Source organism: Lichenostomus cassidix, chromosome 9, assembly GCF_008360975.1.
Source record: "Lichenostomus cassidix isolate B80296 chromosome 9, HeHo_3.0, whole genome shotgun sequence".
NCBI classification, from domain to species: Eukaryota; Metazoa; Chordata; class Aves; order Passeriformes; family Meliphagidae; genus Lichenostomus; species Lichenostomus cassidix.
Genome location: NC_139490.1, coordinates 6,573,919 through 6,858,009, shown reverse-complemented (window position 1 = coordinate 6,858,009; position 284,091 = coordinate 6,573,919). Strand labels below are relative to the sequence as shown.

The following is a 284,091-nucleotide window of genomic DNA, read 5'->3' as shown; positions in this document are numbered from 1 at the left end:
AAGGGAGGATATATGGCAGGGAAAGGATAGGGGGAAAGTAGATTAGGATACACAATATTTTCAGTAAGATCAGATGAAGGTATCAAAACATAACAAGGGCTATTGTGGAACTCTAAGATCTAATGGCAGGCTCTGAGCAATAGTTCCTGCTAGTACCTAAAATGGACCATAACCCTCTGCATTCAACTTCAGAAATTGCACCTCACACAGCTGGGAGATGAAATAGTCATTTTGGTCTCTAATAGCTGTGTTAGAAGCCAGAAAGAGCAGGAGAAAGCAGCAGCCTGGCTAGTCTGATATACAAATCTTTTTTTTCCCCCAAAGAAAACATATTATTGCCTTTGTACTTTAAAATAATGGTCACAGAGGAGAAAAATATATTGTAAAGTAAGATAAAAGAGCTGTTTAGCTTCACTGATACCAGAATGGAAATGCAGACACTTTTTTGTAATTGGAAATAATGCAGGCTTTTTTTGTAATTGGAAATAATACAGACACTATTTTGTAACAGGAAAAAAGGAAAGCCATTATAAGCAAAAGTCTGTAGATTCTTTAGGTGGAAAAATATACAGCATAAATTGTTTACATTTTCAGTGGGGAGCATCCCTCGGTGCATCAAGCTGTCACACAGCTTAGCAGCATGACACATCTTAGTGATTAAATGCTGGCTCCCTGGCAAAACCCAGAAAACAAAGCAAATGAATTTTTCAGTGGAGAAAGCCACTGTTCTCTTGTACAGTGGCTCTCACAGCTGAAAAGAGGCAGCAGCAGGGTGGTAGAAATCAAAGTCTCTCAGCAGGTGAACTGCAGTTTGAATGTACCACTTCACAGGGTATCTTTATGTGCCTTTGGTCTCACTCCTCTGTTGGGGTAAAATACACCATTACTTAAAAGTTTGATTTCAGTTGTTGACTATGCAACATGCTGGACCTTGGAAAGCAATTATTACAGTTGTTCACTTATTTTATTTGGAAGCCTCAAACCAAGCAGAGTTAACTCACTTACTCAGATGCATGAAATCAGAACAGTGACAAAACAAGAGCAGCAAAGGCCAGCTGCGTGTGGAAGAGAAGGTGGGCATGACAGGAGCATCAGGATCAAGGCTGGGGACAATGATCAGAGCAATCACATAGCCCAGTGATTGCCCAGTGAGCCCTCAGTGATGAGACAGCTCCAGCTCGACAGCCAGCCAGTGGGTTTGGGTCTAGGTTCAAGTTTGGAGGCCAGAGCTCCGTGCAGACACAACTGCAACAGGGCTGCAGAATAACGTGGGGAAAATGATATTAAACCCTCAACAGCAGCTCTCTGGGGAAAGCAGGGGCAGGCCCTCACTTCTAGTTTTCTTCATAGTAGCTCTTGTCAGTGAAGAAGCTGATCTCCATAAGGACATGTACCGAAGGCCCTGACATAAACCTGGGCTTAACCCTTTGGCCAATGCAAAAGCACTTGTAGCAGGTGGCACAGGTCCATTTCATCAGGCAGGTGCTGGTGTGTGACTCATCAGCCAGTCTGAAAAGCAGAATTATCTGTATTTCTTGCAAAGTTCACACTTTGTTATGCCCCAGCTGTTCACTGTTACCAGTCCCACCCATACGTTTCCACATGAGAAGTCAGCTCAGGTTTACTTCAACTGGTATAGAAATGTAGGGTTGGTTTTTTTTATTTTGGGTGACTTAGTAATATTTATCCACTTCTGTTTTCTTTATGCTGTTTGCAGTTCCAAAGGGGTTACATTCAGCAGCTGATCATGAAAAATATTCTCCTTAAATCAAAGAAAGCAATGAGCAGTCCAGAACTGTCACATGGGGTTGATGAAATGCACGAGCTGACACTTGACAGGACAGCGATTATCCCAGAGTTTAATAACATGTTAATCATCTTAAGAGTCATTATTTGCTCCCAGGCACACACTGTACTCCCACAGTGACATTAAAAAAATACCCAACAAAACACACCAGGGGATATTTCTACAGAGCAAAACATAATGGAAAACTAAAAAGATGCTGTCTATGAAAATGGTTTCTTCAACTGTCCTAGAACACAAAACCACCAGAAAGGTGGTGCTCTTTTGTGCTGCTCTGTGTTATTCATCCCAAATGATTTTGGATATAATTGCATAGACTTTTATTTACTAAATTTAATAACAACGTGAATGTGAACGTGCAATGTAGTCTTGGCATATGAACACAAACAGCAAAAACATCCCCCCACACACTCCTTATGTTCCTTATTAGGTTGCAAAGGTTCCTGTGGGAAATCTGTGTTTGATTCATCTTTAGGTGACACACCTAACTGTGACTTCCAACAGAGTTGTCAGTGCCAGGTGCAGCAGTAGGTTTTGGTACTTTTTATCTGTATTATCTGCGATTTGAGGTCACAACTGCTTTCACATATGATACCAGACAGTCTGGAGGTTTTTTATTTTATCTGAACGTGCCTGAGCTAGAGGTGGGATATGAGTATTACAGGAGGTTGCAACAGACAGTAAATGATTGAAGTGGGCATTTTCAGCCTGAGAATATTCCTTAAAAGAGTGTCCAAGTTAGACAGACCCATCTGGCCCACAGGGATACTGCTCCTTCCCAAGGAAGCAGCTAGCCTGTTTGGTGAAGATGGTCCCACTGGCACAGTATGGCAAAAGAGGAATGAGAAAATGACAGACAGGAGCTTTGCTGGCAGCCCAGGCAAAGACAGAGAGACACTTAGTTCTCCCATGGGGAAAATCCCTCAGGACCAGAACAGAAAGTCATTGAGTTATCAAAAAGTCAATCCAGAAGGAAAGCCACAATCTGCAAACTCACAAACAAGAAAGACAGACATTATTTTTAAAATCCCATTTCACTTTGGAGTTATTATAGATAAAGAAGTTAATTACTGTAGATCCTATTCTAATAAAAATGACTTACGAGTTTCAAAGTCTTTCGGGGGTTCTCACTCAGTGTAGATGTATACAGACTCATCTGGGAGGTGGAGCTGGTCCCAGGCACTGTCATGGGTCTGAACTGCACTTGTTTGGAGTTTATTGTCCCCCAGCCAAGCATTAACAACCAGCCCAGTCCCTGCTGCTGCCTCATAAGGCACTTAAACAGTGCAGATTAATGGGAGTTGGTGAGAAGGTCATGTCCTGATGCTAATGGAAATGAATTATTCCCAGAAATATATTTAGTCAAGACTTTGCCCAAGTCTCCAAGCAGTGAGGTTCAAATAGTTCCCTGGGAGATTTTTACAAGTTCGTTTCTGTATCAGAGTTTTTATCTTAGTATTCAGTTTAAATTTTAATTTCTTTTTCCTTTCTGCCTTAGAACATTCTAAAAAATTCCTGTTCTTTCTTGCTTCTTATCCCATTTGTAGACTGTTGGCAAGTTCTTTGTTCTCAACCACTTAACTTTCTTTTCACCAGCCTATAAGTATTGGTCCATTCCAACACTCCCATTTTTCCTATACTAAATTCCCTCTGTAGTTATTTCTGCCCTACACTGAATGACCTTCGTTTGTTTTAATGAGCTACCTAGAAACACATGTATCCTTCTGCCAGAGTTATGTGGAGATGAACAATGCCTCTTTATTCATGCCACATGAGCACAGGCATTCCAACAATTTCTCAGTCCTTCATGTTACTCTTTTCCAGATTTGTCCATCAGAGTAAGTATGTACAGTGTGAACTCTTTTTCTTGAGATTAATTTGCATTTTTCCAGGTTGAATTCAATTTTTTTGCATTTCTTCAAGATTCTAAGACCATTTCAAGGAACAGACTATTCGCTTCCCAGTTTCCTTCTATATTTTTTCCATAACTCATCCAGAGTGCATCCAAAGAACCTGCAGGAGGTTTCATTAACATGGGACTTACTTCTTTGTCTTGGTTCTTAGTGACTGTATTTTCCCAGTAGCTACAAGTGATCTCTACTGTACAATTAGTCACCTTATTCTAATCCAGCATTCATCCATTTACCAAACTGCATCTTGATATTGCTCTTGATTCACCAGTAGCTTTAGGAAACAAACAACTGTTTGGCAACATTAAAAGCTATAATAGCAGTTGAATCTTTTTTCAGGAGTGGAAACATCTGTGATTTTGGTGTATATATATGCACAGATATAGTTATGAAAATTAGTATGATTCACTGCACAGATGACAATTTTATATTTCATAGTTGATATTTCAATCAGTTTTTAGTAATAGAGTAGATACTGCAGCAACTTCTGCTTGCAGCAATGGTTCTGACAAGCTTGCAGCTGTAGTCATTGCTATAATACACTATGAAGCCATAGTATAAACTGCCCTGGATGGTGAACTGAAATCAAGAAGTTCAAATTCAAAATGGAAACCAAAATTAGAGGAAAATAACTTAGAGGGAATTTTTCCCCAGTTTAATTCAACTTAAAATGAAAATTTCTAATAACAAAATCTGTCTCAGTCATCATAAACTACTTCTGCTTAATATCTCCATGCAAAAAGAAGCCTGAAAATCTGTTTGAGGGAGTTATTAGATGAGTTGTCTGTTGAGAAGAAATTTTCCTTCTGTATTCTCACCAGAGCAAATGAGATGCCACTGAGTTTTGGAAGCAGTGCCCATTGCCTGCTTCTGTCTGACCTTAGTTTAAGTCCTTCTTTGGATTTAGAGAAATAAAGCTCCATGCAGCAAAATCCCATTGTTTAGAGTTTATAGCACCTGCTAGAAACATCTTGTTACTGCTGTTTAGCTAGAGCTCAGAATCTTCTTTCTTCATTCTTGTGTTTTTCCTCAAGCTTGTCCTCACAAAAGGTCACAGAATGGAGCAAAGTCCTCCCTTTTTGTGAACCTGGTACAATCCTATCGATTTACCTTGTGTTCAACCCAGTTAATTTCAATTTACCCTTTTGTCATTTGTTTCCTTCAGAGGTAATAAACCTATGCTAACCATTTTACTTCCAGCTATTATTTGTTTTTGCCAAACACCAGGGGAGAAAAATGAATGGTGATCTCCCGTGCTGTGCCTCTAGGTGATGCAGCACAGAAATCCCAGCTCACAGCTTACACAGAGCTGGGGTGATGCTACTGGACTGTGCAATTGCTCCTGGAGTGTGACCACCCTGGGTGACACCTGTGGTTGGTTCCTGTCCCCCAGTGCCTTGGGAACAGCTGCCTCATGGCTCGATGTGGGCAGTGACATAATTCAGGATTCTCCCATCAATACACAGTCTGATCTATGGTATATCTTTCCTGTTTGATATGTCTTTGACACAGAAATGCTTCAGGCAGCTCTCTGTGGCAGCTGGGGCTCTGTGAGGGGAACCCATCACTGTGACCAGCATTGAACATTCAGCATTGAGGGGTTGAGAGCAACCAAACTGCTTTGGTGAGGTGCCAGATCTGAGGCAGAGAACAACACCAGCTTCCCAGGCAGTCTCATTAGTTCAGGAACATTGTGTTAGAGAAGTTCCACTGCTCCCCATTCCTGTGTGTGCTGTAGATGTGACCCTTGTGATACCTAAGCATCGGAAGTCCTTTCCTGGCTGGAACTTTCTTTTGTATCAGATGTAACCACAGAACCGACAGACTTCATCACACACAGGACAAAAGAAATCAGGAGAGATCAGGATATGTGAGAATGTAATCTGCAAGCTTCTGAATCAAGGATATGTTGAAGTGACATTGAACAGGGATGTATTGTTAAGGAATGGCCTCGGCATTCTCTTGTGATCTTTCTCTGAATGTTTTGCAGTGTTCTGGTCCCTCCTCAAAACATGCTGAAATCCCCATGGATTTCAAAAGCCATGTCACTCTCCACAACTTCTCTGATAATACTGATATAGGAAGGTCAGAATTTGATGACAGCAAGCACTACTCAGTTTAGAGCACTTGGGACAGCAGAGAATTTAGCCCAAATGCATTAGCTCACAATTACATTTTTTTCAAAACATTTGCATGAAACTATACCCATGACTAATGAGGTATAATTTAGTGTTCCTTTCTGTATAAACTGAATGTTCTCTCTAAAATCCAGTTGCAGTGGATATCTCTATCAGTTATAACTTTTTCAGCCAGCGGCTATTTCACATTGCTGAATTTGAGGCCTGTGGCTTAGAGCAAAAGAATCATTTGAGAAATCTAATCTCAGGAGTCTGGAATTAGGTGGCAAAGTAGGGCTGAAATGCATCACACTGTGGCCTCCACTTTACCTCTGCTTCAACTCAGGCAAACACTTTTCCAAGGAAAAACATAACTAGATCCTGCACCAGTATTATTTTAATTAGATCTGTAGCAAATAGAAAACACAATATATAATTGCTGACAGACTCAAAAATGGCTTCAACTACAAGTAATAAGAAACAGGTTAGAGCAGGGCATAGAGCTTGGAGATCTTAACCAGGCAGCAGATCAAACAGCTGAACTCTTGACTGACTCTGCTGCTTCCCTTTGCCTGCTGTTTCCTGGAACAGCGAATTCAGGAGCCATTTGTGAGTCACTGGCCAGTTCAACCTCACAAACCAATAATGTCACATCTGAACTTTCAAATGTTCCAATGGAAACTAGGAAAAAAATCAAATTCAGAAGTTTCTGTTCTGGAGGTGTTTTTGTAATGTGTGTTTCAGCTGGTTGACAGGCCTCTGTTTGACATAAGCTTGGGTGGAAGAAAAAGATATACAAAAGTTCTGAAAATGTTCTTTTACAGTTAGTCAACTGAATAAATATTTTTACTGTGATCAAGCATCAAATGCAAAGTGCCATTTCCTGAGTTCTTGCTGAGGGCTTTCAAATTTTCTTTTCTTGAGAAAATTAGTGTGATTCCCACACTTCCCCAGGGAACTAATGCATTTTACTCCAGCAAGAACACAAGGACATAAAGCTCTATAGGCTCACATTTTTTAAACCATTTTGCTCATTGATTTTGTGCCTCAAGGAATCCAGAGTTCAGAATAGCCTTTTGTATGCCACAACAATGAAGAGACCAGCCGGTGACATTTATAAATCTACTATTAATTGCTTGTATGCCTGGGCTCTAACGCTTAAATGCTTTGAGTCATGTGTCTAATGAGAGCAAAACGAAAACCTGCCAAAGATGAGGCAGAGGGGAAATCATCACAGAGGGCTGAGGAGCCAAGCTCTCCTGGCTGCCTGCTCTGCAGCTCCTTGCTGATTGATCAGCACAGCCTGAGGCTGCTGAGGTTACCTGGGACACCTCTGTGCTGCTCCTGCTCCCTCTCGTGTCACCGGGGCACTGCTTGTCTGCAGAACATCTTGTTAATGCTGGACCCCAGCTGGGAAGAGCAAAGATGCCAACAACAAGAACTCACCTCTTGCTCATGAGCAAACTCTTAACAGGAGTCCAGCCTAATTACAAGCAAAAACTCCCTCTCTGCTGACTGTGAAGAGCAACAGAGAAAATCTTTCCTGAACCAGAGCTGGAATTTGACTAGAGACTACTGTGTGCTGGAGACACACAATATGTTTTTTCTTTAGGTATTTTAGTATCTGGCTTTTTGATAGCCTACATCTTTAAAAATATTAAAATGTCATCCATGTTCTGAAATTATCAAAGCAGGCTAGTAAGAATAGCATTAGATGCCCCTTCTAAGAATATGATTAGATGCCCACAGTCCAATCTGTTGCACAGAGAAATAAAAAAATAATCATAGTCTAAGGGAGGTTAGAGCTCTCAAGCTTTCAGGAAGACTTTCTGTACAGGAAATCTCCAAAGAGATGTATAAATTCGTACAAAAGATAATTGTGTAACAAAAATGTGAATCTTGTATATCCACAAACTGCTCTGTTTCATTTAAGTCTTTCATTACTTTGAATTAAAATCAAACTCTTTTAATTAACAAGGAGAAAGTATTGTAGAAAAATAAAAATATTAGTTATAAAAGTAGTACTTTGTACAGCAGTTGCAATCATTAAGTCTCAAAGCAATATACAGAAGTATGGTGACCCTCAATATCTAGATGAGGAAATTGAGGTACGCAGAGGTGAAATCTCTTGACTAAAAACCTCCAGTGGGTCAGAAATCTCAGTGAAAAGAGAAGATTTTGAAACCTTTGCAACAGTTTGATGTGTTGAAGAATTTCAAAGAGAAATTACTGATGTTGAGGTCAATTCAACTGAAAATGAAGTTCAGGTTCCTAAAGAAAACCCAGATGCTCAAACAAGTGTCTGGCATTGCCACTGAAATTCATCCTCCTGAGCTAGGTAGAAGAACCTAATGTGCCAGGTATGTTATATAAAATTAGTAAATATTAGTGTTTATCTTGAAGACATAAAGTTATAGTCCTTCTTGTTATCAAAATGCTTTCTTACATCTTCAGGGTTTCCCAATTTTGGCTCCCTTGCCCTTAACTGCACATCTACTTCTTAAAGTTTTCAAGTAACAGCTGCTTCAGAGATCAAAGCCAGTCAAGCTAACAGGGGGTGCTGGGAAAGATTTGTATTCTTTTCAGTGGCTTCCTGTGGTTTTGATCAAAGTACACATAGAATCCCACTAAGCAAAAACTGAATTTAGCGGGATGCAGCTCTATTCAGCTGAGAAACAGAGAAATAATCTCCTCTAGTTTGTTGGATGCCTAAGTCTGTGTTTATCCTCTTTCTGTCTCTCATCTCCACTTTTTCCTACAAAGTGTTCATTCTGTGTGAGCAAATTGAATGGGTTCAGGGCTGTCCATAAAGCAATTAGGGTCACGACTGCTTCCACTTTACCTTCTCCAATATGTTCTCAATTCCCAAACTCTGTGGCTGCAAGAGCAGAAGGAAAAGCAGCCTGCAAGGTCCTCAGCAGACACTGGAGAGTGATTGTTACTGCAGATGGCACCAGGCTTTGCTTGTGCGAGCAGGAGTGTTACCTGCATGTACAAACCCACATTTCAAGGGCAAAATGCTATGCTTAGATTCATCTTGTATTGCTTAGGAAAAGGTCCAGGAGGGCACTGTAATATATGTTTGAAATGGAAAAAAAACATCCTTTATATGACTGCTCAGATTCACCTAAACAGAAAATTGACAGCCAAGCAGATAAAATAGATTTTTCTACACCTGTTTTATTTTCTAGTGCCAAGTGTTCTCAAACAGATCCTTCATTGGAAGCAAGAGAATCTATAGATTTCTTTACAATTTTGGAGTACAAAGGATGATTGTATGAAAAAGCATTAATATAAAATAAACCAGATTCCCTACCAGTGTACTTACAGCAAAGCAAAAGATTTATTATCCTATTATTTACTGAGAAGAGTAGCTTGTTGTCACTTAGATTAAAATACTTCCACCAATTTCACATAAAATGAAACAAAATAAAGCACTCAAATTGAACTAAAAGAAACCTGAGCTTTTCTGCAATGGTTTAGCCATCTTAGATGAAACTCATATATTAAATTATACCAGTGCAATTCTGTGATAAAAATAGGGCCATAAATGATATGTTCATTAAAACCATGGGAAAATGAATGGAATACTAATGAAATGAAACACAAGGGCAAGGGCCAAGTATATGCATTAATCAAGCTTCATAAAACCCATAATCTCTTCCTGAAGTTTAATAAAACATACACGTGGTCAAAGTTTCTGAATTTCTGGAAAGACTAAAAGCCTGAAGACTTGACTGTTAGAAAAACAGAAGCTCAATTTTGTGGTGTTAGACCAAAGAAATAATTCTTGCAGAAAATAGTATTTTATTCTTTTTAAACAAAACACAAAAAATTCTTAACGGAAATATAAATTTCAACATCTCCTGTGAAGATAAAAATTACTATTATTATTATTATTATTATTTATTATTATAGTTGCTGTTGTCGTCATCGTTATTACTAAATGGGAGTAAATTCCCTTCAACTTTTCAATAACAGAAGCAGCTTTTTGGTCCACCTGTATGAAACTCTCCAGGCCAGCAGCTCTTCAGTGTCAGGCCAATCCCATTTGTTCCCAAGAACACAGAACTCCTTGGAGCACATGGGACAGAGTGAGGAATGATGTGGATGTGCCCACATGACACAGAACAATGTGGTGATGATGTAAGATGCCAATACCTAAACTGGTTTTTTAGTGGTGGCCTGAAAAAGGGAGGCATGAATAATTCTATATTCTGGAATGCAGAGTTAATCTTTGTTCCGTGCCTGAAATTCAGGGAGAAAACACAGCTGGGCCAAGGGTGAGCTCTGGCCTGGGCAATGCAGGATGTGGTAGAATTCCCTACCTTGTCTGAGTTCTGGGGTGGGCAGTGCCTAGAACACAGTCCAGCTGAAGGTTTTGATGTTGGCATTATCAGCATTTTCCAAAGGAAACAAAATCCTCCTGTAAATCTCTGATGAGCTCTTATTACATGCTGATACTCTAATGACAGCACAGCCAAACTGCATTTATCTAATTTCATTCTATGTATACCCCTGAATTCTTCCTTTTCCATTTGGGATCTCCTCCTCTTGTCCTGAACTCAGCTCTGACAGTATTATACAACACTGCAATGCTCTTTTGCCCTCTGAAAGGCTTTTTCTAAGTGGTAGATTATTACTCATTTATAGTTAGATTGCTACTCACTTATAAAGGGCCTAATTCTGCTTTTGCAGTCCCCTTAATGGTGAGACATTGCACAGAAAATATGTAAATGGTGAGCAAATAGGGAGAAAGAGAAGGTCAAGCCCAAACTGATGAGGTTCTCCAGAATAAGAAAGGAGTTATATAAATAGACAATTATATTTTCTCATTAACAAGAAAGTTTTCTCATTTTCTCTCTAGGGCCTTGAATCTGCTCTTCAAGTCAGTGGGAACTTTTGTTTTCACTTCTTAACTCTGGTCACTCCCAAAACCTTCTAATAAAGAGTTTTGCTTGCAATTCTCTTGTGCTATCAGATGGAGAGCTCTATGATTATTTTAGTGGGCAAGAGATGAAAACATTCCTTAGGCTGAGAGCTGTCTGAAGATGAGCATTTCAGCCTTAATGCTGAGTGGCCAGATTTTGCTTGCAGGTTCCTCAGCGTAAATCAAAAGCAACATTACCACAACCATGGGAATTAGAAAGGTAGAATCCTAATAAACGAGAGGAAAACAAAACCTCAAGGGGTTTTAAGAAAGTGGATTAGTTTAGGTAATTTTGAGCAACTATTCTCAAGAAAGCACTTGGGGACAGTTAAGTTTAATTAGGCTGCAGCTCATCCTCCCCGCAGGTGGTTTTGTTTCTGCCACAAAGCTCTTTCCTCTCTCAGGTGTAGAGTGAGAACCAAGAAACCCCTGGAGCTGCTGCTGTTGGATGAGGCAGGAAGGGAGAATGACTTGGCCCATCTGTTAAAAGAGGTGTGAGTGGAACCACCCATGTTGATTTTGAATTACCAGGAGCTAAATCTCACTGCAAGAGGCTGGGCTGGGTGGGAAGAGGTGCTGGAGTTTGTGAGCTGGAAAGCACAAATTCCAACCTCATGCTGCAAGAGGCTGGACTGACACTGCTCCTTTCATCCTGTAGTTTTTCCTGCCTGGCCATCCCCAAGGGTTTTGTGCTCTACCAGGATAGACATATATTATTCACATTTTCCTACTCAGACCTTTACAAAAATGCCATATTTACCTGCTGGGACATTTATGGCTCTGATCTATTCAAAGTCAACACAACTACAGGAAGAAAACTTCAGCAAGCGCACAAAGCTTAGGAAGAGGTTTTGGGCTGCTGGGGCAAATTTTTTTCCTGTTATTTTTAATTCATTTCAGTTAAACTTTAATCAGGCAGAAAAAAATTGAGTCTACAACCAGTCTGAATCAATTATATTTTGTGTTTTCTATATTCACCCACAATTTTTTTTAATGTGGTGTCCTTGACATGTTGCGTTTGTGACAACAACATGGAGGAATGGCTCAATTTTATACATAATTTATTGAAAATTCTTAAACTCTACATTCCTTGAGTAATTTTCATGTATAATTGAGCTTAAATTACATTTGGGTTATTTTGAATTAGGAAATCTTATACTGGATCAAGTCACATTAATATGCACCTATCATCTGATAAGAAGCCATTTCTAGGTCCTTACTGAGTTTTAAAATATCCTTGAATCTCACCAAAATGAAATCGAATTGCTGTGATTTTAAAATCTAAACTTAGAGTTTGAATACATGAAAATAGGGATTTTAAAATTTCCTGAGTGTTTCCTTACTTTCTATTGAATTATTACGTTCTCCCAAAAATATTTCTGACTATATTGTCTGATTTTAAAGAAACATCAGAAAACCAGTGAGCTTCTAGCAAAACTAACAAAATAGTTGCAGGCCAAATTATAACCCTAATACTCTCAGACACCCAGAAGTTCTTGTGAGGAGCCATTTAGATCCTACAACACATCACAGTGGGTGCATTCAGATATCACCTTCCTTGGTACCCTTGTAGGGGCAGCTGGTCTCGTACAAAATGGGACAAAGAGCAGGAAAATGGGTGCATGGAGGCTGCTAATTTGGGAAGATGTGAATTTTCCCTTCCTCATCACACAAACTCTCACAGCAGTCGCTCAAGTGTCCAAAAATAGGAGCTTGCAGCCCTAACTATAGCCTTGTGAAACAACGAGGAACTCGTACCATCTCTCCATCTCTCCTACTAGGAAGGCTTGTGGTTTGGGAAGCAGATGGATGAAATGGTGCAGCACATTTCAGCCACTCTCAGTGAGCTGGCAGAACATTTCAAAGCGCAGCAGAGTTCAGCAGTATCGCTTTAATTATGACACAGCTCAGGTTTTATCACCAAAATAATTTTGGCCTAATTTTGATTCATGTTGGCATGCTAACAGGAAGGAGGGATGATGGGGAAAGAGAAGGAACTCTAAAAGATATTAATATTCATGGCAGCAAAAAAATTCATCACACATGACCTCATACCACAAAAGTGTAAAAAAGAACATTATTAACAAAGGCAGCACTTGGAAACATCTCTGGGTTTGTACTGCTGTCAGCATTTCTGTGAGACGTAATTTGCTTTCTTTTTTCATTGTAATTGGATCTTAAAACACTTCCTCAGTTCTGCAACTTGGAATTTCGGTGCCAGCTCAGCAGAAAGATCCCTTAGAAAAAATATTTGGAAATTCAAATCTCTTCTGAATATTGAATAAAACACAGTTTTGAAAGCCCTTTAAAGTAGGTTTGTTCTGATGAGCTCTCATGGCACCTTCTTGTTCAACAAGGCTGCTGTCTGACATGGCTGCTCACTTGGATGCTACAAGCAAACTTCTGCTCTCCCATTCCTCCTGGAATTGATGCATCTAAGAGGATGAAAATTTGCTTATATTACTACTTTGTACAGCAAAGCACCACTTTTGTACCACTGCATTTTCATTGCCTTCCTTTGAGGGTCTCCCTAAAGGCACAGGGTTTGCATAGGTCTAGAAGTCTGAAGAGTTCAGCCTTCAGAAGTTTTGTTCTTTACAAAAACATATGAAAATGTGTTTGATTTTCTCCTGACTTCTCTCCTCATAAAAGGTATTGTAAAATGTAAAGTCACTGCATTTGATATAGAAAATTGGTATGCTAAACAAACAAAGAACCAACAAGATTTATTTAGAGCAGAATTTCACTTTAGAGGTTTTTTTCTGCATCACTGTAATTGTAAAAAATTCCCTCATTTAATCATAAATACTAGTATTAGAATGTTTGTATTCTGGGTTTTCAGGTTTCTATGCAATGTGGCTTAACTTCTTTCAAATTAGGAGTTCAAAATTCCTGAAAAATTATATATCAAATAATGACAGCAAATGTGCAGAATTTGCAAGAGTTCAGGCTGCTGAGAAAAAAACATTTTAGATTTCTGGCCATTGATGTCACTTGAGATCTGAGATTTTGAAAATCAGGTCCTAAATTTTTTTTTTTCAGCTTTCCAAAGCATTTATATGCCTGGGGATCAAGCAAAACAGCCAGGGAGATTTATAGAAGCACCTAAACACTGGTTGTTAGTCAATGTGAATTAAGCACATAAGCCTGTCAGATGTTTCTGTAGATCATACTGGATGTCCAGCTGTGCACTTAAAAATAGAAAACAATTATAAATCAATTCCTTTGAAGCTATAACCTTTCGTAAACCTTATCAGCTATTGGCATCTCAATGTCCAGGGATAGATTGCTCCCAGCCTGGATCCTTATTTTAAAGATGCTCCTTGCATCTTTAAAGATGCAGCAACAAAACACAGATGGACAAATCCAAGCTGAAGCATCAGAATGTTTCTGCTAAGGGACAGAACCTGAGCTGCAGTAACCCTGCATACCTCATGGAACCATGGTGAAGTATTTTGAGGTGTTTTCTCCACTGAGATTTTATATTCATGTAAAGCCAGGTCAAAATGACAGTGATTTGCAATTAATTTCCCCATAATATCAAAAGGAATTTTTCCTGTTTCAGGTTACTCTTGTGTTGTCTAATGTAGACTTGCTGGGAATATGCAGGGAGATGGCACATGTTTTGCTTGGAACAGATGCAAACTTGGATCTAAAAGGAGAGGTGTGTTTTGTAGGTTGTTACTGATGGCATATGGGCAGGATAAATTCAGAGCAGATTGTCATTTAACACCACCAAGCCTTACCCTTCAAACGAGGCTGGATATGATCCTAACAGGTTACATCCTGCCTGCACTCCTGTCTTTGTGTCCAGGAGGAATTGTTTCAGCACCTTTGGCATTGTGACAAATTCACAAGAGTCATTTAAAAGGATGATTTTGATGGCCTGTAGTGCTACTCTGCTCTCGTGGTGCTGTGTGTCCCTTTGTGATCCTTTGCATCCAAGCTCCTCAGGCCTCTGTGGTACAGAGGCTTACACCAGGAATTCCAGCATGGAACACCCTCATGGGACACCTTAATCCCCAGAATTTCACCTCCAGGTTTATGTGGGATAAAGCAAGTGAGAGCTACTCTGCCTTCACTGGCAAGGGATGGAACAAAACCTCACAAAGGCAATGATCACACTCGTTGGCAGCCTGGAAATGCTGATTAGTGGAAAGGTATTAGGCTTTAGCTGTAAATCTGAAACTTCTGGCTTGCTAGACAGTCACCTGTGGGTGACTATGGATTAATGATGGGAGAGATGGCTGCTTTCCATGGAGCTGCCTTCTGGCTTGTAATCAGCTCCTTATTACCTCACCAGCCTAAGCAAATTTCCAGAGAACTGTTCTGGCCCTTTCTCCAGAGTGACATGAGGAAGAGAGGTCAAAAGAAAGAGGAGAAGGAAAAAAAGAGATCAGAAATAAGTCCCCATTCTGTCAGAAGCTCAGAGTGGAGTGAGCAAGGAGCTGTGTGAGTTTTCCAGCTGCCAGAGGAGGCCAAGGAATCCTCTAAAAGCCCAAATGTGCACAGAATACCTGACTCCAGGAGACTGCACGTTGTGCCTGCATGTGAGACTAGTCCTAAGTTATGCTCTCAATTTCCATATTAATTCAAGGACTGCAGCCAAAGGTAGAAACCCAAAGTCTCCAGGGAAGAAAAACAAATTGCTTTGACTTCTGAAGGAAATCAATATTAGACGGTGCATTGGTTAAAGTGTTGAAACCCATGGATCAGTTCCAGATCCTGTGTAAAGAGATCCCTCAGGAATTCTTAGAATAGATCTTCATTATATTCAGCTTAGAAACACTTCAAGCAGGAGACAAAGCTGGACAATCTGCAAGTAGCTTGTCTTTTGTCTTGGAACCCAAAATATATTTCAGTGTAGTTTAAAACAGAGTGCAAAGCCTGTGAGCTCTGACAGCAGAAATGCCACTCTGCCTCCAGAGTCTCCTGCCTAGGAGTATAATGAGCAAAAGAACACCAAAAGTTAAAAAGTCTCCTTTTCTAATGAATGATTACAAGAAACTAGGATATTAGATGATGGGAGAATTTAAATGAAATGAGAGATAAGACAAGCACCTTCAATTACATTCCAACTTACAAAGCTGGATCCTTGAAGACCAGTCTGTGGCATGAAGAAATAATGTGAAAATAGGAGTAAATGTACAGGTGAGTTACAGGAATATGAACTGTATGAAGAAGACAGAAGACACTGTATTGGTTTAACCACTCCTAGGCAGTAAAAGGACTTGCTCTTCTGTTCCAGCTGTGCCAGTGCAATATCCTGCCACTCTCAGTCTAATCCTCACGACAAATCCTCACATTCCGTGTGGCAGAAATTACACTGCCTCAGATCTGCTGATGCTCAGGCTGCTTAGGTGACTTTCCCTTAACCTTTATCAGTCTAAATGAGGCACATTAGTTGAAATGGTTCAACAGTACGTTTTTTCACTAACCTATCTAATTTTTGAGCAAAATGGGTTAGAGAGCACATGCACAAGCAGTGCTGCTGGCAGGTTTGAGGGGGCTGATACCTCCAGCACAGGAATGGTAAGTAGGTGCTGGGGACTGTGGAACCTTTGACAGCTTGAGAGAACTGTTTGCAGAGTGAACCTCCCACCCCACCCTTCTTTAGTTATCTCTTTCAGTTTCATTGCAATCTTAATGCTCTGGGCAGTGAGGAAAGTTGAGCCAAATGGGGAGAAAAAAACCAGAAAAAACGAAAAAAAATTAAAACTCGTATAAAATTTTGCTTTGTCAAGTCCCACAGTCAAGGATTGTAGTTCCTCTCACTTAATTAAAAATCAGAACCAAAATACTTCTTTGGCAAAGACAGCGATGGTTTCATAAATCAGTAAGCAAACCACATTTTCAAGAACTTCCTAAGTCTTTAAAAAGCCAGTAAAATCTATACCATCATCATGATCCATGGTTTCATAAATAAACACTTATTAAAGCCCAAAAGCACACATACACACTCTCAAAGTCAAAAAGCATACAGATCCATGCCATACTCCATTTACACAAAAGCCTGGTTAAAAAAGGAGCAAGTCACCATCTGCTGAACCATCTGCTCCATCCAAGTCCTGTTCTTCATTTATGGTCACTGGGATAGGAGCTTCCACAGGGGAAAAGCTCAGCATCATCAGAATCCCCAAATAAATATTTAGTACCTTCTAATGCCACCCTCAGCTTAGTCCCAATAGCAGTTTCAGGACAAAATTTTGGCTCTGGACAGATTTGACTTAGCTTGTTATATACTTGAGGATTGAGGACATGTTTTTAAACAGCAATTCAAGTGCTGAGTGAGTTGTCTGAGGGGTTCTGCTATTTCTGCTTCACTGCTTGCCATGGCAGTAGCCCATCACCTTGGCAGAGAGCCACTGTGGGAAAAGGCTGCAGTGTTTGAGCTTGAGGGATTGTGGCCATGTGCAAAACCAGTGATTTTTGTCTGTTCACCCTGGTGTGCTTTCAGTTCAAAAGGAAAAACAGTGAGACTCACAAGCAGTGCATTTCTTCCCATACAACCTGGCAATTACCTATTTTTTTCTACATGATAACTGTTTTAATCTAAGTCTACTTTGATGTTTAGCCTACCAAAGTATTTGGGCACTTGGAGAGAAGTTACTTTCCTCGTCTTCTCCAAAAACAAGTGTTCTGTGGAAGAGCTGTGTCTCTGAATGTGTTGTGAGCAAAGAAGAGAGGAAGTGTCCTTAGGCAGAAAATATTTCCTCCATCAGTTCTCCTATCTGTGCCTTAGAAGCCAGAAAGCCAGGCTCTATACTCTCCTGCACTGAAAGCACCTGTGCATGTAGGGGACAGCTGTATGCCTGGGTTATTTACTGTGCAAACAGCAGGAGGTGGAGAACACAGCTATTCCAGTCCCTTTGTCTCCAAACACTCTGGTAAATGTTTAACCCAAAGCAGACCTGCTTGGTGCTGACCTGAATGGTGCATTCCCTACTTCCCAGATGCTGCTGTTACTGCAGAGGGCAGAATTTAGGAGATGGACACAGGCACTGTGAAGGGCAGGTGACATGGTGGGACAGGCATGTATTTTGAACAGTGTCTGTGAAGTTGTGGTCACTCCTAGCTCTGAGCTTCACCCTCCACAGAGAATCAACCACTGTGCTTCTCTACTACTTTAGGCTGTAGTAAAGTCACCTTTGGACGGCCTTCACTGCAGTGAAATAACCAAATGGGTCAGATGAGCATTGCTTATCTGCTCCAGTGCAAGACAGATGAGTTCCTTTAAAAATCCCTGCCCAAACCTTGCTAATCTGATAGCTTCTGTTCCCTGAGCTGTCATAGGGCACCTCTGCACAGCTTCCCACTGCTCGTGGTCTGGATATTCTGCACAGCTTTTCTTTTCCTGTCCAAACCACTTCTTCACTTTACAATTCTTCAATTATTTTGCCTTCAATCACTGAAGAGAAAACATGAATTAAGAAAAAAAACCTTAAAAAGAAAAAGGCATCCCCTTCCCCTTCAGACTCTTATTCTTCCTTTTGACTCTTCCTTTTCTGAATCCGTTTCAGTGGATTCTCCCAGCAGGGATTAATTGCAACAGCCCAACAGTACAGTTACCATTTCCCACATAAATGAGGGTGTGTTATGGGACTGAGAATGGCATTTGAACACAAGGGGACTTGGGGTGCTGTCACCAGGTTTCTGTAGCAACTCTGTGCTCCAAACCACCCTCAGCAGGCACAGCTTTGGATAAAGTGAAGTGACCTTAAATCTTCCACACTCTCTTTCGTCTTCAGCTGGAGATTGGCTTGGTTTCATGGCAGGCAGCCATCTAATCGAGGCTGCTCTGGTTCATCATGGGCTGGCACAGCCCCAAAGGGATATTCTTGCAGCACAGGATCCGCCGTGGCTGACAGGCATTTCCTGGAGCAGAGTCCAAGGACACGAGGCACAAGGCAGCAAATAACATGCTGCCACTTGGTCACCCTCCCACCTTGAAGGGCCTCTTACCAATGAGAAATTCCCAGGCACACCAGGATGTGTGTTACAGCTAGGGTTAGGGCTGAGAGAGCTAAAGGGCCTCCAACTGCAGGCACACTGCCACTGGAAAGAGCCTCCCAAGGCCATTGCGAGAAGGCCCTGACATGGCTGCTGCACCATCTTTCTCAGCTGGCCAGCACAGGCGCTCGGCCCGGGTCATTAACTAGGGCTAGGGTTAGGTTTAGTTCCTAGAATTGCCGAATGGAGCTGGTAAGGGTCATTTTGTATCCCAATGGGTTTTATTTTCCAATGTTTCATAAGCTGATCCCTAGAGCCGCACAAAGCAAAGGGATTATCATTGGAAGACTTTTGCAGTGATATCTCATAAACATAGATGTGGCTACCACAGGTCTTTCTCGTGAGAACATTTTGCTGTGTTTTATAAACAAAGATAAAGTTTGGATGTTTTTACAAACAAGGTCTCGAGATTTGGGCAATTCAGGCCTAGCCAATTAGGCCTAGGGGGAGGTTTTTGACTGACCAATTTGGGTGACCTGTGAAAAGTCTATATATATGGAAATCAAAATAATAAAGCTCTCTTTTCTTGCCTGAGAACCTGGGTTTCTATTTCTCTGCTAGTGGCTCAACAGCGACACATAGATGCTAATTCATTGTGTAAAGCATTACCTAAAAGATTTTAAGTTCATGCTAATAATCCATTTTTTAGTACAAAAGAAAATAATTTGCACAACCGTGTTAGCCATTGTTTATATAAATATTGTACCAATTCATCATAAACTCCCAGTCTTGAGGAATGATGAGCTGTGATAGTTGAGCAGTTCTCAAGGTACCTATTTAATAGAAAGAGAAATGAGACCTAGAATGAGCAAAATGTTGTGTTTAAAGTGGGATCTCAGAGCAGAGTGCTCATTTGAAACACGAAGGGTGAATGCTAATCACAGCTAATAGAAAAAGCAGACTCTACCCACAGCAAAATGATTTAGTGCTTCCATTAGAATTCCCACAAAGCTTGAAAGCAAGGCTGAGAAAACTGGCATGGAGCAGTGCAGTGGGGTTGGGAAAAACACAGCTCTGTCTTGAGGGTAGGAACCTGCAAAGGTAATGATAAGTGGATAATGGACAGGATTAGCACAAAACCTCCCTGCCCCATTGGGACAGTGCAGAGGCAGTGTTTATTCCTCTCCTGGTGAAGAGGGAAAGCATCCAGGACCATATCCCTGAGCTGGAGAAGGTACATCCAAAAAGAGATCACAGGTTTTGCCCTGACTGTTCTTTGTTAAGGATGAAATTCTGCAGCAGCAGAGCTGTGGTAACCTACTGTTCAGTCCTGTGGGGAGTGGCCCATTTGGGATCTTTCTGTGCTGAAGCATGAGTTTAACTTGAAATGGGATATTTATCTTTCTCAAATAACATTTGTATATTTTTTGCTTCACAATTCATGTGCTTGCCTGACTCAGCACCAGTTTAATGAGAAAGGGGTAAGACTTCCTCACAATGAGGAATACTGAGGCCAAAAAAATGAGCTATACTCCTCTCTTGGCTCTTTCAATCCCTGTCAGAAGAAGCAAACAGGATCCATATTACCTGATCTTTTGATAACTATCTCAGCCCTGGCTTCCTGTGACAGCAGATTACAGTGCTCTGTCACCAGGGCTGCACATACCCTGCTTTCTGCACTTCATTTATGTGGAGGATAAGGATATAAGGATATTTGGAGACAGTAATTTCAGGGAACAACTCTCCTAAAAGCCATGGATTTGATAATATTTTCAGAAGAGTATGGCTCTGCCTGTTCAATCCTCCCTTGTGTGTATTTCCAGACACAGCAGTACAGCCCCCAGCCTTTTCACAAGCTCATCACTGCTTGCTCGATATATCACTAAGTACCCTCGTATTCAAAAGTCACCAAAATAAAATAATGCCTGTTTACTTTACTGTTAGGTATTTAAGAATATTAACTTTGCATACCAAAGATTTCTTACTGTTTGTTTTCCAGACCACAGCTTATTTCTGGTACTCAAAGATACAAAGTTTTAATGAAGGGCCACAGCCGAAAAATGGGGAGTTGAATGCTGTTCCAATTTTTGCTTTTCTACCAGATTTGCTTCCCGGATTTAAGCCATTTGTTTTTCTTTGGCAATAAATAAGTCCTGAAGGTATCACAAGTGGCACTGGCTGGCCTGTAGCATTGTTGTTACCTACAAAATGATGAAGAAATCTGAGCCAGGTTCACTGGCAACACCTGAACACTGCAGTGTACCCATATTTGGCTGGGGAAAAACACATTTAGATTAAGTTCAAATTGTATTTCTTCTGCGAAATAAGAGAAAGTTGAACCTGTACCTCTAAGGTTTCATCCCTCTGTTAGAAATGTAACAAATACTTTCTTATCTTTTAACCAATCCCATTCCAGAGCTGGTTTCTCCATGAAGAATCTTAATTTTGAAAAGCAAGGTCCCTGGTGAAGGTTAAAATAAACATTTTAACTAAGTCATTAGGAAATAATTTCTGCATCCTTTTCACCCTTGGTCTGCTGCTACATTCATTAATTTTCTAGAATTCTGGTTGTAGAGATTGCAAGTCTGGGTGGAATTAAAGGCTAAAGAACTTCATAGTGTGCTGCACTCCACCATAAATCATGCCAGGCTGCATGGCCTACCTCATTTTCTACCATTAGCAGAAGTGATACTGCTCCCTATGGGGTGAAACTATTTAAAGGGAATTCGAAATCCTATGCCACCAAGTCATGCAAACTTGTCTGCATTTGAATCAGGAGGATCCTGATTCTTTTACTTTTCAATTATAACCCATCAGAGGGTTTGAACAGGATGGCTCAGTAGGACATTACCATCTCTAACAGCTGTGATTCCATTTAGCAATTGCCTCACAACTGAAGAGTAAATGCAGCCTTGTAGAAAGATTTCAAACTTGAAGTGCAGAAGGGAGCAACCCCCTGATTTTTAAAATCTGAAAATTAAACTTTATGGGGTTGATCTTGCCAGATTTTTCTCAAGAGCAAATGACTGAATAACATAGAATGTAAATAATGGATTTTAGTGATTTTTCTCAACATGAAAACAGCCCTAACCAACATCTGTCTTCTGCAGTGGAAAATCAGGACGAGCACAGCATTAGAGATGACTATATTGCTTTAATTATTTTTTTTTAATTGAAAAATACCAGTTTATCAAAAGAAACATCATATCAATAGAGACCTACTGGAAGATGCTGGGCTTCCCCAAAATTCTTCTGGGTGGTTTCTTGCAAAGTCCCAACACCCCAGAAGGTGCTGTGATGCCAGGTTACCTTTGCAGTGTTCAACCTGGGAGCGAGGCACATTTCAGTGTCTTCTCAAAGTCCTTTGGTTCTAGAGTCCTAGAAATTTAGGCTTTGTGATGCTGCTTTGAGAGATTTCCAGTTTCTGTGGGGATTATCCCATTTCCAGGATGACAGATCTCTCCAGGATGCAGCTGTGCAGGGTCTGCAGCCCAGGCAGGACACTCAGACACCCCTGAAAGGAGGTACTGCAGTCACTTCACCCATCAGGGAAACAGACAGAGCTGTGGCTGAGGTAAAGGTACAGAGCATCCAAGTGAAACTGCCAAGGGAATTTAGGAAACAATCCTATGGCATAAGTGATCAGCTTTGCCTATCCTTGCAGCAAATTTTATGGGATCCTTGTTGACTTTAAATGAAATTGTACTTTGGTGTATGGTAGGCACACTAAGCTTCCTGGGATATCAGAATCCTTTACATGTAACCTTACAGAAAGTTTCTGGCTGTCTGCTGATGATAAACTGTGCAGGTCTAGTCTGAGAATGAAAAATTCTTCCTGCATTGGCTCAGGATGTATCTTTCTTAGTAACTCCAAAGCTGCAATTCACTCTGACCCCAGGATTGCTGGTCTGTAAAAGCTGTAATGTAGTGAGGAATTGAGCATTTTTGCATCCTGCTGTCTTGCCCTTTTCACATTGCAATCAGCTTTATGACAGTGGTGCTTAAAGACATTCTTGCAGAGGCCACTGATAAAATATTTTAGTCATGTCAAATGTCACCCTTGTAAATCACTCAGACTCTGTCCTTACCACTGACTGAACAATTTCTACCAAGAGCTGATATCAGGCCTATGAAGGTCATAAGTCTCATGCAGACTCTAGTGAAACTTATTCAATTTTATTTGAAGTTCTCAATCTGAATACTAGCCATGGATGCCACTCTCAATTTGGGTTGGCACAGAGATTTCAGGAATGACAGCAGCATGATTCAGACTACTTTCTTAAAATCTTTCAGCATATTGACATTACATTAAATGCCAAATACCAGAGGAACTGCCTTTTCCAATCCTGACATTACTACTGTTATCTGTCACTATTACTGAGCTACAGCAGTGCCTGGATCCCAAATTTAGATCAGGGTTTTAAAGCACAAGAAATAACCCCAACCCACAGAAAGCCACAGAAAAATTCTTTACCCTGATAAATAGTTTAAGTAGATGAACACCAAATGGGATACAAATCGAATATGGATACCCAGGAACTTGGAGAATTTACATGAGCTTTAAAGTGAGAGTGACAACACAAGAAACAGAGCCAGTGCTTCTGAGCAGCTACATTAGACTTCAAAAATGAATTTATTATTTTCTTATTACATGATTGATATATTCCCTATTACCAGACATCCAACAGAGGCTGTTTATTAGAGATTCACAACAGAGTCAAGGAGCATTTCATAATACCTGTCTTTAACTGGCAAAGAGTTTTTTAATGTCCTAATCATTAAATACACAGAAAAGTCATTTATATAGAAGGTAAAATAGAAAGAAAAAGGGAAGGCACAAATATGTTTTGCCAAGTTACAGGACATTAAAAGGACTGTATATGAACTACCCACGCAGAAAAATAATAAATCACACATCATCTTTCTTCACGTCCTGCATGCTGCTGAACTGCAGTGATGGAAAGAGTTTATCTTTTATATCTTCCATTTCCAGTGAAGCTGATCTTTTCCTCCCTGGTGATTCTTTCAATTAATAGCTTTTAAATGCTCCTTTCCAGCAGAGAATTTATCTTTCCTTGAATTTTCCCATAGTTTACATCGTGTGTGACTCTAGCAGAGATCACAAGTGAAGCCTGTAGCTCAAAGCACTGAACCCTCCTGGTACTAATGACTCTTAACAGTGCTTGGGCCATGAAGAGGGAGATTAATTTGATGAATACCCAGCACAGGGACTCCTGCTCTGCATGTAGAGCCCTGAGCAGCCTGCAGTGACCTGGCTATGGCCAAACTCCACTCTGCTGTGAGTTTGCTCCATCCCCTGAGAGCTACAAGGATCCTGGGGCAAAGAACTAAATTGCTGCACCTCTGAACCAGATTGATCCATAGCAGAGTCCCAGCAGGTTCTCTGCTCAGGAAAGGAAACCTGGAGCCCAGGCTTTCCTTCTGCCCTTCACTTGTGAAAGGTCTCAGGGGTGATGAATTTTGCAACTGTGTAATTCCACTGACTTCGGTGGACTCATTTCTGCTTTCAAATGAAATTTGGGTCTAAGGAATCAAACTGGATAGAGGAGTGTCCTAAAATATTCTAGTAGGCCATCCCTGCAGTCCCTGGCACTGCTTTTAATGGAAATTTGCATGTTCATCCACACAAAAGTGGATTTAGAAGTTATTAGATAGATTTGAGCCTCAATGCAAAACATCTGATTTAACATTACATGTTCCCAGGAGTTTTGTTTGTTTATGTGCATAAACAAAATTCAATGATTGCTTGTTAACATATTATTCAAAACATAAAAATCAATTAAAATAATTTTCTACGATTCACTCATAGCCAAATGCTGACACAATTTAAACTCACTACTGCCCTCAAAAGTAACGGAAAAACCAGGATAAAGATGAATATGGATTTATCCACTTCAAGAGAAACACTTCAAGTGTGTTTCCACCCACATTACAAAGTAACTGAAGAACAATGAATAATTAAAAAGATTGGTCAGCTTTTAAATAAGCTTTTCTCATATGTGCTCTAGATTAAATAAAGCTATTGTGATAACTTAAATAAAATTAATTCTATTTTTAGAGGATTTAGTCTAACTGAATGTAGCTGGTAATTAAGGAAATAGCAGCTCTAGCACTTGCTCTTTCTTGTATTTTCTTGCAGACAAAGAACACACAACTTCCTACAGCTCAGGCACTGCAGACCTTCCCAATATGAAAAAATACCTGTGGCTGGCAAAACACTGTCACTACAGCCAGAAAGGAGTGACAAACCACAGGGAATATCAGAGTCCTCACAGGCCTAACTTTTTCATGGAGATAACTCTTCATTCCCTTAGCATTCTCATAATTTTTGTAGGATGTGACTCCCCCAGGAGTTTGTAGGTTGTGATTCTCCTTCATGGGTTATGAGCATTCTCTGTGTTTTACCTCTTCCCTGATGGGCAAGAGATCCATCTACCCCAATCACAGCAGAATTTGGCCTGTGAGGTAGATTTGATGTAAAGACTGAGCCATGATTTGTATTTCAAGATAAAGACTTATTTGTTGTTGTTCTGACATATAATCATTGTTCCTCTTTTTGTTCAGGAGGTTTATCTTAAAAAGTGCTGAGCTCTCCACAGATCCGACATTCAAAAGCCAGTGAGAGCCTATAATTAAAGAGGAATCAAAATTCAGTAAGGAAATAATTTTCCTATTCATGACCTGACTAGTTATTTTAAGTAGGGAGTAACTTATTTCAAGTTATAATCAGAGAAATTAAATGGTTAGAACACAATAGCCCATTTTCAAAGGCATTTTATTAACAACAGGATTTAAGCACTTCTGTGTCTTTATAAATCTGCTCTACAGCATTCTTCCTATTAATAAAGGAACTAAAATAACATTAATCTGTGTTGGAAATGGGGAACAGTGCTGTTTCTATGATCAGCAGGTCCCAGGTGGGTAGTCAGGAAGCAACTGAGAAAAATTGTTTCTACAGAGGGGAGTTGCTTGTGTCCATCTTCTGCTCTGTACACCCATCCTCATCCCAGAGCCATTTCATTGGCTTCCCCTCTACTTCAAACAGTCATTAATTTCAATGATTTTTCTCTCTCAGGCTAATTTTTGAGAGAAGGTTTTTATTCAGACAATCCTTGTTTCTTGCCCTATACATCCTACAATAAGTCTGTTCTGAACTTGCCTGCTTAGTGGTTTTTATTGTTGTTGTTTTAGGGTTTTTTTTACTTGTAGGTTTTTTTTGTTTTTTTTTTTTTTTTTAGTTAATGCAATATCAGAGATTTCTAGAGATCCTTGGCAGGTTTTTGATTCTGCCTAAATACATCCTTCTTTTCCCCATGGTAACTATTTATCCAGATCCCCACTTGCTATAAATCCTCGCTCCTCACTGCAGATCAATGAAGCAATAACAGCATGCAACAAGTTAATAAATTCCCCCCTTAATGCCAAAGGCAAGGAGAGCTTCGAGCAACAGTTTATCTTTAGCTTCAAGCTTATTCACCAAAGGCAGCAGCACTGAGGAAGGTGTGTAGGAGTTTTGCTGCAGCAATTGTGGCTCAATGGAGAGTCACAGCTGAGCTTCCTCTGCCAGAGTTATCTCAAGGAAGTGATACAGATTAAAATGCAGTACAAGAGTTTAGGCAGGACCTGTGTAAGAAGCAAGCAGCTAAATACAATGTTATGGTTTTCATCTTTTTTTGCAGAGGGGAATTAGCTGAACCAATTTCCGCGCTTTTGGTAGAATAGTCGCTGAACAATCCCATTAGAGAAGCAGAAATTGAATGGGCAGCCAGTCGTAAAAATAATTGCTCAACCTTTATCCTTTCCAGCTGATTTTTGAGAAACTGAACTCAACAGAACTCCACAGGCTAAGCATGAATTGATTTGCCTAAAATTGAATTAATTTAATTTGGGAACAGTCATGTTTGAAGGCAAAATGTTACTTCATCAAAATTTATTATTTTGATCTCTGATTTCTGTGCAATCAGAAAAATGGAATCCCTGTATTTGGAGGATGGTTATGTCTAGACATGAAGCTGCTACTTTTTTATATCACCAGCACCAGGAGCAGACTCTTTGTACAAAGACCTTTAGACAGCAGCTCTAATATGAAAGCAAGGCGTGGAAGTCCCAGAGCTCCATTTTCTCCTTAGATACTGGGTGAGATACATAACCTTTCTATATTTGATTTTGACATAACAGCAAGAAATATACTTACCAGCTCAGCTGACAGCCACACTTTCAAATACATTATACGTTTAGAAATTTGTAAAGACAAACACCACTAAGATCAAAAGCTGCAATTTGAAAGGTTCCAAAATATAAAACACCTGCAGATACATTATTAGTATAGAGACTATCTAACCCTGTACATCAGAAAACATCACAAGATTATCTGGGTCTTTTTCAAGGTGTCCCATTATAGAAAACAGCAGTCCAAGAGTTAAACAGAAGTGCTTTCCAGATGCTGATATGAATTTATCTACAGGACCACAGTTGTGCCAGTTAATGTTTTTATATCAGGTAAGGTTGCTGAACTCTGCAAGATAACAGTGAAATGGTGTGATTTTAAAGCCACCATTCAGGCTACATTTATAGCCAATCTCATAGACCCCAGTTTGCAGAAGGGCTAAAAACTTGTTGTTTCCACTGCTTGCTCTAGAAAACTAGGGATGCTTAAAAACTTGGAATTCATGTCTGTCTGGCCAGAGAACTGCAGAATTACACTATGTATTGCCATGGAGCTGCAGCATGTCTTTCCTTTTTCAATCACAGGCAAACAGTAATACACAAAGAACTGGATTTCTTCTATTTCATCACCCCTCAGTTAAGCACAATGATTTCCACCGATTTGTGCTGCAGTAGCACTCAGGATCTCAACATTGAAGTCTGCTGTACACACACACACTGACTCCTGTTCATGTGCACAATAAGTGTGTGCAATTTTACGTGTCTTATTTGTTAGCATTGTGAACCCACCTTGCATGTGCAAATTCAGCAGAGAAAAGCAGAGATCACAAACTCTTTGGAGTCCAGAAGAACATCTAGGTATTGGCACTATTAAAAACCAACTCTCTCCAGTCACTGGCAGCCTGGTCTGGCTCACTGGTGGTGCAGTTACTTGCTGCTGAAGGCAACTAAAGCTACTCAGTGGGCAGTACAAGAAAGACACTTGTCAGACACATGGAAGGGAGAGTTATATAAAGATTCAGGAGCTAAACACTCTTGCAAACCCTTGAGCCCTCCTTGTGTAAGCTTTCTCAGCAGCTAGACAGCATGAAATTTCCAAAGGGAGAGCTTCTCATGAGGGGATTCACAAAATACTTCTTGTGTACACCCTGTGTTGATAAATATCTCCTCTGTAATAGACATCTAAACTCCCCAGGACCTTTCTGTCTTTTTATTCATGGTTTGGACAGAATTTTGAAAAAGAAGGTTGTTCTGTTAGAAACAATAATTGGCATCTCCATTTACTTTTTCTTAAGACGTGGTGTGCTTGTAACCCTAAACAACATTTTTTAGGTATTCTTCATTATCATGCAAAAGCAGTAGCTCTTCCTCAAGAAAAGAAGTGTCCCTAAGCAGAAATAGAAAATGGATAAAGAATAGCAGACAGGTTCATAATTCTTGCAACTGTCAATAGATCAGGAAAAGTTTTTTCACCCAGAGGGTGGTTGGGCACAGGAACAGCTCCCCAGGGAAGTGGTCACAGCACCAAGTCTGTCTGAATTTGGACAAGGCTCAGGGACATGTGGGATTGCTGGGGTGTCTTGTGCAGGGCCAGGAGCTGGACTCTGTGACCCTTGTGGGTCCTTTCCAACTCAGGAAATTTTATGATTCTAATACTTATCCCAGTAGTTCAGAATTAAACACAGAAGATTTTAGAATCAGCAAACACCTTAAGATACAAGGACATTTCTCTTTTCAAGGCCAGTTAAAATATATGTGTGGTTCAAGCTCTTTCTATCTCCTGCTAGCTTTTAGTCTTTTTTTAATGAACTCTTTACTAATTGGGAAAGGTCCTTTCCAATTTGTGACATGATTTTGGATTGCTTAACAGATGTAATTAGCATTAGGCCACTTTATCTCTGAATCAAGCATTTTTCTGTTCCTGCTATCTTCCACCATTTAATATATTAGTTCTTCTTAATGCCTCCAGGCCATTATTGAAATTTGTCCCTTAATCTGGAAGTTGGAACTGATGGTCCCCTGACTAAAAAAACCCATTGTCTGTGAACTCAGGGGAGTGGATGGGAGAGAAGGAAGGGTGGTGGCCCTGGAAAGACTGAGGATGCACAGACAGGAATGAGGGCACAGAGCAGCAATCCCAGCACTGAGCTGAACAGAAGACTGAGGGAAAAGTGACTTTCACGTGTCCCATTCAAGACTGCGGCAGTTCTTTCAGATTTGAGCAGAAGTCCTGAACTTCCCAGCACCACTGGGACCACAGACCCTGCAGCTCTTTGTGATCCTGCAAGGAGACTCTGAATCAACTTTTAAGAATATACATAAGTAGCCACTGTAAAGAAATCTGCAGTGCAGAACAAGTTACAAAAACCTTCAGAAACTACCACCTACATGCTGATAACTTATTTATTAGCTTACTGGCTCACTTAGAATTTACTGTTCACAGACAAAACAGCCTGTGGCGCAGACAGAAGGCAGTCTGGCACTCAGGGAAGATAAACAGGTACCTGGATACACTTCCTATATCTGCAGGCATGTTCAGTGAATGCCCCTTGGCTGGCCATGTATGAATGAACAACAAAGAATTCAACCCAAAGACTCTCACCAAAAGGTTTTTATTTGCAAAACCTGAAAGCCATCCGACTCTATTCTCGGCTTGCTCATTTTCCTTATTCCCTTAGGGGGCACAGAAAACATTGTGCCTTTGTTTGAAAATAGATTATAAAGAGAAACTGGAAATGGAAAGCAATAGGGAATGAGGTGTTTTTCAGAGACCCTTTCTTCCACCACTTTTCAGCTTTTGCTTTGTGTATAATGATGCTAAAAGCTGGATGGCACCCACACACAGCATCCCAAGTCTGAAACACCAAGGATAATCCAAGGAGCAGAGAGTCCCTTCTGAGCTCTGAATGGCACACCTGCCTGTACTTTGGGCTTTCTCCTGCTCACTCAGCATTGATTTCCTCTCTTTGTATCCCTGTTTGTGTGAGCACAGACCCCTTCTCTTGCACACAACTGCTCAGACATCTGCCTGGCCAGAGATGAAAGCAGCCTGCATTGCAGGGCCTGGAGCAAAGTCAGAGCTTGCAGAGAGGCAAAGATGTGCTGCTCAAGTGTAGCCATGGCCACTGGCCCAGGCCAGCCTTGGCCAAGGCACTGTGGCTGTTTGAATCTCAAGTGTGTGTGTGTGCCAAAATTAAGCTGGCATTAGACTGTTGAAATTGGGAATTTTACCATGCACTTCAGTTCACAGACAGTGCCTACACTGCCTCAAGGGGCAACCAGAGCATGTGCCAAGCTGTCCTACTTGTTCAATGCAGGTGTGTTTAAAGGTAAAATCTTACTGCCTGAAAAATTACGTGCCACGTCTTTAATTTTATATCAGGTACTTCCTAGTTTCTGTTTTTATTCAAATTTGGCTGAAGTTCCATCCACACAGAAAGTTTGAAAATGTATGTGGAAAAACCCCTCCCTCCTCTCCCAGCACCATGCCCACTGCTGCCAGTTTTTATGACATGACTGAACAACAGCCCAGAGCTCCAAAAAGAGAAGTCCAAACCCTCAAAGCTGCTATTTTTACATCTTGTAATCCTTACACCGTTTTGGGGGTTTCCAACTGGCTGGCAGTCATTTTCAACATCTGACATTGGCAGCACTGCACATTGCAGCAGCTGAGCTCACACGAGTGGATCCTTCTCCCCTTAAAGGAAGCTGATTTAAAGCCATTTCATACCCATAAGGCATCATCTAGCGATGGTCTGCCATGACTTCCCTCATGGTAAACAGCACTTGCAATCCAGCCAAAGCTAAGATTTTATTTTAATTGGCTTTGAAAGTGTCAGCAACTCACCGGTACTTACTCTTCAGAGGAAAACATAATGCAATGGGAGAAAAGATGGGGAGAAGTGTGACAATGGAAGAATGATCATTGTTTGACTGTTTCTTCTTGTGGCTAAGAGAAATGTTAAGCAAGACAATTGATCATTTAGACACATTATAAAGTATTTTAATTGGCAGTTAAAATTAATAATCTCTTCAATATTATTGATCCTAAATTTTCTGACTAAATATGAAAACCTGAGTTTCCAGGAGAAGGAATTTGTTCAATCCCTACAAGCTGGTGTCTTTCCCTATACTGAAAGCTACTTGAATTTAAAATGCTGTACTACTTAGCACTTAAAATCTTGGCTGTATATTCATCCTAATTACTTTCAAACCCAGCTTTGGACTGTGCAGGAAATGAGATAGCTGGCATGTCAGAGTAACACTGCAATCTTCCATTACTGCTTTTTTGTGCTAAAAGAGGAGTCAGCCACAGCGTGCTGCAATATTCCCACTATTTTTAAAATGAGTAAAAATACATTTCTGCAATTTTTATAATAGACTGAGAAACTCTTTTCTGCTCTGCTCAATATGATTTTTCATAATTCCACTGGCTCTGACCTGAAGCTTTTATGAAGAAACAACAGATAATTCACAGCAAAGTTAATTTCTCTGAATTACTGTTGCTTGGTTTGCTTGATGCATGGGGCAAAATGCAAGTTTTAGACATATTGAAATGTCTCAGTGTCAGACAATCAAATATTGGGTTAGTCAGTGTCAGGGAGCTGTAGACTTGAAACTGGGACAAAAGAAATGAAACCAGGCATCCTCTTTCTCACAGACACTATTTGTCTGCCTGGCTTTGGGTGCTCTGCACTGCATGTGCAGCCAACAAAAATGTATGCAGCTGGTCAAAAGACCTAGGGAAAAAAATGGGCATGGGGGAAATCACCATTGCTTTCATGTCTCTGTGTTTTATGTCTCTTCAGTTGCATCCCACAGTCTCTTTCATTGTCAGAAATGACTGCAGCCATGGCACTACTGTAACTCAGTTCAGCCCCCTGTGGATCAACACACAAGAGACTATTTTCAACTAACTTTTGCAACTGTAAATCCACAATTTCTATGCACTATAATGACTTCTCCGGAAATCTTCTCATGCATGGAGGCTACAACTAAAATAGAACTATAATCCTTTATTTGCAACTTTACTCTCATCTGAGATGTTTAATATACAAAGTCTGATGTGGATTGATTGGAAATTCCTGTCATACAAAATAGATGTTTGTATTCTAATTAATAGAATTCTAAACCAGTGTTTTGATGCCATATTTTATCAATTTAAAACTTACATTCTCCAGAGTCCCTCTAAATATTTGTTTTATACTTGCTGCTTCTATTAGGGAAATAATTTCTTAGAATATCTATGAAAATGGAGTATAAGAAAAACAAGCACTACTGAAAAAAAGAGGATTAACTATCCAATTCGTATTTATGGTTGCAGTTTCACAATGTTCATTTAATTTAGGATAAATTTTACCAACATGGCACAAATACAAGACTACTCCTAAGTTATTTCTTTATGTAGAACGCTGAATATTATCAGTTTAGTTATTGATTGTGCAGCAATGTTCAAAGGTTCTCAGAAAGCACAGGCTTTAAGGAGAGAAGATACAAGAGGGCATCCACACAATATAAAAGTCAGTGTTTGTGGTGCTGGGAGCATAGATTGATGGTTCTGCCCTTGGAGGAACTCATCTTTTTGTAGAGACACTGCCAGACCTGACTTTTATCATCACTCAGAAATCATTCTAAAGCACAGACTGGGTTGCCTGAAAGGGCATCACATGACATTTGCAGAATTTCCCTAGGGCAGAGCACAGCAAGGGTTTATCTTGCAGGGCTGTTTGAAGAGCCAGCAGTTCATTGATTGCTTGGTGCTGTGAAGACAGAAGTGTTCTGTCAGCGCTTAACATTTCTCACAATTTCTATTATGATTATTTGTGCCTTAGGTCTAGCAGAGGAATCTACCCTTTGGAGATGCTCTCTAAATGGAGATTCGTTTGGAGCTGGGCACTGGATTCAGCTTTCAGGGTCTGTGATGTCACTGCTGCTTGTGGCTACATTTGAACACTTGCCTCTCTCATTATTTATTTATTTATTCTTGGTGCAACTTGACAGAGTGTAGACCTCTTTTTTAAAATAATAATTTATTTTTAGTATAAATATATATTTATAAAATATAATTTTATGTTTACTATTATGTTAAATTATAATTTATTTGTGCCAAACACAATAGTATAAAAATACTATGCAGCTGCCTATGAAGTCCTTTCGCAGCAAAACCCTTTTAGAATTAAAAAAAGGTTATGCTTGCCATGCCTCCACTGAGATCTATTGCCATGACTCGAATAAGCAGTATCCCAGGAGCATGTCTGCCCTGAATGCAGGAAAGAAAAAAATGCATTCTCTTTCCAGGGTACCCCATCAAAACATGGTGTCTCCTACCCTGCTTCTGCTCCCAGAGCTCTTCATTCAACTTCTGACCCACCTTAAACACTCAAATTTTCAAACAGAAACACACAAACTGCATTAAAATTAAATCCTGGGCTCTTCCATGCTGCCCAGGTGTTCTGCTCCTCATAACCCTCCAGGCAGACAGGCTCTGGATGGATCTCAGAAAAGCGTTCAGGATTTTTTTTTCCACACTCTGAACAGTGCAAGAGAGACCCTTGTGTGGCAAATCACCCCTGCACCTGCAGACCTGGATACAGAAAGGCATCCAAGAAAAAAAAACAACCCTTGACTAAGATTTTTAGCCATTAGCTTTCAAGTAGCAACTGAATAATCATTATTATGAACTTTTTTAATCATTGTGAAAAGGCAAGCATTTTGAAACCACTAATAAATGCAATCACTGGATTTCCAAACAGCTTCCATTATTCACTGTCAGTGCATCCTGAGTTGGCAAAGTCTTGTGTATTTGGGAGCTTTTTTGCATTTAGTGCATTTATCAGTCATTTTATGTTTCAATGTGATTAGCTGGTATCTGAACAAATTCCTTAGGCAATCTTCCAACTAGATTAGATGATGATTAAAAAAATGACAAGAAAACTGAAAAGGGGAATCTTCAAGACAGAGCAATAATCTCCATCAGAAGTATATATGGAGGAGTCATGGTGAGAGTGAAGATGAAGTCCATTATCCTGAACAACTTCAACAAAAGCATCACAGCAGAGAGAAAATGAGATCATAGGGTGGAGATGAGATGAATCATTCTAATTTAGGAAGCATCAGAGAGGTAGTGCTGCTGGAGGGATTGTGCACACCCCTGCCAGTCCCATCATAATTCAAAGCAGATTTCACTGGCTGGGGAACTGGGAAGGCTGCAGCACTCTGAGACTTTCAGGTATTTCTGACTTTATTTGTGAGTACCAAAACATATTTTTGAGCATCCAAACCTATTGATTACAGAATTTCCAGTTCCTGCATAGATGTAGATATGCACCCATGGACAGTTCATCACTGTGTGAGTGTGTTCTAGTTCCACCAGGAGCTTTCTTGCAGAAGAAACCTTTCCATAGCACAAACTCACAGGCAGCCTCCCTGGTTTTTCATTCTTAGGGTGTCAGAAATATCATAGAAACCATTTAACTCCAAACCCATTCGGCTATCATAGAGGGTGAAGGAATGCTGACACAGGACACAGCAATCCTGGTGCCACTCCAAAGGCCAGCTGGGAGGTCAGAGGAGAGGACTGAGGCCAAAGCAGTGGTCAGTCAGTGAGGGAGGAACAGGAGATGGCAGCCACAGCGTGGGCAGCAGAGGGACAAGGGACAATTCCTCTGCGGCGAGTGAGAGAAGGCTGATTACTTATTCACAAAAGTTCCAAAGCATAACACCACACTGCTCTAGACCCTTGATACAAGAAAAGCACACTGTCCAATGGCAGGGTTACACAGTTTGCACTTAGAAATGGTTTATGGAAATGATTAGCAATGATTCTGAGAGCAATTTCTGCCTCAGCCCCTCTGGCGTTCATTGACAAAGCCTCTGGTGCTCTCAGGCAGTTTTGCAAATGCAGCATTCAAGCTTTTGTCTCTGCTGTCACCAGTTCTCACAGCTCTGTGGGATTGTGTTTTTGCAAATGGAAAGCAAGCAGCCTGACTCTGTTTACCTGTCCAGTGCTGTAATAAAACAAATTCAAACTGGCCTCAGCCTTGAGCACAGCAGCACATTGGAGAGCTCAGTTTTACTGCTTTTCCATGAGAAAAAATTAACCACAACATGATGTAAAGAATAGAGAGCACTGACAAGTTTTTTTTGCAAGGGACAAGGACTGCAGATAGTGATGGAGCAAGAAGATTCAGTTTAAACTAGGGAAGCTGAGATGGTGACAGAGACAAAGGAAAGAGAAAGGAAAGAGGGCAGCAGAGTTTGGGGAAGGCAGCTCCTGCATTCCCCTCATTGTGGGCAGCACAGAATGAGTTTCATTTATCTTACTGAGTGAATGAAGGCGACAGAGACAGTAGGGAACAAGGAGATCAGAGGCAGCTTGGCAGGAAGGTGTCTGTGCACAGAGGTGTGGAACTGGCTGGGACAAGCTGAGCCTGGGTTGCTCCAGGCTTGGAGGCATCACTGTCTGCTCTCCTGTCATTGTGCTGTGGCAGGGCTGAGTGCACAAAGGGTTAAAACAGGGTGCATCCTGTTGGAGTCTTTGCACATTAAATGTCTCCTGTGCTCTGTAAGCAGCCTTTGCTGGAAGAGAAAAGCAAGCTAAGCTTCAAATAAAAAGGTTTGAAAGAAGCTGAAGTCTTCTATTTTGAAAATGCTAGAATAAAACATGTCAATTACTCCCCAGAAAATAATCCCCATTTTCTGTTTTCAGGAATTATGTTAAATCTTAACTTTAATTAAACTAAAAATACATGTTTTGGCCAGGAAGTGATTTGGTTAATGGCATCCAGCTTCATCAGTCACCTGTTACTGTGGCTCTCATGGAATGAGATGGTACAAACCAGCAAACACTCAGCAGAGGAGATTCATTAGATGGGGCTAAAAGATTCAGCACCGTTTCTCCTGTTTGTAGGAGTAAAAAGCTCCATAAAGTTAAATGGTTGGTGTGCAAAGAAGAGCAAGGCAGAAGAGGCTCCCTGTTACTTTCTGCATTGGCCTCCAAGAAGGGCCTGAGAAATGCACAGAGCCACCAAGGTGAGGTTAAAAGTCCCCCTGATTGCAGAGGTTTATTGATGAACCCAGACAGGAGGAGAGCACAAGAGATAAGGGAGATCATCTAACAGTGCATGGAGAGCCCTATTAGCAGAGCCCAGAAGAGTTTTCCAAAGCTGTGAGGAGGAGCAGCAAAGCAGGAGCTGTGTGCACAGCAAGTGTGCAGAGCCTTTATGGAAGAGGAACACCTTTGTGGAAAAGCTAATTTCCAGCAAGGGGGTCAACCCAGTGCAGGGATCAGCAGCCACCCCAAATGTTTCCTCAGGCTGATGCTATTCATGACAGTCACTGCATATCTGCAGGAGAGACCACTGTGTGTTTTGAACAGATTTAACAGCCAGGGAACCCCAGCAAAGGGAGCACAAATCAAAATAGTCACCCCTGGTATATGTAGTTGTCTTAGCATAAGTGAAAAATCATTCTATGCAATGGTGAGTCATTAAGAAAATGCATGTACACAATACACCCTAACCACTTGCTATTACTGTTTGTTTACAGCACTGTGTCAATATAGGCTTGCATTTTACATTCTTCTGGCTAAAACCCTGAAGGAGCACCATGTTCATGAAGACGTTGACAGAGCTGTAGTTTCAAAATAACTTTTAAACCCTCTTTCCATGGTAAAAGTTAAGAAGGTTGCTGTTTCAAAAAATCAAAATAGTTTAGTAAAATATAGCAGATAAATAATAGATGCTCAGCATAAAAGATGTCTGTTTTTTCTCTCTCAAACATGTTAGCCAAATGCAGAAAAGTAAACCCCAAGGAGACTGGGTCATAGTTAATTTGGCTGTCAAGGGAGAATATTAAATGATGAAATCACTTTTTCACCTGCATAAAAAATGCAGCAAGGATATTTACTTTGCATGTATAAATTACACAATTTATTGTTCTATTTTAATATTTCTTTTCTTCAGACCACCTCCAAGAAGGTTTCCATAGAAACCTAAGAAGAAAAGCAAAGAGGAACATAATTTTCCTCAGTTTATATTGATTTTAAATACCACTGCACTTACACCAGCAATGTGTCTTCTGCACACATTTTTTATCAGCTGACAATCTAAGTGTTACAGTTGATTAAAATAGCAATTTAGATTTAGCAGTTATCAAAAACACTGTTTGCAGTTCAGTCTATCACCTACCCAAATTATGGCATTGTAGAACATCAAAGATGACTAATTTTTTAAGCAACTATGATGAGCTTTATCAAGATGAAAACTGCTTAGGAACAGTCCTCCATTCTGTCTGCTCTTCCCTAGGGCTGATTTAAGGTACTATAGGCAATATATTAAATCTTTAAATTAATCTCTTCGATTTCTTAAACTGCCTTGTATTGGTGACTAACATAATGATTTCTCCAGAAAACCTGAGCTCTGCTCTTTCCAAGAGATGTGACTTGGCCACTTGCTGAGGATGAATCTCTGACAGCACTGGGGCACAGGATTTTTGCAACTTTAATGTCTTGATTTCTTTCCTTGGGTTTTTATTTATTGCACAGGTTCTCGTTGCTGTTGCTTTGTTGGGCTTTTTTCTTTCTCATTTTAAAATCTTCTCACCAAAGTCAGAAAACACGGCAAAGTGAAGAAATCTCATTGTTTTAAACAATTCCCAAAGGCTTCAAGGCTGCCTCTTTCTGCATGCAATTATTTATTCCTGTTGTTCACTCCTGACTCATTTGGACACGCCTGAAACCATTTTAGGATAACCTGTCCAACAACTGAATATTGTATTCTGAGAAGAAGCCTCATGCTGAGATGCCTGGAAGACTTTATGTCTGAGTTTACAGAAACACACAGATAGTTTCACTCAGAGACCTCGCTGTCTTCTCAAGGAAGCTGCAAATTAGTAAACCCTTTCAGGGTTCCAAATTCAATACAATTTCTTCCTGATAACATTGAGCTGAAACTTGGTGACCTCTCACACTGTTTATCCAAAATGCCAATTGCTGGCAGTCAGAGCTGTCTCAGCAGCTTTTACTTGAGTGCAGACCTAGCTTTGGTATTCACAAAAAACCCAAAACCAACCAAACAAAAAAAAACCACAAACAAACAAACAAAAAAGCAACCAAACAAAAAACCCCAAATACAGCTATACACCCTTTTACAGATAGATCATGTGAAGATGAAATTCCATGTTCCCTTTTGATTGCAAGGTGATCAGTAGAGATGACCTGTGATTTGGGGCTTTTGCTTTTAATTTATTTTTCATCATAGTTGCCTTAGAAATGGCAGGGTTTTTTCTTTTCTGCTTTAATGAAAAGCCTTTTTTTTCTTCCAGGACATAAAGGAGATGACATAACCTTCCTTGAAAAGCAAACACAGGGGATTAAACCATCTTCCCTTTCTCTACTCTCAAAAACCAAGACACAGGCAGCAACAGAAAAAACAGCAACATGACAAGCCACATGACCATTTGTTGGGAATTTTCAAGCTTGATTTCCAAATTATAACCCCATTCTAAGGTCATATACCACATCATTTTCATGGTGGGGCAGTTTCAGATTTCCTGTGTATGGGATTTTTTTTAGGTCAGGTCTGCTAATGAGCTCAAAGTAAGTGACAAAAATCCCCCTGATGAAATGATGTAACAAATATGAACTCTGAGTGTGTCCCCCACAATGGGTAAGGATGTTGGCACTTGAATGACGTCCAGAACAGGCCAAATTTCTGTTCCTGCCATTTTAAAAAAAGAAACACATTGGCCTATCTTTCCTCATTCTCCGATAGTGAAATGTAAAAATAGAACTGTGCACTCCAGAGGGCTCCAAGGGCTCTTTTCATTAATGTGAAAAATCCATAATTTATAGCTCTGCAGCGTGAATAGGTTTGGAAAGTATTTAATCACTAGTGAAAATGCCATAACCCCAACCCCACTCCCACGAAAATATAGCTAGCTCCCAGCTATTCATCTGGGCTGGTTGGGAGCTGCTCGAGTGTTGCAGAGATTCTCCCTGGTGAATGGGAGCAAAGGAACACGTCGTGAGAACGGCGAGTCCAAACCGCAGCTCCCGCTGAAAATACACAAAGCATCATTTCAAATGGTGGGTAAGTGATGTCAGTTGCCTTCTAAATATAATGCATTTTGCCTAAGTACTATCCAGTGGGGATCAAGTCATGCTTTTGATCCTGTCACACTTCTAGGTGTGATATGTGGCAAATGGGAATGAGGCTCTAAGAAAATCTGTCTCTTCATTAAGGATGGGAAGGTTTGTATGCCAAGGATTAATCTGTATTAAACTTCAGGCCTCTCCACCATCAGATTTGAAGGTTCTGCGTAGCTTTTTGCTTTCCACTTTACATGCTAAGGAAGATAGAAAATGTTTTGCTGTGAAAATTGTCTGGTTTGAAATGTCTCATATGTTACCAGAGGGATCATAGTTAAATTAATCTACCTAGTTGTCTGAATACACACATAAATGGGTCAACTTTTGGTATAAAGCAGTTTAGATTGCTACAATTTCTCTAGGTCTACCATCTCCTTACAGTGTAATTTAAAGGTGGATTTCATACTAGTGAGATATATGTGACTCTCATCATGTTCAAAGCTACAACAGATGCTCACAAACTGCTTCCTTTAACAAAAAATTTTATTAAAATCAAAGTCCTCTTTTAAAGACCTGTATCACCAAAATGTTAGGTACTGATTTTGAAAATTATACTTGTGATACAAAATGTGTGCTTCTTAAAATTGAAGAAGGCAGTAGTTACTGCAAATATTTAAAATAATGGACAGCATCTTCTTCTCCATAACTCAACATATCTTCAGCTGATTGCTCAAAGTGAAAGAATGCAGCTTAGAAAATATTAAAAAAATAAAAACCCAACCCGAACCAGAACTAAAATGTGTGGCAGGAATTAAGACGACATCCTGGATCATTAAATACAAATCTCACATGACCATGTGCTATTTTAAAGACAGAGACTCATTTTCCAGGCTTTCCATTGCAACAAACCCAAATATGGATAACTGTGGTGTCCCATTCTGGCAATGTATTAATCCCCCTTTGGATTCCCCAGCACCTAATCACACCTGTCTTGCAGGAGGGAGCAGGAAAGCAGAAAGCTTTCATTAGCTCAGTGCTGTGTGCCAGTATTAGTTGGGTACAAAAATTACTATCTGTGATTTCTGCATCATTTGTTGTACTGCTGCTTGCATTAATAATCACCACCTTGGTTTCAAATGCAGAAAATGGGCTGAGGCTCTGACTGGTGTAATTCCTGTCCACCTTCCCACACTTCTGCAATGTCAGCAGCTGGAAGATGCCCTTGGCTGGCAGCTCCAGGCTCCCTGGGTGGAACTCCACCTCAGCTGGGGCTTGGAGCACATCTGCCTCAAGGAGCACATCTGCCTCAAGGAGCACAAACCCATCATCTCATCTCCACAGATCTCATTCAGACCTTTCACAGCTGAGCTCTCACTGCCTTCAGCAGGGCAGGAAGACAACATGTTCCACAGAGTAAATTAAGAGTCTGCAAAATTTAGAGGTAAGCATAATGAAGGAAGAATCTTCCTGAATCTGACAGTATTCATCCCTTTGTTAGCTCCCAGATATGTCAAGGACACTCAGGAAAAGAAGCTGAATTAACCAAAAAGGTGTCAATTTAAGGAGAATTGCACAGATCAGCTCTGCTAAGAGGATGGATTTTCCCTCAGAAATAGAGGTGGAATAACTTGGTTTCGCTCATTTCAAAGTGAATTACTCTAAAGCAAATTGAGGCCATTTAAATTCAGACTGCATGTACATAAAACGATTTATTATGGTTTCACTAATACATTTCAAATCCAAATTCATTTGGTTTAATTTTATTGAACATCCCTGAGTAGACAAGATATAATCCAGCTTTAAACATCTGCCCTGGGATTTTTTGATTTGTGCATTCTCTTCTTTTTCATCTTCTTTCTTTTGCATATCTACCATTCCTATTTGAATTTCAAGATAAGCATCCCAGTGGGTACTGTTAGTTTTTTTCCTTTCAAAAAGAACCATCTGGAGAAAAACAGCGTTATTGCCAACACTAGCATTAAAAATGTGAGTCAGGCCTTAAAAAATGGTGAGATTTATTTAAAAGTCTGAATCTTTCCCCCACAAACAATGTATTTACTTTTTTTTTTAGTGTGCATCTGATATTTGCAATGTTCACAAGCCACATTTTAAAAACTGTGATACAGCAAAAGCTGGCTTCGCCAGGGAACCACTGGACTGCCAAAGCCCAGGTTAGAATAAAACTACCAAATATCAGGAGAGATACAGAGCTTTGAGAATTTAAATTCTAACAGTCAGGAGCCAGGCCAGCACTGGAACTGTTGGTGCTCTGATCATCTAAAATGAACCCGTTCTGAGGGAGGCAGACAAGACAGAGACTGACCAGTTCAACCCTGGCACCTGGGGAGCTCAAATCCCAGTACAGAAATGGCCCATTTTGTCCTTCCTGTGTGCATAAAGCTGAAGTTCTGCTTGCTGGGAGGGATGAAAGTGAAATGCAATTTTTGAGCCAATTAACTGAATTATGATCAACTAACCTTAACCTGCTACTCACACATATAAAAATTTCTATCTGTCTGATATCCAGATTTTCTCCAAAATATCCATGATGAAGAAGTGTCTTGATTAAATTTTGACTTAGAAGCTTTTATTTCTTAAAATCAGCTCCTCTTTTAAGTTACAGACACTTTTAGTGGTAGTGAGCTTAACTTCCTTTAGCAACAGAAACTTCACAATATCAAGTGTTCCGCAGCTGGGTCAACCAAGTCAGACATTCCTTAACTCAATTTGTGAAAAAAGTGACAACTGCTGGTTGAAACTTGGGGTTTTAATCAAAATAAAACTTCTAAACAAGTCAATGAACAGAAAAAAATATTTCTAACTTGTAACTTGCTTCTTTCAACAGATGTGAGTTCACTGTATATTTACAGATTATGTATTTAAAGCATGAATAGCATCACAGAAATGTCTTTCCACAGGAGCTAAGCAACAGTTGTAGGGTTTGAATAAAGAAGGGATCAGGAATCAAACTGTGATGCTTGGTCAAAGAAGCCTGGAAATGAAGCAGTTCCTACAGGTTTACCCATAAAAATGATGAGAATTGAACCAAGCCTTAAGAAACCTCTCAGCACAGGACCTGAGCTTTTCCTCAGGCAGTGCAGGGGCGGAAGGATGGAGAGAAGAGTTTCTTCCTGTTACATCTACACTTTCTGCAAGCATGACAGCATCAAACCTCAAGCCTCAAGCCCACTCATCGGTACAGATGGGCTGGAGAGTCAAAGGGATTTTTTTTTTCATAGCCCCACTCAACAGAATTATTTTTTCCTAAGTTGTGCTGTGAATGCATTAGCAGCCCTTCAGTGTTCAGCCCTGCATGGGAGCTTTATACTACACACAATACAAGTTATATAAGAATAATTGCTGGCCTGCACGCTGTGAGACTTGATGAAGGACATGTCTACTTCCATTTTTTATTTTTTTCTTGAAGACATAAGTGTACCATAAACAAAGAACATTAAATATAAAGCAGCTCCCTGGAGAAATGGAAATTGCTGGAGGAGTAGGAGCGATTGCTCTGTCCAGGCCACGTCCCACTGAGATGCAATTTGTTTCCATTTACATCACACATCTTTTTCCTACAGCATCCTGTATTTTCCTGGGTTTTCATTACTACCCACAGTACATGAGGCTCAGTGAATTCCACATCTGTTCTTCACAAAACGTGTACAAAATACAGTAAAAATTTTTATGTGGTGTATTTAGAGCTGCAAGTTATAAATATGCAGTTTTTACTGTAAGTCAGGTCAGAATTTTAAGGCAGACATGTAATCCTCCCTTTCCCCTGAATGGTTGGGTGTCCTGTAGACACAGCAGCATATCTTGTGTTTCCATCTGATTCTTCTTGCAGGAAGGCTTTCTTTTCAACATGAACATTTCTAATAAATTACATGAGGGCAAATGAAGGGAAACTGTGTCAAATATGATTATAACAACTGAACAACAGATTCCTGTATCTGCAAGATTGCTTCATGCCTGTTACAGGTTGGAGGGAAAGAACAACTATTTGTCTTCCAGTCCAGCAATCCAACATGCATTTTATTTCTGTAATACAGATTGATCTGCCTCCAGGTAAGCAGTGGGGATTATTACAAAAATCCTGAGGTTTCTTCAAACTCGTGGTGCTCGTGACCCCCGTGACAAAAATGCAGTGTAAACCTTATAGAAAATCAGTATTTACTGAGGGTGCTGCAGAGACAGACTAGAGCACAAGAGCTGGGCTCTAGCAGATATTCAAGCTTCTCTTTCATTATTCCTGGGACACATCCCCTGGGCCCAGGGATTCCACTGAGAATTTCTATCCATATGAAAACACAGCCATCTGGGAAAACATCAAAAAACCCCAATGGAACAAAAAACAAAAAATCAAGGCAGCAGTTATAATGGTCACTTACACATGGGACTGTAGTCCTAAATATCAAAAGACAAAGTAACAATATCCTGATTACAGCACCATAAACCACCTCCACAGCCTTTCCCTCTAGTTTTGACAACTCAGTTGACTTTTTTTCTGTCCTAAGCTGCTGTTTGGTAGCACAGAACACATTTCAGGGATTGCTGTGCTCTGCTGCAGCAGAGAAGGGAGTCATCCCAGTTGGGATGCAAGGATTTCCTTGTTCAAAACATGACTCATATTTTTGGAACCCCATAAATACAATTTATATGCCAGCTATTGGTATGGCACATCAAACAATCGTGGAGCAAGTTCTGCACTCTCTCTCACAAGGGTTGGAGGAGCAGCACTGAATTAAGGGTTCTCCACTACATATATTGTACCTCCAAATCTTGAATTTATGGGAAGGAGCAACCTGAGCAGCCAGATGCTCTCAGAAGCTTTGCTCCGTGATACTGAAAGCAGGACATAAGGAGTCCTTCCCAAAAACATTGTGCCAAAGCACAGAACAAATTATTTGATTCAGACTTTGGTTTATAGCCAACTGAGAACTCAGTCCCAAACTAGTCTGGTCTTTTATGGTCCTTGAAGAAGAAAAGTGAATTATAAGCAGTAAAATTAAAGTGGGTCTAGTCCAGTATTTAAGATCAAATATTCAGGAATAGGTATTAACCTGTGTGAGGGAGCTGAAGGTGAATTGTTCTCTGGAGCTAATTGAAGAGCTTCCTCTAAGGGAAGGGAAACCTGTTTTGATACTTATTTTGCTAATGAGATGCAACATAAAATGACTTCCTAGTTATTATGCTGAAATATGTCATGCATATTCAAAAACCATCTCTGAGGAACTGAAACAATTTAGGCAAGATGAGCTACTGAATACATGAAAGGAATTGACTTCACGATCGAGCTAATGATTAGATAGGCTTCACTGTTAAAAATAATGATTGAACCAAAAAAAAATGTACATTCACATTAACTGCAACCCCTACAAGTTACTGTGGCAGGCAGGCTGAATGGCAGTTTAATTTTATTTCAACTGTTTGCTTTTCATTTGTCTTAAAAAAACCCAAGAGTCAATTTATGTTATTTGCATATGTGGAAACTCAGCATCAGTTTTCTTGGAGCTGTCTTATGACTAAAGCATTACCAGTCATTTATTAAGGTAGTGCCAAAGTGCTTTAACTGTCAAAACTGAGGGGTTTGACACTCTAATGGTGCATATTCATCCAATAAATTTAGGGCAGACTTCAGAAAAAATATTATCCAAGTGGCAACTACTTAACACAACCATGCAATACCTTCCTGCATTAGTAAAGAAGTGGTGGGCAGGAGGTAGGATGTGCTCTGAAATGCTCAAAGATTGCCCAACACAAACTTTTAACTGCTGGTACTGAGAGGTTTTGACCTTCAGGGCAAGACTGCAAGGACAGGGGTCAGGGAGTCTGACTCATTTTCAAGCTCATTATTAAATCTGTCTCACCCAGGATATTTAATCTCTCTCTGTTTACAGAATTAATATCTGGTTTATTATCTTCTAATATAATATTTAGGTAATTGGGAGCCTGTATATTTTTTATATGATCTCCAGGCTGTGATTAACTCAGAGCCCTGTCACCCAGCCTTCCCCTGGCATCCCATCCCATCCCATCCCATCCCATCCCATCCCATCCCATCCCATCCCATCCTTTAGAATTACAGAGGCTTCAAACGGGCACTGGTTTACTTCTACACAGAATCAGTTGCTGTAAAGGAGCCCTAAATTCTATACATAATAATGAAAAAAGCACCCCAAGCCAGCCCAACAAACAGAGAGGCATGGAAAGCCTTCATGAAAGAATTTTTGAAAAAACGTGTTGGCATTCTCAGTACACTTCATGTGCACTTCTTGCAAGGAGGCAGAAGGGAGAGGGTGGCAGAGTTTGATTGGAGCACAGGGGAGTTGAAGTAAAAGATGCTTTAAGCAGAATTTAGAAAGGACATTTAGAAGCACCTAGCCCCCAGGTAAAGAGAGGCTGAATGCCTTCACTCCAGCTTTGCTAATCAAGTCAGACAGATTTGCTGGGTGAAGAGTATTTCTTGCTTGGGGAAACTGATAATTGACCAGTTTTCAATTGAAGGAACCTGTCACTGTGCTGACTAGGACAGTTTAAATGTAGAAGTCACCCACTGTAGCCTCAAGCCCCCAAAAAAGCAAAAAAAATAATTTAACATCCCAATTTTCTTTTGTAAGGAAAACTCAAAAAAATATCTCTATCTTTTAAAATTAAGTTACCAAGACAACACTTAATCTCTAAACTGACACTTCACCTTGCTTGGGCATCCTGCACATTGCAAGAGCTGGAGCTGATGCAGCTAAAAAGACACACAAAATTACAGAAACAGCCATTTGAGAACCTGGAGAAACATATGGGACATCCACACTTCTCTGGGCAACCTGGCCCCACTGGGTGATTTCATGTTTCATAATCTAATAGAGGCTTGTTATCCTTGTTGCTCTGATGAAAATTCAGACCACAAAATGGAGCTGTGTGAGAATCCTGCTCATTTGTGAAAGATGCTGCACTGAAAGGTGCAAAAATCAATCCCCAATGGCAAGCCTGTGACAGGAACTCCTGTGTTGGATAGTGCAAGCCAGAACAAGTCTGGTGGCAATACAGCTGCTTTAGCAGACAAAATTGGTCTTGATGACTTGGACACCTTGGTGTGGCAGTGCTCCAAGCCTGGGATGTGTCACACCAGACTGCAGCATTCAGCTTTACTACCTCAAATTCATATCAAATTAATGCTGAGCACAGATCTTTCCACACTCCTTTGCCATCCTCAAAGTGTGGCATATTTATGGTATCTCAGAGGATAAATGAATTTACTATTAAAATGTAAGCTGAAATCTAACCCCCTGCATTGCCAGCTCAAATGAAGGGTTAATAATCCAGGTGGATTTTTTCGTGCTCCACACTACAGATTTGGACTAGAGCCCAACTGATTCACCTGCAGCTGCAGCATCATTACCATCATACACACACACAAACAAAGTGGGAATGTATCATTTGATCAATAAAGTAAATACATCTGATTAACAGCCACAAATAGCTGGTGTATTGTGTGCCAGTATCTCCCTGCACTCATCTTGTTTTCTTTTTCTTTTCTTTTATTTCAATACTGTCCTTTACAATGAAAATATTTTTTGCTGACAGAAAGAAAGCTCCATCTTTTTTTCATAAAGAAGATATTGTGTAACCACAAAAGACATGTAAGTGCTCAAGAAAAGATATTGGAATTTTAAAATATTAAATCCATGTTTCTCATATTCTCATCTTCAGAAAGATAGCTGTTTGTGCACCCTGAAGATGACAAGTTTTAATTGAAAATTTCCTGAGGTTTACAAACAGCTTATTTGTTCAATCCACACCAGTATTCATTAATATATGATATAACAAGTTTGGAAGTGATGGCCTTGTTAAAGCTGAATTTGGCAGAACACTGATATTCTCTCAGCTGGTAAGAAATGTGCACTAAAATTGTAAAACCAGTGGGAATTCATTTTGACAGTGGAAGGAAAGTAGCTTTATTAAACTATGGTGTTATCAGGATCTACTTTTTTCTTGAGAGGTGCTCATAACTCAGACTTGTTCATCTCACACCATTAGAGCATCAAAGCTTGTTTGCTCTTGGTAACAAAAACTGGAAATATTTTTCAAGAACAACTGCTGCAAGGCAATCTCTGCACTTCCAACACAGCTGGTTGTGCAAGCACTAAACTGAAAGTACTGTCCATAAAGTTACTCTGATTAACACATCAGCCCTTTTTCTAACAGGTAAACAAAAATGAATATTAACAGATGAATACAATACAGCTTGAGAAAAAAGAGAATAAAAATATGATCTCATTACCTTTCTCAGTCATTCCCTACTTTTAGTGGAAAACAGTTTTGGCTGTTGACCTGGCAGCTTGCTTTCCTTTCCTTATTGCTGTGGCTCTGACAAACAAATATAGAAACATTGGCAAATAAATCTACGGAGAAGGATGGAAAATAACATCAATAACTCAGTATTTTTCAGATGCTTGCTTGCCCACCTCTTGCAGAGGAAGAGCAATCTGGCTTGGGCCCCTTTCCCATTTATGAGCAGAGATGGACTTGAACACAAACTTCAGGCAAAACTCTTATTTTTTCCTATTCGGGAATGTGGCCACAAGTCCCCAGGTGCTTTCCAGAAAGGAGAAAAACAAACCCCTGAGGATTTCAGATACTTCAGATACTACTTCAGATACTGAGAGTTTAGATACTGCCTTTACAAAGCCATGAGAGCACAGGTGAACTACTTCACTCTCATCCTTCTGGCAAAGAGGTTTATTGGCACTGGTGACAAGGTTTCAGCCTCGATAGACACAAAGGTGGTAGGAACTAGAGAGTATACAGAGGGTTTCCACTTTAAATGCTGAAAACAAAGGGGTAGATATTCAGCTCGCAGTTCTGTGTCAACTGAAAATCAATCTGTGCCACACAGGATAATTTACACATCACCAGCAGACACAACATCTGAGAAGACCAACTATCATCTTCTAATCATTCACAAGGAAATTCTAAATCTATGAAAAGCCTGTTAGAGAATTGGATTTAGGATTACTACTTAAATGCAGCACTTCTATGAACAGATAGGAACTTATCAACCTACCTGCTGGGATGCCAGGAAGTGGTGCTCTCCAATTTCAGAAAATCTGTGGAACTTATTAAGCAATTAGCAAGCATCATGGTCAACGACAGTTATGAACACCTGAAATCCCAAAAGCTAATTTAGTTTGTCCTAATTCAATTCAGAAAGACTCAAGGAAGAGAAAATTGACCATAAATAGCAGGTATGATCCTGTTATCTCCTTGGACTGCAGAAGATAGTGACATTTAAAAAAAACCAGACTTCTGGAAATACATTTTGTGGAAATTATAGTGGGGACTGTTTCAAAGCAATTCATCAGGATGACATAAATGTGTGATACAATTTTGGTTTACACGTTCTGGATGTCTTCTCCACTTCCATCTGAATTGAACCTTCTAAAAATGAAAGACTTAACTGAACAATCTAGAGAAAATATAACTTGGCAGGTATTTTAAGTCAAAGATTTTGCAAAATTATCAATGCAAACTTGTTTATTCTTCATAAAAAAATCTTTTTTGGAAAAGTGCAGAAGGAACTGGCTATTAAAGACAATTTAATGATGCTTCAGAAAAACGTGCGGAAAAAAGCTTTGACTATGTATCTTTGAAAACAACTTTGAAAATAGAACGGGGTGGAAGCAGCTGAGTTACTGAACAGTGAATTGCCTGAGTTTTTCACTACTCAAAAATGAGATGCACAAGTTAAGAGAATGAAAGACTTTCCTTCCTCCAGATGGTAAGCTGCCTCCTCAGTAATTGATTTTAATCACAGACTCCTGACAACATTCTTTGCCTAGGGAGGACTCAGTAGCTATTGATGTCTGAAGCTGAAAGGATATGGTACCTATTTTCAGTCATTTTATGGTCTAGTTCCCAAAAATCACAATGAATTTTCAGTAGCAGAGTTAAAAACATTATTTTCCCTCCTTGTTCTGTATTTTACTGCTCAGTTTCCATTCCAGGTGCACTTTAAACTGAATTTGCAAAAATGCCATATATCTTTTCCAAGCCACTGCTTAAGCTACCAGATATAGATATATATTACCTAATCCACTGGGTTTAGTAGGTCACAGGTTCATACTTTCTATTCACTCTTGCATAAGATGGAACCAAAGCTCCTTGACCTCTATTTTTATAAACTTGCTTCAGTACTTTTGCCAGAAACTGTCACCAAAGTTCAACCCAGTCCATTTAATTTTACTACACTTTAATGTGAGCATAATTAAAAGCATTTCTCTACATTCCTATCTTTCCCATTTGCCTCCAGTAATTTTTAATGACATCAGCTATATTTCATCTTCATTTAAGTACTCCTGGTCATCCCACAAGGTTATGTGAGACAGCCACCCAGCCACCTTGTGATGGATACAGGAATCTTCATGTTTTAACCTTCTCTTCCTTCCATGTTTCTTCTAACTGGCTATTGCATCCCAGGAAACTGGAAGCCTTTGTGTATTCCTTTAATTCAATAATAGGCTGTCCCTAAACTGCCTCTGAAAGCAGTCACAGAAGTCCAAGGACTTCAAACAGTGCAAGTGCCTCAGTCTCCTGGGTTTCAGATTACTTCTCTGACCATGAAATATTGAAGAGCATTCTCTGATGATACCCTTCAGAAATTACTCTGTGAAAGTCCTAACACTGACAGAGTGCTGCAAAGGATTAAATAATCACCATCAATCCATGGTCCTCTCGCCTGTTTTATGTCTTACCAGACAAAAGAGAGAGAGAGGAAATTTCTTGCACCTCAAGTAAGACTTCAGAAGGAAGTGATATAAAACAGTTCTACTACTGGGCCTTTGTGGAGGACTTGAACCATCTCCAAATCATATAATTTTATTTTTAAAATAGATTCAGATATTCCAAAGGAAGAAATTCTCAGATGTACAGAGGCAACACAAATACTAGAAGCTCTCTAACCTTCACAGGATAATTTCTCTTGTTTGGGCTTTACAGATGCTACAGCAAAAGAGTTAAGTACATGATGTACTCAAAACTATCACATACTTTTTCTTTATCATAACTGCACTACAGGCATCTCTCAAATTAAATACCATGTAGGGTCCTCTCATTTGGCTGATACATTAATAGCATATTTTGTGTAGCCACAGATGTTCTTCACTGGGTTGTGCCGAAACCAATCTAATTTTGTGAGATAAATGAGGTGTTCTGATTCCAGGACTTGATTTCCCAGCATAACAAAAACATCAAAAGAAGTGAAGCCTCTTACCACTCAGAGTTCAGATAGAAAAGCTGATTTCTCTTTCCTGAATTTCAGGAAAGTAAAGGTGAAGGGAACATCCCTCAGCTCTTTGGAAGATGTCTGGAAAAGAGAAAAGGTTATCATAGACTTATAAGTTACAATTATTTAAACAGCAATTAAGTATGCAAAATATTGCTTTACTATCAGTGGCAAGACAGAAGATCAGCATCAAAGAATGAACAAAGACAGTTACCCAGAGAATTCCTGTAACTGAGCCTAAGTATCTCAAGAATTAAGTATTGTGATATGGCACAGAGTGCAAGATCAGCTCTGCCATCACTTGAGAAGTTGCCAAATCTCAAAGCCATCAAAATGTGTATTTGATGTCAGCTGGTGGCTTCCATACAGTTCTCAGTCAAATGATGTCCTTGTCTTCCCCACTGACACTATCCAGAAACCTCATCTGAGGAATTAATTTTATAGGTGAATACAGCATCCTGTCCTTACATAGAAGCAGCAGAAAAATATCCTGCCTATCAAAACACACCCCCTAAAAATGTTTGACACTTTTGGAGACCACATTTTACACCTCTAAACAGCAAGAACACTATTTTGTTGAATGCCATGGAAAGATTCTGTGCTGGTTTCCCACAGGTGTGCCCGCTCTGTGATGGAGGCAGCTCTGAGCAGGTTTGTTGCATATTAATTAAAGCACAAATTTTAACATAATTTTAACATGGAAACAAGAATCTTGTAAAAGTATCACCCCAGATTACACTGAAGTCATTTTCCTGATGAACAGCACGAGCTGGCAATCTTTCCTACTATTATTATACTAAGTAAGTAAGGAAGTTTAGCAGTAATGTTAACCAATATTTTTATAAAAACAAATTAGTAAGTCTGATTAACAATCTCATGACTACAACAGCAATACAGACCACAGTGTGTACTCCCAAGTATGTTCTCCTTCATAATGAGTAATAAAGCACTGATATGCTCTCACTCTGAAGAGCAGAAAAAGCAGTTCAGATCTTAATGTTCAGGAAGGCATGTGAGTGAATTAGTCCTTGCAGGTAATTGCATCTGATTGCAAAGAACTTTCTCAGACAAAATAATGTTTTCTTATTTTTAGGAAACTTCATGGTGCAAATCATGAAAATGTGCATTTAGTTACTATTGTTCCATTTTTTCCATTGTACTGGGTGTGTGCACCCCCCAACCTGGGACCCTGTTTTGCCAGTTCATTTACCTTCACCAAATGCAAACGAGGGGGAGAAAGCCATGCTATTCTTCCCACTTAAGAGTAAACTGAAGTACAGGGGATGTTTAAGTCACACACAGTTTGTGGCACAAACAGGAGCCAAGCCCAGCTCACCCTTGAGCCAACTCTAGTACTAGGACAAAAAAAGCATCTTTTCCCTCGAAGGCTCATCATACATCTTTACGAGGAAAAGAAACAATCAAGCAATTATTTGCAGAACTGGAGTTTAATGACTTGTCACTGTAGTCAAATAATTCAGTGTCAAATGCTTATGATTTTTTAATGACTCACTGACATGGGCAGGTTCCATACACACAGAGGTGTCTGCTTACTGCACTGCCTGGATGGAAGCTGTACAAAGCAGAATTCAAACATCCTTCACCACTTCATTAATGAAACAAATTTATCTTCTAATAGAAAAGAAGTCCTTCAGCATCCTAGAACTCCATTTTACATTCCCAAATAGTCTGTACCTTGTCTGTTTGCGTTAAAAGCAAATCCTTTTGATCAATGCTCTGGCAATGAAATTGCACTCCTCTGAATTCAGTTCTCAGTCAGCCTGCAGTGTAAATGATACTTAATAGATAAAGAGACATGCTGTCAAGATCAGCTATGCATGTGTTAAAGCTCAATTGTCCCTGAGGTAGTGAGGAATAAAAGCCTTTCAGACACCACATTGCTGTCTGGCCTCATCTGCAATACATTTCAGAATAAGCAACAGGGCTTCTCTCCTCCTCTTCACTCATTTCCCTCTGCACAAGGGATCCATTAGGGAAAATGAGAAACCTTTATCACTTACAAACTGGAGATTGAGATGAAGGAAACCAAGGTGCCTGACAAAGGTTATGTGGATTTTGGTGCCACAGGTGGCACTAGAAATTAGGAATCTATAGATCCCAACCCATTACCAGCTCATCCAACTACATCCCAGCCACTGCCATCCAAATGGCATATCAGAGGTTTATTCTACAAGGAGATTTACTCAAAGCCTTAATAGCATTTTACTCTTCCTCATTAGGATTACTCAGTGAGGAATAAGCTCCTTAGTGTGTGGTGCAGAAATGACCAGAGTCACACTCATCCTCCTCCATTTACTTGGGCATCATCCACTCCTGATCCATTCCCTAACATGAAACCAAAAAGACCTAAAAAAATCAGTAACTGAGTCCTGAGAGTCCTTATGCAAACACAGCACTGTGGGGTATGGGATTCTTCCAACCCATGTTTGCACAGAGGACTGCTTATGTTGCTAGCATACAAACTTATTTGGAATTAAAAAGTTTTTAATATAAAATATAGCTTTCAAAATAAATATACAACTCTACCTCTGCTTTTGCCATATTTCCCAGTCAGATACAAAGTTTGCTGAAATTCTTGACAGACGGTAATTGCAATTTAAATAAAAAGCTATCAAAATTTGAACTTTTTTTTTCATCAAGACAAAAGCATGGTACATAAGGAAAAAATACTTTGGCTGACCAAAAGAAAATTTCAGCCCATGTAAGATTATGAGACTCTCTCCCTTGTTCTGTAAAGGGAATAGCTATGTGTTACTTGTTTATAGACATCATAAGATGAGGACTATGAAGAGCCATGCAGAAAAAAAACCAAACCTCAATCCAAAGTGAAGAAAGGAATTTGATACAAAAAGAAACTCTGAGGACAAGTGGAGACTCTTTATCAGACTACTATGAGAACAATACACTTTTTTTTTTTTTTTTTACAAAACCCAAAGGCAACAGTAGTATTAACAATTGCATCAGTCTCCAGGCATACTGCAAATGTTCCCAAAAGTTACTGCACAAAGCATTTCAGCCTGAGAGAAAATTGAATTTATTTGAGAAGTTCTTATGCAGCTACTGACCATAAAAATTATTTCAAAGCACTGTCTTCATCTCCAGCATTGTTTCCAGCTGTGTTTAAACAAATCTGATTTCCTCTGTCATCATCTGCAGCTGTATTTCCCTTCTATTTGCCTTCATTTGAAAGCAGTCCACTGTGAAAAATTCAAAGAAAATGCAACTTTATTCCATCATTTTTCCATTTCCTCTCCACTCTGGTCACTGATCCCAGACACATATTATTAAAATGAAGCTGATTCTGAAATTATACTAAAGGAGAATTAGAACATACACAAGGACTCAGGGGTTTGCCCTTAAAAGCAGAGTTTATCAATGTCAGATTGACCCTCTGCTCCCCTCTGCTCAGAGAAATCATGGATCACTCTAGTGCTGCCTTCTGGAGCAGTAATCCACAGAACACAAGGAAATCTGTGCATCAAAACAAGAAAATTAAACACACCCCAAAGGCTTCACTGAACAGGCAGGATGGGAGAATTAATGTACATTGTCACACATTAATGCTTTTTTAGAAAATGTTTGGAGGAGAGAGGGCAAAGGGGAGGGAAGGACAGACAGCAATTACTTCATTATTTGCCATCTCTGTCTTGCCCTCTCATTTACACACATCCATGCACATCCAGACACACCAACAGCACGGAGGGAAGAAGGAGGGGAGAGGCAGGGAGAAGGAAAAAAGGAGGGGCTGCAGGGAAAGCTAAACTAAGAATAAAAATTCTCTATGGATCCAGATAACAATGCCTGTTTTTCCAAGATATGTCAAAATAGTGAAGAGAAAAAGGGAGGTGAGAAATTTGTCCTCTGTACAAGACAGCAGATAGCAGGGGGCTGTGGTGACACAGACCCAGCTTCATTCATAAATACCTCTGAAAACCTGAATTAAGCTGCTTATTATCCTAGGACATAATGTGACCAGCTTTACAGAAATCAATGTCTTCTCTACAGATGCCTGCCTGCTCACCAGTTGAAAAATCAATCAGCTAAGCCTCAGCGACTGCCAGAGGAGCAGCCAAGGGCATACAGCCATAATACTAAATTTAAACAGAGATTACAGTACCTATTTCCCCAGCAAAATGTTTCTGCATCAAACCAGAGGAACTCTCATTCAGAGCTGCTGCCACAAAGGGAAGAGGAGGAACAGGATTGCACCTGGTGTGTGTCACAGCTAAACAGAATAAAATTTTTGTAGAACATCCCCAGAGCACCTGACCTAGGCACAGAAGAGCTCTCAGTGCACTAAATGCCTTCACCTGTCTGGTGAAAACATTTAGTACTTGTCTTCCTTATACTGGAAAGTGAAAAAAACCCACCAGTGTTCAGTGGCCACAGTTACTGAATGAAGGGTTTTGATACCTACCCATGACTAAAGAAAAATTTTTATTTTTAGTCGCTTTTAGTGAAAATCTGAAAGAAAAGGGAAATACCCAGCTATGTCATTCAGAGGTCTGCTTTCCCTCTTTGGAGCTCATTTTGCAGGGAGCTGAGGGAAGAGGAAGGGAGAGAGTAAGATTAATCCACAAGAATTCAGCTGGGTGAAAACCATTATTTCAGAAATGAAGAAAACCTTAGTTATTGCATAAAGCAAGTGTTTTCCAAATGCTGTGAGCTCCAGAGCACAGCACCGAGGAGAGCTCTCCCTCAGTTTTTAGCTCCCTCTTTCAGGGCTTGGGAAGAGCTGCTGTAACCACGGGCAGCTGCTGTGCCCTGATCACAGTGACTGCAAAGCCTCTGAGTTCATTTTGGACTCTCTGAGAGCTGAAGAACTTAGGTTTAGAGATGACCATCTGCATGCTGCACTGCAGGAGAGATACATGCAGGGAGGACACCCTTTTTTGTTCTAATACTCTTCAATCTGTCGTGAGAGTTACTTCTGATTAATTGAGTTAAACAATCTGGTGTGATTTTCTGTTCTTACAAGTTAATGAACTTTTCGGCTCTGTTAGTCATCAGCATGCAAATCAAACTCCAACAACATGATTTAGAACAGAGAGAAAAACAGAGAGTCAAGAGGGTGCTGGGGTTCCTATGCTCAGTGGGTTCAAGTTCTCAGCTCTCTTTGTGTCCTGTCTTTGCAAGGTCTGTGTCCAGGGGCAGTGAGAGATGCTGAGTGTCCAGCTGAGCTCTCTGCCCAGCCAGGGAGCAGGAGAATCCAGTGCCAGTGAGTCTCTCCAAGTGAGGGCTGTGTGAGAGCTGAGCCACACTCCCCAAGTTTGTGTTAAAAAGGTCCCTGAATGGTTTTTATACTCTACTTGCCTGGGTAGAATTCAAATAAGTAATGAAAGATGCCTATTGTTTTCAATCCATCTAAAAATTTATATTCACAATGTTCAATTTCCCATCAGGAACCTACAACACATTTCAAAGTCATACAATTAAGTGCATTGTTAAGGAAGCACACACAGGCAATAAACCAACAATACATTATTGTGATAAATTGATATTTATGGGTCCCTTCCAGCTCCAGCTATTCTATGATTCTTTGATATATGTAAGTGACTCTTGAAAAATATCAGAGCTCAAGCTCTCTGAATATTTCTCCATAAGCAAATCCAGTGATCAGAGCTTTTGCACAAGTAGCAGAAAATCACAGCACAGAAAAACCAAAAGTAGAAACAAACAGGTGCCTGGTTAAACATTTTCTCCCCAGACTAAAGAGGTGGGTTTGTATTCCACGAGAAATGACAGCAACCCCCATGTCAACAGGGGTGTGGAAAACATCTAGAGAATGGGATGCTCTCATGTCCCAAAGAAAAATCATCAGAGCAGCCTGGGAAGGGAAAAGCAGCTGCTCAAAATGATCCACTGCTTTGTAATGTAGTAATTTCAGCCCCTCCTGCACAACATCTGAGATTGCAGCAGTCAGTGTCTGAGGAGACTCCATTGGCACACAGTACTGCTAAACAGTTCTCCCTGCCTTAATCAGGGATTTTAATAAACAAACAACATGAGGATAAAAACATACCAGAGACCAAAAAAACCAAAAAAAAAACCAACCCCCCCCAGACAGCAGCATAGCAGAGGGTGAAGAGAGCTAGAGAAAGAAGAAGGGAAAGGTATGACTGGACTACAAATTCAAATTAAAAATCTGGGGGTTTGCTTGCCTGTCTCTTACTAATTATAAGAAAAAATGTCAGAGGATCAAGAATAATATAAAAGGCTGTTTCACAGCTCAGATATAGGATTTGCCCCCCTAAATTTTAAACTCTACAGGAAATTAATCTATCAAAGCTGATACAAGATAATAAAATAATTCTTCAAATTTCATTCACTTCTTCAGCTTTTCATCAGCTACATGTCCAAGACTTTGAGATAACTAACGATGTTCTGGCTGATTGCAGATTCAAAGTCAGCCATAAAAAGGCCACTGTATTTTATATGCTGTATAATCTTTCACTGAGTTTAATATTTTTATGATGTACATTGTGCAGATATGTCTACAAGATAGACCTCGTTTAGAAAATGGATTAAATAACTGCACAGTCCTTGTAGTCAAGGCGTGCTATCAGTAAAAAATTTAAAGGCAAGATAATATTTACTGTGAACTGTTTCTCCTCTTTGAAGTGGAAAGTGAAGTATTCTGTAGCTTAATGGAAAATTACTCACTTTCAGAACATAAATCAGTTTTTTAACTAAATTGAATTAATTGACATCTGGTATCTTAAGGAGTAGATTGTAATTTTTCAGGAATATCTAAGTCTAAACACCTTTTTCATAAAATGAAGGTTCATAAAAGGGGGCAAAATAACAAACCTCCTTTTTAGTGGTTAATCTTTCTTGCAAATGTTTCTTCCAGGAAATTTACAGCTTCTCTGCTAATGGATGCAGTCATTCACAGGGATGTCTATGGGCATAGAGCAACACCATGTGAACCCAAATTGCAAATAAACCCATGGCAATCATGGAATGAAACAAAGCTTTCTGTGTTAAAATAGAACCATCCATAGAATGGGAAACCATATTTCAGTGAGAATTTTTTCAGTGAGAACACATTTCCTTAGTCCTGAAATGGATGAAGTGTTTGGCTTTGAGTTCCGCAATGAAAAGACACTTGGATCATCCAGATATTCTGTGCAGTTCTACAGAAGTAACAGGGGACAGGATACTGAATCAATTAAAAGTACTGCCAAAACTCTCTGTAGTTTTAATTGGGCAAGGATTTTACTCAGCATTTCAACTGCATGACTACAGGTTTAAAATATACTGTTGCAAATACAGTTCTAATTTACTCCTGTGAATCCAGCAGGAGAAGTCTGAAACCACAGAGGCAGAACTAAGGTAAGAACATGTTCTATTAAATATAATAATAACAATTTCCAGAGCAGGAGAAAAATATCTGTTGACTGGAGACAAAGCTGAAAAGTCATACAGGAAAATGTTCTCTTGCAGTCTCTCTCATGATCAGCTCAAAACAAAAGCTTGGTTTTACTCTTCCACAAAACATCCCCAGCTCTTCCCTCCCCTGAAAGATTTCTGGAATACAAATACAAGGTTCAGGATTACATGTTATAATGGCAGCAATTATTGCCCTTTGGAGCACTGCTCTTCTGAAAACCTTTCCCCTGCTATCAGCACAGTTCACATGACTAAACAGCTCTTGCTCTACCAGCTGAAATCTAAATATTTTGGTTGTATTTCTGCACTGTATTTCTACAAGACCTGAATCAGGAAGACACCTAGTGACAGACCTGATTTTATATGCTGGGGTAATTCCCTTCCAGTCAAGTTCCTCAAGTTCTTGAAAAACAGCATTTTCTCAAGAATAATTTGATTTTCTTGGTTGATTTTTCAACCTAAATGGATTTGCATTGTCATGTGGTCATTTTCCCATTCTGACCTTTTTGAATTTGTCTAACTGTCCATAATTAACTTCCTGTTCATTTTCACAACATCATTACCAGAGTAATTAGTTCATAGATTGCTTCAGTCTGAATGTGATACATTAAAAAAGCAGCAATGGCCCAAACCATGACATTATCTCTTGTAAATCTTCTACATTCGTAACTAAGTTGTTTTGTTTTTATTAAATGCCTTTGAGAAGCAATATGTTAGAACTCTACAGCCAGTGATTAAAATATCCCCTACTGAAAAAAGCCCTTGGTTTGGTCCTTCCTGAATCTTTCCCCAGGTTTCAGAAATTAAAACCCTGCAGCCTCCAAGGGAGGAAATAAGGGTAGTTTTAAAGCTATTCCTGGGCTTGGATAAGCTCTGGCTGTTATTATTCGGATATGTGAGCTTCTGCCTAAAGCTACAGTAAAGATTGTAGAGCACAGCTTGAATCACTGCAGCACTGCACTCTGCATTACCCAGCAGGGATATCTTATCTTAAATCATCCAACAATCTTGTTATTGACAAGAGAGTTGTTTCTCCTTTCTGTAACTCAAGAGAAATCAGGCCTCTTTCATGTATACCTCAGGATTTCTTTCAAATCCTACTGGAACTTTTGTGTAGAGTCATGGCTTCCTCAAGTTCAACATATTTATTACCCTTCACTTACATTTGCTAGGTGTCTTTCTTTCTGCCTCCAACTAGTCAATCATTAAATATAATTTGCAAACACACTTGGGGAAGGAAGGATGGAAGGATGGAAGGATGGAAGGAAGGAAGGAAGGAAGGAAGGAAGGAAGGAAGGAAGGAAGGAAGGAAGGAAGGAAGGAAGGAAGGAAGGAAGGAAGGAAGGAAGGAAGGAAGGAAGGAAGGAAGGAAGGAAGGAAAAAAGAGAAAAAAGGAAGGACTTATTTTCTTCTGGGTTTTATTTTTATTTTCACTACTTGAGCAATAAGTCTGATTATAACTCACTAGAAATGGAGCCATTAATTTATCCATTGGCAAGTCTCAAGAGAAATGTTAGGGTTTATGTAGCCAGACCTATTAATCTGGAAGTGCCTTCTTTATTTTTAATGACTTGTTTTTGCTTTTAGCACACTATCAGGAACTGAAGAAGTTATTTGGACATGTTTGAAAACACGACTTTCTACAGAAAGCTTCATCTGCTCATTATTTGCCTTGAAGCTCTCATCAAAGGTAGATGACTGAATGTTTTTCCAGCTACCTGCCCTAAATCCTTTGAAGAGGCTTATTTATGTCATTATTACAGTATAAATGATTTTATTGAAATTAATAAGGTTTTATCATTTGCAAACTTTCCACCCCTTACAACAGGAATTTAAATGCTGGCAGCTGTCAGTTTTTCTCAAGAACTAAAAGAAGGTTAGTTTCAAGAACTTCCACAATGGAAATTCCACTGCACTGGGAAGGCCTTTAGAAGTCTCTTTGGTGAGTCTGCATGTCAGGGCTGCACTGAAGCACCTGAGTGAACAGTAAAAGGGGTTTCTCAGCTCCACCTGTGGGAATATTTCTCCCTGAAGCTCCAGAAGCAGCTGCTGAAGGAAACAGAGAGTGACTCTCACACAATTCCACAATGAACAGCCTTCACTGGATCCCTCAGTGATCCTCTCCATTTGTCTGGCACTGTGCAACCTTGGATCTTCTCCACTTCTGCCACCTTCCTCACTCTTTGCACCTGGGAAGAGAAAAGGTTGCTGGCCAAGGTACCTCTGCTGTGCCCATGCACAATTTCATTGGGCTGCCTTAGTGAGGATGTTTTTAACTCTTTTCATTTCATTTTCTACCACTAAAACTCACTGCACGTGAAATCCAGGAAAGACACAGCTTTGTCCATTTCTAGCAGCAGGGAGAGAGTTCATGAGCAACCCTAAAGACATCTCACTGCTGGCACACGGATTGTCACACCTGTAATCACCAAGGCCAGCTTTCAGGAGGAATCAATTACAGCTGATATCAGTTTTTCAATTGTTCATCAATTTTCCAGTGCAATATTTTTTGCAGAACTTCATAGGAGGTGTTTCAGACAGCTTTCTTTAACCAGAAATCTCTTTTCTGATATTTATTATCTTTTGTTTGTGCTTTGGTCTATTAAACCTACCAGGAGCTGAAGATAAAACTCAGGGGGTTTTCACAGTTATTAGCACCAGATCTGTGCACTGGTGATCCATTTCCCATGACATAAAGTGCTTGAGGTAAATTAGTGGGGAAAAGGAACACTTCATTTCTTTGCGTGACAGGGAGAAATGGATGATTTAAAATTTGGACAGGTTTGTGAGCTGCCCAGTTTGAGTAGATTTGCTCTGTACCATGGTAAAGCCTCAAAGTATTATACAGCCAGGGGGAAAATATCCACTGTGTAGTAATTGCAGTTCTGTGCTTACTTTATGTTTACACATTATTATCCAACTGCCCATTTAGGAGAAATAATTAGAACTCAGCTAATTATAAATGAGACAGATTTGTTCTTTCTGGCAAATTCCTAAATGCAACTTATTACCCTTGGCAGAAAAGCTACCATGGCATGAACCTCTTAAATAAAACCTTCACAGTGACTTTTCCATCTGTCAAGTTACCATAAATTAAGTGATCAGCAGCAAAGAGGATGAGAGCTTTAGGTCTGGTTCTCAGGTGTGGATAGCATGTGTCATTAATTTGACAGGCAGGCTCACTTGCCTTCATTTCACCATTTTGATCTTTCCTGCTGTACAAGGAGACCTGTGGGGAACCAACCAGTCTGATGGACACACTCTGCTTTCACCTGCAGAACACTGAACAACTCTGCTCAGTTGTGCCAACGTTCAACAAAAGGGAAATGTTACTCACTGGGTGCAGACAAACTTAGAGGTTTTTAGTGAGATTTATTACTGTGGCAGACATAAGGGAAATAAACATTCTTTCTATATGACAGAAGTAATATTCTTGAGTTCTGCCCAGTTTTGGATTAAATTGGACCAATGCAAAGAAACTTGTTGGTTTCTTTGGAACCAACAGGAACTTGAAGGAACTGAAGTTTCTGGGGCTGTCACCCCAAGTGCAGTAATTTGTCACATACTGAAATGAAAATTAACTGTGATAACTTGCTTCAGTTGCAGATCTACCCACTCATATATTTCATTCAACACTTTTTGGTCTTGCCATGCCCTTGTTCAAGTTTCAAGTCTACTTTCATTCACTTTTAATGTTTTCTCCTTGCCCTGGCCTCTCTCTCTTACATGTGTCTTGCAGCAGATAAAGCAAAAAGATAGAGAAAGCATTCTGCTGTGGTGATCCATCATGTCAGAAATATATTTGATGTCCTGACTCAAGGGAAGCAAAAGAGATCCTTCTTCATAACAGAATCTAGTGGGTCCTGGCTGAGGTTCAGATCACACAGAGCACCTAGTCTCTATTGAAAGCATAAATACAATTGTTCCATAAAAATTCAGTATCTCTAAGTTATTGGAATCCAAAACCGAAATCCTGCAGTTGCATAATTAATTTAGAAATTCTGTCACTTTTATTCAGACACTTTCAATATTACAAAGACTTAAGTAAACAACTTTGTCTTAAAGTGTGATTTCTTTGTTAGCTACAGAGACTAGAATATGAGATTGGTTATTAGATAACAAGACATCAAAGAAGCACATACCCTTCTGGAGAGAGAGGCTGTCAGGGGGTAGAAGTTCTGGTTTTGAGCATCATCTAAGTAGGCTGGTAAGGAAGGGTCCTATGGGAAGGCACTGCCTCCTGTGGTTAGGATCTGACTCAGAAAGCCTTTCCCTGTTGGGATGAGCTGACTTGGAGCTGCTGCTGCTCACCAGCCTTGCCCACCCTCCTGCAGATGCTCCCAGCCCTGCTGGCTGTTCCTGCTGCCAACAGGGAACCTCCCACAGCCCGAACCACACAGGCACAGGCACTGCAAATGTCATGGGCTGCAAAAGATGGCACTTCTGATCCTGCTCAAAAACACCCAGCTGAGAACTGGCAAACTGATCTGCAGCCTACGGAAAATCTCACGCAGGGAAACCTTTCCTGGTTGGATGTGGCCTCTTGTTTACACAGAATTTTTAACCTAAATTACCCTATTCGAAGCGTGAAATGGAAGAAAAGTGAACATTTAGGCATGTAGTACTTTTCATCTCATCTCTCAGGTAATACCTGCCTCAGAACCACATTATAGGTAGCACAGAAATGTATTTTAGTGTAACAATACAGAGAAAACTTACCTGCGTAGGTGTTGTCAAGTCTCATAGTGTTTTGATCTCAATTTTCTTTCTTTGTCAGATATATGTTATTCCAGCGACTGAAATACAGCCAATCCCAACTGGAGAGCCAATCATCACTTTGGAAGCAATAATTATCAAATCCATGAAGTACAGAACTCTCATTTAAATTATATTTCCTTTATATTTTCCTAGGGTTTCACATTGGCTAACACACAAGTCAGACTGCGACAGTTTCCTTATGTCAGAGATTAAAGACTGATTTCCTCCTCTTCATCAAACTGTTTGTTACTCGTCCTTGTGCAGACCACTGAGCCCCTCATGCAGCAGCAGCAGCTTCATAAATACAAATTACACTGCAGCATTTTTGTCCTTATTTAGCACTTCAAAACAGAAAAGCTGCAAACCTGAGGAGAAACAGTGAGAAGAGGGAGTATATAGTAGAAAAAGGTCCTAAGCAGAGAGCAGAAAGATAAAAATGGAACATGCACGTAGCAGAAAACACTAAGCCAATCTTCAGATTCCAGGGTAAATCCAAAGGAAGCTGCTGTGATCCTCCAGACATTTCAAATTGGATATGTGTCAGAGCTGTCCCACACAAGCCTTGTTCTCCTTTCTCAGTTCTGGCAAAATTGCTCCAAAGCCTCCAAGATGATGTATCTCCCTTCTCCAGCAGCTTCCTTGGTTCTTTAGCCAAGCTGAGATGTGTGGCTGAAGGGCTGCTCTGCCTTTCCTGCATTCCCCACAGGAGCAAACTGCTCAGGGGGAGACAGGACAAGGGCAGGGAAGCAGAACTGGCTGATGGCTCCAGGAATGCTCCTTGCTGCCCTGTGCTCACAGGGAGAAGTCCAGCAGCATCCACAGGAATCCTCCCTGGGGGCTCCAGCAGCCCCTGCTCCCTGCCAGTTTGGGTACCATGCCCAGGGGACACCCTGGCAGTAAAGCCTCCTGTGCCCTCCCTGTGGGCACTTTTCACAAACCCTGACCTGGGGCTGGAGGCACTCCCTGGGTGAAGTGGATAAACTGGGTTTTCCCACATGGAATCCAGGTGGGTTGGCCTGGCCATGGCTGCTCTGCCTCCTCCCTCCATGGACTGGCCAGGCAGGGTCTGTGCCTGTGTCAGTCCCACCTGTGCACTCTGCACAGCCACTTCTCCTCAACAGCATCCCAGCAATGCCAGGATTAAAAATTACAGTTATAATGTTAATTAACATGTGGGTTCTGAGCCTTCAGGTCAGACTGTATTCATATTCTCAGTGCTTTGAATAATACCATAAAGGTTTAATCCTTGTTCAACCTATTTATTTTTTAAATGAAAATAGGCTGTCTTTAAATCACCTGAAATCAGCATTTGTGTCTTCAACTAAATAAATATTTACTAGTCTATTAAGATGATTTTGTTCTTTCCTAATATCCCAGAAGTCCCTATCAGGTTTCTGCATTAATTGAAAATAAACCACTGTCCTGGTAAATACAGTATTGCAACTGGAAATACAGGTGGGCTAACCAAGAAAAAAAAATAGTCCACAGATTCTCAGGTAATTTATGCACACTGGAAATTATTGTAACAAAGCTTATGTTACATTTATTAAAGGAAGAAAACTCCTGGGTCATTCTTCTAGTTCTCTCCTAAAAACTATTTTTCCTTGCAAACAAGTCTATTGAAAGGAGTCTTTTGAAAGTCTTTTGAAAGGAAACTTCATTAACTCCAACATTAAATACAGAATAAATTATGGTACAACTCATATAATTCTCTAGGAGCAACAGGAAAGGCCAGGACTATTCTCAGTAGGACCTTACTAAAATCTTAGTCTTGCAGTTGCCTATTACAATTAAAGCTCAATTGTAAAGCAGGGCATCAATCTATTTTCACACATGCAAGTATACAAATACCTCCCACTTAAATACTGTCTTGAAATAGGAATTTATATGTGTGAAACAGAAACGTGCTTCCAGAAATAAAGAATGTAATAAAACAGTCCACTTCATGTCTGATGGGAGAGAATCAAATGTAGAAATTTCATCTAGAAAGCAAAAATATTTCCCCTGTTGCTTAATGTGCTTTAGAGCCCAGTTTCAGTGTGTTGGATAAATAATAACTAGAAATAATAGCTACTCTCTGCTGCAGAGCCCAAGCCTAGGAAGGACTCTCTGGTTTTGCAGATAACCATTTATGTGAGGCATGAAATTTCCTTTTAACAACCACAATTATAACACCACCAAGTGCATGTATCTGTTGGTGTCCTGGGCCTCCTCAGCAAAGCTGGCAATTTAGAACAAAGAATATTTAGGATAGAGTTTCAATAGCAGGAAATGGAGATGTCTGTGTTGATGCATACATTTCCAGAGCTGAAAGGACAAGACTTCAGTCTACAGCTATAAATTATTCACAGCACATTCTGACACATTGGGGGAGAGCCCTGAATATTCATATGCCACACAACTGGTAAAGTCCCTGTAAATTTGGGAAATTATGAGATTGTGGAAACTTTTCTTATTTTCATTACACAAACCTTATGGGACAAGCTGTGCCACAGTGGATTTCACCAATACAAGACATGCAATCAGATGAATCTCTGGAAGACCTGAGCCTTGACTATTTTTTAAGCAATTTTTTTTTTTTAAAGTTCCTATTTTTTAAGCCATTTTCCCCAGAATAACTGGGGATGCCAGGAATTTGAGAACTGTATTCTGAACTCACAGACACTCATAAAATATTACTCATCATATTACACTCATTTGTTAATCACTTTAGAAATTGTTTTCATAATCTGTCCACATTCAATAATGTAAACATCTGATCCATGATTCTCTGTTCCCATAAATCTTATTTAGCTGGACAAAATGAGTGCAAAATGTAACTATTCCAGTTTGGTGGCAGGTTACATCTATTGTGCATTAATAAAATTGAATATTTAATGCCCTTGATGATAAAGAACGTAAGTGTCCAATGATTGCCTCTCAATAAAACAAAATCACAATTTCTGCAATGTTAGTCATTTTTATTACAGAAATACGCTGCAGTACAGGCCAAGCACTGGAAAATGAAGAATGCAGTGTTCTTTTTCCTTTGAAAAATGCTTTGATTTAACCAATCAGACCTTCAGTGTATCTGGCACCGATCATACATGTTGTGTGAATACCATACACTTTGTATGAGCTGAGATGTGACTCTCTCACACAGCTTTAAGCACCTTTAGACTGATCCTAAAGCACCCTTTTATTTCTGTGAGAAGTAAGTAGGACTCAGATACCTGCTTTGGGGTGAAATGAATTCTGCCCTAAGCTCAGAGCCTGTGCTGGTTCAGTCTGTACTGGGAGTGAGGATCACTGTTCCAGGTGAATGCACCCACTTGAATCTCTTGCTGGATGTCTTCTCTAAAGTCACACAGCAGCAAATCAGTGACAGAGCCAGGATGGAACTGCAATTTCCTGGCCCTTCATAGATTGCCTTTGCTGCTGGATATTACATCCTCGCTTTCGAAACTCATGCAGAACAAATTTTAACTTTGCCCATGGATACAAAATAAGGTTTAAAAATGCCAAAACCCAGAAGTCCACTGAAAAGCCGTGTTTGTAACACTGACTTCTCTTTGCTGCACACATAATTCCCACTGACACGAGCAGCAATGTGGCATTTCAGCCTGGTGCACTGGGAAATCAGCTGCTGAAGGAGTGGAAGCACACAGTCCTCAGGTGAACCAGCCTCAGGTAGATTTCAACTACTCTCTGCTCTTTCAAAATGACAGTTTCTGATCTCTGCTTTCCACTGGCTATTGAGCTTCCAGAAACAAGCATATTGTACATGGCAAGCAGTTATTGTATGCACTGGGGCACCAGCCAGATTGTAATGCAACCTGCCTGAAGTGACAGCACACTGCTCCTCACACACACACACATCGGTCTGCAGCAGCTCAGCCCCTTCTAGATATCCTGATATTCAGCTTCAGAAATGCATAGTAGGGTGTAGATGTTGTTCTGACCATAGAAAAGAATCCTAAAACTCTGTAGGATTTCCCCATGTAGAAGAAAGTTCCTGGAAAGCTTGGAGCTGCTCAGCATTTCTCCAGATTCCCACCCTTTCTTGGGCATCTCTCTTTGCTTCAGGGTATGTGGTTCAGAAATGCATGTGCAGCACTCCTCAGGAGGAAGTTACAAATGATAAAAAGCCTCTCTGAGGACAAAGAATGGTGCATAAACCAGAGCAGTTTCTGACTTGCATTTTCATGCATGCAAACTAACCAATTACATCCATTTCATGGTCCTTAAGCCAGGAGCAGTCTTTGACCCCGAGCCCTGAACTGCAGCAAACACCCATCCACAGAGACCCTGTTGCAGCTATAAAACAGTGAAAGCATGAAAAATCAGCTCATATTCCAATCAGTTCTGTACAGATGCAGCAGAGAGGAGATACACAGACTGACAAACAGAGCGAAAGCAGTTATGTAACATCCTCCCTAAAACTCTGTAGAGCAATATAACCTTTTAATTTCTGCAAAGTGTAATGGTACTCACAATTTGTTTACAAAACAGTGATCCCTCTTTAATCATTCTGTATTTCTCATATGTTGTACTGCATATTAAAAAAATTTAGCCTTTCTAAAATAGATCTTGCTTATATAACATTAGGAACATGAAATAGAGTTTTTACTCTACAGCAGTTCACACCAAGAAGATTCTCTAAAATTCCTCCATGGCTTCAAGCAAAGCTGTCTTCACTGAAAAGTTTTTTCCAATTAATACTCAAAGCTCTCAAAGAGCCTTCTGAAAATAAAACAAGTAGCTTTTTGTCCCACATGCATACAACTATATAAAGTTAGTTCTTTGAATTTGATAGCGTTTCAGATTATATTATCCACTCATAAACAGAAGCAACAAGAACAGAATCCAGACACACATCCTCCCCCCATAAAATCAGATCTACCACACCAAAAGCACAGCTTCTAAAAATGATAACTTTGTGTAAAAGAAGCAATAAACTTCTCTGTGGTGCATTTGTCTGTCAAAACTGACAAAAAGCTATCAGATGTCAAAGGAGAGCTTAACTGATTGCTGAGCCAGTTCCCCTTGCTGTTGGAAATGTCAGCTTTTCGCACTGAAAACATGTTATATTTTAAAGAACTGAATGTTCCTTTCTACATGCATGCACAGACACAAAGAGACAAACGCAAGCACAGATTTTTATTCCATAGTGTGATGCAACTAATTTGAACTTGTTCACGGTAATGCTCAGGAAAGCTAATACGCTTTCAAATTAGGCTCTTGAGGTTTGATCGTGCTCTCATTAGAGGCATTAACAAAACTCTCAGTGATTTTACCAAGAGCCGGGATTTGGTCCTTGGGAAGATAAGAAAACTTAATATTAAGTGTTGCAATCTTCTTAAAAGATATTGTCGCTATTCATTGATTTTCAGAACTAGCATCTCATAAGTAGTTGGATCATTTGTTGTGATAAGAAGTTCTGCTCATGCCTCCGGCTTTTCTGAGTTTCTTTTTGCTTTATGTTCTTGTCTAGCAGAAAGATAAATGCTCAATGAACAAGGCTGTTTGAAAGTAATTTTCTTTCATTTTAATTTACAGGGGTTTGTAAGATTGCAGTGGCTGTGTGTAATTTCTAAAAACACAATAATTTGCATATATTAAGAAGGTATGTGAAGTATGTCATTACCTCTGTCTCCTGCAAAGCTTTTCTATATGAAAAGAGATTCTGATTCAGAATCTTGAAAAATGTCTATAAATACTGTAGAGAAATTAAATTAATAATACTTGGCAATTATTTCTTTTCTTGAAGCATTAATCATTGGGTCTTGTTCAGAACCTGTCTAATTCTGAGTATAAGTGAGGACCCACTGGAGCCAGAAAATTTGTCATAAATTGTAACTCCATTTAAGTGACAAGGAAACTAAGAATTGGAAAGTTTAAGAGACTTGCAGCAGTTTTTCAAATTTTGTCTGTGCTCAGAAAAATTTAGGCTTTTTAGAAGTCTTCAAAGCTCATACCATGCTCTTTTTTTCACCAAAATGATCTACTGAGTATTGAATAGTTTTATAGTCCTGCCAATGCCAAGTCTCCTAATGCAGAGCTATTGCTTATTCTGGACTGTGTGTGAACCCATTTTGTCCATATTCAGTTGCATGAAAAAATAATGAAGTAAATTGCATTTATTTAACAACTGATTACATCAAATAAATAGTTGAAGGTAAATCAGAGATTTAGAAGGGAACAGTAATTATAGCCAGTAATGTAGATATCCATTATAACTCAAAAAAATACTAGCTAAGTGTATCTGTATGTAGCTCACATCTCTGTATATGGTGTTTTCTGGCTTGGCTGGCAATGCTGCTGAGTTTAGTAGAGGACAGTTCTTTCATGGGTCTTTAGTGCTGCAACCCCAAGATGAACAACAGTCCAGAGCAGTTTCAGTTATAACCATGGCAACACTTCATCTTCATTTTGGCAGCTCAGTTCTTCTGCCCTCCTTTTAAAAACAAAAATATTGCCTGCAAATAATTTTTTGTTTACCTGAGAGAAAAGGTTCACAATTTTCCAAATCAAATCTCTCTAATGCCTTATACAATGACATTTCTGTCACAGTTCTAGTGGAGATTTTTTGCCAGCAGATCTAACTCCACTTGAGATAGATCTCAAGTTGTTCTTTACTTTGTTCCATGGATGCACCAGACTGATAGCTCCTGTGAGTCAAGGATTGCAGTTGGTTTCTTCCTCCTCAGGTTATTTTTGAGTAGCTTCTTTCTGGCTTTAATCATATATGTTTATACTTGTATAGTTGTAGGCAGCACACAGGAATTATTAAATGAGGTTTTCTAGCATGTGTTAAACAGGTTTTCTGATTTCTCATGCCTCTTGGCTTGAAAAGATGATTCCATAAACCCTTACAATGCAAGGCCTTAGACTATCTCTAACAGAGCTGATTAGGAGAGGGCTTGCCTTGCTCAAATTACTCCATAATTAGCCCCAGAAATGTTCCTTGGCTCCTTTGCCAAAGCTTCTTAGCATCACATTTTGAGAGCCACCGTGCTGGGTTAACATTGATAACAACAACATTTGCACTTGCTTGAGTCTCCTGCTCATGGCACAGGCTGGGTGGAATTTGTTCTTCCTTCTGCAGAAACAAGTAAACACTGAGGCAGACTAGAAAACAGACTTGCCCTTAAAATCTTAATCATTTCAAGTAACATCTTTGTTACTGGATTAGTCACATCCTTCAAAGAGAAAAGGACTATGAAACCTACTGCAATTTCCAGCCTGTCTCCTTCCAGATTTTGTTTCGTTTGGAACCATTATACGATTGACTATATTTGCTTATTATCGCTTTTCATCTGTGTTCTATTGTGCTTTCTTCCAGTTTTTCACTCTGGTTCCTCTCTAATTCTGTTTCCTGACTTTCATGGTTGAACTATTCTTTCATCTCTCATTGTTCTATTTGCATGAAATAACAGGTCCAGCACTAAGATTTGGTTTTGTACTTTTTTTCATATCACAGAGCAGGATCTTACCATTAATTACATTCACTCTTCTGCAATTTTAGTCTTTGTTCCAGTTTGAACAATTGTCTAACTTCTAGTCACTTAACAAAACTTTGTACTTTTCATTCACATCTTTTGGTATTTGCTATTAGAAAGAGCCTTTATGCCACTGTACATCTTAGAGGAATGTATATGAAGCCTTCAAGGTTTGACATTTCAGAAACCTCAGGGACACATCTCATTCCACTTCCTTTGCTCACCTTCAAAAGAAACCCCCAAAAGAGAGGTTTTCTGTATTATGCAATGGAAAATTAGATCACCTAAAACTGTTGGCTTTAACCTTCATTAATTTAACATCTAGTTCATATCTGATTTCTGTGTCCCTGCACTGTAAGAAAGAGAGTAATATGAGTAGTAAGCTCCCTCATAAGCTCCCTCATATTTAATTTTTTGGTCTTTTGGCCACAACTGCCCCAAAGATACTATTTTTATTTAATTTGCTTTTTTCAGCATACTTTTTATTACTCATTTCCTTAGCATGGGAATTATCACCAAGTATCACCAAGCTGGGGACTGGGACAATGTGCTAGAGCCATGTGCCTCCCAGGACTCACCCCTCTGCAGCAAAAAATCAGAGAAACAGACAAAAAACACAGCCCTTCACCTCATCACCAAACTCAAATATACTTCCTGCCTGGAACATGCAAACAGCTATTTTGGGCACAGCTCTGGGGCTGTGAGGTGGAAAGGGCAAGCCTGTCTATGACTGAAATAGCTATCATGGTGATTCTTGCTCATTAAGCTCTCTAAAATCCACCAGCACATCCAGGCAGCTCCCTGAAACTTTCCCACCGTCCAGGGCAACCTTCTGTTCAAGATTTTAGGGTCTCTCCTGCCAGTTTTCCCAACAGTGAGAAGAGCCATACCCTGGCTCCGTGGTAAATAAAATGGAAAAACCAGCTGTGGGCAAGGACTGGACTGGAAATCAACCCCATCAGGGTTCATTTCATTCCATTTCACTGTCTGACACTGCTCCTCTCCAGCACTGACCATCACACACTCCAGTCAAGCACCCTCCTGTCACATGGCAGCAGCTGCCAAGGGTTTTGCACATCCCCAGTGCTCCCAGCTTTAGATGGGAGACAGAGAAATATCTAAATATCTCCCATAGTCTGACATTTCAAACTCGGAAGAAACGCTCATGCTCTGGAATATTAAATATAGTCTGGTGGAAAAATACCTGACTCCTCTCTAAAATGCTGCTCTGCTAAAAGAATGTGGAACACCATTTTCTAGTTCTCTATAGGTAGATGACCTCTATATCACTTCTCACACACTGCTCCATTAGTCAGCTCTGCTTTTTCTGGTTTTAACCCTCAGTGAAGAATTCTGCAGACTCCAGCTAATTGTTGCAAAAAAAATGTTACAGTCCTGAGAATTATTTCTGGATCATCACAATTGCCTGTCACTGTGAGTAAAGCCATTACCTGGAAGTGCTTTTCATGGAACAAAGCAGTTCTCCACCATTAGCATGGTCTTGTGTGAGCATACAAATATAGTGAATTTGCTGAAATATTCTTAAAGCTGTTGTTCCAAATCTTGCACAGGCAAATTCTACAGGAAAAAGAGCATCACTGCACTGTTCCCTGCCTTCAAAATCCCCTGGTGCTAGGAGCTAGTGTGGATCACTTTGTGAGTACCAAACCATTATGGAATATTCTGCTGACACATCCCTCTGTCAAGGTTTAATGGCATAGATTTGCCTATAAATAATGTGCTAAAGTTTGTCACAAAGGAATATAATTATTTCCAGTGCCAATCACTCTCTTCTTTCTGTTACCTTTTGTCTCCTCTTTTAATGGATAGATAGATGATAGATAGATAGATAGATAGATAGATGATAGATAGATAGATAGATAGATAGATAGATAGATTTACAGCCAGAGGTGACATCTTGCTGCACATGGAGCACACGTGTCACCAGACTTTGAAGATAAATATATGAAGTGGCAATAGGATGTAGTAGAATAATAAAAACTAAATTTTCTTTCTGGTGCAGAAGATAGTAATGAAATGATGCATGTGGAGATCACTTGAGATAAGACATATAGATGAGGTGTCACCGACAGAGCAGGAAGCCATACTTATACTGTTGAGTTGCTGTGCTATTTTTCTAAAATACTGATCAACAAACAGTAGAGTGACATATGAAAGTTTATCACAGCAGTGTCTCTGGCGTTCTGTACCTCCTGGGATCACTCAGAGGCTGAAACTCAGAGCTGGACTTGGAAAAGCAAGCTGGATTTATTATAGTAAAGAGATTTTATAAGAAACCAATAATTTTTTATCATGACATTATTAGAATATGATCTTGAAAATAGATATTACCTACTAGCATGGGAAGGAAAAAATGGTTAATGTGACTGCTGAAAGAAGTAAATTGTGTATATGGTATTCATGGGCAGGATCAGTTCTCTCCTTAGGTTATATGAAATATTTACAGGACAGGAGTTTCTGAATCTCATTTTGAAGTTGCAATAAAAGATGCCAGTTCCACAGAGAACTCTGGTCTTTGTAAAGAAACAAAAAAACCTAAAATTCTCAAACACAAAAATGGTTTTACGCTTGAGAAAAGATTTTGAATACTAAAATTCCTGAATTGTATGACTTTGCCTGGAATACATCTTTAACATGTACAAATTTCTCATGATTCTGCTGTCAGGTAAGCCTGACCTGCCAGAGAATAGTCTATAAAGTTAATTTCTTAGTTTACAAAAGAAAAGAAAACAAAATTAAAGATTTATAAAATACATGTTAACTAAATATATTCTACTATTATCCCTATTAACAACAGCTCAACTCTGTGGAAAAACATTTACTAAATGCATGTCCTATGACACAGACATTCAGCATTATTCAGAAAATCATCACAGAGCACTTCACATCCACAAAAATCCATTAATTTTACTGATAGTCTGTAAGTAGACAGAAGTCGAACTTTGTTCTTTTGTTAAAAACTGTGTCTTACCAGGTTTTGTATTTTTCTCATTACCTTCTTTCCAATTGTTCCTAGTTTTCGACAAATCCTACCTGAAGTTCCATATTTTAATTTTTTTAAAAACCAATTTTGTGGAAGTCTTCCCTTTAGCAATTAAGTAGTTAAGTTTAGGAGTTAAAACTCTGAATTTAAATGACAAACAATAAATTATAGCTCATTAGGTAATCCTGGTCCCGCACTTGATATTTCTCAATGCATTTGCTGCTCTCTTTTTACAGCATGGTTACTCATGCTTTATTTTTATCATTTATTATTTACAAAGGACCACGTGTTCCTCATCCTTCACAAAACAGCAAATGTTCCAGGTCCCTGCCCAGAAAAGTTCAGGATTTATGATCAAAAGGATGTGGATTCTTCAGCTTTGAAATGTTATTGAAGGTTACATTACAGAACAACAAGCAGAGAAGTTAACAGACCATCCCAGCCCACTGCTGGTCAATAAACCCAAAACAACACAGTCCTGATTTTTTACCAAAACTCCCTAATCCATTCCTTTCCGTGATTTCCATGGTTTCAGCACAGTAGAGCTGATGTTTCCATCCCAATGTGGTACCCATCTCCAACATGTTTAGATGCTGATCTGTCCTTGCAGCTGTTCACTGAAATCTGAAGAGATAAAGGACCTGGAAAAATGTCTGAGACCTAAAGCTGCACTGCAGAGCATCGTGTTGAATTTTCTGTTCTTTTCAGTGAAACTCACCAGCACACACTGGATATCTGGTTTATTTGAACTATAGATCTATAAATATAACTTATAGCTCCATAAAATTGTTCATTCCGTCCATGTCTGTGTGCCAGATAGATCTCATTAAAGTCCCTGATATGCCAATGAACATGATGAAGAATTGCAAGAACATGCAGAATTGATTTTTTTTTTTACCCTTCTTCATTGGTTCATGAACAGTTCATTTTGTGACAACAGAAGTTAAAACCTTTCCCAGCATTCTGAACTATCTTGTTCTTTGTTTAAGCATTTCATGTTTCCAATAAGGTTGAATTTTGTCATTTCAAGGATGTGGAAACCCCATGTACTTGAAGTTCTCAACATTAAAACCACTGGTAAAAGCTGTTACATCCATTATCATTTAGGATGAGAAGCAGAATTGGCTCTTTTTCTCAGAACAAGGAGAGTAGTTGTCAAAACAAGAGGGGCTTTCAGGTGTGCCAACTTTTCTTGAGGCCTGAAATAGGAGTTAACTTTTAAGGCACATCAAATCCCTCTGAGAAAGGGAGTTTCAAGTTTATAAAACATGCAAGTGTTACTAGTAAGAGGGAAAGGAAATTTCCCAACCTCCTACATTTATTCTCAGCTATCATGTAATTGTGCTCTTCTTTCTAGAGAAAGAATTGACCTTCTTTCTGAAGCATCTGGTTGGGATTGTTAAGATATCTTCATATCAGTTAAATTGCACAGCATTACATGAACCTTATCACTGACTTAGACAATTTTTTTTTTTTTTTGCTTATTATTCTCCAACAAAGACCCTATGTATCTCTGTGTCAGCTTTGCTTTGTGAAGTGCTGTGAAAATTATCTTGCAGATCATATGTAGGAATCATTGCAAGAGCTTCCCAGCCTGACAGCTCACAGTAACTGCTCAACAGGTTGGAGCAGAAACAAAGGATAATCAGGGGAGCCCAAGGAGTGCAGAGTGCTAAGGAAGGATTCATAATTAAGGTGGGCAGAACATAAATTTTTAAACTGGAATTTAGGCAAGACAGCAGAGCTAACATGCCAGTAATGTAAGAAAACTGAGATGCAGGTACAGTAGATATTTTGATCACTATTAACTCACTTCACAATTCTCATAGGGTGATACCACAATTTGTTACCATGAGAAGATCTGTGAAGATTTAATTGAACACATTAAAGACTCTTTATCCATCATTGGAGCAAAGAATTCAATATTCTACACTCTAAGTGCATTTTCTGAATCCTTAAAGAAAACACCAGTCAGTTTCTGAACCAAAGTTGCATAAACAGTGCTTAAACAGCAATTTCCTTGCTCTGATGCATGAAGAGGCACTGAGACTGGAACATCAGTATTCCAGAATCAGCTGCTGGAAGGATTTCCAGCACATCAGAAACAGACACCCTGTCACAAGGAGCAGATACACACTAGGCAAGGTATCTTCAGCAAAAGGAAACAGCAGACAAAGAATAATGCAGAAGAAAGAGCAAAAATTCAGATGGAAATCACTCCATACTTCAGAGAAGGACAAGAGATTTGAGAGCTTCCAAAGCAGAGAAAGATGGGACCCAAACTTTTCTCCAAAGTGCTTCCATCTATTCATTTGGTTACAGAGCACAGCAGGATGATATGCAGTAATCCAAATGAAGTGAGTAAAGGGGAATGCATTAAAAAAATTAAGCTGTTTTCTCCTCCTTGGACCTGTCAAGTAGTTTTTTTGCCAAAGTACAAATTCTCTACGTTCCCTCCAGCTTCCCCACATCAGCAACGTTTTTGCTCTTAATCAGCCAGACAATTCCCAAGTTAATTCTTTTCCATGAGCTTGTCTAAACAAATCTCCCAGCACACACTGCACCTTCCCCCTTTTCTCACGAAACAGGGATCTCACATAATCCCTATTTTCTCCCTTGTAGCTAAGCAAATGCCTATGTCTACTACACAAGATATCTTAATCACCAGTACCTCCTGAAGAAAAGTTTCAACATCTGCTGTATCTTAATTATATCATCTCAAGGGACACCAGCTGACTTTCACATTAGTTAGCAAAGCTTTTCCTATTAGGAATTCTTTGGAGGCCAAATCGTTCATCTGAACAATGCAACAACACAGCAGGTGAAATGCTCTGATGCAGCAAAGCAGCACAAGACCTGTTTGCCTTCCAGCCCCTCGTGCAGGATTTATGTGCTAAGCCTTCACCAGAGGAAGGAAACACCTCTCTGCAAAAAGATGAATTCCACTCCGAAAGAGGTGGAGTTGTTCTGTAAAGAGCAGGCCTTTGTCAGGTATAAATTATCACAATGCTGTTGTCATGGAGCTAGGAGAATTTATCCCTGCTGAGGATCTGCTCCAGGATTTTCCAGCTTTTATTGCAGTGTGTGTATTGTTGTAGTGAGAGGTTGTCTGTCATGATGAAAGCAGGCTGAACACAATGATTTGTTTGTATTTATAGTTATAGCTCTGTGGTTTTGTACCTGTTAGTCACTGCTTTTCTTTTCCTGATCACATCTGTTCTTGTTGCTTTCTGAATGCGAAATCCCCTATTAAGAGGAGTTTTTAGTACCAGCTTTTTATGAGAGTTTATAAGTCTCTGCTGGCCCTGGGACATGTGCAGCTAATGACATTCACACACCTCTGCCCCAGATTACAGCTGAGCAAACAGCAGCAGGGAGGCTGTGCTAGTGACAAGGTTAGAGAGAAACACTGCTAGGAAAGATCAGATAAATTCCTGGTCTAAGTCCTTAGTTAAAATGACCAGGTAACATCCCTGACAAAGTGATGAAGTGTTTCTTTTGGAAAATTATGAAAATTTATCATTACTCAGAATTAAATATTGAGTTTGAGAGTAAACAAAAAGAGACCAGTGAAAACTTGTAACAGCTTTATTTTTACACTTTATCCAGTTGCACAACTGTGCAGAATCTCTTTTTACAGAGTTGTTTGTAATGAGAAGGCTTAATTTTGGGGATGAGATTTACAAAAGCACCAAGAGATTTGTAAGTGCAAATCCCATGTCTTTCCCTGAGTCTTGTGTTACTGGATCAGTCGTGCTTGCTTTGAAAATAACCTCTTCTTAGTCCAGAGGGATTTTTATTCTGTTCTTGACAATTGGGACAGGTAGTCAAATTGGCCCAAAGCCAAAGTAAAAATATTTCCCCTGCACTGGAGTTTTGTATTTCCATATAGACATGAAAGAATTCCTAAAATAAAACTGGTTTCCCTGACACTGACAAACTAGAAGGCAGCTTTCAAAGAATGTTTTTCAAAAGACAGACTTCAGAGCCCAGTGGTGCACTTTAATCACTTGGTCTACAGACATGTTTCTCACATAAGCATAAGATGTAAATGATTATTCTCGCCCTATGTCAGCCTGTTAGACCTGATTGCTGCAGATGTACATTCTTTAAAGAACTTTAAAATCCAGAGTGAGCTTTTAATTCTCTCTTTGTCAAAGAACCCCAGTCAAATTTTGTCTGTTACCATCCACACATCCCAATACGTTAAGATAACTATTTTGTTAGCAACTGAAAAAAATATGCCTTTTTTCCCCTCTCTGTAGTCAAAATGAGTATCTCTGTTATAAATATGCCTAGAACCACTAAATAATGAGCCTGAAACACAGGTTATTTTAGAATGACAGAAAATTAAAAAAGAAAAATGCAGCAGAATTTGTTTGTGGCAGACGTGAGACACGCCGAGCCTGACATTTACAAACTCTCACTGTTTAAAAGTTACTTCCTTGCGATTAATCCTGTCTTGCCATTTTTGTAACAGCAGAAAAGATGAACTGAAGCCAGTGCATTACCATAACTGGTGACCCTGCAGCTTTTCCCTTGGCAGGTGTCCATCACAGCTCCCTCCACCAGCCTGGGCTGGAATCAAATGGGAATCTGTTCTCTTATCAGCGAGCTGATGTACAAACTTCTCTGCATGGCTGCCTTTCTCACTGTGAGATGCTGTAAAATACAGAGATCCTTGTGCTGCCTCTCCACAGGACACCACATCAAACATAAAGAATACCAAACGACTCAAGGAGTGACACTGAATCACTCCGGAACTGACCCAGCTGGACTGAAAAATTTCAGAGCACCTCTCCTATTCAAGCATCTGGGCAAGGACATAAGGATTTAGCCTTCTGAGCTGGTGGGACAGACAGACAGACATTCAGGATTCCACAAAGAGAGATCTCAGAAGAGTCTTTCCTTATATCCTCCCTTTTCAGTGGTACACATTTTCTGAGTGTCAGCAAAGAATTCCTGATCTGTGTGATAGGAACTATTTAACCAAAACTGGTATTTCAGTAGGGAAAAGAAAAAAAGAAAAAAAATAAAGACTCATCATCAATAAAAAATATTGTTAGGGGTTGAAATTGAACATGCTTTATGAAAAATCAGCATCTGAAACACGAACTTCCCTCTCAGCAGAAGAAAGTAATGACTTGGGAGCTAGTGCAGCATAGGAAAGCCAAAAATTGTAATGAAAAAAGCTTTGATGGCTCCAAGGGAACTGAGGAAAGCACATTCTTCATCTGAGATGGGGTAAATGTGGGAGATCAGCCCTGGCTTCCAAGAAGAGCCTTCCCAGAGTGACATCAGCTGTCTAGAGGCAACAGCCTGAGGTTCAGCTTGGCCCTGGGCAGGATTTCTACACTGCTGCACTCACCCAGCACAAAGTACAGATGAGAACTGCTCCTGGACAAGGTGCACAGATGGGGAAAGAGCACATTTAACCTCCCACACCAAGCAGGAAAGCAGGACTCTCACATGCACATGCAAGTGTAAAGAAACTTATAAGTAAGGAATTCCAGCCTTTCTCCTCTTTAGTGGCAAGTTGTGTGTTATGGAGGATAACACCTGTGCTGAGAATCAGTAGGAACAGGAACTATCCTGTTGGTGTCTCACTGGGGAGCCTTGAGTAAATCAGTTTAGAAATGATAAAAACAGTACTATGATCAATAACACGATGATCAATAACAAAACACAAGGTCTCCATAATGCAAATATAGCTTCAGTCTACAGCAATGCCTACTAGAAATAGAAGATATTTTTCAGAGAAAATAAAACCCAAGGAATCTTGATTTTAAAAACTCCAGGCAGAGAACCCACAATGATCCTTTAAAAACAATTTCAATGGTTTATTGCCATTATTACAGAAATGTGCACCTAGAGTCTACCTTTGCCTAACTTCCAACTTTACACCATTATATTTCCTTATAACTGCTATGTCAAAGATTTCCAGCCTTGTATTCTGTGCCTGATATAGACACAGGCTGGGACAAATTACCTCTGCTTAAACTAAATAGGTTCAAGTCCTTGAGTATCTTGCTGCACAGAGTGTCCAGTCCATTCATTATTCTCTAAGCCTTCACCAATTCTTCATTCCCTTTTGACACATGAATCTGCATCTTCACACAGACTCAGCTGCTGGTGAAGTTATCCCATCATTCCTGACACAGGAGAGCTCCATCATTACTGCTGGATGTTTCTCTTTAGGCCACCTTTAGGTCCTGGGTGTGACAGTAAAACCCAATTATCTATCACAATCTCTCACATACTTTTCATTTATTTTTTCTCAGGTCAGTCATTCAGTCTGAAAATATAATTTAGAATCATAGATCCATATAGTAGCCTGAGTTGGAAAGGATCCATAAAGATTATCAAAGTCCAATTCCTTGACCTGCAAAGGACAGGGGTTTTCCTTCAGTTTTACTGAAGTGTATATGATTTATTAATCCCTTCATACACTAATTTTTTTCCAAAGTCCCAAAATTTATTCCATCTGCATACATTTACCATTAATTATTTTTAAAATAATTTTCTAGTCTTTAAAAGAAATGGGAAACAGAGCATGACCCAACAATCCCTAAGGGAGCCTATTAGATAATAATTCCCACTTTGCATATTAAGACTCCCAGATAAGCAGTTTTAGGTCTTTTTAATATGTTGCCCAGTTGAATTTGCATTATTCTCATTTCTTAATCAAAGGTTGTGTGGTACCATGACAAATGACCCAAGAAAGTCCATTACATCAGCACTACAACATTCATCAACCAAACCTCATATATCAGAAGAAAGTTACTGACTTAGTCCAACAAGATATATTTTCCATAAACCAATAAGAACTGCCATATATTACATTATTCCTGATTATTTTGCTAATAATATCCCATATCAGTCTTCCATTATTTTGCCAGAGATTGGCACCAGGCTGAAAGGCCTGTAATTATGAAGCCATCCCATTTAAAATTCTGGCACAGTATTTGCTTTCCCAGTGCTGTACCAATTAATAAAAACCAACATTAACAGTCCAGAGACATTCTTAAGCAGTTCCTTGAATACTCCCTGATGAATGTTTTTGGAACTGCTGATTATAAAATGCCTCAACTTGGACAGTAGCTGTTTAACAATCTCCACAGCCAGTGATGGAATTTCCCAATCCCTATCTCTACCTGCACAAAATGCTGATAACAGCACTTACTCCCAAAATGCCTCCAGATCAGTAGTTTAAAGACAATTCCCAAGATCCAGGTATTTGAGTTTTCTAACTCCTCTGTGTTGCAGTACCTCTCCAGTGAGTAAGAATATTCCTACTTCAATAAAAATCCTGCTTTCTTTTATACTGAACAGGATCTGAGGTACAAAGTACTCATATCCTTTTCATGCTGCCTACCCTGAATTTATATGGCAACATTAAACCTTTTGCTGCCAGGAAGTCCCTTGTGTCAGTAACCATGTGGAGTTGCTCTAAATGGATGCTCTGCTGAATCCAGTGACTTCTGAAGGTGTGTAAAGTATAACAAACAGTGAAGCAGTTATTATGGTAAGAGGACTATATCTCATTTATGTCACCAGCAATCACTAGTGGATAAAATCTAATTAAAGGGCCAAATTTTCACTTTGAGATTTGGAGAGAATTTTTGTACTCAAGAAAAAAATGATCAGAAGAAATCTGCCTTTCATTTGAGGGCCAGCATGTCTTAGGTACTAGCACAGCAGAATAATTTTTAGCAATACTAAGCCATTTGTGCTAGACTTTCATGAACACTATAAGCAAGTTTTACATCTAAGCTATTTTTCCTAATTTAGGGTAAATTAATGTGTTTACATTGCACTCACTGATGTAATGGCAATGCAGTGCAGATGTACCAAAGCTAGCTGTAAATCCCAGCCAGGCTGGATACTGTCACCCATCCAGCCACAGACACCAGGAGCTTGGAGCAGATAAATGCCTGCAGACTGATGCAGCTTCTGAAACACATTTTCAAACTTCCAGTGAGCTACATGAAGTTAAAATACTACTGGTATCTGAAAAAAAAAAAATATTTCAATTACCTAAGATGGCCAGCTGTGATTGGAAGCTCCTCTGCAAAGAAAGAAATCCTCCTGTGATAGGAATTGATGGTAGGGTCGGACAAACAACAGTAACTGTGGTGCTAAGAAACAATCCCACGGGTGAAGGCAGGACAGCCCTGCTGGGAGGCAAACTCCTGTTCTCATGATTTGCAGATTTGCTGTGGATGATGTGTCACTCCATGGCCATGGCTTGGATCCTCTCTCAGTGGCTGCACTTTGCAGCAGCAGCTCTTGCTGAGCTGAGCTGTTACAGGGGGGAAGGTGTGCTCATTGCAGACCCACTCAGGGTTCACCTTTGCCAAGGAAGTTACAATTTCTCCACAGATATAGGCAGGAGTGGCACAGACCAAGCATAAAATAAACCACAAGAACTTCCACCTCCACATGAGGAGGACTTCTTTAATTTTAGGATGCAGAGCACTGGAACAGGCTGCACAGGGAGGGTGTGGATTACCCCTCTCTGGAGACATCCCAAACCCACCTGGACATGTCCCTGTGTCACCTGCTCCAGGTGAGCCTGCCTTGGCAGGAGGTTGGCCTGGATCATCTCCAGAGGTTCCTTCCAACCTGAAATATCCTGATTCTGTGAAGCAGCAACCTTGCTCCAACATGTGCCACCCCCTGTACAAGGGGAGGTGACCAGGACAGAGCTGGGCTGCTCCCCCTGCCCACTCACAGCACTTACCCTGCCACCAACCTGGGACATGCCACACGTAAAATAGGGACACAGCAATGGAATTTCAGCTCAAACAGGACTGGGAGTTTGTAATTATGCTGGTTACAATCTGTAATAATGTGGTATTATTCTTCACTCTGCTGACAAGTTCTAGGCTGGTATTTACTAACAGACACAGAATAACAGGTGAATAAAACTGGTTCCAACATAATAAAGAATTATATTTTTAGTATTCTACTCACACTATTTACAGTCTAATTGCCATTTGTTACTGTGACTGGTGGTTACTACATAGAGTCTTTTTAATTAAATATTGTATATGCATCATTAGCGAAATTTTAGCTTTTTGAAATTAATTTTGGATTGTGTCTTGTTCAAAATTATTATTCATTAAAGCACGTAAAGAATCTCAAAAACCTTCTTTATATGTATTCCCTAAACACATATAAACACATCAGCACAGGAATGTGTAAATACACATAATATAATTAGCACTTTCACTAATGTGTGGTTGAACCGTTCTTACCTTACAACTGCCACTAGAAAACAATGTATAAAGTGTAATTAGAATCTGTCAGAACTAACAATATTACAAATCCTAATTGTAAGTTATTGATAAAGTTTAACACTATTAATATATTAATTTTGACAGTTTTTGCACCTCATTTGAGTCTAAGAAAAAGCTAGGTTATTTTGAGAAGTTAATTTTTAATCAGCTCCATGTTTTCACAAATTAGGCCAATTATTCTCAGTTAGCAGAAAATAGAATTAACGAAAATATTTATTAGCAATAATGTTTGTAAAGATCTATTTCTTAATAAAATATAGGCACTAGGCATAAATGAACCCAAAGATTTTCCATGTATGCAAATTACTTATCTCCATGGTTACATGAGCTAATAGATGATGTTTTATACAACAAATATGCACCAGAACATTAATCTATTATTGAACAAAGCAGTAAATCTGTGTCTTTATGACCAAACGTGCTACTGGTGGATGCTGGCAACACAATCTGTTGTCACACATGAGAAACACCCAGAGATTCAGAGATCTGAGGAGCACCATGGAGTGATGGAGACAACAACTGCTGGGCATTCTGAGGCACAAGTTCCCCAAAGTGGTCCCTTCAAGTCTCCCTTCTGAAGCTGCAGCAGTAAATCACATCACAGGCTATGCTGCCTCCAAGGCTATATCCCATCCCCTTCAATTTGCATTAAAACTTTTCCACTGAACACTTTGCTGCACACAACACATTGAGGATATATTCACTTTTCTACATGGAGTGTGCAGGCTGGTTTATCAGTGCAAGATTTTCCTAATAAAAATCATGACTTACTCTTGCCATGTGGTTTCTTATGGAAACCACAGACCCTGCCATTCCAATCACTGTGTTAATGAAGAATGTTAGAATAACTGTTGTTGACTTGGAATCTATATAAATTGTCTCACGCAGTTTCACAGTCAGTGATTTAATAACCACTTTTTAAAGTTTGCAGGATGACATCCATATCAGTAAGGCTTAAAGGAATGAAATATCTACCACCTCCCAGGGGTAGTTAAGTGTCAGAGGTTTGACATTAACTAGATAGCTGCCAGCTTCTCCAAAATCTGCTTGTGCACTTTGTATTTCTGAGAATGCCCCTGCATTCCCTTTGCTGTCTTCAGGCTTCCTAATAGTCCCAATGGCCCAAGCAATGTATTAAAAAACAAAATCCGAGCGTTTATTTGTAAAATAAAGGATTTTTATTTGACTTCCTTCAAAATTTCCCCTGGCAATTTAATATTAATTAAAATCTGTTGAGCCATATGGTGACTCTTCTTTTTCTTAACAAACATTATGACTTTCATATTTTCTACCATGATTTTTTCCACTTTTGCCACAACAAACAACAAGGCTTAGAGAGCCCACAGCACACAGACATCACTGGTTCAAATATTAATGCAGCCACACAGACAGACCAAAAGGGACCACAACTGAAAAATATTTTCAAAGCATTTTAAGCAAATGAACTTTGTGTGATTAAGTATGCCCTGCAACAAAACAGATTTTCACACTCATAAACAGAGCAGAGTCATAAAGATCATGGATTCTGGCACTCAGCTCTTCTAAGCTGTAAAGACCTTGCTTTTATATCTGTGGTACAGAATTACACATTAACATTTATATGTTGCCTTTATATGTATGGTACAGAATTACACATTAATATTTTCTGTGCCAGCCATCACTGCATTTTTTGAATTGCACTTTAATCGAGCAATAAATATCATGCAGTGATTCCAGATTAGACCTAGATGGAGAGAGAAACAATCTTGCTGAAGCTTCTTCTTGTGAAAAGCAAGAGCAAAGGCAGAGTTTACACCTGTGGAAGCACAGCACTGGGAGTGTGGCTTGGGCTGAACAATATTTGAAGAACAGAATATTTTGCTCCTTAAGCAGGAGCCCCTGCCAGCCCTCTGTCCCTGCCCACATTTCCCTCCATCTCTCCTCTGCACCAACTGCTGCTTTGCCAGCTTTCTCACTGACCAGTGCCAAGCGATTTAGCCCTCGCTAGGGAAAAAGGCAAAAGCTGGATCTATCTGGCTTTACTGGATCACTCAAATCCTGCCAAAATGTGACATCAATGTGCCACTGCATCAACAAATTGAGCAACGAATGCACCTGCTTCAGATGCATTAGGAAAAATGTCTGTAACACACTAGGCGATAAATCTCTAGATTTGGATCTTGACAAATTCTACCAGTGTTTGTCTCTCACTCACAACTATCACGAATAACCGTTCCTAAATTAACAGCTCTTCTACTATAAACGTATTTTTTCATACCCTGTAGGAAAAATTTAAATTATCATGCATATACATAGGTTTAGAAAAAGGAGATATTGCTACACATAGGCATTGACAAATTTCTCCCAGGTTTCCCCATGAGAAAAACACGAGAGCCTCAGACTTGAACAGTAACAATAAAAAAAATATTTTAAAAAGATGTTTTCAAGTGCTTTAGAAACATTCAGCTACTACAGAAAACCTGCACACTGACACAGGAGTGGATACTCTGGATCTACTGCAGCCAGTACTTCAAAATTACTAAAAGCCAAAAAGTCTAATAAATCTCAACAAACAGCAAAGACACCAGGGCTCCAAGTTTAATAGGACTTGTTTTTTTTCATCTAGACCTAAACTTCTAAATTGAGCACAAAGGCAGTCAAACACTTATATCTGACAAAATCTACACTCCATATTTTGTATTTTAAGTGAAACCATGAAAATTTAAATCTGATATTTTCACCTATCTAAGTGCAGTCACCTTCTGTGAAGTTTTATAGTAATATATGTCTGACATGTATGGACAATCCCAAAGAAGTATTTTAAGCTCATCAGCTCTTAATTGAGGTTTTCAAAGAGGCTTAAGGGATTTAGACAAAAAATATTCATTTCTTATTTCCTTTTATCACCAATGCATGGCTAAACTCCTCGGCTGCTCTGAAAATCTCAGTGAGCTGGATACATATTCACTGGATGTAAGAGAACTGTCACTTTTGCTATCCATCTAAAAGATAAAACTCTTAAGCTGAAGTGAAGAAAATAATTGGATAGATTTTGCTTGTGCCATCACTGAAGACTTTACGAACTCATGTTCTGCAAAACCCCATTTTTTTATCTGAATGAGAACACTTCAAAAAGGCTTATTTAGTCAGCTGAAATGAGAGCTGTGATGATACAAATGTGCTGGTTTCAGGAATATGAAATCTGTTTTGCGTTGCTCTAGTATAGGAACATGCTTAAGGTTGGATTGCTCTGGTCTATCAAAAGCATCATAAAGTTTTGTGTAGTGTAATAGTAAAACTTGGGAGCTCAGAGCCAAGAAATTACACAATCTAGCAAATTCCAGGCGCTGGAGGTTTTCTGTGTTACCGAATATAGATAGCCGGGGTAGCACTGAAATTTAGGATGAAATTGAAACAGCTGCTCCTTTTAGCAGATTCAGAGTTTAAGGTTTGAGGTGGGGGAGAGGAGAAAATAAAGCTGGATCCAAGATGATGCAGGTGTCTCCCGCAGGATTCAGCCAGGCCTGTTGTGCCAGTTTACAAGGTCAGAATTTTGCACGTACGGGCCAGTGCCAGATTTTTGTCTATATAACTGTGTCTTTGGCAAGCGCTGAGAAGCGCTACTAAGCGATGCTGCCGAGCCAGAACAAGAGTCTCCTGCTATTTTCTGGGAATCACAACAGATCACGTTCGCTCTTCATACGCAGAGCACAAGGTAGGGCCCGGGCCGATGCTTTCCCTGAAACCCGGTTAACTGCGGCGGCGGGAGCGGCGGGGAAGAGCCGGGAGCTCCGGGAGAGCGACATTCCCGGGATGCGCCCGTGCGCCGAGCATCTCCCTGCGCGCCGCTCCGTGCGCCACATCCAGGGCTTGCCGTGCCCTGTCTCCGGGACGCTCCGGGTTTTTGCTGTTATGCTCAGTAGGGCTTTTTCCGTGTTGTTTCGTTGTGGTGTTATTTTTAATGCGTGCGGTGGAGCCGGCAGCCCGGGCGGGCGGTGGGCAGCGGCAGCGCGGTGCTGCGGGACCCCGGCGGGCTCCGCCCGGCGGCCGCGGGGCTCCGCGCGTTCCCTGGATGCTGCGCGCTCCCCCTGCGGAGGGAGGGAAGAAGGGAGGAGAGAAGGAAGGAGGAGGAGGGAAGGGGGGAGGGAAGGAGGCCGGGGCTGCCGGCGGGAGGCGGGGGAGGGCGGCCGGGGCCGGGGCCGGCAGGCCGGGGAGCCGCTGCGGGACGAGGCGCGGCGCGGGCGGGCGGGAGAGGCCCGGCAGCAGCGGCAGCCCCGCTCCGCCCCGCGGCTCTCCCCGCCCGGCCGCCCCGCAGCCCTGCCCGGGTCCGCCCGCCTGCCCAGCACCCCGAGCAGCGCTCCTGGGCAGTGCCGGCTCCGCCTCGCACGGGGAAACAGGCAGCGAGGCAAGAGGAGGGCGGCAAACAGCGCTGGGTTATTGTAACCGGTACAGGCGCTGCCAGGACAAAAGGAGCTTTAGCCAAAAATAGCTCGTTCAGGGTTAGGCTTTTTTTTTTTTCTTTCCTTTTTTTTTTTTTTTTTTTTCCCCTTTCTTGTAGTCGAGCGGGCGGGAGCAGTGCCCCCAGCGCAGCGCACAGCCGACCTGCCGGCCTGAGGGGCAGCGAGCAGCCGGGGCAGGATGTACCAGGGACACATGCAGGTAAGGATGCGCGCCGCGCTCCGCCAGCCTCCCAGCGGGCTCCGCTGCTGCGCGGCTCGGGCAACTTTCGGTGGGCTGAGCGGAGGGGAGATGCCACCCTGGCACCGTGCAACAAGTGACCTGGTGCGGTGTGACCGTGGCGCTCCGGCTCGGGGCCGAAGGGAGCGGCGTGCTTGGGGCTGGCGCTGCTCGAGGGGGAGGATGGCAAAGGGGTTCTGTTAACTTTGTAACTAGGTGAAGTTCGCTGTGTATTTTTCCACGTATGATGCCTGCTTGTTCAAACAGATTCAAGGGAGTATTCCAGGGTAAACATTGTTATGGCATGCTTTGAGTGACACATGTCTCCTGCCATCCTCTTGATGCATCTCTTCCTGTATGTCAAGTGAAGGGCAAGCAATAAGGGAAAAGACAGAGCACTTGCTTTGCAAAATCTGCAAAGGTTTCACACCACACTAAAACTGTCGATTTGCTCAGTGTGTTGTGTTTAACGCTGATGGATTTCTATTCTTCCCTCCCGACACGGGATGAGGATTGATTTTGCTAAGCCACGGAATGACTTTGTAGAATGAATTCAAACACATGGCGAAGAGACTTCAAGATTTTAGGCAGAAATCTTGTCTCGTGATCCTTCTGATCTACATCGCCTTGGCAGGATACACCCCTCCCTGATAAAAACATTTTACTGCCTCGGACGTGATGGCTTTAACCTTGACTCCCGCTCTCCTTCACATGGCTCTTCCTTGGAAAGCCAAGTCTGTTTTGAAGGAGGAGGAAGGATCAAAGTGGAGTAAAGGTTTACACTGATCTCCCAAATCCTTCCTTTGCTTTGGACCCAGTCTGGCTTTGTGCTCTTTGCCAGGAACGATCAAATGCTTTTATCACGTACAGTGGCACCAGCCTGGCGTGTGGTGTTGTTAGCACTGAGGCTGTTCAGAGAGGAACTCCAGCCTTAGGAGGTGAGAGTGACCATTGTGTTAGGTGACTCTGCACAGCATTTAAACACCCACTGAGTGGTCATCGGGGACATTGGGCAGTGTCAGAGCCGCGGCTGGGCTCGATGTACACCACTTAAAGGAGGACTCTGATTCAGCACTGCTTTCCAGAGCTGAATGATACCAGTTACTCTTTCATGTTTGCGTTATCTGATCGCAGCAGTGATAAATAATGTGTCATAATGCTGCTTGTGATAGGAGAGCAAACAGGTTCGAGCAAGAGATGTAATCAATGGAGGGAGAGTGCGTATTATGGTTTATTTCTGATTATGAGGTTAAAACACAAAACCAGTTCTATAACTAATGCTACTGAATTGGAGATTGCCAGATAGGTATTTACACTTTTAAGAAAGCAGAAGTTTTTGCTGTGAGTTGTATATTGCAAGGTTTCAACAGATGGACAACATTTTCATAAAAGGAAATCTAATGGAATCTTGAGGTGTCTCACAGCATTGGAAATTTTCTGAGTCATTAAAATATTGAAATCAAACTTGCAGAAGGAAATAAGGTCAAAACATGCAAGTATGTTGTGACTGATGTCCTTTAATTTTTTTTCTTTCAAAACATTTTTATTTTTCTAGCCCAAATATAATCAAGTTCTAACCAAATTCTCTCAAAGGGCTTGCTGAAGTAAAAATACTATTCCTGTTGAGTACACTTGTCATTGTTAAAAACAAAGTCCACCTGAGTTCATCGCCTAAACTTTTTTATATATTTTTGTCCTAACAGAAAACATTACTGATCTTCAGATAACACCTACAAAGCCTAAAGCCTTAGGAGAGTTTTTCATGTTTAGTGGATCCTTAATTAGAGCCTTTAAGTGAGTCAGACAAAGACAATAAAAAGCTAATTTCCTGCAATGAAATGATCTACTGTAATGTTTATTAAACCAGGTTGGAACATATACTAAGTTACCATACAAACACAGTATCAAACCTCATCCTAAGAAAAATGTTGGCACATTTTAAACATTACAGGTCCTTTCTTACTATCTCCAAGGCTTCTTGTAAGGCTTGTACTAATTTAGGGAGAACTGTTTGCAATTACCTATTAATCTAAAATAAGGTGAACCATAAACCCATCCCGATTTGAGCAGATTAAATCAGACACATAAGTCAGCATCCTGGACCCCTAAGCAAAAATAATCTCATTTTTAAAGCACTAAGCCCTTAATAGAATTGTTGCTTCTTGAAGAGCTGGTGGAATGTTTAGCTGGGTAAATTCACTACCTGGGTGCATCCAGATGCAAAATGCTGTGCCAGTATATAATACCTGATCCTACAGACTTTAACTCTTTAGCTTCAGCTCTTCTGAAGTTACAGGGATCGTATGTAGATTTTAGAATCTGATTTAGAATTCCTGTAATCATTTCCCATTTTCCTACTGTTCTATTCTCAGATGTAAAAGTAAAATCTGCAGAATGAATACCATAGTCCCGTTGTTTTAAAAGATGTTTCCAGAGCCCCTGTTTCACTAATAACCTGCTGTAAATCAGCTAATTCATGGAATACTTCTAAAAGGGGAGAACCTTAACAACTGTAACAAGGTAATAAGCGTAATTACAGAGATTGGGAATTTACCTGTGTTGGAGAGGCTTCAATCATTATCAGCTTCAGTGGGGAATTTCTGACTAAGCTTAATAAATTGTGCAAGTGTAGATGAAATATGCTTTGCATTTAAACTCTGCTGAAGCCCAGCGCTGAAAGTACTTTACTTCATCAGCCCATAATGTGTGTATCTCTTCATAATTTTTTTGTTTACAGTACAGATCAGGTTTGTTGGGGTTTTTTTCCCGGAAAGTCAGAAAATCACTTAGTTCATTCCAAAGACCTAGGTTTAGATTTCCTTCATACTGTTTTCTAAATGAAGCATCACAGCACAGAAATACCAGAGAAGTCCTAAGCTAAAATCCCAAAGGCAGCTAAGAAAAATCTAAAAGGAAGGTGTGTCCTCTCTTCACATTTCCAGGTGCCTTTCTGTAGGATTTTGTGATATTTTGTGCACCACATGCTTTCAGGTAAAACTCCAGGAGGGAGGTGAAGTGCCTTCCACAGAGCCAGCACCAGGAACAGCACTAGATGCACAGAAGTACAGTGCCATGGAAGCTCTTTCAAAGCTGTTTCACCATCCTAATAAGATAAAGCATTTGATTTTGCTGTGTTTATCGAGAGGTTTGGGTTGTGTGGTGACCACAAAAAACAGAGCAGGGACTGCCATGGTCCTGAGGCACCTCCAGAGCCCCAGGGTGAGGCTTTTGCATGAGAAAGAGAACTTCAGATGAGACACAAGGGTTGTTTGTCTCCAATACAACCTCAGTTATGTAAGAAGTCCTGTTTAATTCAGTAAATGTGGGCTCTGACAGCATGGAACCTGATGGATGCAGGAGCACACCCTGGGATTCACAGATAAGGCAGAAGAGCCAAGTCTAAATGCTAAACTGCACAGGTGAAAGAGACAGTATTTGTCTCTTAGGACAGCGTGTGCAATCCTGTGTGTGCTGTTTTCCATCTTCCACAAAACAGTAGCAGACCAGATGGAAGAAGAACATAAGCTGACTTCAACCCCCAATCACTGCTCCAAAATGTCTGTCATTTTAACAGCCAACTCTAAGATGTTTTAAAGTTTTTACAGTATATTACAGACCTGGTAGCAGTCCTCCTGTTGACTTTTATGAGAGTTCTATAAATGAACGGGGGCAAATTTCAATCATAGAATGGGAATTGTGGAGCATTTGGCTTCCTATGAAATTCAAAATAAATGCTTTCAAAACTGTTTGCCCTGATGCTGTATTTAGTCAGCTTTCCCCAGCACAAATGCTTGAACAGAAGTGCTTTGCCAAACGTTGGCATGGGATTTTATATATGGCAGTGTTATGTTTTGAGATGGTTTAATTCAGACAGAGCAGAAATCTTGACCACATGTGGCTATCAGAGTTTCTCTGGCACTTTTTTTTTGCAGGAACAAATTCATTAGTCACAACACCTTGGCCAAGTTCCAGATCAGATCATTTGTCTCCTAAACTTTTAATTGCATAGGCAATCAACTTCATGCCCTTAATTCTTGTGTTGTGGTATTTCACATCCTACCATTGGCATTTCATATTTACATGGAATGATCCATATTAATCACTCGCATTTCAGTGAGATTTCAGTGGTTAAACACTAAATGGTTTTAGTGGGTCTACAAAAAATAACTATGTATACATGAAAATTCTTGCGAGGTGGAACCTCAAGGGCTTCACATGTTTTAGTGGACCTGAAAAGTGTTGCTAAATATTTTATACAAAACATTTTTGCACTGATTTCTCAATATTTAAGACACAGCTAATTCACTGGGAAAAGGGAAGCAGAACAGTCTCAAGATTAACTGCAGATGCAAATCCCATTTTGGTTTACTTTGTAACCTATTAAAAATACTGTGATGGTGTTGGTTACACTGCTACCTAAAATAAATAAACCCCAAGCTATTAAGCAGTTACGAATAAAAGAAAAGGTAATGTGCATTTTTACATTCATAAAATGGCCCACAAAGAATATGCACAACATGAAATGGAATTCAATGCTAAATTGAATCTCTGCTCAGCTGTTCATATCAAGATAAACTTAATAACTTTAAGCTACAAAATTTTAGAAATCTTGGCACATCCTAGGCTAGAATCCTAACTGATCTCTAGTGGTGTCTGTGAATCATAACTCCTAGCCTAGCTAAAATTCCATTATGATAAACTGATAATATTTCATTTTTACAACTGTTTTCTAAAAATACTCACAATACTAGGGCAGTGTTTCTGGTGGTATGTTTTCCATTTTGCCTTGATATTTTCCAGTATTTTAGTAGCAGCTCTACAAGTTTTGAACAGCAGGTTATGAACTGCTTATAAATTGAAAAGGGGTAAAAATAATGAGCTCACTTTCCTAGAATGAAGTTAATTCAAAGAAAGTAGATGATAAACTGTGTTTGGCAAAGGCACAGACCGAATTGGTAAAAATGGTGAGCATTTGCAATCTGGTAGAGAGAAGTGTTCCTTGAAGCTGTTAGGAAGATTTACAAGAGCCTAGTAGAAAATCTTGCAAAGACTCAGAAATTCTTGGCTCGTGGTATATTTCTACTGGATGTAAATTAGGAAGAACTCTTACTAACTAAATAAGGATCCACCTCTCTGTTCTGGAATTAAATTCATTCAAAACATAGAAAAACAACAGTCCCTAGCGTAGTCCCTGTCATATATTAATATGAATGTTAGTCTAAACCCAGTGTATAACTTTCAGCAAAGAGGCTTTGCTTACTCAAGAATCATGCTGTACTTTCTTTTTTAAATCTACCATGGTTGTCACAATTTACTATGCAAGGGAGGAGGATAAAAAGTTGGGCTAAAGTCACCCAGCTGGATCAGGATGAGTTGTCCAAATAGAACAAGGGGCATGAAAGGATGGAAAAAATAATTCATACAGAAATTTAGCCTTTAAGAAATGCAGTCTCATAACTTGGCTGTGGAATATTTCATATTTTTTATAATCTTGTTTCTAAGCAAGCTTTAAAAAAGGACATTGATGTACCAACCAGATCCGTTTAAAACCATCTATCTGGCTTGATTTGCTACTTCTTTTGCAAAAGTTAAAAATGAAAAAGGTAAAAGCATTGAAATATTATTTAGAATGAATCTACCAAGCACACAAAGTATGTACTAATTGTTTGTGTCGCAGAATCTAATTTTGCACTGTCTATTTCAGAAATAGGTGATACTGCAAAACTGCGAGAAACACTTGTCTTCCAAATCAGTGTCATGGCATGTAAACTAGGAGGTGACTTTCTGTAACTATGGATTTTCATCATTGTCCAGTAATGTTACTAATAAAATGCCTAAGGTTCATAAAGACCATATTCAGCAAATTCTTGTACCAGGTTAGAATTTTTATGAACAGTCTAATATATCACTACTCTGCTCTCAGACTTTTGAAGTTCTGAGTCATTGGTACATGAGTTTTACTTCCAGTGGTTTATTTGCATATAAATAAAGTAAATTCTAAAATATCAAGAAAGTGAAACTCATTATACTGAGTAGAAAGAAAATCCGTGTCTCATCAGGTTACCCATGACCAGAAATACAAATCACAGCCAATACAATACAAAATTTAGTGTTAGCCCCTGAATGTGATTTTCCCAAAGTTTGCACAATTAGTCATGTATCAAAAAACATTTTATACCAAAATTCTGTAAGTTGGCACAGTAGATGTAAGCATTCAGTTTCCTTCCTCTGTCTCTTCACTACCCGTCACGACACTCAGATTTGCCGCTGTTGCTCCTCTCACTGTCTTGTTTGTTAATTTTCTCCTTCTTGCTTGAGTTCAAAGGCTTTCATGAAACATTTTTCCTCCTGCCACGTTTTTGCTGTGTTTTCCTTCGTGCAGCCCAGAGCAGGGCAGCAAACTCCCCCAGGTCATCCCTGCTGCAGGCAGCAGGGGCTGAGCTCCTCTCAGCAGCTCTCAGTCACACAGCAGAGATGTTCCACGGTGAAGTTCACTGCCACGAGTGGAAGAAATTGAACTGATGGTGGAAAATTTGGTTACCAGCAGAGCTCCCTGCTTATAAACTGTATTGGGATTAGGAAAAACGGGACCACCATGAGAAGGCTTTTTGAAGCCAGTTTTTATAAAAGCACCTGACTTTTGCCTGCAGTCACTACAATGTTTGCAGGGTAGACCTGTGTCCATGAACTCCCTGTTCTCACATGCTTATCAATTTTGGCAATCCCTACAGGAAAAGAGCCCTACTATGTGAGTTTTTCTATAAAATGTGGAACACTCTGCTGCTTCATGTTCCCTTGTCTTAGAGCAGTCTACTGTCTTCTGGTAACTTGGACTGTTCATTTCATATCATTTCCTTAAAACACCCCTTGTCCTAATATGGGTGTTGAACACAAGTTACCAGCACCTTTGGACAGCATTTTTCAATGAACTATGCATTTAGAACAAAATAACACTTATGCATTAAAACAACAGCAAAAGCATGTGTGATAAGGAAAGTACTGTGCAATCAATTCAGACAGATGATCTTTCTTGATTACGTTAAGATTTTGTTTGCTGTTATGAGATACATGAAAGAAATTCAGATGCTCTTGTCCACGGAGATTTGGAAATGAAACCATCACAATTATTTTGACATGCATGTATTATCAATCATTTGGCTTTATAGACTTTAATAGCTTTCAAAAGCTGAAGAAACAAACTTTAAAATTTGCCTTACCAACATTAGAGCCAGCTGTATCTTACCTTTACATCAGTGAATGGAAGTGGAAATGACACTGATGTAAAAAACAGAATAATTTACTTCCAAGCCTTTTTCACATTAATTTTTATCTTCCCCATGTTAGCAGTCAGGTTCCAAAGCTACAGCGTCAAGTAGTGAATACAGCATCTCCTGGATAGGGGCAGGAAAGCTGTCATAAAATGCATTTTCAAATTCAGCATTTTCTGACTACTAGGTGCAGCAATAAAAGGTCCAGGAGCTCTTATTCACTGTTAAATAAAAATCACTTGAGAGGAAATACTTGCCTGTTTAAGCCTGCCCTGAAATACAGAAGTATATTTCTGAATAAGTAATGCTGAATATTAGAATTTGACTTCACAGAACTTCCCATGGTCACTTCTGCTAATATTAATGTAGGAATAAACTAAGACTATAATATACAGAAGTTTTTTGAGTATTCCGGAGTATTATGTAACACTGAAAGTAAACATCATATTTTGATATGATAGTAATCTGTCAGAACCTCTTAAAATCTTAATAGGAAGACATGAAAAAAAATTCATATTTTACATAGATTCATATTATTTATGCTAAGAAGGAGATGGCCTTAGTCTTCAATATGGCCTTGGACACCATTGTCAGAGGAGTAATGACAGAAATGTGACAGAAGAGATTAATGAAATAAAAAATACAGCTTGACATGTGTCTCATCAAAGTGACAGGTTATTTCTGCTGTCATTCATGGAAGTTTAACAAGGAATATAATTTTCCAGTTCCAGGCTTGAGATGTAGATGAGATCTTTCATCTTTTGCTATTTGTTGTCTAACACTCCTTTCAAGAACCAGGACAATTTTAAGGAGGCTTTGAAAAAAAGGAACACAAGAAAGAATGTTAGGTAAAAGAAAGAGGGAAAATAATGATGTACAATGAAGGAAACAGTGCAGAAGAATGGAAACTAGGAAGTGAGTGCTGGTTTTGTTCTGAACAGTGGAAAACATTGTTAATATTACCACTCTGCTTAATCCAGGTAATGTACAGAACGTGACAGGTTATATACAGCTGGAAGGGATTGCCTGAACCTGGGCAAACAAATGAAATCTGAATTATTAGAAGACACCTGGATAGTACATGGAAATAATGAAAGAACAATAATCCCCAGAGCACTCACAATGAAAGATTACATGCTGTTCAGGAAAGACAGAAAACCAAAGGTGTTGGTCATATTAAGAAGCTGGACCCAAAGAAAATGGAGAACGAATTTTCAAGAAGCTTAAGAACTACTATTTTCAATTGTTAAATTGTTAAGGTTATGCCTTAACACAGGGTGTGGAGAACACACAGGGAATGGAGATAGTTCCTCATAGGCAGAAGGAAACAGTGCAAGTTGCCTAAAGTGAAGCTTATTTAGATCTTAGAAATATACTAAAATATATTGAAACAATCATTGGGAGTTTTTCAGTTTACATGATGAAAAAGTGGGAAGGGAAGCCAAACATACTCAAAGTGGCATCTGTATTATGGATAACCTAATTTATGGTGCAAAAGCAGACTGTTTAGGAAGGTATGCATTCTTCAGCTATTACAAATGTGTTATATTAAATTGAAGACTTAGTATAAATATGGTATAGTCTAGTTATGAATCTGAACAGAACAACAAAAAATATACCAGATTTAAGATAAGGTGAGAAAATGGTAAGACAACTAACAGCCCAGATACCCATATGGCTATCCATAATCTTCAAGGTTTTAGGGAACAGACTTTTCTAAGGAAAACTAAACAAACCTAGGGGAAAAAAAAAAAAAAAAAAAGAAAAAATGCTATTTGAATTTGTCAAGAGAACATAATGTCAGACTAACCTGACAGCATTTTCTTTTATCATAACTGGAGTTTTTCACAAGGGAGGTATGACTGACTTGATCTATATGATCTTTGGTTAGCATCTGTTACGGTGTTATGAAAGAAATAATTATTGAAGCTGGATAAAGCAAAGAATAGCAGTAAATCTGTAAAGAGGGCAGGAAACTCATTCATGAGGAAATAAAAAATAGAGCATTAAAGGAAGGACTGTCAGACTGAGGAAGGTTTAATGGGAAAGGTTTTTGTGGATGACTGCTGGAACTGGTTGTTTCTGATGTTTTCATCCATAAACATACCGGATACAGGAAGATGGTGACTGCATTTGTTGATTACTCAGTGCTGGAAAACATTGTCAATATTGGGAGATATTCAGTGCTGCTGAGTTTTGATCACTACACAGAAGTGACTCAACAATAAAAATACAATTTCATTTACCAGTGCAATATAGTGCTTCCCTAAACCATGAACTATCATTTAGAAATTACTAAGAAAAAAAGATTTGCACATACACAGTGACTACAAGTTTTCATTATAATATATTCATAAAAAAGACAGATGCAGTTCTAGTTTTAGAAGAGTTTTTTCCAGAATAGTCAGGAAAATATCAGTGCCAGTTGACAATGCCAGTAGCAGATTTTCAGTTGAGAATCTTGTACAGAAGAGAGGCATGGAAACAGGTCCAAAGAGCGATGATCAAGGAGAAGGGGAAGTATCTTATGAGAAGAGACCAAAAGATTTTGGCTTATTTTATTGAGCAGAATGACAGCTCAGCAGGACCATAATCACAGCATGTAAATGCATCAGGGAGATAAACACCAGATATGGAAAAACCTAAATTAGCTAAGAACAAAACTGGCACAGAAACAAATGGATATTAACCAGCTGTGAATAAATTTAGGCTGGAAATTAGAAGAAAGTTTCTGATCATTAGAGCAATCAAGACTTCCAGTAGCCTTCCAACTGGAATAATGGAGGCAAAAAAACTAATTACTTTAAAGATGAAATGCAGTCAGTTTCTGAGGGATTTGGTATGACATGCTGCCTATGAGACCAGAAGATTGAACCTCAGTAACCCAGGAACAACACTGTCCTTGTCTGAACAGAGTCACAGAATGGTTCAGGTTGGAAGGGACCACAAGGCATCATCTGGTCCTACCTTCCTGCTCCAGGAGGGTTGTCCCAGAGCACATGGCACAGGATTGTGTCCAGACAGTTCTAGGATATCTCCAGTGAAGGAGACTCCTCATCTTCTCTGGGCAATCTGTTCCAGTCCTCAGTCACTGCACAGGAAAGTTCTTTCTCATGTACATGTACTTCCTGTGTATCAGTTTCTGCCCATTGCCTCTTGTTCTATTGCTTTGCACCACCGAGCAGGGCCTGATCCATCCTCTTGGCCCCCTCCCAAAATACTCACCTTCAAGCAGTCAAAAGTCTTCCTGTTACAGCTGTGGAGGGCTGGACTGTCTTCACAGCTTGGGTAACCTCCTGCTAAGAGACCCTCCCAGGCAGCGACAAATTAGTGCCACTTTGCCTAGCCCAAAACCTCCTTTTGAGCAGAGCTGAGCTCTAAAGTTTGAATACTCTCTCTGCCAGCTTTCTTATCAAGTCTCCCACTCAGCTGAACTCATGTTTTTGCTTCATATAAAACCTTCATAATCAGAGGAAATGTATTTCCCCTGTATAGCTAAACTCCATGGTTTGTGTTAGAGACACTGAAACCTTTCACAATTTCATATTCATGTTCCTGCAAGTGGGCACTGAGAGTTGGAAATCACCAGCTGTGTCAACACTGTGTAACAGGAAGCTTAGATTTATTTCAATAATAACTAAATTTTGTGTGCATGAGCATATAAACTAGAATCCATCAGAACCAGTAGGGATATTTTCCCTGATGTTGGCTGAGCCAGGACTAAGCTCTTTTCCCATACTGCCACCAGCTCACTTTTCTCTCCTAAGCTCCAAAAACAAATGCACTGCTTATTTAGAATATGTGGTCTTAAATAAGAGAACTCAGTTTTATGGTTTGCAGTCCTAGTCAGGAAAAATTGCTGAATTCACTTTGGACTGATCTTTTGGAAGGGATCACAGAAACACACCTTAAAGTCAGTGCTCCATCCCTGTACTGACTCAGAAAATTATTTCTGGCTTGATTCAGGCTCATAAAAGTACTTCAGGATCTGATTTCTGGAGTTCCTGTCCCATCTCATATCTGTGATTTGCATCCCACAGTGTATCAGGGAGACAGATGTTGCTGAGCTCCATCACAATCTGATAACATCATTACAGCCTTGCAGCTCCTGGCCATTATCAGCTCTGTGCTGTAGTGTCCTGAGCATCACTCTGCTACTCAAATCTTGGAATTTCAGCAGTCACACCACAAGAGTTTCCAAATAGGTGAGATCACTGCATATTTGCTAGACAAAGATATGCAAAAGCATAACACCAAACTTACTGAGCAAGGGAATAAGTGCTTTTTACTACCATTACATTAAAAAAAAATCTTTATTTCCAAAGTGTTTTATAGTTGTCAAAGAGAACTGAAATTTCACTGCCTTTTTCTCAATTAGTCACTGTCAATTACCAGAAATAAAATTTCAAATAAAATTCCAAATAATTAACTTGGCCTCATTAATCATCACAGAAAAACTTTATATTCAGGTTGTTGCATATAGATTCTGTGTATTTGCTGAGTACCAAGCAAAGCAATTTTATGTGAATTTACAAATGAGTATTTACCATTCCTTTTTGCACACAGACATGGTTGAGTTCCATGCTGTATAGGTGTCATTAGCAGAATTAGAGAGCAGATGTTACTGATGTGGCCAACCAGACATGATAGACACACACTAGAGAGACCACAAATATCAAACCTGAGTTTGGCAAATGGCTAAAACCCAAGTGTTCCCATATTTGCAAATACAAAACACACGACTAGCAAGGTTTTTAGTGAGTTTTATAAAGCTCTGTTCACAAGGAAATAGAATTCTTGACTTAGACTAATACACAATAATCAACGTTATTTTTCAGCTATGTTGAGTTTGATGTCTGCATGGTGCTTTCTGTATATCACTGCCAACAGGCTGTCTTTGATTTCTGCTATTTCTTGCTAAATCAATTCTAAAAATTAAAATGCCATCTAACATTTAAGGCAAAAAAAGTAGTTGCATCAACTGCACATTCTTTTGGACAGCAGGAGTGCAGTGGAAACATTTACACTTATACACAGGTAAAAACTTACATAACACATTCTAGTTTATGTTTTATTTTGAAACCATAGAGGTGATGTCTAGGCTATCATTCCCACTTCAGCTGACAATTAAATACACATACCAAGGAATTGCAAATACCTGACAAAATACTCTTAAATTTACTGGTTAAAGGCAATTTTGTTTCTAATTTTTTTCATAGTTTTTTTTTGATTCTTTATAGTTGGCTTTTCTTGAAAAGGAACAGAATCACTGCTTAAGAGTTCGACTGCACTTGTGCTTTGTTTTTCCTCAAATCATTTTCATCAAGTAAAAATAAATATACTACAGACATTACATTTAATTCTGCTTTGAGTTATGTTTACAGGTTCTCACTAATCAAGAGGAGAAGCAGTTATTTAGCATATCTGGTTGCCATTTGTTTCTCTGCAGCTTTAGTTTCGTGCTGCAGACCCTCAGAATTTGTGTTTATTGACAGCAAAGTAATTTCTGAAATATGAGAAGCTTAGCTTCCAGAGGAAATCCATTGCAGATTTCTGTCCTGTATCACCTTCTTATTAATTCTTAGTACTGGCAGAGAACCATGGCAGCAAATACTCATACACTGCAAGATTCATTTACAAAGGTGCTGCTTAATGTTAATCTACTCCCCATCCAGTGAAATTCTAGTTCCAGTGAAATCAGTGATAGACACCATTCATTTCAGTGCAATCAGAATTTTATTAAGACTCTTTCATGGTAGGAAGCATTATTCTTTGCCTCAAAGTAGTCTAGAAAGGGATATCTTCACTCTGTAAATACAGAGAGAAAAGTGGTACACAAGTAGGCTAAATTCTGCTAATTGCTAATACCAATAATGTAATCCCAAATTCAAGAGGGTTTTCTTCAAAACATGGAAACCTGGCCAAGTGAATTTAACTCTTCCTTCTGGGTTATTGCTGATAAGACATGGACGGAACAACGATTCGTGGAAGGGAGGAGAAGCACATGAGTGCCACAATAACAGAGAACCCTGAATGGGTAAGGAAAACCAAAACTAACTCTGGAGTGAAGTCCTGTGTCAGGAGCAACCTGCCCAGTAACAAACAGCACTGGAAAGGAAAGCAGGATGGCACAACTGAACCCCCAAGCCCAGCAGTGAGGAGGAGGAAAATCCCATTCAGAGCCAGGCTCAGCACTTGGGAGAGGGGCAGAGCTTCAGGAGTGGAGCTGGGTGAACACATTCAGCTCATAGCACAGGAACCCCCTGTGATTTTATCCATTGGTTCTGTGAAAAGTACAACAAATCTTTTTGCACCACAGTGTCCCAGTCTAATCCCATCCATGTCTGGCTAATAACTGTAATGGAATTCATTCAATGCATTACCTCATAACTTGTACACTCCAAATCCATAACCAAAAAAATAGATTCAATGGAAAAGCACTGTGAGGCCACTCTTGATTTCCACAAATCAGTTTGCTGCATTGGGCCATGCTAGCAGAGTCTTCAGGAACAAGCTGACCTTGCTGGATTTGCTGTTGCTTACAGTGAAAGATTATTCTGGTTTCTCCATTTTTCACACCTAATGCAGGAAAATTACCATGTTTTGCCCCTGGCATTTTTTCTAAAATAAAGTGATTTGGTTTCAGGGTGGCTTTCTAAGTCTAATAACACATGATATGATATTTATAAGAGGACAAGGAACAGACTGGTGTTGAGCAATTGCAAAAAACCGACTACTGTATTGATAGATATTCAGAGTGGCTTTTCAAGATACAGAGTTCTGAAAAGGTAGGAAAGCAGAAGAGTTCATTCAAAGCAGTAGAACCAGTTTGAGTAAGAAAAAACCATAAAGTGGGGTTCTGTTAGAAACAACAGAGCACTTGGAGCAATTACTGTGAAACTTTGAAGGACACAGTGAGATAACCTTCTCAAAGAATGATACCTTATGAAAGATACAAAGGCCTCAGAAAGAGTCATTTCAAGACAGTTAAAATATTTTAATCTCCATAACTACATTCAGAGGAAACACTTGGGTGGACACCAGAATTTAAGATTAATTCCTTATATTATTTGGAACACATCCTTGTCCATGTGATTTTCAGTTTATTACAGTGTCAAAAAGCAGCTGTGAGAGGGGCAAGGCAGCTGAGACAGCTATGAGACATTGCCCCAGCTGCTGGAGCACTTCCACAGGAGAAGGAATATGCCAAAGGCATCCTAAATATCACTGTGGTGACCAGCTGCACTAACAGCTGGTATAAATCTCAGCCTGCCCCATGGGCAGGGGATGTGTTCGTTCACTTCACCCTCTTTTCTCAATCTGCGTTAGGAAAGACAAGTTCAACCAAACCTGCTGTTAAAAGACCATCATTTTTCTTTAAGTTGTTCTCAGAACTGCTGAACACAGTTCTTTGTCATTAGCCTCTGTGAGCTGTAGGCTGCTGCTTGTAGAATCCCAGACCAGCTCTCCAGGGAGGATCACCAGTATCTCTAAAAGGAAATAATAAGGAAAGATGTCATACTTGGACCTCAATTCCCTAGGGATTCCCTAGGGATTCATGTTGAAAGGAATCCCGAGCCTTTTTTCCTCATTAGGCTGCACTGCCTTTAGAGCTATTACTACTAATGATACCAAAAATTATCTGTAGTGGATCTTAGAGATGGAAAATAGAATCAAATCAAATAGATCTTAAGTTGAGTGGAATAGATCACTGCAAGCTGCTGAGCTATACCCCACCCTGGCATCTGCACAGTCCCTTTTAGTTCAAGGGATGATACAGATGTAATTAGAAGAGAACCTGATGGAAGATATTAGTAATAAAAGCTAAATAAAACAATGCCATGGATTAATATTGAGAAGCTCTTTAGGAATAAAGGAATTTTTTTTCACTAAATGCTGAAATAAAGAAACCATTAAATCAAATCATTTTAAGAGAAAACCACATAGCTTTCTTAGGAAAAAAAAGAATGAACAGAGGGCACCGCTGCCGGCTAGGTGTTTGTTAATTTTTCATGTGAATTTATTGCATATGTAAGTGATTGAATTAGTAGCACTGACAGGAACCCAGGCACAGTAAAAGCTTCCTGCTACTGACACAGCAGTGCTCAAGCTGTGCACTCCTGACCATTAGCAGTCCTGCTGTGGAGCCCAAGCCTGGCGCTCAGCAGAGGCTGCAGAGCTCACGGGAACAGGACTGAGCACGGCGCCCTCCGGAACCAGGGCTAGCATGAGACCACTCCACTTCTTTAGATTAATGACCTCATTTGGACTCTGATGCCAGGCTCCGGGGGAGAAAGCCCAGTGCAAGCTAATATGCTACCAAAATACTGCAAGGTAAGTTTGAGGGGGAGAAAAAATTGTTAAGAGGATTTTGTGTTTGGTGGTGAGGAGGCTAAACGCGAAAGGCAGTCAGAAACGGGCATCTTGCAGGAGAGGCTGTAAGGTACAGGAATGAGAATGTTTTCTCACCTTTAAAAAAAGGGGGTCATTTCCATACACTCAGAGGCTGAGCAGTGAGATCTGGACCTTCTGTCACTGAGCAGAACATTGCTTCAGAACAGCGAGGCTTTCAGAGCAAACTAGGGGAATATAAATTGCGTCTCTAATAATACAAGCATGCGAGTGTGTTGCCAAATATTACCATCTAAAAGGAATATAGGTATCATGGCTGCTGTGAAGTCCTTAGGGAGGCTCATAACCTTTTGGGAACCCTTTCCTCCTCCCCTGCAACGTATTAACCTTTTGACCACATCGGTGCTTAGATGTACATAACGGAATGGTACATGCAGACAGAGTTGGGGAGCGCTTGGAACAAAACATCAGGGATGCAGGATGTTGTGTGAATTCTGTATCAAAACCTCATAGCCAAGAATAGATACAGAGCTATAAAAAAAAGGTATTTCTGATGTATTATGAATGTGCAGATGAGCAGCGATGGAAAAACATTTCATCGCTGTCTTACAAACTGTATTCCTGTAGCGCCAGATTGTGACAACTTAAAAGGACGAATATGAGCTTTTTGTATGAGTAGCACTGCTGGATTTAATGGTGCTGCTAATGGAATAAGATTTTTCTTGGAGTTAGGATGCCATAAACCAGCCCTCAGCCACCACTTCCTGTTTATTTGTGGTTTATTCTCTAGAGAAAACCCGCGTTTCTCTCACTGCAAACTTCGGCTTGTTACAAAAGAAAAAAAATAGAAATTCTTGCTTAGTGTTTTCCTTTTCATACCATTCATCCTCGTGGAGGGTTTTCTTTTCCAGTCAATCATTTGACATGTAGAGGAATGAATGAATTAACTGTTCTTTGATTAGAGTGGTACTCTGCTCTACTCTGCTGAGAGTTAGAGCTTCACTTAATATGTTCTTTTTCAGTAGGTCTAGACAGCCTCTTCTAAAATTTCATTTAGGTGTCATTTGTAATTCATTTGAACAATTTTAGTCACTTAGTAAAGTTGCTTCAATTTTTCCTTCTTATTGAAAATTATTTCATTGTTGAAGCAAGGTATTTTATTTTATGGTTTTCCATAAGGTTGATCACAAAGGAGAAAACACAAAAGAGTTCCAAATTAAATTCTATTCCAGTTTAACAACAGCTGTATGGGAAATGAGGAAATAATAGCTACTCTAGAACCCTAGCCTCGTGGAAGAATGAAAAATGAAGCTGATAATACGGAAGTTTTTACTAGATTGAGATTTTACCCATCTACAAATGTTTTGTGGGCAGCTGGAGACAAAAGCAGGCAGAAGGTCCCACTGAACTATGATATTGTACCAATGAAAAGACCATAAATATACACTGAGGTGCACTAAGGATAGTAAATCTAGCAGATGGTTTTGACAATTGGACCACACTTGAAGTTACAAAAAAATTATGTTCTAACACCTTGACAGATTTTGAGGCTGGAAGGATCCAGTTATTGACATGTCAAATGAACTGTAACATAATACAGGCTGATGGTCTTCACACCCTTGACACAATTGATCTCCAAGATCATCGTTTGAATAGGAACAGCGCATATTCTGGAAAAGCATCTATTTTAAGCTTAAAGTGATGGGATATCTACTGTCACTTGCTCAAGGTATTCCAGCAGTGATTCTCAAAGCTGTTCGAAGTATTCTTAGCATCAGCAACAAACTTCTTTCATACATACACAAAACATTAAAAACTACCTTAGAATAAGTAGTATAGTAAAGCAGATAATACTTAGAATTCTCAGATAAGCTGCATTGTAATGAAAAGGCTTGAAACTATATTTATAGTCATGAAGAGTGCAGCTAACTCAGGACTTGTGTGAATAAGCACATGAAAGAATCAGTCAAAAAAGTGTCTTTGTGTTCCCAACTCAGTTTTCCAGTTCACTTCCAATGGAGAAAAGTGGCAGTTTGAGGAGTTGGAGGAAAAACCCTCAAGGCATCAGCAGCCTCTTTTTTGCTCTACGTGGCACAAAATGATCTTACAGTGTAAAAGTCTCCACTGCCTCTGGAGGAACCAGGATTTCACCTCTAGTTTTGTGTGTGAGAATTATGATCAACTCTTAGAAAACAGCTGGGTCGCATAACAGGAGGGTTGCTCTGCAGAGAAAATTTAAAATCTATTCACATGCCTAGCAGGATTGTGTATCTCTATATTATAGTAGGCAAAATGTAGACAACCTCCTCTGAGGTAGTTTGATCATACATCTATTTTAGCATTTTCCCAGAAAGTCCCTGGCAATGAGAGTTTTTACAGTCCAATTAACACAACAGGGAGTGACAGTCTCTAAGCCTGAAAACAATTCTCACTAAGAGTGATCTGGACAAGGCTACTGATAAGAAACTCCTCTCTTATACATGAAAGGGTAATAAGGTTATTCAAGTAGCTGCAAAACAGGGAAGAACCATTTTTACCCACACTAAGAATGGAAGCAAAAGACAAGGAAGTTTGTACTTGTCAGTGAAAGAAATAGGTTAGCATGTGTCCTGATTTGGGAAGAATAATCAATATTTAAAGACTCTGAACAGACTACAGCTGCAGACAATCCTCTCTCCAGGAGAATGTTAGAAGCCAAGAGAAGACCAGAGGGAGGCTGAAAGGGGAAATTTCACTGTGCTGGTAAATCAAGGCAATGATAAACACAGGTCAGAATAGCAGAAGCATTGACTCCACCACCAACCTCTTATTTCCCTGTTCAGTGGAAAGGAGAAATTACATATAATATCACTCACCCCCCCTGCTTTACTTACAATAACCAAGCCAATACTCCCAGCACTTAAAACAATATTTCATGCTTTCCAGTTGCATTCTCTGGATTCATTTCTGTCATGTTAACTCCATGAAGACACCAGTTTCTTGGGTTAATTCCCTTCTTGTTTATTGACATAAATAGTTGTAATTTCTGTGCAGCCAATACCAAAATGAAGTGCACTGATTTGGAAATGTTTTGTGTACACATCAAACAGAAATAGAGTGACCTTGCCTGAAAAATACATTACTAAATGCTTGAATATTTATGTGGACTAGTCAGCTAGTATATATTGAGTTTCAAAAGCTTATATATTTCAGACAGTATGATATTCCTTTCACAGGAATTATTCTGTATCATTAATTCAAACCAAAATACATCTACCATATATTTTTAATGCTGGACTGGGACTTAAGGGATGTTTTCATTATTCCTTCATGACAATGCAAAGGCAAAAAAAAAAAGCCCTCTAAAGGAACTAAGTAGATGAATCCACTTGTTTATGAAGCAAAGCCTACTTTTTTTTATTTAGAACAGACTCAGCAGACCTCAGGTATTACAATGAATCTCTGCCTGGATGCTGTCAGCCTTACTTAGCTAAAGCCGCACCTTACCTTGAATTTTTAACATTTTGACCAACAACTTTTTTTTCTCCCAAGTATTTTATTGGTATTTATCCAGCATCAAAAGTTGATACTTAATAATTCACTGGCAAGACTGTGTGCCTGCACCTTTCCCTCGCAGCTGTATTTACTCAAAACAAAGCTATTCAAATGAGCCTTAATCAAGACACATCATTCTGCTCACTGTGTGAGCAAATCCACTCAGATCCCCTCAGCTGGGAATGCCAGCAGTGAAGCCTCAGATTAGAATTCTGGGCAGTTCACTGTCAGGGCAAACTGGATTCCTTGGGATGTGGCATTAATGTCACATTCAGCTGGTTTAAAACTCACCTGGCTCCCCTAGGTACTCAGCAAAAGATGTATTGTTCCTTCTGTGCCTGTTGAGTCATTGTTTGGAGGAGCTGAATGTTTGACCACTTGCTCTGGCAGCACAGCTCTTCCCAGGGTGTCCCACTGGGCACAGTGGAGGTCACTCTGTGTCCTGCCCTGTCACCTGCTGCCCCTGGGGGTCACAGGAGCAGTTCCACCTGGACAGCAGTGTCAGTTGTTACCTGGAAATTCCCAGGGAAAGGTAATCTCTCTCTCTTTGAAGCTTATTTTGTTACAACTAGGGGTGAAATTCCAGTTAAAAATATGGGAAGTGGAATTGCAAGAAGATGAAATAATTAAAAGCTTTATCAATAGCTACTGAGTGCCAGGTGTTTTGCTTAAGGAAAACCTGTCTCCTAAATGCTGTTCATCAGTGTTCTTTAAATAACATTTTGACAGCTTAGCACACCAAGTTATACTGAAGAGTTTTCACAGAAACTGAGTGGGATATGTTAATAACCCAGACAGCCTCTGAGGTATTTGTGATTCCCAGTATGTCAGACTTACTGGGTTCTGCCAGGCTGCCCTGTGTAACTCAGATCTACCTGCTCATGGCTGTGAGTTAACAAAACACAGAGGTTCTTAAAAAAAACCAAAAACACTTCACTCAGTAATAGTGCATGTTCTATTAAATACTTATACTCCACTTTCCATCACCTCCCACAAGAAGTAGTTTCTAAAGTGCTTTGAGTATGGAGTGACTATGGGCTGGACTTAATTCAGTGTCTGAGATTTACCAATGCATCAAGCAGTGACAACGCAGTGGAAAGAAATAACAAATTTCCAATGGCTCCAAGAAAATAGCTTGAACACCCTGCCATAAGACACAACCTTTTATCTTTTCCCTTGAAGCTGTGGATCCTGTATGTTTTATGCTCTAAGCACTAAGGAGAAATTAGAATGGGCACATGCCAGAAGGAAGACAACCATTTTTTCAAACACACAAACCCTGAGCAGTGAACTCTCTTTGCCAGTCTGCAGCTGGAGGAATTTCTGGTTGTTGGCATCGATCTGCACATCGAGCTCATGGCAATGAGTGGGCAAGGCCACAACTGCTGCAGCTCACACTGCAGAGGCTGCACCCTTCTGAAGCTTCTTAAAATAAATCCCTATATATTTTATCAGTGCAGCAATCTGAAGTGCAAGTGTCTTGAAGGATTTCTCGCTTTATCTGAAATACAATTTAAAAAATGAAGTTTTTGTGTAGAACTGGGAAGATAATGTGAGCCTTGTGGGAAATAAAGCTATTTGTGCAAGGAACTTTACCAGCCAGTATACTTTTGAACATTCTCAGCTGTATAGCCACAGCTACTTGGAAAATGTGGCTTTAACTGTGTGACTAATCTCCAATGGTAGATTTAAGAACAAACTATAGAAATCAATCAAAATCTGTTTTCACATAAAGTATAGGTTGTTTGTATATACAAGAAGTAAAGAACTTTTCTAAATAGGCAACTTGTATGACTAATGCTTCAGGCAGAGAAATGCAGGATTAAACAGAATCATTTGGAAGGTCACAGAGACAGCAAAAAAATTTCCATTCTCGCTTCCTACCAGACTTACAATTGAAAAATACTTTGTGTTGTTATGAAAATTTGTAGGACTGTAACCTCTACATAATAAGAGTACTCTTGTCCCCAGAAAATCAATAGCTGTCTCATCACCAGAGGTAATCACTAAGGCTAAAATTCTAAGTGCATGCTGGGAATGCAAGCTTATATTTAGATATGTACTTTTATATATATAAACAGAAAAATAAAATGAAAGGAGACCTATGATATTAATGCAAAACTAGCAGCAAACACCAGAATATCATCTCCAAAACAATTCTAAAAATTATTCTTCTCTGTGCATTGACTTTAGTATTTTCTTATTGACCCCTCTGTCTTGAAGATGAACTTTTAGTGCCATGCTGGAAGTTACCCCATACAGACCACAGAGTTAGCAAATCAACAATAAATCAACATTTCATTCGAATATTTGTTGGTATATTGTCAGCCCAGCAAATACCAAAGATTTTTTATTGGGATCCCAAGGTGTTTGAAGAGTGGGTATTGCTGGACACATAGTTCACTGTGCTGGTAAATACAGTCCTCTGCTTTCTGAGCTGCTCTGTGCCTTGGTTCCTCTCTTTATAAAAACATTTCAGGAGAAGTACCAACCCATCTGACAGAGATAATCATGTGATTAAATTCACTGATGCCTGTCAAGTTCTTCTCTTGAATCCTTTGATATAGTCTGAAATAATATTTCGGAATAGTGGGAATTATTAGTTACTACAATATAGCAAGTTATGTAGTTTTTAAGGCATAGGACAGGAATACTAAATCCTGCACCATTAAAAATTATTCTGTACCTCCATAGCCCTAGTCCATGATGAATATACATACATACACTAAGAAAAATCTATTGTTTCAGCACATCCACAGGGTTATGTGGGAAGACAGCTCAACCTGTTAAGAAACAGCTCACATCAGCACTTTCTGCACTGTGACCCAGCTACTTCATCTTTGTGAGCTTCAGCCTGTTTTTCTGGCTGGCAGTAGTGAGCAAAGAGATACTGAGAGAGAAAAACAAAATGAAAGTTGAGGTGAGATGTTAGCTTGAGAAAGCTGCAGAGGGAATCTCTTTAACTCCATTTCTCCCAGGTTTGCAGGCACTCACCAGTGAACTGCAAAGGCCTGCTCATTTTCTAACATACAGGCAACAAAAATTAAGTTGCCTAAGATTTAGTGTCTGTTTAAAAGTACATGGGGAGCCTCAGGCTACATTGTACCTAATAGGAAAATTATTGCAAAATTTCACCGTGGCTGATAGATTTATAGATAGATTACCTGGATACACTTAACACTTCTATTTTTTTTCAGTATCACCATAATGATTTAGAAATAATTGACAAATACTCACTAAATACACACAGCATCTCATTCATACACGGGCAGAGAAGGGCAAGTGTGACAGTGGTCAAAGAGCTCTGCCTTAAAATGCTTGTGGGAGTAAGAAGTGAGTGGCAGAGGGGGGAGCCAAGGTGTGGTTGGAGGCTGATGTGCAATTTCCAGGGGCACTAAGGTGCTGCAGAGACAAGTGTTGTACCTGCTGTCCTGCTTACACTTGTAGGGCTTTATCAGTAGAGTATCTTAAACAATCCTCACTTATTTCCAGCATGTCAGTGGAAATCGGGTCAGTGGTTTTATCTCCATCTTGTAAACGGTAAAAGGTACAGAAAGAAGTCACTTTTCAATTCTGCACGACAGACTGAGAGGTGAAACACATCAGAACTTGTGTACCTAAATTTCAGTACCTAAATTAGCTCCCTGGGTGCCTTTGAGATCAGCAGGCTCCCTGTGAGAGCAAATGCAGATTATTCCCCTTACTGCCTCAGCCAAGTGCCTGTTGCTGCTTTACACAAACAGCCATCCACTGACTCCAGAATCCCACTCAATAATGCTGCCCTTCTTCTTCAGTCAGTTCCTTCCCTTTTCCAGGAGTCAGAGCCTGAAGGAAACATGGCATTTGCAATTCCAGGGAGCTCATGCCATATGTGAAGGAGGCTGATCTACAGAAAACTCCTGCAGTCCCCCATGAAGCAACAATTTGTCTGACAAATTCATGCTTTTAGAACACAAACCAATTTGTGGTCTGCAATTCAATCAAATGTACATTTCCTGTTGTAAACTTTAACATTGCTGCCTTGCCATTGTAATGCTCCAGTATGCAATTGTACTATAAATCTTTCTGAAACACATTGTTTGCTTTAAAAGTGGCTCACAAACACCAAGCCATGGGGAGAAATCCCGAGCTGTGAGCAGAGAAAGCAGCATAACATGCAGCATTTTCCCACCTCTCAGATTTACGAAGCAGTTATCTTAAAGTAGCCCCAAAGAGCTTTCAAACCTCATTTTGCAAAATCTAGGCACTCTTTAAAATAATAGCTTATACTGGGCTAACAACCTTGAGGCAATTATCCCAAGCAGAAAGTCTGGGAAATTAAGCTGAAGCTGTTACCCTACAGGTTATATTTATGTTAGCAAAAGGTCAGGGAAAGGACCTGGACATTGGACTGTAATAATCTCTGTTAGGCTGCCATAATGGTCCCTGACAGGCTTTCACCCTGTGTTAGCCTGCAGTCTTCCCAAACAATTCCCAGGCAGGATTCAGAAGGTGGCAGAGGACAGTGACCAAGTGTCAGTGCAGCAGCACAAACTGAAGAATGAGACTCCAATTCCTCAGCTGAGCCCAAGAGACTCTGTTCAGAATACATCTTTCAGAAAGCAAAGCAGTCTTGACAGAAACAAGAGACAGAGAAGCTGCTGCATTCCTCAGTGCAATCCCAGTTAAAAAGGATGCAATAGTCACTTCAAATGCACATAGTTGGGTGTGTTTTCAGCACTGTTACCTGCTTTGTCTAATTAGTTATTCCTAATTGTATAACCCAGCACCAACTTCATGGTAATGACGACTTTGGAAGAAGCTTTTCATCACTGAGAGGAAGAGAAGGTATTTTTCTTTAAAATCTCCAAGCTGAAAATATACTCATGGAAATTATAGCATGCCCATTATGCAAAAATATGCAGAATTATGTGAAAACAAGCAGTCAGCAGAGGGCAGGTAGACTGTGCTGATGTCTCTGGGTGATATGTATGTTTTGCTGTCTTAGCCATTCTCAGCAGTTTCTTTTATCAAAAAAAATAAGTGATGCTCTCTGGAAAAAATCAGAGGCAGGCTAGTGCTCATTGCAGATTTGTCACTAGGAATTTATTTGACATATCTTTTCTTCAGACTAGGACACAGGGAGGGTTTATTCCTGACATAATTCTCATCTGGAAAACACTGATACTACATTGGAGATTTAAAGACATGAATGTTTACAAAAAGTGTGTCTGTAATAGTCCATCTGTATAGTGATTTTGTGTCTCAGAATATCTGCTTAAGTTATACCAGCCAACTAAAGACACTTATTGTTACCAGTCAGCATCAGCTTCTCTCTTCTGTGCACAAGTCCTGTTACCAACAAACAAGACTTTTTTAAGATTACCTCCTTGCAAGACTGAATCTCACTCCTAATAATTAATAATCCTAAAATCTACCCAGTTGTCTTCTAACAACAGACAAACAACAAAACCAGATGTAATTTAAATTAATGTTGTAGGGAACATCACCACTCTCAAAGCTATTCCTGCCTTCCCTACTGATGGAAGTGCTTGGGATCTCTCAGTGCCAGCAGCATGAAGTAATGTAACTACTCTAGCATAGAGAATGACATCAGATCTGTCACTGCAAGCCAGAAAATGCATCAAATTGAGGCTTTGTTCCCTCAAATAGTCATTTACTACATATTATTGAACTGCTTATTTAATATTTATGCAAATTATTCAAGATATTGTTCTGGACCATTTATCAGAGACAATCTGTACACAAGCAACTCAGATATCCAAGGGGATGAGAAAAGTCCTAAATACATAAAGGAACACTTGTAACTACTTTAGTCATACGTCCATCAGTGTATGTCTGCTTTTGAGAGCTCCATGAGCGATATTTTGGAAAACCTTCACAACTCTTGTTACTGTCTAGACTGGCATATGGTGCTCCAGATCTTAGGATTCAGAGTCAGTGATGGGCTTGAGATCCTGGGGTGGGAGAGTCCAACACAAGGACAAAAGCAGTTGTATGATCCTAAACCCAGAGTGATCCTTGCCCACGAGAAGGAGTTTGGATGGTTCAGTGCAGGGAGCAGGGCTGTGAGCTCCATGGGCACAGAGGGTGGAAACCAGGTGGGACTCAGGATTTGTCCTCTGACCCAGAGCCTGTGGACCAGATGTGCTGTTTTACAGAGGAAAAGAGCAGTCAGAGGGATGTCCTTTCCCTTTACATTCTCCCCATTCCCCTTAAGGAAGGTTGTCTGGATATTTCCAAACTGTCACCTAACTGTGGTTTCTCAATCACAGTTTCCTCTCCAGCACAATTCTCTGACACATTTCTGAGCTGGAAGCCCAGGACAAACCCAATTGTCTTTCAAACTGGTCTGCTCAACGCAACAATAAAAAAAAATCTCAGATGCCACACTGTCAGTCAACCTGGCCCTTACACAACTGTAAGCTCCACTCTTATATAAATGTCACAAATGCCATAATTAGTATCAGCTCATGCCCTAGGAGTGGATCAGAATTTGTGTTTTTTGATCATTTGTTTTTGATCAAAACTCACTTTTGGAAAAGCAAAAAAAGAAAGATAAAAGTAAAAAAATTCACTTTGATCAGGATTTATTTTGCATAATCTTGATTACAAGACTTCATCTGTGTTTGCAAACTCTAACAGTGGTATCTGACTTACACCTTACTGTACCAAGTAATTCCTCAAATAAGCATAAAATTAAAATCTCCTTAACTCTTGAAGTTTTAAAAGTATTTGGGATATAGACAGTGTTTAACTAAGACTTTCTCTCTTGAAGTTATTACACTGATATTATTATTCCTGTCATGTTCTGCCAGTTTAATTGGATAATAACTGCAGTCAGGATTATTGCCTTGTAAGTGCACACAAGCACCTAACAGTGTTGATGCAGAGAACTCCATTTACCTTGCTGGTTACATGGGAACATCAGATTTGGAGTGTGCAGCAAGGGCTGGTGAGCTCTCCATGAGTGCAAACCACAGAGGAAAGAGCAGGACAGAGGGGGAATTGATGAGAATGCTGATATCTGACCACTGATCACTGCTGCTAATGTGAGAAGAGAGAACTAATGCTTTACAGCACAAGGTCTGCTCCTGACAGTGGCTATCCATGATCCATCTTTTTCCTCCTTTCCTTGTGCTTGTTGGATCCATAGAGCAGGGAGCAGGGAAGAAACTTGAGTATAGGCACTGGTGGATTGGGCTTTTACAAGGGAATTGTAAAATTTGCAATTGTAAAAATTGTAAAATTGAAAAGGCAATTACAGCTTTTTGCTTCCTAGTCTGGCAGAAATAAAACAGGTGAAGTGCAGTGACCTCAGTCCAGTGGCTGGGTGTAGGTCAGACCCAAATCCCAAATCAGTCCAAATTCTCAACAACTCTGTTGATTCATGCAGCTTATTATAAACATAAAAACCAGATTATACACATTTCTTTTATTATAATATCCTACATTCTGAAGACACTGGGTAAAACCCAGTACAGCACTTTACCATCATTTATATTAACGTTAAGCACAATCTGAGAGCAATAGCACTGAAAGCTCTCACAGAGGAGTTATCAAATGCTCACTCTGTATAATGCAGTATAAGCTTGATTTGCATCAGTTTAATATTTTATATAAAGGGGAATTCTTTCCAGAGGATTCCAGGTAGTTTCTCACAGAGAAATTGGGGGAGAGCTATAATTTTAATTACAATATCAATGTAAATACTATTTTTCTCTTATTTTAGGGAAACGTTTCTCCTCCTACTGTACACTGAGGTAGACTTAAAAGAAGAAAAGGTTCAGCTGACACACTCTAAACTTATGTTTTTCCCAACTGAGCTCATTCTACTTCACAGAAGTCTGAATCCTGCTGGAGAAAACTGAAAATGTAGACCAATCTTCAAGCAGTGATGTAAATGATTGGTTCTGACACTAGTAAAGGCATGTTGTTTTCCCTCCAGGTTGCCTTCTTTTCACATAGGCAAGAAGGATTAAAGACCTGAGATTTCTCTTCATGTGGGGAGTTGATAACCTGCCTTCTCAGAGGGGTTTGATTATCTCAGAACATGTGCAAAGAAAAAGAACCACAAGCAACTTCAAGAAGCAGGCTCCTTTGTAAGAGGCTTTTTTGTCTTTTAGTTGAAATATTGTTAAGAGAAACTGTTTCAGTATCTTTTTTGAGGATGAAGGTAGATTTCTCTTTTAATTCATAGCAAGCAAGTGATTTCAGTGGCCAATGCAAAATGAAAATCAGGAAAAATCCTCACTCGTTGGTTTAAATCCTGACTAATTGCACTCAAACCATAACTCTAATTGTGAGTTCTAAGTACCAACTAATGAAGAAAAAATAAGAATTTCAGAACCTCAAACACTACATGTAAGGGTAACACTCCATATCTATCAATCTACAAAAATCTCTGGATAACAGGACAATGCACGCTAGGAAGGTTCAAAAAATAATATCTTCTAACAGATACTCTGCCAAATATCTGTCAGTGACATTTGGTGGACATCGCTCTCACTCCCCAAGGCAGTCAGTATATGACTCAAAGAAATTTTAGGTTTCTGAGGAAGTTCCTGGTGATGGAGAGCATCCACAATTAAAGAGTATTTTGATTTCAAATGATGGACACTAAATCAACAGTGAGAGATGAAACATTTCAATTACCTATAAAACTTCTGACACTCCCTTAGAAAGTTCCACTTAAGAAGATGAAAAAGGGGGAGAAAAAGAATAAAACAGTGTGAACTAATGATTTCTTTTCCATACAAATAATTACAGAATAAGCATTTGTAAGATTATAACCACACCTCAGAATTCTACATATTCAGAAAAGTTAGATATAAGTATGAATATTTTCATTACATTGTATTAAATTCAAGGGAACAGTGACTTACAAACTGCAGGAGTATGGATTAGTCAACACATCATTAACAGATATTTGCTTGAAAGCTTCCAGCTTGCACTGAAGAAATGTGCTTCTAATCTCTTTACCTGCCATGTATTTCATTTATTTACAGCAATACCAAAATGTCCAGTACAAATCAAGCATACAAGAATGAAATACATCTGCAGGATCAGGTGGAGTGTGAAATTGTACTGCTCTGAACAGTTATGCTCTTAGGAAAGGAATCAGTAAACAATTTACCACACCACTTTGCATGGCTGTGGGATTCAGTGTCTGTACATAAATAAGTCTTTTATGCAAAATGAGAAAAGTTGCATTCTAAAAAAAAAATTCAGGTCCTCATCTCTGCCTTAGTTCTCTTCCTAGCAGTTGTCTCCAGATGAAATAGTGCTGAGCAGATGCACAGCCAGATTTTTAAGGTATTTTGCATGGCATGCTTGGGAACGTGCCACAAAACAAGCCTGGTTTATTTTTAGATACCCTTAACTTTATTTATTGATTTAGGAGGATAAGAGGAATGGGCATAAGCAAAGAGAGTTTTGTGAAAATGGTATCTTTTATTAGATTAGCTGATACAGCTTGAAAAAGCAAGTATGCTTTTGGGTACAAGCTGCTTTCTTCAGCAAAATCTAACTCAATACAGGCAAAAATTCAGTTTAATCTTATTACATTGATAACAATGCCATTATGAAATAACTGTGGAAATGGGTAAGAAGAGGAGCATTTTGAAAGTTTGTTTATTTATTTTGAAATTTCAAACTTCCACGTAAAGCCAAAGGAAACACCTTGGTCAAGATTATGGGGGAAAAACCACAAGATTTCTTCTAGCCCCTCCTGTGCTCATCTCCTCAAAGCTCTGGCTGTGGCTGTTGCTGCAAATGGGAACTCTTACAAAAAGTATTACTCTAAAGTTTCTATATAACAACACAGGTTCTGTTGCCAGTAATGTTCCACGCTTACTAAACACATAAAATAAGTGATGAAATCCCATTGCCTTGCATGGTCTTGTTCCTCTTGCAGATCCTGTTAGAGAAAAGGCTGTAGAAACAGCATGTGGGAGATACCCAAGTCTGGATTGCTGGTGTGATTCTGCCAGACTGAGAAACAAAGTGCAGTGAATAAAAGGCCATCAGTGAGCTGCACTATTGAGAGGTCAAACAGTGACAGAGAAACTGCACTTAAAATGAGGAGAAGGAGAAGGAGCCAAGAAAGACCAGAGAGAAACTGCTGAGGCCAGTAGGGAAAGGTCAGGAGAGAAATAAAGGCAGATTGTCTGAAAGCTAAGAGGTGTAAAGAAAGACTTATAAATTGATGAGGGTAGAGAAAAATGATGAGAGTAGAGAAAATACCAGATAGCAATCCCATTAATAAGTGGAGACCAGCCTCCATGGTGATTCCTGGCAGTGCCACTAAGAGCTGACAATTAGATTTTTCCACAGCAAAACATAGCTTTACAACTAAGCAAAAAATAAACAGTTTTTTGTAAGTCAGCAGAAAAACAAGGCAGCAGCATCAGTCAAAATTATCCTAATTAATTTAAATCTAATTAGATGTGAGAGTCCAAAGAACCAGGTATTTATTAGACAAACTACAGCAAGCAAATTAAGTGCTGTTCTGATTATTGCACCAGCACTATGTTTTTACTCAGCTTCATCAAGCATAAGACTTTCATGTCTTCTAATTTTTTCTGACTCTGTTGCTAGAAAGCAGGACCATGAAAGTGGCATTTAGACAAGAGAAAAGCTAAAGGCTCTGCAAACTAACTCAGCGAGATCATCCTAAGCACACAAAGCTGCAGAAAAAGAAAATTATGCAGCTGAAAGAAAGGATCCAAAGAATCATCAGAGCTGTCAGGTGTAGGACTGCATGGGAGGAATGTGGAGAGTCAGTGCATACTGAGGGTGACACTGTTCTCTGTTTTCTTTCCATCCTGTTCAGGCTTCAGCTTCCATCAAAGTTCATTAATAGAAAATATTTCCATTCACTATTCATTAAGTTGAAAATGAATAGGGGGAAAAGTTCTGGCTGGTTTTATTTCTGTCCCTGGTGTTAGTGAGCTGCAGAAACCGCAGGCAAGTTATTTATCACCTTGTAATGAGACACTGCCTGAAATACTGAGGGAGAAGGCAGTGCATTGCAAGTGCCTCTAGAGGCTACCGAGGGAAAAGAGCAACATTGCGTCTGGATGGGAGCAGAGAGAGGATCACTCTGCTCAGATAGGTCTGGTCAAATCTGGGTTTTCTACAAAACTGTATCAGAAATGGATATGGCCACACATCCCAGCTCCTCTCTGCCCATGTTGTGCATGATTAATGGTATGGGTTTAGAGTTTGGCTGTAAGCTAAAAGAAACAAAAGTATTTCTACATCTCCTCTGCTTTTGTACTTTTACTTCTCTTTGCTTTGAATTATCTCATCTGTAAAACAGGACCAGAATAGTTCTTCAGTGTACCTGTGAGTGTTTCTGTGGCTGTGCAGCTCAAGTACTGCAGAAGGTCATGGGGAAGTGCTGCCTAACAAGGAAGAGAGAAGTCAGAGCTCTTTATTTACAGCTTTTCATCCAAGAGCACTATGCTCTGCTACCCTAAGTGGTGTGATCTTCAGCGAGCTGTTTCATTTGTGTTTTGACATGTGCCTTTCAAATTGCATCATTAAAAGCACAGCTTGTTTTCTCCATATACTATAGGCAGTGATTTTGATCACTTGAGCAACCATTTTATTTTATTACTGTGAATATTCTGGAAATTGTTGTGCATAAAACAATGCTTTAAGCTGAAGAAAAAAAAAAGGAAGGAAAAAAGGAGGGAGGAGATTAAATCTGGAAAAGAATTGCTCATTAGGATTCTAATCTTTCCATCAAGCACCTGGTCAGGGCAGGAGAAGCACAGAGGCACAGTGGTACTGAACAGGGCATCATCTTACACTGAAGTGTTGCACTGTGTCCTCAAAGCCTCAGCTCAAGCTGTGCCCCAGACACCTCAGGTGAATGCAAGCCTGAAATCACTATTCACAGTCATTCACAGCTGGAGCTGGAGCTGCTTAGGAAATCCACTGCTCAGAAAAGGTGGGTTTGGCTTAACAGTGAGCCACAGGAAATGTTCCTTCAGATCCCCAACATGTTAGACTGAGGTGGCCTAAGTTCCCCCCCAAATTACTGAAATTCAAGGGGCAGCAGATCCCTCTCCAGCTCTCAGGCTCCAGGAGAGAGGCACACCATTCCAGAGGGTGTCTGTGGAATCCACAACAACATCTGCCACCTTCAAGGTGTCCCCAAGCCAGCAGATGTAGGACAATCTGCTGTATTAAGGGAATTTTCATTCCTTCCTGCCGAATCTGCTCCACTGTGCATGGAGTTGATTAAATATTCATAGCACCAGTCAGAAAAGGGATAAAAGCAAACTTGGATATAGCCCAGCGGCCAAAGTAGTTGTGCTGGAAAGAAAGAACACCTGCGTTTTAGTCTTCCTTTTGCTGATTATTTGAAAATAAAAAATGAACTGTTCAGGTCTGAAATTCAAGGTATTCCCTGCTTTGTTTTCCCCCGCTAGGTTTTCTCTGTATTGACAAACAGGGCTTTCTACAGTCCACTTAAAAATATTTATTCCATGCAAATTAGAGTTGTTTCAAGAAAAAAATTGTAAGATACCTCAGGGTATCCTGCAGTTTGGTGTGTGATCACTCTGATGGGATGAGGAAGCTTAAATAATTTTGGGAAACAGAAAGAACGGGGCACAGGATGATTATTCTAACCATGGCACTCCAGGGTGAAATAGAAGGATACTCTGGTTGTGTGAACTTGATATGAAGAACTCCCAGATTAAACCATGAAGGCAAGAGAGACACAAAAACATTTATTTTGTGAATCTTACATAAGCAGAATGAGACAGTTCAGCACTTTCAAGATGGAACTGTCCAGGAGTGAAACTTAGGTAATTAAGAAAATGCAAAATAATTAAATTTAGTGCCAAACCTCCTTTTTCCACCAAAAAACCCAAACCCTCTGAAACAAAGAAAGAGCCTTTACCTCATTTGGAAGCTCTTTGGGCAAGACAGCATGTGTTTAGACAAATTAATTTTAGAACTTACATGACTAGAGTAGAAATTTTCTGTCTAAATTCTGCCCACCTAGAGAAAATTGTCACAACAAAAGAAAGGCAATGCATAGAAGAGGATATATGAACAATATATAAATAATATTTAATAAATTTGAAAAACAACTAATCTGTTGACTCAGTTTTGGGGACTGTAAAGTTTAAGAGACATGAACCATCATGCTGTAAATCCATGTAATGGGAGAAGATGTCACAACACTCACAAGGTTTGCAGCACAAACAGCATATGGATGTCACACACATCCAACACACATGGGCAAGTAGAACACAATAAAATCATGATAATTTATACATTGTTGGAATCTGGGCTGAAATGGTGACAGGTGGAGCCTCCTACCTGAGGCTGACTGTGAAATACAGCTGCACCAAGGAGCAGAAATAACTTCTCTTAGCACTGTACGTTGCACACTCTGAACTTTAGTTCTGTTTTTAATTGCCCTCATTTGTCAGTGTTTAACACACAAAGTGCAGAACAAAATCATTTAGGCAATTCGGTCCAAGTAATTAGCTATTTTACATCCTTTTTATTGTAAAATAATCTGGTCCTTCATTTTATGACTTGGAAAACCATTCACTATCAATTTAGTGGTAATATATTAATAATTGTGTGATGTTCTGAGCAGTTCCAATGGATGATGTCACATCCGCAGAGCAGCTTATTATCAAGAGAACAAATCTGAGATGCAAATCAGTGGGAATTTAATTATGCTGAAAAAGACAGATGCTCTGCCATTCACCAAGCCATCTACTGACAGCATTCAATAAAACAGAAATGGAATGCACATTGTTACACACAACTCTCACTTCTTCATCTGCACCAGTTGCCCACTTCCTGTACACGTGCTTAATAAACAAAATATCCACACACAGTGAATTCCAGTTGACTTCCATCCATGACTATGTACTGCAGAAAGGAGCTTTTTCCCATAGATTTATTTTTTATTGTTATTGCCTCATATTCCATTTTCACCAATTTGCTTCTTGGTCTCATTCCATTCCTTTTAAAAGCCAGCCAGCCTCTGGAGTCACACCTCTTTTGATTCTGGAAAAATGTGTTTAGCTTTTTTGGTTGTTGAGAGGAACGTTAAAATGTAGACTTAACGAGTCACAAAGCAAGTAGAATAACTGACAGTTTTATTTTTACTATCTCATTATTTTTAATGAGTTGGTTCGTATTCCTGAAGAATTCAGAAATTCTTGACTTTCAGTGTCACATTAGGACAACACTGAATCTAAATCTGTAGTTTTCTTTTCAGAGAGCAAATTTTCAGAAGATATAGACTTGCAAGTAGGACTAGCTCAGGAATTTGAAAGTATGAAATTCTTCAGATTGAAAACACTTGTGTGTGCAAAGGGAACCACAAACATACTCCTAGAGTGCTTGAGCATATACAAAAAAAAATTATTTATATGTTTGCTTGTTTGTTTTTAAAAAAAGACAAGTCATGTTTAAGCTGATTTGATTTTGCTTCACTTGAAACCACAAATAAAACACACAGAAAAAACAGAATTTATTTTCTTTTAAAACCAAGTGGAAGTACCTCTAAACTTAGTGATTGGAGAGAGTTACTAAAGCAACAAAATATTTTGATAATGAGAGTGTTCACTGCAACCTGACTAGTGCCTAAATCTAAGTAACAGCAAGCTAAAACATCTCTTCTGATCTTTTTCTCTGTAAATGGGGTTTTCCACATCCACATCTCAGTCAGCAGAAAATTTCCTTCATGGAGGTGAACAGAGCATTCATTCTTGCCATAACACAAGAGGACAGATTGATCAGGTCAATTCTTCCCTCCCTAGAATTGCCTGGATCATTCTTTCCCTCTGATCTCTCCTAGCCCCCAATTCCAACACTGAAAAGCATCTTACAGTAAGCAGCCCTTCTGTACTTAAGCCCCAAGTAGTCAGATGTGAATCACTATTCAAGGCTTTTCTGCAGCTTCTCTCAGCTGTTCCAACAACATTTGGCTTTGAAAGATCTCTCAATGTACATAAAGCTGGGGAAATGTCTAGGGATTGATTATTATTAGCGAGCTGTGGATGTTTTTTCCTATCCATCCTGTTTAGTTTATCTTCGTAACCTGAAAGACTGTAAAAGATTAGCTACATAAACTAATTAGCTGTTACCAAATCTGCATTCCAAAGAGGGATCTGCTGCTTAATGAAAGCTGCAAGAAGCAGGTGACTGATGGTGTCTTTGAGCAAGTTAATTTATACTGGGCTTTAATCTAGAAGAGTCTTTTAAGTTCTCACCTCTTTCTTGTGGTTGGTACATAAAGCAAGGCACCCCTTGTTCAAGGGGACAGGAATGCCAATAAATGCAAATTACCACACTGTGAAAAAAATTACCACACTGTATCAGATTTATTGTCATACAGGAAGCATGAATACTGAGATTTGTATTCAATATGCAGAACAGTTTATATTAGTACTGGCTGAGCACAAATAAATTAGTGTTCAAGTCCTAACCAGACACATGTGTGTGTGCAGCAGACATCTTCCTTAATACTGCCTTTGCTGTTCTTCTCTTTCATTGTGCTGAAATCAATAGCCAGCCTTAATGTGAATCGAAAAAGCAGCATTTGAATCTGAGACCAACAGACAGCTTTAATTAGGATTGGGAGTATAAAGTTTTCTCATTTGTAGCCAAACTGTTGTCTCAGTTTCAACTCCTCCAAGCCAAATCCTCATGGACAATCCTGTATGAGCAAAGTTTGCACTATAACATTAGGAGAATCCACATTAACAATAATTTAGCTGAAAATTAATGTACATTAGAAAGTTTGGTATGATACATATTTTTTTTTCATAGCAGAGTGGATATATTTCAGTATGTAGCCTTCAGCTGGCTTAGGAGAATAAACTCCACAAGTGTGGAAAATATGTCTTCTTGCTATGTTTTCTCCAACATAATAGTGTGTAGTCTCAACAATTTCATCTCCTCCTTGATAAAAACTGCAAAGGCTCAGTGTATTGTAATCTACTGTGAATTCAGCATCTGTTTGTGATATTCTCCACAGGAAAAGTTGTTTCTTTTCATCAGCTGCAGATGCAATTATACCAGCAAGCCCTGCAGAGTGCTCAGATATGAGAGGTTTAAGCTTAGCAAAAACCCTGGAATGAAATGTTACTTTTGTCATAAAAAAGATCCCTTGGGTTTTTCTGTTCAGAGCCCTTTATCTTGAGTGTAAATTATCATGTAACTATAATACTTTGCACCTTTATATCACCTTCCATCCGAGACTCTCAATTCACTCTGCAAACATGACTGGATTAAATATTCCAACAGGGAGAAGCATCCTGCCAAAGCAGAGCATCCCAGAGGTCACACTTACACACTGAGCTCTGCATGTCTGCCACTGTTCACACACAGATATGCTAACACTGTGCATAAAAATATAGAAACTTAAACTTTTCAGAGCTAACATGCATATTTTCAAAATAAATGTGAGAATATATGAAGATCTCGACATGCTCGTCACAATAAGATCTGAGAGTTCCTAAGGAAGTGTCAATGAACTGTTCACAAATTAAAAAAGCATTCCCACACTCATAGACATTAGATAAATTTGTCAAAAGTAAGTGTATAATTAAGGACACTATGGGCTTAGACATATGGGCAATATGAAATTGGGCAATTCATGAAATTGTCATGAGTTACCTCATCAGGCTAGAAGGACTCACTCTCTTAGACCAGATAGAAAACAATTTAAGTTACTTCAGCCATTCCTCATCAGTTTCACTGAATCACAAAAGTGCTGAAGTTAGATTGTGTAGATCTTCTCTTGAGATTATGTAGATCTTCTCTGCTAGGAGAAGAGTTAACTGAAGCAAGTTGCAAGGACAGTGTCCATTGGGATTTTGAATATCCCCAAGGATGGAGAGTCCACAGCCTCTCTAGGCAACCTGTTCTGGTGCTCTCTTCAAGCATCCCTCAAATTTAGGATTCTCCAGTTCTCTTCATCGTGTTCCCTGCCTTTTGCTGCACTCACTCAATTTGGTGCCCACCAGGAGCCCCCAGGCCCTTTTCTGTCAAGCTCCTTTCTAGCCAGACCCCTCACAGTCTGTTCTGGTGCAGGGGTTGTTCCTCACCAGATGCAGGACTATGCAGCTCCCTTTGGTGAGCTCAGGATCCCATTTTTCCAGCTTCTTGAGATCCTTCTAACTGGCAGCACAACCATTTGGTGACCCAGCCACTCCCAACTGAGTGTCTGCAGCCCTGCTGGGCTCCCCGTGGCCCATCAGCCAGGTCATTAATGAAGGTGTTTAACAGTGTTCATCCAGTATTGATTCCTGGGGTAGAAGAGCAGTCATGAAGTGTTTTCCTCCAGCTGAAGCAATTTATTTCTGTCTGAGCCTTAGTCCCACTTCATTAAGTGCCTAAAGATTCACAGAATCACCAAACAGCTAGCTTCCCAACTTTCTTTAGGATCAGCAACCTAATCTTTGTAGATAATCTGTGTAGTGTTTTGTAGATAACTTTTAAAATATCACTGAGCCTTATCTGCATCTTTTGATAACCAAAATATTGGGAAAAATCTAATGGGAATTATGTTTTAAGTAAAACATCAGCTCCTAAAAAGACTGTCACTTTTGAGATTTTTATTCTTACTTTGCAAATGGGAAAATAGCTACCACTGTCCATTTAGTGGTGACAAATGGGAACAATAAGAATCTGGGCAAAGTTTCACAAAAAGATTGCGGCAGAGCCAGGAGCTGAACCTAATCACATTGATTTAAACATCATTCCTCTCAGAATTAAGTTGTAGGGAAATGACTGAAGATATATGAAGGTTATGCAGGTTATATATATCCATTCTTGTTACAAGCAGCAGACAAATTGGGTTTGACTGAAATTATGTTTGTACTTTATCTTTGGACATCTCCTTGCTGCTAATTTTCTCCAACTCTGCCCTCCTGCCTCATGTCTGGTTCACAAGTCTGCTGCAGCCTGGAGTAAGAGAGGGACAGAAGGAGCAATCAGAGGAAGGTGAGCAGAAAAGCAGCAGATGTCAGCTTTGTTTTTTCACTTTCTTGGTGCTGAGTTCATGTGGCTCCAGACAGGAAGTGCAGCCCAAACAAACCTCTGAGAGTACAAAGGGCAAGAAAGTGAAGGACAGACTTTAAAGAGGTGAACTGGTGGAAATTCTTGAGTGCAAGACAGGCGACTGTTGAACACCTCCAGATTATGCAATCTGAGTAGATCTCAAGATAGTTTTTTCTGTGACTAATTAAAACTGCCCGAAATTCTTCTGTCAGTTTTCAGTGGGATGATTCTGCAATGATGAGAAAGTGTGAAGTTACAGGAAGCTGAGTTGTTTCTGATCAGATGGCAGATAGTTACTCTCAAAGATAGATGATTTACTGGAGAAGACCTCATTTCTTGCCATGCAGTAGTGGTCAAATTTAGATAAAAAACTGTATAAAGGAGTTAAAATTTACCATAAGGGTAGTAAGGGTTTAAGTAACCATTTATTGCTAAGGAACACAAGGGCCAGGGGCAATAATCCAGGATGTCCAAATGACTACAGAGCCATCCAGGCAGCAGCAGTAGAAAAATAAAAAACAGAGACAAAAATACCCCTTTTACTTCTTAGCCCACACCAGTGGTTTCCTACCTGTGGTCCAGAGAAAAGGAAAATTTGCAATGAAGAACAATTCATGGGTAATATCTAGAGAGACCAAGAAATGCAGTTAACAACAGCAATGTCACAGTTGTTAGCCCTAAATTCCCTCTGTTAAGGTTCCTACCTCCACTAGAAAAACACACATGTCTACAAGTGAAAATGATTTACAACCTACTAACCCAGGAGAGCAAGAACAATTAATTGATTAGAAAGTGAGCTTGTGATCTGGAGAAAAATATTCAAACCCCTGCTTTGCCATGCTCTTACATGATCCTTAGAAAATCAATCCCTCTTTTCTCCAGGCTCTACCTGCAAACCAGGGCGTGCACTGCCCTGTCTCTTCAGATCCCTGTGAAGGGCATTGAAGATGTGCACTTCAGATGGATTATTGTCAATAATTGTCACTGGGTGGAGGAACAGCTGTCGATGGAATTATTTTAGAAACATTCGTAAAGGAAGCTCCCTGTAATTATCAGTGGATTTATTGGCTTTACCACACTGTGGAAGAAGGAATACTAGAAACAGCATCTAGTCGACTGTGTAGTCATTTATGAGACAGCTATGAATAAATGAGAGGTTTCTGTGAAAAAATATGGGGGAAAAAAGCCAGAAGTATCCCTCAACTGTCATATATGTGATTAATCACAGGATAAAATCAGTCGCTCTGCATTCCAATGCTCAAACTATTTATTAAACCAAAGAGCCTACGGGAAGCAAGAGAAAATCAATCAGTAACTTAAAATTATTTCAGATATGCTCAGGCACAGCATAAAAGAATTTCATTTTGCACTTGCAAGGAAGACAGTACTTATACAGGAAATTGTTGCTTCACTGTTTCTAGATACTAAAGTATGATAATAAAACATTTTCTATAACTATTTGTAAGTTCAAAGACAGTCAAAGCCTCCAGTATTTAAACAGTACTGCATGGCCAATTCTAGGATACTCTGTATTTCCTCCTCCAGCAGAAATGTTGATGCACAGTGTCAAAAAATCTCCCCTATTTTGTGCCTTCACCTATCAGTAAGGAAATACAAGCTAAAAAGGGGTATAAATTGCAAGATGTTGCCAGTGGAATTATTACAGGTAGTAACAATCAAGAATTCTTTCCCTGATGCTCAGGATGAAACATACACCTACCAAGTGCACAAAATAAAAACCAAAATAACATAAAAATATAATAAATAGGGGCAGAAGAAGCAACGTAAGGTAAAATGTTTTGCAGTGCAGTAAATAATGCTGAGGAGCCTGACAGCTTTGGTCGATTCAGATGCTTCAAAGATGCAACTAGTCACTGAGTCATTGCAGGCTGCTAAAGACTTAAATATTTATCTCAATACCTTTATGCAGGGTGCCTCCACCTCTTGGCTGTGCTGTGAATTCAGAAGTCTGTGTTTGAACAGGCAGCTCTGGACTCCAGAGAAGGTGTCAGATAGTGCAGGGCAGACCATTAAAATTCACTTTGTGTGATTTCCAGAGCCCAGGTAGCATGATTTCCAGCATTTGTGTGCTGAAGCAGGCAGGGTTGATGCTGTCCTTGTCAGGGTCCAGACAGGGCTGGTAAGATCATGCAAAGATAAATATTTGTGAAGCATTCACACACTGCAGTAACCACAAGTAACAGAAAGGTGATCACAAGAATAACCTCACTCGTAAAACATCTTTAGGAGCAATAAAAATCTCGCTGGGGTTCATCTTGATTTATTCAAACAAAAATATGTGAGTGATATTATATAAAACACACCAAATAAAAAACATCTTTCAAATCAGTGAAACAAAGTACTGCAATAAATCATACTTACTTGGCAGCTTTATGTCTAGACCTTCTTAACAATCTTATTTGCTCATTTGCTTGGTGGCTACATTTCTGAAGTGGAACTTTTCAGGTCTTCTGTAGTGAAGGTTTCCTTAGGTTTACCTTTGAAAACAGTTTGCCCTGTCACTGCTAAATTTCTCAGAAAATGGTCTCTGCATCTTGGGCAACACTATTAACTTCCAGTTCTATTTCAAATCATATAACATAGGCTGGATAGTCTTCAGTAAGATGACAAGTCCTGGAATAACATCATTTTCTCAGCAGAAAACCAGGAAGAACATAAAAGGGACCATAAAGCAGAAGGCAATAAACAATGCATTGCTTCATGGAGCATCTGCAAATAACTTTGTCATTTCTAAGGGGAGGGTGCAGCCTGTTACTGTGGGGTTACCTGGATCTCATTTTCCTGCCAAAGGAAAACCACTGCTTCTGACATTGCACCTGTAAATGGAAGCACACCCCTGAAAGCTGCATGTGTAGTCAATCATCACTCAAATTCAAATCAGCAGAAACATTTGCCTGCACATTTTTCTCAAAATGCTCAAAATTTTAATGCATCTGCAACTCAAAAGCTTCTCTGACTCAAAGCTTTCCCAGGAATAAGACTGAGAAGTTTTCTAATAGATTGCTAGGAATTGTTTGAATGCAAACCCACCTAGTAACACTTGCATTGCAATGCAATCCACAACCTAAATCACATTGTGGAGTTTGCTAAATTTCAGTAATCAATACAGCAATTCCTTCACAATCAGTTTATAAACAGTTCAGTACCTTTCCTAGGAAAAAATGAGTGAAGAATTGAGGACACATGCATTATTTTCTTTAAGTTTCTTCAAAACATTTCTATATCTGATTTCCAATATAACTTGTTTTAGGCAAATTCTACACAACCTGGCTGTGTGTACAATAGCAATCCTGAAAGCCTTTAAGGAAAGATCATTTGTCCAAAATATTCAGCTTCAGTAAAATTTCAGGCTTCTACAGGTTGTACAATGGCAAATACTCAAAAATGTTTTAAGTAGCTGGAAAAAAAGCCCCCATCCTTGGAAATGGGAAAAAAATTGCCCTTTTTAAATGAAAGGAGTACATGTATTCATATGCAAACAGTTGCACCAAGCCTGAGCCCTACTCACTCTTTAGGTACAGCACCACTTTAGGAAAGAAATAACTTGAAAGCTCAGTAGAAATTTGCATTAAGCAAATCAGTAAACAAATTGCTTCATAAAGTTTCTAAGCAGATAAATTCAAGGAGAGATTAATAGTATACAAAGCCAAGGAGAATTAATTTCTTGCAGTAAATCATAAATTTCATCAAGTACATCCTAGCACATGTCTTTCTCTCAGTTTTTGGCAACATCATCAACCATATCTTATCCTATTAAATATTATTTCCCTACTCCCTGTATTTTGTCCCAAGACAAAATAAGGTAGCATTCATACCCAAAGTGTCTGAGCATAGACAGCATCAGAACAATACCAATATCTGTGGCACTATAATGTGAGTTATATCCACAGAATTAAATTTATTTGCTTGGCAAACCCTTTCCTCCTTCAAGTTTTATCACCTTTAGCTTACAAAACTTGGTGATGATTAACAGAGCACTGCAGAGGCTAATGCTTAATGGATTTAACAGAAGGGCTTGAAGAATTGTCCTCAATGCCTGAGGCTTAAGTCCTGACACAGAAATGCATACGCATACATATGCTTTAAATTTCACCACATCAAATATTATACAGGATATTTTCTCCTTGTAACAATGCCTCTAGCAAAGTTCAGCTGAGGAAACCCAGAATAGAATATGTAAAGATCCCTTACTCAGCCAGCCTTCCTTTATGAGGTTTTTAAAAATGTTTATAGCTCTGATAATATTTCTCAAGGCTTTGCTAGAGCTGCATTCATCCAGCCACGGAGGAGAGAGAGCCAACACCACATCCTGAAAGTAACAAATCACACAGGAGCTCAATACTGGAATCACATTGGTAATTCTTCAGCAGACTGAAATATGTTTGCATGAGAATCCATTCAGTAATTCTGAATAAAGAGTCTGCAGCTGAGAATGAAGAACTGTTCACATGTGACTTCTCAAGAAGGACAGACTGAATACTCAACCCACCTCTGGCACCATTTATAAAGTAGTTTAGGATTCATTATTTATATCAAATACTCACTAGAGAGAAAGGTTTACACTCCAAGCTCTTAGCCTTTTAGGCAAGCTTTCTTTGTTTTTAAGGTTTATTTTATCTCAATGGTTATGTGGTCAACACTGCTAAGTCAGAAGATTATCCAAAATTTGCAGCCAAACATTGAGATTTGGTTAATTTTATGTTATGCTTCATCATGGATTTCAAGCAAGGATCCAAATAGGGGGCAGTGCCTATTTCACTGTTAATGTGAGTGGAAAGAACATGATGTTGAGGAGAAGAGACAGAGCCTGGCTGCTCCATGTATGCAGAAAATGGGTAGTTTCCTGTAACAGCAAGAAAATTCAGTGAGTGTGGATCTGTCACAGTATTTCTGTGATAACATACACTAAATGATGTGCAGAAACACGAAGAATTTATGGTCTAAATCAACTACAACACAGGAAGAGATGAAAATCAAGAATTGGAACCGTGTGGCCATTTTTCTTGTTAGAATTTTACATGTGAAAAAGTCAAATTGATGTAGACATAAGTACTCAAAGTGCTACTTGAAAACAGTGAGTCTGGAGACATTATTGTTCTCATACAAGCAATAGAAATTAATTTCCTAGTTCAGTGATTCTGTAAGATACTAAGAATTTTCTAGAAGCGTGAAAATTAAGATGATCATTATCTCCTAGGAGACAATAATCTTCAGTAGAATCATCCTCCTGAACATAGTTAGCAATTCTGTAGGGTTCAGTTGTTTTAGAGGAAGAATTCAGAGTACCTGCACTTTTAAATGTTTAAATGATGGGTGGAAAAAAATTGAAGCTTTAATATAGCTTTTGAAAGATCAGTAAAATGAAATTATTGGAGAGGGACCAATACAATTTATAATTATTTCTTGTTTATAGTCTTCTGAAAAAACATAGAAACCAAATGTATTTCTTCAGCAGTCTAATTTTCACAGCCAGATTTCAGGCTTTAGTCTCTAGAGCCATTATAGTTCATCAACTCCATCAAAAATCATGTAACAATTTCGCTTTTCAAAACAAAGACACACATTCAAAACTCCCAACAGAAATCTAAAGGTCAGGCATTTACATTTCCACCAGTTAGCACCTTGCTAGCAAAAATGTCCCATTGTTCAGCACATTCCTCATTATTCTGACATTTTTTACCCTTTAGAGAACAGAGGGTGATATCCTTCCTTTAATGAGAATATCAGTAGAAAACAACTATTAAACAGAGTAATTTTCTCTTCATACTGAAACAAACAGTTTGTAATTTTAAAAATTATTGCCTTGTATAACAAACACAGAATGTAACATTTTTTTTCCACTGAAAATGCCCTAATGAGCCACTGTCTTCTCTGCACCAGAGGACTGCTCCTACCCATCAATCTTAAAAAGTGTCAGAGACTTTTGCTCCATTGACCCAGGCTAATCTTAAATCATCAGCTTTGACACTGGAGAACATCCTTGCAAAAATTAATCAAAATGACAGAGAGAGGAAGAGGAGCTGATCTAGCAGTGACAATGACGTCTGCAATTAGAGAGCATTCCTTTTCCTGAACTGGGGACCTAATTCTGCTCTGGACTAGAAGGGCCCTGACCAGAGCAGGAGGGTGGCAGGAGAGGGGAAACCTGACATCCTGATGGGATTTGCACCTCCCTGTGCTGAGCAGACTCGGTTTTGGTATTCTAGTTCAGTAAAAGGAATGGGGTTTCATACTCTTCCCTTTCAGATAAGTAATTACTCACTCTATCAGTCTGAGAATTTTCATGTTCCCAGCTCATTCACATTCCTTCACAGCTGCTTTTCCCTGAGTCAGGACCCAGTGTGCTGCAGCAAATGTCTTCAGGATTATCACGCAGTACATACTTTGTGTGACACACTGGAGATTAAATACTCCCACTGTTTGTAAGAAAGTAATTTGCCAGATGGCACCTGCAGCACAGGAACCTTGGACAGCTTGGCAAACACTGTCCCTGAGCTCCTCCCCAGGTACTGGGTGACTCACACCATGGGTGGCTCTGCTCCCTCACCTTGGGCCTGCTATTCAAATATGAAACTTCTTCACTTAAAAGGCTACGAAGATTAAATTCATGATAAGGGAATAGAATCATGGAATGATTTTGTTTGCAAAAGGCTTCTGGAGATCACCTGGTGCGAACACCTTAGCCCCACCAAAGAAGGTATTTATGTCACACAAAATAAATCTATAAATCTACAGAAGATAATCTTATACAGAGTCTCATATGATAATATTCTTCATAGGACGTAGAAATTAACTGAACTTATAACAAGAGAAAAAAAGCATTGACAACCTTTGTAATTTTGATATCTGGTGGCTGATCTAATCATAGACTGTATGTAGGAAAGGCATTCAGGCTCCTGGGATAAGCACTAACAATACTTATCCTTCCTAAACAGGAATGATTTCCTGCAAGTCCCACGTTTACCATAGAGAGCAGGAATGAGCAGCTACAATAAAAGAACAAGTATTTTGCTTTGTCTTCCTTCCTACAGTAGGCAAAAGGAAGCTTCATTCAGTAACACCACAGCACAGCTAAAGGAACCAAGAAGTTGTGTCATCCCACTCTTCCCCACACAGACAGCAGCAGCCAAATGCAAACGGCATTTAATTAAAACTCTCAAGTTGGTTTAAGATTGAAGTGCTTCCACTGAAATATATTCTCTGACATAAAAAGAAAATTATAATCAGCCAGTATTGTGGGACCCGCTGACAAGAGATCAATGGGCTTTCTGATGCTGCCTGCAGATTTTATTAGTGCTCTATTAAAAAATACTACTTTAAAATTATTTTTATGACAGAAATACAGCCAAGTCAACATAAAAAGCAATGGTTTTTAAAATGGTTTTTATAAATCCATAGCTCCATCATTTACTGAGACAATTTTGCTGTAGTTAAGAAGGTACCCTGCCACATTGCTAATTAAATGCTATGAAACCAGTAAACATAATGCAAAGATCTAATGCCAGGTACAGTCAGGTACAGATCTGGTAAAGGTCATCTAATCCTTCTAGTGCAAATAAATTAAACCAGATTCAAAACAGAGATTAGGATCAGAATATAGCACTTGAGTTAACCACAACATTTTTTGTCATTTTTGCCTACAAACTGTAGCTGTTACACCATCAGCAATATTCATAAAATTAGCTACAAGCACTCTCAGAGGGAACCCTGGGGAAGGCTGCACCCTGGCAGAGCTGTCTGGGCCACCTCTTCAGCTGCATTTTCCGTGGATCCACACCAAGTACAACACTTTGAAAAAGAAGAAACTCTTTACGTGCATCTGGGCATCAAAGAGCAAAGCAGAGTTAATAACTCCTTTGAAGAAAGCTCCTGAGGAAGTCAGAGGAGCCACTGGTGTCTCATAAGTACAATTCCAATGACTCAGTTCCAGCCCCATGCTGTGGTGCCCCTCACTTGCAGTGCCTGATCACAGTGCCAGCAGGCAGGTAAGAGTTACACAAAGGGGGTTTAGACCAGAGGACAGTAAAAACAGATTATTTGTGCTCCTAGTGCTTGCATGAGTAGCTGGAGTTTTCCTAACTCACCTCTTCCAGGAAGGGGATAGAGAAGACAAGGCTCCAGCTGTTCCCAGAATCCACACTGGGCAGATGTGATGGTGACAGGGTGGCTTGGGGACAACACACAGGAGGCTTTCAGTGTCACTTGTGCACACAGGGGCTGCAGACACTCATGAGCAACACTGACTTCAATTCACCCATCAACAATTCAGCCCCTCTCCAGCCTCTATGTGAATGTCAAAGTCCACCTACATTTTCCAAGAGGAGGACATAGAATCACAAACACTTAAAACTGGTCTAAAAGACTCTGCAACAAAAGCACATTTTCCTGACAAAGATATATCTGACACCTGAGAGCTGCCAGCTCCAAGAAAGGCATATTGAAAAATTACAGAGACAGAATTAGGAGGAAGGATGCACCTGGCATTCCAGGTGTAGCAGATTCACAGGAGACATCCCATCACACCCCAGTCTTTCTGAAAGAGGCTCCTGAATTTAAAACATATGTACTGCTGAAGAGCCACACAGTCTGCTGTGCCAAGACATCTGGTTAGTTTCAGAAGGTGCAAAGATATAGATAGGAGAAAAAAAGGGGGAGGAGATGGGGAAACCAACCCAAAAACAAGCAAAAAAATCCCCCTACATTTTAGTTTATGCTTTTGTCCCCAAAAATGAACTTTAATCTCTGTCAGTAAATTGTCCTTTAGGGGAAGAAGGGGTGGAGGGTTGTTTCTAGAGTAGATTTTAAAACTTTGGTTTTTGGCATTCTCAGTGGGGCTTTTTTCAGCTGCTGGATACCATCATGAACAGCTGCTCCCAGCCACAGTGCACTGACTGCTGCCAGACTGCATGCCGAGAGCTAGAAATCTACTGTAAGAGGAGGATTGCAGAGACTAAACCTCCACAGACTACTTTTGAGGCTGACTTAGAACTCCAGAGGTTAATAATTCAATGCCAGTTTTTATTGGAATTTTTACTTCTATGTCTGTTTATGTGGTAGACCTTTAGTCTCAAGAGGAGAGTTTGCCCTGTGCAACTTGTCTGTTTGGTATTTACACATGAAGTGGGTAAAATAACATGGCAGCACGAATCCTGCAAAATTTTACAAATAATGTGACTTTTCAGTTGAAGTCTTCCTACCTACTTACATCCTTGAATAAATTTAGGAAAGCATGATGTGATTTATTGCAAATGTGTGCATGGTGTTTAAATACAGTCATCCAACAGTTAGAAGTTTTGAAACTCTGATATTTGTGTTTCTGCAGATGCTGAATTTTCTTCCTAACTGGTCTTTTAAAGAGATTTCAGTCTACAAAAATTAAGTGTCTCACTTCACTGAGTCTTTTCACTAATTTAAGCATTATAAGAAGTTCATTATACAAGGTAGTTCACAAATGTTTAAAAGCTTAATTCTCTAGATTATGACTTCTGACAGTCTATATGTATAAATTCAGCTAATGTATCCCTACAGAGAAATGTTATGCCTCAGAATAGAAAGTCTTTTGCAGGCAGCAGCTGAAGACAATATTTTTTTCCCACGTGCAGTGCATGGAGATGCAGAGCTGTAGGATTACTGCAGGCCATATCTGTGCAATACAGTTCTGGAGTTTGGGACAGTCAGTTTTCACTGTTTTCTACCAATTTGAACTTTCTGTCTCGAAGTGGAAGTTTGGGTTCATTTGTAATCCAGAAACCACCAAAGACTGGACACAGGATGCTTTAGAGCTTTAGCAAATCACAGCAAAGCTTCTATTGAAAATGAGCTAATAGGAGAACTTGCAAAGGCACTTTTAACCATTCTAATTCTTGGATGGTTGTGAACAAACACCATCTCTCCTCCCTTGTGACAAGGTCCTGGTGGAGCATGACTCCATATATTTGCATATGTCTCATAAGACTGTCAAACAGAGGAGATCTACCTCCCTGAAAATACAGAAATACAATTAAAAATAACATGAGAAAGACTAAGAAAGACAACACACGGACTAGGAGATGAAATAGAAATTGCACAAGCAATTGCACAAGAAGCTGTGGATGTCCCTCCTTGCAAGTGTTGAAGGCCAGGTTGGGTGGAGCCCTGGGTAACCTGATCTAGTGGGTGGCATCCCTGCCCATGGCAGAAGGGTTGGAACTAGATAATCCTTAAAGTCCCTTCCAACCCCAACCATTCTATAAACATGCCAAAAAAAAAAGTAAAATTGTGCTGCAGATCTGTGAGTGTACAAGAGAGAAACTTTCAGTGTTTGGTATGTTCTTGTTATCTCACTTCGTCATGCCAAACACCTCTGACATGACATACTTCACGAGGGCTGACAATTTCATCAGTCTTTTCTTTACTTCTGACATTTTCCATTATCTCTGTTCTCTCTTCCTCTGTCTGACATCAGCAGTGTTCACAACAGCTCTCTCTATTCTCCCGAAACCAGGAGACAAGTACTTCTCTCTAAGTATACTTAATCCCTGATGGTATTTGGAACAAGGAGATGTGGTGAAACTGATTATAGGATTGTGAAATTCATCAACAACTCTTCTGGATTTTTTTTAAACCTGTATGAGTAACAACTGACAAGGAGTATTTACCACCCAGGAGCTCTGGCTTGCTGCAGCTGTGCACACTGACTGAGGCTCCTCCAGGCTCTCCCAGTCCTAAATATTCCAGATATTTCATTATCATAATTCCCCATCATTCACAATACAATTATGAGCTTCGTTTGCTGCTAGGAACCAAGAAAAGCCTCAGGTTGGAAATTTCAGTCACACATGGGCTTGAGCTGAGTGAATACAAACTTCAGGCTGCTTTTCAATGTTTATTTTTAATGGATTCTGAATGCTTCCACTAATTCAGGAACTCAACCGATTAAAACAAGAGAAGGAAGGCTTATTTTGCTAAATGTAATTCCTGCTTAGGGGATTTAGTGAGCAACCCTTATAGCTGGAGGAGCAATGGGATTGGGAGCATTTAACTTCTTACAGTGCCAAGCCACAACTGCTGTCTAAATGCCTCCAGGTTAATGCTCTGAAGCAGAGGACAGGGCTGGCCTGTGTCACATCCCTAGCTACAGACAGGGTGTTATATTTAGGGTTTAAATGTATGAGATTTAGTCAAAATCGTCAAAATAGACTATTATAGCTTAAACTACCTTTTATCTTTATGTGAGGGTCACATGCAACTACCACTGCAATCCAGGGTACAGTTTCTGGTTTTGTAATTGCATTACTCAGGCTTAGGAAATACTTACAGAACACACCATACTCATGTTCTCAGGGGCTTGTAATGCAGCAGTACCAGCTGGAGATAGGCAGCAGAATAAATCCTCATGACAGGAGAATCTGTAGTATTTTAAACTGCCTTCTAGACATTTTGATAATTGTTAGTTGATAACTGAACTGTTAGAGAACCCCAAGCTACTGTTCTGGATTTCTCTGAGGAAAAGCAGTATTATTTTTCTATAGTTTATTTTACAGCATAATTTCCCAGCATTCTAGATGAGCCAAATCATCTCTGTGATGCTTGTGGCTCTTCACTCCTATTTCAATCATTTTATATGTCAAAGAAGTAGAAGAATACAGATACAATTATTGCAAGAACAGTCTAATCTTTGATTTCACATTAATAGCCAAAATCAGTTTAAAAAATAAAAGGCTATGGAAAAATACTTCCTCTTTAAAGTGGTGAGGGACAGTTGTGCTTATTCATTACTCTTTGTGCCACATTCCCTGATTTCTTTCAATTTGTCTTTCACACTGGAATCCTCTTAGCCAGCATGTTGCTATATTGGCCTCTGGCCTTCACAATTCTGAACAACTTCTAAAAAGTTAATACTCCTCTATGGAAGTGTTTCCTCACATCCATCCCCCACCAGGACCCCAGGGAGAAAAACATCAAGCTCTCAAAAGTTGTTCTGTTCTACTGTAGAGATGACAACTGCATTGCAAAGATTTCCCATCGAGCACTGAACCTTGCCATAAAATTCAGAAATTCCTTTACATCCCTCTAGTCCTGCTGGTTTTATTCCACTTGCTGCCAACATTAGGTATTTTTTACAAAATGAACAGCTGAGAAAGGAGATACAATTTTTGTCCTTTGGAATTCATCCATGGAAGCAGCAAGACCAACAAAGGATGAGTCTAATGCAGCAAACACTGAAGCAGCATTGTTAAAAAGAAAGCCAGAAAACCAAATCCTTTTGGTTGAACATGTACAGGTTGGTTTTAAATATCCATATTTCTTTTCACTGAGAGGGATTGTCCAGCATGACTGACAGTTGCATGCAATTTTAATAAACATTCAATGCACATAGATTTTTCAGGAAAAATATAGCACATATTAGGTTTATAGCATCCCCAGGTTTTGGTGACAGTCTTCTCTGGAAAATATTTTGAGATATCAGTTCCAGGTGCTCAGTGACTGATTTCTTTCTGAGCTATTTTTCTGTCACAATTGTAACAAGAAGACTTGGACTTAGTAAATCACCCCATTTGATTCAAAGCTAACTACTTTCATAATTTTGCCTTGCATAGATAGTCACTTCAGTTATGGGTCAAAGAAATAAGAATTTTTCACTGTGATTTTTCCAGTCAGCCAATGAGCCAAAGACTCACATGCCAGAACAGGCAGATGCAGTCTGGACAGGAACATTTACTAGGGTATTGTTGTAGTATTTACACTTGTGCTGGTGCCAAATAAGCAGAAGTTCCAGCAGTTCTCGTGCTAAATCTGTTTCAACACTGCTTTATTCAGATAATCTTGTAAGATGATCATTATTCCAGACCATTCTTGTCTATTTTTCTAAATAATGATATTAAATCGATATATAAACATGGTAGGAGAAATGTCAACACTGTACAATAGCTACTGCAACAGGATGTGTGTCCCTTAGAGGCCACAGCTGTGATTTATTGGTCCACAGTGTAATTCCAACTCAGCAGTTTCATTAGGGAATATTCCCCATCCCACTGTACAAACAGTACCTATTGTTTTTAGGTATGATATTCTGCATAAAAAACAGAACAGAGGGCAATACACATCAGGGCAAACCTCCTGGAAGTCACAAAGTGAAGCAGAGATATCTCATTTTGGTTCTGTAACAGCATTTCTGACTCACTGAACATGTAATTCTCAGAGGATGAATTTCAAGTGTTGATAGATTTATTGCAAAGTAAAATTAAGAATAAAAAACTCACCTTCATTGCTATTTTATAGATTATTTCCTAGGAGAATTTATAGAAATCATACTTGAGGCAGACAGCAAGTGCTTATCTGGAGTTTCAACTACTGCATTCAATAGAACACTATTGTGACAGCATGTGCTCTGCTGCCTTTTGGGCTGCACTATAGGGAGTAGAAAAGTAGCAGCAAAAACAAAGAGGATGTCCAGCAGAGAATCCTAAGGACACTGAAGGGAGATGCAAACTGAAAATTCATGAAATGCTCTCAGTGCAACATCACACCTGCCCTGAAGTGTGAACCCATGAGAAGGGAGGTAGCAGTTTCCCAAAATAAAACCTTCCCCTCCAGATCAGTTGAGATCCTTTCTCCAGGCTGCTGAAATCCCTGCCTGTGGGAGTATTCAGCACCATCTACTCCCGATGGAGAAGTGAAGTGCTGACACGTTGATGTGAACAGCAGAGTGGTTTTTGGGGATGTATCTCATGAGGAAGGTGGAGGGAGAAAATCAGTCTCTCAGTCTTGGTTTTCTCCAAGCTGAAAGGTCAGAGAGTCAGCAAAGATGCTCCTGTGACTTAAGAGCAGCACTAGAGCACTTCACAAGCAGAATAATATAAATTCCACCAAAATTATATATATGCATATGTCTTAGAGGATATTCCCTGCAGGATACAAGTGACGTACAAAACAAAGGAATACTTTTTATATCTGCTATATGTGAGGTCATGTAAGGTGAGCACAAGGCATATCACAACCTCAAAAGCTAGGAATTACTAAGAATTACTATATCACATGGTATCACACAGCCCAGAAATATAAAGCCACTTTCTTCATGGTACAAAAAAACCTTGGTAAGAAAGCCCTCCTGCTCTTGGCTCCCATAGTATTTGTAACAATTTAAAATGTCATCTATAATTTGCTGATCTGGTGATATCTGTAATACCTCTCATTAGAGGTAAATGGCTAACTTGATATAGTCATAAACAAGTCATGCTTGGTAACAGGAGTTCTAAATTAGGAACTACAAGACAAACAAAAGACAATCTTTTGTTCTTAATCCTTCTCTTGTGCACAGAAAACCAATTGTGCACAGAGCCTTTGGTTCACAAATAAACCAGGAAAATTCAGACTGAAATTTCAAATTAGTCACAAAAGACGAGCACTTGCTGCACTCATTCTGTGTGTCTCTTGTCTACATTTACTGTCAAAAAGCTCACATTTGCACAGAAGACAATTGTTTTAATTAACAATTGATTTCCAGCTATCTTTGTGTATGGAATGTGCATATTTTTACATTTACAAGCAGATCTGTAAGAAAATTTCTAAAAATCTCACAGCTTTTGGTAATGTCAGGATATTTACAGAGTGCAAAAAATAGATTTTAAAGCCTTTAAATGGAAGTAATACACAGTTAAACTATATTGTCACGGACAATAGAGAAATAAAAGGTCAGCATTTGACAAAAACACCAACACAAAAAAACCCCAAAAAACCCTTTTTGGAGAAAAGAGAAACAGCCTCAGCAGGTATATGAGGAGTGAGTCGTCTATTTATCAGAGAACAGGATTATGAAAAAGAAAGGGTGTTTTTTCAACACTTTCAGGATAACACAGTGACATTTGAAAAGAGATGGTCTTTCATGTACTGAGATACAAGAATAATTTCTCAGTCTACCGCAGCCAAACTCCCTACAACCATTGCCACTGTTACTAACAAAAAAAAAAAACCTTTACTAATGGAATGAGCAAACTGTGTAAAAACTCAAGTGTAGCTGATGAGTAGACAGTGCAATTCAGACAGGAGTGTGTGGAAATTGCTCTAAGCTATCCTTTCCACTTCACTGACCAGGAATCAGCTGCTTGAGGGGTTTTTTTGTCTGCCAATGACTCCACAGGCACTTCATGTTAAGGTGTGAACAGGAGGGGAAAAAAAATCCTGGTCTTGCTGTGGACACCCTGAGTAGAGCTCTTCTAGCAGCTTGGCAGGGTTTCAAACAAGGCCACCTTGTGCCCCAGGTAATATCCTCCCTTCCAGGGAAGCACTGGTGTTTTCCATCCTGCTGGGCAATTGACATAGGTAATTCTTCCTCCCCCTGAGCAGGCAGGGGCTGCACCATGCCAGTACCACAGGTTGTCTCTCCCTTGGAGATGCTCATTCCCTCACCTCCGCCGGATGCTCTCTGGCACTCATCTCTCGGGACAAACACGAGTTTCTCACTTCGCTTTCCGACTCCTGAGCATCTCCCCATAGGAAGGAATTCATCTGTTCACTCTCTTTATGGATATGCAGCTCTAATTAGCTAATAAGCACGTCTCTTGGAGGCTGAGATGCTGGCAGTTGCTCTGGTGTGTTATCCTACCTCAGTAACTCCCCTGTAGCAAACTTGGAGTTGAAGCACATGTCACTGGGCCTCTCACTGCTATCACCATCTGCGGCAGCTCCTTGTGTTCCTCAATTATGCTCATGCTATCTGGGCTGAAAAAAACTTCCAGTCCTTGCCAGTCTAAGCATATGCTTGTGTATTTATACAAGTAATTTTTAATGATCTGAGTTGACAATGCCATCTTTCATATCATTTCACTAGGGTTTCATTAATATGAAGTGTCTCACGCTTAATGGGAAAGAGTGAAGTTGGGATTAAACTTCCTTATTTACAAGATTTTCAGAGCGAAATGAAGCAGCAAAGTGTTTCAGTGAATACAAAATTTGGAGTGCTGACTGATAGACTGATTTCAGTCAGTCATAGCACTGTCACTGGAGAAGCTATCTAAGACCACTCTCTGCTCCTAAATACACCAAGAGAGGACAGTGAATTAGTGCTGGACTTCAACAGCTAACCAGCCTTTCTTTCCCTGAGCTGGCTCAGTTGCTCTCCTCACTAAGTAGAAAGCAAAGTCAAGATACATATAAACGTATTTGATATGTCTGTATGTTTGATAAACATACATATGTCTGAGACCACAATTTTTTCTCTCCACCCAGGCTAACACTAACCTCACCCACCCCAGGGTGCCAGAAATACCTGACTCCTCTCCAGGGGTTTGTCAGCCACATCCTGGGCTACTCCTTGGTGCAAGGGGCAGATATGAGTTAGCTGCTGCACTCCTTTCCCTCAGGTATAATTCTTTGATAAAAAGTACATTTACTCAGTCTGCCTACAAGCCTTTCAGAAAATGGTTAACTCATCCCTGCTCTTCCACTTGATCAAGATCAATCTGGATGTTCAAGAATAGTCTGTGGTAAATGGATGTGTTCTAGTGGAAGGGGACACCAGCAGAGCACAGCACTGCACTGCACAGTTGAGACAGATTTACTTTTTTATGGAACCTCTGAGGAGAAATATTTCTGACAGTAGCTGTCATGCTATTGTCAGGCTGCTTAACCTCCACAGCCTTAGGTTACTGCACCCTGGAGGGTGGGGGACATTTAGTTTAGCTTTAACTTCACAGGACAGACTGGTGCAGATTTGACATCCCAGCTGAATAGGCACAATCCATTAACTGGGACAACTGTACATCCAAGGGGTTTTGAAATACAAGTAGTTATCATTTCCATCCCAAGAGAGTAATCACAATGGAAGCTACTTGGAAAATATAACTGATGATTTAGCAATTTTGCTGCATATGAAATCTTAATTGAGATGTTTTGAGAATTAAGAATTTCTCTGTAAGAGCCATTTGCTGTTACCAGCTGCTTTTACTACTTGGTCACGGATATCATGCTGTAGATACCCACAGAGTTTTTATTAAACAAAATTGCTACACTGCCAGCCAAACTAAGCTGCTGGAAAAAGTGTGGACTCATCACCTTTTTAATTACATTGCAGACATCCTCAAGCTGATAGTTAACAACTGGATTTTGTGATACTGTTGAATTACAGAAACAAACACAGAGAACTTGCTTCCCTAATGAGGAACCTGCCAGCCTAAGCACCAGTGGGCTGCAAAACATACTGCACTTTATAAACATTATACACTGCTAATACATACTTTTAAAAAGTGTGTATAAAGTGAGTGAATAAGTACATAATTTTCTTTTTTTTCTTTAATAGATGCTTTTTACTTTGTAAGTATGCAAAAATAAGTAAAACACGTAAAAGAAATTTCTGGAGGAGAGGGTGAATGCCTATTCAACAAAAGAGTACAGAGAATATCTGATATTACTGATGTGCTGGCTATCAGAAATAGAGATGGCTATCAGAAATAGAAAATTTCAGCTCCTTGCAGAACAGGCCAAGTGCTAATCACTGTCATTTATATAAAAATGAAATTAAATCCGCTTAAGCAAAAAAGAGTATAGAATACTAGCAAATATACACAAAAGAGCAGGTTTATACAAATGTAACTGACTTGGCCCATTATGCTACAAAATTAGCTAAAACAGTAAAGATAGAAGAGCAGGTCAGATGGGACTCTGAGCAGCCTGGCCTAGGGGAAGATGTCTCTGTCCATGGCAGGGCATTGGAACTAGATGATCTTTAAGATCCCTTTCAACTCCAATCATTCTATGATTCTTTGCTAAGAATGAGTTTTAGTTGTCCAAAGTAGCTGAATTTCTGTTTAGGTCTAGAAGTAATTATCTACTAATGCACCGACTTCTATATTTCATTTTCATGTTTGTAATTACAATGTATTTGCAATATTAGAGCAGACAAGTCCATTCTCCATGCTAACAGTACATGTCAGAGAATTAGGAACATTTTTAAGAGCACAGTCATAATACCTCAATTTGAAGAATTTCTCCCTGAAGGTTTCCAAACTGTGTAAATGAAGGGACAGTAGCATAATCCTCTCTAAATGGGTTTATATGATGCTGCTAATGCTGCTTTTATATGATGCTGTTAATGCTGCAAAAGTAGCATTAACATACTTTAGTACTTCAGATGAGCTCATTCTGAAGCTGAAAGGGCATGCAGAGGCCACATCTAGGTCAGGGACATGAAGTTATTTTGCAGCCACACTGTTATTCCAATTCCTCATCTATTGCCATTGTCTGATAAGTGACAATCTACTCTTTTTAGGGAATAAAAATAAGGGGATAAACACACACTACTATACAGGTTAAAAATAGAGTTTTATTCTAGAGGTAAGTACACCCAGATTCTGAGCCCTTTGTTGCAAAGAACATGCAGCACTAGAGACTTAGAATGAATTTTGGGTCAAGCATACAGCATAAAGACCATTTATGACCAAAGTGCTAAAAGAGTTCTACTTTGACACCATTCCCTCTAGAAAGGACTCAAATCGTAAGGCTGTAGCAAAATATATGTATATATAAAATAAATTCAAGGGTATCGAGTATTTATATTATGGTGGGAATCAAATGTTTGTATTTCAGGAAGGGCTAAATTTATCCTGGCAGCATTTAGAACAGTGGCTGGAGAGAACTCATGTAGGTCAAGAAAATAAGTCCTAAAAATATTTTTCAATCATGAAGTATTCTGATCTCTTGTTTTCAAACCTGCTATCCTGTATGACAGGTTTTCATTATTTAACATGTCCAGGTCTAATCACAGATTATTAGAAAGTAACATCAATGTGCTTCAAAACAAACCCAGATCACAAACCTCCATCTACCTTTTGCCACTTTGTTCTGTTAATTCTCTGCCTCACCATCTTTCTATCCTTTTACATGGTAGAATCATATATATTGTTATGTCGGGATTAAATATATTTTAACATATCATGGTTATAAAAACTTTCATTGTATTTAATAGCCCTTGAGCAAGGTGTTTAACAAGTGAGCCAAAGAAAAACAAAAATCCTAAACAGAATTAAATCTTGTATGGTTATACACAAACCATGAAAGTATCTCTGTGAAAACATTAAACTGATGACATGAATTTTGATCACATAATGTTTACCCCATGTTTACAGAACTCAAATCCTGGGATTTTCATCCTAATCTTCAATAAGAGTTAATAGTGGTGACAATGTATTACAAACTGTCTTCAGTGCCCAAGCTGTCATCCTTCATAAGCAAAACCAGAACAATCAAAATAAGTAATTTAAGAACTAATACAATTTTTAAATGGTTCTGAGATTAGGTACCTAGTAATACCAATTCATTTATTTAAATACAAATCTTTTTTTTCAAAACAGTTTGCAGAATTTTTTCTGATTCTGAAATAATAGGTCATCTGAACAGTCACCCTCATTCAATATAATTCCACCTTTGCTAAACAGTATCTTCCTTAAGGACTTTCATTAAAAGATCATCTTTACCATGAAAATAAGCAAACTGGACTCTTAATCTGGTAATATAAAACCCAGAGGAAACAACAGGCAACTGTTATGTCCCTCCAACAGTTTTGATAAAAATTTCCATTGTATTCTTTACAGGCGTGCCAGTTCCTTTCTGTGCAGAAAACCACAGTTTCAGGAATTTAAAATGATCTTAAAACTCTTACAGAATTGTATTTATAGGGTATGATCAGATTACTATGCATTCACAGCCTTCCTCTAATTCTGTAAGGGATTTCTTTCTTTTAAATTACATTTATTTCTTTGCCTTTCTTTTTCTTATTGTAAACGTCTGACGAGTCTCTGCCCAATCTAGAAAAATTCTCCACTAAGAAAAATATGGGGCACTCCACATTTTGCTGTGGTCAACACTGCCTTAGCTATACTAATATCAATAAATGAGTATTTTGACTTTTAGGACAGCACAGTTTAGAGTACAGAAACATCCCTCACAGCGACAGAGTTAAAGGCAAAGATAATACAAAAGCAGATCCAAGCAAAACTGTCAAAAGCAAAATTCCCAACATCTATAAACATTTGTGACAAGCATGCAAAAAGTTAAATTGCTACAAGCATTGTATCTCAAGCCATTATCTGAGGTTAAATAAGAACAGCTGTTAATTTCACTGCAGGTTCCCCTCTTGCTGCACCTATAAAACAGTTTTTATATGACAGGCTCAGAAACAGCTGCCTTGCAACAGCTTTCCTGTTCCAGTTAACTCAGAGCAACGTTTGATATTCTGCATTTCCTGCAAAGACTATCCTGTATTCCTGCTCACTGATGAGCCACTGATTTTTCCACATAAAATACCACCACCTCTCAGTTTATTTCATTGCTTTACCTAAACAGACTGCAGGCTCAGTCTGAGTTCTCTGAACATTTCATTAAACAAAACCATCAAAACAGTGTAGCAGGAGGTGAGGAACCCCTACCACTTCAAGGAACAATACATCATGTGCTGGGAGGAAATGAGGGAGCAAAATCCATCATTTACACATCATGTGTGCAGTAAACATGCATTTAAACAACAGACAGCACATTAGTCACCAATTGTTTATTTTGAAAGTGATCTGATCTCCTGGAATTTCACTCAAACTAGTTCCAGAGGAATCCCTTATTGTGATTCAGCATATGCATTATCATGGCAATATAGCAACTAATAGCAAGTAATTCTGCTGCTATGTGTATGTTATGATTTGGGCTCACGATAATGAAGTCAACATAAAAGGAACTCAAATTATGGGAGAGAAAATACTTCAGTATTAATTCTCTGCTGAAGACTACCAAACAAATTTAAAATTGCCAGTTGCTAAATCCAGTGATTTCATAAAGTTCCTTGACACAGACTTAGCAAATATGAAAGAAGCTATGCAGCTACTCCCTAAGATTTTTCAAGTCATATACCATTGTGCAGTCAAAGGACTCGCCCCTTTGGTAATGCAATTCCAAATTATTAAGAAGTTAATCTAAGAAGTGCTAAAAAATAATTTCTACATATTCACAATGGTCTTATTAAAAGATGACAATTGCAAGAAGAAAGGACTGCAAAATGTCTCATCCAAGCCTTCTATCACAAGGAGATATATTATATAACTTGTTCATAAAAGGATCTGAACCTTAAACAACCTCTAAGTAGTTAGTTCTGTCCCAGACCTCCTTCTTCTTACTAACCCTGCTCTATATTCCAGGCTGGATTTACTATGTGCAGTTAAATCATCATTATTGTTCCAACATTATAGAGAGTTTTTATCTTGCTCATATTATGCACTCCTTCTGTATACTCCAAATAAAACTTTTTGACTTAAGAGAGGAAAAAAACTTATTTCACATCCTCCTCCTCTTATTAGCCTGCATGAATCATACTAGCTTATAGAGACTGAGTTAGACTTGACAGAACTATTTATTCATTTCCAGTAATAATTTGCATTCAAATGTGTTAAGTACAGTAATTTTACACACATTCTTGAGTGCAAAATGGGTCTTGCAGAGCTTTGGCCAGAGATGCTCTGGAAGCTGTCCTACTTGGCTTTTGAGATTAATCTATAGGCTTCAGACTGAGACAGCTCCTCAAGGGAGCACACGTGGTGCAACATTTACTGAGAGTCAATAAACAGAAAACCTTACAGTGCCATTTCAATGCAAATGCTTCTCAAACTGGAATGCAATTTAACCACCCTATCGACATTTAAATGGATATAAGATACAAACCAGTGTGGGTAAATGTGAATATTTATGCTGATTGCCTTTTATCAGCTTTTGTCTCTTACTTTGCCATTTTTCTTGTATGCAGTAAAGTCTTCCTGTATTAATACTGAAATCTGTTATTCCATCAGCATAAGAATGAAAAAAAGGGGAAAGGAATGAAAGAGGAGTTGAACACTGAGCCAATATGGATTTATCAGGTTTACTGTAAATTACTTCTTGGGCAAGCATTCCTATAGCTGCTTCCTTCTGTGTAGCCAATTCTGTATTTCAACATAATCCTGTGAGAATGAACTCCTAAAGGTTGTTAGTCAAAAGAGTTTGGATCACCACTAACAGAGAGATTGGTAAGAGGTTCCAAAGGATGCAAATACAATATCAAAATAGTAGCTCAGCTCAGGTTCTGAAAGCTAATCTACCCTGGTGATTCTTCTTCCAGTTCAGGACTGAGAGCTTGTTCATGTTTCCTCACCACGGTCAGTTGGGCACTGCCTAAAGGAATTGTGTTCCCATTTATCTTAGATGTATACCTGACTTTACTAGGCTCATAATAAAAAGCTACCAACAGCTTTTATGAAAGAGAATTTTCTGTTTAAATAACAATCTTGTACTGGTTCATAAAACTGCCTCACCATGTGGTTTCTCGTATTTTTAATTATATATAAAATGCAAGATATAACACCACTAGAAAAAAACTAGAAAAGCATAGATGAGGAGAAAGACATATGCAGAAAACATGAATGTAAAAGCCCTGACAAGGAAAAATGTGAAGTAATAAACAGATCCTATGTAAATCAAGAGCTCACAGTTGTATTGTGGATGCTGGAACTCCCATGGCACCATTGCATAGCTGTGTGTGCTCATTTTGAGAGGTAAAAATCTTAGCACTGCATAATTTAAAAAAAATAAAAGCAAGTTTTCCCCTTCATTTTTATTTTTAAATTGCACAAACCAGGATGATATGTGGAGCATAAAGCCATTTTGAATAGGCTGCTTAGCTGGTACTCTAATACATCAGCTGCTGGGGGATCTGGAAAGCAGCCAAGGCTCCCAAATTCAACATGTTCAGCAGCTCTCCCTGTTCTTCCTCCCAACACAGGAGGACAACAGCTACTAAAACTCAGAGCTCTCACTAATGCATCATTCATGAAGTCTGTTTTACAAAGCCCCTCTCAACCTATTAAAGATATTTAAAGAGCAGATCGGTACTTTGAGATATCCTGAACTGGTGGGTTTGTAGTTATTTTGTTTTTAAATACATCAATTAAATAGCCCAGTGGGAAAGTTCAGGACAACTGGCCACTTTTTTGGCATTACACTCATAAATGCAGTGAGGTGTGACTCTGCTTCTCCTCAACTAGAAAGAGAGATGCCCATGAAACCACTAATCCTGTCATAGCTGTACTAGCACTGGCTGAACACCACCTTTTTATCTATCAAATTCCTTTACGAGGAAAGCTGTCTTAAAATTTCTATTTTATAGAAGCTTAAGTTTAAACATGCCCATGTTGAGATGATTTCCCACAGCTCTGTGAACAGCAATGCATTGCAGTGTGTCAATAAAAACTGAAACAGCTTGGTAGGATCTTTGGAAAATAAATGGAAGAGCACAGGTCTGTGCAAAGATGGAATACTTCTCCATGTACACATATGAAAAAAAAAAGAAAAATCTGATCCCTCAATTTTCTTTCTGCTCACTTTCTCACAAAAATAGGTGCAATAAATATGCCTGAAAAGTGAATTTGGGACTCAAGTGCCTTAAATATTTGTCACAAGCAGACTTCTAATTATGAAATGGTTGTAGATAAAATCCTTTTATTGCATAGATGACAACAAAGAATTTCTGCAATTAATCATTATAGTTTAAATACTGTTGTCAAAATGTTAAACATTTACAAAGCACTGGCTGTTGGCTTTTCATATGCAAGAACAAATTTGCAAATCACTGTAATGAAGAAAATAATGACAGAATTATATAGTATTGCACTAAATAGTAATGTTTCAAGCCTGACCATGTGTTAGTTCTGATCCACCCATCAGGACCTGAAGGTGATCAGCTGATCCCAAGTACTTAAAGCTTTATCCTCCATGAGCATGGTCACAAAGGTATAGACATCACTTATTAAAAAAAAAAAAACTTCATGCTGCCCTAGAAATTTAAATTAATATGCTCTTACAGTAATTTAATTAAATATTCATTACTAAGTACCACATCTAAATAGTGTGACTTGTACAAAATTTAATTTGGAACTATTCAGAAACAGCAGCAGAAGAAAAAATATTTCTTTACAAAATCCTGCTAAATCAGCATACTCCTATGGAAATGTCTATTTCTATCCATTATCTGATCCCAAAGGATAAGCCTAGAGAAATTGTGATTCAGGTTTGAACCCAATGCTATTATAAATATTTAGCCTCAGGGGAATACTCTGAACTCTACTCCTTATTTTGCTTTGGAGACATTACCTGAAGGAATTGTTGCATTTTAATAAAGTATCAAATAATGAAATACTGGCACATTTCTCAGCTTTTCTTAAGCAGTATGTTCCATTAAAACAAATAATATATTTTTTCCTTCATCGATTCATATTTGTCATGATTTGTACATGGGTTGTCATGTTCTACATCACAATCGTGTCCATTTCTATATTGCAAATCAATAGGGAATGATGAAATTTATTTACTAAATTGTTAAACTGTGTCTTACATGGGAAAGTAACTTAACTTGCAAATCTCCACTACCAAAAAACTGTTCATTTTTAAGTCCTGGCAAGTGCAAAATTAGCTGTTACAGAATTACAGGGTTTGAGCAATAAACTGCTGCACCAGGTAAATTTATATTGCACTTTGGCTTGCTAGGAAACAACACTTAGTATCGAAGGAGGCCAAGTTAATAGCACCTTAAAAAAATAATAATTCTTCAACTTTTATTGGAATGAATGTGCTAGAGGTTTTTATTTCAGCTGCAGCTCACAACAGTAGCAAGGTTATCCTGAACATAGAAAAACTGGTTTTATTTCTCTCCAATTCTTCTGCCTAATTGCTTCATAAGCAAGAATTAGCTACGTAGTGTTCACTACAGTGAAGAGAGACCAAAATTTTCAAGTTTACCTACCTTACACTGGACAACAATATTAATTTCTAGTCAACAGAATAAAAACCTCCATTTTCCCGTGAATTGCTCCCCTGTGTATCTCTCCAGCAGAATCTGACAATTCAAGCTATTCCACTGCATTGGCTTTCTCTTTGGTATCCAGGAAATTGCTAACAACTCCTAGTTTCAAACTGTTTTACATACCACGGGCTGAGCAGCCAGAAATGTCAACTTGACTTACACACAGTCTTTTAGGAAAGTTAAAGATCTAACTTATTAAAAAAAAAAAAAAAAAAAAAAAAAGGTAGCATCAAACCACTTGCTATGCCTAGCAAATAAACAAAGTCTGCTCATTAAAAACAGCACAGAGGTATCCTTTGGGTTAATACTCTCCATTGTAGTGTGGCCACTTTGAACTGGTGAGACAGATTTTGTATTTGGTGTCAGCCACTCCCAGGGCTTTGCAGTTTCGTGTGTGGAGGATGAACAGCAGGCACTAATACGAGTATCATGACTCTTTTCAGGCAGTAGGTGAAACCTTGAAGAAAAAGTGGCTCTGTCTTCAAAAAAGTGACCTGACCTTTGCTTTGGTGGGTTTTTACTCTGCAAGAAATAAAAAGCACTGCATGCTTTCCAATGCATCCTTCCTAGCTGATAAACTATTTTGTTCTAGCACTCAGCACAAAAGGACTACATTTTATAAAGACCAATAGCATGCTATTAGTGCTAGCTAATGATAGCTCATGTGTCATACTGGAAACAAGCTTCATAGACCTGGAATATGTCATATGAATCATGAACAAACACGTAATTGGCCCAGAACCTTTGATATGCTTACCAATTAAATGTAATTCTCATTGAATTTAATATATTTAATTTTACAATGACTTTGCAGTTCTTTGGATATCAAAGGCATCACAAATCCAGCATGCTTATCATTTATGACACTTCTGCTCTGAGAATTTCTTGCAGCATGCAAAGAACTCTCTGTAGGGTATCTGTGATGTGTTGCACAAGCAAGCTAATCTAATATTGACCTGACCAGTAATCAAATCTGTTTAGAACCTGCAATAGTATGTAATGGTTGTACCTGCAATTGATGAAATGTTTCTGAAACCATCTGGAGTTCAGTATAAGCAATAGTGGGGGGTTACCTGTCACAGAATACACTGCTAGTGGAGGTAATTCTTGTATATAATGTCTTAGTGAAGAACCCCTTCTGTTAATAGACTTTTAAGTATTTAAATATATTTAAGTCCAGTGTAAAATACTTCTTTTATGGAGCCAGATCCTGCAGTCCTTGCACAGCTAAAACTTCCACGGAAATCAATGGGAGCTTTTAAAGTATAATAATAAGGACCTGCCCTGGGTCAGTTGTGTAGCACAGCTCTGCTGTGATGCTTTATGTCTAAGCTCCAACTTTCTCTGTCACTTGCAAGAGGCAGAGATCAAAATAAGACAAAAGATCAAGGTACAGAAACCCATGAGAATTCAAGATGGTAAAGACCCTTGTTAAATAAAAATAATGGTGTCAAACAGCATGGCACATAATGTTGGTGCACTTTTTGTTTGTCTAATGAATATTGAATAATGTTAAAATATCTTAACTTTGCCCTGAATATTTACAATGCATTAAGTGAGTTTTAAGAAAAGCAAAGTTTAAAAAAAATTCTTACAGCAAGTTCGACAACAATGATCTTTTTGGGGAGAGCTGTAGCAATGCCTACGATGGCAGAATTTGGCTCCTTATGTTCTGTTAGCAAAAACCCAGACTGTTTATATGATGTAAACTGCTTTTTAAAATGTTACTAGAGCTACAAACTCTGTGGGTCCAGATTACACATTCAAATTTCAGGGAGAGTTTGCCTCAGTGAACAACAAGGAACTGTGCTTTACTTGAAAAACCCGCTTGACGCTATTTTTAAAAGAAAAACCAAGAAGGAAAGAAGAAAAAACACGAATAAGTATTTTGGATACGAAGTTCTAGATAACTAAAATTAAATCAAGCCAATCCCCCAACCTTTAATATACTGGGGATCCTGTTCTGAAGAAGGTTAGCACCAGGGGACTTCCAGCAGGCCTTGGCCAAGCAGGAAACTGCCGGATTCCTGTTGACTTCATTGGGGCAACTCTAACGAGCCACCCGACCACGGCCAGACCCCAACTGCCTCCTTAACCGTTGGGTTCACGGACCACTCGTTATATTACCATTATTACTCCTATTATTATGACTATTATGTTTGCTTCCAACCGAGCTTGGCTTCCAGGCGCAGGCACCGGCGGGTCGGGAGCGCGCGGGAGGCGGTCGGAGCCCGCTGCTGACTTGGCGCCATTGTTGGTTTCGCTGTTGTAGGGCAAAGGCGCTAGGGCGGCCGATAAGGCTGTGGCCATGGTGATGAAGGAGATTCCGAGGGAGGAGTCTGCAGAAGAAAAGCCCCTCCTCACTGTGGCATCCCAGGTGGGCGGAGCGCGGGGCTCTGAGGGGGCTGAGGGTGATGTGAGAGTCCCCAGCCCCGCTGGGTGACCCATCCTGGCGTGCTTCACCGATGGGGGAAGATGGCCTGGGGTGAATCATGGGGGTTTAGATGTTTTGACGTGAAAATTTAAACAAATATGCCGTTTCCCCCCCCACCCCCAATTCAGTTACCAGAAAGTTGCTTGAAACCAGCCTAAAATCTCGGTTCTAGTTCATGCCATCAATTTTCATGCCACCAATACTCATTTGCAATTCATATGTAAAATATTCCCATTCGGTGCATATGTAAAATAAGAAACAACCAGTTCACAATAGTGTCATTTCCAATATCCCAGATCCCATTCCTAAGCTCTCACTGGGGTTCTGCTCCTGGTCGGGATCAGAATATGTGACTTTGCACATCTCATTGCTTTCATTTCTGCACCTTCTATAGAAGGAAGGATGTCCTACACTAAACCTTACACACACCTTGGAGCAGGCACCAAACATTTGGTGCTTCCATTGGTTTCTTATAGACAGTGACTGAACACTCCTGTAAATCACAGCACTCTCATTTCGAGAGTGGATTTTATTCCCTCATGTTGCTCACGTACATGAATTTGTTCCCCAGGCAAGTGCATTTGGTTTACTGCTGATATTTACAGCACACAAATACTTCCAGCTCATCAGGAATGGAAATTGCTGGGAGTTGTTTTTATGTGAGAGCCTTAAGCAAAATCCACAACCCCGTTTTATTCCTCTCATGATTTAGGATAACAGCTACAGTACTTTAGAAAGTCCTAAGATGCACCCAAACCAGCACATACTTCTCTAGCAGAGCATCGCAGATGTGCTGCACTAATACACATTCTAGAAATACCATCTACTAATTTGGAAACCAGGTCTGGCACCTCCTCCTCAGCCCCTGTTGAACACCAGGTTTTGTTCATGGTGAAGTCTAATATCTATGAAGAAATTGCACACAGGAAAAAGATGTTCTGTTTAAGGCATCATTTTGAATTTTCTAAGTGATTAAGAAACAATTAGAGACCCACATAAAATGCCACCCCCTCTAAACCTTCACTGCACCCCCCAAAAAAAATTGACATTCCAAACTTCCATTGGCTTCAACAGGGCCAGGAGTTCAGCCTGGGTTCATTAAATGTTTAACACACCATTTGTAGTGGCTGTCTGTCAGTCTCCTCAGCAATAGTCTATGATAAATTTATGAGTAAAATGCTTGTGTCTGTTAGTCAGTGTAATTTCTTCCACTAAACACAAATACCTACTTCCCTGCTATGCACCAAAGGGGTGCAGAAGCCAAAAGGAAGCAGAATCAAGTGAAAAAGTGAGTATTTTCCATAGCCATCTCTGCATCATGTATGTGTGATGTGCAGCTGTACGACCACGTTGCATTCATCATTTGTGGCTGAAGTGTTGGTCTGAGATGCTGTCACTGCAGTGTGTCCTGTAATCCCCTCATCCCCACCATCCATGCAGGAAAACGCTCTGCTGTGTCCTCCATCCCCATCCCAGTGTCTGTCTGTCTGTCTGTGCTCTTTACATGATGAAACAGATGGATGTGGTTGCTGCTCACGGGGTGGAACCAGTTCCAAATTGACTGCAAACTCCCCAAGCCAGATGGGTGAGGAGAATAAAGCCTGGTCTTTCCAAAGTTCTCACCATCACCAAACCCAGTGTGGGCAGATCCACATCTCAGGAAGGGATTAAGTGTATTGAGTATCTCTGCTGCTTCAATCTTACAGCTACCTAAGCAAAAAACCTGCAAGTGAAAGGCAAGGATCAAGCCCAGATGGAGGAGCATTGGCTTTTCTCAGAGAAAATAAAGGGAAATCTCCCATTTCCAAAATCCTTGATGAATGGAGGATTAATTATGTCTGACTGTGGATGCAGACTCCACAGGAAGCGTAATTGGAATCTGATACACTAAGAAGAGTCTCTAAATCCCCTTTTTGATAGTGATAATGTACATAGGCCCCTGGATTTCAGATATGTCTCCTTGCTCCCTTCCTCTGGAAAACATTAAATACATCTTCAGCATAGAACAAGACAGAAAAATAGTCACATTTTATTGTAATGCTCCTAGCAAAGCCCAGCTTGTAAGATACAATACTTATTTTTTGACATAAATACTGTGAATTAAATTTAAATGCAGTTTCCAATTCCCAAATTATTTTACATCATCAAATACAGTTTTATGTCATCAGATCTGGAGGCAAATCTTCAAATAACATGAACCAAAAAAGTCCTGCAGACTCCTGTGGGGCTGTGGCAATATATGGCAACTGGGAACCTCAATCACCATTCCAGCAGTAATGAGTGTGCTACAGTGAGCAGAGGGGTATTTCTGGTAATTGAATAGACCTTTCAGTATCTATTTTTTGTAATCCTGTCTTCCTGTCTCAATTACCTTCCATAAAAGTCACTTTCTTCACACTTACTGGTGTGAAAAAGGATTCAGTAGTTGCCAAATTTAATACTTTAAGCATCAAGAGAGTGATCTTTCAGTTCTAATAGGATTTTGTAGAACATAACTCCATCCATGTTGCTGTCTGCCTTTATCTTTTTAAAGATAATTCATAAGAGACTGGGACAAATGAAAAAAAGGTATTTTTTTCATATGAGTAGAACCTAGAAAATGGGTAAGAAGGCTTGAAGGTTCAAGGATTAACTGGCTATTAAGCTATGAACCAATATACTTCCACCTGAAGCAAAGAAATAAATGAGAAAAATCATGCATAAGTTTAGTTTTAATTGCAAAATAAAATTTTGTTTAACCTCTTCACAGCTTCTTTGCATTTATCAGGAGAAAAAAAACCCTTTCTTCAGAATTACTTCCTAATGAGAAATTTAAACCTAAATATGCCCTGAAGTCAAAGTTTAATTGTGTAGTCAGCTATGAAATTCCCAATATACTACAGGTCAGAGAACTTGAAAGGATCTGATTCAATCACATACTTCGTCCCAGACTTATGCTTTAAAATATGATTAACTGCTTTATTGAGCAGTAATAAAGCTCATGCTTAAATGCTTTGCCAGCAAAAAGAAAAGAAATCTCAGTGTCACAAGAGTTATTTGTCCCAGATCCATCACACCTAATTTAGATTCCTTATTAGAGTGCACAGGTTGGAAAGCTACTCATGGTAGGATCCCTATAAAGATGACAGGAAGAAAGAAAGACCTGCAGGAGGAGATTCACATCCATGACAGTGCTGTGGCAAATACTCTCTGGAATTATATGGAACAGAAATGGGAGACCATGAAAACTTCACCAGTAGGAAAAAGAAATGTAAAATATGTCTTGAAAGGGATTCCCCACTTCTGCTGGTAACTGGAAAATTCTGCCTACTTAGAATTTACAGGATCCACACAGACATTGCCCAGAGCAGAGTTTTGATCTCAAGCACCTAAAATTTAAAAAGTTAACCTACAGAATACTTAGGGTTTAGAATTCGAATTGGAAAGAATAAACTTAAAAAGCTGAAATTACATTATAAGAAACACAATGAAATTCATCCTCCCCTGTGAAAACTCCAGGCTACAGCACATGTCAGAAGAAGAGATATGTTTCATGACTACACCCCTATTAACTCCATCAGATGCTTAAGGCTTTTTTATGGTCTATAGGATATTAGTTAGTATTCAGAGTAGGAACTATTCTTTTTTTTAAGAGAACTTCATTTGCATGCCAGTACTTAGTTGATCTAAGCACATTTATATTTGCTTAAGGGCTTATGAATAAAATACTCAAACATTTCCACTGCCTAAATTCCACTGTTTTGGTGTTTTGGCTTTCATTTGCTTTTATATATGTTTGTAAATGTGTATATATGTGCGTATTTATTTACTTATTTTGGTGGTGGTGGTATGTTTCTGCTTAGGTTTAGTTTTCTTTTTTGCTTGCATTGTCAGGCTTTTTTAAAATTTTTTTTGTTTGGGGGCTTTTCTGTGGGTTTTGGTGGGTTGTTTGGGTTTTTGTTTTTGGTTTTTTTTAATCTCTAACAGGAGATTTTTAAATGCTTCCATTCAATTTTATAAAGGAAACAGATTAAAGATAGCTAATATTCAGCTCCCAATGTTGTTAGTAGATGTTCTGATGTGTGTATCAAGGGCTCACCACATGAGTTTGATTGCATAATCACATTTTTCCATATAAAGTTAAGAGTCCCATTTGAATCAATCATGTTCATTCTAAGCTTCTTAGCATTAGGCTTGCACTGACTTCCAGCCCACTCCATGAATGTTTCCTCAATAACATTATAACAGAAGGGTGGGATGGAATTAGCTTCCCTTCTCTTCTACACCAACCTAAACCAGAATTCACTCCATTCTAACTAAATAAAATGCATTCATGTAGAAAGGGTAAAAATCATACCAGTTTTAATTATTGTCGTGATCAAAGTCTGGAGTACAAGAATTCACTGTACATTCCAATCTTCCCTCTGAGAACAGTGGCAACTTCCTCACTGATTTTAGGAGAACTAGATCTGAAATCCTACTTTTTGATTCTTTTTAAAGGATTCATGATAAATTCATTAGGATTATTTTCCATACATCTCAAATCTGATTTATTATGAAAGCTTTGAGTAGTTTATCAGGGGACACTTCCTAAGTCCTACTAATAACTCTTTTTCATCTATGATTAGTTCAGGGTAAATAAAAGAAGAGCAAAAAAAATAAATACGTAAATGAATAAATGCATGCTTTGCAGCACAAATATTAATTGGTTCTTTACCTCTAAGTTAAATATTGCTCAACACTTATTGCTTTTAGGGCAGTATGCATAATTTCAGCAGAAATATTCTCATGAGTACAATAAAAGTGTCTTGACAATATGCTTAAAAGTCATAAATTGGCTGCTTTCCTAAAGTTATGTAGATTTCTCTGTCACATAAATTAAATACATTTTTCCACAAAATAACAATTTTAATTTTACATTACCATGGGAATTTATGGTGTCATTTTTTTAATAAAGTAAAAAAAATTAACCATACCGTTTCATACATTGTAAAATGCCTTACTATTCCTTAATGACAGAAAGATTGGGCAAATATTTTTGTGAATAATGGAATACACAAGTTTAGCCCTGGTTTTTACAGTAATTAATAGGGGCTACTTTTCAGAAACTTCTTGGCTCTTCATTCATGGTCTAAGTATGAATATACTGTCCTGTTAAAGAGTTTTGTGGCCTAACTCTAGATATGCTGCAGAACTTTGTTTGAGAAGAAAAGTCCACAGAGAGGACAAGAAAATCCATGTGATTTTCAAGCAATTACAGCCCATATGCAAAGATACAGCAAGGATGTCCCATGGCAATGACAAAAAGTTGTCTTTGATCACTGTTGTCAGTCTTCAGCCTAGATAAGGATATGGGGCAGGGGAGAGGCTAAAACAGAAATCACCAGGTAACACCACAAAGAAAACTCATGGCCAAATGATAAATAAAACCTTCTAACACCCAGGAAGGGGAGGCACTCTGTTTTAACAGCTTCCTTTCACTTAAAAAGTGCATAGACCATGCAGTCATGAATGCAACAGGCAGATTTTAAAATAAATCACATTTCTGTACGGGTAAAGACCAAACTGTCTGTCACAGTTAAAATATGACAAGAGCAACTTTCCTCCTCTTCCCTCATGGCTCTGATCCAGCAGGACAGTTAAGCACATGCTTAACCTTGAGGTTTGCAGAGCAGGTTTAAGTGCTTGGCTGGAGCCAGGCCAAAGTGCAGGAGCCAGACACAGCTCCATAGTAAACCTCCTTTAGCCAGACCAGGTTGAAGAGAGGAAAGGAGACATGGAGCTGGGAGATGTTTAATTTCACCTTGCAACAATACACCATCACCTAAGCAAAGGTTTTAAACACCTAAAAAAAGGTTTTAATCTGAATTCACCCACCTGGCAGGTGAATTCAGATATCCAGTGCAGTGTCTGCAGCAATCCTCCCACAGCTGCTCTGACTTCACACAAACCCTGACAGCCTTAAGCCCTGGGGGTGATATGGTTTGTGTGATTTCAGGTAAGAAATTGTCACCTCTGATTCCCAGCCCACTCCACACTCTTCTACTGCCTTGGTTAGAGGCATAACCTACAGAGCATTGGTTATCAGTGGTGGGCAAGGCTGGTCTGCAGAGAGGCAGCAACACCAAAGTGCTCTTTGCAGGAGGGTGAAATGGACTCATCTCAGTTTCAGAGCTTCCCACAAATCCCATGAGGCAGGAGTCAGTTGTACCATGTGCCTGGGAATTGATTCTCTCTTCTGGTGAAAACCAAATACTTGGCTCTCATGCCAACTTCACTGGACATGCATTCACAGTAGAGAGAGAAAAAATTGTCACCCTGGCATGAGGATGATGCAAAAAGCCAAGCAGAGATCACACTTACTATAAAAGAGTAAGTAAAGTGTGTGGAGCAGTGATTTTGATTGTGAAATCTTTATAAACATATTAGCAAAGTGAGTGAAGAAAAACAAAACACATCCAATTTAACTCTTATCAAAAGACTAGTGATTTTGCCAGGAGTTCCCTCTCCAAATATCCCTCTGCAACAGAAAAGGTCTTCCAGTCCTTATCCTGGCAAGATAATGAGCCACAGACACAATCATCAGGCCAATACTTGCAGTGATTCTCTAAAAAACAATAACCTCCATTTCTAGCTGTGGTTCCCATTTATCAGTTTTTAGAAAGAGGCAGGGAGTAGAAATCAATTGACTCATTTCCTCTTATTTCAGTGAATGCCACCAAAGATCATGAGGTGCCAGATGTATGCAGGGAACCTATCTGTTAAGAAACCATTGCTAGGTATCATACAAGTACTTAGTGATTTAAATTAGTTGGTGTCTCTGGCTAAGCATAACACCTAAAAGCTGCTGGAATCAATCTTTTTTAGCTGTTTGTCCAGTCTTACCCAAAGAGCAGACAAGTTTCTCAGAGCAAAGTTCAAAAATACAAATTTTCCGGTAGAAAATCTGAGTTAAATATTTCCTCCCTTCTCCCATGCTCGTTATCACATGTTCATTAGCACAATCTGAGCCTCGTGGAGCAGCTCATGTCACTGACACAGCCCAGCCACACTGTCACCACACTGGGTGAGCAGCACAGGACAAAGTCTCAGTGCACAGGAGCAGCTTTGCTGCTGAGCTGTGCAGGGGATTGCCCAGTAGTTGTTTGGGGCTTCCTAAATTAGTGCCATGAGTAATTCAGTCAGGCTCAGGTGACAAAATGGATCCAATCCAAAATCCAATCCAAAATCCAATCCAAAATCCAATCCAACTCATTTCGCTAGCAAATTACATCTAAATTTTAGATGCCTCTTGAGCCAGTCCTTCTAAAATAAATCCCATATCTAGCCAGGGGGAAGCCTAGGTGCCTTTGAGAGCCTCCTGAGGGACAACCTAAATTGGGCAGGCATGATCTCCCTCTGGAGTTGCTTTTCTAGGCATTTATCTCTCCCTATTGAACATGGAGGGAATTTGGGCACTTAATTTGAGAGAACTAGTTCACTCTGTGCTCAAAACATAGGTGCTAATTAGCTGCCCATGCCTGACTGGAAACCCCCCCCAATTTGGAGTCTAAATAATTTATCTTAAAGACTAGCATCATGTTTATGCCCTAGTAAAATTTTAAAAAAGGAACAAACCAGCATGATTTGTGCACTGCAAACAGATAAAGATCAGGAATGCAGTTAGAGAGTATATAAAATAGGATAAGGTAAGGACTGTACCTTATGGTTGCTGCTAAATGATCCTTCCATTGAGAATTTTCAAGCAGTGGGGCTGATAGCAGATATTTTGACTCTCCCAGTGTCTCTCCCAAATCACCCAGAAGCCCCACTTACATGCTTATTGGAATGAAACATTCCATTAGCAGTACTGGGCTAAGAAAGGCACCTTTTTCTGTTGTGCTGTTCCCAGAAGACTCATTTGAATTTAGGAGTATCTTACACTATGGCTGAGTGTCTCCAGATGTGTTGGTAGTAGGGAATATCATCCTCCACAGATTTCACATATAACTCAATTAAAGGAGTTTGTGGGCTTCTTCTTTAATTAAAATGAATTTTATGAAGAAAATTTAAGTTCCTAGAGACTTAATGGGAATTTATGGCACCCACTGGCTAAATTGGTACTCAGAAACCCCCATTTTCCCAGGCTGAGTCTGTAGCTCTTGGTGTGTACAGATATTGGGCACATAAATGCAGGGTGGGATCAGCTGCCTGGTCTGCAGTGCTGCTTCTGCAACACCCAGAGATTCTGGGTGACTTTCCTAATTTCAATTTTTTTCCTTCATCTGCAACATAGGGATGATAGTCCTCAGCTCTGAGGTGGTGCCAGGCTTGGTTCATGAATGTTTTAAAGCATTCTGTGATTTTCAACCTGAAAGGTGCTTGAGAACCATAAATTATTGGTTTAATATAGATCATAGTTTTCATCTCATAAATCTTTTGTGCAATACTACAAATTCATGCCTGATATAACTGTAATAAGTTGAGCAGAATTCAGCTAGGGATAAATTTGGTGCAGTCTATGAGGCAGCAAAATGAAATTCCAAATGTGAGACCAAGGGCTTAACAAGTGGCATTGCTTACACAATAATGTCAGAAACCTACCCCACTGCCCACTTCCCTACAGAAACAATATCAGCTCCTGGCAATCTAACTTGTTAAGTTTTAATTCATCATTAAATACGTTTCACTCCAAATAGTATTTTTCAAATATGTTCTGTTGCTATACATAAGTGGTTTGTGTTTATTGAGAATTAGTAGAACAATCATGTTTTTGCTGTTTTGACCCAAACATTTGAGTTGAAAGCAGATTATTTTTCAGTGGAACAAACCTTTCAATAAGACATTCCCACAGCTTCTAGTCCTTAGCCATGACAGCACAGGACACAGGGCTAGGAGGGATTCTCTGGGTCACAGTCATATCATAAACAGCAATGTAGAAGGCTTGGCAAAAGCCATTTTAAATAGGTGGGCATTTTGTCCCCCCACAGTAAGAAAAAAATACTGTTCATACAGTGCACTGCTGTGATAGTTCAGTTTTTTAACTCCCAGACAAGATCTACTTGTGCCCAGTGTAGAATTGTGTTATTGGGCCAACATTTCTCTATAGCTGAAATAACTTTCTTCCTGCAGTGTCATCTGACCAATCTCCCTTTATGTGCACATGAAGAATAACTACATTCCTACTCAATCTTCATTCTGTTAGCCTAAGCAAATCAAACTCTTTCAGTCTTGATGTAAAATGCAATAAATCTAATAAACATTATAAAGAAAATACTGAGACTATGATAACCATCTTTGAAAAGGGGAAAAAAATTATCAGACCTCATACTTCAGTTAGACCTTGGAAGAATTCAAATCTTTATTGATTCTTGTCTCTTTCCCCTCCACGACTCTGATTCTTAGCATTATTTCTGCTCTTCCCAGAGTTTATCCTCTGACCTCTGCAGCAGGTTTGGGCAATAAATTGCCTTTCCTGTTGGTCTACAGATTTTCTATTCTTCAGTGTCTGCAACGAGTGATCTTGGGTGCTTTGGTTCTTACTATCTTTCTTCATTTCATCCTTCCCCCATTCTTTCCTGTTAAAGAAAATTTCCATGGAATGCAGTGGGAAACCTGATAGGCATCCTAATCTTATGTGATAATGTACCCTATTGATACTCTTATGGATACAGAGACAGAGTATTTCCTATAAAATTTTTATATTTATAGTGATTCCTACAAAACCTCTTCTCTCTTCCCTCCTGCCCCTCTCCAAATGGTCCAGGGCTTTCCTTTATGCTGTGTAAATGCAAAAAGAAAAATATTTACAAGCAATTTTTGCTGTAATAATTAAAATACTAAAAGTAGCTTGGATAAGACTTGACTAGGCATCCACATTCATGTTTTTCAAAAATAGCAATGAGTAAGGACTGTCACCAAATCACAAAAAGAAAAATTAGGTTTGTTTAAGCCTTAACCATCAGAGTTAGGTAAATTTGTAGATCTGGGGATAACGGAAATCAAAGGTGTGCAGTTGATATAAATTCAATTTCCACTGAAGTGTTGAGATTTACCAAATTAAGCAAGTGCCCTCTGGGCATTAAATGAGACAGCAACCTGGAGAGTCACTCCAGAGTTAAAGCCCCATGATGAAGCCCTGGTGAGCTGCATCTGCAGTCTGGGTTTAGCACATGCACATCTGGGCTTTGGGACAGCAGCACTGCCAGATCTCTAAATTCAGAGCCCACACTGCACTTTGTGCTGCACTCTGGGCAGCCAAGCACTCCTCTGCCTTCCCTGGTGCTCATGGAAATTGGGGTTTCAGTGCAAAACTCTGAGCTCCTGGGCAAATGCATTTGTACACACACACAGCAATTCAGTGTTAGATATCAGCTTAAATCTTTGATCCATCAGAATGGTGGCTTTTTATTTCAATAGCTCCAGTATTTTGCTGCAACTTTGCAGTACAGAAATCAAGTACTGAACAGCAGTGAATCTAATCTGGTTTGCTGGTAATAACTTTAGAGATAATCCTGCTGCTGGAGTAGCTCAGGGCCAGTATTTAACAAATATGAGGATAAGTAAATATCATTTTTGGCCAGTTTTAGTCCATGTTAGCATCCTAAATTTAAAAATTCACACATAGAGAAAATTTTGAAAATACAACAATGGAAAAATAGTTAGTACAGAAATGCAAGAAGAGTGGAGAGGATAAAATAAAGCTGAAAAAGCTCCAGAAAAAAGCAACAGTGGGAAAACATTTTTTCAGATAAAGAAATTAAGATATTAAGATAAAGTAAGTGCAGGGCACACCATCAGACATCCCTCCAGCTTAGCTTAGGTCTTGATCTTCTAATCAGAGATAGATGGCAAAGAGGAGACTTTTATTTCTGAGACTTGTGCTGTTTTGTCTTTTTAATTCCTAATACATGAAATAGTAACACAGAGATTTCTGTCAGGTAGCACAACACCAAAGCATTCATGCAATTAAAAATGGAAAGCTGCTCACAAATAAAAAGTGTTTTGTGAGTCTCCCCACAGCCAGAACTCGTGCAGGAAGTTCATACACTCACCAGGCTCCATCCACCGTCATTCCCATGTTGTTGTATGGCAGAGAAGTGTTTTCTGCCTCAGCAGGTTATTGTTTAATGGGCTAATGCTTATTTGCAAGATGAAATGCTATTGTGGAAGTTCTGTGGGGAAGCATGTTACTCTTGGGGGGAAAAAAAGACCACTTCCAAAAAAATAAAATCCCTGCTTAGCCTCCTGGTGATAGAGAATTCACCATGGATTTGCAGGGAGCTGCATCAGACCCTGTATACTTTAGCCCTATAAGCAATAGTGTGCAATAACCGCTAAGGAAAAATCATCTTGCTGCTTTATTTTTGTGTGATTTGTAAAACCAGAATATAATATTGCCCCAAAAGAGTAACTAAGGCTTTTTTTATTTTAATCCCTGAGCTATTTGTGCATCTTCCAATTGCAATATCTTCCTCTCACAATTAAAAATAAAGCACATGATATTGTGAGAATATGTTTTATTTCTGTAAACTCTGCATCCCAAGAACACTCTGTGACCTGGGGTTCTTTGTTGCTAGCTGGTGAATGAGCAACAGGAGAGCAGACCCCTCCTGAGCCCCTCCATTGATGACTTTCTCTGTGAAACTAAGCCAGAAGCTGTTGCAAGGCCTGTCACATCGAATACTGCAGGTAAACAACATTCTTTACTATCCCTCACTAGAGAGAAATAGTTTTCTTTTTAGCTTAATTATGGCACGTCTTTGTCAAGTGATTTCTCGGTTTGTTTCTGTCTGCACAAAATCACAAGCTGCCATTAAATTATAATTTCCTGACCTGTTAGTAGAAAAACTTTTTTCATTACAATTTAGGGGAAATCTGAAGTGATTCAAATCACATCAATTCTAGCAGATCTTTGGGGCTGAAATTAAGGCAATTTGTTTCAGTCTCACAGGATGTACATAGGAGTTTGGATCGATTCTCTATTTTGGTTTTGCAAAATTTTAACCGATGGGAAAGCCACCTTTGGTCTGGCTGTAATCAAACCCATTCCTTACTCTGGAAAGATTATTTTTTTAATTGTTAGTTTTTTTATTGTTAGAGAAAAAAAGGGGGGAGGTATCAAAACACTTTATCCAGGCTGAGTTCAGACACTTTATTAGTGAAAGGATCTAATATATTTCTTACCTCCTTTGTGTTGCAATGAGATAGTAGAGAAGATAATAAAAACTAAGAGTGAATCCTGAAAACATTTTGACTTCTACTGAATTCTATTTGAAGTATATTATCCTTTGGAAGTAATTTTAGAAATTAGCCCCCAACTATTCAGTATCTGTGCAAAGGTAATGGATGCTGTTGAGCAGATAAACTGAGACAATAAAATCAGAACAGCATTACTACGTTCTCTTGCTATCTCATGGAAGGACTTGGCTTGTTAGAAGCCATTTAATTAAAATTATATACATGCAAATTATTGAATGAATAATTGACAGCTGAGTGATTATCTTCACATCTAATTAATATGTGTCTAAAGTGTCATGCAAGTTCTATTAACCAAAGCTAAATCCTGAATTAAATAACAATTTTAAATAATATTTTTCCCTTTAAGAGTATAGCTGAAGATATTACAGGGATGAATAGAAGTATTTCAGATTGTTTAAGAATGGTGTTTGTTGTAAAATATACCTGCAAATTTTATACCTGCCTTGAATATCTATCAGATTGGGGTGGGGGTGTTAATTTGATTTATTTATTAATAAAAAAATATTCTATGAAGACTGATGAAATTCAGTGATTTCCAAGAACACAGATAAAGCACTGCAAGAGATAATGCAAACTGGTTTGTCAAAAACACCTGCCCTATAACACGATGATAAAGAAGAAGTTTTTCTACCTTTTACATGCTAAAGAATTGAAAATGTTACTCTTTAGGCAACTTTTAAAGGAAGAACTGCAATTGAGCATTCCTTTCATACTGATACAGTCCTTAACAGAAATGGCATTAGACTTTATATTCAGTATTTCTGCCCCAAAGGACAAACAGGAACAACAGCAGAAACCATTACTAAACATATCACCATTCCTTTATGACCCAGCCCCAGGAGCTGAGTGCTCCAGCTGTTCCCAAATGGATTGTCACACAACTTCAGTGCCCTAAGCAGCTGTTACCAGTGCTTGATAAATCATAAGACTAAATCAAATCTTATCTAAAAGCTCAGTTGTACAGGGAACCCTGAAAACAGAGGAAAATCTGTGAAGGTCTCAGCCATAAGACCTCACATGTCTTTAAGATTTTCAGAGGAAAAGCCTTTTTTGCAAATCCACTAAAGTGCATTCAGTTAAGCACTTGAAATCCCCAGACATATTTTAATATACTGCTCATCATATTTAGCCAGGAAATACACACCTACTCTAGTCAAATACAAAACACAAAAAAATGTCAGTAATATTATCCCCCATTTAAAACAAATCTTAAAAAGTGAGCTATTTGAATTAAGACAACATTGAATTTTAACATTTTGTCTCTAAGTATTATCAACAGGTCTGGATCTCTTGGATCTTAGTGAACCTGTCTCACAAACCCAAAACAAAGCAAAGAAATCAGAGAATCCTTCAAGGAGTGAAGGCTTAAAAGCTTCAACCCACAGAAAGAAGACAGAGAATCCTGACCTGATCAGTGTGGATTCTGAGCAGAAAGTCAGAGTTGCAGACAAGTCTTCTCTAGATTTAGGTAAGAGTGTAGCTATTTCATCAGTGCTCCATAGCCTTGCTCAGCACAAGTTTCTCCTGGCTCCTCTCACAAAATAATGAGCAACATCAGAATTTTTGCTGCACCACATTTCAGCAGTGTAAGCTTTGCTCCCCATTGTAAACTCCTTAAAGCACTTTAAATCTTAAACACTGTGAGCACATTTTACATTTTGCCATTGCCATTATTCCTATTAAGTTGTCACCAAGTGCACTAATAAAGTTTTGAAAATTCTTTGGAAAAAGGATTTTAGTCAGGGTGTGTAAAATGGTAGAAAAATCTGTAGGGGTATGATGAGAAATCAGTAAGGGACACAAATGAAAGGCAGGCCACACTGATGACCTTTTCAGAACTGCAGGTATCAGAAATACACATTATATTTGTAAAAACTGTTTTATCTATGCATACCAGAGGAAAAAAATCCATTCTTGACAAGAGATATATATTTATACAGACTGAAAAAAAAAATCCCCAAAACAACTCAATATCCTGCCAAGCCTGATCTATCGACAAGCTTTGGAAAAGGTGAATTTAATTTAGTTCCATCCAAACTAAATTACTTGCAGTGCAACTGAGAAATTTGCAAGGTAAATGTAATTTATACCAAGGCAGCAAATTTTCCATTCATCAGCACAGAAATTCTTTTAGAGACCTTTATCTTCAAACAGGAGCTGAACATCTGATCTTTGCAAAGTGAGTCTGACATATGACTGAATAATATCAGTTGCCTACATAGTCATTTTTATGTTAGTCTCTGAAAGGAGCTTTATTTTTACAATTTGTCTAAATGACATGCAAATGACTTATTTTAAATCGAGTTACACTGACATTCTGACCATGAATGCTAATAGGTTTAGAAAAATGTTGAGAATTTCCAAATATTTTCACAGTATATCAACTAGAAAAATGCACAATATCTCTCAATGTTGAACCTTAATTAAAATATAGTCTTTGGTGTTATTATTTTCTCTACAACATACATTTAATAGAGGAGATAAAATTTTCAGCAGTAGCTTATTTAAAAGATTCACATTTTTCTATTTTTTTATTTTTCAGTTGATATTCAGACACAGATAGAGAAATGGGATGATGTCAGTTTTCATGGAGACAGGAGTAGCAAGGTCCACCCTTCTGCAGATCGAACTTCATCATCATCCAGAGCTCCTTCAAAAGAGATTTTATGGTACAACGTTTTGCTTTCCTTACAAAAATATTTCCAGCCCTGCTTTCTTCATTCACAGAAATGCTTGATTGATAACAGATCATATTATTAAAGCTGTTATGATGACATTAAATGTGTTCAAGCACATATTTTGGACAATGCATAGTAAGCAGGTACACTACAAAATGACATTTTGCCAGCAATTTTTAATGTTGTGGAAAGCACCAGGTGCAATTAATTAAGAAATGGTGTTGAGAACTCTACAGAGACATGCAGTGAAGTCCTTTATTGTGGTGACTGATTTTTAGACACTGACTGAGGCACAGTCTTGTGTCTCTGTCTAACCTCATTTCCCTGTCTATGAAACCAAAGAGTGAGAACACTGAGAAAGGTCCAGGCACTTCTGAGAACTTCAAGTTAAACAATTCAGTTGAAAGAAATAATCGAATTAATCAATGTGTGCTTATGAAGCTGTGAGACAGAAGCAGCATGTCCTAGTGTTGAGTGTGTAAATGCATTATTTCTAGGTCCACAGAAAACAGATCACAGTCTGAGCTGACTAATGTCAAGAGTGCCTTGGACTCTGATTCAACATCAGAATTAGAACTTGCACCTGCAATACAGGTAAGAGGATTTGGTAGATTTATTAGCAATAAAAAGACAAGGAGGAATTTCCCATTGGCTAACAATTGATATTCTGGGAGAACTATTCAAGGGATATTTTCAGGATCATCAGGGAAAATATTTGTACAGCTGAATCTTCACACACCTCTGAAATAAATAAGCTATGAAATTAACTTGCCTGTGTCAGCACCTGAAACATTCAGAGTTTAATACTGCAGTGAGCTGTGACCTTCCTATAGAGAGGGGAAAACTTCAAACTACAGTTTACAGTACCATCTTTATCCCCTTCCTCCAGTCCTGAAATTCAGATTTCTAGTGGTTCCCTACCCATGTTAAATATCTGTTCTTTAGGTCTCTTGGTCAGGCAGGAATCCCCAGGATTGGGAAATGGCTAAGGAAAGCAGGAAGCAATCATTGGACCAATGTTCATTAGCAGTTTATCTCCACAGGTGGGAGAGCAGTGTGGTCAAAGGACTTTTTTCTTCTGGAAAAGGAACTCTAATACGGAGGGCTCTGGGCTAAAGGTTTGTAGATTTGCCCAATTCCACTGTTGTATTGTACATTGGACAGGTCTTGCTGGAAATGATTACTTAGGTTTGCATGTATGTGTGCACATCCAGGTACAAATATTTATAAATGCAGTCTGATAGATCAGGTTGTTCACACCCCTTCTTTGCTGCTTCTTACTTTTTAACTGAAAGATTTCAGCCATTGCCACTGGAAGAGGGAAGAGAGAGTTTTCTGGTTGATTAGGTTTTTGTTGAAAGTAACTTTCTCCCCTTCCACAGTTGTTTCTAGGCTTGGGCTTCAAAAACTTTCTGTCAGATGGAAAATCTGGAAATTAATGGAAAATAATAGCCTCATTTGAAAATGGAAAAATGAAATTATGAACCTTTTTTTTTTTCCCAGAAAGTAGAAATAGAACCCAGTTATCAGATCCATTTCTGGGTTTTTCTTAGGAAAAAAGTTTCCTTTACTTCTCTGCCTGTCTCTACATTACAAACAGGAGGTTTTTTTCCCCCCTCTGGAAAGCCTCACACTAGTTGTAATGCATGATATCCTTCCTTTCTCTGCAATAGGTTTGTACATCTTAGTAATGGAAAAGATCTATGGCACAATATCATCCACTTGAAATGGATGCTGTGTTCTCACATATTTGTCTAGCTCATATTGAAGCACCTCTGACCCTTTTTAGGAAGCTGTTCCTCAGCCCAATAGATCTAAATTCCAGGACATTTGTGCTCAACCAAGATGTGTGTAAGTCAAGTAGACAGTGCCAGAATTTAAAAGCTGTGCCTTTCTGTAAATCAATTACAAATTCAGTGTATCTCTACTTTGTATGGTCTATTTCCTGTGTATCTTCCACTAGAATAACTGCAGAAGGAAAAATCCACATTTTTCACTCAGTTTAAGTTCAGTCAGTTGAGGCTCCATAATGTTTTGTAAAATGACTGATACTTCAAAATAAAAAACCCATGAAGTTGAATGAGCCAACTTGAAAAAAAAAAAGAAAAAAGCAGACATTAAAATTCTTATCTGTTGTCTTGGTACATTTCATGTTTTGTTTTGATTTGTCACAACCTGCTTGTTTCAAACTTGTGGTCCATTTGAGCAACAAAACGTTAAACTGGCAATTATTAGTGCAGAAAATGACCTGGAGTGAGAATGTGTTCTTATTCTAGGTAGGTTACTTAGAAATGTAGTGGTTTTGATCACTGCCTGCTTCATCCTGCTTGTACTTGGACTGTCAGAGTTGTCAGCTCCTAACACACAGGCTCATCTGTCTTGACCAAGTTCTTAATCTGCTTGCAAAAGAAATCACGTTAGGGCTTTTATCAAAGCATATGTTTTCCATCCTTTGTCCTCTGTAGGTCTTGTCTATCTCATTTATGGGTAACCTTTGCAAAAGCAACACATTCTGCAATCCCCTAAAGATTTCATCTTGTCAAACTTGCTGCAGTTTTCCATCAGCAGCTTCCCAATCACCTCATCACTCATCTTTGGCATGTTGGATTTAGCTCATCAAAGTGAAATGCTAAGTAACTGGGTCATATTTTCATTAAAATTATGCAATCTTCTTAACAAAATCCTCTGTTTACCAGCACTTATGCCAATACAAAATCCAAAAGACAAGCCTTGAGCTACTGAGGGAGGAATGTGTTTGAAGGCTGTGATGGGCAGTGGTCACTGGTGGCTGTCACTGCATGTGGCTGTCCTTCTTCTCAGCATTTACTCACATCATCCTTTACTTGTTATTAACTCTTCAACTGTGTTGGCCCAAAGTATCCTTGTTCTTTCTTTTCTCTGCCATTCTGAAAAGATCCTTGTTATGCTTTTATTGGTACTGAAATGTCCTACAGTGTTTGGGGTTTTTTTTGGAAGGTTTATTTTTAATCTTAAAATTGCAAACTGTGGAGAGAGATAGTATGTTTCATTGTCTATGCATAAAGTCTGCTCATGTTTTAACTTTTTTAATGCTTTCCTGGGAATTTGAGATATTTCATTGCTCACAAAGAATATACAAAACTCCTGACATGGTAAAAACTGTACCTAATTCTAATATGTCAATGCCCTTAGACAAAGGTATAGTGAAAATCTTATAAGCATTAGTAATCTCCATTTTGGGGCAACAATATTTAGAATGTAAAACTGATTCCCCACTTCTCCCAAATAAATGCAGTAAGACCAATGGCCCTAACTCTCCTTGGATGTGCCACTTACCCTACGGAAATGAAGAGTTACAAGGGACAGTTTTAGCTCATTATTTAAAGACTTGATCAGAAGTTAAGACTGTCATTTAAGCCTCTCACCAACAGAGCTTTTTCCCCCTCCTGCTGTGTGTTTAAAGGAGGAGAAAGTATTTATCTGTGGGGATGTTGTGGGGACAAAGTGTGTTCTCTGTCTTGGGGCAGAGGAGAGGATCTCTGTTTTTCTTGTCCTCTTCCCTACAAGCTCACTCTGCCCTTCTGCAGCACAGCTCAGGCTGAACATCATCATTTACAGGATTGTCCTTGACCTAAGCAATGGCAGTCACTGGAAACAAATGGGCAAAAAGCAGAAGTAATCAAACTGTTTGCAGGAGCCAACTCATACATAATGGAAAGGCCAGGAACATAATTAGTGCCTATCAACAGAGTCCTGTGTCAAGAAAAACAAATTTAATTCTTTGATCAGATTACAGGTCGAGTTGATAAATGTTGATGTGGGATATTCTACAAGAGGTTGGAATTAATATGTCATATTCTGATTGTAAAGTTGGCACCATGCAATGTGAATAAAGATTTAAAGTGGCCAACCTGAGGTATCAGGAGCAGCAGTTATTTACTAGGAATTGTAATCACTTGGGGATTCCAAAGAGAAGCAATGTTCTTCAGTATTATTGATCTGAAAATAAACATACAGGCCATTCCTCAGAAAATTTCCATATGAAGCAGTGGTGGAATGAAAAAAGTGAAAATTAGGGATACATAAAAAAGAGCTGGTGGTCAAGGCATCTGTATAAATATGTATTGCAATACAGGCACTGGGAAAAGCATACATTTCAGAGCAAGAATGCAGCACTACTTACAACACTAAGCTGCAAGGCAGTTTGAAACAACAGGAGTTTTCACTCTTGGGGAAGAGGAGTGTGTAGAAGCAAACATAATTAGTGGGAGACAGGAGATCAGCTGATTTCTGTATAGAGCAGCAGCAAGACAGGTGCTGGAATCAAGGGTTCACTTTGTTTGTCTGTATGGCTATAAAAAATTAGGAGGGAGAGTAAAAGTGACACCAAAAAAAGTTTAAATCTGACAGTTTCATAATGAGATAATTAAATATTGTAATGTCTTTATATCATTAAATGTCTTTACATCACTAACACCTGATTAAAATGATCAGTATTTTTCTACAGAGAAAAATAAGGAGTACTAAAAAGTGCTTTAAACTACTGGAAAAAGTAAGAAGTGATAGTGGGAAACTGAATTTAAAATTAAGAAGAGAAACAAGGACGGCAGTTAAACAAAGTGATGACATTAGGGTCTCTTGATAAATTAAATCCAAGCAGTTTCCTCAAAAACATGTATTTCAGACAACCTCAGTTTATTCTCTGAAGAACAAGATTTTGATTCCATGGGCATTGAGTGACAAATGCCATTATTTGATATATAGACAAATGAATGATCTGAACCAGTTGTCTCTTCTGCCCTACATTCTATTAATCAGTTAAATAACTGGTTTGTGTATAGGACTGGCTTTTGGTATGTTTTCAATGACAACCTGAAATCTCTTCCTGGCCTCACCAAAGAAAAATAATATTTCCCAGACACAGACCAGAGGTAAAAGATTTGAAAGCAGAAACAATAGATCCTCAGTGCAGCCATTCCCTCACTCTGAGCTTCCTGTCACAGCAAAGTCCAGAGCCCAGGGCAGGACAAAACACACAGTGCCACCAAACCCACGTGCTTCTCACAGGAATTGTGTTGTACTGTTGTTTTCTTACTTGTGTTTCATCCACTCAATGTACATTTCACTCATCAGTCTCTAACTGAGAGACCAAAGCCTCAGGAGCAGAACAGAAACCCTGGGGGCTCGTTTGACAAATAAATCTCATCTTTCGAGGTGAAAATCCATGTGTGTACAACCAACAAGTGTGTTTGACCATGTGTTACACGTGGCATATATGAAATTTCAGAAATGTGTCAGATGTTCCATCCCAGCAGTGACCATTCCAGCATTTCCAGAGTCAGCCCAACGAGTCTGATGCGAGCAAAGTTGGTCTTTTAGCAGTGTGGCTCACAAAAATTGGATATAACAAGCACAGTCATCAGAAATATAATCAGGGAAATTAATGCAATTGGAAGCACGGGCACACAAGTGGCTAATGAGTTTAACCTCTTGACAAACACTGGGGAAGGGATTAGCAGTCAGAGCTTTGTTTAGCAAGATTAGGCCACTTGGTGCTTTTTCTGCCATCTTTAAATATTGTTTGGTTTTGTACTGTGCTTTTTGTTAAAAAAAAAATTAATTGTTTTTAACAAAAGAACAGGGAAAAACTTATTATGTGCTTCCAGTGGGATTGACCAATAGTAAGGTACATAAGAGAGGTGCTGATTGTAAAAAGGATTTGTCCTTCCAGTGAAATCCAGGGCAAACATGGCTCTCCAATGTGATCCAAAAAGAAAACCTGAAAGAAAAACACAAAATGTGCATGGAAAAAAATACGGTTTTTTTCCTGGATCATAGTCAGTGGAATGCATTCCCACAGTCATAATGCAGAAGGAACAAGGAAAGTAAAAGTCTTTTACAAAATAGTCAGCTCCCTCCTTTCGGAGTCCAGCTCTTGCATTGCCTTTTCTTGGATGTCTCTTTTTCTTTCACACATCTTGAGTGAAAAGAAAAATCTGGAAAAGATGAATTATTCTGCCTCCCATAAGTGGTCTCTGCTACAGTGTAAGAGAATTCAGAGGAACTCATGCAGGGAAACAAGAAGTTTTCCCCAAGAAAAAGGCCATTTGGGGCTCTAGGCTATTAAGGAAATAACTCAGAAATGTGGCAGGGAGTCTATCACCCCTTTCTGATTTACTCTCCTATTTTCTAGGCACGATCAAGTAAGGAGCAGCGTTGGGGAACACCTCTTCTCTCCAGAAATCACTCCTTGGAGGAGGAATTTGAAAGAGCAAAGGCAGCTGTTGAGGTATTATTTCATTTACTATTTTCATTTTCAGCTGATGTTCTACAGATTCCTTATTTATCTTGCAGCACAAACATATGAGAAAGTTGGAATTGGATTATTTAAAGCAGAAAAAAGACACAATTCATTGAGTTATTAATTTAAAATAGCAGCTTGTCTCTTTAAAAAGAAAAGAAATCCAAACCCCTTAGCTATAAACGATTAGACAGATCCAAGTTTTAAAGCTCCATTTTTATTGATGGAGCAAAAGGGTAAATTAGTGTTTTCCTGTACCCCTACTCCAAATTGATCCCATCTGGATACAAAGCAGAATACAATTTTTTTAGCAGAACTCAACAAAAAATTTGATATAGATATCGATCTGGAGCATCATTATCTTCTCAGGGACAACCCTTCAAAATCCCATTGCCACAAAGAGCCAAGATAGCTCCATGCCAGCTAGGACAGAATTTCAGGCTAAATTATGTAACAGCCACTGAAATGAGTTCTTTGGGTGCAGAGGATGAAGCTGTGAAACCAATTCCTCAAAACTGGTTATTTTTAGCATAGACTGCAGGCTCATTAGTCTCCAAGCCATCTAGAACACTTTAGGAATATTTGAGTTTAAGATTTAAATTTTCGTCATGTATTTTAGTAGTCCTCTAACTCAAGTTTGATACCACTCTAATTCCAGTGTTGACAGTAGAATTGTTCTAGGTTAATATTGGCTGATGACAAACAAAAATCAGATCCTGGCTTCTAGGCAGAAACAGAATTTCTTCTTTAAGCAATTAATCTGATTAGTAGGCTTTTTCATTATATGCTATGGTAAGATGCAGGGCTTCTACCATGGTTTCTTGGGATTTTACTGCACACTCAAAAATATCTTGTCTCAGCATACAAGGCTAAAATGGACACAATCAGTAAATTAGCTCTTTCATAAACTAAGCACTGAAGGCATTTTTTCTTTCCAGATCAAATAAATTCTCCATAAACAACTGCTGGTGAGGCACAAGAGATGTTTTTGATGTCACACATCACACACATTTGCTCCTGGCAGGAAAGGAGGGACTTGCTTTCAAATTGCCACTGCTTAAAATGCTTTAGATGTTCCTAATTGCACTGCAGGCTGATCCTGGAGGTGGGACGTGCTGTGCTGTGACCTGGGAAAGCAGCACAGGCAATCTGATGCTGAACATCTCAGTGCTAGTTGTTAAGCAAATGATGTCAGTACTCCTGCAATTGCCAGAAATTTGTGTGGTGGGGACTTTCCAGACACTCAGCAGAAAGAAAAATGAGTTGAGTCCAACAACAGATTACAAGGCATTATTGAATTACTTTGCAGAGTAAAGTAGGGAGGAGAATATATTGGGAAAAAAAAACCCTGCAGACTAAAAGGTCATTCTGAGGCAACAGAGACAGGTTGTTAAAATACTTTAAAGTAGCCTCAAAAATGGCTGTTAAAAAGAATCTATTTAAATGTTTCCCCAACTATAGCTGGCAGCCTTAAGTTATTCTTTCTGCTTAAAATAGAACCTTGGGCCAGGTAGTTAAAATGTAAAGGAAAGGATTCTTCAAGACCTTGTAGAGCAGTTATTCCCATTTGCATGTGAAAAGAGCTGAATTTTCATCCTAGCTAAAATGAAGTGGTAAGAAAGCTGGAATGATTGAAATGAATTGGAGCCCATCTCAGAAAGATTAGTGCTTTCTTAAGTGGAGAATAGATACAGTTCAAAAATTCATTTTTTAGGCTTTGGATGTTTCTGTAATATTTTGAGATTGGGAAAGCTCCAAGTGGTAAGATTAGCCAGAAAACTGATCGAGAAAAGGAAGTAAATCTCAGGTTCTTTGTGGCCTAGTTCGAAAGGAATTAATTAACAATTCAGTAAATGAAGACACAAAACTTTATCCTCCACCCAGTATTCTCTTTAGAGCTTTGGGAATGGTTTTAAGATGTCAAACTTTGAGATTAATGAAGATTTGTGAGGTAATTCTTTCTTAAGAAGGTTTAGAGATGTCTATGCCATTGGGGAATCTTTTGAGAATAAAGTGGTAAGTAAAATAGCTTTTTTACTAGAGAGGGTCCAGATTCCCTTGCAGTGTTTGGGTGCTCACAGACCTCACTACCTTTTCTGTTATTCTGAAAATTATATTTGATTTTTTCCTCATGATTTTTTGTCTCAATAATTTCCAAGTGCCATAAGAACTATATCTTAACACAATCTTTCTAATAATTATCTCTGTTTTCACCAAAAATTGGTACTTTTGTATTAAAAAAAAAAAAAAGCCAGGATGGGGATTCAGATCCATCCTGTACCTATATGCCATTAAAACAATTGTTTTATCAACCACCATCCTACTGGTGATGAGTTAGAATAAATAAAAAGAAAAGCAAGAAGGTGCAAAAACTTCCATCTAAGAAGTGTTTCAGAGATGGGAAAAAAGCTGTTTTGTATTTTCTTCTTCCACATTTCCCTGATTAAACTGCAGATGCCACACTGTTTTGTGAGCTTATGCAAAAGAAATTTGGAGCTGTCCTTCTCAGCATCATTTTATTTACAACACAATGTCACATGAACCATCTGGTGTATAATGTACTGTTGTGAATCCTCAGAGCACATTACAGCTAAATTATGTGACAATAGCAGGAAAAAGATGGGATTAATTTATTCCAGCCTAGCAAAACAGTCCTGGACCATCAGCTTTGTGGTTCCCACGGGTACTGGTTGGAGTCTTTTCTGTACCTACAATATTCCTGTCTCACCATTTAGACATTTCTTTGGATGGCCTAAGACTGGCCAAACCACATATTAAATTGGGAACTAAGAACTTGAGTCATTCAGATGCACTTTATTTGATACTCTTTCAAATCACAGTGGAAATCTTTGCCCTGATATATATTTTTTATCTCTGAACTTCACTGAAATTTCCAGATTTTGTTTTGAGAAGGTATCAGCTGAGGAGATCTTACCTAGTTAAGCACACAAGTTTAACTTACTGTCTTTCACATCAAAGAGTATGGTAATGCAGTAATTAAAAAAAACATGACAGAATCTTTCTTTCTTATGCATTGGTCAAGAAGGAATATTGCAAATTAATTCTTGGCAATACAGGACAGGCAAAATTCTAAAAATTATGACAATACATAAATTTATAAACACATCCCCTACCCCCTTTCGCTGGATCATAGAAAATAAAGAGCCTAGAAATATTTTGCCTCCCATTTGTTTAACTGCTTCAGCATATTTTTAAATACTAAGAGTAAAAATAGCCTCTTTGACAAAATGCAGAATTTTCTGCTTGGGAGCAGTCAGATGGTATGAACATTTTTCCTGGTTGTCATTCCACTTAACTGCTGCAGATGATCTGAGAATGTGTTAAATGTGTTCAACTGGTCTGACAACTTTTGGTTCCTCCAAAGTGCTTCACCAGCATTAAGGTGGCAAAAACATTGAAATGAGGTTAATTGGCACCAGTGGTGTAGCAAATAGAGTTAAAATTAGATCTAGGAGCCTTGATCCAAAGCCAGGCTTTCAGAAAGGCTCAATATTAATTTAACCCTCCTGCCACTGAAGCAATGAAAAAATTTAATGGCAGCTGATATAGACTTAGACCTTCAGCAAAGACTGGGGAATATTTACAATCCTCTTCCTTAAGGACATTAAACTGCTCTGTTTTTCACCTTGGCCCAAACAGCAAATCTTTTCTTATCATTGCAAAATAACAGTTGGTCTTGTGTGCAAGTACTGTAGGATGAGTTGAGACATAATGGCAAAGCTGCTCTTCTCCTCCTTGCATTTCCCCTCCTCCTTTGATTCACTGTAGATGGACATTCAGAGTGGCTGCTTGAGTGCACAGTAATTCACTGGCTTTTTGGGTGGAGTGTAAACACAGTGAACTTCTCTGTGAATTATAAATATGTAATTAAACAGCAGAATTTGAATTTAACACCTAAACCCACTTATATGCTTGCTTACTGTATGCAGAAATATGATTTGATGCTTCCATAGCATTGATTCGTAAGGGATCTTGGGAGGGAAAATGCAAGCAAAAACTCCAATATAAATATCATATATATGTGTATAATTATTTCTAGAAATTTCTCAGCTAAAAAAAACCCCATATTATTTTTCAGCACTTTTATTAGTTTTAATCTGAAAGGAAGAGAAATTTCCACTTTTTTACCTCATGCTGAATCTCAAAATTACTGCTAGTAAAAACTTGATCACATAATTGTCATTTCAGTGCAGTGGAGATTTGAGCTAAATGAGAAGCAGTTGATGGAGGCACTTGTTGAACAGGATCTTTTTAGGGATTCAAGTGCCTCTGGTCATGGCTGATAAGAGTGAAAGAGGGAATGATCTGATTCATTATCCCAGCCTTTTCAAACCTAAATGGACATTTCAGCACAATCTCACAACTATTCATAAGAATGTATTTTCTTCAAGCCTGGAAGGAGAGCAGATTCTGAAGCGGTGTAATGGAGTGGTCATGGGCTGCTCACTTCTGTTACCTGCAGTGAAATCTCTGCAAGACTGAATGGATCACAATTTATTCCCTTCTCCACAGAGGAGCATAGCAGGCACCTTCACAGATCCAATAATTGCACAATCCAGACAATCCTGAATCCCCTGCAAGAAGGAATGCTTTCCTTTTTCCCAGCACCCGAGGAGGGTTGCAGCAATCCTGGCTGTGGAGCAGCAGCACAGTTGTCAGCCTTGTAATGAAGATTCACACAAAGCTATCTGGACCAATGCATAAAACCTTCAATAAATTTTGATTAGCACCTCACTCTCAAATGGTTCTGTGACACCTCAATAGATTCATTTGTGCTGCTGTCTTTGACATATAAATAAGCTGAGAAACTGTGTCCCCAGTGCTGTCAGTTCACTGAAACACTGACCATGTCCTTGTAGGAGCTGGACAATTTTGGAAAGGCTTGTAGTGCTCTGCAAATATTCTGCTGTGAGTCTCCTCTTCAGAGTCCCATGACTAGAGTGTGGAGGCTGAAAAAGTAGCACCTTAATTTGGATTCTCCTCTTCTTTAATTCTATTTCTATTTCTTGGCATCATTTTCTAGTGGCCATAGTTGTTGCCTTCTTCTGGTCGTTGCTAATCTCATTTGTTGTCCCAAATCTCATCTGTTTTTCATAATTTCTGTTTCCCTTGTATGTGCATTTTTTCCTCATCTTTGAGCTGAATATTAATCTTACTGAATGATTTTATAATCTCTTGTAGATTATTCTCACCAGCAGAGTATACAATGCAATATTAAGATTTCTCCACTATGCCAAAAAGCCTAATTTATATTACATCCCTTATGCAAACACCCTCTGTCTAAGCTTTGGCATTTCTCTTTCTCATAGCTGAAAATGATGCTGAATATACCAAAGTGAGCAGTGATTGCTCTCTTTCAAACTGTTTTATCTATTGTTACTCTTTTTCGTAAGCACTTAGTTGATTTTTCCTTTTTTTTTTCCTTTTCTTTGTCCAGGGACTTGCAACATTAATTTCCTTCAACTTTTGCATAACAATTTGCTGTTAGCATCAGTAAGATGCAGTGTAAGCTGCTGCAAATCCTGCTTCAAATAGGACATACACTGCCTCTGAGATAAAGAGTTTTCTGTTGACAAAATGCATTCCAATATAAGAAAGGAAATTTAATTACATGGAATTCCAAACAGGAGCTGTAATATTTCAGTCTGTGTGATTATTAATAGAATTAATACTGCTCAGCAAAACTGACAGACTCAGGCGACTGGTAGAAAGGAATTTTAAAGTTTTTTTTATTTTAAAAAACCCCTTTATTTTAAAGTTTTGTTGTTCATTTTCTCTTTTTCTCCTTTTCTTCTAGTCTGACACAGAGTTTTGGGATAAAATGCAAGCAGAATGGGAAGAAATGGCTCGCAGAAACTGGATTTCAGAGAACCAGGAAGCACCAGGGCAAGTCACCATCTCAACCATTGAGAAGGTAACCAAGTTTTTTATTACACTACATGCCCCCTGTGCAACTTTGAGATGAGCTTCAGCTATTCCAGGGAACCCAAGAAACTCCTTGAACATGGAAGCTGATTTTACCCAAAAGAGCTCTTTAATTGCCTGGGAGTGGGGCAGATTTAGACAACCTTACCACAGTGAGAATACATTTAGAAAATTCAGACTTGCACCTTGCCTGAATTCAGCTGAAAGGATCACAAACTGCTGGATTATGGACACTTTTGAAGACAGGTGCTTAAGGAAGAGCACCAAATAAAAATATCTGGGCCAGCACATTCAAACACTGCTGAGGATAGAAATTACAGAGATTCTCTCTCTCTTCTCCATTCCTTCCACTCCATATTTTAATATGATTTCTCTCATGTAGCTGACATTAGCACACACCCTTTACACTGCAGTGACTAGAGAAAAAGGCAAAACTTAAAGGAATACTAAAATAAACTCGGGTTCTTGCAACACTGTTCTGTATCTGGAAGGTTAATTGAAGATTTCAGGATTTTAAGCATGAGGTTATGAGCACTGCAGGGAGTCCACTGCTTGGTGTGTGTTCTCTACCATCAATTTGGATGTCCTGGGCTCAGAGGTTCAGTTCTGCTGTTCCTGCAGGCGCTGTGAGTTGTTGACATTATCTTTGAGGGAGAGCTCAGACTAATTTCAGGGCTAAAGTAAAAACGAAGAGAGCAGAAATGTAAAATTTCAGTGATGTGACTTTTTACACTTTTTGTCATTGAAATTCCACGGGGGAGCTAATACCATTTCCACAGAACAAAGGTTGTTTACACCCATTTGGAAAATAGTGAGTCATTGCAGTTTTTAGGTCTGTCATTCCCTGCACCTTGTCACTCATCACTGGTCCATTATCTCTCCTCTCCAGGGTTATTATTTCCATACTGAGAATCCCTTCAAAGACTGGCCTGGTGCTTTTGAGGAAGGACTGAAGAAAATGAAAGAAGGTGACCTGCCTGTTACAATCTTGTACCTGGAGGCTGCAATTCTACAAGAGCCCAACGATGCAGAGGTACTCGCTGCTGTGAATACTGACAGAGGAAAAGGGAACTCTCTTTAGCCTGAAATGATGGAATGATTTCTGGGCTCAAGCCTTTGCTAGTCATGACTGGCTGAAACATTGGATTCTAAGGGTTATGAATTAGTGAATGCCTTTAAATAGATAACAGTGAGTTCTTCATAGGATGAGAATCTGAGTTTGAAATGTTGTTGTTGGAAATGTTTCAAACCTTTCCTTCATATCCTGATGTTTTCAAACTATCTTGTAAAAGCTGCTATTGAAAAGATGGATATTTCTGATTTTAAAAACTGTTGAAAAATTTTTCAAGGTTTTATCAATTTCTTCAATGTTGCTGTTTTCAATGAGTTTATATTTAAAGTCTGCTTTTTGTGAAATATTAAAAATATTTATCAGTAAGTAATATTTATAAGTACTTACATAATACGTAAGTATCTAGGGCTCTTTGAATGTGCTGCTGCTTTAAATTAAACAGCATATTTCAAAAAGCAGAGAATCCCCAAGACCTCTAGAATCCCTTAATATGATAATATACAACTTAATAATTCTTCTTTTCTATTTTCCATTAAATTATAGCAAAATTTAGAATGTACAGCAATTCAAATTTAAGAAATCAGCATGTGATCATACACTGACAGTATACCCATACATTCATTGACTGTATGTATTTATTAGGCTCAAAGACATTCAGAACTGCATTGACTGGCACTGTTGGTGTGCACACTGTAGGAAAATCTGTGGTTAGTGCTGGGCAGATCTGCTGGTTTTACTCACCCCTGTGTTTAACAGTGATATTAGCTGTATCTCTGTTTGCAGTTGGATATTTTCAACACACTAAATGATGATTATTTTTGCAGGCCTGGCAGTTCCTGGGTATAACACAGGCAGAAAATGAAAATGAGCAGGCAGCCATCGTGGCACTCCAAAGGTAGATGGAGATCAGTCCAAAATCTGGGTTCTGATGAGAGTTGGGTAAAGGAGACCTGGGAATATTTAATATCACTCTTATCTTGGAATGTGAAACATCTATTTAGCTGAATAAAGCATTGGCATAGATATAGAAACTTTTCCAGTGACTTCAGAGGCATAAATAGTGATTAATATTTCTGTTTTATTAAATTAGTGCAATATTTAATGTAGTAATTTAAGTACAACCACAAAAGAAAAGTTACATGGCCTAATGAGTTAGGCATAATGCAAATGAAGTGCCTTTTTCATACTCTAGCCACTTGGCATATTTTCTGTAGTCTGTCCTTTAATGAAGAGGTTTTCTTAATTGGAGTGAGCTCCCTTCAGCGGCTGAATGCTGAACTGCCAACATCTTTAGGTTGATAGAGATGTGAAGATAACAGAATGCTTGTACATAAAATGTGAGCTCCAAAATATCAGCACTATCATTATTATCCTTCTGTAATGGGTTTTTATGTTTCCATTCGAAGCAATACTCAGTTGTATCAGCACTGTTAACCAGGAAGTTATTTCACTGTTAACCATGAAGTTATTTCATATAAATAAACTTATTTATATGTCACTTATTAGCTTACTTGGATAGGAATCCAAGGGGTTGCCTGATTTAGGGGCTTGCTCATCCTCAATTTTCAAACAAGCAACAGTGATGATTGTGATTTTCCTCACATGGATTATTTTGGAAGAATTCAAGCATTGTGCTTGGCTACAGAAATATCTCAATTTTTTTTTTATTTTCTGCCTAGGTGTTTGGAGCTGCAGCCAAACAACCTAAAAGCTCTGATGGCCCTGGCTGTGAGTTACACCAACACTGGCCATCAACAAGAAGCTTATCAAGCTCTGAGAAACTGGATAAAGCAAAATCCAAAGTACAAGTATATAGTGAGGAGCAAAAAAGGCTCCCCAGCACTTACCAGGAGGATGTCTAAGACTACAGATGAAAGGTAAATGCGGTGGAAACCCTCATGGTGGAAATTTTAGTGATTTCCTAAGAACTGACAGTGTCTGCTGTGCCCCCTTGCTCTGCAGAGGTCCAGCCTGTTCACTATAATGGAAGAATATGTCTCTAGTGGCAGGAGTGGGAAGCCAACAGAGAACATTTGGTTTAATGACTGAAGGCTTTATTTTTTATGCCATCCCTGGAAGCCAAAAAAACCCCAAAAAATCCCAAAAGCAAAAAAAAACCAGCTAAAAAAGGATGCATCCCCTCAAATCCCATCACTTTCCTCTGCCCCTATCTCCTGCCTCTGTATTCCCACATCCCACAGCCTCATCCTTCAGCTGTTTCCACATCCATCCCAGGCCTTTATCCAGCTCTCCATGTGTGTGTTCTTCCCACCACTCACCCTTTTTCCCATATCCCAGCCCAGCCACTAGAATCCAGGAATGAGTCGTTTTGCAGTGCAATGCAGTTCACTGGGAAAATTGAGAGGTGGCATCTGCTTGTTTAAAAGCTGTTCTGGTTCTAACCAAGAGACAGCACGAATCAAAGGCCATTTGATTTGCCTTCAGCCATTTTAAATACAAAAAAAAAAACATGAGTTGGCAGCCCTTTGTTGTGATTTCGTGAGGTCCGTGAACAAGTACTTCTGGACTGTGGGATGCACAATAATAAAATAATTAAAGGCATAACCATGATTTACAGAGCTAAACCACTCGGGCTATCTCACTGCCTGTCATTTTGAAGACAGGCCTTATGTTTTACCCTTAGCACTTACAAGTCCTGGGTTGACAAGATCATTTTTTATGAGCAAAAATAAAATATGCAAGTTCTGCTTAATTGCTAAGTGTGTTATTCTGCTTTGGCTTCATCCCACTGACATCTGGTGCTGTCAGTGCAAAGGTTTTAAGGAGCTACAATGGGCACAGAAGTTTTAGATTTTGGCATCTTTCTTAATTAATATTTTGGTCACTTATCTATTCCTCCTAAGAATAGTGCTATTTTTGCCAGTAAAGAATTTTTTTATGTCCAAGAAACCCATGTAATTTGAATAGTTTTAATAAACCTTCATGTCATCTCACTTCGGTTCCCAGCTGTACTTTGACTTAGTTTCATAGATGAACTTTTTTATTTTAGAAGTGAGTTTTACAACAACACCCTGAAGTAAACCATTGCCATGATAAAGAAGTTTATTTACAAATTTGGGGAGTATAAAACTTCTGATAAATCCACTACAAGGATTTTAATTTCCAGCTATGCAATCAATACTGAAATATTTGTAAATAATTGCATGATGGATCTTTAAATTATTTTTCACTCTTGTCTAGCTCATTACTTGAAGAAGTAAAGGATTTGTACCTGGAGGCTGCTCACCAGAATGGTGATATGATAGATCCTGACCTGCAAACAGGACTTGGGGTTCTTTTTCACCTGAATGGAGAATTTAACAGAGCAATAGATGCATTCAGTGCTGCTTTAACTGTTCGACCAGAGGTACGTTTTATACTTTAACATTTTAAAAAATTTAGCTTTACAGGCCATTTCCTTTCTCCTGTCTGGATCAAGCTATTATTAATGAGATGTCACTTCTGCCATTAAAATTTTAAGACCTGAAATGGAAATGTTCATTACAAGACAGCCCTGTTTAGAAGCAGATTTATACACGTCCAGTTTCTACCTGTGTGCTGATTAATGGTATTAGATATATAAACTTCCTGTGGTCACAAGGCAGAACCTCACATTCCTTGTCATTTAAGATACAATACTATTATTTTCTGCAAGCAAAAATGGGCTATTATGTGTGATTTTGACACCTGCAGTAGAAAACTCATTTTCTCTCCAGGACTACACGTTATGGAATCGCCTTGGAGCAACCTTGGCCAACGGGGATCGCAGTGAAGAAGCTGTGGAGGCTTACACTCGAGCCTTGGAAATCCAGCCTGGCTTCATCAGGTCCAGATACAACTTGGGGATAAGCTGCATCAACCTAGGGGCATACAGGTGAGGATAAAAAATGTGTCACAGAAACTCAGGGGTCACAACTACGGTGTGAAGATTCATTTTCATGCTGAAGGAATTTAGGAAAAAAATCCAATCAGAATATAGGTACATAATCTCAGCTACTGTCAAATTTTGTCATAGTTTTTTACAAAGGAATAAAAAGCTTTTTTATTTTAGCTCTAAATGCAAATACTCTCCTAATCAGTGGGATTGTTCTTGCAGTTAAACTTAGCCCTGCGCTTTAGAGCTTTTGCAAAAGAAAATATAAAATCCTGTCTTTAAAAGGGAAACTTCAGTTAAACTGGTCCTGGTGGTTCATGGCATCAAAAACATCTTTCAGGAATGAAGGGTGATATTCCAGGGTCCCAGATGTCAGGCTAAGACAGGGAAGATGATGGGACAGTGCCTCCAAATGTTTGGATAGACTGAGTTTTGTGTTACCACTTGCTTGATGAAAATCAAACAAGAACACAAAGAGACTGACGAACTGCATTGTAAAATACTGTATTTGAGTCTGGCATGGACCTTTGAAGGTTTTCCTGTTAAGCAAATTATATTGCTTGTTTCTTTTTTTTTTTTCTTCCCTACAGAGAGGCTGTCAGCAATTTCCTCACTGCTCTCAGCTTGCAAAGAAAAAGCAGGAATCAACAGCAGGTTCCCCACCCTGCACTATCAGGCAATATTTGGGCAGCACTTCGGATTGCTCTGTCTATGATGGACCAGCCAGAACTATTTCAAGCTGCCAACGTGGGTGATCTAGACATTCTCTTAAGAGCTTTTAATCTAGAGCCGTAATAAAAAGGATTCAAAAATTGATTAAATTGTGTTAGGAAACAGAGAACTTTTTTATTACTCATCCCCAAATGACCACATTTTCCAAAAGATCATGACTGTAGATCAGTAGGGGAATTCTTTCAGACATTATTCATAAAGGAAAAGTTCAAAAGCACAAAAACAGTGTAAATATATTCAAATTCAAAGGATTGAAATGAGCTGTGGCTAATCTGACCAAGCCCTGAACTAAATGAAATAGCAATTTCTGAAGAATTTTCATCCCATGCAAGCTATATCTCTCTATATACACACAGCTGTAAAAAGAAAAGTATCTTAAGAAGAAACCTAGATAATGGTTATTGCACATTAGAATGGCAAGCAGTGCATCCAAGGAACCTGCTTAGCAGCTCATAGCACTGTGCTGACACCACTTTGCCCCACAGTGGGCATTCCCCATCCTTTGGTTTCTTTGATGAAAAATCTTCTCAAGGTCCATTTTTAACACAGCTCTGAAAATAGATGCATGTAGAAAAGGACGTGTTTTGTTTTGAATATATTGAATAGCCAGCAATCAGTTTTTTGCTTCCAAAGGTACCTTGATTAATTTGGGCCAAGCCATGTGCAATGCCAAGAGGAGCATTGCCCACGGAGGGCTGTGGGATGAGGTCAGGTACATTTGGGGAAGCCAAGTGTTGCCAACAAAAGGGGCAATTTGCATTGGAATTGTGACTGTTCAAACAAGCTGTCCTTGATCTTGGGCAGCCTAAAGGAGCTCTTGGCAGGGTCTGCACCTTTCTGTGTACTTATGCACTTTAATCTTTCTTTTTGTAAAATAGTGCTATGCTTTTATTTTAGTTACCAACAACGGAATGTACGGGATGGCCTTGTTGGCAGGGAGGACCAAAACTCATTTCCTGAATTGTAACAAGAGGGTTTTTAATATTCTTATGTTTAAAAATGCAAATACAGTATAAATTGCATTAACAAGTAGATTATTATATGCATCCATCAGGTACTACACATATACATGCATGTGCATGCACATACATGTGGTATGCAAATGATGTCATTTCAGAACATGGTAAGCCACAGATCTTCATTGCAAATGAAGAAAAATCTTCAGAGGAGTTACTGCTGCAGACCATGCTCAAGGGAAAACTTTCCCCAGAGAAATTGGTCTGTATAGTGCTTGTAGGATTGAGACCAAGGCTTGATCCTGCTGTTATGGCAAATGGCAGCAAAAGTCTCCATGACCTCCATGATACCAGAGATACATCTAGATAACACCACTATGTGTAGCTACTTTAAAATGTGTATATAAACACAGAATCTCAATTTTCCCTGGCTGGATGAAGGGGGAGCAGGGTTGAGGCAGTACCAATTCATGCGGAATGGATTGATTCAGCTACAATCAAACACATTTAGCTCAGGGTGAATGCGTCAATCAAAGAACTAAGAGAAAATTTTAGGAGGTGATTTTCAGTTGCTCATATTTTAAATATGTTTTCCTGAATAGTAAAAGATAGAAAGTGTAATTAGATGTGTTGATCTGTGGTCAGGAATTCAATGTGCAGAGTAGCTACTGGCATGTGTTAAAGTGGGACAAATAACACATTTCCTATAAACAAAATTAAAAGAAAAATCCAGCTCAGAGGGATAAAAAAAGAAATCCAACTGCACAGATCACAGAGAAAGATGCTCTGTGGGAGTTGGACAGTTCCACCAGTAAAAACCTAAAGTTTCTTGCAGCTGTCTGTTATTTTGAGCCACCACTTAAAGGAAAATTCCATGTAAGACAGTGTAATCACTGCATCTAATCACCATCTATAGGTTGTTAAATAAAAATAATTGATTGTTGTTAGAAAAAAAAAAGCTTACCCCTCACTCTCTCCCACAGAACAGAGATGCTGGAACAGCTACAGAATTTTTTTTAAGAGAGCTTTATTAATTCATTGTTTACACATATATTCCTGTTTATCTATCAAGCGTTTCATAACTGATTCCTGCAGCTTTCTCTAAGGATGGGACTGCCTGGCAATGTCACTTTGGCTAAGTGGGCTGCTGTATGCATATCTGCTGACAACAGTTTGCTCTTTTGCTTTGACAGCGATGTGTGATGACAGCTCTTTATTGATAAGGCAGAGCAGAAGGTGCAGTGCAATTGAATCTGGGAAGCGATAAGAGGGAAGGGAGGCAGCTTTGAGAAGAGGCTGCAAAGCAAAGGCATATGTGCTTAGATTTTGCTTGATGCCCTGCCATCACACAAGTTCTTCTAGAATATCCTTTGTGCTCTGGTGTAGGATAGTCAGTGCTCACCCAGAGGAACTAGATGCTAAGGGACTTTATTTTTATATCTTCCAAATGTAAAAAAAAAAAAGAAAAGAAAAAGTACTTGACTTCTCAGAGTTAGAATGACAAGGGGTATTTGATACTCATGGCAGTTCACTAAACATCTTCTCCAGCCTGTGGATGAGTAACAAAGAAATTGTTGGGAAAACCTAATGCAACTCCAAGCCTCTCCAAAAAGAACAGACTAAGTAGGTAGCTTTTGATTTATCCTGGGATGCACTGCTCAAAACTACATTTATCTGCTGATCTATGTCCACACCCATGAGACTGGCATGAGTTGTGTGTGCAACCTTGAGACAACTCACCAGAGCTGAATTCTGCCTTGCCAGGGGAGGCTCAGCCCCAGCCCATCCCAGCTCTGCTGTACAGGACTTGGGCTACAAAGCCTGTCCAAAGAGATGCACACCCTTGGAGATGATCCCAGCTGCTCCCTCCTGTTGGAGATAACCCATGGCCAACCAACCACGAGGCACTGGGGAAGGCTAGAGCAGGGCAGACTGATGGAAACTGTGGCACATCTCACACAGTTCTGGCCTGTCAGCTAGGGAGAGAGGCTGGACACTGAGCTCTCCTCACTCTAACAGGCCCAGCAGCTCTTGGGACTTCTGGGCACTTCTTTAGGATCCTGGGCTTTATCATCCTTTAGCCCCCTCTGCCAAGCACTGCCAGTGCAGCAGACAGGATTAGATACAGCTTTGAGCTGACCTCCTCTTGTGTTCCTTAAATATTCGGGGCAAGTTTGTATATTTGCCTGAAACAGCAAGAGGAAACATGTGAGGAGGCTGCAGCATATTAACAACCTGAATAGAGAATCCATCTACTTGTGCTTCTAACCAAGCATGAGGTGGGGTAAACAAGGCGGGTGCTGAACAGTAGCAGATTGAGCCTGCGAGTGAGAGACAGCAAATCTGGGTCCTGTTCTCAGCTCTCCCTGGGAGCTCGACCAAGTCAAAGCCTCCTGCCATCCCTGACTTGCCCAGGTGTGCAAGGAAGGAAGATGGGAAATAGCATTCCTTACACTGCCTGGGAGCAGGGGAGTGTCACTGTCTGACACCAAAGGGGCGAGGTCACTGCTCACCTGGGTAGGAAGGTAACACAAACACAAGGCTGCTCAGGTCTAGGGAAGCAGTTTCACATAAAGACTCCCAATTTCAGCAGAGGAGAGACTCAGACATTTCAGGATGTGTGCAGCATCCCTGAGGTGAGGCCCAGTTAGAGTGCTGCAATGGTGTATCACCATGTCCCACCCCTGTTTCCCTTTCTTGTTACTCCTCTCTTTTTCCAGAGGTGATTTATCACTGCCAGGTAACTGATTCCAAGTTTTCGAATCTTTTTTTTCTATTTTATATTTCATGCAATTAAAAAATGTTTTCCTAACTCCATCATGGGATTGTCCTCGTCCTCTGCAAAGCTTTAGGAGTATTTATAACCTAGAAGTCTGATCCATCAAGCTGCTGAGCTCTGTAAGCCTGGAGTCTCCACAAGAGCACTCAGATCCCGTGCAGGTATTGCCAGGAGAGGGCTGGCTCTGGTAGCACTGCACATGCTGAACAGGCACTGCAATCACAGGGATTGTTTAGGGAGCAAGGCTTTGCAATGAAGGCAAAAGGCTCATTTCTGGCTGACCTCTTCAAACTGGAATGACCACAGGAGCCTTGTGGCCACAGACTGGCTTATGTCAGCTTGAAGAACTGATTTGACCTTCAGGCACACACATGAGCATATCTGTATCTAGTGGTGTGTTCTTATGATCTGATAAATCACAGCATTTGTAAAAATATCGAGGGGGAGGTTCAAATGACACAAAACCTCATCTGACAATATTGCATGCAACTGCATTAACCAGTGACCACTATGCAATATTAACCCCAAGCATGCAGCAATGCTACCCCGAGCATGTGTTACAGAATGCATGCAGAAGGCCCACACATAGGGTATTAAACTACTGATTCCTGTCATCTGTGGAATATTTTAAAAGTCCTTTGCATCTGCCAAACTCAAATCTGAGTTGCTCATATTATCTGGAACAGGCTAGACCAAACACAGAGCCCTTTTAAAATCCCATCCTTAGAATTCACTTTGTGTTGTGGGTTTCACGTTTGCTTCAAGTGTTTAATTAATAACAGACATCTGTAGTAACAGCTTTTGCAGACATGTTTTAGTACCCTCTCAAGAATTAAAAAAGCTAAATCTGCACAGCTTTCACAGTGAAGCTGAGTTGTTTGGATTTTCACATTTCCATCTCTAGTCTCAACCACAGAACAGCCAGGTATCCCAGGAACATCCACAGAGCAGGGGTCTCCATGGCAGAAATAGCAACTGCTGCCTTTACTGGCAGACCAAAGCCTGAGGACTAAATCATTGTCTGCTGGAGCCAGTGAGAAATGGAGCAGAGCATAAATTGGTTGTAGATCTCTTTTGCCCACACATGCATCTGCAAAATGAGACATATTAGTTATTTTTCGCATGAATTACCTGCACAGTTGAAAAAATGTGATTTCTGGTCACCAGTGTTGTCAGCTTAGCAGTCTGTACAGTGAATTTATGTAATAAATGTTAATAATATACCAAGTATTCACAGACAAAAATTACAAAAATGCACTGCACGTTGTGAAAAAAAATGGTGGATATGCAATACAGTATTATCTACTATTCAAACCTTACCTAGGCTAGAAATCAGATTCCTTCATTATGGTTCTACTGGTTTTTGGACTGGTGAAATAAATCAGAGAACAGGAGTGCCATGCATGAAGAGATCACTGACACTTTGAACAAAGGTAGGCAAAATGAAAAGCAGGTATGTCACAGAATCCATGGGAAGTTTCAGAGTCTCAGCCCATATTGAGTAACAGGTATTAGGTGAGGGAAAGAGACAGAAGGAATCTAAATTTTCCTAAAATATGCTGTAACTTTACAAATGCTTGCAATATGTGACAGCCCATTGAGCAAGCTTGCATGGTCAAGAGTTGATGTGCTTTGATCTCTTTTCCCCTTCTACATTTACAGAATGCCACTGACATTGGCTAAACCTTTAATTTAAATAGCCTTTTTAATATCGGTAAGCTATTGTAAATTCAGAAAAATAAAAAAAAATTTATAAATATATTTTATATATCAGAGTATAACATATCTAGAGTAAAATAAAACTATATAGTTTTGAGAGGCATTCTGTGTGGCTTCTTCTATATGCTGTAAACCGTTTGAAAACCTTTGCAATCTTGCATCAGTTCTTTTGGCTTTATTTTTAAGCCAACGTACAGGAAAGAAGCGATTATAGGGTTGGCAGATACTTTCACCTGGGCCATGTGAAGAGCCCTGCTGCTGCACAGCCCTCAGTGCTCCCTGAATTCCTGGTGTCTGTGGGGAAGTGCAGGGCAGGGCTTGGCAGCAGTGCCAAGGTGGGAGCTCAGCCCGACACCTGAATGTTTACATTCCCTTCCAAAGGCTCATATTGACCCAGACCAAGAATCTGAATGTAAGAACATACGGAGTTCAAGATCAGTTTCTTACTACAGGTAACTCTGCCTCTGTATGCTTAGTGCATTATCAGCTGTGTATAATATTAAACACAGACCTATAGTTTACTGATGCTTTAATTTGGTGTTTCCTTGCACTGCTGTTCAAAATTATCTATTTCCTCAAAAAGGAATGATGTGCATACTGGATGTGTTAAATTTATTAAGGTCATAGATGACTATTTGCAGAGCACCACACTTAATGTAGTATTTTTGTACTGTAATGGAAGCATGCCTTCCTTGGGTTCTTTTCCACATATTAAATTGTATTTATTTACCTGTATTTATAACTGTGCAATTTTTAAATATGTTTTAAAAATAAACTTTGTCTGTGGCTTCAAATATTTCAAAATCTCTTTTCAACTTCAAAATGGTCTTGACTTCAATAACTTGGACTGAAAGGAGGGATCTACATTTCCAACTGACAGGATTTTTCAATGAGGTCTTCTATCCTATTGTTTACAAAGTGAACATACTCCTCTGCTTAAAAATTAACTCCAGAAGATGCCTTTGTTCCCATTTTTCCTAAGTTCATTGTTACTCTGAGGCAGAGTTATTTTTAGAATTTATTTTTATTTCAACATGTTGATCAATTATACTTACAACCGGGATTTCTACCAGCTGAGGTCTGACCCAAAGGGCTCTGCACACACAGCCCACATGAGGAAAATGGGGAAAAAAGGAGATGAGCATTCTTCCTGAAGACCATGCAACAATTAAAACAGAAGTAGTAATATCACAAACCAACTTCTATGAAAACCAAAGCTAGCATTCAGGGTCTGAAATCACCACTCAAGCAATTTTCCATACATCACAGCAGGAGCTGGCTCTCATCATTTTTCAGTTTTGTCTTCCATGGGATGAGGTGGAAGTGCTGATAAGGATGATGTCATTCCTGCTCTGTGTTTTTCTGGGAGACATCAACATTAGCACAGACAGGAGGGACAAAAATGTCTGTGTGCTGCTGTGGACATCAAAGCTGACAACCAGCAAGGGGCTGTGGCAGCAACAGCACAGGGCTGTGGAAAAAGCAGGATTCTCCCCATGGAGATGTGAGCTGCTCCAGAAAAACAAACAAGACACAGCCATGGCTTACCTGCAGAAGGAAAGCTCTGTCAGAACAGCCAACTGCCTATGGCTTTAACCAGAGATTTTCACTTAGGACAAAAGGGAACAGACACTAAAACCACACTAACCCTTAGGCTGGGATGGAATTAAGGTGGGCTCTTGAGATGTTAAGGTTAGTTTAGTTCTTCCTGCTCAAATGCACTGACAAAGCAGCAGCAGGAAAATCCTTTGGTTATGCTCCACAGGGAACCCAGACCAGCAACACAGCACTGCTGTCCTAAAGCCTGAGAGTGGGAGAAAATCACCAGTACCAAATCCACATAAAAAAACTGCTCAAAAAAATCGGTGCTAAAGACATCTGAAAACACAATCACCCACTCCAAACCAGCTGCCAGTCACATAGCAACTGTCTGCAATAATTTCATGGCATTTGTCTTCCACCATGGCTGTGCTTGCCTTGTTCACATTAAGCTCGTAGCACACCTGAGGGACACAAAGGTGTCACTTCCCACTTCAGTGAGGGGGAGCAGAGGGTGGTGACTTGTCAGTGATCCAGCACTGCCTCCCACAAACAGTCTGCAAAAGCTAGCAGGCATAATTCCTGTACAGGAAATTCCTGGAAATTCTGAACAGAGCCCTTCAGCTGGTACAGGGAGCCACTCTCCCACCTCTTCCAGTCGCCACAAGTGGTGTGAGTTGAGTTGCCATGGTCACAAAGGACATCTGTGATTGAAGAGAAACCAAAACACATCATTAAATTTAGACTTCAGAAGCTCAGCCATCTCTACATTTCTTACCATTCAACATGTCACATGTTGTCTATTTCCATGTCAAGAAGTGTTACGGAGCCCAGCAGGTTTATCTCTTACCTCTTCCCCAGCTGCTTGTCCCATGATCCTATAGAAAGTTGTCGTCCCTCAGTCTCCTTGCATCTGCCAGAGTCCCAGGAGCACATTGCTATGTAAAGCCCTTCCACGTGAGGAGAACAAACTCCTCCTTTACTGAGCAGCAGATGAAACTTCTAAGTATGAGGAATTACAGACCATGATAAAGCAGAAATTTGAAGTGAAATGACACCACTATTCCACAAGAACATTGCCAACTCTGGTGATCAAAGAACATCAATAGGCTTAAAAGTTAAAAACAAAAAAAAATCTAACTTAAAACCTATTTTTTTGCCACGTTGTATATCCACTCAGGGCTTGGAGATTTTACTTTTTTTTTTAAATCCACAGAAATGCCAAGAGTCACAAGAAATCAAGACTCTCACAAACCTCTCTGTTGCCTGGGCAGGGTTTTTTTAAGTAGAACACCAAACATGACCACAAAGAGTAAGAAGAGAGGCAGCATCAAAACACATTCTGTCTATTCCTCTTCAGTTCAGACAGGAACAAAGAAACAAGAATCCACACAGTCACCAGATGTGAGAATATTTCTTTTTAATTTAAAACAGTTGCAACAATGTCATTCACAGCCTTTCGCATCTCAGACAAATACTCTCCAGAAAGGTAACAGTGCTTCAAGCAAACAACTCTGAATGGTGCAAATTAAACCAGGACAGACACTTCCAGGATACAACAGTAAAACCACTGAAGAGTGAGTAGAAATCAGACACCAATCTCAGCCATTAAGGTAGGAAGGGCGACGGGAAAACAATAAAATGTCCAGTTACATATTTTGCATAGACTTCCAATGCATGAAAACAGCAAAGAGGATAAAAATGGCTGCTGCCAGGATGGAGAACAAAAGGAACGAACTGGAGAGGTCTCTGAAGCAATCTAATGAGTTCTGGATGCATCCACATTCCAAATGTGTGTGGTGACCTGGGGGAGGCTGCCTGAATCACAGAACTGGGCTGAGGTTGGTTTCACTTACACCAAAGTCAATCAGAGGTAATGCCACTGAGCCCAGCAGAGTTACAGGTGATTGGATTTCAGAAACATCTACACTTGTTTTAAAACCACAGCTCGGGATAAATTAATTCTAAGCCTAATTGTATTTTAGCTAGGAAGATTAAATAGGAGTTTTTGTCTACATGTGTTTTGGAGACTGGAGATTGTGACTCAGAATGAGGCATCTGCTGGATCTAGCATGCTGCTAGGAATGAGAGGAGAAGAGGAAATAGAGGAAAGTTGTTGAGTTTTCCTTCCTTCCAATCTCCTAACCTAAATGTATCACACAAAGAAGTAAAAATCAGTCTGAGAAGTAAGAGCATTATTTACTGCCAAGTCCTGGCTTGCCATAATTCTCAGGTTAGATTGTCTCAAACAGCTCACAGTGATTTTTTTTTCCTCCATTCTTTTTTGTCAAGGAGCTCCCAGCTCACAGAACCCCCGGCAGCTACGGCAGCACCCAGACACAGGGAGTGTGCCCAGGCTGGGCTCTGAGACCTGACCTGGCACATTCCAGTACACTCAGATGGCAGCAGGCAAAGCCTGGTAGATCTGTCACCTCTTCAGTAGTCATCTCTTCAGTGCAGTCTGTTTGAGTGGGGCTTCTGCAGGCTGAAGCTCAAAAAAATCCAAAACCCACCAAAACTCCTCTCCCCCACGTTAGGGTGAGGAACCTGGAGTTCACATCTGCTCCTCCAGGTTCATGATGTTCTTCACACAATACCCATCACAAAAGCCAGATGACTTAACTGGCCACTTCAAAAAAGGAGGGAGACCACTGTTTTGGGAGAGAATAAAGCAATTCCTCAAGCAGCTGACTGAAGAACTTCTAAGGTATTTTCAATTGCTAAATTTTAGAAAACCTGTAATCCTTTCCCCTAAACTGCTCCTTGCTCTCCTGACCAGCTTTGGTTTGGGCAGGCAAAACATGAAAGTGATGAACTAAAAAGAACTCCATGATCTGAGCAGCTGCAATTCACCCACCACAGCCAGCCAAGGGCTCTCCCCTTTCCACCACCATTTCCAGTTTACCAGCTTCCCAGTGTGCCTCCTGAGCCCAGGCAGCTCCACAGCCATCACAGTTCTGGGGTGTACCAAATAGTTTGCAAGATTTCAGCTCCATCCTTGATCTTACGAGACCAGCCAAGCATCCAGCTGAATAATAAACATGGGAGTTACCTACTGGCTTTTATTTACCCAACATTTCTAATTAAAAAGGCAGCAGCCACCATATCTTGGTAGTTTATAAATAGCCCTTTAAGTTCACGAGGCAGGAGGGAAGCTGTTGGTTGAAGTCCTTTGGAATATAATTGGGAATTTTTTAAAAATTTAAAATTAAAAGAAGGGGGTAATAAAAGGCTTTTTCTCCTTTTTTTACTGCCAGAATGAAAAAACACATAGATACACAGAAGTTTTGCTCTTTCACTTTAAATAGAAGATGTATCACTGCATAATTTGCTGATCCCATTTTCAAACCTGCCACTTTCTGGCAAAGTCCTCAAATATCCAAAATCTGGAAGAAGGAAAGAAATTACTGGCAGCTTTTATTTCATCCAGAACTGGTGGCTCAATAATTACAAGGCAGGTGAATCTCACAGGGGCCACTTATTAATGTTCTAGGACATTGCACTGATGTGTCAATAAGAGCTCTAAGTGCAGGGAGCTTTCCCAGCAATTAGACACCTTTACACTCTACACAATTAATGCACTGGAATTTCTCTCATAATCTTTTAAGATCAAAACCTGATTGAAATATTAACGGTGGTTTTTCAGCTCTGCATGAGGCTTTATGACCAGAGGGAGAACTACTTTCCCCCAAATATTGCAAAAACTAAAATGCCCTTCTCACAACCAGATGATTAATTTGGGTTCTCTTCTGTAGTGCATAGCTGCCTGAATTTTGCTATTAAACTTGCAGGCACTGACTGCTGAGAAAATGTAATGACACCTCTCTGGCTCTCTTGCACTCTGCAAAAAAGGATTTTTAGCTTTTTTTTTTACTGCTGCAATTTATTTTGAGGGCTTGGTAACATTGTACAAGGCAACTCCAGCCAAAGCTTGCAAGCAGAGGCCAACACTGTGAACCTTTGGGTTTGTTATTTTTTTGGGAATCATGAAAGGTTTAGCACTCACCATTGTAATTTTTCTAGACTGGGTGTTTTTAAATATAATATTAAAAGCCACATATATATTCTTGCCTGTGGAAAACACTTAAATAACACACACACAGAAAAAAAAAAGACAGGAAAGGCCAGCTCCTGCCTACCCATCCCATCATCCCAGCCAGAGATATCAAACCCCTTTTAGAAGGTATCTGTTGAAGAGATCAGATTAATGGTGCATTTGCAAGTTTAAAGAAAGCTGAAATATCAATTCAAGGTGAGGTTTTTGTCATTTGGGTTTTTTTTTCCCTTGTTGGTTTTTGTTGGTTTGCTTTGGCTTGGTTTGGTTTTTTAATGGAGGGAGAGAGGGGCAAATCAACAAATCAGCAAATTTACTAAGCAATTTCCCCCACTCAGATATGAAACTCAACATTTAAGCAATGTTTAGCAAAAAACAGGATTGCACTGCGAGTACTTTGTCAGGGAGTTGATTTCAGATGGAATATGAGTGCTCTAGATGTAAATTTCCCTGACATAAATACAACAGGACACGAAACCCTTCTTTACCTTCTCCATAAGAAAACAAATTTAAATAATAGCCTTGCCTTTCCTAATGGTTGTGCATTGATTTCATAGTTAGAGCCTGCTGCTTTCAGCCAGCTGTAATCCTGAATCTGTTGGAAGAACTTGCAAAATGAGCATTCAAGTGAAGATGAAGAAACCTATGTCTTCAAAAATAAAATTTCTCTTTGGCAAAAAAGTGTACAGGGCACTGACAGGAGATTGCTCCTGTTTCCATTCGTCTCTTAGGCTTATGCATGGAAAAGTCAAATGAAGGTTCTGTACCACTGAATTGCAACAGACATAACTTCAGTTGGCTTTTCTCACTGCACTGAAAATAATCTCTGAAATAAGACATTCTGCTCTGAAGAACAGCCACAAACCTCCTCCCTTCAAATGATTTCTCTAAGTGCTCTGGACTCTGGATGAAAACACTGGCTCCCAGTTACCAAAGACACAAATCTTCAAAGGATGCAGGGACAGAACAGGCAGGAGCTGGGCTGAACTGGGCTATTTCTGCTCAACACTGAAGCTTCCATATTCTCCACACACTAGCTGCAAACTCCACCAGAAATCCACATGGCCTGTAAGGTGTATAAATTTAAAACAATGTCCTATACAGCACCTAATAGAAATCTTCCGTCTAACACTTAAGGCGGCATCAAATGATTGTTTTTAAATACACTATAAACATCCCAAGTTTTCCTTTGCTTTTTGGCAGTCCAAGGGTTAGGGGTCTTTTGTTGGTTTTAGGTTTTTATTGTACGCTTTTTTTTTGGCAGGTTAAAAAGGCTTATGGCTTCTTAAGGCCAGGTGATAGATTTGAGGCCTAACTTGCTATCCTGTGGTAAAAATAAATGTAGCCCAGGTCTTTGGGAGGTCGTTCTGAGGCACAGACTCTAAGGTCGTTGTAGATCACCCATCTGAAAGGAAAATAAGATTGATTACACACCGTGTATATAAAAATCATCACAGGTTTAGCACGGACTTCTCAGACCCAAACATCAAAGAGCTTAAAATTTAAATTTTGTTCTTGCACCAAGAACAAAAGATCAGAGAAACAGCCTACCCAGGTTGACTGGCAGAGTCAGGAATTGAAAAGAAGGGATGTGCAGAAGCACGTGTACTTACAGATCAAATGAAGAAAAATCAGGGATTCCCAATCTCAAATATTGGGAGCATATCAAAATCCCAGCCAAGATCAGCACCACAGTACCTGCAATACCAGTACCAGCCCATAGCTGGATTGGGGCAACAAAAGAAGTTGGGGACAGCTCAGATAAACTAAGGCAGGTACAGAACCAAATGAAACAGAGACGTGGAACAGCAAGCACAGGAGAACCAATGGTACATTTCACCACAGACTTCAGTGGGATCAGAACTCATCACATGTGACTCATCACATCTGTGCCAATTTCCATTTCTTTGGTGGGAAATGTACAGATGGTAACAGCCCCTGTTGTCTGCCATGAGCACACCCTGCTCCCTACAGATGCTCCAAATCAAACATTTGCTCATCCCATGTGTCTCTCCCAGCTGCACTCACCTTCCTTCCTTTCTGAGATGACAAACATAGTGGCCACTCATTGTGGATGTTCCCATGTGGCTGATGAACCCAAACAGCTCATATCCTGTTTAAAGAAATAGAAATGGCACCTTAAGTCTTTTATTGCTAACACTGCAATACGACTCCAGAGGAAATGTTCTTTCTAATACTGGAGAAGCAGCTAAGCACTCCTAACTCAGACTCTGCACCCCCAAACTCAGTTTCTGTTGACACTGCAGCATATTCCCAATTTAACAGTGGTCAGATTCACTGTCAAACATCAAGCCAATCCAAATCAAACGCACACAGACCTGTGCACATACAGCAGGGCTGTGATCACAGCAGATTCATTCCCAACTCACAGAGAGCACCACAGAAAGTGCAAAACAGGGAGCTCATTCTGCACACAAATTAGCTATGCCTATATGTATGATCACAGATCCCCTATAAATCAGAAAAACCCAGAAGTTTGTATTTCAGCAGCTCATTAAAGAGAGGACAGAATAAAAAAGTCTTCCTTTAACACAAGGACAATTTTTGTGCTAAAAGTCTCTGGAGAACTCCACACTGGTTCCTGATCCCCACCCATTCACGCCATTCACCCAAATTACCACTAAAAGGGTACCTTCTTTCAGGATATTGCATAAGGACATGGGGCTGGATTTTGGTGGAGAGGGCTTTCTGGAGCCATTTTACAGAGCCATGTTGGTTATCAGGATTTCAGGTACTCAGTAAAGGTGCTCAGTCTATAAAGGCTAAGCGTCACAAAAATTAATTATTCCAAGTTCGGGGTTTCTTTTAACCTAATGATAATCAATGTTTCCCATGTCTCCAAAAGACTTAAGGTTGATATTTACAATATTAATATAACAGTAGCAACCACAGACACAAAAATCAAATTATCTGTTAATTTTTTTTCCTAAGACCTTTCCATTCCAGATCAGAGATAGAAGTTCAGAACATACAGCTATTAGAACTGTCACTAAAGACCCTGCAAAAAACTTTCTGTGATATCCTTAGCACTGCCACTGAGCTTGTGTACTCCAGTGCTGCAGCACTTCAGGAGATTCTTTGCCTACTTCACAACTTTGCCTGCTGTACGTTAGCCCCATCTTGTGGTTTATTCAGCAGCAGTATGGCAGAGAATCTCAACCAAAAGAAAACAAAACAGGTTACCAACTATACCTGTCGTATTGTGAATAAGGAACTTGGCTGAAGGGATTATTAAACTGCCCAGCACACCACAGGAGGACAGAAACTCAGGTGGTCTGTAACAGCAACGCTGTCTTTAGGATGCTCAGCCTCTGAAGATTTAAACATCCTAGCTTTTCTTTGGCTTCTTATCTTATAGCAACAGAACAAAAAGTAAACCTAGTCCACAAGAGACTTGTATGCTCTGGTAGCAAGAAACTTTGGACTAGGGTTATTCAGTGAATCCAAGGAAAGAGTTTTCTGAGCAAACATGGCCCACAGAATTCAGCAGCCCACAGAGCTGGATTCTGCCCCAGAAACAAGACTGGAAGTAAATTGTCTGGGTCATGTCCAAAAAACCCACAGCAACTACTTTCAAAACAGGAAGGAGCTCTGTGAACAGGGTGGGTGTGATACAACCACATGACAGGCAGGTCTAAGCTGAAGCAGAACTTACTTCCAGGCCCATCTTTGATCCTGGGTCCCTCTGACCCTGTCTCTGCAAGGATATTGGCATTAGCATTGTTCTCCATATCCATGGTGTCCAAAGCAGGGTCACTTTCTTCCTCAGGGTCAGGGTGGCTGAAGATCCACTCCAGTGCACGCTCCAAGTTATTGTTCTGCCAGTCAAACAGTCAAAAGAGCAGACTTTAATACATTCTCTAACATCATGCTGCCACTCATCAGCCTTTGCACAGAGTAAGGATCATGTTAACAGAACTTCAAACTTGAGAGATAACTCTACCTCCCTGGAAAATAGTATTCAGCAAGCAGTCTGCAAAAGCTTGACAGATGGAAAATAAATAATCCCACAACTAAGACCCACTGTCCCGGGTTCTTATCTTGCAGACACACAGTCTCTATATATCCAGGTTATTTTTCAACAGGTAGTAAAAGCAGGAAAGTTTTCCTCACTGTCTTCCACATTTTACCATTCCAGCGAAACACATAAAGCACCTTCCCCACTCTAGAGAATCCCACACTTTGCCAGGATAATTCCAGGTGCATCATCCACTAACTGGATTTTTATACACATTTCAAAGGCACCTGAGCATGCACACATATGTACAAAGCACAGAAACAAAACCCCAGTGCTACCAGTAACCCAGGAACTCACTGTTGCCTTCAGCGCTTGAATTGCTATATTTCTTTGGAATCCCATGGAAATGATAATTGCAACCATCTCTTCAGGAGGCTGGTTATCTAGCCCTACAGCTCCTAATGCAGCTGCCCCACTGGAAGCAACTTCTCCAAATGCAGGTATGACCAATGGCTCAGCAAAGTCTGGAACAAACAAACATTCATCAGTTCCTTTTGCCTCACTGAACTGGAAAGTCAGCAACAAACACAAACAAACAACACAGAGGACCTCAAAAGCAGTCCCAAAATCAATATAAGTTCATTTCCTTGGCATCTAAATTCAGACTTAGATGTGTGGAAAGCCTTAAAAACAAAAAAATGAATGTGCACATTACAAAATACCTAGGTGTACATGCTCATACTGAGCAGACTGGAATAACTTGGCACATTGCAGAAGTGAAACAACTGCAGAAAAGCAGCAAAGATTGGTATGGAAGCAATGATGGCATCAGGAAAATAGACAACCCAGTGCATAGATGTAAAATGAACTGATTCCATATCTGAGAATGCCAGCTAAGCCCAAGTGAAACTCATTCCCCATTTACACAAGCAACACAAAAGCCCATGGTGAAGCGTGAACTCAACCAAATCTGGAGTTTCCTGGCAAGGGAGTACTCAGAGGTACTCAGTGCTGAATCATGAGTCCAAACTTTGCATGGATGAAACACAGGAAGTGGAGAACATCTAGCAGCCCTGTCCATCACTAGACAGCCCAAGTATGGCATGAATGCTCCAGCCTGAGCTAGAGAAGGCTGATATGGAAGAAAAGCATCCAGACCACAGGATTCTTTGTACTTACACTTGGTCACAAGTCAGCTTCCCCCTTAGCAGCACGGACCTAGCCAAAGGGTGGAAACAGAGCTGGCCCACACCAGTGGTGAGGACAGGACTTCTGGTGTAGCTTAGTTTGCTGTCTTCTTCTAGGCAGAGGATACCACATAATGGTCAAGATCTGCACATCCCAGGAGCAGCTTAGGAAAATTCACTCACTCCTCCAGGTTTCCCAGGTGGGGAAGGGGGGCCGTTGTTTCTCTGTCACACATTATAAAATTTCTACTGACTGCCAAAATACACAACCAGGAGCTGAGTTTCACTTACACCTTCCAATCACTGACCTGGTTCTTCCATGTGGGCAATGATCCAGTTGAAAGCAACTTCAGCACCCAGGTTGCCTGTATAGTACACAGCTTTCCGACACGCTTCCAAAGGAAATCCCATCTCTGCCAGCTGCATAACTGAAGACTCATCAATATCTAGGGCTACAAGAAAGGACCTTCTAAAATATCAGTCTGATTTCATCCATTGTATAATATTTCTTATAGTTACTCATGGTGCCATATATTACAGTACATATCATTTGGATTTGGTTTAGTACTTCAGTAAACCCACAGCCATCAGAAAACAGCATTGTACAAAGCATTACAGCAGTTGTGATGGACTTACTGATAATCTTTTGTCTCAGTACAGACATAGATCCCCACACAGATCATTAAACCTTGATGAATTCCTACAGGACTTCATTTATTTTAAAAAACCTCAGCAGTGGATTTCAAGGGGTAAGGAAGTCAGGTGCTGAGCTTAGCTAGAGATGGCAGCCAAAATCAAGCATCTCTCAAAGGCAGGACCTTGCAGGTTAGAGAAACAACAGCTACCAGATATGTCAGCTAATGATTGACAGGGTCTGGCAGCTTGACATGAGATCAGAGTGCAGAGGGAGCCAGGATCAGGCAGCTGTGACCCCCAGAACTGCAATATCCTCCTGAGGAGCAGCAGGTAGAGGAGCAGCTCCTATTCTGGCTGCACCGATTCCTTAAGAGAGTCCTGCACACATGGAAGCAAACATGGAACAAGGACAGGAATCAGCTTTTATTTGGAAGCATGCAGGGCAATGCTTCATGCATCTCTGTGAGGAGAGAAAAGCCATTAGCTGAGCAAAAGCACGACAATTTTTGAAGCAGTAGAAAAATGAGATACGTACAGTCCACGAAGTGGTTCATCATGCGATCTGAAAATTAACAGTGGGAAAAAAACAGGGAAAAGGACTTATATGAAGGCTAAGTAGACCCATATGGGTAAAACAATTCCATATTTTTAAAGTCACAGAAATATTTGACCTCATGGAAACAGGGCAGTTTCATCTTTACATCCCTGATGTTTTTGCCGTGATTTAGAGATGGGATGTTTCTGCTCAGTAACTTTTTTCCTAACTCAGTTCAGAGCAAAGTGTCACTGGTACTATAAACCAGTAGGAAATAAAGCTGATGGCTGACCTAAGCAAGTATCTGTTAAAAATGAAGTACCATCACCCATGCATTTACATTAAAACTAGGTCAGTCCATTCAGTAAGAGGGTAAGAAGGAAAAGGCCTTTGTGAGGAACCTATAAAGATAAGGGACAAAATTAAAACCTTCAGAGAAATTAATTTGGTCATATCCTTGCTCTGCACATTATTTCAGGTACTAGCTTTCTTTCAGATACATACAACATGATATTATGCCACCATTATTATAAATATCCAAGCAAATGGGGCACTCATGTCATGAGAGCAGTTGCATTACTGGCTGTGTAATAAATACTAAGGCACCCAAACTTCAGTCAGCTGGAGGAAAGTGCAACCAGCTGGGTCTAAGGTCACACAGTTTTACTTGCTATAAACCATTTTATTCCCCAGGGAAACCCCAGGAATAAAGGAGAATATTTAATATTCTTGTTTCTGAACTTCAGCATAAGAGAAACAGTATTTAAGAAAAAAAATACAGCATAGCATGTTAATCACTCCTCTTTCTTTCTGCTCTACAAATATTATAGTCAGCCGTTTGCTATCATCTCCTTGAGACAGAGCCTTCTTTAATAGGCTGTGTATAGAACTGTTTTTTTGTTCATAGTTCCAAATGGTGAAGACTAAAGAGAAGCACTGTTTGCTAGAAGGAAAGGGGAATACAGGGGAGAGTAAGTCAGTAAATACCTTTTGGGTCATCAGGAATGACAATGGGAGGAGCAATGTCTGGGAGTTCCTCTTCTCCTGGCTGGAGCCCCCTGGCCCGAAGGTGGCTGATATCCAGGAAATCTGGCATGTCTATGGAAACATCTACAAAAACACAGAAATGGACTAAGCTTCTGCAGCCAGCAAAATGACCCTATGGTGCAACCTACCCCTTCAGAGAGGGGACTCTACTACTCAAGGTACAGGAACAGCCAGGATTCTCCTTCTGAAAAGCATTCTTTGAGAAATTTCTAGCACTAAAGCACAATTTAACTAGCTGCAATTACATGAAAGTGTGTTTTAACTCCACAGACTTGATGGTTTGGTTTAATTTGTCATAAAAGGGAAGAAGATTCAATTAGTATCTCCACAGTACAAATGTAAGACTTGAATCAGGTCCTCATTATAGTCTGTACACCTTATTAATTATCTTGGATGGAAAGGTAAATAAAACAAGCACATACCAAGCTTTTTGGGTATCCAGTCAAGGCCAAAGGTGAACTTCTTTATCTGCACCACTAAATATTCAGGAAACGAAGCAAAACGAGAAGTCCTGGGAAGGCCAAGAAAAACAATTCATTGACACAAGGCAACAAAATCCCCAGCAGCACAGATCTCAGCACCTCATGCACACTGAGCTGAACTATCACTGGTGATTCACAGGATCCAACTCTACAAGCATTCAAAGTTCAAGCTCCCAACAACCAGACTTGGAGTCTGACCATTGAGAACAATTTACTTCCTGCTCAATTGATCATCACAATTCTTGCAAGGCTTGATCTGCACATCCCACGGATGAGCCCCAACACTAATGTGCTGCCAGAGCTCACTGTGCATTGATGTGTTTCTCTCTGCACCATGTCCAGGTAGCAAGACAAGCACTGAACAGAGTTTATAACAGGCAGCCAGACACACACTTACTTAACTCCTGCAGATTTTGCTTGAAGGGCACTGCTCCAGAAGTCCTCTACGTTGCTTGGTTCAGAAAAGGCCTGCAGACATGCACTAAATGGGATCTTGGCACGGACCAGCTCTGGCAGAGGTCTCCTTGCAGCTTCTGCTTCTCGCCTCTTCAATTCATAGGCAATTAATTCATCTGAGAAATACACACAACACTAAAAGCTAATGAACATTGTCATGGTTATGTGCTCCTCAGCAGGCTTATTTTGCAAGTTTTAGAAATGCAAAAACCTACTTAGCAATGGAAGTTTTATATGCTTTTAACTAGATATCAAATAATTTTGTCTGCATTGGGGTCAGGAGCCACACTTAGAGCCACATCTCTGTAGGTTTCTGTTCATGATGAAAACACAGAACTGGAAATACCAGGCAGCAGGCAATGAAAACCTTGCCAGGACAGCCAAAGTCCTGTGTGAACAGTAACACCACCTCCCCACTTCATCAGAGCTCAGTCTGGGCTGGAAAGTTACTGCTGTGTATCTGTGTCATCTGACTTTTTAGACAGGCCAGGATTATGTGTGATCTAGAAAAAGTCTTGACACTGACAAGCTGAGCAGTGCCATATGGTAAATTCACAAACTAATCTGTCTCCTGAGTCATCACCTGGAAATAACATGTTCTTTTATAAGCAACAGAGTCATCACTGAAATTGATGAACAAATAATGCAAAGTTCTCCTAAACTTCTTGTCCAGTGCAAGAAGTTTTGGGCTAGGTAAAAAGCAGTAGATAGAATTCTCAGCCCTGTGGTATTTCTTAGGATCTCATCAAACAATCAAAATAGATCCTTCTGGCTTTAAAATATTTTAAATGTTTAGATTAGGTAGGAAATCAGAGGCACACCTCCCTTCATTTTCCTGTGATGTCCCCTGTACTTCTACCTCAAGCATATATTTATTGTGTTATTTTGCAAGGCTCTTCACCACTGATTGCAGGTGCAACCACAATTTGTCAGTGCCTCCCTCCTGCTCCCACATCTTCAAGCCTCCTCAGCCATTTTCTCCTTTAAAAACAAATGTGTTTTTCACAGGCATGAGAAAAACCACTCCTGTTTATTAAATCAGCATCCAACACTTCATCCTCCTTCCCTCCTCCCCTGAAGCCCAGAACATCCAAACTGTGTATTTTAGATTTACAGATGACAATTTTATACCACTATTCTCTATAACCATACTAGATCTTATAATCTGCTCTCAACAAACACAAATCAGATTTTTGGTTGTTTTGGTTTGGGCTTTTTTTGTGAGTGTGTGTTTTTAAAAGATATTCATTGTCTAGTATGTTCAGTTCCTTTTTTTTAATGAAGAAGTTTTCACAAACCATTCCACTGTCCAGGATGAGGGAGATTCAGTCCTGGTGGGGATCTCTGGGCACACACACGCTCACACACACGCAGAACAAGGGTGAATAAATTGTACTACAAGGGATGTGGCACATCCCTGGGTCGACCAGAGCAGTTTGCTCCTTCACCTTTGTTTGTTGCTGCCTCCATGGCCACGGGTAACTGCATGATGTAGTCCACCCTCTCGGTGTAGCGCACCTTCCGGGACTGGCAGCACTGCGTGCGCTCCTCCACCAGGAACCGGAACACATCGCTGGGGTTCTCTGAGCCCACGGGGTTCCTCTGGAAGGGAGATCAGACCCAATCACTTCTGTGGAGGCCATCAGAATGACCACAAAACCCAAAGGCTGCTGGTTGTTTTAAGGCAAGCACAAAGACACCGATGTGGATTGCATGCAGAGCTCTGGCACCCACAGAGAAAACCACTGAGCTCCACGATTTCTGCACCCAGAGCAGCATCTATCTACACACAGGAACGTGCAGGCTATGTACCCAAAGAACCTGACTGAGTCAAGGTGAACAGAAGAAGGTAGGAAGGTGGAAAGTTAAAATAAAGAGAGAAAGCTCAGATAAATAACACGGAGCAGCCTTTCAGCAAATAGGATTGCTCCTACCACTCTGAATATGCACTGAAACAGAACAAGCAACTTGTAGTTCATTATCCAGATGGGAATGTCATGCAAATAATAAGCCTCCTCTTTGTTGTTCATGTTAATGTCTGTTATCAGGAAGAAGCAGAAAAGTGTCTTCTAACCACCCTGTAATCAGTACATGCATTTAGGGATGTGGAGCATTATGCATACAAATGTGAGTAACTTCATCTAGAGACTGAACACGTGAATAAACAACCTGGATTCTTGGGGCAAATGGGGAAACGAAGGAGGAAGGGTAGACAAGAAATGCTTTATATCAAAACTGCATGTATTTGTAAATTCCTTTTCAGAAAGACAGCATTAAAATTCTCAGTATGACTCCTTTACACACAGCACTGAGCTGGAGCTTGGTGGAACTAAAGCTTTATATAGAAATATTCAACTGACAAACAGCCACTCTGCTTTCAGCAGGGGAATCCTTCCTCCCATGGTTCAATGACATACAGCTGGGATTTGTAAAACAGCTGGACAGGGTAATTCATTTGTTCCCAGCAACTGTATGAATTTGGAACAATAATAATAATCACAATAATAATACCAAATTCATTAATATTCCATGGCAGAATCCAATACGGTAAACAAGAACAGAAATTTAAAAGGTCACATATATTTATAAATCTTATAGGCTGTACAGTGATGCTTGACCTCTTTACATTTGTTAGCAGCAGCACTGGCCCTGTTCATGGTCATGCAAGAGTCTGAAGTAAAGCAGAGAAGAATTAAAGAAGCAAAGGTTCCTAAAACAAAATACACATTAATAAGTCCCATTTTCTACATATCTGAGGCTAAAAATAGTATAACTAAAAAATGAGCCACTTATAACAGTTTTGCCTTCATTGTCTAATACAACCAGAAAAAGAAGCAGTAATTCACATTTTCTCACCTCTACTAGATTTATAAGATGTAGGAAAAATTCCTGTGCGTCTTGTTGTCTATTAGAGGAAAATTCTGGGTGGCCTTTGCTTATAAAAGCCTTGAACATTCGGGGAGATATTCCATTGTGTTGAGGCTAAATAAAAGAGAGAAAAATCTTTTTAAAAAGAAATTTTATTCCATCATGGACCAAATATCTAAAAGTCATTGTACTAGATCTATCTGTGGGCCATTTCTGGCACTGAAGGAATGACAGTTTCCATTTCACCCAGTTTTCCATTTTAATAAAAATGGGAAGTGTCCTGAAGCATGATTTGGGGGGTATTAGAACATGTTTTATGGCTTCATTCCTAAAGCATTCACTCTACCTGTCCTATGCCATTTGCAAGTTAGAAGAGATCACTGAAGTTTTTTACAGGTTTTTTTTTTACACTGAAGGTTAGTAGTTTTCAGAAAGGCTGAAAGCCTACATTGTTTTATAACATTTGATGTTGCTTTCAGAACCCTGTGCCAGAGCACTGAAGCACTTTGGTGTAGCAGCTGGCAGCTTTCCTCAGGACAAAACCTTTCCAGAGAGCTCTACAGAATCAAGCAGAGAACAACTAATGTGGGCAGCATGCACTCCCAGGTGGGTTGTTAAGAGCAGACATGAATTTGCAATTTGCAGGTGTTGGTCATGTTGAAAAACCATAACTTACTGCCTTTGGCATTCAGTTACATCAGGAGGAAACTGCCCTAAATTAGAAAATCTCCAGCCTCTAAGAGAGTCCTAGTTTTGACCTTCTAATCCTTTACACCACTTTAAGAACCTCCCCAGCCATTCCAGATCCTCAAGACAACACTAGCTATTATGCCTTTTAAATAGCATTTTTGAAGGGGTCAGAACCTTTTACTCAGATTTGCCTCACCATCCATGAAACCAAATAATTTTCTAGACAATCCAAGCAAAAGTATAACTTTTAGGAGCTCTCAGAAGCTGTTAAAAACTCAGCCAATCTCACTCCTTACTACACTTGCACTATCATATGAATATAAAAACAGAAAAATCAGCATGAAATGGAGGGCATATAAAATAAACACTAGAAGAGCAATTATCTTTTCTTCGTTTTACCAGGGTGCAGTATTCCTAAACCCTTTGAAATCAGAAGCAGATTTTCAGTTTTAATGCTTTTTCAATTTTTGGCAGTACACCACCAACCACATTAGGCCAAGATGATCCTTAAAGGCTCCCATCAAGAGACAGAGTCTCAATATTGCTTGGACAAAGAGATCTTCTAGGGATTTCTGCATCTTGGGTTTATATTGCTTCAGTGTCCTCAACTTCCTTTGATCAAAACTAGGACTGGGGAGAGAAATGCACAAAGCAGCTCACATTACAATACCCCAGGCTTCTTCCTATGCCAGAAGCCAGAATGTGATGCACTTGCCCTGCTGTACAATGCAGTGAGTTTGGAATCAAGCCTTGTTTCCACCTATACACTTTGTACTCAGCCATTTGAGCAGGAAGAAGAGAAATATGCCATGTGTGACATGTGACAAAACAGGACTGACTCTTGCAATCTCGCCTCAAGGACAAAAACAAAAACAATGGAAGAAATGTTAAAGCTCCAAGCAGAAAATTGAGTCCTGGCTGATGACCCTCTGGGCATTCAGCCTCTTTTTAATGTTAAAGTGGATCCAAGAAAAATGCTGCCATTTCCAGGCTAAACTCCTGTGGTGAAAAATTTCAACTCCACAGCACCACGAATATTTACAGAATACCTGGCATACTTTCCCCATCAACAGTTGCAAAACAGTTTAGCTAAATATAGATTGTGCTGGACCAATGCAGATCTCATATGAATGCTTTTACAGGCAACAACTCCCCAAAACTTTGGATGGATTCCAAAGGCTCAGAAAGATTGGGAACTTCTTTGCATGTGGCTTGGGGGGGGAAGTGAAATGAATAATTGATATTACAGACACAAAGCAGAAGCACTTAAAAACATTTAAGGCCTCAAATGCTATGTAAACAAAAAAATAATCCCCAATCTGAAAAAAAACATAGATTTGTATTCCAAGAGTGAAAGAATAGCAAAAATATCTATAACTGATTTCTTCTGTAAACAAATCAATATAACAAGAAACAAAAGTGTAAAAGCTGCTTCAAATCCTAATGTCTGCTATGAATCTCTTGATCAGGAAGTCATTTCATGCATGTAACTTCAACTTTATTAAACTGAACCTATGAACACAAGTACTGTTAATTGCCAGTAGATGCCTACTACAACCTGACAGAGTTTTATACCATCTGCCATTAAAGAGTTCTCAATATCTCATTACTAGCAGGGGCTGCTGAGCTAAACATGGAGGTGCAGCTTTATTCCAAGCATTTGGATAAATCCTTGGAATAAAGATTTATTCCAAGGATTTGGATCCCTGAACTTCCAGCACAACATTCTCCAGTCACATCCTCTATGTGTTTAGGAAAGCAGGTCAGTCAGTACACATAATTTGATGTGTGGAGTTTGCTGAAATCTGTCCCCCTATTCCATTTCCCAGTGGAGTGCTGATAGGTCCTGAACTTTATTTAATGGGAACAAGCAGGATTCATTTGCTGTTCCAAAATAATGAATAGTCACTGTGCAAAGCAATTACAGGACTTCCAGATCATGCAAACTATTCTGCACCAGATGTTCTATCTGTCAAAAATCTTAGTGGCATTCTGATTTCAGGAGAAATTCCTATATCAATAATTGATAGATGAAGGTAGAGGAAAATATCTATTTCCATGGAAAGCACCACCATCACTCTGTGACAGAAGCATGCATTACTTCTGTGGCTCTGCATGGCCCCTCCATCTCCATGAAAGCCTCCAGCACCACTTAATCTTGCATTACCTAGACAGCTTCTCCTGAAATCAAGTGGAATATTGTCAGACACTTCCTGGAAACAATTCTTTAGCTCTTTGCATACTTTCTGACATTTAAAGAGGATTTAGAAGTTTGCTTCCAAATACTCAGGACTCTCTGGCTAACATTTTTTTGTTGTTGATGTTCCACAGAGAAGATAAACATTGGTTGCAAGTTCTGTGAACATTTGCACTCATCACTGGAGCAGCAGAACACTTCATCAGCAGAACCAACGCTTGCTTTGATGCACTGCACAAATAGTGCCTGACTAATTTATCCCTGACTTAGTATCCTGCACATTCCACCTTGCTAAGCATCCCATCCATGCAGGATCCACACGTGTTCCTCAATGCCCAGCACCTGTTCCCTTTTCTCAGGATATCACTTTTACCTAGTTACCAGGCTGTACAAACTCAGGCAAATACCTTGTGTTCTTCTTTCATCACCTGCTCAATAAGCTCCGATTTCATGGGTGGCTTAGAGTATTGGCCTGAAAGGAGACCATGGCCCAGTTTAGCCCTGTAAGGAAGAAAGTGGTGGGGTGGAAAGAAACATGTGAGAAAAACAGAAAAGAAGACTTATTTCAAGCAAAAAAATGAGGCTCACTGCTTTTGACTTCTTGATGAACCATCATCACCTGCAACTAAGTAGTCAAATCTTTTCATTCTCCCTTGTGCCATATCTCACATTTAAGCTCATGAAAAGGTGTTCTTTTCCCCTGCCATTAGGTAATTTAGATTCTTTTCAACCTGACCATGCAAATAACTGAGAAAAGTCACTTACATCTGAGTGTTGAAATCTTGTGTTGGGTCAAGAGGAGAGTAGTCAAATATTCGTGGAAGATTTCCCACATACCTGGGGAACAAGAACAAAGCTCAAATGTTCAAATATTGCAGCTTAATGATTCAATCTATCCTCAATGCGTGCTTTTATCATGCAAAAATAATAGCAAAGAAATTAAGAAACGGACATTGAGGTTTTACTTGGAAGCTTCTAGCTATAAAGGATATGACTGTTTTGTTCATCTGGAACTTACATTCTATTCCTTAATCTTGCAAAAGCTGCAGGATGGTGTTGGTCAAAACCACAGAGCTGAGCTGAAAACCAATGTACTTTCTACTCCTAACCAACATAACCAAGTAAATTCAAATTTGTATCAGGACCAAAATATGTAAAAATAATGTTTCTATTGAGTTTCACAAGAGAAACAATTCTGATGATAAACACTGGGGGAAACACTGTTCTAGCCAGCCTGTTGGAGGTTTGTTTGCACAGATTATGCTGGAGCAGCAAAGTGACTCCTGCAATGATACTGGCATGGGCTAACACAACCCCCCCCAATGTGATATTGATAAATATTGGTATATAGAGATATGTGCATATGTATTTAAAAAGTAGAGACTGAGACATCAAATTTTAGAAGGTGGCATATGATTTCCCACCACCAAAGTTGAGACAGTTAGTTTTTATTCCAAAGGCAGATTGGGTTTTGTGTTCCAACCCTTCCCAGAACAGACCAAAACAATCACTAAATCCTCCAAGCAGCCACTGAAAGAGACCTAGCTGAGACAAAAATGAAAATACCATTTTTCTTAGAAAAACACCAAATTGATGAAAGCAGCAGCTAGTGACAAGAAGTAGTTTGGAGCTACTTACGCTCGCTGGAACTCTGGGATGCTGAAAATGGCTTGCATGACAGCATTGAGGTAGCAGCTATTTCCCAGGTTCTTCATGCCAGTGTAGCCTGGGCCATACATGGGCTTGAGTTTCACACCAGCTTCCTGAATCACTTCCCATTCTGAGACTCTTGGCTTTATGTCATTATCTCTTAGCCCATTCTCTGTCTGTAAGCAACAAAATTTTCTTTTAGTCTAACTTCTGCAATAACAATGCTGCTGCTATCATCATCACCAGCTTTGTGGGCTAAACTCCAAAAAAAAAAGAGCCAAATCAATGGGTAAGGGGAGGTAAATCCTGCATGTAGGGGAAGATGAGGGTCAGCAAGCCAGCAGCTTGTTCCTCCAACACACCCCTGAGCTCTTTAGCACAGCCACTGAGTGCTCCCAGTTGTGACCTTGATCCCAGCTGGGAGCTTCACTTCTCTCAGGGCTGTGACCTCAAGCCTCAACCTGCATTTTTTCAGGTTTCCTATTCCATTTGTAATGGCCAGGAATAGCTGCTGGTGTAGAAGCTGGTCACAACAAACAAACCACAGGAAATCCAAGAACTCTTCCCTTCTTTCAAATGGCAAAAGCCATAACTTGTGACCCTGAAGTTTCTCCCCTTTACATTCAGCCTTCAGCCTGGAGGTGCAGTTCACTGCAGTGTCATTTACTGCTGGCACTACTCTGTCATTTCTCAAAGAATTGCACAGATCAAAGACCAGAGGTGAAACCTTTAAGCAGCTAAGACTAAGTTTCCTAGGTTGTTGAGTAAAACAGACTTTCCAGAAAGATTTGGATAAAAGAAACTTTTTATGCATGATACTGGCAAGGGCATTACTACACCAAAAATATTATTATTACCATGAACACTTTTGAAAATACAGTTTAACTCGTTATAATTTCAATTATTACTAGTTTTCTCACCACTTGGACAATGAAATACACTTAACCAGTACCTAGCTTGCTCATTTTTAGCAGTTTTCATGTTCTCAGGAAGTGCTCCTAGGCAATATGCTTGAGTGAAAAAAGAAACAAAAACCAGCAACAAACCAAACCAAATGAAAAACCCAAAAAACCCACAAAAAACCCACCTGCCTTTATAAGCATATCCTATTCTGATTCTTACATAATTTAAAGAGAACCGGAACCAATATCCACTAAGATACAAAGTATTAAAAATCCTTCTTCACTAATACAGACACACACACACAGTCCTTTCTCCCCCAGTCCCTCTTCAGCATATCACACCCTAGACCATGCTGTTTTCCCAGACTTGAGAAAACGCATTTTTCTCTTTTTCTAATGTATTTATTGACAAAACCTAAACTGAAATTTGCATAAAGAATTTTCAGCTACTTTTAACTTATCCATTTCTTAGCTTCTTTATACTTAAGACTTGTGTCTGTTTACACGTGCCATAGGCTCCCCTTCACCCACTGTAATTAAATATTCTAGATATTGTTCTCTAATTGTTTTTCATCTTGAAGACAAATGGCACATGACACAGGAAAAATGAAAAATGTAAATGAAAGGCCACAAAGGACCTCTTGCAGAAGGCAACTTTTGGATTTGAGAGCAATGATTTACTCAGAACTCAGACAATAAAACCCAAGCTGGCTGAACTTTACAAAACTGAGTACTGTCATAACAGTCTGAAGGAAACACAGATAAGCTACAAGTGTCATTCTTCTGTTTCTCTCCCACCCCCAACTGAACAAACAAGTGAACAACAAGCTAAATAAAAGATGGATTTCCTACCACTTGCATCTGCAGCATGTCAATTCCAAAGTGTGCCAAATGTTTTGCTATATGTGGATCTAAAACCGGCTCCTCTTCATCAAAGGAATAGACATCTACAAAAGCAGAGAGAAACTAGTGAGCCTCAGGATCAAATGTTATCCCTTCTCTTTGTTTACCAACATTTCATTCTTGTGCAGGGCTGCCTATATAAAATGCCTTGCTCATATTCTCCAAGGTTGGTTCTGGCCAGCAGAGAAGTGCACAGACACCCACACAGCTCAGCAAATATCTTAACACACTCACCTCAAGCACTGTCCTCAAAAGAAATTACATGCCTCCACATATATTATTAAAACCTAAAAATATTTATGGGGTTCAAAGAGTTTCCCCTCCCCAAAATAAAGCCAGGGCATGCAAAGTTCTCAGATATGAAGCCAGTCCACATTTTGAACATTGCAATGAGAGATTATGAATTTTTGTAGAGCTACTAGATACAGACAGACACATTAAAGCTGTGAGTATATCAGACCAACTGACTATTGCCAAGAGTATTTTAATTTTTAGTACAGTGTAAGAAATCCACTTTTGCCCTTTTCACACAGAGACACAGGGAAAACAGAGGAAGTCTATTAGAATAAAGAGGTGTTTTTTGGATTACACACCATTGGACTGGATTTCCAAGATTAATCTAATCTTGTGGTTAGGGAGAAAGGCTGATTTTCTGAGTGAGGTGTCTTGCTTTATGGTATCGGAGATGTAGATTTCAATCCTCTACAATAGGCCCTTATGGTCTTAAATAAAAACCCATAAACATTCTGGAAGGGCGAAATTCAGACTGTGAAGGGAAGCAGTACATCTAATGATGATATTTTCAATATGAGACCAAGTTTAATAAAATCCAACAAAAGGACAAAAGAGTTGAGAGTAAAAACATTCCTTTTTAGAGTTTACCTAGCAAGTCCTATAATGACACTGAGTTCAGAGCAGGTTTCACCTATTTGAGCAAATATTGATAAAGCTGCAGGCATCATAAGAATAGAAGTGTTAAGACATATTTAAGACTTGAACAGGCCTTCCATCTTTTCTCTGCTCAGGTCACTACCTCTGTAGTCAATGCCCACTTCCCTGCTTTGTTGTCTCCTCAAACAAAATCCAGAATCCCTGTGCCAGTCTCCCTGCATTTCCCTCAGGCAAGCTTCCTTCATGCCCAGCAGTTCCTCACAGTGACTTTGTTCCATAAGACCAGATCTAGGCTGACAGAGAAAGCTTAGCCAGGAGAGAGGAACAGAAACAAACTCAGGAGGAGATAGCAGGAACACGGATAAAGGCTGTCCACAGCACAAGTATCACTCCTGAGAGGTCCTTATCCTGGCCTCTCGGGGCAGCTGCAGACCCTGGCTCTGACTCTGCCCACCCTTTCAACAAAAGGAACACTCCTTGAAGTCTGCTAGCACCAAACCCACACTGAAATGACAGACTGAAGGACAGCCAAGAACTCAAACACCAACTTTTAACACTGACCAGCCCTATGAAAAAACCTCTCAGAGCAGGGAGCTGTGCTTTGAGCCATGCTGCCAGCTGCTGACCAGCCATCAGATGCCCCATTAACATTGGTGCCCATGACCTTCCTGGCATGTGCGTGGCTGGAGCTGCCCATCTGCTGGAATTCCGCTGTGTGGTAGCAAATGCACCCAGAAGACATGAACTGTTCATCCACACACATGGCATCACAACATTCCCATAGTATTCTGGTGAGGTCACAGCACAGCCAGAAGGTCCCAAGAAGCTCAGACACCTGATGGAGTGAGATTACACAGCAACTGAGCTTGGGTGACTGCTTTCCGTCTAGAAGCTTTTGATATTGTTTTCCTTCTGCTCTGACAACTGCAGAGAGCAAATAATCTGGGATTACTGACCCAGAGCAGCAGAAATGGAACACAAGACTAATGTTTTGCTCAAGCCCAGCTTGTGCCATACTTCAGTATTTTCAGCTTTGTAACTTAAGTTCATAGGAAAATGACAGAATTCACTTGTTTCAAAAAATTGAGAAGAGCTGCCAAACACAGGTGCGCAGTGCTGTCATACAGACTGGTGGACAGGTCAGCAGATGTGACACACAAGAACCTGGTGTCATTAGAGTGAGAAAGGGGAAAAGGGAGGAGTGGAAGAGGGGGGAAACCCACCAAGATAAATCCGAGACAGACAACAGAATATTATTAAACAGAAAACAGAATCATAGAATATGCTGAGTTGGAAGGGACCCATCAGTATCATCCAGTCCAACTCCTGGCTCTGTGCAGAACACACAAAGAATCCCACTATGGGCCTGAGAGTGTTGTGCAAACATATCCTGAACTCAGATTTGGTGCTGTGACCACTTCTCTGGGGAGACTTTCCCAGTGCCAACCATCCCCTGGATGAAAAACCTTTTCCTGATAATAATCATTATGATTAATTTTATTTTAAGAGAAGAAAATTATCAGTGCTACTGGATTTCATTTTCTTCCACAGCTCAAGATTTACACCTGTTCTGGCTGTGCAGACATCTCTCCTTCCTACTTAGAGGATAACAGCCAATGGTAACCCTGTTCCTAAAGAAACAAGGGACTCAGGAACCACCCAAAAGTATCTGACAATTGCTAAGATTAGCATCCACAAAGCAACTCGTTCAAGCACTGGTCACATGGGGTTTCCCACTGCCAATGCACCATTCCATGCCTCAATCTATTCCCAAACCAGCAACCTCACAGTGACTTGAAATAAAGTCTAGTGGCACTGTCAAGAAAGGCAGCAGATAGCACAGCTCACCCAGTGCTCAGCCTACTGAAGCTAACAACTTTTCTGACTCTCTGGTGCAACCTGTCCAAGGCATAAGAGCAGAAGAGAAGCTTGGTTCAATTTCTGCCCTGACCCCAGATGTGTCTGCTGACTGACAGAATGCTAAAAAATGGGGTTAATGCCTCAGAAACCTTTCATAATGTCCACAGCATGGATTTCTCAGGGCAAGACAAGGAGCTCTCATGTGTGTACACGTAGGCTGTCAGTGGAATACTGCCATCACCTCTTTCTCCTTTCTACTGGTGTGAAAAAAGGAATAAATTATGTCAGGACAGAGACTAGCACTTATTACTCCTCTAGCATCACCTCTTCACCTCTAACAGGGAAGCAGAAAACAGATTTTGTGTCACAATCAGCCACAGAGCCCCTTTCCTGAATCTCATCTATCACCCAGCCCTATCGAGGGGTTATGAGTACCACAGCAATACAGATCAGAGACAGAATAATTACTGAAAAGAACAAGGAAGGTTGGGGGAGGGAAGATTTTTCTATAGGGAAACCAAGTAAACATCATCCAGAAGAACAAAGGTCTGTGGAGAACAGCTGGTGCCTCTCATTCAGAGGGAAGGATGACAGCCTGTCCTTTGTTATCCCTAAGGCCACATAAGAGAGGAAGCAGCTGATCAGTGGGAGGCAAAAGGACAGAAGCCATAAGGAAGCAAACATTGCTGCAAAAGATGGGAAAGAAAAAAAATTCTGTAAAAAACCACTGAAGAATATCCTGTTTGTTTTGTGGATGCAGTTGAAACCTACTGCTGGGCAAATCCTAAACACCTTCAATAATGGAGAGATTTGGATAGAAATCATCCAAGACCAGGCTCATGCAAGGAAATAACATTCCATCTGGGAGAGAAAAAAAGTGGGTTTTGCTTAGTGTTTCTGTGGCACAGCTGGTTGAATCTGACTACAGTAATCTTTCCTCAACACTGAATAGGACTTAGAGAAACTCTCAACTGATGCTTGTTAAAAAAAGGGGCTGCTCTAAACAGCAATTTTTCATCTCTGTAGACATAAGCACTAAAGCCAAAATATAATCATCCTATGTGTTCTTCCATTTTTACTTCTCCATGCAGCTGCAACAAAAGATCTCTTTGCTTATGACTTTTTCAGCTCCTCATGTTTTTATTCTGTCTAATCCTCACACACCATAATCCCCTCTGCAGCAACACTGCAGAACATCACACTTGGAGAATATGCAAACAAGGACACAGCTACAGTTTTTTTCCCCCTCTCAAGATCATCACACATTTTACAAATGAGCATCACAGCAGTCCCATGAAGATGAGTGTTCATTAGACTGTTTCAGCAACATTTTGTTCAACAAGGAAAAAGAGCAGTTTCCACTATGATTAAAAAAACCCATACATGCTGTTACAAACAGACTTTTAAATTTCAAAAGCTCATTACCCTGTTGTTGTTTCTTTGTTAGTGAAATTTGAACCAGTTGCCCTAGGAAATGTAGAACTAAAAAATACTGTTTCTCCAGATTCTGTTGTTTCAAGCTAATACCGTTGTTCTATTATAAGCTTAGTATTATACAAACACCCCAAAAATATTTATGCAAAATATAAAACCAGACAAAAAAGAGCAGATAAAACAGGTATGGGCTTTCTCAGAATGGAGTGTGTGTCATTCCCCCCAACCCTGATCAGCATTCACAGACTCACATGGTTTCCTTTCCATATCACACTCTCAAACACTTGCAGCAGAAGCACAAACACAGTTGGTAACAGACCCACACTGTCAGTCTCATGCACAAAAGGTACCTCATCTCACAACATGCCCCGTGGCTGACCTGCTCCATCAGGAGTGATGGTTCCCAGCTTCACTGCCAGGGGATATCCTGTCTCCTTGTAGTGCTCCATGGCATGCCCGTTGCCCCCACTGCCATCGAAGAACCACTTCCCACACAGCACAGAGCCATCTGTCAGGTTCAGCCACAGGTTCTCCCGCAGGTCACATTTGGAGCATTTCCAACCACTGCGAGAGAAAACAGGGACAAACAGCAGGAATGTGTAAGGCAGGAGCCACTCCTGTACTTCCCATTACAGCAGGTCAAACCAACCCAGACTGGAGTCACACCAGGGAATCGTGGGCTGAGTTTCTGCCTTTAGCTCAGTTACCCTAGGCTGAATCAGAGAGCCTACAATGAACAAACCTTATTGCCCTCACCTGGGGGGAATTCTAACACCATTGTCTAACTGTACAAGTGTTTTTGCATGTTTAGATGCCTGCAGCTCTTCTTCCCAGGAGTCAGGTTCCTGCTTCCTGTAGGGTGATTTTGCACTGAGGAGTGCATCACAAGCTATCGTCACCTGGAAGACAAATGTATGTCAGTCAAAGCCTTGCACGACTCAGTGACTGGACAGAATTTGGCATGCAGCCTATTGCTAACCACATACAGAACTGCTTATCAGTAGGACTATTTATATGCTCAAATATGCATCTAATCTTTTAGACTGTCGTCATTATTTTAGCAGGAGAGTAAGCACATGTACTATGTGAGTTTTCCTAGGACAAGCTGGCACCATAATAAGGAAAGGAATACAGGAGATAAAAGAAAATCCCAGCAAAAAAGACAAAGATGACTTTTAAAAATGACTGACACTCTCATACAGCTGTTTAAGAAGGATCTTTATGTCCAAACAAGCACCGCACATAAGGAAACAAGGCATCATCTTGACAAAAACAGAAAAATGAGACAATTCCTATGACCACTTCCACACACTCACTGACCAGTGCTGGTAGCTCTTCTATATTGGGTAACGAGATTTCATAGTGATCAGGAAATATAACAAGTTTTGCTTCATCTTCGTATTCAAAGTCATCACTGTTGAGATCACTGCTTGTCTCTAGATCTGGAAAACAAGATGGGGAATGTTAGGAAATTGCCATGATCAAGGTTCCAAAACTGTGAAGGGGATACCACTACAAGCATTCTTTGCCTGGCATCAGCCAGTGGTTTCTTCTGGCTAGAAATATTTGTGAAATCCTGATCTAAACTGAAATCTCACCATCCTGCAAGAGAATATTCTGAGGACCAAAATTTCCACTTAAAGTCATCCCCAATCACAGATACAGTTAGTTTGGTTTCTCTCCAAGTGACACTGCATTCTGCAGAGCAGCTAGCAAAATCCTGCTCCTTTTGGACAAAATCAGGATGCAATACTGTTGTGCCTTTTAGCCAGGATCTTGGACCACTAATCAGTACATAGACCAGGTCACACAGCACATGCCCAAATTGCAGAGCACAAATAAAAAGAGCAGCCCATATTTTCCAGATTACAGACCTGGCTGAAACGTGCTGTGGCTCCCATCCATCTTGAACCTGTGGCCTTTCCTCCCATAAAGATGTCAATGGCTGGAAGTATTCCTGTGTCTCATCCACAGTCTCAAATAGCTACAGCAAGTACAGTAACACCAACAATATCCCTCTCTTGCTAACTCCACTCCTTGAGCAGTGTAACTATCTGTTTAAAAAGCACTCTTTAACTACTAAAGCTTTCCTTTGAAGATCAAGCTTTCCACAGTGTTTATGTACATTTTTCTTCCAGTGTAAGAATGAATCCTTTTCTTAAATATGAGCCTTGACCAAGCAACATCAGCTAAAGTGCTTGCCCAGAAGTATGTGGACTCAGAGAGAAGCAGGAGGGTATATCAGGAACTAAATGGCTAGTGATTGTATCTTTACCTTAATAAAAAAATACAATTATTAATTAATATAATCACGTAGTGACAAGACTGAGTTAAAATCCTATTCTGTTCTTCCCAGGACAAATGAGAAAGTTAAGACCAAACACGCATGTGTCAGAAATGTCACAAGATTCAACTGCAAGAATTGCCCAGGCAACAGTGGGATTTTCTGGATCCCTTTCCCATCTGGAGGTGTGGGATCCACTGTATTCTGACGTACCAGCTCAACAGAATTAGGTTCAACCAAAAAAAGAGATGAGTTAGCAGTAGCCAGAGCTGGCTCTTGATTTCCCCCCTAGTACATGCAGATGCTTAATGAGTCACTCAATCCTAAACGACCATTGGCAGCAACCACTGCACCCTGGGAATGCCCGAAATCTCAAATGTATGTTTGGGACAGAGGTGAGGGTGACAGAAGCCAGATTCAGAAAACTGAGCTCCCTATCTACCCAGCAGGCAGTAACAGACTGAACAACCCAAACGATAAAACAAGTATCAAAATATATTTGAACTTGACCTGGAAAGAACAGCTCTTGAGAGGAACATCAATTCTTGGCTCACCTGCTGCACCAGCCAGCCCTGAGGTGATAACACCCACTGTCAGTGACTTCTAGCAGCATGACCTCTCTGTCAGCAGCAGCCAACTAAAGCCCCTTCTCATCACCTCAACACAGACACAAAAGCAAGAATGTTTTCTCATACTGAAAGCATGACATTTTTAGAGAAAGCATTAATTCACTACTAATTCCCCAAATCACACTGTTTTCATAATGATCCCTTCCCTTACTGCTGCAAAATAGAGATGACCAGAGATCTCACTTTACTCCAGACTTCTCTCCCAGCTTGTATTACAGTCCTGTGTTTGATAAAGGAGTGAATCTCCACAGATGCAGTTTAACAGCTCCTCTGCTCCATGGAACAATAAAACTGAGTATCTCTCAGCTGATGGTGCACATGGCAACGCATCACAGGGAATTTTCACTTAATGCCCAGAAATTTGATGGTGGCCAGCATTACAAAACCAGAAGTACTGATCATCCCCTACGCAGGAAAGAGGTTTCTCAGAGAGGACAAGAACCAGTGTGCAATCAGCCAGGTTTGGAGGCAGCAAATGCCTCACAGGGCTATGGCCACATCTCAGCCACCAGAGGGAACCTGGCACCAGCTCACAGTGGCCACGGGTATCTGGGGACATGTGTGAGACCCGCTGGCATCTCCACTGCCTTGTGGCATTGCCATTAAGCTTACAGCACTTGCAATCCCCTATAGAAATAGCGATGATATGGTTGTTGTGTTCAAAATTGAGACACACACTGCAGCTCATCTCCCATGCCAGACAACAGCCAAATAGTGGAGACTGTACTGCTGCTGGCCTGACCTGCATGTGAACCAGTGATCCAGGGATGAAAGACAGAGTATCCTATTAGCAATCATCTGCTGTCATCTAAGGACTTCACATGCTTAGGAGCACCAGCCTCCTGTGTGCAATGGGCAGCGAAGGGAATTTCCTTTTTACCTTCTGAGGCTTCACGCCATTCACGTCAGCAGAAAAGCAGAAAACAGTGTCCCATCAGCAAGGGACTCTTTCTGCCTGACCTGCCAATATGGCAGCATCCCACTTGTTATTTTAAAGAAGGATACACAAAGCCTTGTAGTAGTCCTGGGAAACACCATGAGGATTTAAAATTCCCCTTTTGAAGGTGATCATGTAAAGCTGGTATACTTCTACCTACACACGTATTCCCTCTGACTAGGAATTAAAAAGCACTGACATCACTCTGAAGACAGTTTCTCAGGGTCCAGACCCTGAAGTGGAATGGACTTGTAAGGTCACTGACTGAAATCCCTCCATACAGCAGATGACCATATAAACTAATCCCTTTTGGTGACTGTCAGAGAGAGCCCTTAATGATGTCAGTTGAAAACAGCCAAATCATCATTCAGATTTTTAAATCTTGGCTTGTGTGTGCTGAGAGACATACCTGTTAGGTTTAGTAAGAAATTGTACCTGCATTATATTTTCTCTGCCTGTGCATGGGACAACATAGCTGAGAAAGCATGAGAGTAAAAATAATAAAAATAGATGACTATTAAGTTAGAAGGCAATAGAGCCCACACTAAATGAGGGCAGAGGTTGACCCTGAAGCCACTGGCCATCACTTGGAGGGTGCAGCTAGTTTCGAGTGCAGAATTTTAGGGAGGAATAAGAGTAACCTTACGAAAGAGGAGTAGGGTAAAATCTACTTGCACACGGATCATATTCAATTAAAAATGACTCTAGCACTAAAGGCACTGAAAAGCATGAACTTTCAAGCACTACACTTCATCCAAAGCTGCTCCTTGATCAAGGATGTCCTTCCAAGATGCACTGTGAGCAGAAGGCAAAAAAAAAAAGGCTTTACTCAGTTCTAAGACTGAGCCACAAGACAACCAGCCAGGCTGTAATCTTTCAAAGAGCAACAGCTTGATGGTCAATGTCCACATGACATTGCTTCCCTTCCAATAGAGTCACACCTTTCTGGTGCCTCCTGGGAGCCCCAGTTAAACCCTGTGACAAATAAAACAAAATATCCATAGGCTGTAAATGTGTTGGGAGGCCAGGAAAACACAGGCAAAGCAAAGCAAGACACCTTAAAGCAGAGGCTCAACTGCCAATGTTATTTTGGGCGAGTGGTCAGTAGAGTAAATTTACTGCACCTCCCAAGGCATCACTCAGTGATGGTGAGAAATCACTGCTGCTGAACTGACTGAAAACAGCAGCTGGAAGAGAGAGTACTGCAATGCAAACCAACCCAGCAGAGGGGAAGAGGAGGAGTGGATGTGCCCAGATCAGATTTAGACAAGTTACCAACTGACTGCACTAATAATAGGGGCATAAGGAGACTCCAGACAGGACCCCCAAACAGGATTTCCTGCACATATGGATGTGTCTGTGTGTCTGTGTGAAAGGGAATACAAACATGAAAATTGAATGAGGATGTTGACTAGTGAGTCTACAACTAATTTTGAAACCCTAGAAAGACATCTTAGGAATCTGGGCTTGATCCTGCTCTCACTGAAAGCAATGGACAAATTCCTATTGGCTTGGGAGTAGAGGCCTGAGCCTTTAAATCAAATTATTTTTTCTTCCTGAAGCCTCTAAATAATAGTGAATTTCAGCAGCAGCACTGTGCGAACTATAAGCTACTCTGTTCATTTATTTTCAGGCACGTTCAAAATATTAACTTCATCAGATGAATTATAAAAAAGAAAATTTTTTTTTAAAAAATATTTTCCCATTATAACATTTTCCTTTGCAGAATAATGAGAAGTAATACTTTCTCTAAGGATTATTTTGATGATTCACTACTTGTAAAATAACATTCAAATTGACTGCTAAATCTCCACAGCATTTTTATGTTGTTCCTATTGCTAGGTAAGACCTCACCCCTTGCATTTATGGCACAAACATGTGTTAAGCAAGCAAAACTAAACCACCAAAATTCAAATTCTGAACTGTTTGGATAGCAGCATTAGTCTGTGTTAATCTAGTCTAATTTTCACAGTTCTACCTAAACCAGCAAACTATTAAGACTCTACTAGTGTAAGGTATCTGCTCACCATTCTATACTCGATTCAAGCACACATGGCAAAGCCAAAAAGCAACAGCTAATCAGTTCCACTGCTACTGCTGGGGAATATGCACAATTTTATTGTGATAAATTGTAAAAATATTGCCAGGAAATGCTTAAATTCTCCTACATCACAACTTTTCACAGATACAGATCCTCTATATGTGCTTACTCACATAAACTTTAACCACTCATGGTAAAAGTCCTCTTCAGAAGCTCTCCAAACAAAAACATCCTTACTGCAAACAGGGTTCTGCTCCTGCCTAGGAGACCTGGGAGAACAAAGTGAAGCTGTGGTCAAATCCAGTACAGCCACTCTTAGGAATGGTTTTTACCCTTGGAAACAGCAGTGCATCCACTGCCATCAGCAGGGAGGTGCCATCCAGGAAAAGCTCAGCAAGTTTCCAAGTTCTCCCAGACTCTCCAAGTGGAAGTTTTCCTTTCCAAGGTCTCCTGAGACCTGCTGTGTGTCATGGATATCACTCCTTGCTGACACTCTTCTCACCAGCAATCACAGATCTGCTGACAGAGCTGTGCATTTGAGGACTTCAAAACACTTTTAATTGATGGTCTAAATTAGCCCTGCCTTTGCTCAAAACAGAGCTCCCACAAGTTGCTGCACTGGCAGATGAGGCTCTGGTAACCAATCTGGGACAGGACATCTAGGGACAAGTTTTATGACAGCCACTCTGCCAGCTCTGTATAGCTGAGTCCAGGCTATGGCGTGGACCAACAGATGCTCAGGAAGAAGGCACCAGAACCAGGCAAAAACGTGGTGATTCTTCCCTCAGTTTAGAGATCCTGGCTTCCAAATATCTACCTGGGTGTTTTGTTTGCTGGGGGTGAGGGGGCATGGTGTTTTCTAGTTGGTTTTGGAGAGAGAAACAGGGGAAGATACTGTGTGCAGATGCAGTTTCTCTATTCTAAAGAGAGGTTTGCTTCCAATTTATAAAGCAAAATGATAGAGAACAAAACAAAGTGTTGCTTTACTTGTGTTCCACTTAAATCTCCCACTGCTGCTGACAACTGAGTTGATATTTCAGAGAACTGTTCACCATTCAAAATTAGGACATTCTGAAGGACTCTGCTGGTAATTCCTGGAGTAACATGTCTGGGGCACTCTGCTGGTAACTCTATGGTAAGAACTGGACCTCCAATCCATTCTGCATAAGAATCTTCCCCCTAATTCTGCTACCTCTTTTGACCAGGAGCTCATAAGGAAGATCACAGTACACCCCACTAACTGAGCTTTTCTTATTCACACATAAGGCACTGATTAAGACAGACAGTCTGCTTTGACTATCACCCCAAATCCCCCAAAACAGTGCACAGCCTGAGCTGAAGTTGTCATGTCCACACTGTCCAGCAACACCTAAACCAGCCAGACTAAAGGCAGTCCATACATTTCAATAAACAATGCTCTTATGCTTCCTGACTACATAAAACACAGCCAACACCCTCCAGCCTTCTGCAAAGAAGCCAGACCAAAACATGCTCACAACCTAATGCACATGTGCACATGCACACACTTTGCTGTGAATCTTTACATGTTTAGGGAAAGATAAATATTGCAGCTGACTGGCCCAAGCAGCCTGTGTTACTATTGCATTTACTAGATAGCAGCAGTGCTAGAAAGTAATCAGTGAGCATCCAAAAGATGTTTTCCTAATACTAAGGAGATTGAGAAGGGTTTAGTATCTTTAATAGTTTTACATCAAAGAGGATTATAACAAGCAATGTAACAAATGCCCAAACTGGATTTACTTTGTACACAAAGCTTAAATCTCCAGGCCTTCAGGGAGTCATTGATAGACACCTAGAAACACAGGGATGCTGGAGTTACCCACTGATCCTTGTCTGGTTTTGTCTCCAGGGTAAACCCTACCTGGCAGGTCACATACCTGGGCTGTATCAGTCAGGATAATTTAACCATGAGCCAGCAATGTGCCCTTGTGTCCTCTAAGAAGGCCAGTGGTGTCCTGGGGGGCATTAAGAACAGTGTGGCCAGAAGATCAAGGGGGATCATCCTCCTCCTCTACTCTGCCCCAGTGAGGCTGCATCTGGAGTACTGCACCCAGTTCTGGGCTCCCCAGTCCAAGAAAGACAAGGAATTACTGGAGAGGGCTCACTGCAGGGCTACAGAGATAATTAGAGGACTGAACTGTCTCTTTTATGGGGACAAGCTGGGCCTGTTCAGCCTGGAAAAGAGACTGAGAGGGGATCTTATCAGTGCATACAAGTATCTTAAGGAAGGTGTCAAGAGGATGGGGCCAGACTGTCTCCAGCAGTGCCCAGGGACAGGGCAAGGCACAACAGGCACTAACTGAAATACAGGAAGTCACATCTGAATATGAGGGAAAACTTCCTTACTTTGAGGGTGACAAAGCACTGGAACAGGCTGCCAGGGGAGCTCATGGAGTGCCCTTCTCCAGAGATATTAAAAACATGCCTGTATAGGATCATGTGCAGCCTTTTCTACATGAACCAGCAGGGCACTGGACATGATCTCCAGAGGTCCCTTCCAAACCCAACCATTCTGTGATAGATGCCCAAGGTCACAATGAGAAAAACAGAACTAAAACAACCTGTTTAGACGAGAAGATCAGCAGCTCTGAACCAATGAAAAAGATGTTGGATTAAGAGATAAAATGTCAAATTTTGCTAACCACCCCTGCTGCTGTCGCATGCAAAATCATCAAATCAGATGACTTCTCCGTGCTTTTGTTTCCTCAGCTATGAACAGGGACAGGAGTAATTCTTTGTTCTTTACTTTAAGCATGGCCAAAACCAGTAACATCTGCTGACCCAAAGAAGTGGATACAAAGCACTTGGATGCATGGAAGTACTATCTCCAGGATCAGAGCAGACTTGACACCAGTTTACTCCCAGCCAGCAGGGGCTGCAATGATGACTGCAGCAGAACAATAGAGCCCATGAGACACATTTTCAAAAGTGCATTAGATTCCAGAATGCTGGATTAAACGGTGATAGATTCATGTCCTAAAGCCACCCCAGTGAAACTGCACTGCCCTCAGGAGTTCCCTTGGAACTGCTGCTCAAGACCTGCTCAGAGGGAACAAAATGCTCATGCCCAAGGGTGGAATTGGAGGACTTCAACATGGCACATCAGAGCCACTAAACCAGTACCCAGCATGCTGGGATAACACAGTGACAGGAGCCTCCAGGTATATGCAGAAGACCAGCAAGAATAAAATTTCAGTGTGCTTTTGTACTTTGTATTTACACTCACATTGCCAATGCTGTACAACCACTGCTGCACTGCAGCCAGCTTTGTTTCTGAACCAATTATTTTAAAGCATCCAGTGACAATCATGATTTTCAATGTAAACTGGCAGTAAATGGCATTTAGATGAGCATCTGCAATGTAACAGTCTTTTCCTACAAAAGAAGTTTAATTTTTTTTTATGACTCATTTTTAGACTTTTTTCTTTCTTAGCCCTCCTTGCAAAACTCACATTAACAACAACAATTTAATCAATCATAATCTGCAAAGGCCTCTCAGGGACACATTCCACAGATCAAAGCAACTCCAACAGAAGATCATTCCATTGTTTCCCTTTAGCCATAAGAGCTGGCAATTGCAAAGAAAACATTTCACCTCTTCGTTACCTGAAGAAAAATTCACTATTCACTATTAATACAGAGAGAATAAATAATAGATGAATTGGAGAAATACCACAAGCTGTGGGAGAAGAGAGAATACAGGCTTTTCATCACGTTCTCCTCATCCATATTTATGAGTCCCTCAGGTTTTCTGGGTAATCTGAATAAATGGATTTTGGATGATATGGGCATGGTAAGAAAACTGCTTTCCATGAAGCAAGGGAATATAACTGGGAGATAACAGAATCAGAGATGCTCATGATATATGTGTAGTTGCATTCATTACAGGAGAGACCACAACATCAGTGAAGAACATTTACCTGTGCAAACAACTTTAAAATGATAAAAACCCTTCCTATGACCAGCTGCTGAGCAGAACAGAGACACGCTGAGGCCCTGATACATCTAAACATTAAGTATAGATAAACATTTTAACAAAAGGGTGCTTTGTGGAAATCACAAAGAGAGAGAATGGATAGAATTAGTTAAAAATGCCTTTCAAAGCCTTGGCTGTTTCAGAATAGTTGAGGATCTATTTTACATTAAAATGTTTCATGTATATTTACACACATCTCTCAATATGCATCAAAATGGTTAAGAATTACTTATTTACCTGGACAAATTTTAAAATCTAGAACCAAGAGTTAAAAAGAAAACCAAAACAAACAGCAGGAACAGAAAACCCAAAAGGAGCCCCAAAGCCAGACACAATGGTGGGCAGAACCCAAGTCCACATGCAGACAGGGTCAGAAAAGGACTGTGTGAAAGCAGCTGCTCACAATACCTAAAAATAGCTTAGCATTCCTCCTTTTTGGTAAAGCTCCACCAGATGCTCCTGGTACCTTCTGGAAAGAGAGAAAGAAACAATTAAAAATCCATCAAGTGAGACAACAGCAAATCAGCATTAACCCCTCCTGTTAAATCATCTTGATGAGCAAGAATGCTCTTTGCTCCCCTCTGACACTGGGATTTGACTCTTCCCTGCCCAGCACCCCATGGAGTCAGGAAGCCTCCACCTGAGTCCTTCACTTGTGAGCAATCAGTCAGGGGGTGTCTCAAAGCCACCAGGGGTGACAGATGTTGTGTCACCAAGACAGGGACACCCAGCACCTCTCAAACGTCTCCTCTAGATCCCCAACAGTATTTCTTAATGACTAAAGCTGAATTAGAGAGAAGAAAAGGCTGTTATCTGCATAAAGGACTCAATCCTTCATAACTAATTCCAGTAGGACCACTTTGCTTTGTTCTATTAGTTCAGTTCATTTTCTTCTATCCAGAAAAAAATGCCCTTTCCATCAGGATCTACACCTGCCTCCATTAAGATGAATCCAAATTACCACGTTTTATAAATAAATATGGAGGAAACTTGACAACACTCAAGCAATTGTTTAGTGCAGATTTTACTTTGTTTTTTCATTTAAGCTCCACAGCAGAGAACAGTAACTTCCAAGTGAGATTAAGTTTCACTACTTTTCCAGTTCAGAATACCTCAAACTACAAGGGAAAACACAAGTAGCTGAGGAAATGTCAAAGTCAATGCACTTGCTCCTTAAACTGTTTATTAAATGGCACAATCAAATCAAACTAAATCCAAAAAAGCCTCTGTGGCTATTTGGTGCCAACATGATGCATGATGTAGTGTGTAATGTTAGTGTAACTGGCAAGGTTGTTAGGCAACTTTTTTTTTTTTTTTTAATAATAATATTGGGATACAACAGGTGGAGAGAAACCAGCCAAGAACCTGTCAGCCTCCAGGGAAAGTTCATGCCTGCCTCTGCCCCTTCGCAGGCAAAAGGGTCACATATTTTGGGTAGTTCCCTTCACCATGTAAATAAAGCTTGGCCTGAGCAAACTGCTTTAATCATCAGTGAGGGAGGTCTTATACATCATAGGAAAATTTTCCATTCTTAGAAAGAGCAGATGCCAACAAACACCCCCTGGCTGCATTTGAGAACAGAATCCATTATCCACATATAAAAGCCCTAGGGAAAAGAGTCAGGGCTGCAACTCCAGCAGTTAAAATAAAAATAAAAATTCCTCAATGAAATGAAAATAATATGCAGAACATTTCTTTCTCTAATGCAACTGGAATTTAAAAAGTGGGAAGGAAGTAGCCAGGAATCTAGTTTAAATGTATTTTAAATCTCTTTAACATAACCCAGTTGCAAATACATTATGAATAAATTACACATACTCCAAGGACTATCATTTCAGAACTAAAAAAAATGGTTTTTTCCAATACTAGGGAGCTCCAATTGGTGACTTCTGATGTCACCAAGTGCGATATTGTGAAAGTCATTAAGACTAGGGATTTCAAAGAGAGAGAATTCACATGGAGTGTTTGTATTTAACTCAGGCTGGCAATGATTTCAGTTTGATTTTCCAAATACAAACACATCAGAATTGAAGATGCTCAATACTCCTGAAAAACCCACAACCTGACAGTCTTTTTACCTTGTCAGGAATCACTGAAAACATTCCCCATTCACAAAACCATTTTTGTCTCTAACAGATGTGACACACCCAACAAATGGGAATGACACAAGGCATCAGCAGTGGCATTAAATTCCATTTGTGATGCTCCCTGGACAAGGTGACAGCACAGCCTGTTCTGCTTTCCCCCATTTTTTATACTACCATCCCTGGATAACATCCAAGAACTTATCCCTGTAGGAAATCTTTGTGCTTCTCTGCCCAGTGTTTTCCACAGGGCTGAGGTATCACTACAGCACCAAGCTAAAGCTCTGCCTGGAAGTGAACAGTACCCAGGCAGATGTGCACAAGCCATCCACTACAGCAAAGAGGCTGATTTAAAAATTCTGAAGAATGTAGCTTTGTGGAAAGGGAAAAATAAAAAATCAATTTCCTTTGTTTAGCTAAGAATTTTACCACAGGGTGTTTGACTTGTGCCCATTTCTGATGATTCAGCAGATGCCTCTGGTGCTGAGCTGCCACGGGCAGATGCTCCAGCTCTACTTGAGCCAACAGGCTGAAGATGTGACCCTTATTTTCTAATTGAATTGTGACAAGATACACAACTGAGATTTATTCCAAACATCTCGGGAAGCAACCCGGGATTTCTGCAGCAATGTAGTGCATTCTACAAGGAGGATGCCAAGGGAACCACGGGCAGGAATAGCAGCCTCACTATAAGAATCTTAAGATAGCATATCCAATGCCTTTGGCTTTACTGTATCCTGCACCATTAAAAGCTTGGCTTCCAAAAACAAAACCACAAAGGAGCATGTGCCAGACACTTCATAAAACACTTGATGTTTCACATTGCTCAAAGGAAAACACAGATAGCACTTAAGAAGTAAACAGTCATGGCAAAAAAAAGAAATCCAGAGCTAATATATGAGGAATCCTGGCAATGAGCCCTGTTGGGTGATGCAATATTCACCTGCACTGTGTAGGCAAACCCTGCTTCCTGCCACATGACCCAGAGCATTGCCACCTTCCAGCACAGAGCCAACCCCTCTGCTTCATCATCATTCACCAGGAGAAAAACAGGAACCACTGAACTTCTTCAACTGAAGGGGTTTGCAATGCCAAACAACAGCTGGGGTATTTTTTTCTCCATTTTGGAGCCTTTCAGCCTAATTTTTATCAGGAAAGGAGTTTTTGAGTCTCATTTTAATTCCAGTTCACCTTATTATACTGGAAGGAAGTTATATACAAGGAAAGTTGACAGGATTTCTGCCCACCTGTCTCTAGATAGCACCTTTCATGAATGTTAAATTCAGTCAGAGGAACCATTGCTTAAACCAAAATAGGCTCTCCAAAATCTCAGTTAACAGTGTGAAGAAAAATGTTGGTATTGACCTTAGAACGAAATGCAATTCTAAAGTATAACAAACATCATTAACAATCTCAACCTGGAGGACATGCAGTCCACCTCACTGTAATCCTGATAAAATATGAACAGTCCTCTGGACTGGATGTGAACTGGAAATAAGTGGTCAGGGCACTTTACATAACTCAGGGCCTTCATTACCCAGGAGAAGCTGCAGAGTGAGAAACAAGGGTTCTAACCCACTCCAAGGAGCTATTTTAAGCCCTCTAACTTGCCAATAGAGACAGAGCTCAGGGGAGAGTGACTTATAAGCAAATCCAGTACTTTCCACATAGCTCAGGGCAGAGGTAATTAACAGTCCTTTAAAGATGCCAGACAAACCACAGAAAAAACTTACAGCCAAATCTCAGTCAAACCCAGTAACTGTATACTTCAAAGGCAGGTTTCAGAAAAGTATTTAGCCATGTACAGTATGCATAGGACATGCAGACAATATGTATGTGATACAGAGAAATACCAAGTGAAAAAGATCAGTGGAAGTCAGGAAGGAGCTGCCTTTAAGATCTGACTCTTTAGGGCTTTTGATCCATCTCTTGGTTGGGATACAAGCAGCTGAATTTCATTCTCAGCCCCAGATCTGAACGTGTTCATTTTGGTCGTTCGGGACTTGGTCTGAAACCCATCACCCAAATGAGCACAAAAGACCCAAGAAGTGCTGGGGTGGTTCTTTGGGAAGAACAAGGCTCACCTCTCTGACGTGTCGTTTCAGATGCACATAGACACACTGTCCTGTTTTCCGGTAATGCCTTTCGATGTGTTCCCTTCCAAATCCCAGAAATGTGTTCATGCACACATAGAGACCTCCTTCGGAATCCTGCAAGGAATAAAACAAACAGTTACAGCAGGGAAGGGATTGAACAGGGCAGGAAGGACCCAGCACACAGAAAAAAACCCCAAAGAATGGCAGACTATTTCTGTTATCAGGCACACACTTAAAATACAGCTTTCATAGCACATTATGGTGTTTACATTATCAGTCCTCTAAGACACTTCCACATCATATCACATATCACATCACATCATTCCACAGCCTATAGAAACTCATTGGAACAGTTTACTTTGCAACTACAGATTAGTGAGTGTCCAAATTGGAAGTCTAGAAGTTAGCTTGAAAGATTCCACTTGAGTGCCCAATCCTCAGAGGTTTGTAGGCACAGAAGTTTGTAAAGCATAGAAAGAAGCACAAACATTTATTTGTAATAACAGAATTTCTTGTGGCCATTTGATTGCAAGAATATCCTTCCAAATCAGAAGCACAGCAGAGCTGACAGTCCAGGGATTCTGCCACAACTTCTACAATTGATCACTATCTTGTCTGAGAAAAAGAGATCTCAAGTGACCTCACAGCTCTTAAAACTGGCTAACAAAAAATGGGCAAGTGTTTTGTGTACATTCTTCAGTATCTATCAGGGATTCTTTCCATTCATGCAACTACAGAGCTTGGAGACACAGGCATTACAAAGGAAATATAAAGACATATACTCCTGGTGCTGATCAGAAATGCTGACATTTCAGTAACATAACCTGGCATCACTTTTTGCTCTCCCTAAAGCTAGGTGTTTATGCTGGCTGTAACTAGAGTCTTGTTCAATTTTAACACCAATCTAAGGTCTCTCCTACGTCAGAATGCCAGGAGGACTTTCAGTCATCTGCTCATTGGTGTTGGATCAATTTTTTCAAGCCCTCTAACATGTATTGTTTTGAGTAGGTGGTGCATAACAAAGATTTGAGCCTTTCAGAAGCTCTGTGACCTTCCTTCTATTGTGAGCATGTTTGTGCTATTGGATAGTACAGAACATCCCATGTTAAATTCCCCAAGGGCAACATGAATTAAGCTCATTCATAGGCACCTCAGAAATAAATTATAAATATATACATTAAAACATAAGGATCATTATCTCCAGAAACAAGTCATATTAGACACATACATGCTGTCTTGCTTTCCTATCCTGTATTCCAAATCCTTCTGCATTACCTCTTTCTGTAAGAAAGTCATGGATGTGTCCTCTACAAGAGGATCCTATAGGTATCCAGTCTAAATAAAAATACACAGTGTTGTCACCCTAGGGTCTCAGGAACTTTGTTTAAAGTTTTGTTTTCTTGGAGACCATTCTCTCTTTTTCTGGAGGGAATCCAAGAGACCACTGAACCATTTCTGAGGCAGCCTAGGACAACAACCTGACACTTTCAGTATAGGAACTAAATGTAGAGTCTGAGTAAGTTGGTTGTGGTTACTAACAAAACAGTTGTTTCTCCTAGAGAACACAGGCAGAGTGTTCCCTCATACAGCTTGGAAAGAAGTGGACAGACTGTTCAATAGCCTAAAAGGTCACAGTTAAACAGAGGCCCATGTGAAAAAGACACCTTTGTAGATGGCTGAGTAAAGGATTAGACCCCTGTTTGGTGCTCAAAAAACACTAGACTGTGATCTAAGACAAACTTCATGCTGGTTAATTTAACCCTACTGAGCAGACAAACAGCCCTGGAAGGAGTGATATTTTACATAGTCTGTGGCATGTCAATCTTTGTATTTAACATTCATTTTAGATATAGTTGAAAGTTTATGCTGGAGGAAGGCAGCTTATCTAAAGTACTGGAGACACTATTTCACATCAGAAAAGCATCACTTGTCCTGACAGACAAAACCAGGAACATCAGCTGGGTATTCTTCCCCCCTCACTCTTGCTTGAGGACGTAGCAGATAGTGCAAAGTTTAGGATAAAGTAATGTATAAACATTGTCTTCTCTCATTACTCCAATCTAAAGACATTTTTGGGGCAGAAGCTTGTACTTGCTCAGGCCTCCATCACTGCCCAGAAGGCCACTCAAGAGCAGATTAGTCTTCTCACCTTCTAAACAGGAGGAAAAGGGATTGCTCTTCACTGTATTTCTTCCTGTTCCTTGCTGCTAAGGGGGTCATGGCATGCCATGTGCTTTATTCAGAGAGGGAAACACACACTCCACAGCAGGGCAAAAGGTATTAAAAAAAAAAAGAAAAAGCTGCTTTTACTTATTTAGACACCAAGTGATGTTTGGAAGAAGGAGAGAGGCAGAGAATCCACAGTGAAAGGGAGGTAAAATGCACCAGTTGCTCCCTCTCAGACCTCAAAAGCAGAGCAAGCTGGTAGGTGAGAGGTGTGGCAAACACAAATGCCAGTCCATGAGGACACTGAGAGACATCACCCCCTCATTTCACACTGCTCGGGGCACCAACAGCTTTCCAACACCACTAACTTGATCAGGATTTGAACTACTGACCTCCATCCCATTACCAACCCTCACGAACCATTTAGATCCCTCAGGGAAATCTAGGGTTTAGCAATTTCAGCTCCTGAGGTGGCTCAGACAACAATGACTTTATACAAACACAAGGGCTGTGGTGATCTCCTAACGTGGCAAACAGTTGCAAGCTCAGGGACAGCGTCTCATGCACAGGCGTTTGCTTCAGATCCTCTGGAACAATGCCAAAATTTGCTAATAAAGTATCAGAGAAGAGAGCAAAATGACACCTTGAATATCCACAAGTCTCCATACCCAAATATAAAGAATGAAAACTCCTCCATCCTGTCATATATAAAGTAAAATGTGCCAGTTATGACATAGGGTCACTGGCTCCTCTGTACACTCTGTCATGGTTTCCATGAGAGTGTTTGCCTACAAAATTCATGTCCATACAGAACTGCTATAGGCTCTATTCAGGGTGTCTGTTCATCAGGAATTACTATTCATTAATCTGGCTGTGGTCACAAGCGTCGTGCCATTTCCCTACAATCCAATCTTTAATATATTTGGAAAAGTTACAGGACCATCCCAAACATACCCACATTGCACTGAATCCCACAATAGTCTAACTAAATGACACATATTTCAGAACAGGCTTAAAAAGAATAACAGATGTTTTGGCACTTAATATTCATCTCAACAACGCGTAATAATTTACAATGAAGAATAAAAAGAAAGCCTGTCTCTCTGCCATGCACCAGTACTACGTGCATGGAAACAAGGGGAAAAAACCAACACAGCAAGCCACAGACTAACAACTGAACACAACAGGACACAGAGATGGCTGCAGCAAACAAAAAGTTCATTTTCAGGTTTCCACTGCAGTAAATGTAGTTATTTCTGGGGTGGGGTAGGGGAACAAAACACAAAAAATGTGTGCCAAGGCAAAGAATATATCTAGTTACATTCAAAAGAAACATGGGGTATAAACAGTGGCATAAGTCTGCCTTTTGGACAACTGTCTTCTGTCACCCCAATGTGACCAGAAAGTAATGGTGACTAAAGGAAAGCAGAAAAGAAATAATAACAGGGTAAAATTGGGCATCAGGTAAAAAAAAAAGGATCAGCGGGAAAAGCAACAGGATCAGAATAAGGAACGGAAGGACACTGACAAACACAAACGTTGATGTCAAAATACAAACAAGTGGTGAAGAGGAGCCATGGACTGCTGGAACTGGTGAAAGACAAGAGAGATGGGGAAAGAAGAGCTGGGTTGGGCAGAGAAAGAAAGCACAAATGGCTGGAAGCAGGAAATAAATTACAGGCCTTCTAGTAACTGGACTGTTAACTTGAAGTGCTAAAGAACTCACTCCCCTGCTCTTCCTTTACAAAAGCACTGTATGGCACTGGAGAGCCCTGGATTATTTTCATAATAAAGCAAATTATTTCACAAGTGCTTAACAAAGATTTCTGGTACCTCTGCTGTAGCTCCTAAATGGGCATATGGAGAAGGCAAATCCAGTACAGCACTTAGAATATTTCCTGGGAAGAAAAAAGCTGTGTGGGCCAGTCAGCCACTAAACCAAAACCAAACCACCATTCCAACAGGTGGATCGACTGCTCACTCCCATGTATAAATCACAGGTGGACTCCAGGCAGGGCATAAGAATTCCAAACAAGTCACATGCACAGGCAGGATCAAGGCTTCACAGCTAGCAAGCAAATACAATGGCAAAACTAACGCTGGGTCAGGAGTACTTCTAACATGCACCCAGGAACAGAGGACTTCCACCCATCCATCACCATCTGGGGTCAGTTTATGCAGGTGCAGGCTGTGTGAGCCACGGGCAGAGGTGTCTGAGATCCAGCCCAGCATGACTGCCAAGCTCCAGCCCAGCACTGCAGCTCCAGCAGTGCCACCTGCACTGCTTCCACAGCAGCTCAGATCTAGGGGATTTTGCTTTGTGCAGAGCCCTGGCTGTACAATTCTGCTGGTCACAAAAACACTGCTGTGCTTCCAGAACAGAAAAGCTGGGAAGAAGAGTTGAGAGGAAACCTTATGGTTCCACAGTGATTCAGCAAAGCTCCAGCATTATCCATTCATCTGCATCTCTCTATTTATCCTCTGACACTCTGGGTACCTCAGAATTCAAGTCTCTCTGCTACCCAAAATACTCCAGTCCGTCATCACTCTGGATAACATGACAGTCAGTCACACATAAAGAGGAAAAGGCTAGTAAGATCCAAATTTAAATCAATCCCAAGCAAATGCACAGTGCACATACACACTGGTTGTTCTCTCACGCACCACAGTTATTTCTCATGTGTTGACCACTGCAGGCACAGCTTCTACTAATGTTACCATTCTCCAACTTGTCTCCTCTGTGCTGCTCTCATTCCATCAACAGAAATAAGATCCAAGTCTACCCCTCACAGACACTGGCCTCAGTGACTTTCTGATTTCTTCAAGGAATATTGACCAAGGGAACAGCCAGACAGGAGGTGCTTATTTCCAGAATGTTTTATGCAACACAGTCACCGATATCCATTACACACTCCACACTCTCAAGGATTTCAGTCTCAACTGCACAACAAACAGCAGAGCATCAGCTCAGTTCAGCCTTTGGGAATCGTCCCAACATAACCATTACAAAGTTCCTGAGCCACAAAAATGAAGTCAGCAAGATTCACAAAGGAAGCTGTTGTCAGCAGCAAGGTTTTCCAGCGGAGCAAAGCCAAGCTTTCAGCTGCTCAAACAAACACAGTCCTGCACTCCACAGAGTCAGACTGCCTGGTCCTGTCACCGTGTTGGGCACACGAGCTGTGCTGGGGTTGGGACCAGTGCCCTTCGTGAGGAAGGTTTTAGAGCACATCCACGTGCAACATCCATAGCTCACATATAAACCCTTTTCATATTCCACTTTGTATCCCTTTTCCAGCTGCTGTTTCTCCCTAAGATGTGCCACTCTCACAACCAGTGACAGGACCTGAGAGAATGGCACAAAGCTGTGTCAGGGGAGGTTTAGGTTGGACATTAGGGAAAAGTTTTTCACCTACAGGGAAACAGGCTCCCCAGAGAAGTGGTCACAGCCCCAAGCCTGACAGACCTAAAGAAGTGTTTGTACAACACTCTCAGGCACATGGTGTGATTCTTGGGGCATCCTGTGCAGGGCCAGGAGGTGGACTTGATGATCCTCATAGGTCTCTTCCAACTCAGCACATTCTATGACTCTGTAATTCTATAATAAATGATCAGAGGTCTTTGAGGCCAGGATCACATTAAAAGATAGAATTTCCAAAGCTGAGTACTACAATTCTAAAAAAAATAATAGTACAACAAAAGATTATATAATACAACCTTTATATCTTCTGCATTCTGCTGAAGACAAAGTCAGGCTCATCCAGCAAAAGAGGAAGAGAAGTCACAGTGGACAAAACAGGAGAGAAGAAACTGACAGCACAGTGTCAGATGTGGAATGTCACCAGGAGGCATGACTACACCTCAGATCTGAATAATGAAAGGTGCAGGACGTTCAGCCAAATTGCAAGGAGGAAGCAATACTCAACACTAGGCCAAGCTTGTGTTTTGTGGGCAGCCTGCCTTCCCTCCTCAATTCCTGTACAAAGGAATGGCTAACTGGGGAAGGAGCCCTCATCAGAGAAACTCAGCTTTTCTAGAAGACACCTAAAAACCTCAGAGAGATAATTAAAATTTAAGCCATAAAAATGCAAATTTTCTCATCTTACAGGACAAGCAAACTCAAAGGTGCCACTAGGTCTCTTAAGTGCACAGAAATTTGCCTCCTGTTCCTGCCAACTTTCCAGGGACCAACCCCAGTATGTCCTGTTGGAAGTAGCCCAAATATAAGCACATGAATTTCTCACCCGTTCATGGTATTTCTAATGATACAACCTTTCTGACAAGATCACCAAGCTACAGTTAATCCACATGGAAAAAATACATTTAATAACCACTTGTACTTCCAGCTCTCACTTCTGAAGTCTCTCAGCTAACAACTATCATTGTAGCACAAAGGTGACATTGTTCTCACATCTTCATTCAAGGAAGATTTAAAACCCATGGAAAAGGAATCTCAACCAGTGTAGAGAATAATCAGTGAAGCTACCTATATCCACAGGAACATGCACTACTCAAATCCACACAAGATGACACAACAGACAGAGTGACAAACAGGGCTGCAAAAGCCACGTCTCACTGCCACGTTGAGCTTTGCACAGTTGGAAGAAGGATCTATTCACACCCAGCACCACATTTTCTTTGGCACCCCCTGACAGGAAAAGCTCTGATTTTGACCATTCCACTCTGCTTTGTCCTTGCAAATTTGCTGCAGCATCTTTCCCTACAATAATAACATTACTTTGTACCCTAACACTCACAGGTCTAATGGTTTTCAGTATACTTTAAAGATCACAACACATCCTTCCAAGAAACGGATTAATATTAATTAATATAGCTAAAAACACTTGAGTGTAGAGCTGCTGCATGACCAGGTATGACATGACATGCTGAAGTTAAACTGTAGCAAGGGGCATATTTAAAACACCAAAATGAGAAAATGTGAGGAAATATTGAGATATATTCTTAGAAGGGAAAGAACCTCCTCCAACAAAAATGCAATTTTCAATTTTAGCACAGCTAACAAAACCAGGAGTGTATTTTTTCAAATTCTTGGACATTATAACAGGGCCAACAAACCACGTATCTTCTTTCAAGAAGAGGCAGGTAGCTCAAGAGGAGGAGGCTCACTTAGGTAATACATAGATAACCTAAGAAATAGGTTCAGAGATACATAGATAACCTAAGAAAATAAGTGACAAAATCAACCTCATACAAAACACAAACATCTCCCTTTAGCCAAAAAACAATGTGTCTGTATCATTTCCCTTTGCTTCTGAATGAAAAACTGCAAAAAGACTGCTTTGCTATTTTCAATTTATAAATGACAGTGTTTTACCCTAGAAAGCACATGCTACATTTGTCCTTTAGAATCACCACTGTAGAAACAATATCCAAGTATCTACTAGGTTATATGGGAATTTAAAATAAAATCTGAGGCAAATCTTTCGCTCAGCTAAGCTGAGGAGTGGTATGGGCTGAAAAGCTGTGGGAAACAACAAAAACTGAGACTACTTTTATTTTCACTGGTACTGCATAAATTCAGCCAAGCCTTCTGCCCAGTGAATGCCCATAACACAATTTAAACTAGAAGTTTTTACACTGGAGGGCTACCTTTTCCAAAATCTGAAATCTCTTCCCAATAATGTCAAAAGAATGAAACACTTTTTAGTTTTAAAAAAAAAAAAAAAAATCACACATGCTGCTTCCCACTCCTTTTGCTACTTTCCTCCATAGTTTCTGTTAAGTTTGGCTCAAACATTTTACGTTTTGTTCAAACATCTTGTTTAGCTAAACACAGCTTTTGCTGTGTTCAACTGAGGCAGGGGATGGTGACTGATGGTTTAATCTGTAGCAGTATTTTATATCCTTCCTATTTGTTAACAGAAACTTCTTATAAACCATAATATCGAAGAAGCCTGAAAGTGTTACTAAAAACATCAACCACGTGTTCACCCAAGCAGAAGTCTGAAGGAAAGAATGTGGAATATTGATTTTCCCCCGCCAAAACCTTCTTAAGTATATAATGCAATTATCGCCTCTGCAGTGGAGTCCGATTTGGCAGTTCTAATCACTCCAACTCCCAGTACAATCAGGGCTGCTGGGTGACACTTGAGAGCTGAAGAGTGTGGGTAAAAATAACCTCTGTTCAACAAGACATGACGAACACCAGACAGCTGAGTCACCTTTAAAACTGAGTCTGATTTTCTGTATTACAAGAATTATCAAAGAGAGGGGGGATTTTCAAATAGGAGGGGATAAAAGATTCCAAAAATGGGTGTGAAATGTATCTTGCTCTGAATATTTTGTAATGTGATGATCTTCCTTTTGATTGCTCCCATTGACATTAACATCAACACAGAGTTCTCAACCACCTTTGGGAAACCTCAGCTTCCTGTGGAGAAGTGACTTTTAATAAAATTTCACTTCTGATGAAAAAGCCTGATTTCTAAGCACCTGTTTCTTACAAAGCACTGCCCATTGATGAAGGCTTCCAGTATTACCAGTGAAGTTAAAAATCCTTGAGTCAGGCCCCAGATCTGCCACGGCACACGTGCCATCTGCAGAGCTGGTGGATGTTCTGTAAGACACCACAGAAATAACACTACAGAAAGTTTACTGCTCACGAAACATTTACCTAGCAGCAAACGAACCAAGCCAGTGGGAAATACTACAAGTTCATTGAAGTTCAGTGATGTAACTGAAACCCTGGGGGAAAAAATGTTTCAGGGGAACTTTCACGCTGATTTTGAGGATAAGCCTTCACCGTGGAAGCTTTCTGTGAAGATTTTGAATAGACTAAGCACCGAGGTAGTAGGAAAGCAAAGCACTTGACATCTGCTCGCCAGAATATCCCAAGGACAAGGCCATTACTATCCCTTTTTACTACCTCGCTGTGAAAGCAACAGCAAGGGCTCCAGCTGGAGCGGACAGACCCCCAGAACCACGGCAAGCAGGGAAGTTTCCCCAAAACCACAGAATCCCCGTGTCCAAGCAACCACCTCAGAGCGCCTGGAAGGAGGAAAACAAACAAGCAAGCGCAGGAAGGAACGGCAGCCGCGGACGAGCCGGCAGCGATGTGCGGGAGCGCCGCAGCCCGGAGCCCCGGCAGCGCCGGGAGGGGAGCGCCGCAGGGCAGGGCGAGGGGCCGCGGCAGGTGGAGAGAGGGACCCAGGGGGTTCTGGAGCCTGAGGGGAGGCAGCGGCCCGGGGAGGGTGCGAGGGGCTGCGGCAGGGAGGGGAAGGGGCCGCGGCGGGCGGGGGCGCGGAGGCAGCCGGGGGTGGTTCGCTGCACTCACGGGCGAGTCGTAGGAGAAGGCACACTCCGTCTTGTAGACCCGGTCCCCTGACTTGGGCACCCGGATCGTGGGCATGTAGGGGACGAGCAGCTCGCCCAGGTCCCCGGCGGCCATCTGCGCATCGCCGCCGCGGAAGAGCGCGGCCCGCTGCATCCTCCTTCCCTCCCTCCCTTCCCTCCCTGCTCCCCTCCCTCGCTCCCGGCCGCCCGCCCTCCCTCCCTGCCGAGCGGCTCTGCGCGGCCGATGGAGGCGGCGGGCAGCCGGGCCCGGGGCAGGGCGGCGGCGGGAGCCGGGCCCGAGGGAGGGCAGGGGGAGGGAAGATGCTATTTTTAATCCAATGGCAGCGGGAGCGGCACCAGCTGCGGCGGCGGCACTCGGGGGTCCCGGCGGGGGCGGGCGAGGGGCAGGGCGGCGGGGCGGGATTGCCGCCGGGGCTCCGCGGTGCGCCCGAGAACCTTCGTGCCCGGGAGGGGAGCGCCGAGCCTTCGCTCGTGCTCGCCCCGGGTAGCCGGTAATACTCTGCTATAGGCTCTGATATTTATTTTTAACCATTTAAAGAGGATTAGATATAGATGATATAGATATACCTATAGATATATATATGTGTGTGCGTGTGTATGTATGTATCTATATACATGTATATGCATGTGCGTATGTATATATGGATACGTATGTATGTTTGTATAAAATATATACAGTAAAAAATCTCTCATACGTATTTTAATTGTCAGCCCCTCATCTGAAATTGCCCAGTGCTGTGGTACAGGTGTCTCACATGTCCCATGAATCTGTTATGGTCCCACCAGGGCCGTGCTGACGGTCAGATGTCCCAGTAGCCAAAAGGAGCAGGTCGGGGTGGGGATGCCCAGCCTAGGATGCCCAAGAAGCCTGTGGCATTGTCAGGAGCCAAACCCCAATTTCATTTCTTCAGGGGCAGTATCTTTACCTTAAAATGCCCTTTTTTGGCCTTTGCTGTGTTTCTCTCTGCTTTTCACTTTGAAAGAATACTGTTAGAAGAAGGAGGAATAGAATGGACTTGGTAGGAAAAAAAATTGTCATTGTTTTCAAGCACTATCTAGTAACTACTACATATGCCTGGCAGCAACAGCATTAAAGACGTGACCAGCCCATTTAAAATGCAGATGCATAAAGTAGATGAATAGCCTTCCATTCACAGTCCACTCTATATCCAAGGATTCCTCAATCACTTCCAAGCAGGTGATGTGACCTTTGCTAGAACCACCTTTTACCTCAAAAGTTTCAAAAGGTGGTTCTAGGAAAATCTCAAAAACAGAATTGAAAAATGTTTATATTCAGCTATGAACAGGCTCTAAAGGTGAGCAGAGTAGCAGAACCTGTTCTCAGCAATGTTTTCTAGTAAAAAATCAAGTGTTTGGAACAATGTGAAACACCGAGGGCAGAACGTGATGTCCTGGAATGGTTTTGGATTTACTGAAAAACAGACATTACATCAGATTTGTGAGCAGCATTGGATGCTGGATAAAAAGCACTAATAGAGGGTCAGACAGATTTATTTTACCTGAGGAGACTCTGTGCTTTTTAAATGGCTTCTCTTATGAATAACTCAGCATTTATAAACAATGAGAGCCATAATAAGACGTATGAGCCATCTAACCTGAAAGATTGATTCTAACAAAAAGGACAAGCAAAGCACTGATAGAAAATCAATGTCTTTCTAATGCTTGGCAGTGCCAAGAAACAGCAAACAAGGCAGTTTTTGCTTAAAATAGTCCATGCAGTGTTGCCTAATGTAAAAAAAAAAATAGAATTTTATCTTTTCAGTTTCAAATCAATAGATGATATGGTGTTAGTAAAGGGTTTGGGCTTACTTCCTTTAAAAAATGAGGGGGTTTAATATGGACAGATAATTTAGAATCCCAAACTGTAAGAGGCACTTTCCACCACTCTTGGGAAATTTAAAACCAAGAGTACCATGGCTGGTAGAACCTGAGGAAACACATCCCTCTAGTGGCAAAAACCTGCCAGGTAAAGAGAGAACCTTTCATATTCTCTATGAAGTTGCCAAAAACGGTGTAGAAAACCAGCTGCACAGTTCTGAAAATGCATGGCAGGTATGTGGGAAGGTATTTTTCTTACTTAGTTCATCTCCCACCAATTGTCTGATACAAAGCACTAAGAAAGAAAAAACCCTCAGCTTCTTGTATATTTCACTTAAAACTATAAATACTAGAAATCACAAAATGAAAACTAGTATTACCAACTTATATTATACAACTTCATGTATTGTTCTGAAGGAAAGCAGTGATTGTTGGCAATTGACATATAGCATTTTCACTGATTAACAACTTTAATAGCTGTGTGAGCTTAACTGCCACACAGTTTCTTTCAAGATACTGTAATCAACACAAACATTGTTTATTCATTTCCATCAGCAAACAGCAAGATATCTGTTCCATAGCTCAGTCACAATTTGTCAGTATGCATTTGAGACCTTGCATACTGTCCAAAAACTATTTAATTGTCAGGTGTGGATTTCATAGAATTGTCAACAAGATTTTTGTCAGGTGTTTCATAATGGAACCAAGGTCCATCTCCCCGGTGTCTCATCAGTCTGCGTGCCTCCAACTCCAGCAACCTGAAAAAAAAAAGGCAACAGACACCCTCAACATGAAGTTTGTTGATGTTTAGCATCAGAGCATTATGGACAACAGCAATGACTTTAACATCTCTGGTTTATAAATACTGCTGAAACACAGGTAGTACCAAAATATGAAGTGTTCAACTAAGACATGAGCTATTAAATCTTTCTGTTTTGGGTTTTTTTTCAGCAAGTCATTCCACAAAGGAGTAATAAAAATACTAGCAGATCACAGGTTCTTGCCTAGCTGTGAGCTCTAGCAGGGGCAAAACAAGCTGTCCATTTGCTGACTCAGGAAGACAGAGCTGTACCTTTATAAGGACCAAGTGTTTTGAAGAGCCCCTGCCCTTGGATTGTTCTGGTAACCTGAATCCTGAGAGGGCACTGACAAGAGATCCTGTGACTCCCACTCTGGCAGCAGCCAGTGCAGGCAGCACTCAGGGGGTAGATGAAAGCACTTTGTGTCAGCATCCAGTTCAGTATGTTGTGCAAAACCAAAGAGCCAACCACAGTATGGATCAGTGTTTTAACCCCCTCAAGTACAGAACATACCTCAATTCACTTTTCTTTGCTTCAAAATCAAGCAGAGCCATGTCCTTCTCATAGTTCTTCTCAGGGGGGTCAAGTAAGTACCGAGCTATCCAGCGAGTGATGGGGTGCTGGAAAATATCAAAGCAGAGATTGTTTGTGCAATTTCCACCTAGAAATGTCATAGTAACTGAATCATTTTGTATATCCACAGTCCTGAAAAGATGTCAACACCATGAGTGCTGCCATTCAAATCATAACAGTAAAGTTAAAAACATGCACAGCTATTTGTGAGGTCAGGACCTAAACAGTCATATTTCTTTTGCAATTTTTAATGCCAAGATAAACTGCAGATGATTGTTCTGTAGCAAAATTAAAATTCAATGTAAGTCATAATTTATTTCCTTTCTGTTGAAGTAAAGTTCCTTAAACTGCAACTGTAATCACAGAAGTGGACTCCAAACCTTCCTGTAATCAGCAACATTTCAAAGTTTTGCTTCCACATACAGGGCATTTCACTACAAACAAAAGTCTAGATGAATTGAAATAGTCACAATAATATTGCTGAATTCAATAACTTCCTATCAGAAACAAAACAGCACTTGCAGCAAGAAGCCAGAGACTAATTTTAAGAAAATACAATTAAATTAAAACCATACGAACAAAAGTTTACCAAAATCAGAACTGAAATATTTGAGTTTTACTACACTGATACCCATCATCATACTCCATATATTTTACTCCCAAAAGTATCATCAAGAAAAAGGCTGTCCATAACATGCCCACCCTTCTGCATGTTACACTCACTTTGTAGTATTCCCAGTGCTCTGGAACATAACCTTCGGGAATCTCTGCAAGTTCAGCTTCACCTGACAAGGAAAGCAGGGGAGGAATATTTGGAATATTCAACTCTATGATTATTTTCCAAAACAACTTTATATTCTGCCATTCAGATGAGGAAAAAATCATTATTCCACACAGAGAGTACTCAATCCCTCACTGAGAGCTCTATTCAGAAAAACTGAACTTGCAATTTTTGCAGACACATCACACTACGAGTATCTACTTCATAGATTTTAAGTGACACACCAAAAGGGTAAAATTAGCAGCTATACAAAAGAAACAACTTGGATCAAGTCCACAGAAATGCCCTTTAAAGTACAGGAGCTGAAAGCATGGATTTTTCCTGAGTTCTCTATTAAATTAATTACATATCATTACAGCAGTAGATTTAACACATGTATTGCCAAGCAGAATTATGGCATCTCTGCTAAATAAAAAGCACAGTTGCAGTCTTGTTACAGCAATGTGTAAAACAAGGTAATACAGACACACATGTGAAGACAGAACCATTTAATAAACTTTGCTGATGTCTGAAAGACTGCCAAAAGACGGATTTTTTTTTTTTAAATGTGGGAAACTTCTTTTAAAAAATCAAGAACTAAAGCAAATATCCTGGGAATACCTTCTATGTACTTATACTTCTATGTACTTATATAATATTACTGTACCTGTCAGGCCTATTCAATGGTCTTCCAAAGAAAGAGCTTTAAAAGACCCTTTTTTCTCCATCCAGCATGCTTAGTTCCCCTTTAATAACTTTGTACTTTGCTTAGTCCTGACAGAGCACTCACCAATGAAGATGTTGATATAGGTTATGAGCAGTGCCACTGGTATTCCTGTCAGGAATATATAGAATCTCTGCAGAGGGAATAAAAACAAACAGTGTGGGAAACTCAGAACCCTGACAAAATTTACATGAGGTCTGTCTGAAAATGGTGCAACAGCCAGTAACTCTTAGATTTGCACTCCTAGGTTGGAAAGGGATGTTGTATGGAAATCAGCATTGCACTGCTGATTGTAATGAGTTAATTAATGAAGCAGAGCACACAAAAAGTGATCCTGTGTCAGTCCATGAGCCCATTCAGGTCAGACTCCCATCTCCCAGCGAGGTCAGTCTGTGCAGCAGCAAACAGGAACACCTCCCAGAACACTGCCTCAGCATCTTGGCATGACTGGCTCCAGCACTCAGCTGGAATGAGGCACTGACAGCAAAGCAATAATCCAACACAAATGCAGCTACTGTGGGCTCTGGTAGCTGTGTGAAGGCAGATAAAGGAGTCCTGATCACATGAAGGGAGTTGTATCAAATTGGCTGTTACCCCTTATAATAGGATTTATCCAAAACCTGGCTTTGGAAAGGGTCAAATTCAGGTCAGGCTTCCTAAATCTCACCTCTGGTGTTAGTGGTGTAGGTTACTGAAGGCAAACCCTGCAGAAGAGTAACTGATATGTTTCAAAAAGGAGGATGGAGTAGAAAGCATTTGAGAATCATGTATATATGAACACAGACATGTAATTTAAGAATGCTGCTACAGCAGTAATTTAAGTACCTATCACAACCTTTGCTATCTGGCCATTATTTGAACTTCATCTGGCCCTGATTTTGCAGAATATAACCAAAAATTCTTGCACATGACCTGAAATTCTTGTTTATGTCAATAGTGTCAACCACATTTTAGATGCTGTCACATAAACAATAGAGGACAATGTATTTTCGACACTGTTGCACCATTTGCAAGCAGCGTGTTACACAGAATGCAACACATTTGATTTTTAACTCACCAACAACCTCAGAAACCGAGCATCATAAAAACTTGTTGCCTTGATGATAAACATTCTCTTCCCATGGTCACCGCTGTGTCGTACAGGAACTGAAAATCGAACCAAAATATTATGGTTTTGTACCCCATTGGTGCTTATGCCAGGACAAGGTCAAACATACGTGGGGAGAGAAAAAAACAATTAAAAAGGAATGTACAGCAGAGGCTGAGTCGTTACGAGCTGGTTTTCTGGAGTTCATGTGAACTAATTTCGTAATTTTATAGCATGGACCCATTTTTCTTCTAACTTTAGACACAGAGTCACGTCTATCTGTAAGCATCAACACGTGAACTGGGGAATGTCTCCACAGAGGCCCAAGTAAACTGACAATTAGAACGCCAGGAAGGTCGGCCTCCCGCCCGTTTCCATCCATATTTTACCCAAACCCGGCGGTTTTTCACAGGAACGGGGATCCAACACCGCACCGCTCAGCCCCGGCCCTCCCGCGGCCTCCGGAGGGCACCTCTGCCCCGCTCCGCAAGGTCACCTCGCCCCCGCGCCGCCGCTCCCCGCCCAGGCCGTACCGAGGGTACCGGGGAGGCGGGGGGCGATCCCGGAGCTCCCGGAGATCCCGGTGATGCCGGAGCTGCCGGCGCTGCCCGCCCGCCGCGCCGCCCAGGCCGCGGCCGCCCTCAGCACCCGGCTCATGGCCGCCATGGCTGGGACTGGCACAGGGCGGGGCCAGCGTCTCCGCGTCCCGCTGCGGGGTGAAGCTGGCAGCCGCCATCTTGGGAAAGGGCAAAGCCTTCCCTGTGCTCCCGGCGCGGTGGGCGGGCTCGGGGTGAAGCCGCCTGGGCTCCATCTTGGAAAAGGGCACAGCCTTCGCGGTGCTCTATGTGCCGTGGGAGAGCGCGGGGTGAAGCCGGGCAGGCGCCATCTTAGAATAGGGCAGCTCCTGCCCCGTGCCCCCGGCGCTGAGGGAGGGCGCGGGGTGATGGCGGCGGGCGCTGCCATGGCCGCGCTGGGCCGGAGCTTCACGGCCGCTCTCCGGCTGCCCCGGGCTCGGCCGGGACTGCCCGGGTACGCACCGCGCCGGGGGGACTCGGGCTCAGGCACGGGGCGGGCGGGCGCGGTTCCCGGGAGGCAGGAGAGCCGCTGGCGGGAGGCGGTGTCCGTGTGCTGAGGGCTGCAGGGCGGTGTGCGGCCGCAGCAGCGTGTCAGGGCAGCACGGAGCTGTGCCTGTGGACTCCCGCGGTCACTGTGCTGGTGCTTCCAGCTTTGTGCTTGTGTCCACAGCTTTTGCCATTAAGGCCACGAGGGAGGGCGTGGATTGTCCCTCTCTGGGGACATCCCAAACCCACCCGGACATGTCCCTATGTCACCTGCTCCAGGTGACCCTGCTTTGGCAGGGCTGTTGGACTGGATCATCTCCAGGGGTCTTTTCCAGTTCTAAAAGTTCTGTGATTCTATTGTGTACTCTTGTATAGCATAGCTCGAATTTATTCCTTGATTTTTAATTTTTGTTTATCTCTGAGTGTAGAAAACTGATAATTAGATGAGATGAGGGGGAGGAGAAAACACCGAAATGGCTTTTTGGTGACTAACCAAACCCCTGCCTTTCTCCCCCAGGCTGTGGTCTGTCTGTAGAACCTAAGCCTTTGTGAATGAAACAGACATTCTCATTTAGTGGAATATAATTTTTTTTTATCATACACAGTCTTCCTTCTTACTTTTATGCAGGCTGGTGCTGAATCTGTACCACAAGAACCTACCAAAAGTTGAGCCACTCCATCAGGTGAAGTTCCTGCACACAACTGTGTCTCGGAGGGGTCTGGAGGAGTTTTTTGATGATCCAGAAAACTGGGGGGAAAAAAGTGTAAAGTCTGGTGAGTTAAATTTAGCATTTCTGATAGTGATCTTTGAGCTGAAATCCGACCTGGTTTTTTTGCATCATAGGGAGTATTCATAGCTACATAAAACTTATTTCTCTGTGTATATGTACATGCATCCATTTGTGCATCTTTGTATCTGTTAATTTTTGCTGTGTATATTCAGTGTTTATGGAAGCAAATAGCAATTGTGCAGCAAAATGTTTTGCTGTAAATCCTCTGCCTTGCTCTGAAGTGAGAGTGTATCCCAGAAGATAGGTACTTTGATGAAATATAGGTACTGTGGAAGAAAACCAGTTCAATGCAGAGATTCATCTTACAGCTTTCCTTGTTCCCAGCCTTTTACAAATGCTTTCCTTGTTCCCAGCCTTTTACAAATGTACATTAAAAGCAAAGCTGAATATCCTCAAGGATAGGTGGCCAAGCAGTAGTATTTTTTTAAAAAATGATCCTTGTTCTGTTGAGTCAGCTGAGCCTAATAGAAGTACCTTTTTTTCAGAATAAGAGAATTTTGTTCCATTAAATTAATGGTGGCTTTGGTGTTGGTTTTTTTTACAGGAGATTCATGGAATATAAAGCAGCTAAGGGGCAAAAGTAGTGAAGACTTGCACAAGCTTTGGTAAGTAGGTTTTAGTGAAGAAGCTTCTCTTCTTTCAGAGCAGCTCTGCAGTTTTTAATAAAGTGTGGCTGGTGAACTTATGATTCAGTAACTTTAGTCTGCCATAGAGCTCTGCATGCTCAAGCCAGCTTTGGGCTTGGAACAGCTCAGTTCTGGCCCTGCTCAGAACACAGAAGCTGCACTACAGGTGGCTGTGGGGTTCAGAGGGTTCAGGTTTGGTACAAACCATCTGGGGGTTGTTTGGAGAGACCTGGTTGTCACTGCCTTCTGCTGGGGCTGGGCACTTCATTACAGCAGGGTGCTCAGGCCTGCATTTATTCTGATTTTGGAAGTCCCTGGAGGCTGGAGGTTGCACTGCCACTCCAGGCAATTTGTAGCAGGGCTACATTACTGTAAACAGCTTTCTCCTTGCTCTGTCTTGTCCTTTTCCTGTGTATGTGTAAGAAGAATCTGGCTCTGCCCACATTCTTAACACTTTAACTTAGTGTTAAACTCTTCCCGCCCAAGCCTTCTCTATTCCAGACTAAGTAAACCAGTCTCCCTCATTCTCTTTTGTTTCTTTATATGAAGCCAGCAGGTACAGGATATGGGATTGTACTGTGCTCTGTCCCACAGGATAGTAAGTGAACAACTGCTAAGCTATCCAGAAGTAATTTTTTAATCACCGTGCTTTTTGATCTAGGTATGTCCTGCTGAAAGAAAAGAACATGCTTTTAACTTTAGAGCAAGAATCCAAACGACAGCGCAAGCCTATGCCAAGTCCAGAACGATTAGAAAAGGTAACTTGTTCATATGAACTCTTAAGTAAAATTGCTGAAAGATGAAGTGTTTGTAAACTTGTTAAAGACCTTTATTTAAAATTTCCCTGACTTTAGTGTTTACACTAACTGTTCAAGCCATAGTTTGGTCAAGGCAGCTTTCTCATTGTCCAGTGGGTGTTACTGGAGCTATGAGCAGACTCCAGTGAAAATTAAAATAACTATCAGCCACTACAAACCATTAGCAAATCTTTTGTTTCCTTCTCCTGCTTCCTTCCCAGCCCTGCCTCAGAGCTTCCTCTACTTCTACATCAGCATTGGATCTGGCTTTATGCATCACCTAGCTGGTCTTTAATCAAGAATCAGACTGTCAGTTATTTCGTATCTGTCCTACTCTCAAGTTAGGTTTTCAAAGCACCCATTCCTTACTGTTCTAGTGCACAGGGCCTGCTGAGAGAGAACTCGTGATCAAACTCCAGCATGTTTTACCTTAGTTTTCCCCATAAATTCTGTCTTAAGTCTTTATTTGAGATCTTTTAAATTGTCAGCAATAATTCTTTTTGTTGCCGCATCCTGAAACTATTCACCATTTCCAGGTAGAAACATCTATGAAAAATATAGACTTGGTTGTCAGAGAAAGAGAAATTGCTTTGAGGCTTTTACAAACAGGCCATGAAAAGCCAGTCCCTGGCGAGTGGAGACACGACTTCTTGGGACGCACCTTCTGGTATGGAAAGCCTTTTATTTAGTGTGTGAATTTTTCTTGTGGTGTGTGTCTCTCCCAGAAAATCCTTACCTCACCAAGGAAGGATGCATATACTGTATAAAATACAGGAGATGCAGCTACAGACTAAGCCAGCAAGAGCTGGAAATAAATACCCACATACAAATTCTGCAATCTCCCAGACCACTTTATCACTGTACTTGAAACCAAGAGAAACTGGTAGAATCCCAGAATGAAGATAGTGTGTACATACTGTAATCACTTTTATCTCTCTCCAACAGGTACAGTTACAAGGAATGGCCAATACCATGGCACTTGAACAAAAAGCACAAAAAGAAGAGATTCTATTATTTACCTCATGTGAATCACTTCATCAGGTAAAAAGATTTTGACATTGAAAGTTATCATCTGATCTGTTCCTGTCCTTATTCTACTTTCAAAGGAAAAAAGAGTAATAATCTTTTATTACTTTTATTATCTTTGGTTTTCAGCTACTAGACTGAAAATAAGGTGTTTTAAAATTACAACTTGCTCTGTTTCTTTTTTCAGTTCCCATCTTAGTTTCTTAGAGACATAGTTATGCAGTTGCACTGTAAAAGCAACTTCAAATGCAGACTACCAAAAATCCTCCCAGAGGCTGAATTGCTGTGGAATTCAGATGCAGAAGAAAAAAATACTGCTCTGCAGGCTTTTTTACTTATCAAAAGCAAATGAATACTGAAGTTGACAATCAGAGAGCCTCTATCTGAGTGGGGTGGGAGCTCATTAAGGTGCTCACAAGCTGGCTGGAAATTAACCACACCAACTTTTCCGTTTCAGACTCAAAATTGAAAAATCATTACGGAAAAAGGCAAGGCAGCAAAACCTGGAGAAGACGAGGCAAAAAGTCTTGGAAAGGAAGTTCCCTCAGCTTGCTGTGAAATCCCAGAGCCAGTAACATTGGTCAAGTGTCTGTGGAACATGAATCATGTTCTGGAAACACAACTCCAGTGAGCATTCCAGAGAGTCTCCATCTTTTTTTGTTTGTTTTTAATACCATATTTTACTTAAATTAAACTTGTAATCTGGAATTAAAAAGCAGCTTTGGTGCCTAACTGATGTTCCTTGTTCCACTTGAATGCAAACTGGACTGTCTTCCACAAGAGCTGGTGATTTGGATCACTTGGTACAGCTTTGTAGTTTGTCTCGTGCAAGAGAAATATGGTTTGTCAATGGGTTTGAAAATAGGGATCAAGCAACTTTGTCTTGAGCAACTCCTGATTCTCATGATAAGACAAAAGCAGACTGGTTTGATAAATTACTTTTATTATTTGGAGGTAATGTGAAACTTTTCAAATAGAGGCCTCATAATTATTTACCCACAAGATCTTTTAGGATACAAAAATGTAGCAGTACTATTTTATTTTTTTTTAGATCAGTTAAATGCAATTTGGTTTTCCACAGCTTTTGAGATAAGGAGCAAAACTTCACTGTGTCCCAAAACAGACCATCCCACCATTGTAAATTAAAGTAAGCTTAAAAGCAACATCGAACTGCAGCTTGACAGCCAATTCCTGCTGAAAAATAAAGTCATCCCCTTTCCTGTGACCCTGAGTGCACCTTCCCCCTGCAAACACAGGCACTTACAGAGCCTGCTGGGGGCACAGAGGGAGCCACACCAGCCATGAGCACACAGCAGCTGCCCCTCAGCTCCCTGCAGCAGGGTCAAGCCACACACTGAAAGCTTCTGACTGTGCTCCCAGTCTTGGAGAGGCAATTCTTTGTCGTAATTTCCCTGTCTCAAACAAGTTTTGCTTCTCACCTACATCACAAAGGCATTAAATACATTCTTAGACATCAGGTGGAAAGCATTGCTTGCTTACTGAAATGAAACTGCTCCGTAATAAAAAATTAGCAAACCAGTGCTTAATATAACATTCACTTCATGGAATGTAACACTTCTGTGAGACAGTAAAATTTCACACTAAAATATATCACTGAATACAAACTTTCAACTTTTAAAACAGCAATGTAACTTTCTCTGCAAGTACTCACAAGGTTGCTCAAATATAAAAGACCAAATTTTATTTTTTAAGAGAAAAATAAGAGCAATTTAAGGCCAAAGTACCAGCAAGGAAGACTAGTATGTGAAAGCAGACAAGAAATTAGAGAAGAAATATTTAATAAATAAGCACAGGCATTTGCAAGGTTATGCCTCTATCTATGAGCTAACCTGTAAAGCTGTTCCCAGGAAAAGATACTAGAGAAAATAGACATTTATACAAAATTATAAAATGCTTGTTACATTAATTATTGCTTTACAAGGGACCTAAACATCCGTTTTCTATTATAGTACCAATCAGGTCTCTCAAAATTTCTAAGTTTGTTAAAATGGAACTTGAATTATGCAAAAAACCCAATATAAACTTTCTACAAAAAAGAGTCCATCCCATTCCTGAGTCTGCTAAAGCTATAAAACAGAAGAAGCACCGAGCAGGCAGCAGTTTTCACAGTTAAGAGGTCTAAGGGCATTTTCTTTCTACACACTGTTTCCCTCCTTCTTCATATTCTTGTTTAGAAATCCACATCTGTTGGAAAGTACCCTACAAAAATAAATTAAAAAAAAAAAGAAACAAAACCAACAATTAAAAAAATAGTCAGAAAACAAATGAAGGTTAATTGAAACATGATTAGCTTTTCCTAGGAGGGAAAACAAGCAAGTCCTTATATTAAATAAGGAAACAGGACTTGACCTGCTTAACTGTCTCTTTCTTTACTTTCATTGCTAAGGGATTAAACTCAAGACAGGAAGTTTAGTACCAAATCCTGATTTCAGTCTCCCTTTCTCATGATGATAAATTAACCCCCAGAAACCATTTCAGTACTCAGTAACTAGTAGACCCAAACTCAGGAATATGAACACAAAACAAGTTTGATACTTTCATGTTCTACTAGACACATGCAATTTCTCTAGACTGTACTTCAAGCTAGCACCTTGCCATTGAAAACAGGAGGAAGTGGCAGGATATGTTGTCACTGGAAATGCTCATGGTTTCTTTTTAAAATAGATTCTCTTCACTATGAGGATAGCAAAGATCATGATTATATCGCACAAACTCTGCAACACACACTTATGGGGAATCAGATTTCTGGGTGACAGGGCTGTTTAGCACAGTAACATAGATTTACTAACCAAAGAAGCCAAAATGGAGCCCCCAATCCATGAGCTGAACCTGCGCTCCACAGTCGTGTTGTTCGCTATCAACTTCAGGCGCATGCTCTGCACAGAAAAGGAGCGAAAACCAAATTGTCAGACAAATTGTGAGCTGGTGACCTTTAGGGACAAGAAGCACAAGGAACCTGGTGTATATACCAGCATGCAGGTGAAAAAGGCCCATTTTATTACATCTGCAATACTGTTCATCTGCCCTGTATTTAGACTTCAGTAACAGCCACAGTGGAACAGGAAAGGTTGTGCCTTTTTCCTTGTTTCCCAACTGGGAGCAGCAGCAAATGCCTAAGGCAAGGAATGGGGCAGGTGGAGAGCAGTATCATCACAGTATGTGCTGTCATCTCCAACACTGCACTTGAAACTAAAATGACTAATGTTGCTAGACTTAATTCATCTAGTCTTTTTTGGACCCATTCATTCCTTTTGCTTTCAAAATGCCTTAGTAGAAACAAAATTTTTAAATTTTAATGGGTTTCTCCTCAGCTATTATAAGCAGTGAATACCCTTCTCAGTTTCTCCTAACATTGATCATTTCAGAGTTGTCACAAGCAGAATAGTATTTTTGCTTGAATACTAAAATTCAAGAAATATAAGCTATCTCTACTCTCAAGCGTAAGGATATCAATACTTATTTTGACATCAAGTAATTACAAAAATATATGTAAGTATGTTACTCACAGACAAAACCTAGTGATTTCAGTTGTCTGCAGAATCGAGGAAAAACAATTGCCACAATGAAGTGACAAGACCTCAGGCAGAATGACTGAATGTGCCTCAAGTTAGTCAGCAACACTTCAGAAGGGAGACCATCAAGGGAAATCCTGACTGTTGCTTGGGGACAATTACAGAACTTAGGATCACAAACTGAAAAGTGTTTACTGGTCCATAAAAGCAGACCAGTAAAATATTCAAGGTATATTGGAATTTATTCTGTATAAAAACTCTTTAAGAATTCTTTCTTTTCTTTAGAGGGAGGTTTCTTAGCCCTGCACAAATCTGTTCAGCTGTCAGGTTCCTAACAAAGTCAAAGCTATGATATCCTTATGTACTTCTGTGGCAGAAAAGCAAAATGTTAGGTACTCAATGCAGTAAGGGAAAGAGTTGTTTTACCGGTGGAGTTTTCTGAGACAGCTCCCTGTTCAACCTGTCGGTGAAACTCTGTATTAGAGTGTTTCCACCTGCCACAATCACACTGCCATAGAGACCCTAAAAAGAGAAAGAACAACCTAGAGCATTAACTCTGAAATCATTCTGAAAACAGCCCCTTCTCACAATACAGAGGGGTGGCACACAAGTACACATAGTAAACAGCAATAATACATCACTTGATGCCAACAGTATTACTTATCCCAATTCAATTAATTGTTTAATCACTTTAAAAATATTGCAAGACAGCTTAACACAGAATTATAAAAGGAATACCAAAGCCATATGATCAATGATTCTAAACGATTTCACAGAACAATTTCTACTATGGAACCTGCAGATCAACCTACAGATGTCCTCTGTATCCAAACTGTTGGTTTTCTTAAAGCTGAATGCAACCACAAAAGAAAACCCCACAGCCCTGCAGCCGTTCTATCTCTATTAAAGCTGCAGTTGGTGAACACACACCATAGCTCAGCCTTCCTCACACACAGTTTAACAGAAAAAATTTTTGAAAGAACTCCCATGCAGTCTGTATCAAACTGACACCTGAGAAAGACAGAACATAGTTTTAAAAATAAAGTGTTCCTTTAAAACTTCTTCTCTTCCTTCTACTCTTTCTAAATTCCATGTATGTTCTAAACATAACAATGCCTAAAAATCTGAAGATAACACTCGAAGTTACAAATATAAAATGCTTATCTGAAGCCAGTCCAAGCCAAATTATGCAGTGCTAGCCACAAAATCTGCACATTAGATCTTTAAATATGGCTAGAAACACTATGTAAAAGATCCTGATTTAGCATTTTGTAAGACAAAACACTAATGGTACATATCCCTAAAATAATGATACTTGCAGAATTATTCTAATGGATTTATCATTATCCTAGGAATTCCACACTTCTTCACTGTTGCTGTTCCCAAAAACATGCATCAACACAAAAATATCTATGCCTTAAAATACTGGCTGGCTGACTAACACGTACCGGCCTGATGTCTATATCACACATTCCAACGCTTGTTGTGACAACGTGGCTCACACCCAACATCGTGTTACCAGATAAACCCTGCAAGGAAAATTAGGAATCTACACATCACTGATTCAAAAGAGCGAGGCATAAAAAAAGCCCTGAATGAGTTGCAAGTATTACTAGAGAGGGAGCTAAGTATTTTGTTAGAGAAGGAACAAAAATATTCCTATTTTGCCGATCAGATAATCACCACCCATTTTGAACATTTCATCCTGCCCTTGCCCAGCCATATTTCAAGACAAGCAAATTCCACCCCCAGGAAAGCCCCACAGTGCAAATATACCCAAATCAAGAAATTAAAAACATTATACAAAAGAAAGCCCAGTGATAACCTAGTCATATAAAGCCTTCCAATCACAGCTATCGTAGTGGTTTTACCTTTACATTGGAAGGGTCAAACAATCCCTCAGGAATTTTCAGGCGCTCAGCACCAAAGTCACAGTTGTAGCCATTGGGGAACTCGTAGTGAACTGTTGGCATCTGTGCTGCTACCCTGGAGCACCAGGCAGAAAGCAACACATTAAAGTGCTCTCTAAACAGGATGTCAAGTTATCTAAGCAGTGTTATTAAACTACAGTTCCAATGGGAATATTGTAATTCATATTATATTCAATAATATTTATTATGATCTCATCTTGGAATATTAAACAAAAAACCATCACCTGGATATATGCAGCATTTCTACTTTCATAAATAAACAGGTTTTAGATAGAAGCTTCTTCCATAACAAAACCAGCCAACAGCAATGAACAGGCTGAGCACCCCATGTACAACTGGTAACTGATTTTAGAAGAAAGAGGAAAGTAACGTACTGTTCATCATAGGTTGAATCTGATACTTGGAGGACAGAAGCTTGAAAGTCCTGAATGACACACTGTGGAGTTAAAAATAACGTGGTTATATGAATTTTAGTCTTCAATTTTACATATTTTATAGAATTGGTACCAAATTAAAGATTTTCTAGCTCTTCAAGAGAAAACCCCAATAGACTTGCAAACAAAACTTATTTATGGAACACTCAGGGCAGGTGAGAGCAGGAGAATGACCTACTTACATTACACATGTAGTTGTGCCAAGACCTGGTGACTTGGGGCAACTTCTCTTTTCTCTTCCAATTTGCTGGCGACCCCTCACGAACTGCCTCCTGAGATTATAGGGTAGATAGGCATCAGGTAAACATTTAAACTTCTCCCCAAGAAAACACTTACTAAATAAAGTACTTTCCTACCTTTGAAGCAATCATATATGGAGGAATTATCTCTATGTTCATTTCCTGAAACAATTCCCGGCACTGCATAGTAATAAAGTCTCCTGCAAGTGGTGATTTTACAATACCTAGAAGGCAAAGAGGGGATTGAAAATAAAAACCAAAACAACTAACATGAACAGATTCTCTCACCTATTTGTCAGTGAACACTATTAGGGTTTTTCCCTGTTTAAGGGGACACACAGATGTAAAAGCAGTAACAAAGCTGTACAAGCAGAAATCAAGCTAGCTTGACCTTGATATTGCAATGTTTATACCTTGCTGAAGCACATATCCATCATGCACTGGAATAGCAGTGGTGTGTGTTGCTCCACTATCCAAGATGAGACCTGTAGATCTCCCATTAGCAAAACTGGCCAAAACTTTTAAGGAAAATACTGTAATTTTCACTTAGAAAATAAAGTTACAATTAGAGCATGACTAGGAATGAGGACCCCAACATGTTATTCCCTGGCTCTATAAAAGCCATTTTTGGGAAAATTGTCATTTTCCAGTGCGTACCACCTTTCCATTAAGTGCACAACCTCAAAGAGAGAGCAGCATTTAACTTCCATCTGTGAACTAACTCAAGCTTTGGATGTACAAGGGTGAAACTTCACACCACTACTACGCAGCAAGCTCTAAGTACATCCAACTCATTTAGACTCTGAAGGTGAAAACATGTTAGTATTAGTTTAAAATAATCACAAATCTTCTTAAGGCTATGAAAAAAAAATCTTCTTAAAGCTATGAAAACTTCAAGCTCTAATTACTGTGTTTAGTAGTGTGGACATCACCATTTCAGGTCTCTAATACTGTTATCCATAGTACACAATGGAAAAAAAATAGTAATTAAAAAAAAAAAGAAAAAAAAAGTTTTGAACCCCAAGGAAACAGTCAGATTGGGAAAACTTCAAAAATGAGCTCCAATGCCTTAAAGTTCAGAAGCAGAATTTGTTGACTTCCTCCAATGTTTATGGAAAAAAAACAATTTGAAGGAAGTTTGACTTGCTGTTATACTTGGAATTGCCTGGAAAAAGTTTACTACAATTCCCTGGAGGAAGGAAAACATAACCATGCAGCCAACCATTTCAAAGGATACGCTGTCAGAACGGCAGTTTTACACAAGAAAAAAGCTGGGATATTGTAGTGTTCAAACATCAACTCCGTCAGTTTTTCACGCTTTGCTCTGGTATTCCACTAAAAAATAATAAATCCAAACCATAAATAAGTGAACAAAAGGAAGGTGTGTTTGCACACTAATAGATTGCTAACACAATAAAGAAGTGATTAGAAAAACTGCAGCTAGTTTCAAATCATCCCAAAATTCTACAGAGACAGATTTCTAGTAACTTACTTCTTTAGAACATTTTTCACTCGTTATATAAGACATTAATGCTTATCTACCACACAAGAGTGCTACACACCTTTCCTGTTACAATAGATTTCTTTACACTTCTACAGCTCTTCCAGTGTCAGGTTCCCAAAGAACTCTCTAAAGCAAGCACCCTGCCTTTTACAAGGGGAAAGATACATGAAGGAACTTGCCCAGTGGGAAGAAAAACAAATCCAGACTTTCCAGTTTCCAAAATATCTTTCTACAGTTCTACTACAGTTGTGATTAGCCAGGATACATCTGAAATATTCAACACATTCCTGAAAAGGTGATTTTTTTTCCAATAAAGTAAGATGAGGTTTGTAAGGAGAATGTCACTGGGAATGTCTCTATTCAGACACCCAGCAAGCCATCAAACATGAAACAGCCATTGCAAAGACATCCACACTCCAAAAGATGTTATTCAACACAAGGGAATGATGAAAAAGAAAATCCTTTTAATTAGATTTTATTAAAGAAAGGCATCACTTGTGTATGACATATCTACCGTTTCTACTCTGACTTCAATATCTGCCCTTCAAATGCTGAGCATTATTAAACAACAGAAACCTCATCCACAGATTTTCCCCAAAATCTGTACTTATCCACTTCAGTTGCGTTGCAGGACCATTTACAGAAACAAAGACAGAAAAATTAAAACTTCTCCATTATAAACATTACTCTGTGCCATGTAGTATGAGTTGTAGGGCTGAATAAAGAAACAGATTTTTGATGGCATTTTATTAAGTGTGATTTAATATATAACACATCCAAACATCTTTTTCTTTTTATTCTAGGCTGTAAAATTTCTTTTTTTAACTTCTGACTTCTTTTCAGTAAGTGAAGAACAATAGCATATTGTGAATACTTTCTAATACAACTCATACGAACTATTTTAAATTGAGGTTTTTTTAGACATTTTCCAGAACCTGGCAAAGTATTTAAAATTGTCATTTCTATAGTTAAATCTTAACACTTGTCACCTATAAGTCAGTGTCACTTATCCAGGACTAATGTTTGCAGAGTCAGCAAAAAGACTTATCAAAATGCACAGCTGCTTTTACTCACTGGTGCTTCAGACATAAGGACAGGATGCAAACTTGCTTCAGATTTAATATGCATCTTGTAAGTGTGATCCAAAATTGCCTGGAAACTATCCCAATCTTCAACTGTAACAACATTGAGGCAAACAGATTAGTTACTTCTAAGTTTTCTTTCATTTCACAAACACATAAAGGCTTTCCAATTTATTTGTTTGCATAGAGCTCTTTAGTCAAAAGCTGTCCTGAGCAGACATACACCTCCCCTGCCAGCTCTGCAGAATTCTCTTGCTCCACAACTACCATGACTACAAGAATTATGCTGGAAGTCCACTAACAATGAAAACCAACCACATCTCCACGCAATTTGTAAACCAGGAATCTGTTCTCACAGCCTCTGCTGCTGTACACAGCATCTGTTAACACGACTAAGACTTCCTGCAGCCTGGCAATGCTATTTTAAAATCAGGTAGAAAAAGACAGAGCACCATACTCATTCCATTTTTTAAAGGTGAAATGGCTTCCATATTTTCCCTTGGAACTCTCAGGGCATTGGTGTCTATGTAGTAGGTCGGGCCCCCTTGTTTGCCTTTGTCACCATCTATCTCCATCAGAGTGCTGCCATTGTCCCTTTCTAGCACCACACCAATGGCTGTTGGAAAATCAACCTGCAAGGCAAGAGGCAAGCAGTGTGTGAGAATTAATAATGGTTTGGAAGTTGGTGTTTTTACCATAAATTCAGAAGTTTCTTTATACAATACCTTTGTATTGTACAAAAGTCAGAACAAATTCCAGTGTATAGACCTTCAGTGTATTCTGAAGGGTTGTAACTCCCAAACAAGACCTAATGCATAAATTCATTCTGAATTTCTGTCGAGGCACAGATTCTCACCTTTGGGCAGTCCTCGCCTGCATAGCCTGCTCTCACTGTGTACGAGCCAATGTCAAAAACCAGCGCCCCAACTTCATCTGAAAAGATTGTTAATAAAGACAGTGAATAGTTATCACACTCTTCTGCAACCCTGACCTTTCCCTGCCCACTGCCTGCTTTACTGGCAAAGGAAGAAAAGCACACCAAGGGATCTTCTATTAGGCAAGGAGAAACTTCTCTATTCAGAACTCCAGCTATCAGAGAGATACTGGAAAACTGCAGACAGGCTTTATTTAACTAGAGCACTGCAATCTCTCCGTTCAACGTAAGAATTTTAGCACAAGAAGGAAAACGTAGTTGCAGCTAAACGGATAGCAAGATAAAACTTTCAAAAAGTTCTAACTGAACGGTCACACGAAGCCAGGAGAGCCCAGAGCCCCCGGGCTGATGAGAATAAGGAAGGAGTGACTGAAAACAGCGAGTTTGTGAAGGGTCAGGGCACGAAGCTCGCCATCCCTGCGGGCCCGATCCCCGCGGATCTCTGCACATCCCGAAGGGAACCTGTCCGAAACGAAGGGCGGTCAGGGGCTGTGCAGTGGAGCTGGGGGGAACCACGCCCGGCTCCCAGAGTGCGGGGACCTTCCCCGCACCCCGGCACTGCTGATCCTGCCCAAGGCCGCGGTGCGACCGCTCCCCGGCGGAGGCACCTCGGGGCCGCGGAGGACCTAAACAAGGCCCGCCGCCGGCTCCTCCTCACGCGTGGGCCGCGGAGGGGCCGCGGGAGCGCCGGGCGGGCTGAGGGAGGCGGGAAGCGCCCGCCGGGGCCGCACGCGCCGCCTCGCGGGGCGGGGGAGGGGAGGGCGGCGCCGGACTCACCTCCCCCGTACACGCCGCCGCTCATGGCTGCCGCTGGGCCGGGCCCCGCCGTCCGCCGTGCCCGCGCCGCGCCGCCCGGCCCCGCTCCCCACCGGCTCCGCTGTCCGCGGGCCCCGCGCTCCCCGCCCGCTCCTCCCGCCGCCGACCCGGCAACAAAAGCGCCCCGGCCACGCTCCCCGCCCGCGGCGCGGCCCGACCCGCAGCCCTGCCGCCCGCCCGCCAATGGCAGCGCCGCGCGGGCAGAACTGACCAATCGCGGGCGGCGGAAGGAGGGGCCTGGCCGCGGGCAGCCAATCCTCAGGCGGGACGCGGAGGGCGGGCAGGAGAGCGAGCGGGGGGGTGTGAGGGGAGCGGCGGCGGGAGGGGACGGGACGGGACGGGGTGAGGGGAGAGGAGAGGGGCGAGCCGGGTGAGGTGAGCGCCGGGAGGGGAGTTACAGATTGGTTCAGGTTGCAAGGGACCGCAGGAGATCATCTGGTCGTACTCTCTAGCTCCAGGAGGGTCCTCCCAGAGCACGTGGCAGAGGATTGTGTCCAGAGGGTTCTGGGGTGTCTCCAGTGAAGGAGATCCACATCTTATTTGGGTAATCTGTCCCAGTGCGGAATCACTGCACAGGAAAGTTCTTTCTCGTGTACATGTACTTCTTGTGTATCAGTTTCTTCCCATCGCCTCTTGTTCTATTGCTTTGCACCCCCGATAAGGGCCTGATCCATCCTCTGATCCATTTATACACATTATTGAGGTCACCTCTTCCCGACGCTGAGCAGGCTCTGCTCCCTCAGGCTTTCCTCACGGAACACTCCAGTCCCTCAATCAACCCTCTGCCCTCCAGTGGACCGGCTCCAGCACCCTCTCGTATTGCGGAGCCCAGAGCTGGGCACGGGGAGGGCTCCTGGGTTTGCTGGAGTGGGGAAAGGTGACTTGTGAATCCTGAGGGCTCACAGGGTGAAAGTGCTGCTGCATGAGGAGTGGGATGACCGGAGAGCATCGGGACTGTGACAGGAGCTGCTGCCGCCGGGCCTTCCCCAAGTCCTACCGACACGAGGGTGTAACCAGGGGGATCAGGCGCTTTTCCCAGGCAACCAGGCACAGGACGAGAGGATGTAGTGTCAAGCTGTGTCAGGAGGTTTAGGTTGGATATTAGGAGAAATCTTCTCACAGAAAGGGTGCTTGGACACTGGAATGGGCTGCCCAGGGAGGTGGCAGAGTCACCTGGAGGTGTTTAAGGAAAGACTGGATGTGGTGTTCAGGCTGGACTCGATGATCTCAGAGGTCTTTTCCAACCTCACTGATTCTGTGATTCCCCTGCTGCTGTCACTGCTCTGTTGGGTTCTTCCACTGAGAATAAAAAGCTTTTGAAACCTGTCTTGATATTCTCACCTCGTGTTGTCCCTTTCATGCTTGGGGCAGAGCCCTTGGTCCCTGAGGCTGGTGTGTCTGCAGAGCTGGGCAGTTCAGCTGTCAGTTTTACAGCTCAATTTGTAATTAGGATTGCACATCACCTTGTTTGGTATCCGAGTGCTCAGCCAAACCTGGTGTTCAGCCAGAACAGCAGAGATGGGAAACTGTAAAGCTGTAGGAATTAAAGAAAACAAAATAAAGACCTCTGGCATAACCAACAGTTAGCATTAGAGAATTCTAAAATTTTAACTGGAGAACAGGGGAATTGGCATAAAAGGCAAGTGTTCCTGGTGTGCACCTTTTTGATTTCTTATATGAGGTGGGTTTTTTTGGAGGGGATGGGAAAGGATGTGTTCTTTAAAATTTTTCATAAGAGATGTAGCTTATTTTTTGTAATACTGTAGCAACGATCTTCAAGTGATTAGATTTAGCCTGCTTAATAGGATATTTTATTTATTACATTTACATTTGACTATGAATGCCCCTTCATTTTGTATTATGAAATATTTTCAAGTCAGTATGTTTTCATGATTTCCAGTATGTGGCACTAATACTCAAGGTAGAGTTCTTTGAGGAAGAGGAATTGATTGCAGATGGGAAAAGTGGTTCAGAAAATTCAAAATTACCATGCCAGAGGTTCTTCGTTAAGCTCCTTCTTGTACTTTATTTTGCAGTGATGTGTTTGTGTGATAAGTGACACTTTGAGCCAGATCCTGCTCTGCACAACAGCTGCTCATGACTGATCTGCAAGCCAAAAACCAACACAGTGTTCTGCTGTAGTTTTCTTCAATATTTCTTCAACACAAGAACATGCCCTAGAAATCATGTTGGTATCTAGAATCCTCAGGATTTGATAACCATAAGGAAACAAAGCCAAATCCATGCAATTCACAAGGAGCTTGGAGTATAAGGGGAAGGAAATACAGACTGACAACTCTCTACATCCTATTTTTGTCTTCCTTGTGCTAGTCCAGGAGTTTACATCAGTGGAAAGTGTGCAGAGCATCATCTCCATGGTTTGACAAGATTTTGCAGTGACTTTGCTTTGCAGTAGGTGGATAACCCTACACTGCTCAATACACAAGAGGAATAGACTTGAGGCATCTGTTTTCTGCAGGGTCCAGCCTGATATCAAGAGTTGCAAATTTCAGATTATTTCAGCTAACCCCTGCACATCATCCTGTGTTTGCATAAGAGCAGGTGGAATATATAGTTTTGCTACCATTTTCCATAATGAACCCAAATATTTTGGTTTTTTTTAATAATTTTTACTTAGTTTAATCAAAAGCAAGGATTACAAAATCAAAGTAGATTTTAAAAAAAGAATGTATTTTGTCTAGACTGCCAAATTGGTACAAATTGCCTTAATGTCTTGGCAGGAGTTGTGGATGCAGGTGTAACATGAACCATGTGTTTTTCATTGGAATATCACATACTGATCTACTGTATGTGACATTGTATATAGTAACTCTAAGAGCCAGATACTGGCATAAATTGTCCACAGGGATAAAGAGAAGAATCATTTTAAAGTGGGGCAGGAACAAAGTCATCAAATGATGATGCTTACTCATAAGCAAATATTAATTCCTTCAGTGATTATCTGGAGAAATGGAAGTTTCTTAATTATTGCTTTGAGATTTTGGAAACCTCATTGTTTCAAGCAAGTGCATTCACCTTTTTGGTAACACAAAGCAAAGCAGAAAGTAATGTATATGTCAAGCCAAAAGTGAAGAGAGTGATTTCTTGTTTCTCAACAAGCTGCGCTTCCCCATGGGGTGGCTGATGGCCTGTTGCTTTTGAGCTGTGCCATACAAGTGCCAGCCAGTCTCCCAGACTGCAGTGCCAGCATACTGGCTGTGACAATGGCTTGTTCATAATGTCTGGGCTCCTCCTTATTTCTTGATTGCAAAATGCGTGTTATAGGTTTTATTTTTCCTTTTTTCAGATGAGGTCTTAAATGTTTATGTGAACTAAGAAAGCATCTGTAGATTAAAAAGCAAAATAATCATTAATACTCATTCACTCAAGAACTTTGTGTGACCTCTCAGCTTTCCACTTTCTTTGCTAAAGTTCTTGGTTGCTTTGTCAATTTGAATACTTCCCTTCCTCATAGGGATGCTGAGTATAAATGTGCTGTCATTCTCCTTCTGCAGAAAACGAGCACGAACAGAAATTAAATGCTGAGCCTCAGGGGCCTCAACATTGGCACAATGACTTTTAGGTTCTTACGTCAGACTGAAGTCCAAGAGCTGAATTATGTTTCATATAAAATGTATTAAAGACAGACACCTTAAACCTGGATAACCACTGTACAGGCTGTTTGGTCTTAGCAGTTGAAAATGCTGAGGAAAGGAGATATGTCTGAAATCTCTCTGTGGCCATCCTCAGCTTATATGTTCCAGAATTTTCTTTGGGAGCTGGTGTGTTTAACTAGTCCTTTTGTAAAAGCCCTATGACTCACTCTTATTGTAGAACATGATTGAAGGAAGAGGTGATGGTGCTTGCCAGTAATACACAGTCAACCTTCCATCACCAATGGATGGCCTGACTAGATTTCAGAGAGCATGCTGAGAGTCCATCTGACTGGCTGGAATAATAGTGACTAGGACATGCTGGAGAACAGGGGAAAAAAATGTGTAATAACAGAACTGCTTTATAGTTCTGTACCGTAAGTGGTTCCTGTGAAACCAGATTAGAGGCTTCCAGACGCTTTCATTCGTTAGATCAGGCAGAGTAAAGAATCACAGAGACAGATTTGATCAGCAACGTACAGCAATACATGCTTGGAACTGGTTCTGAGGTAATTGGTCTGCTGGGCTGAGCTGGCCCTGGCCAGAACTGAAGCGTGCCTGTATTGCCCTTCTCAAATGAGTCTCTTGTGCACATATGTCTCACTTGGCTCAGATCTGGCAGAACTCGCTGTTTCAGGCTTACTGCTTGGTCTGTAGTCGCTTTGGATTCTTGCAGGGCTTATTTGCTTGGCAGCTGGGCCAAGCCTGACCTGGCTCAGTACCTCTCATCTGCAGAAACAAACCTCCTTACAGCTGAGAACCAGCTTAGCCTGATAAACAGAAGATCTTTGTGTCAGCTGAGCCTTGCCATTAATGAGGCACACTGATCCCCTGTGCTTCCTGCTGTGATATTGGGAATTTGGTTGTAAGAGCTGAGCAGGTAGCATGGAGCACTGATCTGCTTCTTGGTCAGATGCTCTTCCTTCAGCATGGCAAGGTTCACATCCCTGCTCCCAGCTTTCCAACAGGGGCTGGGTTGCTCAGTGGCATTATCAAACTGTGTGCAGCTCAGAACCATGGCTCTGTGCAGAGGTAAGGAATGCAAAAGGGAGCCTCCTCTGAGAGAGAAGAGCCTGAGGCTCTACTCCTGCACATGCAAGCTCTGTGGGTGAAATGAGGCAGTGTGGGGAGCAGAGCTGTAAGGATGTGCTCACCACTGATCTTACAGGCCTAGTGACACGTTGTGTGTCACCTTTTTGGAGCACCATCAGGCTTGGAGTCTTGGTCTGGTTTACTATAGAAAGGTGTTTCCATTTGGCATCAGGAAATGTTTGTTGTGCAGGGGAGGTTTTGGTGTAACCATGCATGTCCTGTGTGACGTTTGCTCTGCCACCAGGAGAGGGCACAGGCAAAGCAGGGGCAGAGACACTGGCAATCCACATAATGCTGCAGGGTTTGGAATACAAGTTAGAGCAGCATTATTTCTGCTGGGCTTCAAAAACCAAAGTATTGGCTTGGGGTTTTTAGATTTATGTATTGCTGTATCACTGAAAATATAGATATATTATTATGAACTTAATTATTAAACAGTAGAGAGGAAAAGCAACAGTGTATTTGCCGGATGGGCATGTTTGCAAACAGATTATAGCTTTTTCTTGAATTCATTCAGGTCATTACTGTGACAAGTAGATACTTTGTCATCCAAAATGAGCATGTAGAGCAATGCAATTGGATTGTAGCAAGAAGTCTGATGAGAAAAGGGTTTGTTTCTATTGAGGAATTACCAATTTATAGAGGGAAGCTTAGGATTGCAGTGCTTTATCTGAATATTTATTCACAAAAGATTTGTATCATAGGGCATCATGCTACAGCTGTTCAAAAGTGTCAGCTGCTGAATTACAGCATCAGCACACATCTGTATTAATATGCTCCATTTTAGAAAGTATTGGGATGGTGTATATAAGATCTTTGCATTATTTGATGATTGTAATTGATGATTATTTGAAATTGCTTTAACACATAAATTCATCGTAATTTTTATAACTACTGTAAGAATTCTGATTTTTATATCACATGCACATTTTTAATCCCTTTTTCTTCTGCTTGTGTGGTTATCTTGGAGATTGATTCTTCTCTCATACCACACTGACACAGTGTCTGTTATTTCAGTACAGCAAACTTGTGTGCATCAGGCCCAAGACATCTTCCTTGCAAGTGGAATTGAGAGGAATTCGTTTTTCCAGGTGTTATCAGGAAAAGATGTGGTACAGTGAAGAGCTTGATCAGATCTGCTGGTGATGGATTTTCCTTGAGTCCTGATATGTCAGCTTATATATGTGGGTAGTCTTCATTATTTACTCCTATATATGAGAATTAGGTGTGGCATAGAGAATCCTGGCTAGAAGGGTGGTCAGGGATGTTCTTTCTCACAGGGCATAAACAGCATATAAGAGCACCACTCCATAACAATATTGGTAGTTTGTATTTATTAATTGCTTGAACCTTACCTGATTTCTTTGAGCAATCAAGAAAAATGGAGATAGAAAACTGTCTAGCACTTAGGGAGAACAACTGTTAGCAAGCCTCAGGTATTTTTAAACCAGTGTTTTTAGAAAACTGGGCTTATGCTACCTTTTTGATTGCTTCCACAGATGATAAGGTTGCAGCATAAATTGTATTATATTAGCTGACAACAGATAATCCATGTAGAACACAGACTGCATGAGTATCTTTATCCTACTAAAAGCTTTGATCAGAAATTTTTGCTTTTTTGAGACACACAAAAGAATCTAAACATGAAACACAACAGGAGGAAGCCAGGCCTTTTAAGCTATTATTTCCCAGAAGCTGCTTATTTTCAATGGCTTGTTTAGATCTGCCTTAATCAAAGCTGCAGACACAGTTTCTCCATGTGTGTACGAGTGCTTTTGTGCTCACCAGTGCCAGCACAGGGAGAGCCAAACCTGGGCACCTCAGCTCTGCTGCTTACTATGAGTTGTAGTCCAAGCTGTGAGGTTCCTGAGGCTGCAGCACCTACCAGGACTGTGGTTTGGTTGGTTGGGTGGCTGATGGTGAATCTGAACCAGCAGTCTGAGTCAGCAGAGACTGCACGTGTCACCTGCACATTTCACCCTGCCCCCTGTTGTGTATTGGAATGATTGGACTTGCTGCTGTCCTCTCTGGTCAGAACTGCTCCAGTGTTCCTGCCCCAGGGTTCTCCAGCTGCAGTGGTTGTCACCTGCTGGAGTATTTTAGCACAGGGTTTATAGGTCAGCAGAGGCTGGTCTGAGTTGCTAAAGGTGCTGGGTGACAAATGCAGGAACTGGTAAAAATATGGAGTGAGAGGAACCAGTTGCTGGGTTTGGATGCATCTGTGTTAAAATGCAGCCTGTGTCTATGGATTTGATTAAAATGGGGTACTAAAGGATACTAACAGCAATGTGTTCCTGTTCCGATATTTGCATTTTCTGAATGTCAGTACTTTCTATTCCTTCGTTTATCTCACTGAATTTCGCTGTCATAACTTTCCCAGATAAAGCTAAATTGTGGGAAAGCCAGAGAATGCTAAAAGGCTGTAATTTCTTCTCCTAAGGAATGTTGTTATCTTTCAGCATGAGCACCCTTGACATCAGCTGGTCTTGCTGCAATATTGCTAATGGAGAAGTGCAAGGACACTAATAATGGGTTTGGCATCATCTAGCAAGGCACACGTCTGTCCTCTAGAAGGACAGAGACGGGAAAAGAATATATTGTCCTTACTCAACAGGGTATTGTTCAGAATCATATCCATTGCCTGGGAAACAAAAATCATCATTCTCTCCCCTTTGATGTTTACATGACATGACAGTTTAAGGGCCATTGGAGAGATAATAGGTTCTGATAGGTTTGGGATTTTTACTGTAACTCTGTGACATAAAGGGCATTGGGCCTGCCAAAACCTGAGCTCATTTTTTGTCCAGCTAAAAACCAGATTGGAGTAGACACACCTAAGAGAAAAGAAAGAATTTGGCAAGTATAGAGAAGGCGTGATTGTCCTTTACACCAGGTCATGACAGGCATGTTGAAATGAATGGATTCTACAACAGGATGCATTTCACAAGCATTTAAATGGTTGAGCCAGAAAAATGCTGAAGACTTTTAATTCCCTCTCACTTGAGTGAGCTGATCTTTTTCTGGGATGAATCACTTCAAATCAGTAATAATTTACTTATTGAATGATTCCTGTCTCGTCTTTTTTAACATACTTATGAATTTTTAATTTAATTTGCTAATGTGTTGGCAAAGTATACTAGTGTATAGAAAGGATGCTTTAACGATTGGCAACCCTATTTTCCTTTGTGCCTCTTCCTAAGACTCCATTAAAACTTTTTTTCCTGACTGCAGCTCTGCACCAATGTCTTCCCCTTCTCCCCACTCTGATTGGATTTGCCCCTATTGTGCTGCCCAGAACATTCACATGAGTCCATCTCTCATGCTCAGACAAAAGCAAATTGACAGACCTGGATATGATACAAAAATATGAAAGTATTGTTAGGACCACAAGACACAGAAATCTCTTTGCAATTTGTGTTGCAAAAACACACAAAATTTTTGTATATTTCAGTACTTCTTGGTCTACATCTACTAACATTTCATAGAAAATATTTGCATGACAGGCAACATTTGTTCTTACAAAAGCAACTTTGGGAACACCAGTGGTAAGGTTTTGGTTCAGTTTTGGTGATGAGTGGAAGGTTGGTGGAAAGTTTGTAGTTTGATCTAAATTTTTGCAAAGAGTAATTGTAAAAAAAAATTAGAAGCTTAGATCTGGACCATCAGGGAAAAGATTTATGGGAACATAGAGCTTGCATTGGTGAACTGAACATTTTGGTAAACTTTGCCTTCTGTGGTTTCTAAATACACAGTAGTACTTGTCTTCCTGTCAGAAAAAGATGTAATATCAGAGGTAATGTTATTCTGAGATTTCGCTTTGCTAGGACCAAGATATTTGTTCATTATAAGCCAGCAGAACATTTGCTAGTATGATGTTGCCAGAGTTTAAATAATTAAAAATTAGTTGTCTTCAGCAAATAAATAAAGTACGCCTAATGGAGCCTTATGGAATATCCTTTCTGTTCATTACTTCTTTGGTCATAAAACTCAGTCATTTCCAATGGCTCATTCAAGCTTTTTGAAAAATTGTCATGATGCAAGTGTAACACCTTCCTCCTGACTGCAACATAGTAGATTTGGAAAGTAATAAAAAACTGAATTTCAGTGAATGCTAGCTTTTACTCCATAAAGCTGTAACTAATTGAATCTAGGCAACCAGGTACAGAAATATCCTAGTTGAAGCTGCTGGTTACTTCCATTTCAATTCAGGTTTGGAGTGGGGCAGAGTTCAAATACATCTAATGTGTTTTCATCAGTTCAACAGGAAACTCAGTTGTCATGGTAGAGCCATTTCCATCCAACTTTTACATAATAGCTAAGTGGTTAGAGCAGCCACCTCACCTCACTTCTTCAGTTCTTATTTCACAGAGAACTGTGCCCTTTCTTTGAGGTTATAAAATGATCTGAGTGCTAATGCTCTCCAGTATACTCTTTGAAAGTTGTTTTTTGTGCATTTAGGAATCCAGAAATCCTGAGGTCTAAAGAAGAGCAAGGAAAAGGATGCCTGATCCTGGACTGTAATTGGTAACATATGCAAGCAGGGGTGGCAGTTGCTTTTCTTGGGTTTTGTACCCAGAATTCCATCAGTTTTACTGAATGGTAGGTTGCTGTAGATGCTGAAGGGTCTCAAAGCAGATTTCCTTTTTATCTTACTTGTGCTCTTTTCAATCCAATTGGGGAAGAATTAACCACACCCAAATTCATCTTGCTCTGTTACAGACAGATCATAGTGTGGTCAAAATCATTGTGATCATCTGTGCAAAAATTACAAAATGCTTTTTATTTTGTCCCCTGGTGTTTGGCTAGAGCCACATCTTCTTTAGGCATAATTATCAGTAACACTTAATACAACTGCTAATGTGTTTAATGATGTAAGCATGGAAACTCTTGGACAATTTGTGCAAATGCATTGTTAGGGAAAAATGAGGGTATGAGACATGATGTGGATAAATATCATTGTAGGTAACTCTATGTAGCAATAAATAAGGCGAAAAGGACTAATGAAAAATACATCCACTCTTGTCTGAATTTGACTGTGAGCTATTTTAATGGGAAATTTTAACAGAATTGAAAAAAAAGATAATAAACCCAGTATCTGAATTATCAACATAATCAAACCCCAATTTGCTTCAATTAAAAACTTAGAGATGCTCCCAATGCTTTGATTAAGAAAAGAATTAGAAAGTTTCTTATTCACCTCAGCAGGCAGCTCTGCAAAATGGAAGGTCCCTGTGCTCCTCTGAAGCCATTTAATGCATATGTGAGCATGGATTCCCAGAACTATCTATAATGCATATAGTGCTTTCTGCTCTCAGTGGCTTTTTTTCCCACTCTCTTTACGTCATTTGCCATTTGTGAGGGTTGCCAGGGTAATGACCAATCATCCCTGGAGAGATGCCTGCTAGTAAGGACAACATAGGCTTTCTCTTTTTTGGTATTCTGCAGTATGTATTTGAGAGCTATTCTAGCATCAAGATTGCAGAACTTTTGTTTAGTTAGCAGGGAGGGAAAGTTTACAGAGTATGAAATAACAGCTTGCAACTATTGAGGTAAGTGAGGATTTTTCTCTTTTATTAACTGTCCTGTCTGGATTTATTCAGAACATTGAGCATCATTACTTTATTTTGTTGTTGTTGTTGTTGTTGTTATACATGTAGCTGACCTTGAAATTAGAGAGGTTTTGCCTAATGTGAACAAAGAAATCTTAGTAGTGCTGCATGTACAGGAGGGCAGGATTTTATTCTCTTTGTAATTATAAACCCCACAGCCTCTCTCCCCACTGCAATCATCATATACATCCACTCATCCCCAAAATATTTTCAGAAGAATTAATTAGAAATAAGAAACCCACAGGGTGTTGTAATGCAGATTTCAGAGCAGTAAGCATTGTTGCCTCTCAGGCAAATGGGAAGTTTTGAATCCTCTTCATTGTGCTGCTTGTATATGTTAGGCCACATCATGTGGAAAATGAAAATCCAAAAAGGAGTCCTGTCCCATAGGATGCTGAAGATGTTGAACTCCTGTTGTTTTCAAATATTTTCTATTTAATAGCCACTTGCAGGCTCATAGGTGACTCTTTGCTCACCTATGGACAATGAGAAAATAGAGCCTTCCGGCTGCAAATATTTTTTCTGGCACTAAGATCAGTAGTGTAAGTTGGTGGTGGTCATTGCCTTGCAGAATGGGCCCAGATTTTGTTCTTTTGCATAGCAGGGCACCTAAATCATACATGAAAAAGGAGGCAAAAAAAAAATCTATTCAGACGTTCCCAATGACATCAGAAGTTTCTATGAAGTATTTATGTGTACTCTGGGTTATGACCTTTGTAACTGAACTGGTTAGTTTGGGATGGTTTAACTTTTTTGTTGTTGTTGTTTTGAATAACCCACCTTTGAATTAGTCTGGCACAGTTCCTTGTTTGTGTGATGGCTTCCTGGGAGAGGAGGACAATTGATGAGGTGGTTGTATTGTTTTGCTGTAGAATTGCTAATATATCAAAGTTCAAATTAGTAACTGTCTCATCGGAATTACTATTTGCTGCTTAATATATGTGCACCTACACATCTGCTTCACATCCTGGCAATCTGACCTATTCTGATGGGCATGGGATATATTAACCAGAATAAAGCATATATTTATTTCACTCTATTTTCTGCTTTCTGCAAATGCATACAGAGTGTAATTTTGACTCACACTTTTCCCCAGCAGAAAAATACATTGGGGCACTTAATTTAGTGTGGTGAATGTCAGTTGCTAAATTTTAGATGTTACTATGTGTTCAGATGTGTTCATGATTGCTTTGCATTATCAAAACAACTGGACCAAAACAGTGAGTCTGGATGTCTGTATGTGAAAATTCAGAGCAACAGTTTTAAAAATCTGAGATGAAAACGATCTTTTCATCAGGATGTTGAGAAAATATGTTTGTTCAGAAAGTAAACCTGTTTCCTTTTTTAAAAAATTGTAACTGTTTTTTTACAACTATGTGCTGGGTATCTCTTTAAAGCAGTTTAAGATATGAATAATATTAAGTCCTTACACTATAGGGAAAAAATCGGTAAGCTTGAAGAAAATTTATCGTTATCTGATATTTATCAGCATTCCTTATGGTTCCACTATTTATAGTAATCTGGGAAGCAGAACCACAAAATAATAGTTTTGTATTATTCTAGGTGATGTCTTTTTGACAGAAAAATAACATGATGACGTCTACATAAGGCATGTTAATTAGTAAACAGCTTTTCAAATGAGAGATTCAGAGGTAAACCTTCCTGGAGAAGATGGTGGGTAGCAAGCCTCAGTCTTTATCTTTCTGTCCACCTTTTCCCTATCTATCTGCTTCACCATCTCTCTTTCCAACCTGAAAATGCTCCATGGCTGTATTATGCAGAGAATAGCATTTACTTCCAGACAGTGGGACAGAGAGAGAGAAATGGAAAGGAGGAGAAGGGAGTGAGCCTAGATTGTGAATTGTTCACAGCATAACTCTCCCAATAATTAGGGCAAGGTCTCTGTGTCTCTGAGGAGAGATGCATGAAATTGGCAATTCTAATTCTACGGCAGCTTCTCCTGTCTGAGAAGTCAGGATGCAAAGGGAAGGGAGGAATGAAGGAGAGCTGTAAGGCTGGGTGGAACCAAGGTGGTTTAGTGCTGCTTGTACTGGGAGTGCAGTAAACTAAGCAGTAGAGAGCTCCAGGAAACAGCCCGGGAAAAGATGGGGGTCCTGGAGCATCTTGGTGAAGCTGGTGTGCAGAGTTTGGGATGGTGAGCTGGAGAGCAGGGGTTGGATAGAGACATTAATGCTTGAGATACAGTGTTTGCCCAGAGACACAAAGTGCTGTTTAGCAATTTGACCCTTTTAGTGCCTTGTCTGATGCTGGAAACTTTAGAGTGGTAAATTCAGATTGTTTCTTTACTTTTGAATACATAGAAAAGAAGAGGAATAATTAACAGCATGAACTGATCCACTGACAAAATGTCAGGTTTCAGACCAGGATGGCAAAGTATGGCACAGGCTGAAAAACAAGGAGGTGCTCATGAATGGGAAGACATGTCAGGATGGCAAGAGAATCCAAAAGAAAAGTCTCTCCTGGAGAGATTGAGACAGGCTGGATAAGTGCAAGAATGTATAGAAACATTCAGTAGCACAAGCTCCTCATCCGTTGAGAAAAAGAAGGCAAAAAATAAATGAAGGTGAATAATCATCGAGTGAACAATAGTTTCTAAACATGGTGTATGACAAAGCGAATCCCTATTGATAATAGGATGAGTCCTATCACTGCACTGGACAACTCAGCCTGAACCATGGCCTTTGCTGTTGAAGGTCAATTCTCCCGACCTGATAGATTATTTTATCTGGTAGACGTCATCTATCCATGATCTGGCATAGATTACTTTTTTGCTTTGTTGGCTTGCAGGTTTTTTTAATGAACAGTATCTCTCTGGATGTGTATCTCGCAGGAATACTGTGAGTTTTAATCTGTGACTGTAGTGATTAATGAGACCATTGGACGAAAAATTTCCTAAATCACTTTTATCAAACCAAAGCCTTATGGTGTTATATTTTGTTGCCACTGTTTGGAATCCAGGCTGTTATTTCATTACCTAGGCCTGACTGTCCACTGCTATGAGTAAGCATAGCTCTGTTACTTCTGGGATCTGGTGATGTAACTCCAAAACTCTGACGTGAAATCATGATACATGTGTATTCAGAGCATTAGAGAATAATTTAATTGCATGAACTTAGTTAAAGTGGCCCCAGAAGGCACAGGAATGGTTGAAATGTAAATGTCTGATTTTAAACTGTCAGTTACTGGCATTTTCAAAAAAAGAGTGGTGAAAATGTGCTTTGTCATCCAAAACTGCAATTCAGGAACACAACAAAGACATGCAGAAAAAAAGTTACTGTTGTTTGACCAGCAACATGCATAGTTAGGAAAGGTTGACATTTGGAAAGTATTATAGAATTTCCAGTGTTTCTTTTAAAATGTGTGGTAAGGTTCACTTTGAGCAAGTAATTAGAGAGAAAACATCTTGCGGTTTAAAACAGAAGTGGTTGACAGAAGATAGGCATTTTAGAGCATTTACTAAAAGCTTCTAATTTGTACTTTTAGCCCTATTTTCAAAGTATTCAACTTGAGTTTCGTTGCTCATCCACAGACTCTAAGTTTTAAAGAGACTTAGATGCTTTTGAACATTACATCACTTATTGCTGAATTGTTACATATTTGCTGTGTGATGTCAAACAAGTCCATTAAACACTTCAGGGCTTGTATCTTCCCCTATGTAAGCTGGGAATTAATAGTATTTACCTTGTAAGACTATGGATGTTTCTGTTATTCTTTGTGTTGTATTTTGAGTAGTCATGTTCAAGGCCTAGTTACTTAGATATGCAAAGTATTGCAGCACACAGCCCTCTGAGACCCCTCAGTTCATCTTGTTTTTCTGTTGTATTACAAGGTCAAGTTGAAATAATCCCCATGAATATAAAAGCTTGTATGAAACTCTTTCCTGGAGAGCAACATCTGTTATCTGGTGGCAGCAGTGATTCAAAGGAGCTCTTTGGGAGGAGAATTCAGTCTGTCTCACTTGAACAGGATGACTCAGTAGTTCACATTGGGAAAGAGAAACATTCTCCAGGCCTCACAAATGTGATTCTGGAGACTCATTACATGCATTATTGTGTGCTTTTGTGAAGCTCCTGACACAGCGCAATGCGAATGGTTTCTGGCAGCCACAGGCCTGTCTTCCCAGCAGCAGGAGTGATCCTAAACCATCTGCAGTGCCAGGGCTGCACACAGACCCTCCTTGCTCTGCCTCTCCTCAGGGGCAGCACATGTGGCTCTCATTTCTCACAGCTGGGGATAAAGCAGAGTAGGGGTGTAACAGCAAAGGACAATATAAACTATTCTGTACATGGCAGGACTGCCACACACCTACCCATTTACTGGTAAGTAATTCACAGCTGTGACTATAGCTTGGTTCACTAGGTTAGAGAAATTACATTCCTCCGATGGGCTCTGGATATGCACATCAAATTTCCTGAGGATTTAATTTTATTTACTGCTTTACCTAAGATTAGAATCAAATTCACCCCCCATCCCTACAACTGCCCTTGCTGCTTGAGTCCTTCCCATCCAAGCAGCCTCATATTTTCACCTGGATAAGTGAACAGGGATCCTGCCAGAACAAAGTGGGAATTGGTGACTGACACTACACACCTTACCTCTGTGTGGCTGCTCCAGCCCTGTCTGCTTTCACAGAGGCTTCTGAGCAAACATTGCCCTGGACAAATGAAAGTACCCATAGATGCCATGTAGTAACATTATGTAAAAAGCTCAGGACCTGAAATATTTACAGCTTAATTGACTGAAATTCCTATTGACTTCGATGGGTGTTTTATTCAATTAGGGACTGCAGGATTTACATCATTGCCTCTGGCTTACATCATTGCAAATATTATTGATGCTTATAAAGCTTTTGGGGATCTTTCAGGCTTTTAGTCCACAAATTGACTGCAATGTGAAAGTCTTGCTCGGGGGTAAGAAGAATATTTATATCCATCTCATCTTTCATTTACTTATTCCTGAGTCTCTCTGTGCTGTTCCTTTGGGAATGCTCACATAAAATCTGCAATTTAACAAAGAGGGGGAAAGCAGAGCTGTCTCAATACAGCAAGATTCAAGTTTCACTTTGCACATTAGAAGAGCACCTTTCTTATTTTCTTGCCTAAAACGTAAAAGTGAATCTGATTAATTTTAATCTCATAAAATGTCGAAATTAAGGCACAGTAAATTTAGAATGAATATTGAGGAAAATTAACAGTTTCCCAGGGGTGAGCATGGATACAGTGACTGGAATTTAAAACTTTGCAGATTGGAACAGCAGAAATTCTGACAAAAAGAAATAACTCAAGCTGACAAGAAGGGTCAGAGTGGCTTGAAAGAATTTTTACCTTTCTAATCTAGATGTGGTATAAAGCCAGTGCTGGAGTTACTATGTGGGTAGCACAAGCAGGCCCTGTGTAGCTTAGTTCTGACTTCTCAGCCTCTGATTTCAGTAGGAATATGGATAGGATAGAAATCCTTAAGCTGGCACAGTGTTAGGCCTGGAGAGAAAAGGGGTACAGCTTCTCCTCCTTTTCATTCAGTGCTTTGGGGAAAAGTGAGTAAACCATTCTACCTATACTGTGTGTAATTGCATTTCATACTTCTTTTTATCCAGAAACAGGAGTGAAACATTCAGGAATACATATATGTATATATGTAAGTAAATAAAAACAAAAGAAGTCGGTAGGGATGGCACAAGCAGTTTTAGGACATGGGTGCTAGAAATCTGATTTCATTTCAGACAAGGTATTCTTACTACAGATCTTCCCAGAAAAATCTGCACAAAGAGCTCGGAAGAGTCACAGATATACACATGCATAGTTTCAGGTCTATTTTAGCAAAATTGGAGAAATGTATCCATGGCAAAATTGATACATTTCCCAAGTAGAACACTGACTATTTAATTCCATCATGGTAGGTGAGGTGAAATTGGACATAAAAAAAGGTAGCCTCCCTATAGAAGGCATTTTTTTTGCATTAGCAGAGAACACAATAAATGTTATCTGTTAGGGAAAGAAGCAAGCTATTTAAATTCAGGCAGCATAGCATCTTCAGTCGGAAGGGCTATTTTTAACTTCAGATGTAGCTTAATTTAGAAACTGAGAAGTCGAAGTCCCTTTTTTTTTTCCCACTTCTCCGACTGGAGATTTTTAATAATGATTGTAGATACCCTTGTGTGAAGATGCTGAATAAAATAAGAAATACATTATCCTGAGCTTCAAGGTCATGAAAATGCACATCTGAACAAAGCAGCTTTGTGGCAATATTGGCATACACGTGTAAACACAGAGATCAGATGAGATCGATGCACTGTTTTTAAGCATAAGGGCCACTTTGGCAATTTGCCAGGAGGTTGCATAGAATTTTCATATCCATTTATGCAAGATCTTACCCAGATCTGTATTACTTTGTGTAGGAAGTGCTGTAATTGCATATAGTCCTATACAACATGTGATAAAGAGAGTGTAAATTCCAGTGGTTTCTAAGGCAGAAATATTTATGAGAAATCTGGCAGTGATTTCCTGCATTGATTTTTCTGAGCCAGCTTCTTGTATTTGGCTTTGTTTGCAAGTTAATCACAAGAATTGAGAAGCTCATTTCGTTATAGAAGATATTCAGAATTAAGAATTGCAGATTTGGCTCTATTAAGTGATTACAGGCTTTTTAATGTATTCAGATTCAGACTATGAAAAAATCCTCTCACGAATGGAAGTACTTCCAAGATGGCTTGTTGCAAACAGTCTTCTTGCATAATTGCATACTCTATGTCACTCAGCATTCATCTGGTGAATTGCAGTAGCATTTCAGCATAAAGCTCGATTCAAGCTGGATTTTACAGTTTACCTGTTCAAGCTCAGCCAGAAGTGATTCTGAAAGCTCTTCCAGTTGCATAACAATAACAAGGAGTGGAGAGACATGTGCCAATGCGACAGAAATAATGGGGTTATTAATAATCTGAATGTGACATGGGAAAGTTGCCTCTATTTCTGAGCCTGGTGACACCTTCACCATTAACTCCTAAGCACACACAACTTCGTACAGTTTCTGAGATTTTGTTTGAAGGGTTGAGCATTTGTGCACGTACAGAAAAGAGAACTTTTTCTGTAGTCACCTAAAATCCTGCAATTATATGTGAAAGCTTCTGCTGCCATTTATTCTTTAACTTATGACAGCTAAAATTAGAGGCTTTCATTCCATTGTTTTTATACACTGGGTAGTGTGATGTAATGTAGAAAGAACATCATCAAACAAGTTAGAAATTTAGAATTATAATCATTAATGTTCAATGGAGGCTAAAAAGAAATATCATTTAGAGGCCGGACTACTTCTGAATTGCCCACTTTGGATGGGGATTCTTTCATCTTCCTCTAAAACATTTGTTTTTGAGGAATGCTCCTTTCCCTGGCTACGTGCAATGTGGAGGGAAACTGGGAGTTAGCACAGAAGCTGTTAGAGCCATTAGACTCTGCTGTGGGGTTTCCTTAATTCTCTGCTGGCCACACAAACCTGAATTAAGGTTGCATTTAGTCCCTGGGAGGCATTTTAGTAGTGCTATCAGACCAGGAAATTCAGACTGTGACGCACAGTTTGGATTGGGAATGTGAATTCACAGCCTTTTCTTAAAGAGGCTTTTCTTTGTAGTGAAGCAGATATATTGCAGCAGTATTTGCTGAAGTGTTTCAGCTTTCAAAAGAGAATGTGCTTTTCTCATCAAAGACTTGATCTGAAGCTTGTGGCAAAAGAAGCATTCAGCACATACACTTTCTTGTTTTAGGTGTGTTGGTATGCTGTCAAGAGGCAGGATTCAGTTTGTCTATTAAAGAGGTTTTAAAAAAGACTAAAAGCCATCCAAAAGGAGCAGGGGCTTGTCAGGAAAAAGCTGAAATCTTACAGAATTCAGGGCAATATTTCTTGTCTTACAGAAACACAGGGTATACTCAAAATAAATTTCTGAATGGCTTTATGAAATCTAATCAGCTTGAAAATAAAACTGTCCATTTGTATCTCCTTTGGTTTTATTCCGTTTGTAGTACAGAGGAAAACAACTGGTGTGACAGCAAATAGTAATTCTATTTTCAGGCATTCAAACTCTTAAATATCAAATTTCTTTGAAGAAATGTGGTAACACAGAGATGATGAGGCTTTGGTAAAGCTGGTCATTGAGCTTTGAGTTTCAAGTAAAGCTCAGATTTGTCACAGAGCAGCATTAAAGTACTCAGTGACATGAAAGGAGGTTGTAGCGAGGTGGGTATTGGTCTCTTCTCCCAAATAATAAGTGATAATAAAAGAGGAAATGGCCTCAAGTTGCACCAGGGGAGGTTTAAACTGGATATTAGGAAGAGTTTCTTCATGGAAAGGATTGGCAAGGCCTGGCACAGGCTGCTCAGGGCAGTGGATGTGTTACCACCTCTGGAGGTATTTAAAAGATGCATAGATGTGGCACTTGGGGACATGGTTTAGTGGCAGACTTGGCAGTGGTAAGGTAACGGTTGGACTCATTGATCTTTGAGGTCTTTTCCAACCTAAATCATAATAATTAGTTTTTATTTAGTAGTTTTCATCCACGGATCTCAATGTATTTTATAATAAAGGTCAATCATGTGCATAATGTACTGACTCCCATCAGAATTTTATAATAATTTTTCTCTTCAATAAGTTTATGCTGTCTCTTCTATGCCAGTTGTTGCAAGAGCATGTGTCTGTTTTCTATGCCCACAAATCACAAGAGAGAGGACAAGCAGTAGACTGGAGTATTTATCAATCAGTGTGCTGTCTTCTCAGAAATGGGAAATGATTTTATCAAAGTGTGACATACTAAAAGAAGCAAATAAATAGATATTCAGGTGAAGTACAGGAGACTAACAGCCACTGTATGCCTGTAAAGATGCAGTGTGCTATTCCTGTATGAGGATTTCCACAAATCAGGATGAAAGCAGTTCACAGACATACGTAGGCATCGTCGTCCCATGCTCTTTCATCTGGGAGAAGATGGTCACAGATGAGGAACTAAAAATAGTCAAATTTAAGAGCGCATGCTCCTGAGAGGGGATCAAAGACTGAGCTGCTGTTTAGGCATGCAAACAACCAGAAGTATCAGAGCAGGAAGTGTGTGGTTGAACCAGTTAGTGCTCTGACAAAATCTGATACTTTAGCTTCAGCCAAATTTGTGATAGTAACAGAAATGGGGTGCAGAGACACATGGAAAGAGATGTGTAAGGCACTCCCTATTGCCTAATCTTGCATGCCTGGCACAAGTGCCTAAATGAGGCAGGCAATCTTTCCTGAGTTATTGAGAGTTTAAATAAAAAAGGTGTTCAGAAAGTAATTCAGACTCCACAAGTAAGGTTTCTGCTCTGAAGCACCTCTGGAGGAGCCTGACACCCTTCGGTGATTTTGTAGGAGACTTGGGTAAAGTGCCTGCCTTAAGCCCCTTGGTTGGAGTTAAACACAGCCCATGCAGGGCCACTGCAAAGGCAGCTTTGTACCCAAGATTGATAATGTTCTTTCCTTGGGAAGCTTCCCTTTTCCCCTCAGGCTTCTCCTTCTGTTCTCTATATGACACACAGATCTCCTGTGTGGAGGCTGAATCGTTTGGCTGAAGGACAGAGTCGATCTTAGTGATCTGTGCATTGCATTTTGAACCAAGTCAGAGGCTCTCCTCTATCTTCCTGCCTAGAGATGAGAGGTTAATTCTCTAGTCAGGGTTGGCTTTCATAAAAGTCCCTGGCAAAATCATAACTTGTGTTGTTTAATTCAATAAGATCTCTGAAAAATAAAGAAAGGCTCATAACCAAACCAAGAGCAATAATTTTTGTGCCATATCTGATTTAATAAGCAGTATTTACTTGGAAAGGAAGATATGTAAAATTCAGCTTTTCATTAAAACAGTTCTTTTTTTTAACTCAGAAAAGAACACTTTTTTAAAATTTATGATTAAAAACACAGTTTTCAATTTAATTGCTGAAAATTCTGCATCCAGGGCCTAGCTTTAGAAGTTCCTTGCAGCTGACTTGCAGCACTATTAACACTTTTCATGTTTCTCTGTTGCACATGTCTTGTTAATACCAGACAAGGAGCCGTGTGGGTGACAGCTCTATACCAACAAATCCTAACAGACAGATGCTGTGATTTGATCCTGATACTCACTGTATGTTTTACTTAGTGCTGCAACCAGGAATTAAAAATATAAGCACCAGCTTTTTTCCTGTATATATGTCCATAAAAAAGCCTGATCTGGTGTAACATGACAGTAATAGGAAGCTATTTTTAGACCAAATGAAGAGGGGAACAATGACAATAATATGTTTCATGGTACAAGAAAGCTGACATTGGCTGACATTCATCACCAGATCTTGCATCAGCATTCACCATCCCTAAATAAAGCAGTAAGAAGAAACTTCCTCCTCCTATTAAGTGGCCCTTTATACAGAGGAGATAAAATTCAGCTGATAATGTCACCAGGAAGCGTGTGCAATATTTAAAATCCGGTTGACAGTGTAAATACTCAGTGGTTGAGGCAGCTGTGGCAGGGGTACCTCCTGTGGCTGAGCGCTGGGTTGAGGTGCCGGGAGGGAATCCTGCAGCCAGGGAAACCCAAGGAAGAGCACAGAGCTCTGGCAGCTCTTGTGAGCAACCTTGGGAGAGTGAAGCTGTGCTGGGGAGCATGAGTGAGCAGGAATGCTGTGGAAAGGGATAAGGAGGGCAGTTTGCAGAGCAGGGCACTGCTTGTAAAGCCCCAGCCTGGGGACTGCTCTGGGTCTCACACAATGGTGGGCACTTTCCCTACAGCTGAAACCACCCATCCTTCCTTATGAAGTTCAATGAGGACAAATGTACTCTCTTGCACCTGGGAAAACATAATCCAGAGTGAGTTTCCTCCACTTGTCCAGCATCTCATATCCCATAGGAAGTTGTTCTTGAATTTGGAAATGAAGGTGGTGAACACAAGAACTGGCTAAAGTGCTGGCTAAAATTCTATTCCAAAGAAAGTGGCAAGTCTTGGGAAATGTTACTAGCTGTGTTTGTCTGGGGTTAGCCTTTGGACCTGTTCTATTTAATATATTTACCAATGTGTCGAGGTAAATTCCTAGGTAAGACAGGTCAGGAGGCTTTGCCAATGCTGAGGAAGATAGGGTTGATGTTCAAAAAGGATTAGGTTAAATTTTTTACCAGCTTGCTGGTTATGTCATGTGAGTAAATCTCATGCTGTACAAACCAGACACTTTGGGTTCAATAATAACCTCATCCATAACCTGGGGCTTTGTGAACTGGAAGTAGCAGGGCTGCAAACAAACCTGAGTACACTTGTGAAGGGAAGGATGAATGTGGTAAAACATTGGAATATAATTGGTGTAGAAAAGATGATGCAGTCCTAGAAGGTGAGAGTTTTTTAACAATTTGAAGAAAATGTTGGTACCATCTCGCAAGGAGTGTTAACTTCTCTGGAGTATTTCTACCATTGTGTGTAGCTATTTTCGGAAAAATGAACTCAAACTGTGAGAGGTGTAAAGAAGAGCTACAGGATGAGTGAGGGAATGGAGCTTCATCTTTTGAAGGAAAATTAGAAATTCCTCCTGTACCAAACCAAATGGAGGTTTTTAGGGTGATGAATCATTAAATACACTGGGAGCAAGTAGTGGTGAGTGGAAAGGTTCAGTGTCCATCATCACTGTAGCCTCTGTGCTGAGATCATTCAAAAAGCTGCCTGTTCAGTAGCTTCCTTTTGTGATGTGGGTAGTGGACTGGTGTTAATTCCAAAAGTCCACAAACCTTTTGCATGTGACACTGACAAGAGGATGGCTGGTAAGGCTGTATTTTTATTAGCACTGCAAAAAGTACTCGACAGCCTCAAAAAACAAATACCGCTTTTCACATCTTGACTGCAGATTACTTATAAGAGAAAGAGATTTCTTTAGTCGAGATGAAACTTCCTCCTGTTTGGTCTGTTTGAGCTGGGCTGTGGTGGTGTCAGTCCTGTAGCCCTGCCTGCTCACCGTGCTGAGATCTGGGTTTGCCTTGGGAGAGCTCCGTGAGTGCGGAGTGTGCTGACATCACCCTCCCGAGGGTGTCAGTTATTAGCTGCTAAGAATAGTTACAGGCAAACATGGAATAGAAAACTCAAATGTCTGCTTCAACCACCAGTGAATGGGAAGGCAAAGAGCTTGAGCTCAGCTGGGGGGCTTTGTGTTTAAATGTGAGGGCAACAAGGCTGGACTGCCACCCTGGTGCAGGCGATGCTTTAGGGTTCGTGAGCTGGGAGAGCCCAGAGAGACAAGTTCATCCTTGGTGCAATTCCAGAGCTGTCATGGTAAGTGAGCTTTTTGTGTTTATTTCCCACTGTTTAGGTTATCTGATCTGAGTAATCTGTGTTTTGCAGTCCTTAATGTAACTATGGGATTCACAGCACGAGAACCATGGCAGTGTTCCTGCCAGTATAATCACAGTTCTATTAAAAGATAAAACAAAGCAATACTAATTCTGCAAAATGAAGTGTTCAAGTTTAAGAAATAAGATACAATAAAAACTACATGCAGGCGTAGATGGTGCCTCCAGTCTCCAAGTTCAGGAAAGTGTCCTGCTCATCCTGTGTTTTGGGGCAATTTGGCATAAATGTTACGACCTTTAGGCCTTGATTACAGGTTTATGAGCTAAGACAGGCTTGAAGACAGAGGTCATATTTTCA

General features: G+C 40.1%; 5 protein-coding genes and 1 long non-coding RNA gene across 16 annotated transcripts; 3 read left to right on the top strand and 3 right to left on the bottom strand.

The window, feature by feature from the left end:
* The first annotated feature begins 85,701 nt into the window (after nt 1-85,701).
* On the top strand, nt 85,702-190,437 carry PEX5L (peroxisomal biogenesis factor 5 like). 11 transcript variants are annotated; one of them, XM_085069091.1, is made up of 18 exons: nt 85,702-85,919; nt 86,763-86,863; nt 149,398-149,463; nt 151,227-151,331; nt 152,638-152,676; nt 162,926-163,037; nt 164,875-165,075; nt 166,150-166,276; nt 166,783-166,879; nt 167,329-167,403; nt 172,458-172,553; nt 178,384-178,500; nt 179,401-179,544; nt 180,408-180,478; nt 181,263-181,460; nt 182,785-182,950; nt 183,300-183,457; nt 184,048-190,437. In XM_085069091.1, the coding sequence occupies exons 2-18, from the start codon at nt 86,843-86,845 to the stop codon at nt 184,250-184,252; spliced, it is 1,998 nt and encodes a 665-aa protein (XP_084925217.1). In that variant the 5' UTR covers nt 85,702-85,919; nt 86,763-86,842; the 3' UTR covers nt 184,253-190,437. The 11 variants fall into 11 exon arrangements, with proteins under 11 accessions (XP_084925217.1, XP_084925221.1, XP_084925222.1 ...); XM_085069092.1 differs by lacking the exon at nt 85,702-85,919 and adding an exon at nt 86,108-86,123; XM_085069095.1 differs by lacking the exon at nt 149,398-149,463 and having other exon boundaries at nt 85,704-85,919.
* Nucleotides 190,438-192,585: 2,148 nt separating this feature from the next.
* Nucleotides 192,586-240,736, bottom strand: USP13 (ubiquitin specific peptidase 13). The gene is made up of 21 exons (XM_085069090.1): nt 240,479-240,736; nt 231,010-231,135; nt 227,250-227,310; nt 218,274-218,395; nt 217,710-217,852; nt 217,333-217,517; nt 212,718-212,812; nt 210,952-211,139; nt 210,079-210,150; nt 209,721-209,814; nt 206,415-206,540; nt 205,007-205,160; nt 203,500-203,674; nt 203,043-203,131; nt 202,561-202,683; nt 201,574-201,600; nt 200,711-200,854; nt 199,573-199,739; nt 198,913-199,075; nt 197,265-197,349; nt 192,586-196,641 (listed from the first exon to the last, which is right to left on the bottom strand). The coding sequence occupies exons 1-21, from the start codon at nt 240,629-240,631 to the stop codon at nt 196,548-196,550; spliced, it is 2,586 nt and encodes an 861-aa protein (XP_084925216.1). The 5' UTR covers nt 240,632-240,736; the 3' UTR covers nt 192,586-196,547.
* A 2,123-nt stretch (nt 240,737-242,859) lies between these two features.
* NDUFB5 (NADH:ubiquinone oxidoreductase subunit B5) lies at nt 242,860-246,978 on the bottom strand. The gene is made up of 6 exons (XM_085069089.1): nt 246,815-246,978; nt 246,252-246,340; nt 245,261-245,327; nt 244,434-244,495; nt 243,651-243,757; nt 242,860-243,095 (listed from the first exon to the last, which is right to left on the bottom strand). The coding sequence occupies exons 1-6, from the start codon at nt 246,945-246,947 to the stop codon at nt 242,975-242,977; spliced, it is 579 nt and encodes a 192-aa protein (XP_084925215.1). The 5' UTR covers nt 246,948-246,978; the 3' UTR covers nt 242,860-242,974.
* A 174-nt stretch (nt 246,979-247,152) lies between these two features.
* Nucleotides 247,153-251,316, top strand: MRPL47 (mitochondrial ribosomal protein L47). Its single transcript, XM_085069088.1, has 7 exons — nt 247,153-247,310; nt 247,971-248,116; nt 248,678-248,738; nt 249,421-249,517; nt 250,093-250,223; nt 250,502-250,597; nt 251,040-251,316. The coding sequence occupies exons 1-7, from the start codon at nt 247,225-247,227 to the stop codon at nt 251,155-251,157; spliced, it is 735 nt and encodes a 244-aa protein (XP_084925214.1). The 5' UTR covers nt 247,153-247,224; the 3' UTR covers nt 251,158-251,316.
* Nucleotides 251,317-251,508: 192 nt separating this feature from the next.
* ACTL6A (actin like 6A) lies at nt 251,509-261,160 on the bottom strand. The gene is made up of 14 exons (XM_085069087.1): nt 261,017-261,160; nt 260,162-260,238; nt 259,763-259,937; nt 259,298-259,398; nt 257,957-258,054; nt 257,133-257,227; nt 256,837-256,943; nt 256,663-256,752; nt 256,421-256,482; nt 255,987-256,101; nt 255,564-255,644; nt 254,542-254,637; nt 253,393-253,479; nt 251,509-252,802 (listed from the first exon to the last, which is right to left on the bottom strand). Exons 1-14 carry the CDS (start codon nt 261,039-261,041, stop codon nt 252,722-252,724), a joined length of 1,290 nt encoding a protein of 429 aa, XP_084925213.1. The 5' UTR covers nt 261,042-261,160; the 3' UTR covers nt 251,509-252,721.
* Nucleotides 261,161-261,425: 265 nt separating this feature from the next.
* Nucleotides 261,426-263,358, top strand: LOC146433127 (uncharacterized). The gene is made up of 2 exons (XR_014853923.1): nt 261,426-261,599; nt 263,092-263,358. It is a non-coding gene; the product is annotated as an uncharacterized LOC146433127 (long non-coding RNA).
* Nucleotides 263,359-284,091: the final 20,733 nt, after the last annotated feature.

Bases quoted from the DNA above. Each gene is read 5' to 3' on its own strand.
- MRPL47 (XM_085069088.1), top strand. From the start codon at position 247,225: ATGGCGGCGGGCGCTGCCATGGCCGCGCTGGGCCGGAGCTTCACGGCC. The intron at 247,311-247,970 runs GTACGCACCGCG...ACTTTTATGCAG, and splicing joins GCTCGGCCGGGACTGCCCGG to GCTGGTGCTGAATCTGTACC. The intron at 248,739-249,420 runs GTAAGTAGGTTT...TTTTTGATCTAG, and splicing joins GAAGACTTGCACAAGCTTTG to GTATGTCCTGCTGAAAGAAA.
- USP13 (XM_085069090.1), bottom strand. From the start codon at position 240,631: ATGCAGCGGGCCGCGCTCTTCCGCGGCGGCGATGCGCAGATGGCCGCC. The intron at 197,350-198,912 runs GTAAGTTCTGCT...TTCTTTAAACAG, and splicing joins GATCAAAGATGGGCCTGGAA to GATATGAGCTGTTTGGGTTC. The intron at 196,642-197,264 runs GTGAGTGCAGCT...TTTTCCTTTCAG, and splicing joins CATCTCAGAAAGGAAGGAAG to ATGGGTGATCTACAACGACC.
- NDUFB5 (XM_085069089.1), bottom strand. From the start codon at position 246,947: ATGGCGGCCATGAGCCGGGTGCTGAGGGCGGCCGCGGCCTGGGCGGCG. The intron at 245,328-246,251 runs GTGAGTTAAAAA...TTCCCTCTGCAG, and splicing joins CTCGGTTTCTGAGGTTGTTG to AGATTCTATATATTCCTGAC. The intron at 243,096-243,650 runs GTATGTTCTGTA...TTTTTTTTTCAG, and splicing joins GCAAAGAAAAGTGAATTGAG to GTTGCTGGAGTTGGAGGCAC.
- PEX5L (XM_085069091.1), top strand. From the start codon at position 86,843: ATGTACCAGGGACACATGCAG. The intron at 167,404-172,457 runs GTTTGTAGATTT...CCTATTTTCTAG, and splicing joins CGGAGGGCTCTGGGCTAAAG to GCACGATCAAGTAAGGAGCA. The intron at 178,501-179,400 runs GTAACCAAGTTT...TCTCCTCTCCAG, and splicing joins CCATCTCAACCATTGAGAAG to GGTTATTATTTCCATACTGA.
- ACTL6A (XM_085069087.1), bottom strand. From the start codon at position 261,041: ATGAGCGGCGGCGTGTACGGGGGAG. The intron at 259,938-260,161 runs GTGAGAATCTGT...CTTGCCTTGCAG, and splicing joins CAGGCGAGGACTGCCCAAAG to GTTGATTTTCCAACAGCCAT. The intron at 256,944-257,132 runs GTATAAACATTG...TTTGCCTTCTAG, and splicing joins TGGATATGTGCTTCAGCAAG to GTATTGTAAAATCACCACTT.